Source organism: Schistocerca nitens, unplaced genomic scaffold (genome assembly GCF_023898315.1).
Source record: "Schistocerca nitens isolate TAMUIC-IGC-003100 unplaced genomic scaffold, iqSchNite1.1 HiC_scaffold_373, whole genome shotgun sequence".
NCBI lineage: Eukaryota > Metazoa > Arthropoda > Insecta > Orthoptera > Acrididae > Schistocerca > Schistocerca nitens.
Window position 1 is genome coordinate 1,761,463 of NW_026045907.1, and position 288,358 is coordinate 2,049,820.

Here is a 288,358-nt window from a genome sequence, read left to right on the forward strand (position 1 = left end):
TCATCCTGTGAGTCTAGATTTTCGAATCCGACGCAAAGCTGACAGTTAATTGTAACATTCAGAGCCTCTTAATGACGATGGAACACACAAATTGCGTCGCGATTCAATACATCATCCTCCAGCCGACTTGTCTCCAAGGGTCTATTGCTGCCTCGGGCACCTTATGGTCGTTCTCCTGTGAGTCTAGATTTTCGAATCCGACGCAAAACTGACAGTGAATTGTAACGTTCAGAGCCTGTTAATGACGATGGGACACACAAATTGCGTCGCGACTCAATACATCGTCCTCCAGCCGACTTGTCTCCAAGGGTCTAGTGCTGCCTCGGGCACCTTATGGTCGTTCTCCTGTGAGTCTAGATTTTCGAATCCGACGCAAAACTGACAGTTAATTGTAACGTTCAGAGCCTCTTAATGACGATGGAACACACAAATTGCGTCGCGATTCAATACATCGTCCTACAGCCGACTTGTCTCCAAGGGTCTACTGCTGCCTCGGGCACCTTATGGTCGTTCTCCTGTGAGTCTAGATTTTCGAATCCGACGCAAAACTGAGAGTGAATTGTAACGTTCAGAGCCTCTTAATGACGATGGAACACACAAATTGCGTCGCGATTCAATACCTCGTCCTCCAGCCGACTTGTCTCCAAGGGTCTATTGCTGCCTAGGGCACCTTATGGTCGTTCTCCTGTGAGCCTAGTTTTTCGAATGCGATGCAAAACTGACAGTTAATTGTAACGTTCAGAGCCTCTTAATGACGATGGAACACACAAATTGCGTCGCGATTCAATACATCGTCCTCCAGCCGACTTGTCTCCAAGGGTCTATTGCTGCCTCGGGCACCTTTTGGTCGTTCTCCTATGAGTCTAGTTTCTCGAATCCGATGCAAAACTGACAGTGAATTGTAACGTTCAGAGCCTCTTAATGACGATGGAACACACAAATTGCATCGCGATTCAATACATCGTCCTACAGCCGACTTGTCTCCAAGGGTCTAGTGCTGCCTCGGGCACCATATGCTCGTTCTCCTGTGAGTCTAGATTTTCGAATCCGACGCAAAACTGAGAGTGAATTGTAACGTTCAGAGCCTCTTGATGACGATGGAACACACAAATTGCGTCGCGATTCAATACATCGTCCTCCAGCCGACTTGTCTCCAAGGGTCTATTGCTGCCTCGGGCACCTTATGGTCGTTCTCCTGTGAGTCTAGATTTTCGAATCCGACGCAAAACTGACAGTTAATTGTAACGTTCAGAGCCTCTTAATGACGATGGAACACACAAATTGCGTCGCGATTCAATACATCGTCCTCCAGCCGACTTGTCTCCAATGGTCTATTGCTGCCTCGGGCACCTTATGGTCGTTCTCCTGTGAGTCTAGATTTTCGAATCCGACGTAACCTGACAGTGAATTGTAACGTTCAGAGCCTGTTAATGACGATGGGACACACAAATTGCGTCGCGACTCAATACATCGTCCTCCAGCCGACTTGTCTCCAAGGGTCTAGTGCTGCCTCGGGCACCTTATGGTCGTTCTCCTGTGAGTCTAGATTTTCGAATCCGACGCAAAACTGACAGTTAATTGTGACGTTCAGAGCCTCTTAATGACGATGGAACACACAAATTGCGTCGCGATTCAATACATCGTCCTCCAGCCGACTTGTCTGCAAGGGTCTAGTGCTGCCTCGGGCACCATATGCTCGTTCTCCTGTGAGTCTAGATTTTCGAATCCGACGCAAAACTGACAATTAATTGTAACGTTCAGAGCCTGTTAATGACGATGGAACACACTAATTGCGTTGCGATTCAATACATCGTCCTCCAGCCGACATGTCTCGAAGGGTCTATTGCTGCCTCGGGCACCTTATGGTCGTTCATCGGTGAGTCTAGATTTTCGAATCCGACGCAAAACTGACAGTTAATTGTAAGGTTCAGAGCCTCTTGATGACGATGGAACACACAAATTGCGTCGCGATTCAATACATCGTCCTACAGCCGACTTGTCTCCAAGGGTCTATTGCTGCCTCGGGCACCTTATGGTCGTTCATCTGTGAGTCTAGATTTTCGAATCCGGCGCAAAACTGACAGTTAATTGTAACGTTCAGAGCCTCTTAATGACGATGGAACACACAAATTGCGTCGCGATTCAATACATCGTCCTCCAGCCGACTGTCTCCAAGGGTCTATTGCTGCCTCGGGCACCTTATGGTCGTTCTCCTGTGAGTCTTGTTTTTCGAATGCGATGCAAAACTGACAGTTAATTGTAACGTTCAGAGCCTCTTAATGACGATGGAACACACAAATTGCGTCGCGATTCAATACATCGTCCTCCAGCCGACTTGTCTCCAAGCGTCTATTGCTGCCTCGGGCACCTTATGGTCGTTCTCCTGTGAGTCTAGATTTTCGAATCCGACGCAAAACTGAGAGTGAATTGTAACATTCAGAGCCTCTTAATGACGATGGTACACACAAATTGCGTCGCGATTCAATACATCGTCCTCCAGCCAACTTGTCTCGAAGGGTCTATTGCTGCCTCGGGCACCTTATGGTCGTTCATCGGTGAGTCTAGTTTTTCGAATGCGATGCAAAACTGACAGTTAATTGTAACGTTCAGAGCCTCTTAATGACAATGGAACACACAAATTGCGTCGCGATTCAATACATCGTCCTCCAGCCGACTTGTCTCCAAGGGTCTATTGCTGCCTCGGGCACCTTTTGGTCGTTCTCCTATGAGTCTAGTTTCTCGAATCCGACGCAAAACTGACAGTTAATTGTAACGTTCAGAGCCTCTTAATGACGATGGAACACACAAATTGCGTCGCGATTCAATACATCGTCCTACAGCCGACTTGTCTCCAAGGGTCTAGTGCTGCCTCGGGCACCATATGCTCGTTCTCCTGTGAGTCTAGATTTTCGAATCCGACGCAAAACTGACAGTTAATTGTAACGTTCAGAGCCTCTTAATGACGATGGAACACACAAATTGCGTCGCGATTCAATACATCGTCCTCCAGCCGACTTGTCTCCAATGGTCTATTGCTGCCTCGGGCACCTTATGGTCGTTCTCCTGTGAGTCTAGATTTTCGAATCCGACGTAACCTGACAGTGAATTGTAACGTTCAGGGCCTGTTAATGACGATGGGACACACAAATTGCGTCGCGACTCAATACATCGTCCTCCAGCCGACTTGTCTCCAAGGGTCTAGTGCTGCCTCGGGCACCTTATGGTCGTTCTCCTGTGAGTCTAGATTTTCGAATCCGACGCAAAACTGACAGTTAATTGTAACGTTCAGAGCCTCTTAATGACGATGGAACACACAAATTGCGTCGCGATTCAATACATCGTCCTACAGCCGACTTGTCTGCAAGGGTCTAGCGCTGCCTCGGGCACCATATGCTCGTCCTCCTGTGAGTCTAGATTTTCGAATCCGACGCAAAACTGACAGTGAATTGTAACGTTCAGAGCCCCTTGATGACGATGGAACACACAAATTGCGTCGCGATCAATACATCGTCCCACAGCCGACCTGTCTCCAAGGGTCTCTTGCTGCCACGGGCACCTTATGGTCGTTCTCCTGTGAGTCTAGTTTTCAGAATACGACGCAAAACTGACAGTTAATTGTAACGTTCAGAGCCTGTTAATGACAATGGGACACACAAATTGCGTCGCGACTCAATAAATCGTCCTCCAGCCGACTTGTCTCGAAGGGTCTATTGGTGCCTCGGGCACCTTATGGTCGTTCTCCTGTGAGTCTAGATTTTCGAATCCGACGCAAAACTGACAGTTAATTGTAACGTTCAGAGCCTGATACTGACGATGGAACACACAAATTGCGTCGCGATTCAATACAGCGTCCTCCAGCCGACATGTCTCCAAGGTAGTATTGCTGCTCCTGGCACCTCTTGGTCGTTCTCCTATGAGTCTAGATTTTCGAATCCGACGCAAAACTGACAATTAATTGTAACATTCAGAGCATCTTAATGACGATGGAACACACAAATTGCGTCGCGATTCAATACATCGTCCTCCAGCCGACTTGTCTCCAAGGGTCTATTGCTGCCTCGGGCACCTAATGGTCGTTCTCCTGTGAGTCTAGTTTTTCGAATACGACGCAAAACTGACAATTAATTGTAACGTTCAGAGCCTGTTAATGACGATGGAACACACAAATTGCGTCGCGATTCAATACATCGTCCTCCAGCCGACTTGTCTCGAAGGGTCTATTGCTGCCTCGGGCACCTTATGGTCGTTCTCCTGTGAGTCTAGTTTTTCGAATGCGATGCAAAACTGACAGTTAATTGTAACGTTCAGAGCCTGTTAATGACGATGGGACACACAAATTGCGTCGCGACTCAATACATCGTCCTACAGCCGACTTGTCTCCAAGGGTCTAGTGCTGCCTCGGGCACCATATGCTCGTTCTCCTGTGAGTCTAGATTTTCGAATCCGACGCAAAACTGAGAGTGAATTGTAACGTTCAGAGCCTCTTGATGACGATGGAACACACAAATTGCGTCGCGATTCAATACATCGTCCTCCAGCCGACTTGTCTCGAAGGGTCTATTGGTGCCTCTGGCACCTTATGGTCGTCATCCTGTGAGTCTAGATTTTCGAATCCGACGCAAAGCTGACAGTTAATTGTAACATTCAGAGCCTCTTAATGACGATGGAACACACAAATTGCGTCGCGATTCAATACATCATCCTCCAGCCGACTTGTCTCCAAGGGTCTATTGCTGCCTCGGGCACCTTATGGTCGTTCTCCTGTGAGTCTAGATTTTCGAATCCGACGCAAAACTGACAGTGAATTGTAACGTTCAGAGCCTGTTAATGACGATGGGACACACAAATTGCGTCGCGACTCAATACATCGTCCTCCAGCCGACTTGTCTCCAAGGGTCTAGTGCTGCCTCGGGCACCTTATGGTCGTTCTCCTGTGAGTCTAGATTTTCGAATCCGACGCAAAACTGACAGTTAATTGTAACGTTCAGAGCCTCTTAATGACGATGGAACACACAAATTGCGTCGCGATTCAATACATCGTCCTACAGCCGACTTGTCTCCAAGGGTCTACTGCTGCCTCGGGCACCTTATGGTCGTTCTCCTGTGAGTCTAGATTTTCGAATCCGACGCAAAACTGAGAGTGAATTGTAACGTTCAGAGCCTCTTAATGACGATGGAACACACAAATTGCGTCGCGATTCAATACATCGTCCTCCAGCCGACTTGTCTCCAAGGGTCTATTGCTGCCTAGGGCACCTTATGGTCGTTCTCCTGTGAGCCTAGTTTTTCGAATGCGATGCAAAACTGACAGTTAATTGTAACGTTCAGAGCCTCTTAATGACGATGGAACACACAAATTGCGTCGCGATTCAATACATCGTCCTCCAGCCGACTTGTCTCCAAGGGTCTATTGCTGCCTCGGGCACCTTTTGGTCGTTCTCCTATGAGTCTAGTTTCTCGAATCCGATGCAAAACTGACAGTTAATTGTAACGTTCAGAGCCTCTTAATGACGATGGAACACACAAATTGCATCGCGATTCAATACATCGTCCTACAGCCGACTTGTCTCCAAGGGTCTAGTGCTGCCTCGGGCACCATATGCTCGTTCTCCTGTGAGTCTAGATTTTCGAATCCGACGCAAAACTGAGAGTGAATTGTAACGTTCAGAGCCTCTTGATGACGATGGAACACACAAATTGCGTCGCGATTCAATACATCGTCCTCCAGCCGACTTGTCTCCAAGGGTCTATTGCTGCCTCGGGCACCTTATGGTCGTTCTCCTGTGAGTCTAGATTTTCGAATCCGACGCAAAACTGACAGTTAATTGTAACGTTCAGAGCCTCTTAATGACGATGGAACACACAAATTGCGTCGCGATTCAATACATCGTCCTCCAGCCGACTTGTCTCCAATGGTCTATTGCTGCCTCGGGCACCTTATGGTCGTTCTCCTGTGAGTCTAGATTTTCGAATCCGACGTAACCTGACAGTGAATTGTAACGTTCAGAGCCTGTTAATGACGATGGGACACACAAATTGCGTCGCGACTCAATACATCGTCCTCCAGCCGACTTGTCTCCAAGGGTCTAGTGCTGCCTCGGGCACCTTTTGGTCGTTCTCCTGTGAGTCTAGATTTTCGAATCCGACGCAAAACTGACAATTAATTGTAACGTTCAGAGCCTGTTAATGACGATGGAACACACTAATTGCGTTGCGATTCAATACATCGTCCTCCAGCCGACATGTCTCGAAGGGTCTATTGCTGCCTCGGGCACCTTATGGTAGTTCATCGGTGAGTCTAGATTTTCGAATCTGACGCAAAACTGACAGTTAATTGTAAGGTTCAGAGCCTCTTGATGACGATGGAACACACAAATTGCGTCGCGATTCAATACATCGTCCTACAGCCGACTTGTCTCCAAGGGTCTATTGCTGCCTCGGGCACCTTATGGTCGTTCATCTGTGAGTCTAGATTTTCGAATCCGGCGCAAAACTGACAGTTAATTGTAACGTTCAGAGCCTCTTAATGACGATGGAACACACAAATTGCGTCGCGATTGAATACATCGTCCTCCAGCCGACTGTCTCCAAGGGTCTATTGCTGCCTCGGGCACCTTATGGTCGTTCTCCTGTGAGTCTTGTTTTTCGAATGCGATGCAAAACTGACAGTTAATTGTAACGTTCAGAGCCTGTTAATGACGATGGGACACACAAATTGCGTCGCGACTCAATACATCGTCCTACAGCCGACTTGTCTCCAAGGGTCTAGTGCTGCCTCGGGCACCATATGCTCGTTCTCCTGTGAGTCTAGATTTTCGAATCCGACGCAAAACTGAGAGTGAATTGTAACGTTCAGAGCCTCTTGATGACGATGGAACACACAAATTGCGTCGCGATTCAATACATCGTCCTCCAGCCGACTTGTCTCGAAGGGTCTATTGGTGCCTCTGGCACCTTATGGTCGTCAACCTGTGAGTCTAGATTTTCGAATCCGACGCAAAACTGACAGTTAATTCTAACATTCAGAGCCTCTTAATGACGATGCAACACACAAATTGCGTCGCGATTCAATACATCGTCCTCCAGCCGACTTGTCTCCAAGGGTCTATTGCTGCCTCGGGCACCTTATGGTCGTTCTCCTGTGAGTCTAGATTTTCGAATCCGACGCAAAACTGACAGTGAATTGTAACGTTCAGAGCCTGTTAATGACGATGGGACACACAAATTGCGTCGCGACTCAATACATCGTCCTCCAGCCGACTTGTCTCCAAGGGTCTAGTGCTGCCTCGGGCACCTTATGGTCGTTCTCCTGTGAGTCTAGATTTTCGAATCCGACGCAAAACTGACAGTTAATTGTAACGTTCAGAGCCTGATACTGACGATGGAACACACAAATTGCGTCGCGATTCAATACATCGTCCTCCAACCGACATGTCTCCAAGGTAGTATTGCTGCTCCTGGCACCTCTTGGTCGTTCCCCTATGAGTCTAGATTTTAGAATCCGACGCAAAACTGACAATTAATTGTAACGTTCAGAGCCTCTTAATGACGATGGAACACACAAATTGCGTCGCGATTCAATACATCGTCCTCCAGCCGACTTGTCTCGAAGGGTCTATTGCTGCCTCGGGCACCTTATGGTCGTTCTCCTGTGAGTCTAGTTTTTCGAATACGACGCAAAACTGACAATTAATTGTAACGTTCAGAGCCTGTTAATGACGATGGAACACACAAATTGCGTTGCGATTCAATACATCGTCCTCCAGCCGACTTGTCTCGAAGGGTCTATTGCTGCCTCGGGCACCTTATGGTCGTTCATCGGTGAGTCTAGATTTTCGAATCCGACGCAAAACTGACAGTTAATTGTAAGGTTCAGAGCCTCTTGATGACGATGGAACACACAAATTGCGTCGCGATTCAATACATCGTCCTACAGCCGACTTGTCTCCAAGGGTCTATTGCTGCCTCGGGCACCTTATGGTCGTTCATCTGTGAGTCTAGATTTTCGAATCCGGCGCAAAACTGACAGTTAATTGTAACGTTCAGAGCCTCTTAATGACGATGGAACACACAAATTGCGTCGCGATTCAATACATCGTCCTCCAGCCGACTGTCTCCAAGGGTCTATTGCTGCCTCGGGCACCTTATGGTCGTTCTCCTGTGAGTCTAGTTTTTCGAATGCGATGCAAAACTGACAGTTAATTGTAACGTTCAGAGCCTGTTAATGACGATGGGACACACAAATTGCGTCGCGACTCAATACATCGTCCTACAGCCGACTTGTCTCCAAGGGTCTAGTGCTGCCTCGGGCACCATATGCTCGTTCTCCTGTGAGTCTAGATTTTCGAATCCGACGCAAAACTGAGAGTGAATTGTAACGTTCAGAGCCTCTTGATGACGATGGAACACACAAATTGCGTCGCGATTCAATACATCGTCCTCCAGCCGACTTGTCTCGAAGGGTCTATTGGTGCCTCTGGCACCTTATGGTCGTCATCCTGTGAGTCTAGATTTTCGAATCCGACGCAAAACTGACAGTTAATTCTAACATTCAGAGCCTCTTAAAGACGATGGAACACACAAATTGCGTCGCGATTCAATACATCGTCCTCCAGCCGACTTGTTTCCAAGGGTCTATTGCTGCCTCGGGCACCTTATGGTCGTTCTCCTGTGAGTCTAGATTTTCGAATCCGACGCAAAACTGACAGTGAATTGTAACGTTCAGAGCCTGTTAATGACGATGGGACACACAAATTGCGTCGCGACTCAATACATCGTCCTCCAGCCGACTTGTCTCCAAGGGTCTAGTGCTGCCTCGGGCACCTTATGGTCGTTCTCCTGTGAGTCTAGATTTTCGAATCCGACGCAAAACTGACAGTTAATTGTAACGTTCAGAGCCTGATACTGACGATGGAACACACAAATTGCGTCGCGATTCAATACATCGTCCTCCAACCGACATGTCTCCAAGGTAGTATTGCTGCTCCTGGCACCTCTTGGTCGTTCCCCTATGAGTCTAGATTTTAGAATCCGACGCAAAACTGACAATTAATTGTAACGTTCAGAGCCTCTTAATGACGATGGAACACACAAATTGCGTCGCGATTCAATACATCGTCCTCCAGCCGACTTGTCTCGAAGGGTCTATTGCTGCCTCGGGCACCTTATGGTCGTTCTCCTGTGAGTCTAGTTTTTCGAATACGACGCAAAACTGACAATTAATTGTAACGTTCAGAGCCTGTTAATGACGATGGAACACACAAATTGCGTTGCGATTCAATACATCGTCCTCCAGCCGACTTGTCTCGAAGGGTCTATTGCTGCCTCGGGCACCTTATGGTCGTTCATCGGTGAGTCTAGATTTTCGAATCCGACGCAAAACTGACAGTTAATTGTAAGGTTCAGAGCCTCTTGATGACGATGGAACACACAAATTGCGTCGCGATTCAATACATCGTCCTACAGCCGACTTGTCTCCAAGGGTCTATTGCTGCCTCGGGCACCTTATGGTCGTTCATCTGTGAGTCTAGATTTTCGAATCCGGCGCAAAACTGACAGTTAATTGTAACGTTCAGAGCCTCTTAATGACGATGGAACACACAAATTGCGTCGCGATTCAATACATCGTCCTCCAGCCGACTGTCTCCAAGGGTCTATTGCTGCCTCGGGCACCTTATGGTCGTTCTCCTGTGAGTCTAGTTTTTCGAATGCGATGCAAAACTGACAGTTAATTGTAACGTTCAGAGCCTGTTAATGACGATGGGACACACAAATTGCGTCGCGACTCAATACATCGTCCTACAGCCGACTTGTCTCCAAGGGTCTAGTGCTGCCTCGGGCACCATATGCTCGTTCTCCTGTGAGTCTAGATTTTCGAATCCGACGCAAAACTGAGAGTGAATTGTAACGTTCAGAGCCTCTTGATGACGATGGAACACACAAATTGCGTCGCGATTCAATACATCGTCCTCCAGCCGACTTGTCTCGAAGGGTCTATTGGTGCCTCTGGCACCTTATGGTCGTCATCCTGTGAGTCTAGATTTTCGAATCCGACGCAAAACTGACAGTTAATTCTAACATTCAGAGCCTCTTAATGACGATGGAACACACAAATTGCGTCGCGATTCAATACATCGTCCTCCAGCCGACTTGTTTCCAAGGGTCTATTGCTGCCTCGGGCACCTTATGGTCGTTCTCCTGTGAGTCTAGATTTTCGAATCCGACGCAAAACTGACAGTGAATTGTAACGTTCAGAGCCTGTTAATGACGATGGGACACACAAATTGCGTCGCGACTCAATACATCGTCCTCCAGCCGACTTGTCTCCAAGGGTCTAGTGCTGCCTCGGGCACCTTATGGTCGTTCTCCTGTGAGTCTAGATTTTCGAATCCGACGCAAAACTGACAGTTAATTGTAACGTTCAGAGCCTGATACTGACGATGGAACACACAAATTGCGTCGCGATTCAATACATCGTCCTCCAACCGACATGTCTCCAAGGTAGTATTGCTGCTCCTGGCACCTCTTGGTCGTTCCCCTATGAGTCTAGATTTTAGAATCCGACGCAAAACTGACAATTAATTGTAACGTTCAGAGCCTCTTAATGACGATGGAACACACAAATTGCGTCGCGATTCAATACATCGTCCTCCAGCCGACTTGTCTCGAAGGGTCTATTGCTGCCTCGGGCACCTTATGGTCGTTCTCCTGTGAGTCTAGTTTTTCGAATACGACGCAAAACTGACAATTAATTGTAACGTTCAGAGCCTGTTAATGACGATGGAACACACAAATTGCGTTGCGATTCAATACATCGTCCTCCAGCCGACTTGTCTCGAAGGGTCTATTGCTGCCTCGGGCACCTTATGGTCGTTCATCGGTGAGTCTAGATTTTCGAATCCGACGCAAAACTGACAGTTAATTGTAAGGTTCAGAGCCTCTTGATGACGATGGAACACACAAATTGCGTCGCGATTCAATACATCGTCCTACAGCCGACTTGTCTCCAAGGGTCTATTGCTGCCTCGGGCACCTTATGGTCGTTCATCTGTGAGTCTAGATTTTCGAATCCGGCGCAAAACTGACAGTTAATTGTAACGTTCAGAGCCTCTTAATGACGATGGAACACACAAATTGCGTCGCGATTCAATACATCGTCCTCCAGCCGACTGTCTCCAAGGGTCTATTGCTGCCTCGGGCACCTTATGGTCGTTCTCCTGTGAGTCTAGTTTTTCGAATGCGATGCAAAACTGACAGTTAATTGTAACGTTCAGAGCCTGTTAATGACGATGGGACACACAAATTGCGTCGCGACTCAATACATCGTCCTACAGCCGACTTGTCTCCAAGGGTCTAGTGCTGCCTCGGGCACCATATGCTCGTTCTCCTGTGAGTCTAGATTTTCGAATCCGACGCAAAACTGAGAGTGAATTGTAACGTTCAGAGCCTCTTGATGACGATGGAACACACAAATTGCGTCGCGATTCAATACATCGTCCTCCAGCCGACTTGTCTCGAAGGGTCTATTGGTGCCTCTGGCACCTTATGGTCGTCATCCTGTGAGTCTAGATTTTCGAATCCGACGCAAAACTGACAGTTAATTCTAACATTCAGAGCCTCTTAATGACGATGGAACACACAAATTGCGTCGCGATTCAATACATCGTCCTCCAGCCGACTTGTTTCCAAGGGTCTATTGCTGCCTCGGGCACCTTATGGTCGTTCTCCTGTGAGTCTAGATTTTCGAATCCGACGCAAAACTGACAGTGAATTGTAACGTTCAGAGCCTGTTAATGACGATGGGACACACAAATTGCGTCGCGACTCAATACATCGTCCTCCAGCCGACTTGTCTCCAAGGGTCTAGTGCTGCCTCGGGCACCTTATGGTCGTTCTCCTGTGAGTCTAGATTTTCGAATCCGACGCAAAACTGACAGTTAATTGTAACGTTCAGAGCCTGATACTGACGATGGAACACACAAATTGCGTCGCGATTCAATACATCGTCCTCCAACCGACATGTCTCCAAGGTAGTATTGCTGCTCCTGGCACCTCTTGGTCGTTCCCCTATGAGTCTAGATTTTAGAATCCGACGCAAAACTGACAATTAATTGTAACGTTCAGAGCCTCTTAATGACGATGGAACACACAAATTGCGTCGCGATTCAATACATCGTCCTCCAGCCGACTTGTCTCGAAGGGTCTATTGCTGCCTCGGGCACCTTATGGTCGTTCTCCTGTGAGTCTAGTTTTTCGAATACGACGCAAAACTGACAATTAATTGTAACGTTCAGAGCCTGTTAATGACGATGGAACACACAAATTGCGTTGCGATTCAATACATCGTCCTCCAGCCGACTTGTCTCGAAGGGTCTATTGCTGCCTCGGGCACCTTATGGTCGTTCATCGGTGAGTCTAGATTTTCGAATCCGACGCAAAACTGACAGTTAATTGTAAGGTTCAGAGCCTCTTGATGACGATGGAACACACAAATTGCGTCGCGATTCAATACATCGTCCTACGGCCGACTTGTCTCCAAGGGTCTATTGCTGCCTCGGGCACCTTATGGTCGTTCATCTGTGAGTCTAGATTTTCGAATCCGGCGCAAAACTGACAGTTAATTGTAACGTTCAGAGCCTCTTAATGACGATGGAACACACAAATTGCGTCGCGATTCAATACATCGTCCTACAGCCGACTGTCTCCAGGGGTCTATTGCTGCCTCGGGCACCTTATGGTCGTTCTCCTGTGAGTCTAGTTTTTCGAATGCGATGCAAAACTGACAGTTAATTGTAACGTTCAGAGCCTGTTAATGACGATGGGACACACAAATTGCGTCGCGACTCAATACATCGTCCTACAGCCGACTTGTCTCCAAGGGTCTAGTGCTGCCTCGGGCACCATATGCTCGTTCTCCTGTGAGTCTAGATTTTCGAATCCGAAGCAAAACTGAGAGTGAATTGTAACGTTCAGAGCCTCTTGATGACGATGGAACACACAAATTGCGTCGCGATTCAATACATCGTCCTCCAGCCGACTTGTCTCGAAGGGTCTATTGGTGCCTCTGGCACCTTATGGTCGTCATCCTGTGAGTCTAGATTTTCGAATCCGACGCAAAACTCACAGTTAATTCTAACATTCAGAGCCTCTTAATGACGATGGAACACACAAATTGCGTCGCGATTCAATACATCGTCCTCCAGCCGACTTGTCTCCAAGGGTCTATTGCTGCCTCGGGCACCTTATGGTCGTTCTCCTGTGAGTCTAGATTTTCGAATCCGACGCAAAACTGACAGTGAATTGTAACGTTCAGAGCCTGTTAATGACGATGGGACACACAAATTGCGTCGCGACTCAATACATCGTCCTCCAGCCGACTTGTCTCCAAGGGTCTAGTGCTGCCTCGGGCACCTTATGGTCGTTCTCCTGTGAGTCTAGATTTTCGAATCCGACGCAAAACTGACAGTTAATTGTAACGTTCAGAGCCTGATACTGACGATGGAACACACAAATTGCGTCGCGATTCAATACATCGTCCTCCAACCGACATGTCTCCAAGGTAGTATTGCTGCTCCTGGAACCTCTTGGTCGTTCCCCTATGAGTCTAGATTTTAGAATCCGAAGCAAAACTGACAATTAATTGTAACGTTCAGAGCCTCTTAATGACGATGGAACACACAAATTGCGTCGCGATTCAATACATCGTCCTACAGCCGACTTGTCTGCAAGGGTCTAGCGCTGCCTCGGGCACCATATGCTCGTTCTCCTGTGAGTCTAGATTTTCGAATCCGACGCAAAACTGACAGTGAATTGTAACGTTCAGAGCCCCTTGATGACGATGGAACACACAAATTGCGTCGCGATTCAATACATCGTCCCACAGCCGACCTGTCTCCAAGGGTCTCTTGCTGCCACGGGCACCTTATGGTCGTTCTCCTGTGAGTCTAGTTTTCAGAATACGACGCAAAACTGACAGTTAATTGTAACGTTCAGAGCCTGTTAATGACAATGGGACACACAAATTGCGTCGCGACTCAATAAATCGTCCTCCAGCCGACTTGTCTCGAAGGGTCTATTGGTGCCTCGGGCACCTTATGGTCGTTCTCCTGTGAGTCTAGATTTTCGAATCCGACGCAAAACTGACAGTTAATTGTAACGTTCAGAGCCTGATACTGACGATGGAACACACAAATTGCGTCGCGATTCAATACATCGTCCTCCAGCCGACATGTCTCCAAGGTAGTATTGCTGCTCCTGGCACCTCTTGGTCGTTCTCCTATGAGTCTAGATTTTCGAATCCGACGCAAAACTGACAATTAATTGTAACGTTCAGAGCCTCTTAATGACGATGGAACACACAAATTGCGTCGCGATTCAATACATCGTCCTCCAGCCGACTTGTCTCCAAGGGTCTATTGCTGCCTCGGGCACCTTATGGTCGTTCTCCTGTGAGTCTAGTTTTTCGAATACGACGCAAAACTGACAATTAATTGTAACGTTCAGAGCCTGTTAATGACGATGGAACACACAAATTGCGTCGCGATTCAATACATCGTCCTCCAGCCGACTTGTCTCCAAGGGTCTATTGCTGCCTCGGGCACCTTATGGTCGTTCTCCTGTGAGTCTAGATTTTCGAATCCGACGCAAAACTGACAGTGAATTGTAACGTTCAGAGCCTCTTAATGACGATGGAACACACAAATTGCGTCGCGATTCAATACATCGTCCTCCAGCCGACTTGTCTCCAAGGGTCTATTGCTGCCTAGGGCACCTTATGGTCGTTCTCCTGTGAGCCTAGTTTTTCGAATGCGATGAAAAAGTGACAGTTAATTGTAACGTTCAGAGCCTCTTAATGACGATGGAACACACAAATTGCGTCGCGATTCAATACATCGTCCTCCAGCCGACTTGTCTCCAAGGGTCTATTGCTGCCTCGGGCACCTTTTGGTCGTTCTCCTATGAGTCTAGTTTCTCGAATCCGACGCAAAACTGACAGTTAATTGTAACATTCAGAGCCTCTTAATGACGATGGAACACACAAATTGCGTCGCGATTCAATACATCGTCCTACAGCCGCCTTGTCTCCAAGGGTCTAGTGCTGCCTCGGGCACCATATGCTCGTTCTCCTGTGAGTCTAGATTTTCGAATCCGACGCAAAACTGAGAGTGAATTGTAACGTTCAGAGCCTCTTGATGACGATGGAGCACACAAATTGCGTCGCGATTCAATACATCGTCCTCCAGCCGACTTGTCTCCAAGGGTCTATTGCTGCCTCGGGCACCTTATGGTCGTTCTCCTGTGAGTCTAGATTTTCGAATCCGACGCAAAACTGACAGTTAATTGTAACGTTCAGAGCCTCTTAATGACGATGGAACACACAAATTGCGTCGCGATTCAATACATCGTCCTCCAGCCGACTTGTCTCCAATGGTCTATTGCTGCCTCGGGCACCTTATGGTCGTTCTCCTGTGAGTCTAGATTTTCGAATCCGACGTAACCTGACAGTGAATTGTAACGTTCAGAGCCTGTTAATGACGATGGGACACACAAATTGCGTCGCGACTCAATACATCGTCCTCCAGCCGACTTGTCTCCAAGGGTCTAGTGCTGCCTCGGGCACCTTATGGTCGTTCTCCTGTGAGTCTAGATTTTCGAATCCGACGCAAAACTGACAGTTAATTGTAACGTTCAGAGCCTCTTAATGACGATGGAACACACAAATTGCGTCGCGATTCAATACATCGTCCTACAGCCGACTTGTCTGCAAGGGTCTAGTGCTCCCTCGGGCACCATATGCTCGTTCTCCTGTGAGTCTAGATTTTCGAATCCGACGCTAAACTGACAATTAATTGTAACGTTCAGAGCCTGTTAATGACGATGGAACACACAAATTGCGTTGCGATTCAATACATCGTCCTCCAGCCGACTTGTCTCGAAGGGTCTATTGCTGCCTCGGGCACCTTATGGTCGTTCATCGGTGAGTCTAGATTTTCGAATCCGACGCAAAACTGACAGTTAATTGTAAGGTTCAGAGCCTCTTGATGACGATGGAACACACAAATTGCGTCGCGATTCAATACATCGTCCTACAGCCGACTTGTCTCCAAGGGTCTATTGCTGCCTCGGGCACCTTATGGTCGTTCATCTGTGAGTCTAGATTTTCGAATCCGGCGCAAAACTGACAGTTAATTGTAACGTTCAGAGCCTCTTAATGACGATGGAACACACAAATTGCGTCGCGATTCAATACATCGTCCTCCAGCCGACTGTCTCCAAGGGTCTATTGCTGCCTCGGGCACCTTATGGTCGTTCTCCTGTGAGTCTAGTTTTTCGAATGCGATGCAAAACTGACAGTTAATTGTAACGTTCAGAGCCTGTTAATGACGATGGGACACACAAATTGCGTCGCGACTCAATACATCGTCCTACAGCCGACTTGTCTCCAAGGGTCTAGTGCTGCCTCGGGCACCATATGCTCGTTCTCCTGTGAGTCTAGATTTTCGAATCCGACGCAAAACTGAGAGTGAATTGTAACGTTCAGAGCCTCTTGATGACGATGGAACACACAAATTGCGTCGCGATTCAATACATCGTCCTCCAGCCGACTTGTCTCGAAGGGTCTATTGGTGCCTCTGGCACCTTATGGTCGTCATCCTGTGAGTCTAGATTTTCGAATCCGACGCAAAACTGACAGTTAATTGAAACATTCAGAGCCTCTTAATGACGATGGAACACACAAATTGCGTCGCGATTCAATACATCGTCCTCCAGCCGACTTGTCTCCAAGGGTCTATTGCTGCCTCGGGCACCTTATGGTCGTTCTCCTGTGAGTCTAGATTTTCGAATCCGACGCAAAACTGACAGTGAATTGTAACGTTCAGAGCCTGTTAATGACGATGGGACACACAAATTGCGTCGCGACTCAATACATCGTCCTCCAGCCGACTTGTCTCCAAGGGTCTAGTGCTGCCTCGGGCACCTTATGGTCGTTCTCCTGTGAGTCTAGATTTTCGAATCCGACGCAAAACTGACAGTTAATTGTAACGTTCAGAGCCTGATACTGACGATGGAACACACAAATTGCGTCGCGATTCAATACATCGTCCTCCAACCGACATGTCTCCAAGGTAGTATTGCTGCTCCTGGCACCTCTTGGTCGTTCCCCTATGAGTCTAGATTTTAGAATCCGACGCAAAACTGACAATTAATTGTAACGTTCAAAGCCTCTTAATGACGATGGAACACACAAATTGCGTCGCGATTCAATACATCGTCCTCCAGCCGACTTGTCTCGAAGGGTCTATTGCTGCCTCGGGCACCTTATGGTCGTTCTCCTGTGAGTCTAGTTTTTCGAATACGACGCAAAACTGACAATTAATTGTAACGTTCAGAGCCTGTTAATGACGATGGAACACACAAATTGCGTTGCGATTCAATACATCGTCCTCCAGCCGACTTGTCTCGAAGGGTCTATTGCTGCCTCGGGCACCTTATGGTCGTTCATCGGTGAGTCTAGATTTTCGAATCCGACGCAAAACTGACAGTTAATTGTAAGGTTCAGAGCCTCTTGATGACGATGGAACACACAAATTGCGTCGCGATTCAATACATCGTCCTACAGCCGACTTGTCTCCAAGGGTCTATTGCTGCCTCGGGCACCTTATGGTCGTTCATCTGTGAGTCTAGATTTTCGAATCCGGCGCAAAACTGACAGTTAATTGTAACGTTCAGAGCCTCTTAATGACGATGGAACACACAAATTGCGTCGCGATTGAATACATCGTCCTCCAGCCGACTGTCTCCAAGGGTCTATTGCTGCCTCGGGCACCTTATGGTCGTTCTCCTGTGAGTCTAGTTTTTCGAATGCGATGCAAAACTGACAGTTAATTGTAACGTTCAGAGCTTGTTAATGACGATGGGACACACAAATTGCGTCGCGACTCAATACATCGTCCTACAGCCGACTTGTCTCCAAGGGTCTAGTGCTGCCTCGGGCACCATATGCTCGTTCTCCTGTGAGTCTAGATTTTCGAATCCGACGCAAAAATGAGAGTGAATTGTAACGTTCAGAGCCTCTTGATGACGATGGAACACACAAATTGCGTCGCGATTCAATACATCGTCCTCCAGCCGACTTGTCTCGAAGGGTCTATTGGTGCCTCTGGCACCTTATGGTCGTCATCCTGTGAGTCTAGATTTTCGAATCCGACGCAAAACTGACAGTTAATTGAAACATTCAGAGCCTCTTAATGACGATGGAACACACAAATTGCGTCGCGATTCAATACATCGTCCTCCAGCCGACTTGTCTCCAAGGGTCTATTGCTGCCTCGGGCACCTTATGGTCGTTCTCCTGTGAGTCTAGATTTTCGAATCCGACGTAACCTGACAGTGAATTGTAACGTTCAGAGCCTGTTAATGACGATGGGACACACAAATTGCGTCGCGACTCAATACATCGTCCTCCAGCCGACTTGTCTCCAAGGGTCTAGTGCTGCCTCGGGCACCTTATGGTCGTTCTCCTGTGAGTCTAGATTTTCGAATCCGACGCAAAACTGACAGTTAATTGTAACGTTCAGAGCCTCTTAATGACGATGGAACACACAAATTGCGTCGCGATTCAATACATCGTCCTACAGCCGACTTGTCTGCAAGGGTCTAATGCTGCCTCGGGCACCATATGCTCGTTCTCCTGTGAGTCTAGATTTTCGAATCCGACGCAAAACTGACAATTAATTGTAACGTTCAGAGCCTGTTAATGACGATGGAACACACAAATTGCGTTGCGATTCAATACATCGTCCTCCAGCCGACTTGTCTCGAAGGGTCTATTGCTGCCTCGGGCACCTTATGGTCGTTCATCGGTGAGTCTAGATTTTCGAATCCGACGCAAAACTGACAGTTAATTGTAAGGTTCAGAGCCTCTTGATGACGATGGAACACACAAATTGCGTCGCGATTCAATACATCGTCCTACAGCCGACTTGTCTCCAAGGGTCTATTGCTGCCTCGGGCACCTTATGGTCGTTCATCTGTGAGTCTAGATTTTCGAATCCGGCGCAAAACTGACAGTTAATTGTAACGTTCAGAGCCTCTTAATGACGATGGAACATACAAATTGCGTCGCGATTCAATACATCGTCCTCCAGCCGACTGTCTCCAAGGGTCTATTGCTGCCTCGGGCACCTTATGGTCGTTCTCCTGTGAGTCTAGTTTTTCGAATGCGATGCAAAACTGATAGTTAATTGTAACGTTCAGAGCCTGTTAATGACGATGGGACACACAAATTGCGTCGCGACTCAATACATCGTCCTACAGCCGACTTGTCTCCAAGGGTCTAGTGCTGCCTCGGGCACCATATGCTCGTTCTCCTGTGGGTCTAGATTTTCGAATCCGACGCAAAACTGAGAGTGAATTGTAACGTTCAGAGCCTCTTGATGACGATGGAACACACAAATTGCGTCGCGATTCAATACATCGTCCTCCAGCCGACTTGTCTCGAAGGGTCTATTGGTGCCTCTGGCACCTTATGGTCGTCATCCTGTGAGTCTAGATTTTCGAATCCGACGCAAAACTGACAGTTAATTCTAACATTCAGAGCCTCTTAATGACGATGGAACACACAAATTGCGTCGCGATTCAATACATCGTCCTCCAGCCGACTTGTCTCCAATGGTCTATTGCTGCCTCGGGCACCTTATGGTCGTTCTCCTGTGAGTCTAGATTTTAGAATCCGACGCAAAACTGAGAATTAATTGTAACGTTCAGAGCCTGTTAATGACGATGGAACACACAAATTGCGTCGCGATTCAATACATCGTCCTACAGCCGACTTGTCTGCAAGGGTCTAGCGCTGCCTCGGGCACCATATGCTCGTTCTCCTGTGAGTCTAGATTTTCGAATCCGACGCAAAACTGATAGTGAATTGTAACGTTCAGAGCCCCTTGATGACGATGGAACACACAAATTGCGTCGCGATTCAATACATCGTCCCACAGCCGACCTGTCTCCAAGGGTCTCTTGCTGCCACGGGCACCTTATGGTCGTTCTCCTGTGAGTCTAGTTTTCAGAATACGACGCAAAACTGACAGTTAATTGTAACGTTCAGAGCCTGTTAATGACAATGGGACACACAAATTGCGTCGCGACTCAATAAATCGTCCTCCAGCCGACTTGTCTCGAAGGGTCTATTGGTGCCTCGGGCACCTTATGGTCGTTCTCCTGTGAGTCTAGATTTTCGAATCCGACGCAAAACTGACAGTTAATTGTAACGTTCAGAGCCTGATACTGACGATGGAACACACAAATTGCGTCGCGATTCAATACATCGTCCTCCAGCCGACATGTCTCCAAGGTAGTATTGCTGCTCCTGGCACCTCTTGGTCGTTCTCCTATGAGTCTAGATTTTCGAATCCGACGCAAAACTGACAATTAATTGTAACGTTCAGAGCCTCTTAATGACGATGGAACACACAAATTGCGTCGCGATTCAATACATCGTCCTCCAGCCGACTTGTCTCCAAGGGTCTATTGCTGCCTCGGGCACCTTATGGTCGTTCTCCTGTGAGTCTAGTTTTTCGAATACGACGCAAAACTGACAATTAATCGTAACGTTCAGAGCCTGTTAATGACGATGGAACACACAAATTGCGTCGCGATTCAATACATCGTCCTCCAGCCGACTTGTCTCGAAGGGTCTATTGCTGCCTCGGGCACCTTATGGTCGTTCTCCTGTGAGTCTAGTTTTTCGAATGCGATGCAAAACTGACAGTTAATTGTAACGTTCAGAGCCTGTTAATGACGATGGGACACACAAATTGCGTCGCGACTCAATACATCGTCCTACAGCCGACTTGGCTCCAAGGGTCTAGTGCTGCCTCGGGCACCATATGCTCGTTCTCCTGTGAGTCTAGATTTTCGAATCCGACGCAAAACTGAGAGTGAATTGTAACGTTCAGAGCCTCTTGATGACGATGGAACACACAAATTGCGTCGCGATTCAATACATCGTCCTCCAGCCGACTTGTCTCGAAGGGTCTATTGGTGCCTCTGGCACCTTATGGTCGTCATCCTGTGAGTCTAGATTTTCGAATCCGACGCAAAACTGACAGTTAATTGTAACATTCAGAGCCTCTTAATGACGATGGAACACACAAATTGCGTCGCGATTCAATACATCATCCTCCAGCCGACTTGTCTCCAAGGGTCTATTGCTGCCTCGGGCACCTTATGGTCGTTCTCCTGTGAGTCTAGATTTTCGAATCCGACGCAAAACTGACAGTGAATTGTAACGTTCAGAGCCTGTTAACGACGATGGGACACACAAATTGCGTCGCGACTCAATACATCGTCCTCCAGCCGACTTGTCTCCAAGGGTCTAGTGCTGCCTCGGGCACCTTATGGTCGTTCTCCTGTGAGTCTAGATTTTCGAATCCGACGCAAAACTGAGAGTGAATTGTAACGTTCAGAGCCTCTTAATGACGATGGAACACACAAATTGCGTCGCGATTCAATACATCGTCCTCCAGCCGACTTGTCTCTAAGGGTCCATTGCTGCCTAGGGCACCTTATGGTCGTTCTCCTGTGAGCCTAGTTTTTCGAATGCGATGCAAAACTGACAGTTAATTGTAACGTTCAGAGCCTCTTAATGACGATGGAACACACAAATTGCGTCGCGATTCAATACATCGTCCTCCAGCCGACTTGTCTCCAAGGGTCTATTGCTGCCTCGGGCACCTTTTGGTCGTTCTCCTATGAGTCTAGTTTCTCGAATCCGACGCAAAACTGACAGTTAATTGTAACGTTCAGAGCCTCTTAATGACGATGGAACACACAAATTGCGTCGCGATTCAATACATCGTCCTACAGCCGACTTGTCTCCAAGGGTCTAGTGCTGCCTCGGGCACCATATGCTCGTTCTCCTGTGAGTCTAGATTTTCGAATCCGACGCAAAACTGAGAGTGAATTGTAACGTTCAGAGCCTCTTGATGACGATGGAGCACACAAATTGCGTCGCGATTCAATACATCGTCCTCCAGCCGACTTGTCTCCAAGGGTCTAGTGCTGCCTCGGGCACCTTATGGTCGTTCTCCTGTGAGTCTAGATTTTCGAATCCGACGCAAAACTGAGAGTGAATTGTAACGTTCAGAGCCTCTTAATGACGATGGAACACACAAATTGCGTCGCGATTCAATACATCGTCCTCCAGCCGACTTGTCTCCAAGGGTCTATTGCTGCCTAGGGCACCTTATGGTCGTTCTCCTGTGAGCCTAGTTTTTCGAATGCGATGCAAAACTGACAGTTAATTGTAACGTTCAGAGCCTCTTAATGACGATGGAACACACAAATTGCGTCGCGATTCAATACATCGTCCTCCAGCCGACTTGTCTCCAAGGGTCTATTGCTGCCTCGGGCACCTTTTGGTCGTTCTCCTATGAGTCTAGTTTCTCGAATCCGACGCAAAACTGACAGTTAATTGTAACGTTCAGAGCCTCTTAATGACGATGGAACACACAAATTGCGTCGCGATTCAATACATCGTCCTACAGCCGACTTGTCTCCAAGGGTCTAGTGCTGCCTCGGGCACCATATGCTCGTTCTCCTGTGAGTCTAGATTTTCGAATCCGACGCAAAACTGAGAGTGAATTGTAACGTTCAGAGCCTCTTGATGACGATGGAGCACACAAATTGCGTCGCGATTCAATACATCGTCCTCCAGCCGACTTGTCTCCAAGGGTCTATTGCTGCCTCGGGCACCTTATGGTCGTTCTCCTGTGAGTCTAGATTTTCGAATCCGACGCAAAACTGACAGTTAATTGTAACGTTCAGAGCCTCTTAATGACGATGGAACACACAAATTGCGTCGCGATTCAATACATCGTCCTCCAGCCGACTTGTCTCCAATGGTCTATTGCTGCCTCGGGCACCTTATGGTCGTTCTCCTGTGAGTCTAGATTTTCGAATCCGACGTAACCTGACAGTGAATTGTAACGTTCAGAGCCTGTTAATGACGATGGGACACACAAATTGCGTCGCGACTCAATACATCGTCCTCCAGCCGACTTGTCTCCAAGGGTCTAGTGCTGCCTCGGGCACCTTATGGTCGTTCTCCTGTGAGTCTAGATTTTCGAATCCGACGCAAAACTGACAGTGAATTGTAAGGTTCAGAGCCTCTTGATGACGATGGAACACACAAATTGCGTCGCGACTCAATACATCGTCCTACAGCCAACTTGTCTCCAAGGGTCTATTGCTGCCTCGGGCACCTTATGGTCGTTCATCTGTGAGTCTAGATTTTCGAATCCGGCGCAAAAATGACAGTTAATTGTAACGTTCAGAGCCTCTTAATGACGATGGAACACACAAATTGCGTCGCGATTCAATACATCGTCCTCCAGCCGACTTGTCTCCAATGGTCTATTGCTGCCTCGGGCACCTTATGGTCGTTCTCCTGTGAGTCTAGATTTTCGAATCCGACGTAACCTGACAGTGAATTGTAACGTTCAGAGCCTGTTAATGACGATGGGACACACAAATTGCGTCGCGACTCAATACATCGTCCTCCAGCCGACTTGTCTCCAAGGGTCTAGTGCTGCCTCGGGCACCTTATGGTCGTTCTCCTGTGAGTCTAGATTTTCGAATCCGACGCAAAACTGACAGTTAATTGTAAGGTTCAGAGCCTCTTGATGACGATGGAACACACAAATTGCGTCGCGACTCAATACATCGTCCTACAGCCAACTTGTCTCCAAGGGTCAATTGCTGCCTCGGGCACCTTATGGTCGTTCATCTGTGAGTCTAGATTTTCGAATCCGGCGCAAAACTGACAGTTAATTGTAACGTTCAGAGCCTCTTAATGACGATGGAACACACAAATTGCGTCGCGATTCAATACATCGTCCTCCAGCCGACTGTCTCCAAGGGTCTATTGCTGCCTCGGGCACCTTATGGTCGTTCTCCTGTGAGTCTAGTTTTTCGAATGCGATGCAAAACTGACAGTTAATTGTAACGTTCAGAGCCTGTTAATGACGATGGGACACACAAATTGCGTCGCGACTCAATACATCGTCCTACAGCCGACTTGTCTCCAAGGGTCTAGTGCTGCCTCGGGCACCATATGCTCGTTCTCCTGTGAGTCTAGATTTTCGAATCCGACGCAAAACTGACAGTTAATTCTAACATTCAGAGCCTCTTAATGACGATGGAACACACAAATTGCGTCGCGATTCAATACATCGTCCTCCAGCCGACTTGTCTCCAAGGGTCTATTGCTGCCTCGGGCACCTTTTGGTCGTTCTCCTATGAGTCTAGTTTCTCGAATCCGACGCAAAACTGACAGTTAATTGTAACGTTCAGAGCCTCTTAATGACGATGGAACACACAAATTGCGTCGCGATTCAATACATCGTCCTACAGCCGACTTGTCTCCAAGGGTCTAGTGCTGCCTCGGGCACCATATGCTCGTTCTCCTGTGAGTCTAGATTTTCGAATCCGACGCAAAACTGAGAGTGAATTGTAACGTTCAGAGCCTCTTGATGACGATGGAGCACACAAATTGCGTCGCGATTCAATACATCGTCCTCCAGCCGACTTGTCTCCAAGGGTCTATTGCTGCCTCGGGCACCTTATGGTCGTTCTCCTGTGAGTCTAGATTTTCGAATCCGACGCAAAACTGACAATTAATTGTAAGGTTCAGAGCCTGTTAATGACGATGGAACACACAAATTGCGTCGCGATTCAATACATCGTCCTCCAGCCGACTTGTCTCCAAGGGTCTATTGCTGCCTCGGGCACCTTATGGTCGTTCTCCTGTGAGTCTAGTTTTTCGAATACGACGCAAAACTGACAATTAATTGTAACGTTCAGAGCCTGTTAATGACGATGGAACACACAAATTGCGTCGCGATTCAATACATCGTCCTCCAGCCGACTTGTCTCGAAGGGTCTATTGCTGCCTCGGGCACCTTATGGTCGTTCTCCTGTGAGTCTAGTTTTTCGAATGCGATGCAAAACTGACAGTTAATTGTAACGTTCAGAGCCTGTTAATGACGATGGGACACACAAATTGCGTCGCGACTCAATACATCGTCCTACAGCCGACTTGTCTCCAAGGGTCTAGTGCTGCCTCGGGCACCATATGCTCGTTCTCCTGTGTGTCTAGATTTTCGAATCCGACGCAAAACTGAGAGTGAATTGTAACGTTCAGAGCCTCTTGATGACGATGGAACACACAAATTGCGTCGCGATTCAATACATCGTCCTCCAGCCGACTTGTCTCGAAGGGTCTATTGGTGCCTCTGGCACCTTATGGTCGTCATCCTGTGATTCTAGATTTTCGAATCCGACGCAAAACTGAGAGTGAATTGTAACGTTCAGAGCCTCTTAATGACGATGGAACACACAAATTGCGTCGCGATTCAATACATCGTCCTCCAGCCGACTTGTCTCCAAGGGTCTATTGCTGCCTAGGGCACCTTATGGTCGTTCTCCTGTGAGCCTAGTTTTTCGAATGCGATGCAAAACTGACAGTTAATTGTAACGTTCAGAGCCTCTTAATGACGATGGAACACACAAATTGCGTCGCGATTCAATACATCGTCCTCCAGCCGACTTGTCTCCAAGGGTCTATTGCTGCCTCGGGCACCTTATGGTCGTTCTCCTGTGAGTCTAGATTTTCGAATCCGACGCAAAACTGACAGTGAATTGTAACGTTCAGAGCCTGTTAACGACGATGGGACACACAAATTGCGTCGCGACTCAATACATCGTCCTCCAGCCGACTTATCTCCAAGGGTCTAGTGCTGCCTCGGGCACCTTATGGTCGTTCTCCTGTGAGTCTAGATTTTCGAATCCGACGCAAAACTGAGAGTGAATTGTAACGTTCAGAGCCTCTTAATGACGATGGAACACACAAATTGCGTCGCGATTCAATACATCGTCCTCCAGCCGACTTGTCTCCAAGGGTCTATTGCTGCCTAGGGCACCTTATGGTCGTTCTCCTGTGAGCCTAGTTTTTCGAATGCGATGCAAAACTGACAGTTAATTGTAACGTTCAGAGCCTCTTAATGACGATGGAACACACAAATTGCGTCGCGATTCAATACATCGTCCTCCAGCCGACTTGTCTCCAAGGGTCTATTGCTGCCTCGGGCACCTTTTGGTCGTTCTCCTATGAGTCTAGTTTCTCGAATCCGACGCAAAACTGACAGTTAATTGTAACGTTCAGAGCCTCTTAATGACGATGGAACACACAAATTGCGTCGCGATTCAATACATCGTCCTACAGCCGACTTGTCTCCAAGGGTCTAGTGCTGCCTCGGGCACCATATGCTCGTTCTCCTGTGAGTCTAGATTTTCGAATCCGACGCAAAACTGAGAGTGAATTGTAACGTTCAGAGCCTCTTGATGACGATGGAGCACACAAATTGCGTCGCGATTCAATACATCGTCCTCCAGCCGACTTGTCTCCAAGGGTCTATTGCTGCCTCGGGCACCTTATGGTCGTTCTCCTGTGAGTCTAGATTTTCGAATCCGACGCAAAACTGACAGTTAATTGTAACGTTCAGAGCCTCTTAATGACGATGGAACACACAAATTGCGTCGCGATTCAATACATCGTCCTCCAGCCGACTTGTCTCCAATGGTCTATTGCTGCCTCGGGCACCTTATGGTCGTTCTCCTGTGAGTCTAGATTTTCGAATCCGACGTAACCTGACAGTGAATTGTAACGTTCAGAGCCTGTTAATGACGATGGGACACACAAATTGCGTCGCGACTCAATACATCGTCCTCCAGCCGACTTGTCTCCAAGGGTCTAGTGCTGCCTCGGGCACCTTATGGTCGTTCTCCTGTGAGTCTAGATTTTCGAATCCGACGCAAAACTGACAGTTAATTGTAAGGTTCAGAGCCTCTTGATGACGATGGAACACACAAATTGCGTCGCGACTCAATACATCGTCCTACAGCCAACTTGTCTCCAAGGGTCTATTGCTGCCTCGGGCACCTTATGGTCGTTCATCTGTGAGTCTAGATTTTCGAATCCGGCGCAAAACTGACAGTTAATTGTAACGTTCAGAGCCTCTTAATGACGATGGAACACACAAATTGCGTCGCGATTCAATACATCGTCCTCCAGCCGACTGTCTCCAAGGGTCTATTGCTGCCTCGGGCACCTTATGGTCGTTCTCCTGTGAGTCTAGATTTTCGAATCCGACGCAAAACTGAGAGTGAATTGTAACGTTCAGAGCCTCTTAATGACGATGGAACACACAAATTGCGTCGCGATTCAATACATCGTCCTCCAGCCGACATGTCTCCAAGGGTCTATTGCTGCCTAGGGCACCTTATGGTCGTTCTCCTGTGAGCCTAGTTTTTCGAATGCGATGCAAAACTGACAGTTAATTGTAACGTTCAGAGCCTCTTAATGACGATGGAACACACAAATTGCGTCGCGATTCAATACATCGTCCTCCAGCCGACTTGTCTCCAAGGGTCTATTGCTGCCTCGGGCACCTTTTGGTCGTTCTCCTATGAGTCTAGTTTCTCGAATCCGACGCAAAACTGACAGTTAATTGTAACGTTCAGAGCCTCTTAATGACGATGGAACACACAAATTGCGTCGCGATTCAATACATCGTCCTACAGCCGACTTGTCTCCAAGGGTCTAGTGCTGCCTCGGGCACCATATGCTCGTTCTCCTGTGAGTCTAGATTTTCGAATCCGACGCAAAACTGAGAGTGAATTGTAACGTTCAGAGCCTCTTGATGACGATGGAGCACACAAATTGCGTCGCGATTCAATACATCGTCCTCCAGCCGACTTGTCTCCAAGGGTCTATTGCTGCCTCGGGCACCTTATGGTCGTTCTCCTGTGAGTCTAGATTTTCGAATCCGACGCAAAACTGACAGTTAATTGTAACGTTCAGAGCCTCTTAATGACGATGGAACACACAAATTGCGTCGCGATTCAATACATCGTCCTCCAGCCGACTTGTCTCCAATGGTCTATTGCTGCCTCGGGCACCTTATGGTCGTTCTCCTGTGAGTCTAGATTTTCGAATCCGACGTAACCTGACAGTGAATTGTAACGTTCAGAGCCTGTTAATGACGATGGGACACACAAATTGCGTCGCGACTCAATACATCGTCCTCCAGCCGACTTGTCTCCAAGGGTCTATTGCTGCCTCGGGCACCTTATGGTCGTTCTCCTGTGAGTCTAGATTTTCGAATCCGACGCAAAACTGAGAGTGAATTGTAACGTTCAGAGCCTCTTGATGACGATGGAACACACAAATTGCGTCGCGATTCAATACATCGTCCTCCAGCCGACTTGTCTCCAAGGGTCTATTGCTGCCTAGGGCACCTTATGGTCGTTCTCCTGTGAGTCTAGATTTTCGAATGCGATGCAAAACTGACAGTTAATTGTAACGTTCAGAGCCTCTTAATGACGATGCAACACACAAATTGCGTCGCGATTCAATACATCGTCCTCCAGCCGACTTGTCTCCAAGGGTCTATTGCTGCCTCGGGCACCTTTTGGTCGTTCTCCTATGAGTCTAGTTTCTCGAATCCGACGCAAAACTGACAGTTAATTGTAACGTTCAGAGCCTCTTAATGACGATGGAACACACAAATTGCGTCGCGATTCAATACATCGTCCTACAGCCGACTTGTCTCCAAGGGTCTAGTGCTGCCTCGGGCACCATATGCTCGTTCTCCTGTGAGTCTAGATTTTCGAATCCGACGCAAAACTGACAGTGAATTGTAACGTTCAGAGCCTCTTGATGACGATGGAGCACACAAATTGCGTCGCGATTCAATACATCGTCCTCCAGCCGACTTGTCTCCAAGGGTCTATTGCTGCCTCGGGCACCTTATGGACGTTCTCCTGTGAGTCTAGATTTTCGAATCCGACGCAAAACTGACAGTTAATTGTAACGTTCAGAGCCTCTTAATGACGATGGAACACACAAATTGCGTCGCGATTCAATACATCGTCCTCCAGCCGACTTGTCTCCAATGGTCTATTGCTGCCTCGGGCACCTTATGGTCGTTCTCCTGTGAGTCTAGATTTTCGAATCCGACGTAACCTGACAGTGAATTGTAACGTTCAGAGCCTGTTAATGACGATGGGACACACAAATTGCGTCGCGACTCAATACATCGTCCTCCAGCCGACTTGTCTCCAAGGGTCTAGTGCTGCCTCGGGCACCTTATGGTCGTTCTCCTGTGAGTCTAGATTTTCGAATCCGACGCAAAACTGACAGTTAATTGTAAGGTTCAGAGCCTCTTGATGACGATGGAACACACAAATTGCGTCGCGACTCAATACATCGTCCTACAGCCAACTTGTCTCCAAGGGTCTATTGCTGCCTCGGGCACCTTATGGTCGTTCATCTGTGAGTCTAGATTTTCGAATCCGGCGCAAAACTGACAGTTAATTGTAACGTTCAGAGCCTCTTAATGACGATGGAACACACAAATTGCGTCGCGATTCAATACATCGTCCTCCAGGCGACTGTCTCCAAGGGTCTATTGCTGCCTCGGGCACCTTATGGTCGTTCTCCTGTGAGTCTAGTTTTTCGAATGCGATGCAAAACTGACAGTTAATTGTAACGTTCAGAGCCTGTTAATGACGATGGGACACACAAATTGCGTCGCGACTCAATACATCGTCCTACAGCCGACTTGTCTCCAAGGGTCTAGTGCTGCCTCGGGCACCATATGCTCGTTCTCCTGTGAGTCTAGATTTTCGAATCCGACGCAAAACTGAGAGTGAATTGTAACGTTCAGAGCCTCTTGATGACGATGGAACACACAAATTGCGTCGCGATTCAATATATCGTCCTCCAGCCGACTTGTCTCGAAGGGTCTATTGGTGCCTCTGGCACCTTATGGTCGTCATCCTGTGAGTCTAGATTTTCGAATCCGACGCAAAACTGACAGTTAATTCTAACATTCAGAGCCTCTTAATGACGATGGAACACACAAATTGCGTCGCGATTCAATACATCGTCCCACAGCCGACCTGTCTCCAAGGGTCTCTTGCTGCCACGGGCACCTTATGGTCGTTCTCCTGTGAGTCTAGTTCTCAGAATACGACGCAAAACTGACAGTTAATTGTAACGTTCTGAGCCTGTTAATGACAATGGGACACACAAATTGCGTCGCGACTCAATAAAACGTCCTCCAGCCGACTTGTCTCGAAGGGTCTATTGGTGCCTCGAGCACCTTATGGTCGTTCTCCTGTGAGTCTAGATTTTCGAATCCGACGCAAAACTGACAGTTAATTGTAACGTTCAGAGCCTGATACTGACGATGGAACACACAAATTGCGTCGCGATTCAATACATCGTCCTCCAGCCGACATGTCTCCAAGGTAGTATTGCTGCTCCTGGCACCTCTTGGTCGTTCTCCTATGAGTCTAGATTTTCGAATCCGACGCAAAACTGACAATTAATTGTAACGTTCAGAGCCTCTTAATGACGATGGAACACACAAATTGCGTCGCGATTCAATACATCGTCCTCCAGCCGACTTGTCTCCAAGGGTCTAGTGCTGCCTCGGGCACCTTATGGTCGTTCTCCTGTGAGTCTAGATTTTCGAATCCGACGTAACCTGACAGTGAATTGTAACGTTCAGAGCCTGTTAATGACGATGGGACACACAAATTGCGTCGCGACTCAATACATCGTCCTCCAGCCGACTTGTCTCCAAGGGTCTAGTGCTGCCTCGGGCACCTTATGGTCGTTCTCCTGTGAGTCTAGATTTTCGAATCCGACGCAAAACTGACAGTTAATTGTAAGGTTCAGAGCCTCTTGATGACGATGGAACACACAAATTGCGTCGCGACTCAATACATCGTCCTACAGCCAACTTGTCTCCAAGGGTCAATTGCTGCCTCGGGCACCTTATGGTCGTTCATCTGTGAGTCTAGATTTTCGAATCCGGCGCAAAACTGACAGTTAATTGTAACGTTCAGAGCCTCTTAATGACGATGGAACACACAAATTGCGTCGCGATTCAATACATCGTCCTCCAGCCGACTGTCTCCAAGGGTCTATTGCTGCCTCGGGCACCTTATGGTCGTTCTCCTGTGAGTCTAGTTTTTCGAATGCGATGCAAAACTGACAGTTAATTGTAACGTTCAGAGCCTGTTAATGACGATGGGACACACAAATTGCGTCGCGACTCAATACATCGTCCTACAGCCGACTTGTCTCCAAGGGTCTAGTGCTGCCTCGGGCACCATATGCTCGTTCTCCTGTGAGTCTAGATTTTCGAATCCGACGCAAAACTGACAGTTAATTCTAACATTCAGAGCCTCTTAATGACGATGGAACACACAAATTGCGTCGGGATTCAATACATCGTCCCACAGCCGACCTGTCTCCAAGGGTCTCTTGCTGCCACGGGCACCTTATGGTCGTTCTCCTGTGAGTCTAGTTTTCAGAATACGACGCAAAACTGACAGTTAATTGTAACGTTCAGAGCCTGTTAATGACAATGGGACACACAAATTGCGTCGCGACTCAATAAATCGTCCTCCAGCCGACTTGTCTCGAAGGGTCCATTGGTGCCTCGGGCACCTTATGGTCGTTCTCCTGTGAGTCTAGATTTTCGAATCCGACGCAAAACTGACAGTTAATTGTAACGTTCAGAGCCTGATACTGACGATGGAACACACAAATTGCGTCGCGATTCAATACATCGTCCTCCAGCCGACATGTCTCCAAGGTAGTATTGCTGCTCCTGGCACCTCTTGGTCGTTCTCCTATGAGTCTAGATTTTCGAATCCGACGCAAAACTGACAATTAATTGTAAGGTTCAGAGCCTGTTAATGACGATGGAACACACAAATTGCGTCGCGATTCAATACATCGTCCTCCAGCCGACTTGTCTCCAAGGGTCTATTGCTGCCTCGGGCACCTTATGGTCGTTCTCCTGTGAGTCTAGTTTTTCGAATACGACGCAAAACTGACAATTAATTGTAACGTTCAGAGCCTGTTAATGACGATGGAACACACAAATTGCGTCGCGATTCAATACATCGTCCTCCAGCCGACTTGTCTCGAAGGGTCTATTGCTGCCTCGGGCACCTTATGGTCGTTCTCCTGTGAGTCTAGTTTTTCGAATGCGATGCAAAACTGACAGTTAATTGTAACGTTCAGAGCCTGTTAATGACGATGGGACACACAAATTGCGTCGCGACTCAATACATCGTCCTACAGCCGACTTGTCTCCAAGGGTCTAGTGCTGCCTCGGGCACCATATGCTCGTTCTCCTGTGTGTCTAGATTTTCGAATCCGACGCAAAACTGAGAGTGAATTGTAACGTTCAGAGCCTCTTGATGACGATGGAACACACAAATTGCGTCGCGATTCAATACATCGTCCTCCAGCCGACTTGTCTCGAAGGGTCTATTGGTGCCTCTGGCACCTTATGGTCGTCATCCTGTGAGTCTAGATTTTCGAATCCGACGCAAAACTGACAGTTAATTGTAACATTCAGAGCCTCTTAATGACGATGGAACACACAAATTGCGTCGCGATTCAATACATCATCCTCCAGCCGACTTGTCTCCAAGGGTCTATTGCTGCCTCGGGCACCTTATGGTCGTTCTCCTGTGAGTCTAGATTTTCGAATCCGACGCAAAACTGACAGTGAATTGTAACGTTCAGAGCCTGTTAACGACGATGGGACACACAAATTGCGTCGCGACTCAATACATCGTCCTCCAGCCGACTTGTCTCCAAGGGTCTAGTGCTGCCTCGGGCACCTTATGGTCGTTCTCCTGTGAGTCTAGATTTTCGAATCCGACGCAAAACTGAGAGTGAATTGTAACGTTCAGAGCCTCTTAATGACGATGGAACACACAAATTGCGTCGCGATTCAATACATCGTCCTCCAGCCGACTTGTCTCCAAGGGTCTATTGCTGCCTAGGGCACCTTATGGTCGTTCTCCTGTGAGCCTAGTTTTTCGAATGCGATGCAAAACTGACAGTTAATTGTAACGTTCAGAGCCTCTTAATGACGATGGAACACACAAATTGCGTCGCGATTCAATACATCGTCCTCCAGCCGACTTGTCTCCAAGGGTCTATTGCTGCCTCGGGCACCTTATGGTCGTTCTCCTGTGAGTCTAGATTTTCGAATCCGACGCAAAACTGACAGTGAATTGTAACGTTCAGAGCCTGTTAACGACGATGGGACACACAAATTGCGTCGCGACTCAATACATCGTCCTCCAGCCGACTTATCTCCAAGGGTCTAGTGCTGCCTCGGGCACCTTATGGTCGTTCTCCTGTGAGTCTAGATTTTCGAATCCGACGCAAAACTGACAGTTAATTGTAAGGTTCAGAGCCTCTTGATGACGATGGAACACACAAATTGCGTCGCGACTCAATACATCGTCCTACAGCCAACTTGTCTCCAAGGGTCAATTGCTGCCTCGGGCACCTTATGGTCGTTCATCTGTGAGTCTAGATTTTCGAATCCGGCGCAAAACTGACAGTTAATTGTAACGTTCAGAGCCTCTTAATGACGATGGAACACACAAATTGCGTCGCGATTCAATACATCGTCCTCCAGCCGACTGTCTCCAAGGGTCTATTGCTGCCTCGGGCACCTTATGGTCGTTCTCCTGTGAGTCTAGTTTTTCGAATGCGATGCAAAACTGACAGTTAATTGTAACGTTCAGAGCCTGTTAATGACGATGGGACACACAAATTGCGTCGCGACTCAATACATCGTCCTACAGCCGACTTGTCTCCAAGGGTCTAGTGCTGCCTCGGGCACCATATGCTCGTTCTCCTGTGAGTCTAGATTTTCGAATCCGACGCAAAACTGACAGTTAATTCTAACATTCAGAGCCTCTTAATGACGATGGAACACACAAATTGCGTCGGGATTCAATACATCGTCCCACAGCCGACCTGTCTCCAAGGGTCTCTTGCTGCCACGGGCACCTTATGGTCGTTCTCCTGTGAGTCTAGTTTTCAGAATACGACGCAAAACTGACAGTTAATTGTAACGTTCAGAGCCTGTTAATGACAATGGGACACACAAATTGCGTCGCGACTCAATAAATCGTCCTCCAGCCGACTTGTCTCGAAGGGTCTATTGGTGCCTCGGGCACCTTATGGTCGTTCTCCTGTGAGTCTAGATTTTCGAATCCGACGCAAAACTGACAGTTAATTGTAACGTTCAGAGCCTGATACTGACGATGGAACACACAAATTGCGTCGCGATTCAATACATCGTCCTCCAGCCGACATGTCTCCAAGGTAGTATTGCTGCTCCTGGCACCTCTTGGTCGTTCTCCTATGAGTCTAGATTTTCGAATCCGACGCAAAACTGACAGTTAATTGTAAGGTTCAGAGCCTCTTGATGACGATGGAACACACAAATTGCGTCGCGACTCAATACATCGTCCTACAGCCAACTTGTCTCCAAGGGTCTATTGCTGCCTCGGGCACCTTATGGTCGTTCATCTGTGAGTCTAGATTTTCGAATCCGGCGCAAAACTGACAGTTAATTGTAACGTTCAGAGCCTCTTAATGACGATGGAACACACAAATTGCGTCGCGATTCAATACATCGTCCTCCAGCCGACTGTCTCCAAGGGTCTATTGCTGCCTCGGGCACCTTATGGTCGTTCTCCTGTGAGTCTAGATTTTCGAATCCGACGCAAAACTGAGAGTGAATTGTAACGTTCAGAGCCTCTTAATGACGATGGAACACACAAATTGCGTCGCGATTCAATACATCGTCCTCCAGCCGACTTGTCTCCAAGGGTCTATTGCTGCCTAGGGCACCTTATGGTCGTTCTCCTGTGAGCCTAGTTTTTCGAATGCGATGCAAAACTGACAGTTAATTGTAACGTTCAGAGCCTCTTAATGACGATGGAACACACAAATTGCGTCGCGATTCAATACATCGTCCTCCAGCCGACTTGTCTCCAAGGGTCTATTGCTGCCTCGGGCACCTTTTGGTCGTTCTCCTATGAGTCTAGTTTCTCGAATCCGACGCAAAACTGACAGTTAATTGTAACGTTCAGAGCCTCTTAATGACGATGGAACACACAAATTGCGTCGCGATTCAATACATCGTCCTACAGCCGACTTGTCTCCAAGGGTCTAGTGCTGCCTCGGGCACCATATGCTCGTTCTCCTGTGAGTCTAGATTTTCGAATCCGACGCAAAACTGAGAGTGAATTGTAACGTTCAGAGCCTCTTGATGACGATGGAGCACACAAATTGCGTCGCGATTCAATACATCGTCCTCCAGCCGACTTGTCTCCAAGGGTCTATTGCTGCCTCGGGCACCTTATGGTCGTTCTCCTGTGAGTCTAGATTTTCGAATCCGACGCAAAACTGACAGTTAATTGTAACGTTCAGAGCCTCTTAATGACGATGGAACACACAAATTGCGTCGCGATTCAATACATCGTCCTCCAGCCGACTTGTCTCCAATGGTCTATTGCTGCCTCGGGCACCTTATGGTCGTTCTCCTGTGAGTCTAGATTTTCGAATCCGACGTAACCTGACAGTGAATTGTAACGTTCAGAGCCTGTTAATGACGATGGGACACACAAATTGCGTCGCGACTCAATACATCGTCCTCCAGCCGACTTGTCTCCAAGGGTCTATTGCTGCCTCGGGCACCTTATGGTCGTTCTCCTGTGAGTCTAGATTTTCGAATCCGACGCAAAACTGAGAGTGAATTGTAACGTTCAGAGCCTCTTAATGACGATGGAACACACAAATTGCGTCGCGATTCAATACATCGTCCTCCAGCCGACTTGTCTCCAAGGGTCTATTGCTGCCTAGGGCACCTTATGGTCGTTCTCCTGTGAGCCTAGTTTTTCGAATGCGATGCAAAACTGACAGTTAATTGTAACGTTCAGAGCCTCTTAATGACGATGGAACACACAAATTGCGTCGCGATTCAATACATCGTCCTCCAGCCGACTTGTCTCCAAGGGTCTATTGCTGCCTCGGGCACCTTTTGGTCGTTCTCCTATGAGTCTAGTTTCTCGAATCCGACGCAAAACTGACAGTTAATTGTAACGTTCAGAGCCTCTTAATGACGATGGAACACACAAATTGCGTCGCGATTCAATACATCGTCCTCCAGCCGACTTGTCTCCAAGGGTCTATTGCTGCCTCGGGCACCTTATGGACGTTCTCCTGTGAGTCTAGATTTTCGAATCCGACGCAAAACTGACAGTTAATTGTAACGTTCAGAGCCTCTTAATGACGATGGAACACACAAATTGCGTCGCGATTCAATACATCGTCCTCCAGCCGACTTGTCTCCAATGGTCTATTGCTGCCTCGGGCACCTTATGGTCGTTCTCCTGTGAGTCTAGATTTTCGAATCCGACGTAACCTGACAGTGAATTGTAACGTTCAGAGCCTGTTAATGACGATGGGACACACAAATTGCGTCGCGACTCAATACATCGTCCTCCAGCCGACTTGTCTCCAAGGGTCTAGTGCTGCCTCGGGCACCTTATGGTCGTTCTCCTGTGAGTCTAGATTTTCGAATCCGACGCAAAACTGACAGTTAATTGTAAGGTTCAGAGCCTCTTGATGACGATGGAACACACAAATTGCGTCGCGACTCAATACATCGTCCTACAGCCAACTTGTCTCCAAGGGTCTATTGCTGCCTCGGGCACCTTATGGTCGTTCATCTGTGAGTCTAGATTTTCGAATCCGGCGCAAAACTGACAGTTAATTGTAACGTTCAGAGCCTCTTAATGACGATGGAACACACAAATTGCGTCGCGATTCAATACATCGTCCTCCAGGCGACTGTCTCCAAGGGTCTATTGCTGCCTCGGGCACCTTATGGTCGTTCTCCTGTGAGTCTAGTTTTTCGAATGCGATGCAAAACTGACAGTTAATTGTAACGTTCAGAGCCTGTTAATGACGATGGGACACACAAATTGCGTCGCGACTCAATACATCGTCCTACAGCCGACTTGTCTCCAAGGGTCTAGTGCTGCCTCGGGCACCATATGCTCGTTCTCCTGTGAGTCTAGATTTTCGAATCCGACGCAAAACTGAGAGTGAATTGTAACGTTCAGAGCCTCTTGATGACGATGGAACACACAAATTGCGTCGCGATTCAATATATCGTCCTCCAGCCGACTTGTCTCGAAGGGTCTATTGGTGCCTCTGGCACCTTATGGTCGTCATCCTGTGAGTCTAGATTTTCGAATCCGACGCAAAACTGACAGTTAATTCTAACATTCAGAGCCTCTTAATGACGATGGAACACACAAATTGCGTCGCGATTCAATACATCGTCCCACAGCCGACCTGTCTCCAAGGGTCTCTTGCTGCCACGGGCACCTTATGGTCGTTCTCCTGTGAGTCTAGTTCTCAGAATACGACGCAAAACTGACAGTTAATTGTAACGTTCTGAGCCTGTTAATGACAATGGGACACACAAATTGCGTCGCGACTCAATAAAACGTCCTCCAGCCGACTTGTCTCGAAGGGTCTATTGGTGCCTCGAGCACCTTATGGTCGTTCTCCTGTGAGTCTAGATTTTCGAATCCGACGCAAAACTGACAGTTAATTGTAACGTTAAGAGCCTGATACTGACGATGGAACACACAAATTGCGTCGCGATTCAATACATCGTCCTCCAGCCGACATGTCTCCAAGGTAGTATTGCTGCTCCTGGCACCTCTTGGTCGTTCTCCTATGAGTCTAGATTTTCGAATCCGACGCAAAACTGACAATTAATTGTAACGTTCAGAGCCTCTTAATGACGATGGAACACACAAATTGCGTCGCGATTCAATACATCGTCCTCCAGCCGACTTGTCTCCAAGGGTCTATTGCTGCCTCGGGCACCTTATGGTCGTTCTCCTGTGAGTCTAGTTTTTCGAATACGACGCAAAACTGACAATTAATTGTAACGTTCAGAGCCTCTTAATGACGATGGAACACACAAATTGCGTCGCGATTCAATACATCGTCCTCCAGCCGACTTGTCTCCAATGGTCTATTGCTGCCTCGGGCACCTTATGGTCGTTCTCCTGTGAGTCTAGATTTTCGAATCCGACGTAACCTGACAGTGAATTGTAACGTTCAGAGCCTGTTAATGACGATGGGACACACAAATTGCGTCGCGACTCAATACATCGTCCTCCAGCCGACTTGTCTCCAAGGGTCTAGTGCTGCCTCGGGCACCTTATGGTCGTTCTCCTGTGAGTCTAGATTTTCGAATCCGACGCAAAACTGACAGTTAATTGTAAGGTTCAGAGCCTCTTGATGACGATGGAACACACAAATTGCGTCGCGACTCAATACATCGTCCTACAGCCAACTTGTCTCCAAGGGTCTATTGCTGCCTCGGGCACCTTATGGTCGTTCATCTGTGAGTCTAGATTTTCGAATCCGGCGCAAAACTGACAGTTAATTGTAACGTTCAGAGCCTCTTAATGACGATGGAACACACAAATTGCGTCGCGATTCAATACATCGTCCTCCAGCCGACTGTCTCCAAGGGTCTATTGCTGCCTCGGGCACCTTATGGTCGTTCTCCTGTGAGTCTAGATTTTCGAATCCGACGCAAAACTGAGAGTGAATTGTAACGTTCAGAGCCTCTTAATGACGATGGAACACACAAATTGCGTCGCGATTCAATACATCGTCCTCCAGCCGACTGTCTCCAAGGGTCTATTGCTGCCTCGGGCACCTTATGGTCGTTCTCCTGTGAGTCTAGTTTTTCGAATGCGATGCAAAACTGACAGTTAATTGTAACGTTCAGAGCCTGTTAATGACGATGGGACACACAAATTGCGTCGCGACTCAATACATCGTCCTACAGCCGACTTGTCTCCAAGGGTCTAGTGCTGCCTCGGGCACCATATCCTCGTTCTCCTGTGAGTCTAGATTTTCGAATCCGACGCAAAACTGAGAGTGAATTGTAACGTTCAGAGCCTCTTGATGACGATGGAACACACAAATTGCGTCGCGATTCAATATATCGTCCTCCAGCCGACTTGTCTCGAAGGGTCTATTGGTGCCTCTGGCACCTTATGGTCGTCATCCTGTGAGTCTAGATTTTCGAATCCGACGCAAAACTGACAGTTAATTCTAACATTCAGAGCCTCTTAATGACGATGGAACACACAAATTGCGTCGCGATTCAATACATCGTCCCACAGCCGACCTGTCTCCAAGGGTCTCTTGCTGCCACGGGCACCTTATGGTCGTTCTCCTGTGAGTCTAGTTTTCAGAATACGACGCAAAACTGACAGTTAATTGTAACGTTCAGAGCCTGTTAATGACAATGGGACACACAAATTGCGTCGCGACTCAATAAATCGTCCTCCAGCCGACTTGTCTCGAAGGGTCTATTGGTGCCTCGGGCACCTTATGGTCGTTCTCCTGTGAGTCTAGATTTTCGAATCCGACGCAAAACTGACAGTTAATTCTAACATTCAGAGCCTCTTAATGACGATGGAACACACAAATTGCGTCGCGATTCAATACATCGTCCTCCAGCCGACTTGTCTCCAAGGGTCTATTGCTGCCTCGGGCACCTTTTGGTCGTTCTCCTATGAGTCTAGATTTTCGAATCCGACGCAAAACTGACAATTAATTGTAACGTTCAGAGCCTCTTAATGACGATGGAACACACAAATTGCGTCGCGATTCAATACATCGTCCTCCAGCCGACTTGTCTCCAAGGGTCTATTGCTGCCTCGGGCACCTTATGGTCGTTCTCCTGTGAGTCTAGTTTTTCGAATACGACGCAAAACTGACAATTAATTGTAACGTTCAGAGCCTGTTAATGACGATGGAACACACAAATTGCGTCGCGATTCAATACATCGTCCTCCAGCCGACTTGTCTCGAAGGGTCTATTGCTGCCTCGGGCACCTTATGGTCGTTCTCCTGTGAGTCTAGTTTTTCGAATGCGATGCAAAACTGACAGTTAATTGTAACGTTCAGAGCCTGTTAATGACGATGGGACACACAAATTGCGTCGCGACTCAATACATCGTCCTACAGCCGACTTGTCTCCAAGGGTCTAGTGCTGCCTCGGGCACCATATGCTCGTTCTCCTGTGAGTCTAGATTTTCGAATCCGACGCAAAACTGAGAGTGAATTGTAACGTTCAGAGCCTCTTGATGACGATGGAACACACAAATTGCGTCGCGATTCAATACATCGTCCTCCAGCCGACTTGTCACGAAGGGTCTATTGGTGCCTCTGGCACCTTATGGTCGTCATCCTGTGAGTCTAGATTTTCGAATCCGACGCAAAACTGACAGTTAATTGTAACATTCAGAGCCTCTTAATGACGATGGAACACACAAATTGCGTCGCGATTCAATACATCATCCTCCAGCCGACTTGTCTCCAAGGGTCTATTGCTGCCTCGGGCACCTTATGGTCGTTCTCCTGTGAGTCTAGATTTTCGAATCCGACGCAAAACTGACAGTGAATTGTAACGTTCAGAGCCTGTTAACGACGATGGGACACACAAATTGCGTCGCGACTCAATACATCGTCCTCCAGCCGACTTGTCTCCAAGGGTCTAGTGCTGCCTCGGGCACCTTATGGTCGATCTCCTGTGAGTCTAGATTTTCGAATCCGACGCAAAACTGAGAGTGAATTGTAACGTTCAGAGCCTCTTAATGACGATGGAACACACAAATTGCGTCGCGATTCAATACATCGTCCTCCAGCCGACTTGTCTCCAAGGGTCTATTGCTGCCTAGGGCACCTTATGGTCGTTCTCCTGTGAGCCTAGTTTTTCGAATGCGATGCAAAACTGACAGTTAATTGTAACGTTCAGAGCCTCTTAATGACGATGGAACACACAAATTGCGTCGCGATTCAATACATCGTCCTCCAGCCGACTTGTCTCCAAGGGTCTATTGCTGCCTCGGGCACCTTATGGTCGTTCTCCTGTGAGTCTAGATTTTCGAATCCGACGCAAAACTGACAGTGAATTGTAACGTTCAGAGCCTGTTAACGACGATGGGACACACAAATTGCGTCGCGACTCAATACATCGTCCTCCAGCCGACTTGTCTCCAAGGGTCTAGTGCTGCCTTGGGCACCTTATGGTCGTTCTCCTGTGAGTCTAGATTTTCGAATCCGACGCAAAACTGAGAGTGAATTGTAACGTTCAGAGCCTCTTAATGACGATGGAACACACAAATTGCGTCGCGATTCAATACATCGTCCTACAGCCGACTTGTCTCCAAGGGTCTAGTGCTGCCTCGGGCATCATATGCTCGTTCTCCTGTGAGTCTAGATTTTCGAATCCGACGCAAAACTGAGAGTGAATTGTAACGTTCAGAGCCTCTTGATGACGATGGAGCACACAAATTGCGTCGCGATTCAATACATCGTCCTCCAGCCGACTTGTCTCCAAGGGTCTATTGCTGCCTCGGGCACCTTATGGTCGTTCTCCTGTGAGTCTAGATTTTCGAATCCGACGCAAAACTGACAGTTAATTGTAACGTTCAGAGCCTCTTAATGACGATGGAACACACAAATTGCGTCGCGATTCAATACATCGTCCTCCAGCCGACTTGTCTCCAATGGTCTATTGCTGCCTCGGGCACCTTATGGTCGTTCTCCTGTGAGTCTAGATTTTCGAATCCGACGTAACCTGACAGTGAATTGTAACGTTCAGAGCCTGTTAATGACGATGGGACACACAAATTGCGTCGCGACTCAATACATCGTCCTCCAGCCGACTTGTCTCCAAGGGTCTAGTGCTGCCTCGGGCACCTTATGGTCGTTCTCCTGTGAGTCTAGATTTTCGAATCCGACGCAAAACTGACAGTTAATTGTAAGGTTCAGAGCCTCTTGATGACGATGGAACACACAAATTGCGTCGCGATTCAATACATCGTCCTCCAGCCGACTTGTCTCCAAGGGTCTATTGCTGCCTCGGGCACCTTATGGTCGTTCATCTGTGAGTCTAGGTTTTCGAATCCGGCGCAAAACTGACAGTTAATTGTAACGTTCAGAGCCTCTTAATGACGATGGAACACACAAATTGCGTCGCGATTCAATACATCGTCCTCCAGCCGACTGTCTCCAAGGGTCTATTGCTGCCTCGGGCACCTTATGGTCGTTCTCCTGTGAGTCTAGTTTTCAGAATACGACGCAAAACTGACAGTTAATTGTAACGTTCAGAGCCTGTTAATGACAATGGGACACACAAATTGCGTCGCGACTCAATAAATCGTCCTCCAGCCGACTTGTCTCGAAGGGTCTATTGGTGCCTCGGGCACCTTATGGTCGTTCTCCTGTGAGTCTAGATTTTCGAATCCGACGCAAAACTGACAGTTAATTCTAACATTCAGAGCCTCTTAATGACGATGGAACACACAAATTGCGTCGCGATTCAATACATCGTCCTCCAGCCGACTTGTCTCCAAGGGTCTATTGCTGCCTCGGGCACCTTTTGGTCGTTCTCCTATGAGTCTAGATTTTCGAATCCGACGCAAAACTGACAATTAATTGTAACGTTCAGAGCCTCTTAATGACGATGGAACACACAAATTGCGTCGCGATTCAATACATCGTCCTCCAGCCGACTTGTCTCCAAGGGTCTATTGCTGCCTCGGGCACCTTATGGTCGTTCTCCTGTGAGTCTAGTTTTTCGAATACGACGCAAAACTGACAATTAATTGTAACGTTCAGAGCCTGTTAATGACGATGGAACACACAAATTGCGTCGCGATTCAATACATCGTCCTCCAGCCGACTTGTCTCGAAGGGTCTATTGCTGCCTCGGGCACCTTATGGTCGTTCTCCTGTGAGTCTAGTTTTTCGAATGCGATGCAAAACTGACAGTTAATTGTAACGTTCAGAGCCTGTTAATGACGATGGGACACACAAATTGCGTCGCGACTCAATACATCGTCCTACAGCCGACTTGTCTCCAAGGGTCTAGTGCTGCCTCGGGCACCATATGCTCGTTCTCCTGTGAGTCTAGATTTTCGAATCCGACGCAAAACTGAGAGTGAATTGTAACGTTCAGAGCCTCTTGATGACGATGGAACACACAAATTGCGTCGCGATTCAATACATCGTCCTCCAGCCGACTTGTCACGAAGGGTCTATTGGTGCCTCTGGCACCTTATGGTCGTCATCCTGTGAGTCTAGATTTTCGAATCCGACGCAAAACTGACAGTTAATTGTAACATTCAGAGCCTCTTAATGACGATGGAACACACAAATTGCGTCGCGATTCAATACATCATCCTCCAGCCGACTTGTCTCCAAGGGTCTATTGCTGCCTCGGGCACCTTATGGTCGTTCTCCTGTGAGTCTAGATTTTCGAATCCGACGCAAAACTGACAGTGAATTGTAACGTTCAGAGCCTGTTAACGACGATGGGACACACAAATTGCGTCGCGACTCAATACATCGTCCTCCAGCCGACTTGTCTCCAAGGGTCTAGTGCTGCCTCGGGCACCTTATGGTCGATCTCCTGTGAGTCTAGATTTTCGAATCCGACGCAAAACTGAGAGTGAATTGTAACGTTCAGAGCCTCTTAATGACGATGGAACACACAAATTGCGTCGCGATTCAATACATCGTCCTCCAGCCGACTTGTCTCCAAGGGTCTATTGCTGCCTAGGGCACCTTATGGTCGTTCTCCTGTGAGCCTAGTTTTTCGAATGCGATGCAAAACTGACAGTTAATTGTAACGTTCAGAGCCTCTTAATGACGATGGAACACACAAATTGCGTCGCGATTCAATACATCGTCCTCCAGCCGACTTGTCTCCAAGGGTCTATTGCTGCCTCGGGCACCTTATGGTCGTTCTCCTGTGAGTCTAGATTTTCGAATCCGACGCAAAACTGACAGTGAATTGTAACGTTCAGAGCCTGTTAACGACGATGGGACACACAAATTGCGTCGCGACTCAATACATCGTCCTCCAGCCGACTTGTCTCCAAGGGTCTAGTGCTGCCTTGGGCACCTTATGGTCGTTCTCCTGTGAGTCTAGATTTTCGAATCCGACGCAAAACTGAGAGTGAATTGTAACGTTCAGAGCCTCTTAATGACGATGGAACACACAAATTGCGTCGCGATTCAATACATCGTCCTACAGCCGACTTGTCTCCAAGGGTCTAGTGCTGCCTCGGGCATCATATGCTCGTTCTCCTGTGAGTCTAGATTTTCGAATCCGACGCAAAACTGAGAGTGAATTGTAACGTTCAGAGCCTCTTGATGACGATGGAGCACACAAATTGCGTCGCGATTCAATACATCGTCCTCCAGCCGACTTGTCTCCAAGGGTCTATTGCTGCCTCGGGCACCTTATGGTCGTTCTCCTGTGAGTCTAGATTTTCGAATCCGACGCAAAACTGACAGTTAATTGTAACGTTCAGAGCCTCTTAATGACGATGGAACACACAAATTGCGTCGCGATTCAATACATCGTCCTCCAGCCGACTTGTCTCCAATGGTCTATTGCTGCCTCGGGCACCTTATGGTCGTTCTCCTGTGAGTCTAGATTTTCGAATCCGACGTAACCTGACAGTGAATTGTAACGTTCAGAGCCTGTTAATGACGATGGGACACACAAATTGCGTCGCGACTCAATACATCGTCCTACAGCCGACTTGTCTCCAAGGGTCTAGTGCTGCCTCGGGCACCTTATGGTCGTTCTCCTGTGAGTCTAGATTTTCGAATCCGACGCAAAACTGACAGTTAATTGTAAGGTTCAGAGCCTCTTGATGACGATGGAACACACAAATTGCGTCGCGATTCAATACATCGTCCTACAGCCGACTTGTCTCCAAGGGTCTATTGCTGCCTCGGGCACCTTATGGTCGTTCATCTGTGAGTCTAGGTTTTCGAATCCGGCGCAAAACTGACAGTTAATTGTAACGTTCAGAGCCTCTTAATGACGATGGAACACACAAATTGCGTCGCGATTCAATACATCGTCCTCCAGCCGACTGTCTCCAAGGGTCTATTGCTGCCTCGGGCACCTTATGGTCGTTCTCCTGTGAGTCTAGTTTTTCGAATGCGATGCAAAACTGACAGTTAATTGTAACGTTCAGAGCCTGTTAATGACGATGGGACACACAAATTGCGTCGCGACTCAATACATCGTCCTACAGCCGACTTGTCTCCAAGGGTCTAGTGCTGCCTCGGGCACCATATGCTCGTTCTCCTGTGAGTCTAGATTTTCGAATCCGACGCAAAACTGAGAGTGAATTGTAACGTTCAGAGCCTCTTGATGACGATGGAACACACAAATTGCGTCGCGATTCAATATATCGTCCTCCAGCCGACTTGTCTCGAAGGGTCTATTGGTGCCTCTGGCACCTTATGGTCGTCATCCTGTGAGTCTAGATTTTCGAATCCGACGCAAAACTGACAGTTAATTCTAACATTCAAAGCCTCTTAATGACGATGGAACACACAAATTGCGTCGCGATTCAATACATCGTCCTCCAGCCGACTTGTCTCCAAGGGTCTATTGCTGCCTCGGGCACCTTATGGTCGTTCCCCTATGAGTCTAGATTTTAGAATCCGACGCAAAACTGACAATTAATTGTAACGTTCAGAGCCTCTTAATGACGATGGAACACACAAGTTGCGTCGCGATTAAATACATCGTCCTACAGCCGACTTGTCTGCAAGGGTCTAGCGCTGCCTCGGGCACCATATGCTCGTTCTCCTGAGTCTAGATTTTCGAATCCGACGCAAAACTGACAGTGAATTGTAACGTTCAGAGCCCCTTGATGACGATGGAACACACAAATTGCGTCGCGATTCATCGTCCCACAGCCGACCTGTCTCCAAGGGTCTCTTGCTGCCACGGGCACCTTATGGTCGTTCTCCTGTGAGTCTAGTTTTCAGAATACGACGCAAAACTGACAGTTATTTGTAACGTTCAGAGCCTGTTAATGACAATGGGACACACAAATTGCGTCGCGACTCAATAAATCGTCCTCCAGCCGACTTGTCTCGAAGGGTCTATTGGTGCCTCGGGCACCTTATGGTCGTTCTCCTGTGAGTCTAGATTTTCGAATCCGACGCAAAACTGACAGTTAATTGTAACGTTCAGAGCCTGATACTGACGATGGAACACACAAATTGCGTCGCGATTCAATACATCGTCCTCCAGCCGACATGTCTCCAAGGTAGTATTGCTGCTCCTGGCACCTCTTGGTCGTTCTCCTATGAGTCTAGATTTTCGAATCCGACGCAAAACTGACAATTAATTGTAACGTTCAGAGCCTCTTAATGACGATGGAACACACAAATTGCGTCGCGATTCAATACATCGTCCTCCAGCCGACTTGTCTCCAAGGGTCTATTGCTGCCTCGGGCACCTTATGGTCGTTCTCCTGTGAGTCTAGTTTTTCGAATACGACGCAAAACTGACAATTAATTGTAACGTTCAGAGCCTGTTAATGACGATGGAACACACAAATTGCGTCGCGATTCAATACATCGTCCTCCAGCCGACTTGTCTCGAAGGGTCTATTGCTGCCTCGGGCACCTTATGGTCGTTCTCCTGTGAGTCTAGTTTTTCGAATGCGATGCAAAACTGACAGTTAATTGTAACGTTCAGAGCCTGTTAATGACGATGGGACACACAAATTGCGTCGCGACTCAATACATCGTCCTACAGCCGACTTGTCTCCAAGGGTCTAGTGCTGCCTCGGGCACCATATGCTCGTTCTCCTGTGAGTCTAGATTTTCGAATCCGACGCAAAACTGAGAGTGAATTGTAACGTTCAGAGCCTCTTGATGACGATGGAACACACAAATTGCGTCGCGATTCAATACATCGTCCTCCAGCCGACTTGTCTCGAAGGGTCTATTGGTGCCTCTGGCACCTTATGGTCGTCATCCTGTGAGTCTAGATTTTCGAATCCGACGCAAAACTGACAGTTAATTGTAACATTCAGAGCCTCTTAATGACGATGGAACACACAAATTGCGTCGCGATTCAATACATCATCCTCCAGCCGACTTGTCTCCAAGGGTCTATTGCTGCCTCGGGCACCTTATGGTCGTTCTCCTGTGAGTCTAGATTTTCGAATCCGACGCAAAACTGACAGTGAATTGTAACGTTCAGAGCCTGTTAACGACGATGGGACACACAAATTGCGTCGCGACTCAATAAATCGTCCTCCAGCCGACTTGTCTCGAAGGGTCTATTGGTGCCTCGGGCACCTTATGGTCGTTCTCCTGTGAGTCTAGATTTTCGAATCCGACGCAAAACTGACAGTTAATTCTAACATTCAGAGCCTCTTAATGACGATGGAACACACAAATTGCGTCGCGATTCAATACATCGTCCTCCAGCCGACTTGTCTCCAAGGGTCTATTGCTGCCTCGGGCACCTTTTGGTCGTTCTCCTATGAGTCTAGATTTTCGAATCCGACGCAAAACTGACAATTAATTGTAACGTTCAGAGCCTCTTAATGACGATGGAACACACAAATTGCGTCGCGATTCAATACATCGTCCTCCAGCCGACTTGTCTCCAAGGGTCTATTGCTGCCTCGGGCACCTTATGGTCGTTCTCCTGTGAGTCTAGTTTTTCGAATACGACGCAAAACTGACAATTAATTGTAACGTTCAGAGCCTGTTAATGACGATGGAACACACAAATTGCGTCGCGATTCAATACATCGTCCTCCAGCCGACTTGTCTCGAAGGGTCTATTGCTGCCTCGGGCACCTTATGGTCGTTCTCCTGTGAGTCTAGTTTTTCGAATGCGATGCAAAACTGACAGTTAATTGTAACGTTCAGAGCCTGTTAATGACGATGGGACACACAAATTGCGTCGCGACTCAATACATCGTCCTACAGCCGACTTGTCTCCAAGGGTCTAGTGCTGCCTCGGGCACCATATGCTCGTTCTCCTGTGAGTCTAGATTTTCGAATCCGACGCAAAACTGAGAGTGAATTGTAACGTTCAGAGCCTCTTGATGACGATGGAACACACAAATTGCGTCGCGATTCAATACATCGTCCTCCAGCCGACTTGTCACGAAGGGTCTATTGGTGCCTCTGGCACCTTATGGTCGTCATCCTGTGAGTCTAGATTTTCGAATCCGACGCAAAACTGACAGTTAATTGTAACATTCAGAGCCTCTTAATGACGATGGAACACACAAATTGCGTCGCGATTCAATACATCATCCTCCAGCCGACTTGTCTCCAAGGGTCTAGTGCTGCCTCGGGCACCTTATGGTCGATCTCCTGTGAGTCTAGATTTTCGAATCCGACGCAAAACTGAGAGTGAATTGTAACGTTCAGAGCCTCTTAATGACGATGGAACACACAAATTGCGTCGCGATTCAATACATCGTCCTCCAGCCGACTTGTCTCCAAGGGTCTATTGCTGCCTAGGGCACCTTATGGTCGTTCTCCTGTGAGCCTAGTTTTTCGAATGCGATGCAAAACTGACAGTTAATTGTAACGTTCAGAGCCTCTTAATGACGATGGAACACACAAATTGCGTCGCGATTCAATACATCGTCCTCCAGCCGACTTGTCTCCAAGGGTCTATTGCTGCCTCGGGCACCTTATGGTCGTTCTCCTGTGAGTCTAGATTTTCGAATCCGACGCAAAACTGACAGTGAATTGTAACGTTCAGAGCCTGTTAACGACGATGGGACACACAAATTGCGTCGCGACTCAATACATCGTCCTCCAGCCGACTTGTCTCCAAGGGTCTAGTGCTGCCTTGGGCACCTTATGGTCGTTCTCCTGTGAGTCTAGATTTTCGAATCCGACGCAAAACTGAGAGTGAATTGTAACGTTCAGAGCCTCTTAATGACGATGGAACACACAAATTGCGTCGCGATTCAATACATCGTCCTACAGCCGACTTGTCTCCAAGGGTCTAGTGCTGCCTCGGGCATCATATGCTCGTTCTCCTGTGAGTCTAGATTTTCGAATCCGACGCAAAACTGAGAGTGAATTGTAACGTTCAGAGCCTCTTGATGACGATGGAGCACACAAATTGCGTCGCGATTCAATACATCGTCCTCCAGCCGACTTGTCTCCAAGGGTCTATTGCTGCCTCGGGCACCTTATGGTCGTTCTCCTGTGAGTCTAGATTTTCGAATCCGACGCAAAACTGACAGTTAATTGTAACGTTCAGAGCCTCTTAATGACGATGGAACACACAAATTGCGTCGCGATTCAATACATCGTCCTCCAGCCGACTTGTCTCCAATGGTCTATTGCTGCCTCGGGCACCTTATGGTCGTTCTCCTGTGAGTCTAGATTTTCGAATCCGACGTAACCTGACAGTGAATTGTAACGTTCAGAGCCTGTTAATGACGATGGGACACACAAATTGCGTCGCGACTCAATACATCGTCCTCCAGCCGACTTGTCTCCAAGGGTCTAGTGCTGCCTCGGGCACCTTATGGTCGTTCTCCTGTGAGTCTAGATTTTCGAATCCGACGCAAAACTGACAGTTAATTGTAAGGTTCAGAGCCTCTTGATGACGATGGAACACACAAATTGCGTCGCGATTCAATACATCGTCCTCCAGCCGACTTGTCTCCAAGGGTCTATTGCTGCCTCGGGCACCTTATGGTCGTTCATCTGTGAGTCTAGGTTTTCGAATCCGGCGCAAAACTGACAGTTAATTGTAACGTTCAGAGCCTCTTAATGACGATGGAACACACAAATTGCGTCGCGATTCAATACATCGTCCTCCAGCCGACTGTCTCCAAGGGTCTATTGCTGCCTCGGGCACCTTATGGTCGTTCTCCTGTGAGTCTAGTTTTCAGAATACGACGCAAAACTGACAGTTAATTGTAACGTTCAGAGCCTGTTAATGACAATGGGACACACAAATTGCGTCGCGACTCAATAAATCGTCCTCCAGCCGACTTGTCTCGAAGGGTCTATTGGTGCCTCGGGCACCTTATGGTCGTTCTCCTGTGAGTCTAGATTTTCGAATCCGACGCAAAACTGACAGTTAATTCTAACATTCAGAGCCTCTTAATGACGATGGAACACACAAATTGCGTCGCGATTCAATACATCGTCCTCCAGCCGACTTGTCTCCAAGGGTCTATTGCTGCCTCGGGCACCTTTTGGTCGTTCTCCTATGAGTCTAGATTTTCGAATCCGACGCAAAACTGACAATTAATTGTAACGTTCAGAGCCTCTTAATGACGATGGAACACACAAATTGCGTCGCGATTCAATACATCGTCCTCCAGCCGACTTGTCTCCAAGGGTCTATTGCTGCCTCGGGCACCTTATGGTCGTTCTCCTGTGAGTCTAGTTTTTCGAATACGACGCAAAACTGACAATTAATTGTAACGTTCAGAGCCTGTTAATGACGATGGAACACACAAATTGCGTCGCGATTCAATACATCGTCCTCCAGCCGACTTGTCTCGAAGGGTCTATTGCTGCCTCGGGCACCTTATGGTCGTTCTCCTGTGAGTCTAGTTTTTCGAATGCGATGCAAAACTGACAGTTAATTGTAACGTTCAGAGCCTGTTAATGACGATGGGACACACAAATTGCGTCGCGACTCAATACATCGTCCTACAGCCGACTTGTCTCCAAGGGTCTAGTGCTGCCTCGGGCACCATATGCTCGTTCTCCTGTGAGTCTAGATTTTCGAATCCGACGCAAAACTGAGAGTGAATTGTAACGTTCAGAGCCTCTTGATGACGATGGAACACACAAATTGCGTCGCGATTCAATACATCGTCCTCCAGCCGACTTGTCACGAAGGGTCTATTGGTGCCTCTGGCACCTTATGGTCGTCATCCTGTGAGTCTAGATTTTCGAATCCGACGCAAAACTGACAGTTAATTGTAACATTCAGAGCCTCTTAATGACGATGGAACACACAAATTGCGTCGCGATTCAATACATCATCCTCCAGCCGACTTGTCTCCAAGGGTCTATTGCTGCCTCGGGCACCTTATGGTCGTTCTCCTGTGAGTCTAGATTTTCGAATCCGACGCAAAACTGACAGTGAATTGTAACGTTCAGAGCCTGTTAACGACGATGGGACACACAAATTGCGTCGCGACTCAATACATCGTCCTCCAGCCGACTTGTCTCCAAGGGTCTAGTGCTGCCTCGGGCACCTTATGGTCGATCTCCTGTGAGTCTAGATTTTCGAATCCGACGCAAAACTGAGAGTGAATTGTAACGTTCAGAGCCTCTTAATGACGATGGAACACACAAATTGCGTCGCGATTCAATACATCGTCCTCCAGCCGACTTGTCTCCAAGGGTCTATTGCTGCCTAGGGCACCTTATGGTCGTTCTCCTGTGAGCCTAGTTTTTCGAATGCGATGCAAAACTGACAGTTAATTGTAACGTTCAGAGCCTCTTAATGACGATGGAACACACAAATTGCGTCGCGATTCAATACATCGTCCTCCAGCCGACTTGTCTCCAAGGGTCTATTGCTGCCTCGGGCACCTTATGGTCGTTCTCCTGTGAGTCTAGATTTTCGAATCCGACGCAAAACTGACAGTGAATTGTAACGTTCAGAGCCTGTTAACGACGATGGGACACACAAATTGCGTCGCGACTCAATACATCGTCCTCCAGCCGACTTGTCTCCAAGGGTCTAGTGCTGCCTTGGGCACCTTATGGTCGTTCTCCTGTGAGTCTAGATTTTCGAATCCGACGCAAAACTGAGAGTGAATTGTAACGTTCAGAGCCTCTTAATGACGATGGAACACACAAATTGCGTCGCGATTCAATACATCGTCCTACAGCCGACTTGTCTCCAAGGGTCTAGTGCTGCCTCGGGCATCATATGCTCGTTCTCCTGTGAGTCTAGATTTTCGAATCCGACGCAAAACTGAGAGTGAATTGTAACGTTCAGAGCCTCTTGATGACGATGGAGCACACAAATTGCGTCGCGATTCAATACATCGTCCTCCAGCCGACTTGTCTCCAAGGGTCTATTGCTGCCTCGGGCACCTTATGGTCGTTCTCCTGTGAGTCTAGATTTTCGAATCCGACGCAAAACTGACAGTTAATTGTAACGTTCAGAGCCTCTTAATGACGATGGAACACACAAATTGCGTCGCGATTCAATACATCGTCCTCCAGCCGACTTGTCTCCAATGGTCTATTGCTGCCTCGGGCACCTTATGGTCGTTCTCCTGTGAGTCTAGATTTTCGAATCCGACGTAACCTGACAGTGAATTGTAACGTTCAGAGCCTGTTAATGACGATGGGACACACAAATTGCGTCGCGACTCAATACATCGTCCTCCAGCCGACTTGTCTCCAAGGGTCTAGTGCTGCCTCGGGCACCTTATGGTCGTTCTCCTGTGAGTCTAGATTTTCGAATCCGACGCAAAACTGACAGTTAATTGTAAGGTTCAGAGCCTCTTGATGACGATGGAACACACAAATTGCGTCGCGATTCAATACATCGTCCTACAGCCGACTTGTCTCCAAGGGTCTATTGCTGCCTCGGGCACCTTATGGTCGTTCATCTGTGAGTCTAGGTTTTCGAATCCGGCGCAAAACTGACAGTTAATTGTAACGTTCAGAGCCTCTTAATGACGATGGAACACACAAATTGCGTCGCGATTCAATACATCGTCCTCCAGCCGACTGTCTCCAAGGGTCTATTGCTGCCTCGGGCACCTTATGGTCGTTCTCCTGTGAGTCTAGTTTTTCGAATGCGATGCAAAACTGACAGTTAATTGTAACGTTCAGAGCCTGTTAATGACGATGGGACACACAAATTGCGTCGCGACTCAATACATCGTCCTACAGCCGACTTGTCTCCAAGGGTCTAGTGCTGCCTCGGGCACCATATGCTCGTTCTCCTGTGAGTCTAGATTTTCGAATCCGACGCAAAACTGAGAGTGAATTGTAACGTTCAGAGCCTCTTGATGACGATGGAACACACAAATTGCGTCGCGATTCAATATATCGTCCTCCAGCCGACTTGTCTCGAAGGGTCTATTGGTGCCTCTGGCACCTTATGGTCGTCATCCTGTGAGTCTAGATTTTCGAATCCGACGCAAAACTGACAGTTAATTCTAACATTCAAAGCCTCTTAATGACGATGGAACACACAAATTGCGTCGCGATTCAATACATCGTCCTCCAGCCGACTTGTCTCCAAGGGTCTATTGCTGCCTCGGGCACCTTATGGTCGTTCCCCTATGAGTCTAGATTTTAGAATCCGACGCAAAACTGACAATTAATTGTAACGTTCAGAGCCTCTTAATGACGATGGAACACACAAGTTGCGTCGCGATTAAATACATCGTCCTACAGCCGACTTGTCTGCAAGGGTCTAGCGCTGCCTCGGGCACCATATGCTCGTTCTCCTGAGTCTAGATTTTCGAATCCGACGCAAAACTGACAGTGAATTGTAACGTTCAGAGCCCCTTGATGACGATGGAACACACAAATTGCGTCGCGATTCATCGTCCCACAGCCGACCTGTCTCCAAGGGTCTCTTGCTGCCACGGGCACCTTATGGTCGTTCTCCTGTGAGTCTAGTTTTCAGAATACGACGCAAAACTGACAGTTATTTGTAACGTTCAGAGCCTGTTAATGACAATGGGACACACAAATTGCGTCGCGACTCAATAAATCGTCCTCCAGCCGACTTGTCTCGAAGGGTCTATTGGTGCCTCGGGCACCTTATGGTCGTTCTCCTGTGAGTCTAGATTTTCGAATCCGACGCAAAACTGACAGTTAATTGTAACGTTCAGAGCCTGATACTGACGATGGAACACACAAATTGCGTCGCGATTCAATACATCGTCCTCCAGCCGACATGTCTCCAAGGTAGTATTGCTGCTCCTGGCACCTCTTGGTCGTTCTCCTATGAGTCTAGATTTTCGAATCCGACGCAAAACTGACAATTAATTGTAACGTTCAGAGCCTCTTAATGACGATGGAACACACAAATTGCGTCGCGATTCAATACATCGTCCTCCAGCCGACTTGTCTCCAAGGGTCTATTGCTGCCTCGGGCACCTTATGGTCGTTCTCCTGTGAGTCTAGTTTTTCGAATACGACGCAAAACTGACAATTAATTGTAACGTTCAGAGCCTGTTAATGACGATGGAACACACAAATTGCGTCGCGATTCAATACATCGTCCTCCAGCCGACTTGTCTCGAAGGGTCTATTGCTGCCTCGGGCACCTTATGGTCGTTCTCCTGTGAGTCTAGTTTTTCGAATGCGATGCAAAACTGACAGTTAATTGTAACGTTCAGAGCCTGTTAATGACGATGGGACACACAAATTGCGTCGCGACTCAATACATCGTCCTACAGCCGACTTGTCTCCAAGGGTCTAGTGCTGCCTCGGGCACCATATGCTCGTTCTCCTGTGAGTCTAGATTTTCGAATCCGACGCAAAACTGAGAGTGAATTGTAACGTTCAGAGCCTCTTGATGACGATGGAACACACAAATTGCGTCGCGATTCAATACATCGTCCTCCAGCCGACTTGTCTCGAAGGGTCTATTGGTGCCTCTGGCACCTTATGGTCGTCATCCTGTGAGTCTAGATTTTCGAATCCGACGCAAAACTGACAGTTAATTGTAACATTCAGAGCCTCTTAATGACGATGGAACACACAAATTGCGTCGCGATTCAATACATCATCCTCCAGCCGACTTGTCTCCAAGGGTCTATTGCTGCCTCGGGCACCTTATGGTCGTTCTCCTGTGAGTCTAGATTTTCGAATCCGACGCAAAACTGACAGTGAATTGTAACGTTCAGAGCCTGTTAACGACGATGGGACACACAAATTGCGTCGCGACTCAATACATCGTCCTCCAGCCGACTTGTCTCCAAGGGTCTAGTGCTGCCTCGGGCACCTTATGGTCGTTCTCCTGTGAGTCTAGATTTTCGAATCCGACGCAAAACTGAGAGTGAATTGTAACGTTCAGAGCCTCTTAATGACGATGGAACACACAAATTGCGTCGCGATTCAATACATCGTCCTCCAGCCGACTTGTCTCCAAGGGTCTATTGCTGCCTAGGGCACCTTATGGTCGTTCTCCTGTGAGCCTAGTTTTTCGAATGCGATGCAAAACTGACAGTTAATTGTAACGTTCAGAGCCTCTTAATGACGATGGAACACACAAATTGCGTCGCGATTCAATACATCGTCCTCCAGCCGACTTGTCTCCAAGGGTCTATTGCTGCCTCGGGCACCTTTTGGTCGTTCTCGTATGAGTCTAGTTTCTCGAATCCGACGCAAAACTGACAGTTAATTGTAACGTTCAGAGCCTCTTAATGACGATGGAACACACAAATTGCGTCGCGATTCAATACATCGTCCTACAGCCGACTTGTCTCCAAGGGTCTAGTGCTGCCTCGGGCACCATATGCTCGTTCTCCTGTGAGTCTAGATTTTCGAATCCGACGCAAAACTGAGAGTGAATTGTAACGTTCAGAGCCTCTTGATGACGATGGAGCACACAAATTGCGTCGCGATTCAATACATCGTCCTCCAGCCGACTTGTCTCCAAGGGTCTATTGCTGCCTCGGGCACCTTATGGTCGTTCTCCTGTGAGTCTAGATTTTCGAATCCGACGCAAAACTGACAGTTAATTGTAACGTTCAGAGCCTCTTAATGACGATGGAACACACAAATTGCGTCGCGATTCAATACATCGTCCTCCAGCCGACTTGTCTCCAATGGTCTATTGCTGCCTCGGGCACCTTATGGTCGTTCTCCTGTGAGTCTAGATTTTCGAATCCGACGTAACCTGACAGTGAATTGTAACGTTCAGAGCCTGTTAATGACGATGGGACACACAAATTGCGTCGCGACTCAATACATCGTCCTCCAGCCGACTTGTCTCCAAGGGTCTAGTGCTGCCTCGGGCACCTTATGGTCGTTCTCCTGTGAGTCTAGATTTTCGAATCCGACGCAAAACTGACAGTTAATTGTAAGGTTCAGAGCCTCTTGATGACGATGGAACACACAAATTGCGTCGCGACTCAATACATCGTCCTACAGCCAACTTGTCTCCAAGGGTCTATTGCTGCCTCGGGCACCTTATGGTCGTTCATCTGTGAGTCTAGATTTTCGAATCCGGCGCAAAACTGACAGTTAATTGTAACGTTCAGAGCCTCTTAATGACGATGGAACACACAAATTGCGTCGCGATTCAATACATCGTCCTCCAGGCGACTGTCTCCAAGGGTCTATTGCTGCCTCGGGCACCTTATGGTCGTTCTCCTGTGAGTCTAGTTTTTCGAATGCGATGCAAAACTGACAGTTAATTGTAACGTTCAGAGCCTGTTAATGACGATGGGACACACAAATTGCGTCGCGACTCAATACATCGTCCTACAGCCGACTTGTCTCCAAGGGTCTAGTGCTGCCTCGGGCACCATATGCTCGTTCTCCTGTGAGTCTAGATTTTCGAATCCGACGCAAAACTGAGAGTGAATTGTAACGTTCAGAGCCTCTTGATGACGATGGAACACACAAATTGCGTCGCGATTCAATATATCGTCCTCCAGCCGACTTGTCTCGAAGGGTCTATTGGTGCCTCTGGCACCTTATGGTCGTCATCCTGTGAGTCTAGATTTTCGAATCCGACGCAAAACTGACAGTTAATTCTAACATTCAGAGCCTCTTAATGACGATGGAACACACAAATTGCGTCGCGATTCAATACATCGTCCCACAGCCGACCTGTCTCCAAGGGTCTCTTGCTGCCACGGGCACCTTATGGTCGTTCTCCTGTGAGTCTAGTTCTCAGAATACGACGCAAAACTGACAGTTAATTGTAACGTTCTGAGCCTGTTAATGACAATGGGACACACAAATTGCGTCGCGACTCAATAAAACGTCCTCCAGCCGACTTGTCTCGAAGGGTCTATTGGTGCCTCGAGCACCTTATGGTCGTTCTCCTGTGAGTCTAGATTTTCGAATCCGACGCAAAACTGACAGTTAATTGTAACGTTAAGAGCCTGATACTGACGATGGAACACACAAATTGCGTCGCGATTCAATACATCGTCCTCCAGCCGACATGTCTCCAAGGTAGTATTGCTGCTCCTGGCACCTCTTGGTCGTTCTCCTATGAGTCTAGATTTTCGAATCCGACGCAAAACTGACAATTAATTGTAACGTTCAGAGCCTCTTAATGACGATGGAACACACAAATTGCGTCGCGATTCAATACATCGTCCTCCAGCCGACTTGTCTCCAAGGGTCTATTGCTGCCTCGGGCACCTTATGGTCGTTCTCCTGTGAGTCTAGTTTTTCGAATACGACGCAAAACTGACAATTAATTGTAACGTTCAGAGCCTCTTAATGACGATGGAACACACAAATTGCGTCGCGATTCAATACATCGTCCTCCAGCCGACTTGTCTCCAATGGTCTATTGCTGCCTCGGGCACCTTATGGTCGTTCTCCTGTGAGTCTAGATTTTCGAATCCGACGTAACCTGACAGTGAATTGTAACGTTCAGAGCCTGTTAATGACGATGGGACACACAAATTGCGTCGCGACTCAATACATCGTCCTCCAGCCGACTTGTCTCCAAGGGTCTAGTGCTGCCTCGGGCACCTTATGGTCGTTCTCCTGTGAGTCTAGATTTTCGAATCCGACGCAAAACTGACAGTTAATTGTAAGGTTCAGAGCCTCTTGATGACGATGGAACACACAAATTGCGTCGCGACTCAATACATCGTCCTACAGCCAACTTGTCTCCAAGGGTCTATTGCTGCCTCGGGCACCTTATGGTCGTTCATCTGTGAGTCTAGATTTTCGAATCCGGCGCAAAACTGACAGTTAATTGTAACGTTCAGAGCCTCTTAATGACGATGGAACACACAAATTGCGTCGCGATTCAATACATCGTCCTCCAGCCGACTGTCTCCAAGGGTCTATTGCTGCCTCGGGCACCTTATGGTCGTTCTCCTGTGAGTCTAGATTTTCGAATCCGACGCAAAACTGAGAGTGAATTGTAACGTTCAGAGCCTCTTAATGACGATGGAACACACAAATTGCGTCGCGATTCAATACATCGTCCTCCAGCCGACTGTCTCCAAGGGTCTATTGCTGCCTCGGGCACCTTATGGTCGTTCTCCTGTGAGTCTAGTTTTTCGAATGCGATGCAAAACTGACAGTTAATTGTAACGTTCAGAGCCTGTTAATGACGATGGGACACACAAATTGCGTCGCGACTCAATACATCGTCCTACAGCCGACTTGTCTCCAAGGGTCTAGTGCTGCCTCGGGCACCATATCCTCGTTCTCCTGTGAGTCTAGATTTTCGAATCCGACGCAAAACTGAGAGTGAATTGTAACGTTCAGAGCCTCTTGATGACGATGGAACACACAAATTGCGTCGCGATTCAATATATCGTCCTCCAGCCGACTTGTCTCGAAGGGTCTATTGGTGCCTCTGGCACCTTATGGTCGTCATCCTGTGAGTCTAGATTTTCGAATCCGACGCAAAACTGACAGTTAATTCTAACATTCAGAGCCTCTTAATGACGATGGAACACACAAATTGCGTCGCGATTCAATACATCGTCCCACAGCCGACCTGTCTCCAAGGGTCTCTTGCTGCCACGGGCACCTTATGGTCGTTCTCCTGTGAGTCTAGTTTTCAGAATACGACGCAAAACTGACAGTTAATTGTAACGTTCAGAGCCTGTTAATGACAATGGGACACACAAATTGCGTCGCGACTCAATAAATCGTCCTCCAGCCGACTTGTCTCGAAGGGTCTATTGGTGCCTCGGGCACCTTATGGTCGTTCTCCTGTGAGTCTAGATTTTCGAATCCGACGCAAAACTGACAGTTAATTCTAACATTCAGAGCCTCTTAATGACGATGGAACACACAAATTGCGTCGCGATTCAATACATCGTCCTCCAGCCGACTTGTCTCCAAGGGTCTATTGCTGCCTCGGGCACCTTTTGGTCGTTCTCCTATGAGTCTAGATTTTCGAATCCGACGCAAAACTGACAATTAATTGTAACGTTCAGAGCCTCTTAATGACGATGGAACACACAAATTGCGTCGCGATTCAATACATCGTCCTCCAGCCGACTTGTCTCCAAGGGTCTATTGCTGCCTCGGGCACCTTATGGTCGTTCTCCTGTGAGTCTAGTTTTTCGAATACGACGCAAAACTGACAATTAATTGTAACGTTCAGAGCCTGTTAATGACGATGGAACACACAAATTGCGTCGCGATTCAATACATCGTCCTCCAGCCGACTTGTCTCGAAGGGTCTATTGCTGCCTCGGGCACCTTATGGTCGTTCTCCTGTGAGTCTAGTTTTTCGAATGCGATGCAAAACTGACAGTTAATTGTAACGTTCAGAGCCTGTTAATGACGATGGGACACACAAATTGCGTCGCGACTCAATACATCGTCCTACAGCCGACTTGTCTCCAAGGGTCTAGTGCTGCCTCGGGCACCATATGCTCGTTCTCCTGTGAGTCTAGATTTTCGAATCCGACGCAAAACTGAGAGTGAATTGTAACGTTCAGAGCCTCTTGATGACGATGGAACACACAAATTGCGTCGCGATTCAATACATCGTCCTCCAGCCGACTTGTCACGAAGGGTCTATTGGTGCCTCTGGCACCTTATGGTCGTCATCCTGTGAGTCTAGATTTTCGAATCCGACGCAAAACTGACAGTTAATTGTAACATTCAGAGCCTCTTAATGACGATGGAACACACAAATTGCGTCGCGATTCAATACATCATCCTCCAGCCGACTTGTCTCCAAGGGTCTATTGCTGCCTCGGGCACCTTATGGTCGTTCTCCTGTGAGTCTAGATTTTCGAATCCGACGCAAAACTGACAGTGAATTGTAACGTTCAGAGCCTGTTAACGACGATGGGACACACAAATTGCGTCGCGACTCAATACATCGTCCTCCAGCCGACTTGTCTCCAAGGGTCTAGTGCTGCCTCGGGCACCTTATGGTCGATCTCCTGTGAGTCTAGATTTTCGAATCCGACGCAAAACTGAGAGTGAATTGTAACGTTCAGAGCCTCTTAATGACGATGGAACACACAAATTGCGTCGCGATTCAATACATCGTCCTCCAGCCGACTTTTCTCCAAGGGTCTATTGCTGCCTAGGGCACCTTATGGTCGTTCTCCTGTGAGCCTAGTTTTTCGAATGCGATGCAAAACTGACAGTTAATTGTAACGTTCAGAGCCTCTTAATGACGATGGAACACACAAATTGCGTCGCGATTCAATACATCGTCCTCCAGCCGACTTGTCTCCAAGGGTCTATTGCTGCCTCGGGCACCTTATGGTCGTTCTCCTGTGAGTCTAGATTTTCGAATCCGACGCAAAACTGACAGTGAATTGTAACGTTCAGAGCCTGTTAACGACGATGGGACACACAAATTGCGTCGCGACTCAATACATCGTCCTCCAGCCGACTTGTCTCCAAGGGTCTAGTGCTGCCTTGGGCACCTTATGGTCGTTCTCCTGTGAGTCTAGATTTTCGAATCCGACGCAAAACTGAGAGTGAATTGTAACGTTCAGAGCCTCTTAATGACGATGGAACACACAAATTGCGTCGCGATTCAATACATCGTCCTACAGCCGACTTGTCTCCAAGGGTCTAGTGCTGCCTCGGGCATCATATGCTCGTTCTCCTGTGAGTCTAGATTTTCGAATCCGACGCAAAACTGAGAGTGAATTGTAACGTTCAGAGCCTCTTGATGACGATGGAGCACACAAATTGCGTCGCGATTCAATACATCGTCCTCCAGCCGACTTGTCTCCAAGGGTCTATTGCTGCCTCGGGCACCTTATGGTCGTTCTCCTGTGAGTCTAGATTTTCGAATCCGACGCAAAACTGACAGTTAATTGTAACGTTCAGAGCCTCTTAATGACGATGGAACACACAAATTGCGTCGCGATTCAATACATCGTCCTCCAGCCGACTTGTCTCCAATGGTCTATTGCTGCCTCGGGCACCTTATGGTCGTTCTCCTGTGAGTCTAGATTTTCGAATCCGACGTAACCTGACAGTGAATTGTAACGTTCAGAGCCTGTTAATGACGATGGGACACACAAATTGCGTCGCGACTCAATACATCGTCCTCCAGCCGACTTGTCTCCAAGGGTCTAGTGCTGCCTCGGGCACCTTATGGTCGTTCTCCTGTGAGTCTAGATTTTCGAATCCGACGCAAAACTGACAGTTAATTGTAAGGTTCAGAGCCTCTTGATGACGATGGAACACACAAATTGCGTCGCGATTCAATACATCGTCCTCCAGCCGACTTGTCTCCAAGGGTCTATTGCTGCCTCGGGCACCTTATGGTCGTTCATCTGTGAGTCTAGGTTTTCGAATCCGGCGCAAAACTGACAGTTAATTGTAACGTTCAGAGCCTCTTAATGACGATGGAACACACAAATTGCGTCGCGATTCAATACATCGTCCTCCAGCCGACTGTCTCCAAGGGTCTATTGCTGCCTCGGGCACCTTATGGTCGTTCTCCTGTGAGTCTAGTTTTCAGAATACGACGCAAAACTGACAGTTAACTGTAACGTTCAGAGCCTGTTAATGACAATGGGACACACAAATTGCGTCGCGACTCAATAAATCGTCCTCCAGCCGACTTGTCTCGAAGGGTCTATTGGTGCCTCGGGCACCTTATGGTCGTTCTCCTGTGAGTCTAGATTTTCGAATCCGACGCAAAACTGACAGTTAATTCTAACATTCAGAGCCTCTTAATGACGATGGAACACACAAATTGCGTCGCGATTCAATACATCGTCCTCCAGCCGACTTGTCTCCAAGGGTCTATTGCTGCCTCGGGCACCTTTTGGTCGTTCTCCTATGAGTCTAGATTTTCGAATCCGACGCAAAACTGACAATTAATTGTAACGTTCAGAGCCTCTTAATGACGATGGAACACACAAATTGCGTCGCGATTCAATACATCGTCCTCCAGCCGACTTGTCTCCAAGGGTCTATTGCTGCCTCGGGCACCTTATGGTCGTTCTCCTGTGAGTCTAGTTTTTCGAATACGACGCAAAACTGACAATTAATTGTAACGTTCAGAGCCTGTTAATGACGATGGAACACACAAATTGCGTCGCGATTCAATACATCGTCCTCCAGCCGACTTGTCTCGAAGGGTCTATTGCTGCCTCGGGCACCTTATGGTCGTTCTCCTGTGAGTCTAGTTTTTCGAATGCGATGCAAAACTGACAGTTAATTGTAACGTTCAGAGCCTGTTAATGACGATGGGACACACAAATTGCGTCGCGACTCAATACATCGTCCTACAGCCGACTTGTCTCCAAGGGTCTAGTGCTGCCTCGGGCACCATATGCTCGTTCTCCTGTGAGTCTAGATTTTCGAATCCGACGCAAAACTGAGAGTGAATTGTAACGTTCAGAGCCTCTTGATGACGATGGAACACACAAATTGCGTCGCGATTCAATACATCGTCCTCCAGCCGACTTGTCACGAAGGGTCTATTGGTGCCTCTGGCACCTTATGGTCGTCATCCTGTGAGTCTAGATTTTCGAATCCGACGCAAAACTGACAGTTAATTGTAACATTCAGAGCCTCTTAATGACGATGGAACACACAAATTGCGTCGCGATTCAATACATCATCCTCCAGCCGACTTGTCTCCAAGGGTCTATTGCTGCCTCGGGCACCTTATGGTCGTTCTCCTGTGAGTCTAGATTTTCGAATCCGACGCAAAACTGACAGTGAATTGTAACGTTCAGAGCCTGTTAACGACGATGGGACACACAAATTGCGTCGCGACTCAATACATCGTCCTCCAGCCGACTTGTCTCCAAGGGTCTAGTGCTGCCTCGGGCACCTTATGGTCGATCTCCTGTGAGTCTAGATTTTCGAATCCGACGCAAAACTGAGAGTGAATTGTAACGTTCAGAGCCTCTTAATGACGATGGAACACACAAATTGCGTCGCGATTCAATACATCGTCCTCCAGCCGACTTGTCTCCAAGGGTCTATTGCTGCCTAGGGCACCTTATGGTCGTTCTCCTGTGAGCCTAGTTTTTCGAATGCGATGCAAAACTGACAGTTAATTGTAACGTTCAGAGCCTCTTAATGACGATGGAACACACAAATTGCGTCGCGATTCAATACATCGTCCTCCAGCCGACTTGTCTCCAAGGGTCTATTGCTGCCTCGGGCACCTTATGGTCGTTCTCCTGTGAGTCTAGATTTTCGAATCCGACGCAAAACTGACAGTGAATTGTAACGTTCAGAGCCTGTTAACGACGATGGGACACACAAACTGCGTCGCGACTCAATACATCGTCCTCCAGCCGACTTGTCTCCAAGGGTCTAGTGCTGCCTTGGGCACCTTATGGTCGTTCTCCTGTGAGTCTAGATTTTCGAATCCGACGCAAAACTGAGAGTGAATTGTAACGTTCAGAGCCTCTTAATGACGATGGAACACACAAATTGCGTCGCGATTCAATACATCGTCCTACAGCCGACTTGTCTCCAAGGGTCTAGTGCTGCCTCGGGCATCATATGCTCGTTCTCCTGTGAGTCTAGATTTTCGAATCCGACGCAAAACTGAGAGTGAATTGTAACGTTCAGAGCCTCTTGATGACGATGGAGCACACAAATTGCGTCGCGATTCAATACATCGTCCTCCAGCCGACTTGTCTCCAAGGGTCTATTGCTGCCTCGGGCACCTTATGGTCGTTCTCCTGTGAGTCTAGATTTTCGAATCCGACGCAAAACTGACAGTTAATTGTAACGTTCAGAGCCTCTTAATGACGATGGAACACACAAATTGCGTCGCGATTCAATACATCGTCCTCCAGCCGACTTGTCTCCAATGGTCTATTGCTGCCTCGGGCACCTTATGGTCGTTCTCCTGTGAGTCTAGATTTTCGAATCCGACGTAACCTGACAGTGAATTGTAACGTTCAGAGCCTGTTAATGACGATGGGACACACAAATTGCGTCGCGACTCAATACATCGTCCTCCAGCCGACTTGTCTCCAAGGGTCTAGTGCTGCCTCGGGCACCTTATGGTCGTTCTCCTGTGAGTCTAGATTTTCGAATCCGACGCAAAACTGACAGTTAATTGTAAGGTTCAGAGCCTCTTGATGACGATGGAACACACAAATTGCGTCGCGATTCAATACATCGTCCTACAGCCGACTTGTCTCCAAGGGTCTATTGCTGCCTCGGGCACCTTATGGTCGTTCATCTGTGAGTCTAGGTTTTCGAATCCGGCGCAAAACTGACAGTTAATTGTAACGTTCAGAGCCTCTTAATGACGATGGAACACACAAATTGCGTCGCGATTCAATACATCGTCCTCCAGCCGACTGTCTCCAAGGGTCTATTGCTGCCTCGGGCACCTTATGGTCGTTCTCCTGTGAGTCTAGTTTTTCGAATGCGATGCAAAACTGACAGTTAATTGTAACGTTCAGAGCCTGTTAATGACGATGGGACACACAAATTGCGTCGCGACTCAATACATCGTCCTACAGCCGACTTGTCTCCAAGGGTCTAGTGCTGCCTCGGGCACCATATGCTCGTTCTCCTGTGAGTCTAGATTTTCGAATCCGACGCAAAACTGAGAGTGAATTGTAACGTTCAGAGCCTCTTGATGACGATGGAACACACAAATTGCGTCGCGATTCAATATATCGTCCTCCAGCCGACTTGTCTCGAAGGGTCTATTGGTGCCTCTGGCACCTTATGGTCGTCATCCTGTGAGTCTAGATTTTCGAATCCGACGCAAAACTGACAGTTAATTCTAACATTCAAAGCCTCTTAATGACGATGGAACACACAAATTGCGTCGCGATTCAATACATCGTCCTCCAGCCGACTTGTCTCCAAGGGTCTATTGCTGCCTCGGGCACCTTATGGTCGTTCCCCTATGAGTCTAGATTTTAGAATCCGACGCAAAACTGACAATTAATTGTAACGTTCAGAGCCTCTTAATGACGATGGAACACACAAGTTGCGTCGCGATTAAATACATCGTCCTACAGCCGACTTGTCTGCAAGGGTCTAGCGCTGCCTCGGGCACCATATGCTCGTTCTCCTGAGTCTAGATTTTCGAATCCGACGCAAAACTGACAGTGAATTGTAACGTTCAGAGCCCCTTGATGACGATGGAACACCAAATTGCGTCGCGATTCATCGTCCCACAGCCGACCTGTCTCCAAGGGTCTCTTGCTGCCACGGGCACCTTATGGTCGTTCTCCTGTGAGTCTAGTTTTCAGAATACGACGCAAAACTGACAGTTATTTGTAACGTTCAGAGCCTGTTAATGACAATGGGACACACAAATTGCGTCGCGACTCAATAAATCGTCCTCCAGCCGACTTGTCTCGAAGGGTCTATTGGTGCCTCGGGCACCTTATGGTCGTTCTCCTGTGAGTCTAGATTTTCGAATCCGACGCAAAACTGACAGTTAATTGTAACGTTCAGAGCCTGATACTGACGATGGAACACACAAATTGCGTCGCGATTCAATACATCGTCCTCCAGCCGACATGTCTCCAAGGTAGTATTGCTGCTCCTGGCACCTCTTGGTCGTTCTCCTATGAGTCTAGATTTTCGAATCCGACGCAAAACTGACAATTAATTGTAACGTTCAGAGCCTCTTAATGACGATGGAACACACAAATTGCGTCGCGATTCAATACATCGTCCTCCAGCCGACTTGTCTCCAAGGGTCTATTGCTGCCTCGGGCACCTTATGGTCGTTCTCCTGTGAGTCTAGTTTTTCGAATACGACGCAAAACTGACAATTAATTGTAACGTTCAGAGCCTGTTAATGACGATGGAACACACAAATTGCGTCGCGATTCAATACATCGTCCTCCAGCCGACTTGTCTCGAAGGGTCTATTGCTGCCTCGGGCACCTTATGGTCGTTCTCCTGTGAGTCTAGTTTTTCGAATGCGATGCAAAACTGACAGTTAATTGTAACGTTCAGAGCCTGTTAATGACGATGGGACACACAAATTGCGTCGCGACTCAATACATCGTCCTACAGCCGACTTGTCTCCAAGGGTCTAGTGCTGCCTCGGGCACCATATGCTCGTTCTCCTGTGAGTCTAGATTTTCGAATCCGACGCAAAACTGAGAGTGAATTGTAACGTTCAGAGCCTCTTGATGACGATGGAACACACAAATTGCGTCGCGATTCAATACATCGTCCTCCAGCCGACTTGTCTCGAAGGGTCTATTGGTGCCTCTGGCACCTTATGGTCGTCATCCTGTGAGTCTAGATTTTCGAATCCGACGCAAAACTGACAGTTAATTGTAACATTCAGAGCCTCTTAATGACGATGGAACACACAAATTGCGTCGCGATTCAATACATCATCCTCCAGCCGACTTGTCTCCAAGGGTCTATTGCTGCCTCGGGCACCTTATGGTCGTTCTCCTGTGAGTCTAGATTTTCGAATCCGACGCAAAACTGACAGTGAATTGTAACGTTCAGAGCCTGTTAACGACGATGGGACACACAAATTGCGTCGCGACTCAATACATCGTCCTCCAGCCGACTTGTCTCCAAGGGTCTAGTGCTGCCTCGGGCACCTTATGGTCGTTCTCCTGTGAGTCTAGATTTTCGAATCCGACGCAAAACTGAGAGTGAATTGTAACGTTCAGAGCCTCTTAATGACGATGGAACACACAAATTGCGTCGCGATTCAATACATCGTCCTCCAGCCGACTTGTCTCCAAGGGTCTATTGCTGCCTAGGGCACCTTATGGTCGTTCTCCTGTGAGCCTAGTTTTTCGAATGCGATGCAAAACTGACAGTTAATTGTAACGTTCAGAGCCTCTTAATGACGATGGAACACACAAATTGCGTCGCGATTCAATACATCGTCCTCCAGCCGACTTGTCTCCAAGGGTCTATTGCTGCCTCGGGCACCTTTTGGTCGTTCTCGTATGAGTCTAGTTTCTCGAATCCGACGCAAAACTGACAGTTAATTGTAACGTTCAGAGCCTCTTAATGACGATGGAACACACAAATTGCGTCGCGATTCAATACATCGTCCTACAGCCGACTTGTCTCCAAGGGTCTAGTGCTGCCTCGGGCACCATATGCTCGTTCTCCTGTGAGTCTAGATTTTCGAATCCGACGCAAAACTGAGAGTGAATTGTAACGTTCAGAGCCTCTTGATGACGATGGAGCACACAAATTGCGTCGCGATTCAATACATCGTCCTCCAGCCGACTTGTCTCCAAGGGTCTATTGCTGCCTCGGGCACCTTATGGTCGTTCTCCTGTGAGTCTAGATTTTCGAATCCGACGCAAAACTGACAGTTAATTGTAACGTTCAGAGCCTCTTAATGACGATGGAACACACAAATTGCGTCGCGATTCAATACATCGTCCTCCAGCCGACTTGTCTCCAATGGTCTATTGCTGCCTCGGGCACCTTATGGTCGTTCTCCTGTGAGTCTAGATTTTCGAATCCGACGTAACCTGACAGTGAATTGTAACGTTCAGAGCCTGTTAATGACGATGGGACACACAAATTGCGTCGCGACTCAATACATCGTCCTCCAGCCGACTTGTCTCCAAGGGTCTAGTGCTGCCTCGGGCACCTTATGGTCGTTCTCCTGTGAGTCTAGATTTTCGAATCCGACGCAAAACTGACAGTTAATTGTAACGTTCAGAGCCTCTTAATGACGATGGAACACACAAATTGCGTCGCGATTCAATACATCGTCCTACAGCCGACTTGTCTGCAAGGGTCTAGTGCTGCCTCGGGCACGATATGCTCGTTCTCCTGTGAGTCTAGATTTTCGAATCCGACGCAAAACTGACAATTAATTGTAACGTTCAGAGCCTGTTAATGACGATGGAACACACAAATTGCGTTGCGATTCAATACATCGTCCTCCAGCCGACTTGTCTCGAAGGGTCTATTGCTGCCTCGGGCACCTTATGGTCGTTCATCGGTGAGTCTAGATTTTCGAATCCGACGCAAAACTGACAGTTAATTGTAAGGTTCAGAGCCTCTTGATGACGATGGAACACACAAATTGCGTCGCGATTCAATACATCGTCCTACAGCCGACTTGTCTCCAAGGGTCTATTGCTGCCTCGGGCACCTTATGGTCGTTCATCTGTGAGTCTAGATTTTCGAATCCGGCGCAAAACTGACAGTTAATTGTAACGTTCAGAGCCTCTTAATGACGATGGAACACACAAATTGCGTCGCGATTCAATACATCGTCCTCCAGCCGACTGTCTCCAAGGGTCTATTGCTGCCTCGGGCACCTTATGGTCGTTCTCTTGTGAGTCTAGTTTTTCGAATGCGATGCAAAACTGACAGTTAATTGTAACGTTCAGAGCCTGTTAATGACGATGGGACACACAAATTGCGTCGCGACTCAATACATCGTCCTACAGCCGACTTGTCTCCAAGGGTCTAGTGCTGCCTCGGGCACCATATGCTCGTTCTCCTGTGAGTCTAGATTTTCGAATCCGACGCAAAACTGAGAGTGAATTGTAACGTTCAGAGCCTCTTGATGACGATGGAACACACAAATTGCGTCGCGATTCAATACATCGTCCTCCAGCCGACTTGTCTCGAAGGGTCTATTGGTGCCTCTGGCACCTTATGGTCGTCATCCTGTGAGTCTAGATTTTCGAATCCGACGCAAAACTGACAGTTAATTCTAACATTCAGAGCCTCTTAATGACGATGGAACACACAAATTGCGTCGCGATTCAATACATCGTCCTCCAGCCGACTTGTCTCGAAGGGTCTATTGCTGCCTCGGGCACCTTATGGTCGTTCTCCTGTGAGTCTAGTTTTTCGAATGCGATGCAAAACTGACAGTTAATTGTAACGTTCAGAGCCTGTTAATGACGATGGGACACACAAATTGCGTCGCGACTCAATACATCGTCCTACAGCCGACTTGTCTCCAAGGGTCTAGTGCTGCCTCGGGCACCATATGCTCGTTCTCCTGTGAGTCTAGATTTTCGAATCCGACGCAAAACTGAGAGTGAATTGTAACGTTCAGAGCCTCTTGATGACGATGGAACACACAAATTGCGTCGCGATTCAATACATCGTCCTCCAGCCGACTTGTCTCGAAGGGTCTATTGGTGCCTCTGGCACCTTATGGTCGTCATCCTGTGAGTCTAGATTTTCGAATCCGACGCAAAACTGACAGTTAATTGTAACATTCAGAGCCTCTTAATGACGATGGAACACACAAATTGCGTCGCGATTCAATACATCATCCTCCAGCCGAGTTTTCTCCAAGGGTCTATTGCTGCCTCGGGCACCTTATGGTCGTTCTCCTGTGAGTCTAGATTTTCGAATCCGACGCAAAACTGACAGTGAATTGTAACGTTCAGAGCCTGTTAACGACGATGGGACACACAAATTGCGTCGCGACTCAATACATCGTCCTCCAGCCGACTTGTCTCCAAGGGTCTAGTGCTGCCTCGGGCACCTTATGGTCGTTCTCCTGTGAGTCTAGATTTTCGAATCCGACGCAAAACTGAGAGTGAATTGTAACGTTCAGAGCCTCTTAATGACGATGGAACACACAAATTGCGTCGCGATTCAATACATCGTCCTCCAGCCGACTTGTCTCCAAGGGTCTATTGCTGCCTAGGGCACCTTATGGTCGTTCTCCTGTGAGCCTAGTTTTTCGAATGCGATGCAAAACTGACAGTTAATTGTAACGTTCAGAGCCTCTTAATGACGAAGGAACACACAAATTGCGTCGCGATTCAATACATCGTCCTCCAGCCGACTTGTCTCCAAGGGTCTATTGCTGCCTCGGGCACCTTTTGGTCGTTCTCCTATGAGTCTAGTTTCTCTAATCCGACGCAAAACTGACAGTTAATTGTAACGTTCAGAGCCTCTTAATGACGATGGAACACACAAATTGCGTCGCGATTCAATACATCGTCCTACAGCCGACTTGTCTCCAAGGGTCTAGTGCTGCCTCGGGCACCATATGCTCGTTCTCCTGTGAGTCTAGATTTTCGAATCCGACGCAAAACTGAGAGTGAATTGTAACGTTCAGAGCCTCTTGATGACGATGGAGCACACAAATTGCGTCGCGATTCAATACATCGTCCTCCAGCCGACTTGTCTCCAAGGGTCTAGTGCTGCCTCGGGCACCTTATGGTCGTTCTCCTGTGAGTCTAGATTTTCGAATCCGACGCAAAACTGAGAGTGAATTGTAACGTTCAGAGCCTCTTAATGACGATGGAACACACAAATTGCGTCGCGATTCAATACATCGTCCTCCAGCCGACTTGTCTCCAAGGGTCTATTGCTGCCTAGGGCACCTTATGGTCGTTCTCCTGTGAGCCTAGTTTTTCGAATGCGATGCAAAACTGACAGTTAATTGTAACGTTCAGAGCCTCTTAATGACGATGGAACACACAAATTGCGTCGCGATCCAATACATCGTCCTCCAGCCGACTTGTCTCCAAGGGTCTATTGCTGCCTCGGGCACCTTTTGGTCGTTCTCCTATGAGTCTAGTTTCTCGAATCCGACGCAAAACTGACAGTTAATTGTAACGTTCAGAGCCTCTTAATGACGATATAACACACAAATTGCGTCGCGATTCAATACATCGTCCTACAGCCGACTTGTCTCCAAGGGTCTAGTGCTGCCTCGGGCACCATATGCTCGTTCTCCTGTGAGTCTAGATTTTCGAATCCGACGCAAAACTGAGAGTGAATTGTAACGTTCAGAGCCTCTTGATGACGATGGAGCACACAAATTGCGTCGCGATTCAATACATCGTCCTCCAGCCGACTTGTCTCCAAGGGTCTATTGCTGCCTCGGGCACCTTATGGTCGTTCTCCTGTGAGTCTAGATTTTCGAATCCGACGCAAAACTGACAGTTAATTGTAACGTTCAGAGCCTCTTAATGACGATGGAACACACAAATTGCGTCGCGATTCAATACATCGTCCTCCAGCCGACTTGTCTCCAATGGTCTATTGCTGCCTCGGGCACCTTATGGTCGTTCTCCTGTGAGTCTAGATTTTCGAATCCAACGTAACCTGACAGTGAATTGTAACGTTCAGAGCCTGTTAATGACGATGGGACACACAAATTGCGTCGCGACTCAATACATCGTCCTCCAGCCGACTTGTCTCCAAGGGTCTAGTGCTGCCTCGGGCACCTTATGGTCGTTCTCCTGTGAGTCTAGATTTTCGAATCCGACGCAAAACTGACAGTTAATTGTAACGTTCAGAGCCTCTTAATGACGATGGAACACACAAATTGCGTCGCGATTCAATACATCGTCCTACAGCCGACTTGTCTGCAAGGGTCTAGTGCTGCCTCGGGCACCATATGCTCGTTCTCCTGTGAGTCTAGATTTTCGAATCCGACGCAAAACTGACAATTAATTGTAACGTTCAGAGCCTGTTAATGACGATGGAACACACAAATTGCGTTGCGATTCAATACATCGTCCTCCAGCCGACTTGTCTCGAAGGGTCTATTGCTGCCTCGGGCACCTTATGGTCGTTCATCGGTGAGTCTAGATTTTCGAATCCGACGCAAAACTGACAGTTAATTGTAAGGTTCAGAGCCTCTTGATGACGATGGAACACACAAATTGCGTCGCGATTCAATACATCGTCCTACAGCCGACTTGTCTCCAAGGGTCTATTGCTGCCTCGGGCACCTTATGGTCGTTCATCTGTGAGTCTAGATTTTCGAATCCGGCGCAAAACTGACAGTTAATTGTAACGTTCAGAGCCTCTTAATGACGATGGAACACACAAATTGCGTCGCGATTCAATACATCGTCCTCCAGCCGACTGTCTCCAAGGGTCTATTGCTGCCTCGGGCACCTTATGGTCGTTCTCCTGTGAGTCTAGTTTTTCGAATGCGATGCAAAACTGACAGTTAATTGTAACGTTCAGAGCCTGTTAATGACGATGGGACACACAAATTGCGTCGCGACTCAATACATCGTCCTACAGCCGACTTGTCTCCAAGGGTCTAGTGCTGCCTCGGGCACCATATGCTCGTTCTCCTGTGAGTCTAGATTTTCGAATCCGACGCAAAACTGAGAGTGAATTGTAACGTTCAGAGCCTCTTGATGACGATGGAACACACAAATTGCGTCGCGATTCAATACATCGTCCTCCAGCCGACTTGTCTCGAAGGGTCTATTGGTGCCTCTGGCACCTTATGGTCGTCATCCTGTGAGTCTAGATTTTCGAATCCGACGCAAAACTGACAGTTAATTCTAACATTCAGAGCCTCTTAATGACGATGGAACACACAAATTGCGTCGCGATTCAATACATCGTCCTCCAGCCGACTTGTCTCCAAGGGTCTATTGCTGCCTCGAGCACCTTATGGTCGTTCTCCTGTGAGTCTAGATTTTCGAATCCGACGCAAAACTGACAGTGAATTGTAACGTTCAGAGCCTGTTAATGACGATGGGACACACAAATTGCGTCGCGACTCAATACATCGTCCTCCAGCCGACTTGTCTCCAAGGGTCTAGTGCTGCCTCGGGCACCTTATGGTCGTTCTCCTGTGAGTCTAGATTTTCGAATCCGACGCAAAACTGACAGTTAATTGTAACGTTCAGAGCCTGATACTGACGATGGAACACACAAATTGCGTCGCGATTCAATACATCGTCCTCCAACCGACATGTCTCCAAGGTAGTATTCCTGCTCCTGGCACCTCTTGGTCGTTCCCCTATGAGTCTAGATTTTAGAATCCGACGCAAAACTGACAATTAATTGTAACGTTCAGAGCCTCTTAATGACGATGGAACACACAAATTGCGTCGCGATTCAATACATCGTCCTCCAGCCGACTTGTCTCGAAGGGTCTATTGCTGCCTCGGGCACCTTATGGTCGTTCTCCTGTGAGTCTAGTTTTTCGAATACGACGCAAAACTGACAATTAATTGTAACGTTCAGAGCCTGTTAATGACGATGGAACACACAAATTGCGTTGCGATTCAATACATCGTCCTCCAGCCGACTTGTCTCGAAGGGTCTATTGCTGCCTCGGGCACCTTATGGTCGTTCATCGGTGAGTCTAGATTTTCGAATCCGACGCAAAACTGACAGTTAATTGTAAGGTTCAGATCCTCTTGATGACGATGGAACACACAAATTGCGTCGCGATTCAATACATCGTCCTACAGCCGACTTGTCTCCAAGGGTCTATTGCTGCCTCGGGCACCTTATGGTCGTTCATCTGTGAGTCTAGATTTTCGAATCCGGCGCAAAACTGACAGTTAATTGTAACGTTCAGAGCCTCTTGATGACGATGGAACACACAAATTGCGTCGCGATTCAATACATCGTCCTCCAGCCGACTGTCTCCAAGGGTCTATTGCTGCCTCGGGCACCTTATGGTCGTTCTCCTGTGAGTCTAGTTTTTCGAATGCGATGCAAAACTGACAGTTAATTGTAACGTTCAGAGCCTGTTAATGACGATGGGACACACAAATTGCGTCGCGACTCAATACATCGTCCTACAGCCGACTTGTCTCCAAGGGTCTAGTGCTGCCTCGGGCACCATATGCTCGTTCTCCTGTGAGTCTAGATTTTCGAATCCGACGCAAAACTGAGAGTGAATTGTAACGTTCAGAGCCTCTTGATGACGATGGAACACACAAATTGCGTCGCGATTCAATACATCGTCCTCCAGCCGACTTGTCTCGAAGGGTCTATTGGTGCCTCTGGCACCTTATGGTCGTCATCCTGTGAGTCTAGATTTTCGAATCCGACGCAAAACTGACAGTTAATTCTAACATTCAGAGCCTCTTAATGACGATGGAACACACAAATTGCGTCGCGATTCAATACATCGTCCTCCAGCCGACTTGTCTCCAAGGGTCTATTGCTGCCTCGGGCACCTTTGGTCGTTCTCCTGTGAGTCTAGATTTTCGAATCCGACGCAAAACTGACAGTGAATTGTAACGTTCAAACCCTGTTAATGACGATGGGACACACAAATTGCGTCGCGACTCAATACATCGTCCTCCAGCCGACTTGTCTCCAAGGGTCTAGTGCTGCCTCGGGCACCTTATGGTCGTTCTCCTGTGAGTCTAGATTTTCGAATCCGACGCAAAACTGACAGTTAATTGTAACGTTCAGAGCCTGATACTGACGATGGAACACACAAATTGCGTCGCGATTCAATACATCGTCCTCCAACCGACATGTCTCCAAGGTAGTATTGCTGCTCCTGGCACCTCTTGGTCGTTCCCCTATGAGTCTAGATTTTAGAATCCGACGCAAAACTGACAATTAATTGTAACGTTCAGAGCCTCTTAATGACGATGGAACACACAAATTGCGTCGCGATTCAATACATCGTCCTCCAGCCGACTTGTCTCCAAGGGTCTATTGCTGCCTCGGGCACCTTATGGTCGTTCTCCTGTGAGTCTAGTTTTTCGAATGCGATGCAAAACTGACAGTTAATTGTAACGTTCAGAGCCTGTTAATGACGATGGGACACACAAATTGCGTCGCGACTCAATACATCGTCCTACAGCCGACTTGTCTCCAAGGGTCTAGTGCTGCCTCGGGCACCATATGCTCGTTCTCCTGTGAGTCTAGATTTTCGAATCCGACGCAAAACTGAGAGTGAATTGTAACGTTCAGAGCCTCTTGATGACGATGGAACACACAAATTGCGTCGCGATTCAATACATCGTCCTCCAGCCGACTTGTCTCGAAGGGTCTATTGGTGCCTCTGGCACCTTATGGTCGTCATCCTGTGAGTCTAGATTTTCGAATCCGACGCAAAACTGACAGTTAATTGTAACATTCAGAGCCTCTTAATGACGATGGAACACACAAATTGCGTCGCGATTCAATACATCATCCTCCAGCCGACTTGTCTCCAAGGGTCTATTGCTGCCTCGGGCACCTTATGGTCGTTCTCCTGTGAGTCTAGATTTTCGAATCCGACGCAAAACTGACAGTGAATTGTAACGTTCAGAGCCTGTTAACGACGATGGGACACACAAATTGCGTCGCGACTCAATACATCGTCCTCCAGCCGACTTGTCTCCAAGGGTCTAGTGCTGCCTCGGGCACCTTATGGTCGTTCTCCTGTGAGTCTAGATTTTCGAATCCGACGCAAAACTGAGAGTGAATTGTAACGTTCAGAGCCTCTTAATGACGATGGAACACACAAATTGCGTCGCGATTCAATACATCGTCCTCCAGCCGACTTGTCTCCAAGGGTCTATTGCTGCCTAGGGCACCTTATGGTCGTTCTCCTGTGAGCCTAGTTTTTCGAATGCGATGCAAAACTGACAGTTAATTGTAACGTTCAGAGCCTCTTAATGACGATGGAACACACAAATTGCGTCGCGATTCAATACATCGTCCTCCAGCCGACTTGTCTCCAAGGGTCTATTGCTGCCTCGGGCACCTTTTGGTCGTTCTCGTATGAGTCTAGTTTCTCGAATCCGACGCAAAACTGACAGTTAATTGTAACGTTCAGAGCCTCTTAATGACGATGGAACACACAAATTGCGTCGCGATTCAATACATCGTCCTACAGCCGACTTGTCTCCAAGGGTCTAGTGCTGCCTCGGGCACCATATGCTCGTTCTCCTGTGAGTCTAGATTTTCGAATCCGACGCAAAACTGAGAGTGAATTGTAACGTTCAGAGCCTCTTGATGACGATGGAGCACACAAATTGCGTCGCGATTCAATACATCGTCCTCCAGCCGACTTGTCTCCAAGGGTCTATTGCTGCCTCGGGCACCTTATGGTCGTTCTCCTGTGAGTCTAGATTTTCGAATCCGACGCAAAACTGACAGTTAATTGTAACGTTCAGAGCCTCTTAATGACGATGGAACACACAAATTGCGTCGCGATTCAATACATCGTCCTCCAGCCGACTTGTCTCCAATGGTCTATTGCTGCCTCGGGCACCTTATGGTCGTTCTCCTGTGAGTCTAGATTTTCGAATCCGACGTAACCTGACAGTGAATTGTAACGTTCAGAGCCTGTTAATGACGATGGGACACACAAATTGCGTCGCGACTCAATACATCGTCCTCCAGCCGACTTGTCTCCAAGGGTCTAGTGCTGCCTCGGGCACCTTATGGTCGTTCTCCTGTGAGTCTAGATTTTCGAATCCGACGCAAAACTGACAGTTAATTGTAACGTTCAGAGCCTCTTAATGACGATGGAACACACAAATTGCGTCGCGATTCAATACATCGTCCTACAGCCGACTTGTCTGCAAGGGTCTAGTGCTGCCTCGGGCACGATATGCTCGTTCTCCTGTGAGTCTAGATTTTCGAATCCGACGCAAAACTGACAATTAATTGTAACGTTCAGAGCCTGTTAATGACGATGGAACACACAAATTGCGTTGCGATTCAATACATCGTCCTCCAGCCGACTTGTCTCGAAGGGTCTATTGCTGCCTCGGGCACCTTATGGTCGTTCATCGGTGAGTCTAGATTTTCGAATCCGACGCAAAACTGACAGTTAATTGTAAGGTTCAGAGCCTCTTGATGACGATGGAACACACAAATTGCGTCGCGATTCAATACATCGTCCTACAGCCGACTTGTCTCCAAGGGTCTATTGCTGCCTCGGGCACCTTATGGTCGTTCATCTGTGAGTCTAGATTTTCGAATCCGGCGCAAAACTGACAGTTAATTGTAACGTTCAGAGCCTCTTAATGACGATGGAACACACAAATTGCGTCGCGATTCAATACATCGTCCTCCAGCCGACTGTCTCCAAGGGTCTATTGCTGCCTCGGGCACCTTATGGTCGTTCTCCTGTGAGTCTAGTTTTTCGAATGCGATGCAAAACTGACAGTTAATTGTAACGTTCAGAGCCTGTTAATGACGATGGGACACACAAATTGCGTCGCGACTCAATACATCGTCCTACAGCCGACTTGTCTCCAAGGGTCTAGTGCTGCCTCGGGCACCATATGCTCGTTCTCCTGTGAGTCTAGATTTTCGAATCCGACGCAAAACTGAGAGTGAATTGTAACGTTCAGAGCCTCTTGATGACGATGGAACACACAAATTGCGTCGCGATTCAATACATCGTCCTCCAGCCGACTTGTCTCGAAGGGTCTATTGGTGCCTCTGGCACCTTATGGTCGTCATCCTGTGAGTCTAGATTTTCGAATCCGACGCAAAACTGACAGTTAATTCTAACATTCAGAGCCTCTTAATGACGATGGAACACACAAATTGCGTCGCGATTCAATACATCGTCCTCCAGCCGACTTGTCTCGAAGGGTCTATTGCTGCCTCGGGCACCTTATGGTCGTTCTCCTGTGAGTCTAGTTTTTCGAATGCGATGCAAAACTGACAGTTAATTGTAACGTTCAGAGCCTGTTAATGACGATGGGACACACAAATTGCGTCGCGACTCAATACATCGTCCTACAGCCGACTTGTCTCCAAGGGTCTAGTGCTGCCTCGGGCACCATATGCTCGTTCTCCTGTGAGTCTAGATTTTCGAATCCGACGCAAAACTGAGAGTGAATTGTAACGTTCAGAGCCTCTTGATGACGATGGAACACACAAATTGCGTCGCGATTCAATACATCGTCCTCCAGCCGACTTGTCTCGAAGGGTCTACTGGTGCCTCTGGCACCTTATGGTCGTCATCCTGTGAGTCTAGATTTTCGAATCCGACGCAAAACTGACAGTTAATTGTAACATTCAGAGCCTCTTAATGACGATGGAACACACAAATTGCGTCGCGATTCAATACATCATCCTCCAGCCGAGTTTTCTCCAAGGGTCTATTGCTGCCTCGGGCACCTTATGGTCGTTCTCCTGTGAGTCTAGATTTTCGAATCCGACGCAAAACTGACAGTGAATTGTAACGTTCAGAGCCTGTTAACGACGATGGGACACACAAATTGCGTCGCGACTCAATACATCGTCCTCCAGCCGACTTGTCTCCAAGGGTCTAGTGCTGCCTCGGGCACCTTATGGTCGTTCTCCTGTGAGTCTAGATTTTCGAATCCGACGCAAAACTGAGAGTGAATTGTAACGTTCAGAGCCTCTTAATGACGATGGAACACACAAATTGCGTCGCGATTCAATACATCGTCCTCCAGCCGACTTGTCTCCAAGGGTCTATTGCTGCCTAGGGCACCTTATGGTCGTTCTCCTGTGAGCCTAGTTTTTCGAATGCGATGCAAAACTGACAGTTAATTGTAACGTTCAGAGCCTCTTAATGACGAAGGAACACACAAATTGCGTCGCGATTCAATACATCGTCCTCCAGCCGACTTGTCTCCAAGGGTCTATTGCTGCCTCGGGCACCTTTTGGTCGTTCTCCTATGAGTCTAGTTTCTCGAATCCGACGCAAAACTGACAGTTAATTGTAACGTTCAGAGCCTCTTAATGACGATGGAACACACAAATTGCGTCGCGATTCAATACATCGTCCTACAGCCGACTTGTCTCCAAGGGTCTAGTGCTGCCTCGGGCACCATATGCTCGTTCTCCTGTGAGTCTAGATTTTCGAATCCGACGCAAAACTGAGAGTGAATTGTAACGTTCAGAGCCTCTTGATGACGATGGAGCACACAAATTGCGTCGCGATTCAATACATCGTCCTCCAGCCGACTTGTCTCCAAGGGTCTAGTGCTGCCTCGGGCACCTTATGGTCGTTCTCCTGTGAGTCTAGATTTTCGAATCCGACGCAAAACTGAGAGTGAATTGTAACGTTCAGAGCCTCTTAATGACGATGGAACACACAAATTGCGTCGCGATTCAATACATCGTCCTCCAGCCGACTTGTCTCCAAGGGTCTATTGCTGCCTAGGGCACCTTATGGTCGTTCTCCTGTGAGCCTAGTTTTTCGAATGCGATGCAAAACTGACAGTTAATTGTAACGTTCAGAGCCTCTTAATGACGATGGAACACACAAATTGCGTCGCGATCCAATACATCGTCCTCCAGCCGACTTGTCTCCAAGGGTCTATTGCTGCCTCGGGCACCTTTTGGTCGTTCTCCTATGAGTCTAGTTTCTCGAATCCGACGCAAAACTGACAGTTAATTGTAACGTTCAGAGCCTCTTAATGACGATATAACACACAAATTGCGTCGCGATTCAATACATCGTCCTACAGCCGACTTGTCTCCAAGGGTCTAGTGCTGCCTCGGGCACCATATGCTCGTTCTCCTGTGAGTCTAGATTTTCGAATCCGACGCAAAACTGAGAGTGAATTGTAACGTTCAGAGCCTCTTGATGACGATGGAGCACACAAATTGCGTCGCGATTCAATACATCGTCCTCCAGCCGACTTGTCTCCAAGGGTCTATTGCTGCCTCGGGCACCTTATGGTCGTTCTCCTGTGAGTCTAGATTTTCGAATCCGACGCAAAACTGACAGTTAATTGTAACGTTCAGAGCCTGATACTGACGATGGAACACACAAATTGCGTCGCGATTCAATACATCGTCCTCCAACCGACATGTCTCCAAGGTAGTATTCCTGCTCCTGGCACCTCTTGGTCGTTCCCCTATGAGTCTAGATTTTAGAATCCGACGCAAAACTGACAATTAATTGTAACGTTCAGAGCCTCTTAATGACGATGGAACACACAAATTGCGTCGCGACTCAATACATCGTCCTACAGCCGACTTGTCTCGAAGGGTCTATTGGTGCCTCGGGCACCTTATGGTCGTTCTCCTGTGAGTCTAGATTTTCGAATCCGACGCAAAACTGACAGTTAATTGTAACGTTCAGAGCCTGATACTGACGATGGAACACACAAATTGCGTCGCGATTCAATACATCGTCCTCCAGCCGACATGTCTCCAAGGTAGTATTGCTGCTCCTGGCACCTCTTGGTCGTTCTCCTATGAGTCTAGATTTTCGAATCCGACGCAAAACTGACAATTAATTGTAACGTTCAGAGCCTCTTAATGACGATGGAACACACAAATTGCGTCGCGATTCAATACATCGTCCTCCAGCCGACTTGTCTCCAAGGGTCTATTGCTGCCTCGGGCACCTTATGGTCGTTCTCCTGTGAGTCTAGTTTTTCGAATACGACGCAAAACTGACAATTAATTGTAACGTTCAGAGCCTGTTAATGACGATGGAACACACAAATTGCGTCGCGATTCAATACATCGTCCTCCAGCCGACTTGTCTCGAAGGGTCTATTGCTGCCTCGGGCACCTTATGGTCGTTCTCCTGTGAGTCTAGTTTTTCGAATGCGATGCAAAACTGACAGTTAATTGTAACGTTCAGAGCCTGTTAATGACGATGGGACACACAAATTGCGTCGCGACTCAATACATCGTCCTACAGCCGACTTGTCTCCAAGGGTCTAGTGCTGCCTCGGGCACCATATGCTCGTTCTCCTGTGAGTCTAGATTTTCGAATCCGACGCAAAACTGAGAGTGAATTGTAACGTTCAGAGCCTCTTGATGACGATGGAACACACAAATTGCGTCGCGATTCAATACATCGTCCTCCAGCCGACTTGTCTCGAAGGGTCTATTGGTGCCTCTGGCACCTTATGGTCGTCATCCTGTGAGTCTAGATTTTCGAATCCGACGCAAAACTGACAGTTAATTGTAACATTCAGAGCCTCTTAATGACGATGGAACACACAAATTGCGTCGCGATTCAATACATCATCCTCCAGCCGACTTGTCTCCAAGGGTCTATTGCTGCCTCGGGCACCTTATGGTCGTTCTCCTGTGAGTCTAGATTTTCGAATCCGACGCAAAACTGACAGTGAATTGTAACGTTCAGAGCCTGTTAACGACGATGGGACACACAAATTGCGTCGCGACTCAATACATCGTCCTCCAGCCGACTTGTCTCCAAGGGTCTAGTGCTGCCTCGGGCACCTTATGGTCGTTCTCCTGTGAGTCTAGATTTTCGAATCCGACGCAAAACTGAGAGTGAATTGTAACGTTCAGAGCCTCTTAATGACGATGGAACACACAAATTGCGTCGCGATTCAATACATCGTCCTCCAGCCGACTTGTCTCCAAGGGTCTATTGCTGCCTAGGGCACCTTATGGTCGTTCTCCTGTGAGCCTAGTTTTTCGAATGCGATGCAAAACTGACAGTTAATTGTAACGTTCAGAGCCTCTTAATGACGATGGAACACACAAATTGCGTCGCGATTCAATACATCGTCCTCCAGCCGACTTGTCTCCAAGGGTCTATTGCTGCCTCGGGCACCTTTTGGTCGTTCTCGTATGAGTCTAGTTTCTCGAATCCGACGCAAAACTGACAGTTAATTGTAACGTTCAGAGCCTCTTAATGACGATGGAACACACAAATTGCGTCGCGATTCAATACATCGTCCTACAGCCGACTTGTCTCCAAGGGTCTAGTGCTGCCTCGGGCACCATATGCTCGTTCTCCTGTGAGTCTAGATTTTCGAATCCGACGCAAAACTGAGAGTGAATTGTAACGTTCAGAGCCTCTTGATGACGATGGAGCACACAAATTGCGTCGCGATTCAATACATCGTCCTCCAGCCGACTTGTCTCCAAGGGTCTATTGCTGCCTCGGGCACCTTATGGTCGTTCTCCTGTGAGTCTAGATTTTCGAATCCGACGCAAAACTGACAGTTAATTGTAACGTTCAGAGCCTCTTAATGACGATGGAACACACAAATTGCGTCGCGATTCAATACATCGTCCTCCAGCCGACTTGTCTCCAATGGTCTATTGCTGCCTCGGGCACCTTATGGTCGTTCTCCTGTGAGTCTAGATTTTCGAATCCGACGTAACCTGACAGTGAATTGTAACGTTCAGAGCCTGTTAATGACGATGGGACACACAAATTGCGTCGCGACTCAATACATCGTCCTCCAGCCGACTTGTCTCCAAGGGTCTAGTGCTGCCTCGGGCACCTTATGGTCGTTCTCCTGTGAGTCTAGATTTTCGAATCCGACGCAAAACTGACAGTTAATTGTAACGTTCAGAGCCTCTTAATGACGATGGAACACACAAATTGCGTCGCGATTCAATACATCGTCCTACAGCCGACTTGTCTGCAAGGGTCTAGTGCTGCCTCGGGCACGATATGCTCGTTCTCCTGTGAGTCTAGATTTTCGAATCCGACGCAAAACTGACAATTAATTGTAACGTTCAGAGCCTGTTAATGACGATGGAACACACAAATTGCGTTGCGATTCAATACATCGTCCTCCAGCCGACTTGTCTCGAAGGGTCTATTGCTGCCTCGGGCACCTTATGGTCGTTCATCGGTGAGTCTAGATTTTCGAATCCGACGCAAAACTGACAGTTAATTGTAAGGTTCAGAGCCTCTTGATGACGATGGAACACACAAATTGCGTCGCGATTCAATACATCGTCCTACAGCCGACTTGTCTCCAAGGGTCTATTGCTGCCTCGGGCACCTTATGGTCGTTCATCTGTGAGTCTAGATTTTCGAATCCGGCGCAAAACTGACAGTTAATTGTAACGTTCAGAGCCTCTTAATGACGATGGAACACACAAATTGCGTCGCGATTCAATACATCGTCCTCCAGCCGACTGTCTCCAAGGGTCTATTGCTGCCTCGGGCACCTTATGGTCGTTCTCTTGTGAGTCTAGTTTTTCGAATGCGATGCAAAACTGACAGTTAATTGTAACGTTCAGAGCCTGTTAATGACGATGGGACACACAAATTGCGTCGCGACTCAATACATCGTCCTACAGCCGACTTGTCTCCAAGGGTCTAGTGCTGCCTCGGGCACCATATGCTCGTTCTCCTGTGAGTCTAGATTTTCGAATCCGACGCAAAACTGAGAGTGAATTGTAACGTTCAGAGCCTCTTGATGACGATGGAACACACAAATTGCGTCGCGATTCAATACATCGTCCTCCAGCCGACTTGTCTCGAAGGGTCTATTGGTGCCTCTGGCACCTTATGGTCGTCATCCTGTGAGTCTAGATTTTCGAATCCGACGCAAAACTGACAGTTAATTCTAACATTCAGAGCCTCTTAATGACGATGGAACACACAAATTGCGTCGCGATTCAATACATCGTCCTCCAGCCGACTTGTCTCGAAGGGTCTATTGCTGCCTCGGGCACCTTATGGTCGTTCTCCTGTGAGTCTAGTTTTTCGAATGCGATGCAAAACTGACAGTTAATTGTAACGTTCAGAGCCTGTTAATGACGATGGGACACACAAATTGCGTCGCGACTCAATACATCGTCCTACAGCCGACTTGTCTCCAAGGGTCTAGTGCTGCCTCGGGCACCATATGCTCGTTCTCCTGTGAGTCTAGATTTTCGAATCCGACGCAAAACTGAGAGTGAATTGTAACGTTCAGAGCCTCTTGATGACGATGGAACACACAAATTGCGTCGCGATTCAATACATCGTCCTCCAGCCGACTTGTCTCGAAGGGTCTATTGGTGCCTCTGGCACCTTATGGTCGTCATCCTGTGAGTCTAGATTTTCGAATCCGACGCAAAACTGACAGTTAATTGTAACATTCAGAGCCTCTTAATGACGATGGAACACACAAATTGCGTCGCGATTCAATACATCATCCTCCAGCCGAGTTTTCTCCAAGGGTCTATTGCTGCCTCGGGCACCTTATGGTCGTTCTCCTGTGAGTCTAGATTTTCGAATCCGACGCAAAACTGACAGTGAATTGTAACGTTCAGAGCCTGTTAACGACGATGGGACACACAAATTGCGTCGCGACTCAATACATCGTCCTCCAGCCGACTTGTCTCCAAGGGTCTAGTGCTGCCTCGGGCACCTTATGGTCGTTCTCCTGTGAGTCTAGATTTTCGAATCCGACGCAAAACTGAGAGTGAATTGTAACGTTCAGAGCCTCTTAATGACGATGGAACACACAAATTGCGTCGCGATTCAATACATCGTCCTCCAGCCGACTTGTCTCCAAGGGTCTATTGCTGCCTAGGGCACCTTATGGTCGTTCTCCTGTGAGCCTAGTTTTTCGAATGCGATGCAAAACTGACAGTTAATTGTAACGTTCAGAGCCTCTTAATGACGAAGGAACACACAAATTGCGTCGCGATTCAATACATCGTCCTCCAGCCGACTTGTCTCCAAGGGTCTATTGCTGCCTCGGGCACCTTTTGGTCGTTCTCCTATGAGTCTAGTTTCTCTAATCCGACGCAAAACTGACAGTTAATTGTAACGTTCAGAGCCTCTTAATGACGATGGAACACACAAATTGCGTCGCGATTCAATACATCGTCCTACAGCCGACTTGTCTCCAAGGGTCTAGTGCTGCCTCGGGCACCATATGCTCGTTCTCCTGTGAGTCTAGATTTTCGAATCCGACGCAAAACTGAGAGTGAATTGTAACGTTCAGAGCCTCTTGATGACGATGGAGCACACAAATTGCGTCGCGATTCAATACATCGTCCTCCAGCCGACTTGTCTCCAAGGGTCTAGTGCTGCCTCGGGCACCTTATGGTCGTTCTCCTGTGAGTCTAGATTTTCGAATCCGACGCAAAACTGAGAGTGAATTGTAACGTTCAGAGCCTCTTAATGACGATGGAACACACAAATTGCGTCGCGATTCAATACATCGTCCTCCAGCCGACTTGTCTCCAAGGGTCTATTGCTGCCTAGGGCACCTTATGGTCGTTCTCCTGTGAGCCTAGTTTTTCGAATGCGATGCAAAACTGACAGTTAATTGTAACGTTCAGAGCCTCTTAATGACGATGGAACACACAAATTGCGTCGCGATCCAATACATCGTCCTCCAGCCGACTTGTCTCCAAGGGTCTATTGCTGCCTCGGGCACCTTTTGGTCGTTCTCCTATGAGTCTAGTTTCTCGAATCCGACGCAAAACTGACAGTTAATTGTAACGTTCAGAGCCTCTTAATGACGATATAACACACAAATTGCGTCGCGATTCAATACATCGTCCTACAGCCGACTTGTCTCCAAGGGTCTAGTGCTGCCTCGGGCACCATATGCTCGTTCTCCTGTGAGTCTAGATTTTCGAATCCGACGCAAAACTGAGAGTGAATTGTAACGTTCAGAGCCTCTTGATGACGATGGAGCACACAAATTGCGTCGCGATTCAATACATCGTCCTCCAGCCGACTTGTCTCCAAGGGTCTATTGCTGCCTCGGGCACCTTATGGTCGTTCTCCTGTGAGTCTAGATTTTCGAATCCGACGCAAAACTGACAGTTAATTGTAACGTTCAGAGCCTCTTAATGACGATGGAACACACAAATTGCGTCGCGATTCAATACATCGTCCTCCAGCCGACTTGTCTCCAATGGTCTATTGCTGCCTCGGGCACCTTATGGTCGTTCTCCTGTGAGTCTAGATTTTCGAATCCAACGTAACCTGACAGTGAATTGTAACGTTCAGAGCCTGTTAATGACGATGGGACACACAAATTGCGTCGCGACTCAATACATCGTCCTCCAGCCGACTTGTCTCCAAGGGTCTAGTGCTGCCTCGGGCACCTTATGGTCGTTCTCCTGTGAGTCTAGATTTTCGAATCCGACGCAAAACTGACAGTTAATTGTAACGTTCAGAGCCTCTTAATGACGATGGAACACACAAATTGCGTCGCGATTCAATACATCGTCCTACAGCCGACTTGTCTGCAAGGGTCTAGTGCTGCCTCGGGCACCATATGCTCGTTCTCCTGTGAGTCTAGATTTTCGAATCCGACGCAAAACTGACAATTAATTGTAACGTTCAGAGCCTGTTAATGACGATGGAACACACAAATTGCGTTGCGATTCAATACATCGTCCTCCAGCCGACTTGTCTCGAAGGGTCTATTGCTGCCTCGGGCACCTTATGGTCGTTCATCGGTGAGTCTAGATTTTCGAATCCGACGCAAAACTGACAGTTAATTGTAAGGTTCAGAGCCTCTTGATGACGATGGAACACACAAATTGCGTCGCGATTCAATACATCGTCCTACAGCCGACTTGTCTCCAAGGGTCTATTGCTGCCTCGGGCACCTTATGGTCGTTCATCTGTGAGTCTAGATTTTCGAATCCGGCGCAAAACTGACAGTTAATTGTAACGTTCAGAGCCTCTTAATGACGATGGAACACACAAATTGCGTCGCGATTCAATACATCGTCCTCCAGCCGACTGTCTCCAAGGGTCTATTGCTGCCTCGGGCACCTTATGGTCGTTCTCCTGTGAGTCTAGTTTTTCGAATGCGATGCAAAACTGACAGTTAATTGTAACGTTCAGAGCCTGTTAATGACGATGGGACACACAAATTGCGTCGCGACTCAATACATCGTCCTACAGCCGACTTGTCTCCAAGGGTCTAGTGCTGCCTCGGGCACCATATGCTCGTTCTCCTGTGAGTCTAGATTTTCGAATCCGACGCAAAACTGAGAGTGAATTGTAACGTTCAGAGCCTCTTGATGACGATGGAACACACAAATTGCGTCGCGATTCAATACATCGTCCTCCAGCCGACTTGTCTCGAAGGGTCTATTGGTGCCTCTGGCACCTTATGGTCGTCATCCTGTGAGTCTAGATTTTCGAATCCGACGCAAAACTGACAGTTAATTCTAACATTCAGAGCCTCTTAATGACGATGGAACACACAAATTGCGTCGCGATTCAATACATCGTCCTCCAGCCGACTTGTCTCCAAGGGTCTATTGCTGCCTCGAGCACCTTATGGTCGTTCTCCTGTGAGTCTAGATTTTCGAATCCGACGCAAAACTGACAGTGAATTGTAACGTTCAGAGCCTGTTAATGACGATGGGACACACAAATTGCGTCGCGACTCAATACATCGTCCTCCAGCCGACTTGTCTCCAAGGGTCTAGTGCTGCCTCGGGCACCTTATGGTCGTTCTCCTGTGAGTCTAGATTTTCGAATCCGACGCAAAACTGACAGTTAATTGTAACGTTCAGAGCCTGATACTGACGATGGAACACACAAATTGCGTCGCGATTCAATACATCGTCCTCCAACCGACATGTCTCCAAGGTAGTATTCCTGCTCCTGGCACCTCTTGGTCGTTCCCCTATGAGTCTAGATTTTAGAATCCGACGCAAAACTGACAATTAATTGTAACGTTCAGAGCCTCTTAATGACGATGGAACACACAAATTGCGTCGCGATTCAATACATCGTCCTCCAGCCGACTTGTCTCGAAGGGTCTATTGCTGCCTCGGGCACCTTATGGTCGTTCTCCTGTGAGTCTAGTTTTTCGAATACGACGCAAAACTGACAATTAATTGTAACGTTCAGAGCCTGTTAATGACGATGGAACACACAAATTGCGTTGCGATTCAATACATCGTCCTCCAGCCGACTTGTCTCGAAGGGTCTATTGCTGCCTCGGGCACCTTATGGTCGTTCATCGGTGAGTCTAGATTTTCGAATCCGACGCAAAACTGACAGTTAATTGTAAGGTTCAGATCCTCTTGATGACGATGGAACACACAAATTGCGTCGCGATTCAATACATCGTCCTACAGCCGACTTGTCTCCAAGGGTCTATTGCTGCCTCGGGCACCTTATGGTCGTTCATCTGTGAGTCTAGATTTTCGAATCCGGCGCAAAACTGACAGTTAATTGTAACGTTCAGAGCCTCTTGATGACGATGGAACACACAAATTGCGTCGCGATTCAATACATCGTCCTCCAGCCGACTGTCTCCAAGGGTCTATTGCTGCCTCGGGCACCTTATGGTCGTTCTCCTGTGAGTCTAGTTTTTCGAATGCGATGCAAAACTGACAGTTAATTGTAACGTTCAGAGCCTGTTAATGACGATGGGACACACAAATTGCGTCGCGACTCAATACATCGTCCTACAGCCGACTTGTCTCCAAGGGTCTAGTGCTGCCTCGGGCACCATATGCTCGTTCTCCTGTGAGTCTAGATTTTCGAATCCGACGCAAAACTGAGAGTGAATTGTAACGTTCAGAGCCTCTTGATGACGATGGAACACACAAATTGCGTCGCGATTCAATACATCGTCCTCCAGCCGACTTGTCTCGAAGGGTCTATTGGTGCCTCTGGCACCTTATGGTCGTCATCCTGTGAGTCTAGATTTTCGAATCCGACGCAAAACTGACAGTTAATTCTAACATTCAGAGCCTCTTAATGACGATGGAACACACAAATTGCGTCGCGATTCAATACATCGTCCTCCAGCCGACTTGTCTCCAAGGGTCTATTGCTGCCTCGGGCACCTTTGGTCGTTCTCCTGTGAGTCTAGATTTTCGAATCCGACGCAAAACTGACAGTGAATTGTAACGTTCAAACCCTGTTAATGACGATGGGACACACAAATTGCGTCGCGACTCAATACATCGTCCTCCAGCCGACTTGTCTCCAAGGGTCTAGTGCTGCCTCGGGCACCTTATGGTCGTTCTCCTGTGAGTCTAGATTTTCGAATCCGACGCAAAACTGACAGTTAATTGTAACGTTCAGAGCCTGATACTGACGATGGAACACACAAATTGCGTCGCGATTCAATACATCGTCCTCCAACCGACATGTCTCCAAGGTAGTATTGCTGCTCCTGGCACCTCTTGGTCGTTCCCCTATGAGTCTAGATTTTAGAATCCGACGCAAAACTGACAATTAATTGTAACGTTCAGAGCCTCTTAATGACGATGGAACACACAAATTGCGTCGCGATTCAATACATCGTCCTCCAGCCGACTTGTCTCCAAGGGTCTATTGCTGCCTCGGGCACCTTATGGTCGTTCTCCTGTGAGTCTAGTTTTTCGAATGCGATGCAAAACTGACAGTTAATTGTAACGTTCAGAGCCTGTTAATGACGATGGGACACACAAATTGCGTCGCGACTCAATACATCGTCCTACAGCCGACTTGTCTCCAAGGGTCTAGTGCTGCCTCGGGCACCATATGCTCGTTCTCCTGTGAGTCTAGATTTTCGAATCCGACGCAAAACTGAGAGTGAATTGTAACGTTCAGAGCCTCTTGATGACGATGGAACACACAAATTGCGTCGCGATTCAATACATCGTCCTCCAGCCGACTTGTCTCGAAGGGTCTATTGGTGCCTCTGGCACCTTATGGTCGTCATCCTGTGAGTCTAGATTTTCGAATCCGACGCAAAACTGACAGTTAATTGTAACATTCAGAGCCTCTTAATGACGATGGAACACACAAATTGCGTCGCGATTCAATACATCATCCTCCAGCCGACTTGTCTCCAAGGGTCTATTGCTGCCTCGGGCACCTTATGGTCGTTCTCCTGTGAGTCTAGATTTTCGAATCCGACGCAAAACTGACAGTGAATTGTAACGTTCAGAGCCTGTTAACGACGATGGGACACACAAATTGCGTCGCGACTCAATACATCGTCCTCCAGCCGACTTGTCTCCAAGGGTCTAGTGCTGCCTCGGGCACCTTATGGTCGTTCTCCTGTGAGTCTAGATTTTCGAATCCGACGCAAAACTGAGAGTGAATTGTAACGTTCAGAGCCTCTTAATGACGATGGAACACACAAATTGCGTCGCGATTCAATACATCGTCCTCCAGCCGACTTGTCTCCAAGGGTCTATTGCTGCCTAGGGCACCTTATGGTCGTTCTCCTGTGAGCCTAGTTTTTCGAATGCGATGCAAAACTGACAGTTAATTGTAACGTTCAGAGCCTCTTAATGACGATGGAACACACAAATTGCGTCGCGATTCAATACATCGTCCTCCAGCCGACTTGTCTCCAAGGGTCTATTGCTGCCTCGGGCACCTTTTGGTCGTTCTCGTATGAGTCTAGTTTCTCGAATCCGACGCAAAACTGACAGTTAATTGTAACGTTCAGAGCCTCTTAATGACGATGGAACACACAAATTGCGTCGCGATTCAATACATCGTCCTACAGCCGACTTGTCTCCAAGGGTCTAGTGCTGCCTCGGGCACCATATGCTCGTTCTCCTGTGAGTCTAGATTTTCGAATCCGACGCAAAACTGAGAGTGAATTGTAACGTTCAGAGCCTCTTGATGACGATGGAGCACACAAATTGCGTCGCGATTCAATACATCGTCCTCCAGCCGACTTGTCTCCAAGGGTCTATTGCTGCCTCGGGCACCTTATGGTCGTTCTCCTGTGAGTCTAGATTTTCGAATCCGACGCAAAACTGACAGTTAATTGTAACGTTCAGAGCCTCTTAATGACGATGGAACACACAAATTGCGTCGCGATTCAATACATCGTCCTCCAGCCGACTTGTCTCCAATGGTCTATTGCTGCCTCGGGCACCTTATGGTCGTTCTCCTGTGAGTCTAGATTTTCGAATCCGACGTAACCTGACAGTGAATTGTAACGTTCAGAGCCTGTTAATGACGATGGGACACACAAATTGCGTCGCGACTCAATACATCGTCCTCCAGCCGACTTGTCTCCAAGGGTCTAGTGCTGCCTCGGGCACCTTATGGTCGTTCTCCTGTGAGTCTAGATTTTCGAATCCGACGCAAAACTGACAGTTAATTGTAACGTTCAGAGCCTCTTAATGACGATGGAACACACAAATTGCGTCGCGATTCAATACATCGTCCTACAGCCGACTTGTCTGCAAGGGTCTAGTGCTGCCTCGGGCACGATATGCTCGTTCTCCTGTGAGTCTAGATTTTCGAATCCGACGCAAAACTGACAATTAATTGTAACGTTCAGAGCCTGTTAATGACGATGGAACACACAAATTGCGTTGCGATTCAATACATCGTCCTCCAGCCGACTTGTCTCGAAGGGTCTATTGCTGCCTCGGGCACCTTATGGTCGTTCATCGGTGAGTCTAGATTTTCGAATCCGACGCAAAACTGACAGTTAATTGTAAGGTTCAGAGCCTCTTGATGACGATGGAACACACAAATTGCGTCGCGATTCAATACATCGTCCTACAGCCGACTTGTCTCCAAGGGTCTATTGCTGCCTCGGGCACCTTATGGTCGTTCATCTGTGAGTCTAGATTTTCGAATCCGGCGCAAAACTGACAGTTAATTGTAACGTTCAGAGCCTCTTAATGACGATGGAACACACAAATTGCGTCGCGATTCAATACATCGTCCTCCAGCCGACTGTCTCCAAGGGTCTATTGCTGCCTCGGGCACCTTATGGTCGTTCTCCTGTGAGTCTAGTTTTTCGAATGCGATGCAAAACTGACAGTTAATTGTAACGTTCAGAGCCTGTTAATGACGATGGGACACACAAATTGCGTCGCGACTCAATACATCGTCCTACAGCCGACTTGTCTCCAAGGGTCTAGTGCTGCCTCGGGCACCATATGCTCGTTCTCCTGTGAGTCTAGATTTTCGAATCCGACGCAAAACTGAGAGTGAATTGTAACGTTCAGAGCCTCTTGATGACGATGGAACACACAAATTGCGTCGCGATTCAATACATCGTCCTCCAGCCGACTTGTCTCGAAGGGTCTATTGGTGCCTCTGGCACCTTATGGTCGTCATCCTGTGAGTCTAGATTTTCGAATCCGACGCAAAACTGACAGTTAATTCTAACATTCAGAGCCTCTTAATGACGATGGAACACACAAATTGCGTCGCGATTCAATACATCGTCCTCCAGCCGACTTGTCTCGAAGGGTCTATTGCTGCCTCGGGCACCTTATGGTCGTTCTCCTGTGAGTCTAGTTTTTCGAATGCGATGCAAAACTGACAGTTAATTGTAACGTTCAGAGCCTGTTAATGACGATGGGACACACAAATTGCGTCGCGACTCAATACATCGTCCTACAGCCGACTTGTCTCCAAGGGTCTAGTGCTGCCTCGGGCACCATATGCTCGTTCTCCTGTGAGTCTAGATTTTCGAATCCGACGCAAAACTGAGAGTGAATTGTAACGTTCAGAGCCTCTTGATGACGATGGAACACACAAATTGCGTCGCGATTCAATACATCGTCCTCCAGCCGACTTGTCTCGAAGGGTCTACTGGTGCCTCTGGCACCTTATGGTCGTCATCCTGTGAGTCTAGATTTTCGAATCCGACGCAAAACTGACAGTTAATTGTAACATTCAGAGCCTCTTAATGACGATGGAACACACAAATTGCGTCGCGATTCAATACATCATCCTCCAGCCGAGTTTTCTCCAAGGGTCTATTGCTGCCTCGGGCACCTTATGGTCGTTCTCCTGTGAGTCTAGATTTTCGAATCCGACGCAAAACTGACAGTGAATTGTAACGTTCAGAGCCTGTTAACGACGATGGGACACACAAATTGCGTCGCGACTCAATACATCGTCCTCCAGCCGACTTGTCTCCAAGGGTCTAGTGCTGCCTCGGGCACCTTATGGTCGTTCTCCTGTGAGTCTAGATTTTCGAATCCGACGCAAAACTGAGAGTGAATTGTAACGTTCAGAGCCTCTTAATGACGATGGAACACACAAATTGCGTCGCGATTCAATACATCGTCCTCCAGCCGACTTGTCTCCAAGGGTCTATTGCTGCCTAGGGCACCTTATGGTCGTTCTCCTGTGAGCCTAGTTTTTCGAATGCGATGCAAAACTGACAGTTAATTGTAACGTTCAGAGCCTCTTAATGACGAAGGAACACACAAATTGCGTCGCGATTCAATACATCGTCCTCCAGCCGACTTGTCTCCAAGGGTCTATTGCTGCCTCGGGCACCTTTTGGTCGTTCTCCTATGAGTCTAGTTTCTCGAATCCGACGCAAAACTGACAGTTAATTGTAACGTTCAGAGCCTCTTAATGACGATGGAACACACAAATTGCGTCGCGATTCAATACATCGTCCTACAGCCGACTTGTCTCCAAGGGTCTAGTGCTGCCTCGGGCACCATATGCTCGTTCTCCTGTGAGTCTAGATTTTCGAATCCGACGCAAAACTGAGAGTGAATTGTAACGTTCAGAGCCTCTTGATGACGATGGAGCACACAAATTGCGTCGCGATTCAATACATCGTCCTCCAGCCGACTTGTCTCCAAGGGTCTAGTGCTGCCTCGGGCACCTTATGGTCGTTCTCCTGTGAGTCTAGATTTTCGAATCCGACGCAAAACTGAGAGTGAATTGTAACGTTCAGAGCCTCTTAATGACGATGGAACACACAAATTGCGTCGCGATTCAATACATCGTCCTCCAGCCGACTTGTCTCCAAGGGTCTATTGCTGCCTAGGGCACCTTATGGTCGTTCTCCTGTGAGCCTAGTTTTTCGAATGCGATGCAAAACTGACAGTTAATTGTAACGTTCAGAGCCTCTTAATGACGATGGAACACACAAATTGCGTCGCGATCCAATACATCGTCCTCCAGCCGACTTGTCTCCAAGGGTCTATTGCTGCCTCGGGCACCTTTTGGTCGTTCTCCTATGAGTCTAGTTTCTCGAATCCGACGCAAAACTGACAGTTAATTGTAACGTTCAGAGCCTCTTAATGACGATATAACACACAAATTGCGTCGCGATTCAATACATCGTCCTACAGCCGACTTGTCTCCAAGGGTCTAGTGCTGCCTCGGGCACCATATGCTCGTTCTCCTGTGAGTCTAGATTTTCGAATCCGACGCAAAACTGAGAGTGAATTGTAACGTTCAGAGCCTCTTGATGACGATGGAGCACACAAATTGCGTCGCGATTCAATACATCGTCCTCCAGCCGACTTGTCTCCAAGGGTCTATTGCTGCCTCGGGCACCTTATGGTCGTTCTCCTGTGAGTCTAGATTTTCGAATCCGACGCAAAACTGACAGTTAATTGTAACGTTCAGAGCCTGATACTGACGATGGAACACACAAATTGCGTCGCGATTCAATACATCGTCCTCCAACCGACATGTCTCCAAGGTAGTATTCCTGCTCCTGGCACCTCTTGGTCGTTCCCCTATGAGTCTAGATTTTAGAATCCGACGCAAAACTGACAATTAATTGTAACGTTCAGAGCCTCTTAATGACGATGGAACACACAAATTGCGTCGCGACTCAATACATCGTCCTACAGCCGACTTGTCTCGAAGGGTCTATTGGTGCCTCGGGCACCTTATGGTCGTTCTCCTGTGAGTCTAGATTTTCGAATCCGACGCAAAACTGACAGTTAATTGTAACGTTCAGAGCCTGATACTGACGATGGAACACACAAATTGCGTCGCGATTCAATACATCGTCCTCCAGCCGACATGTCTCCAAGGTAGTATTGCTGCTCCTGGCACCTCTTGGTCGTTCTCCTATGAGTCTAGATTTTCGAATCCGACGCAAAACTGACAATTAATTGTAACGTTCAGAGCCTCTTAATGACGATGGAACACACAAATTGCGTCGCGATTCAATACATCGTCCTCCAGCCGACTTGTCTCCAAGGGTCTATTGCTGCCTCGGGCACCTTATGGTCGTTCTCCTGTGAGTCTAGTTTTTCGAATACGACGCAAAACTGACAATTAATTGTAACGTTCAGAGCCTGTTAATGACGATGGAACACACAAATTGCGTCGCGATTCAATACATCGTCCTCCAGCCGACTTGTCTCGAAGGGTCTATTGCTGCCTCGGGCACCTTATGGTCGTTCTCCTGTGAGTCTAGTTTTTCGAATGCGATGCAAAACTGACAGTTAATTGTAACGTTCAGAGCCTGTTAATGACGATGGGACACACAAATTGCGTCGCGACTCAATACATCGTCCTACAGCCGACTTGTCTCCAAGGGTCTAGTGCTGCCTCGGGCACCATATGCTCGTTCTCCTGTGAGTCTAGATTTTCGAATCCGACGCAAAACTGAGAGTGAATTGTAACGTTCAGAGCCTCTTGATGACGATGGAACACACAAATTGCGTCGCGATTCAATACATCGTCCTCCAGCCGACTTGTCTCGAAGGGTCTATTGGTGCCTCTGGCACCTTATGGTCGTCATCCTGTGAGTCTAGATTTTCGAATCCGACGCAAAACTGACAGTTAATTGTAACATTCAGAGCCTCTTAATGACGATGGAACACACAAATTGCGTCGCGATTCAATACATCATCCTCCAGCCGACTTGTCTCCAAGGGTCTATTGCTGCCTCGGGCACCTTATGGTCGTTCTCCTGTGAGTCTAGATTTTCGAATCCGACGCAAAACTGACAGTGAATTGTAACGTTCAGAGCCTGTTAACGACGATGGGACACACAAATTGCGTCGCGACTCAATACATCGTCCTCCAGCCGACTTGTCTCCAAGGGTCTAGTGCTGCCTCGGGCACCTTATGGTCGTTCTCCTGTGAGTCTAGATTTTCGAATCCGACGCAAAACTGAGAGTGAATTGTAACGTTCAGAGCCTCTTAATGACGATGGAACACACAAATTGCGTCGCGATTCAATACATCGTCCTCCAGCCGACTTGTCTCCAAGGGTCTATTGCTGCCTAGGGCACCTTATGGTCGTTCTCCTGTGAGCCTAGTTTTTCGAATGCGATGCAAAACTGACAGTTAATTGTAACGTTCAGAGCCTCTTAATGACGATGGAACACACAAATTGCGTCGCGATTCAATACATCGTCCTCCAGCCGACTTGTCTCCAAGGGTCTATTGCTGCCTCGGGCACCTTTTGGTCGTTCTCGTATGAGTCTAGTTTCTCGAATCCGACGCAAAACTGACAGTTAATTGTAACGTTCAGAGCCTCTTAATGACGATGGAACACACAAATTGCGTCGCGATTCAATACATCGTCCTACAGCCGACTTGTCTCCAAGGGTCTAGTGCTGCCTCGGGCACCATATGCTCGTTCTCCTGTGAGTCTAGATTTTCGAATCCGACGCAAAACTGAGAGTGAATTGTAACGTTCAGAGCCTCTTGATGACGATGGAGCACACAAATTGCGTCGCGATTCAATACATCGTCCTCCAGCCGACTTGTCTCCAAGGGTCTATTGCTGCCTCGGGCACCTTATGGTCGTTCTCCTGTGAGTCTAGATTTTCGAATCCGACGCAAAACTGACAGTTAATTGTAACGTTCAGAGCCTCTTAATGACGATGGAACACACAAATTGCGTCGCGATTCAATACATCGTCCTCCAGCCGACTTGTCTCCAATGGTCTATTGCTGCCTCGGGCACCTTATGGTCGTTCTCCTGTGAGTCTAGATTTTCGAATCCGACGTAACCTGACAGTGAATTGTAACGTTCAGAGCCTGTTAATGACGATGGGACACACAAATTGCGTCGCGACTCAATACATCGTCCTCCAGCCGACTTGTCTCCAAGGGTCTAGTGCTGCCTCGGGCACCTTATGGTCGTTCTCCTGTGAGTCTAGATTTTCGAATCCGACGCAAAACTGACAGTTAATTGTAACGTTCAGAGCCTCTTAATGACGATGGAACACACAAATTGCGTCGCGATTCAATACATCGTCCTACAGCCGACTTGTCTGCAAGGGTCTAGTGCTGCCTCGGGCACGATATGCTCGTTCTCCTGTGAGTCTAGATTTTCGAATCCGACGCAAAACTGACAATTAATTGTAACGTTCAGAGCCTGTTAATGACGATGGAACACACAAATTGCGTTGCGATTCAATACATCGTCCTCCAGCCGACTTGTCTCGAAGGGTCTATTGCTGCCTCGGGCACCTTATGGTCGTTCATCGGTGAGTCTAGATTTTCGAATCCGACGCAAAACTGACAGTTAATTGTAAGGTTCAGAGCCTCTTGATGACGATGGAACACACAAATTGCGTCGCGATTCAATACATCGTCCTACAGCCGACTTGTCTCCAAGGGTCTATTGCTGCCTCGGGCACCTTATGGTCGTTCATCTGTGAGTCTAGATTTTCGAATCCGGCGCAAAACTGACAGTTAATTGTAACGTTCAGAGCCTCTTAATGACGATGGAACACACAAATTGCGTCGCGATTCAATACATCGTCCTCCAGCCGACTGTCTCCAAGGGTCTATTGCTGCCTCGGGCACCTTATGGTCGTTCTCTTGTGAGTCTAGTTTTTCGAATGCGATGCAAAACTGACAGTTAATTGTAACGTTCAGAGCCTGTTAATGACGATGGGACACACAAATTGCGTCGCGACTCAATACATCGTCCTACAGCCGACTTGTCTCCAAGGGTCTAGTGCTGCCTCGGGCACCATATGCTCGTTCTCCTGTGAGTCTAGATTTTCGAATCCGACGCAAAACTGAGAGTGAATTGTAACGTTCAGAGCCTCTTGATGACGATGGAACACACAAATTGCGTCGCGATTCAATACATCGTCCTCCAGCCGACTTGTCTCGAAGGGTCTATTGGTGCCTCTGGCACCTTATGGTCGTCATCCTGTGAGTCTAGATTTTCGAATCCGACGCAAAACTGACAGTTAATTCTAACATTCAGAGCCTCTTAATGACGATGGAACACACAAATTGCGTCGCGATTCAATACATCGTCCTCCAGCCGACTTGTCTCGAAGGGTCTATTGCTGCCTCGGGCACCTTATGGTCGTTCTCCTGTGAGTCTAGTTTTTCGAATGCGATGCAAAACTGACAGTTAATTGTAACGTTCAGAGCCTGTTAATGACGATGGGACACACAAATTGCGTCGCGACTCAATACATCGTCCTACAGCCGACTTGTCTCCAAGGGTCTAGTGCTGCCTCGGGCACCATATGCTCGTTCTCCTGTGAGTCTAGATTTTCGAATCCGACGCAAAACTGAGAGTGAATTGTAACGTTCAGAGCCTCTTGATGACGATGGAACACACAAATTGCGTCGCGATTCAATACATCGTCCTCCAGCCGACTTGTCTCGAAGGGTCTATTGGTGCCTCTGGCACCTTATGGTCGTCATCCTGTGAGTCTAGATTTTCGAATCCGACGCAAAACTGACAGTTAATTGTAACATTCAGAGCCTCTTAATGACGATGGAACACACAAATTGCGTCGCGATTCAATACATCATCCTCCAGCCGAGTTTTCTCCAAGGGTCTATTGCTGCCTCGGGCACCTTATGGTCGTTCTCCTGTGAGTCTAGATTTTCGAATCCGACGCAAAACTGACAGTGAATTGTAACGTTCAGAGCCTGTTAACGACGATGGGACACACAAATTGCGTCGCGACTCAATACATCGTCCTCCAGCCGACTTGTCTCCAAGGGTCTAGTGCTGCCTCGGGCACCTTATGGTCGTTCTCCTGTGAGTCTAGATTTTCGAATCCGACGCAAAACTGAGAGTGAATTGTAACGTTCAGAGCCTCTTAATGACGATGGAACACACAAATTGCGTCGCGATTCAATACATCGTCCTCCAGCCGACTTGTCTCCAAGGGTCTATTGCTGCCTAGGGCACCTTATGGTCGTTCTCCTGTGAGCCTAGTTTTTCGAATGCGATGCAAAACTGACAGTTAATTGTAACGTTCAGAGCCTCTTAATGACGAAGGAACACACAAATTGCGTCGCGATTCAATACATCGTCCTCCAGCCGACTTGTCTCCAAGGGTCTATTGCTGCCTCGGGCACCTTTTGGTCGTTCTCCTATGAGTCTAGTTTCTCTAATCCGACGCAAAACTGACAGTTAATTGTAACGTTCAGAGCCTCTTAATGACGATGGAACACACAAATTGCGTCGCGATTCAATACATCGTCCTACAGCCGACTTGTCTCCAAGGGTCTAGTGCTGCCTCGGGCACCATATGCTCGTTCTCCTGTGAGTCTAGATTTTCGAATCCGACGCAAAACTGAGAGTGAATTGTAACGTTCAGAGCCTCTTGATGACGATGGAGCACACAAATTGCGTCGCGATTCAATACATCGTCCTCCAGCCGACTTGTCTCCAAGGGTCTAGTGCTGCCTCGGGCACCTTATGGTCGTTCTCCTGTGAGTCTAGATTTTCGAATCCGACGCAAAACTGAGAGTGAATTGTAACGTTCAGAGCCTCTTAATGACGATGGAACACACAAATTGCGTCGCGATTCAATACATCGTCCTCCAGCCGACTTGTCTCCAAGGGTCTATTGCTGCCTAGGGCACCTTATGGTCGTTCTCCTGTGAGCCTAGTTTTTCGAATGCGATGCAAAACTGACAGTTAATTGTAACGTTCAGAGCCTCTTAATGACGATGGAACACACAAATTGCGTCGCGATCCAATACATCGTCCTCCAGCCGACTTGTCTCCAAGGGTCTATTGCTGCCTCGGGCACCTTTTGGTCGTTCTCCTATGAGTCTAGTTTCTCGAATCCGACGCAAAACTGACAGTTAATTGTAACGTTCAGAGCCTCTTAATGACGATATAACACACAAATTGCGTCGCGATTCAATACATCGTCCTACAGCCGACTTGTCTCCAAGGGTCTAGTGCTGCCTCGGGCACCATATGCTCGTTCTCCTGTGAGTCTAGATTTTCGAATCCGACGCAAAACTGAGAGTGAATTGTAACGTTCAGAGCCTCTTGATGACGATGGAGCACACAAATTGCGTCGCGATTCAATACATCGTCCTCCAGCCGACTTGTCTCCAAGGGTCTATTGCTGCCTCGGGCACCTTATGGTCGTTCTCCTGTGAGTCTAGATTTTCGAATCCGACGCAAAACTGACAGTTAATTGTAACGTTCAGAGCCTCTTAATGACGATGGAACACACAAATTGCGTCGCGATTCAATACATCGTCCTCCAGCCGACTTGTCTCCAATGGTCTATTGCTGCCTCGGGCACCTTATGGTCGTTCTCCTGTGAGTCTAGATTTTCGAATCCAACGTAACCTGACAGTGAATTGTAACGTTCAGAGCCTGTTAATGACGATGGGACACACAAATTGCGTCGCGACTCAATACATCGTCCTCCAGCCGACTTGTCTCCAAGGGTCTAGTGCTGCCTCGGGCACCTTATGGTCGTTCTCCTGTGAGTCTAGATTTTCGAATCCGACGCAAAACTGACAGTTAATTGTAACGTTCAGAGCCTCTTAATGACGATGGAACACACAAATTGCGTCGCGATTCAATACATCGTCCTACAGCCGACTTGTCTGCAAGGGTCTAGTGCTGCCTCGGGCACCATATGCTCGTTCTCCTGTGAGTCTAGATTTTCGAATCCGACGCAAAACTGACAATTAATTGTAACGTTCAGAGCCTGTTAATGACGATGGAACACACAAATTGCGTTGCGATTCAATACATCGTCCTCCAGCCGACTTGTCTCGAAGGGTCTATTGCTGCCTCGGGCACCTTATGGTCGTTCATCGGTGAGTCTAGATTTTCGAATCCGACGCAAAACTGACAGTTAATTGTAAGGTTCAGAGCCTCTTGATGACGATGGAACACACAAATTGCGTCGCGATTCAATACATCGTCCTACAGCCGACTTGTCTCCAAGGGTCTATTGCTGCCTCGGGCACCTTATGGTCGTTCATCTGTGAGTCTAGATTTTCGAATCCGGCGCAAAACTGACAGTTAATTGTAACGTTCAGAGCCTCTTAATGACGATGGAACACACAAATTGCGTCGCGATTCAATACATCGTCCTCCAGCCGACTGTCTCCAAGGGTCTATTGCTGCCTCGGGCACCTTATGGTCGTTCTCCTGTGAGTCTAGTTTTTCGAATGCGATGCAAAACTGACAGTTAATTGTAACGTTCAGAGCCTGTTAATGACGATGGGACACACAAATTGCGTCGCGACTCAATACATCGTCCTACAGCCGACTTGTCTCCAAGGGTCTAGTGCTGCCTCGGGCACCATATGCTCGTTCTCCTGTGAGTCTAGATTTTCGAATCCGACGCAAAACTGAGAGTGAATTGTAACGTTCAGAGCCTCTTGATGACGATGGAACACACAAATTGCGTCGCGATTCAATACATCGTCCTCCAGCCGACTTGTCTCGAAGGGTCTATTGGTGCCTCTGGCACCTTATGGTCGTCATCCTGTGAGTCTAGATTTTCGAATCCGACGCAAAACTGACAGTTAATTCTAACATTCAGAGCCTCTTAATGACGATGGAACACACAAATTGCGTCGCGATTCAATACATCGTCCTCCAGCCGACTTGTCTCCAAGGGTCTATTGCTGCCTCGAGCACCTTATGGTCGTTCTCCTGTGAGTCTAGATTTTCGAATCCGACGCAAAACTGACAGTGAATTGTAACGTTCAGAGCCTGTTAATGACGATGGGACACACAAATTGCGTCGCGACTCAATACATCGTCCTCCAGCCGACTTGTCTCCAAGGGTCTAGTGCTGCCTCGGGCACCTTATGGTCGTTCTCCTGTGAGTCTAGATTTTCGAATCCGACGCAAAACTGACAGTTAATTGTAACGTTCAGAGCCTGATACTGACGATGGAACACACAAATTGCGTCGCGATTCAATACATCGTCCTCCAACCGACATGTCTCCAAGGTAGTATTCCTGCTCCTGGCACCTCTTGGTCGTTCCCCTATGAGTCTAGATTTTAGAATCCGACGCAAAACTGACAATTAATTGTAACGTTCAGAGCCTCTTAATGACGATGGAACACACAAATTGCGTCGCGATTCAATACATCGTCCTCCAGCCGACTTGTCTCGAAGGGTCTATTGCTGCCTCGGGCACCTTATGGTCGTTCTCCTGTGAGTCTAGTTTTTCGAATACGACGCAAAACTGACAATTAATTGTAACGTTCAGAGCCTGTTAATGACGATGGAACACACAAATTGCGTTGCGATTCAATACATCGTCCTCCAGCCGACTTGTCTCGAAGGGTCTATTGCTGCCTCGGGCACCTTATGGTCGTTCATCGGTGAGTCTAGATTTTCGAATCCGACGCAAAACTGACAGTTAATTGTAAGGTTCAGATCCTCTTGATGACGATGGAACACACAAATTGCGTCGCGATTCAATACATCGTCCTACAGCCGACTTGTCTCCAAGGGTCTATTGCTGCCTCGGGCACCTTATGGTCGTTCATCTGTGAGTCTAGATTTTCGAATCCGGCGCAAAACTGACAGTTAATTGTAACGTTCAGAGCCTCTTGATGACGATGGAACACACAAATTGCGTCGCGATTCAATACATCGTCCTCCAGCCGACTGTCTCCAAGGGTCTATTGCTGCCTCGGGCACCTTATGGTCGTTCTCCTGTGAGTCTAGTTTTTCGAATGCGATGCAAAACTGACAGTTAATTGTAACGTTCAGAGCCTGTTAATGACGATGGGACACACAAATTGCGTCGCGACTCAATACATCGTCCTACAGCCGACTTGTCTCCAAGGGTCTAGTGCTGCCTCGGGCACCATATGCTCGTTCTCCTGTGAGTCTAGATTTTCGAATCCGACGCAAAACTGAGAGTGAATTGTAACGTTCAGAGCCTCTTGATGACGATGGAACACACAAATTGCGTCGCGATTCAATACATCGTCCTCCAGCCGACTTGTCTCGAAGGGTCTATTGGTGCCTCTGGCACCTTATGGTCGTCATCCTGTGAGTCTAGATTTTCGAATCCGACGCAAAACTGACAGTTAATTCTAACATTCAGAGCCTCTTAATGACGATGGAACACACAAATTGCGTCGCGATTCAATACATCGTCCTCCAGCCGACTTGTCTCCAAGGGTCTATTGCTGCCTCGGGCACCTTTGGTCGTTCTCCTGTGAGTCTAGATTTTCGAATCCGACGCAAAACTGACAGTGAATTGTAACGTTCAAACCCTGTTAATGACGATGGGACACACAAATTGCGTCGCGACTCAATACATCGTCCTCCAGCCGACTTGTCTCCAAGGGTCTAGTGCTGCCTCGGGCACCTTATGGTCGTTCTCCTGTGAGTCTAGATTTTCGAATCCGACGCAAAACTGACAGTTAATTGTAACGTTCAGAGCCTGATACTGACGATGGAACACACAAATTGCGTCGCGATTCAATACATCGTCCTCCAACCGACATGTCTCCAAGGTAGTATTGCTGCTCCTGGCACCTCTTGGTCGTTCCCCTATGAGTCTAGATTTTAGAATCCGACGCAAAACTGACAATTAATTGTAACGTTCAGAGCCTCTTAATGACGATGGAACACACAAATTGCGTCGCGATTCAATACATCGTCCTCCAGCCGACTTGTCTCCAAGGGTCTATTGCTGCCTCGGGCACCTTATGGTCGTTCTCCTGTGAGTCTAGTTTTTCGAATGCGATGCAAAACTGACAGTTAATTGTAACGTTCAGAGCCTGTTAATGACGATGGGACACACAAATTGCGTCGCGACTCAATACATCGTCCTACAGCCGACTTGTCTCCAAGGGTCTAGTGCTGCCTCGGGCACCATATGCTCGTTCTCCTGTGAGTCTAGATTTTCGAATCCGACGCAAAACTGAGAGTGAATTGTAACGTTCAGAGCCTCTTGATGACGATGGAACACACAAATTGCGTCGCGATTCAATACATCGTCCTCCAGCCGACTTGTCTCGAAGGGTCTATTGGTGCCTCTGGCACCTTATGGTCGTCATCCTGTGAGTCTAGATTTTCGAATCCGACGCAAAACTGACAGTTAATTGTAACATTCAGAGCCTCTTAATGACGATGGAACACACAAATTGCGTCGCGATTCAATACATCATCCTCCAGCCGACTTGTCTCCAAGGGTCTATTGCTGCCTCGGGCACCTTATGGTCGTTCTCCTGTGAGTCTAGATTTTCGAATCCGACGCAAAACTGACAGTGAATTGTAACGTTCAGAGCCTGTTAACGACGATGGGACACACAAATTGCGTCGCGACTCAATACATCGTCCTCCAGCCGACTTGTCTCCAAGGGTCTAGTGCTGCCTCGGGCACCTTATGGTCGTTCTCCTGTGAGTCTAGATTTTCGAATCCGACGCAAAACTGAGAGTGAATTGTAACGTTCAGAGCCTCTTAATGACGATGGAACACACAAATTGCGTCGCGATTCAATACATCGTCCTCCAGCCGACTTGTCTCCAAGGGTCTATTGCTGCCTAGGGCACCTTATGGTCGTTCTCCTGTGAGCCTAGTTTTTCGAATGCGATGCAAAACTGACAGTTAATTGTAACGTTCAGAGCCTCTTAATGACGATGGAACACACAAATTGCGTCGCGATTCAATACATCGTCCTCCAGCCGACTTGTCTCCAAGGGTCTATTGCTGCCTCGGGCACCTTTTGGTCGTTCTCGTATGAGTCTAGTTTCTCGAATCCGACGCAAAACTGACAGTTAATTGTAACGTTCAGAGCCTCTTAATGACGATGGAACACACAAATTGCGTCGCGATTCAATACATCGTCCTACAGCCGACTTGTCTCCAAGGGTCTAGTGCTGCCTCGGGCACCATATGCTCGTTCTCCTGTGAGTCTAGATTTTCGAATCCGACGCAAAACTGAGAGTGAATTGTAACGTTCAGAGCCTCTTGATGACGATGGAGCACACAAATTGCGTCGCGATTCAATACATCGTCCTCCAGCCGACTTGTCTCCAAGGGTCTATTGCTGCCTCGGGCACCTTATGGTCGTTCTCCTGTGAGTCTAGATTTTCGAATCCGACGCAAAACTGACAGTTAATTGTAACGTTCAGAGCCTCTTAATGACGATGGAACACACAAATTGCGTCGCGATTCAATACATCGTCCTCCAGCCGACTTGTCTCCAATGGTCTATTGCTGCCTCGGGCACCTTATGGTCGTTCTCCTGTGAGTCTAGATTTTCGAATCCGACGTAACCTGACAGTGAATTGTAACGTTCAGAGCCTGTTAATGACGATGGGACACACAAATTGCGTCGCGACTCAATACATCGTCCTCCAGCCGACTTGTCTCCAAGGGTCTAGTGCTGCCTCGGGCACCTTATGGTCGTTCTCCTGTGAGTCTAGATTTTCGAATCCGACGCAAAACTGACAGTTAATTGTAACGTTCAGAGCCTCTTAATGACGATGGAACACACAAATTGCGTCGCGATTCAATACATCGTCCTACAGCCGACTTGTCTGCAAGGGTCTAGTGCTGCCTCGGGCACGATATGCTCGTTCTCCTGTGAGTCTAGATTTTCGAATCCGACGCAAAACTGACAATTAATTGTAACGTTCAGAGCCTGTTAATGACGATGGAACACACAAATTGCGTTGCGATTCAATACATCGTCCTCCAGCCGACTTGTCTCGAAGGGTCTATTGCTGCCTCGGGCACCTTATGGTCGTTCATCGGTGAGTCTAGATTTTCGAATCCGACGCAAAACTGACAGTTAATTGTAAGGTTCAGAGCCTCTTGATGACGATGGAACACACAAATTGCGTCGCGATTCAATACATCGTCCTACAGCCGACTTGTCTCCAAGGGTCTATTGCTGCCTCGGGCACCTTATGGTCGTTCATCTGTGAGTCTAGATTTTCGAATCCGGCGCAAAACTGACAGTTAATTGTAACGTTCAGAGCCTCTTAATGACGATGGAACACACAAATTGCGTCGCGATTCAATACATCGTCCTCCAGCCGACTGTCTCCAAGGGTCTATTGCTGCCTCGGGCACCTTATGGTCGTTCTCCTGTGAGTCTAGTTTTTCGAATGCGATGCAAAACTGACAGTTAATTGTAACGTTCAGAGCCTGTTAATGACGATGGGACACACAAATTGCGTCGCGACTCAATACATCGTCCTACAGCCGACTTGTCTCCAAGGGTCTAGTGCTGCCTCGGGCACCATATGCTCGTTCTCCTGTGAGTCTAGATTTTCGAATCCGACGCAAAACTGAGAGTGAATTGTAACGTTCAGAGCCTCTTGATGACGATGGAACACACAAATTGCGTCGCGATTCAATACATCGTCCTCCAGCCGACTTGTCTCGAAGGGTCTATTGGTGCCTCTGGCACCTTATGGTCGTCATCCTGTGAGTCTAGATTTTCGAATCCGACGCAAAACTGACAGTTAATTCTAACATTCAGAGCCTCTTAATGACGATGGAACACACAAATTGCGTCGCGATTCAATACATCGTCCTCCAGCCGACTTGTCTCGAAGGGTCTATTGCTGCCTCGGGCACCTTATGGTCGTTCTCCTGTGAGTCTAGTTTTTCGAATGCGATGCAAAACTGACAGTTAATTGTAACGTTCAGAGCCTGTTAATGACGATGGGACACACAAATTGCGTCGCGACTCAATACATCGTCCTACAGCCGACTTGTCTCCAAGGGTCTAGTGCTGCCTCGGGCACCATATGCTCGTTCTCCTGTGAGTCTAGATTTTCGAATCCGACGCAAAACTGAGAGTGAATTGTAACGTTCAGAGCCTCTTGATGACGATGGAACACACAAATTGCGTCGCGATTCAATACATCGTCCTCCAGCCGACTTGTCTCGAAGGGTCTACTGGTGCCTCTGGCACCTTATGGTCGTCATCCTGTGAGTCTAGATTTTCGAATCCGACGCAAAACTGACAGTTAATTGTAACATTCAGAGCCTCTTAATGACGATGGAACACACAAATTGCGTCGCGATTCAATACATCATCCTCCAGCCGAGTTTTCTCCAAGGGTCTATTGCTGCCTCGGGCACCTTATGGTCGTTCTCCTGTGAGTCTAGATTTTCGAATCCGACGCAAAACTGACAGTGAATTGTAACGTTCAGAGCCTGTTAACGACGATGGGACACACAAATTGCGTCGCGACTCAATACATCGTCCTCCAGCCGACTTGTCTCCAAGGGTCTAGTGCTGCCTCGGGCACCTTATGATCGTTCTCCTGTGAGTCTAGATTTTCGAATCCGACGCAAAACTGAGAGTGAATTGTAACGTTCAGAGCCTCTTAATGACGATGGAACACACAAATTGCGTCGCGATTCAATACATCGTCCTCCAGCCGACTTGTCTCCAAGGGTCTATTGCTGCCTAGGGCACCTTATGGTCGTTCTCCTGTGAGCCTAGTTTTTCGAATGCGATGCAAAACTGACAGTTAATTGTAACGTTCAGAGCCTCTTAATGACGAAGGAACACACAAATTGCGTCGCGATTCAATACATCGTCCTCCAGCCGACTTGTCTCCAAGGGTCTATTGCTGCCTCGGGCACCTTTTGGTCGTTCTCCTATGAGTCTAGTTTCTCGAATCCGACGCAAAACTGACAGTTAATTGTAACGTTCAGAGCCTCTTAATGACGATGGAACACACAAATTGCGTCGCGATTCAATACATCGTCCTACAGCCGACTTGTCTCCAAGGGTCTAGTGCTGCCTCGGGCACCATATGCTCGTTCTCCTGTGAGTCTAGATTTTCGAATCCGACGCAAAACTGAGAGTGAATTGTAACGTTCAGAGCCTCTTGATGACGATGGAGCACACAAATTGCGTCGCGATTCAATACATCGTCCTCCAGCCGACTTGTCTCCAAGGGTCTAGTGCTGCCTCGGGCACCTTATGGTCGTTCTCCTGTGAGTCTAGATTTTCGAATCCGACGCAAAACTGAGAGTGAATTGTAACGTTCAGAGCCTCTTAATGACGATGGAACACACAAATTGCGTCGCGATTCAATACATCGTCCTCCAGCCGACTTGTCTCCAAGGGTCTATTGCTGCCTAGGGCACCTTATGGTCGTTCTCCTGTGAGCCTAGTTTTTCGAATGCGATGCAAAACTGACAGTTAATTGTAACGTTCAGAGCCTCTTAATGACGATGGAACACACAAATTGCGTCGCGATCCAATACATCGTCCTCCAGCCGACTTGTCTCCAAGGGTCTATTGCTGCCTCGGGCACCTTTTGGTCGTTCTCCTATGAGTCTAGTTTCTCGAATCCGACGCAAAACTGACAGTTAATTGTAACGTTCAGAGCCTCTTAATGACGATATAACACACAAATTGCGTCGCGATTCAATACATCGTCCTACAGCCGACTTGTCTCCAAGGGTCTAGTGCTGCCTCGGGCACCATATGCTCGTTCTCCTGTGAGTCTAGATTTTCGAATCCGACGCAAAACTGAGAGTGAATTGTAACGTTCAGAGCCTCTTGATGACGATGGAGCACACAAATTGCGTCGCGATTCAATACATCGTCCTCCAGCCGACTTGTCTCCAAGGGTCTATTGCTGCCTCGGGCACCTTATGGTCGTTCTCCTGTGAGTCTAGATTTTCGAATCCGACGCAAAACTGACAGTTAATTGTAACGTTCAGAGCCTGATACTGACGATGGAACACACAAATTGCGTCGCGATTCAATACATCGTCCTCCAACCGACATGTCTCCAAGGTAGTATTCCTGCTCCTGGCACCTCTTGGTCGTTCCCCTATGAGTCTAGATTTTAGAATCCGACGCAAAACTGACAATTAATTGTAACGTTCAGAGCCTCTTAATGACGATGGAACACACAAATTGCGTCGCGATTCAATACATCGTCCTCCAGCCGACTTGTCTCGAAGGGTCTATTGCTGCCTCGGGCACCTTATGGTCGTTCTCCTGTGAGTCTAGTTTTTCGAATACGACGCAAAACTGACAATTAATTGTAACGTTCAGAGCCTGTTAATGACGATGGAACACACAAATTGCGTTGCGATTCAATACATCGTCCTCCAGCCGACTTGTCTCGAAGGGTCTATTGCTGCCTCGGGCACCTTATGGTCGTTCATCGGTGAGTCTAGATTTTCGAATCCGACGCAAAACTGACAGTTAATTGTAAGGTTCAGATCCTCTTGATGACGATGGAACACACAAATTGCGTCGCGATTCAATACATCGTCCTACAGCCGACTTGTCTCCAAGGGTCTATTGCTGCCTCGGGCACCTTATGGTCGTTCATCTGTGAGTCTAGATTTTCGAATCCGGCGCAAAACTGACAGTTAATTGTAACGTTCAGAGCCTCTTAATGACGATGGAACACACAAATTGCGTCGCGATTCAATACATCGTCCTCCAGCCGACTGTCTCCAAGGGTCTATTGCTGCCTCGGGCACCTTATGGTCGTTCTCCTGTGAGTCTAGTTTTTCGAATGCGATGCAAAACTGACAGTTAATTGTAACGTTCAGAGCCTGTTAATGACGATGGGACACACAAATTGCGTCGCGACTCAATACATCGTCCTACAGCCGACTTGTCTCCAAGGGTCTAGTGCTGCCTCGGGCACCATATGCTCGTTCTCCTGTGAGTCTAGATTTTCGAATCCGACGCAAAACTGAGAGTGAATTGTAACGTTCAGAGCCTCTTGATGACGATGGAACACACAAATTGCGTCGCGATTCAATACATCGTCCTCCAGCCGACTTGTCTCGAAGGGTCTATTGGTGCCTCTGGCACCTTATGGTCGTCATCCTGTGAGTCTAGATTTTCGAATCCGACGCAAAACTGACAGTTAATTCTAACATTCAGAGCCTCTTAATGACGATGGAACACACAAATTGCGTCGCGATTCAATACATCGTCCTCCAGCCGACTTGTCTCCAAGGGTCTATTGCTGCCTCGGGCACCTTTGGTCGTTCTCCTGTGAGTCTAGATTTTCGAATCCGACGCAAAACTGACAGTGAATTGTAACGTTCAAACCCTGTTAATGACGATGGGACACACAAATTGCGTCGCGACTCAATACATCGTCCTCCAGCCGACTTGTCTCCAAGGGTCTAGTGCTGCCTCGGGCACCTTATGGTCGTTCTCCTGTGAGTCTAGATTTTCGAATCCGACGCAAAACTGACAGTTAATTGTAACGTTCAGAGCCTGATACTGACGATGGAACACACAAATTGCGTCGCGATTCAATACATCGTCCTCCAACCGACATGTCTCCAAGGTAGTATTGCTGCTCCTTGCACCTCTTGGTCGTTCCCCTATGAGTCTAGATTTTAGAATCCGACGCAAAACTGACAATTAATTGTAACGTTCAGAGCCTCTTAATGACGATGGAACACACAAATTGCGTCGCGATTCAATACATCGTCCTCCAGCCGACTTGTCTCCAAGGGTCTATTGCTGCCTCGGGCACCTTATGGTCGTTCTCCTGTGAGTCTAGTTTTTCGAATACGACGCAAAACTGACAATTAATTGTAACGTTCAGAGCCTGTTAATGACGATGGAACACACAAATTGCGTTGCGATTCAATACATCGTCCTCCAGCCGACTTGTCTCGAAGGGTCTATTGCTGCCTCGGGCACCTTATGGTCGTTCATCGGTGAGTCTAGATTTTCGAATCCGACGCAAGACTGACAGTTAATTGTAAGGTTCAGAGCCTCTTGATGACGATGGAACACACAAATTGCGTCGCGATTCAATACATCGTCCTACAGCCGACTTGTCTCCAAGGGTCTATTGCTGCCTCGGGCACCTTATGGTCGTTCATCTGTGAGTCTAGATTTTCGAATCCGGCGCAAAACTGACAGTTAATTGTAACGTTCAGAGCCTCTTAATGACGATGGAACACACAAATTGCGTCGCGATTCAATACATCGTCCTCCAGCCGACTGTCTCCAAGGGTCTATTGCTGCCTCGGGCACCTTATGGTCGTTCTCCTGTGTGTCTAGTTTTTCGAATGCGATGCAAAACTGACAGTTAATTGTAACGTTCAGAGCTTGTTAATGACGATGGGACACACAAATTGCGTCGCGACTCAATACATCGTCCTACAGCCGACTTGTCTCCAAGGGTCTAGTGCTGCCTCGGGCATCATATGCTCGTTCTCCTGTGAGTCTAGATTTTCGAATCCGACGCAAAACTGAGAGTGAATTGTAACGTTCAGAGCCTCTTGATGACGATGGAACACACAAATTGCGTCGCGATTCAATATATCGTCCTCCAGCCGACTTGTCTCGAAGGGTCTATTGGTGCCTCTGGCACCTTATGGTCGTCATCCTGTGAGTCTAGATTTTCGAATCCGACGCAAAACTGACAGTTAATTGAAACATTCAGAGCCTCTTAATGACGATGGAACACACAAATTGCGTCGCGATTCAATACATCGTCCTCCAGCCGACTTGTCTCCAAGGGTCTATTGCTGCCTCGGGCACCTTATGGTCGTTCTCCTGTGAGTCTAGATTTTCGAATCCGACGCAAAACTGACAGTGAATTGTAACGTTCAGAGCCTGTTAATGACGATGGGACACACAAATTGCGTCGCGACTCAATACATCGTCCTCCAGCCGACTTGTCTCCAAGGGTCTAGTGCTGCCTCGGGCACCTTATGGTCGTTCTCCTGTGAGTCTAGATTTTCGAATCCGACGCAAAACTGACAGTTAGTTGTAACGTTCAGAGCCTCTTAATGACGATGGAACACACAAATTGCGTCGCGATCTAATACATCGTCCTACAGCCGACTTGTCTGCAAGGGTCTAGTGCTGCCTCGGGCACCATATGCTCGTTCTCCTGTGAGTCTAGATTTTCGAATCCGACGCAAAACTGACATTTAATTGTAACGTTCAGAGCCTGTTAATGACGATGGAACACACAAATTGCGTCGCGATTCAATACATCGTCCTCCAGCCGACTGTCTCCAAGGGTCTATTGCTGCCTCGGGCACCTTATGGTCGTTCTCCTGTGAGTCTAGTTTTTCGAATGCGATGCAAAACTGACAGTTAATTGTAACGTTCAGAGCCTGTTAATGACGATGGGACACACAAATTGCGTCGCGACTCAATACATCGTCCTACAGCCGACTTGTCTCCAAGGGTCTAGTGCTGCCTCGGGCACCATATGCTCGTTCTCCTGTGAGTCTAGATTTTCGAATCCGACGCAAAACTGAGAGTGAATTGTAACGTTCAGAGCCTCTTGATGACGATGGAACACACAAATTGCGTCGCGATTCAATACATCGTCCTCCAGCCGACTTGTCTCGAAGGGTATATTGGTGCCTCTGGCACCTTATGGTCGTCATCCTGTGAGTCTAGATTTTCGAATCCGACGCAAAACTGACAGTTAATTGTAACGTTCAGAGCCTGATACTGACGATGGAACACACAAATTGCGTCGCGATTCAATACATCGTCCTCCAACCGACATGTCTCCAAGGTAGTATTGCTGCTCCTGGCACCTCTTGGTCGTTCCCCTATGAGTCTAGATTTTAGAATCTGACGCAAAACTGACAATTAATTGTAACGTTCAGAGCCTCTTAATGACGATGGAACACACAAATTGCGTCGCGATTCAATACATCGTCCTCCAGCCGACTTGTCTCGAAGGGTCTATTGCTGCCTCGGGCACCTTATGGTCGTTCTCCTGTGAGTCTAGTTTTTCGAATACGACGCAAAACTGACAATTAATTGTAACGTTCAGAGCCTGTTAATGACGATGGAACACACAAATTGCGTTGCGATTCAATACATCGTCCTCCAGCCGACTTGTCTCGAAGGGTCTATTGCTGCCTCGGGCACCTTATGGTCGTTCATCGGTGAGTCTAGATTTTCGAATCCGACGCAAAACTGACAGTTAATTGTAAGGTTCAGAGCCTCTTGATGACGATGGAACACACAAATTGCGTCGCGATTCAATACATCGTCCTACAGCCGACTTGTCTCCAAGGGTCTATTGCTGCCTCGGGCACCTTATGGTCGTTCATCTGTGAGTCTAGATTTTCGAATCCGGCGCAAAACTGACAGTTAATTGTAACGTTCAGAGCCTCTTAATGACGATGGAACACACAAATTGCGTCGCGATTCAATACATCGTCCTCCAGCCGACTGTCTCCAAGGGTCTATTGCTGCCTCGGGCACCTTATGGTCGTTCTCATGTGAGTCTAGTTTTTCGAATGCGATGCAAAACTGACAGTTAATTGTAACGTTCAGAGCCTGTTAATGACGATGGGACACACAAATTGCGTCGCGACTCAATACATCGTCCTACAGCCGACTTGTCTCCAAGGGTCTAGTGCTGCCTCGGGCACCATATGCTCGTTCTCCTGTGAGTCTAGATTTTCGAATCCGACGCAAAACTGAGAGTGAATTGTAACGTTCAGAGCCTCTTGATGACGATGGAACACACAAATTGCGTCGCGATTCAATACATCGTCCTACAGCCGACTTGTCTCGAAGGGTCTATTGGTGCCTCTGGCACCTTATGGTCGTCATCCTGTGAGTCTAGATTTTCGAATCCGACGCAAAACTGACAGTTAATTCTAACTTTCAGAGCCTCTTAATGACGATGGAACACACAAATTGCGTCGCGATTCAATACATCGTCCTCCAGCCGACTTGTCTCCAAGGGTCTATTGCTGCCTCGGGCACCTTTGGTCGTTCTCCTGTGAGTCTAGATTTTCGAATCCGACGCAAAACTGACAGTGAATTGTAACGTTCAGAGCCTGTTAATGACGATGGGACACACAAATTGCGTCGCGACTCAATACATCGTCCTCCAGCCGACTTGTCTCCAAGGGTCTAGTGCTGCCTCGGGCACCTTATGGTCGTTCTCCTGTGAGTCTAGATTTTCGAATCCGACGCAAAACTGACAGTTAATTGTAACGTTCAGAGCCTGATACTGACGATGGAACACACAAATTGCGTCGCGACTCAATACATCGTCCTACAGCCGACTTGTCTCCAAGGGTCTAGTGCTGCCTCGGGCACCATATGCTCGTTCTCCTGTGAGTCTAGATTTTCGAATCCGACGCAAAACTGAGAGTGAATTGTAACGTTCAGAGCCTCTTGATGACGATGGAACACACAAATTGCGTCGCGATTCAATACATCGTCCTCCAGCCGACTTGTCTCGAAGGGTCTATTGGTGCCTCTGGCACCTTATGGTCGTCATCCTGTGAGTCTACATTTTCGAATCCGACGCAAAACTGACAGTTAATTGTAACGTTCAGAGCCTGTTAATGACGATGGGACACACAAATTGCGTCGCGACTCAATAGATCGTCCTCCAGCCGACTTGTCTCCAAGGGTCTAGTGCTGCCTCGGGCACCTTATGGTCGTTCTCCTGTGAGTCTAGATTTTCGAATCCGACGCAAAACTGAGAGTGAATTGTAACGTTCAGAGCCTCTTGATGACGATGGAACACACAAATTGCGTCGCGATTCAATACATCGTCCTCCAGCCGACTTGTCTCGAAGGGTCTATTGCTGCCTCGGGCACCTTATGGTCGTTCTCCTGTGAGTCTAGTTTTTCGAATACGACGCAAAACTGACAATTAATTGTAACGTTCAGAGCCTGTTAATGACGATGGAACACACAAATTGCGTTGCGATTCAATACATCGTCCTCCAGCCGACTTGTCTCGAAGGGTCTATTGCTGCCTCGGGCACCTTATGGTCGTTCATCGGTGAGTCTAGATTTTCGAATCCGACGCAAAACTGACAGTTAATTGTAAGGTTCAGAGCCTCTTGATGACGATGGAACACACAAATTGCGTCGCGATTCAATACATCGTCCTACAGCCGACTTGTCTCCAAGGGTCTATTGCTGCCTCGGGCACCTTATGGTCGTTCATCTGTGAGTCTAGATTTTCGAATCCGGCGCAAAACTGACAGTTAATTGTAACGTTCAGAGCCTCTTAATGACGATGGAACACACAAATTGCGTCGCGATTCAATACATCGTCCTCCAGCCGACTGTCTCCAAGGGTCTATTGCTGCCTCGGGCACCTTATGGTCGTTCTCCTGTGAGTCTAGTTTTTCGAATGCGATGCAAAACTGACAGTTAATTGTAACGTTCAGAGCCTGTTAATGACGATGGGACACACAAATTGCGTCGCGACTCAATACATCGTCCTACAGCCGACTTGTCTCCAAGGGTCTAGTGCTGCCTCGGGCACCATATGCTCGTTCTCCTGTGAGTCTAGATTTTCGAATCCGACGCAAAACTGAGAGTGAATTGTAACGTTCAGAGCCTCTTGATGACGATGGAACACACAAATTGCGTCGCGATTCAATACATCGTCCTCCAGCCGACTTGTCTCGAAGGGTCTATTGGTGCCTCTGGCACCTTATGGTCGTCATCCTGTGAGTCTAGATTTTCGAATCCGACGCAAAACTGACAGTTAATTCTAACATTCAGAGCCTCTTAATGACGATGGAACACACAAATTGCGTCGCGATTCAATACATCGTCCTCCAGCCGACTTGTCTCCAAGGGTCTATTGCTGCCTCGGGCACCTTTGGTCGTTCTCCTGTGAGTCTAGATTTTCGAATCCGACGCAAAACTGACAGTGAATTGTAACGTTCAGAGCCTGTTAATGACGATGGGACACACAAATTGCGTCGCGACTCAATACATCGTCCTCCAGCCGACTTGTCTCCAAGGGTCTAGTGCTGCCTCGGGCACCTTATGGTCGTTCTCCTGTGAGTCTAGATTTTCGAATCCGACGCAAAACTGACAGTTAATTGTAACGTTCAGAGCCTGATACTGACGATGGAACACACAAATTGCGTCGCGACTCAATACATCGTCCTACAGCCGACTTGTCTCCAGGGGTCTAGTGCTGCCTCGGGCACCATATGCTCGTTCTCCTGTGAGTCTAGATTTTCGAATCCGACGCAAAACTGAGAGTGAATTGTAACGTTCAGAGCCTCTTGATGACGATGGAACACACAAATTGCGTCGCGATTCAATACATCGTCCTCCAGCCGACTTGTCTCGAAGGGTCTATTGGTGCCTCTGGCACCTTATGGTCGTCATCCTGTGAGTCTAGATTTTCGAATCCGACGCAAAACTGACAGTTAATTGTAACATTCAGAGCCTCTTAATGACGATGGAACACACAAATTGCGTCGCGATTCAATACATCGTCCTCCAGCCGACTTGTCTCCAAGGGTCTATTGCTGCCTCGGGCACCTTATGGTCGTTCTCCTGTGAGTCTAGATTTTCGAATCCGACGCAAAACTGACAGTGAATTGTAACGTTCAGAGCCTGTTAATGACGATGGGACACACAAATTGCGTCGCGACTCAATAGATCGTCCTCCAGCCGACTTGTCTCCAAGGGTCTAGTGCTGCCTCGGGCACCTTATGGTCGTTCTCCTGTGAGTCTAGATTTTCGAATCCGACGCAAAACTGACAGTTAATTGTAACGTTCAGAGCCTCTTAATGACGATGGAACACACAAATTGCGTCGCGATTCAATAAATTGTCCTACAGCCGACTTGTCTCGAAGGGTCTACTGCTGCCTCGGGCACCTTATGGTCGTTCTCCTGTGAGTCTAGATTTTCGAATCCGACGCAAAACTGAGAGTGAATTGTAACGTTCAGAGCCTCTTAATGACGATGGAACACACAAATTGCATCGCGATTCAATACATCGTCCTCCAGCCGACTTGTCTCCAAGGGTCTATTGCTGCCTCGGGCACCTTATGGTCGTTCTCCTGTGAGTCTAGTTTTTCGAATGCGTTGCAAAACTGACAGTTAATTGTAACGTTCAGAGCCTCTTAATGACGATGGAACACACAAATTGCGTCGCGATTCAATACATCGTCCTCCAGCCGACTTGTCTCCAAGGGTCTATTGCTGCCTCGGGCACCTTTTGGTCGTTCTCCTATGAGTCTAGTTTCTCGAATCCGACGCAAAACTGACAGTTAATTGTAACGTTCAGAGCCTCTTAATGACGATGGAACACACAAATTGCGTCGCGATTCAATACATCGTCCTCCAGCCGAATGGTCTCCAAGGGTCTAGTGCTGCCTCGGGCACCATATGCTCGTTCTCCTGTGAGTCTAGATTTTCGAATCCGACGCAAAACTGACAGTTAATTGTAACGTTCAGAGCCTCTTAATGACGATGGAACACACAAATTGCGTCGCGATTCAATACATCGTCCTCCAGCCGACTTGTCTCGAAGGGTCTATTGCTGCCTCGGGCACCTTATGGTCTTTCTCCTGTGAGTCTAGTTTTTCGAATGCGATGCAAAACTGACAGTTAATTGTAACGTTCAGAGCCTCTTAATGACGATGGGACACACAAATTGCGTCGCGACTCAATACATCGTCCTACAGCCGACTTGTCTCCAAGGGTCTAGTGCTGCCTCGGGCACCATATGCTCGTTCTCCTGTGAGTCTAGATTTTCGAATCCGACGCAAAACTAAGAGTGAATTGTAACGTTCAGAGCCTCTTGATGACGATGGAACACACAAATTGCGTCGCGATTCAATACATCGTCCTCCAGCCGACTTGTCTCGAAGGGTCTATTGGTGCCTCGGGCACCTTATGGTCGTTCTCCTGTGAGTCTAGATTTTCGAATCCGACGAAAAACTGACAGTTAATTGTAACGTTCAGAGCCTCTTAATGACGATGGGACACACAAATTGCGTCGCGATTCAATACATCGTCCTCCAGCCGACTTGTCTCCAATGGTCTATTGCTGCCTCGGGCACCTTATGGTCGTTCTCCTGTGAGTCTAGATTTTCGAATCCGACGTAACCTGACAGTGAATTGTAACGTTCAGAGCCTGTTAATGACGATGGGACACACAAATTGCGTCGCGACTCAATACATCGTCCTCCAGCCGACTTGTCTCCAAGGGTCTAGTGCTGCCTCGGGCACCTTATGGTCGTTCTCCTGTGAGTCTAGATTTTCGAATCCGACGCAAAACTGACAGTTAATTGTAACGTTCAGAGCCTCTTAATGACGATGGAACACACAAATTGCGTCGCGATTCAGTACATCGTCCTACAGCCGACTTGTCTGCAAGGGTATAGTGCTGCCTCGGGCACCATATGCTCGTTCTCCTGTGAGTCTAGATTTTCGAATCCGACGCAAAACTGACAGTGAATTGTAACGTTCAGAGCCTCTTGATGACGATGGAACACACAAATTGCGTCGCGATTCAATACATCGTCCCACAGCCGACCTGTCTCCAAGGGTCTCTTGCTGCCCCGGGCACCTTATGGTCGTTCTCCTGTGAGTCTAGTTTTCAGAATACGACGCAAAACTGACAGTTAATTGTAACGTTCAGAGCCTGTTAATGACGATGGGACACACAAATTGCGTCGCGACTCAATAAATCGTCCTCCAGCCGACTTGTCTCCAAGGGTCTAGTGCTGCCTCGGGCACCTTATGGTCGTTCTCCTGTGAGTCTAGATTTTCGAATCCGACGCAAAACTGACAGTTAATTGTAACGTTCAGAGCCTGATACTGACGATGGAACACACAAATTGCGTCGCGATTCAATACATCGTCCTCCAGCCGACATGTCTCCAAGGTAGTATTGCTGCTCCTGGCACCTCTTGGTCGTTCTCCTATGAGTCTAGATTTTCGAATCCGACGCAAAACTGACAGTTAATTGTAACATTCAGAGCCTCTTAATGACGATGGAACACACAAATTGCGTCGCGATTCAATACATCGTCCTCCAGCCGACTTGTCTCCAAGGGTCTATTGCTGGCTCGGGCACCTTATGGTCGTTCTCCTGTGAGTCTAGATTTTCGAATCCGACGCAAAACTGACAGTTAATTGTAACGTTCAGAGCCTGATACTGACGATGGAACACACAAATTGCGTCGCGACTCAATACATCGTCCTACAGCCGACTTGTCTCCAGGGGTCTAGTGCTGCCTCGGGCACCATATGCTCGTTCTCCTGTGAGTCTAGATTTTCGAATCCGACGCAAAACTGAGAGTGAATTGTAACGTTCAGAGCCTCTTGATGACGATGGAACACACAAATTGCGTCGCGATTCAATACATCGTCCTCCAGCCGACTTGTCTCGAAGGGTCTATTGGTGCCTCTGGCACCTTATGGTCGTCATCCTGTGAGTCTAGATTTTCGAATCCGACGCAAAACTGACAGTTAATTGTAACATTCAGAGCCTCTTAATGACGATGGAACACACAAATTGCGTCGCGATTCAATACATCGTCCTCCAGCCGACTTGTCTCCAAGGGTCTATTGCTGCCTCGGGCACCTTATGGTCGTTCTCCTGTGAGTCTAGATTTTCGAATCCGACGCAAAACTGACAGTGAATTGTAACGTTCAGAGCCTGTTAATGACGATGGGACACACAAATTGCGTCGCGACTCAATAGATCGTCCTCCAGCCGACTTGTCTCCAAGGGTCTAGTGCTGCCTCGGGCACCTTATGGTCGTTCTCCTGTGAGTCTAGATTTTCGAATCCGACGCAAAACTGACAGTTAATTGTAACGTTCAGAGCCTCTTAATGACGATGGAACACACAAATTGCGTCGCGATTCAATAAATTGTCCTACAGCCGACTTGTCTCGAAGGGTCTACTGCTGCCTCGGGCACCTTATGGTCGTTCTCCTGTGAGTCTAGATTTTCGAATCCGACGCAAAACTGAGAGTGAATTGTAACGTTCAGAGCCTCTTAATGACGATGGAACACACAAATTGCATCGCGATTCAATACATCGTCCTCCAGCCGACTTGTCTCCAAGGGTCTATTGCTGCCTCGGGCACCTTATGGTCGTTCTCCTGTGAGTCTAGTTTTTCGAATGCGTTGCAAAACTGACAGTTAATTGTAACGTTCAGAGCCTCTTAATGACGATGGAACACACAAATTGCGTCGCGATTCAATACATCGTCCTCCAGCCGACTTGTCTCCAAGGGTCTATTGCTGCCTCGGGCACCTTTTGGTCGTTCTCCTATGAGTCTAGTTTCTCGAATCCGACGCAAAACTGACAGTTAATTGTAACGTTCAGAGCCTCTTAATGACGATGGAACACACAAATTGCGTCGCGATTCAATACATCGTCCTCCAGCCGAATGGTCTCCAAGGGTCTAGTGCTGCCTCGGGCACCATATGCTCGTTCTCCTGTGAGTCTAGATTTTCGAATCCGACGCAAAACTGACAGTTAATTGTAACGTTCAGAGCCTCTTAATGACGATGGAACACACAAATTGCGTCGCGATTCAATACATCGTCCTCCAGCCGACTTGTCTCGAAGGGTCTATTGCTGCCTCGGGCACCTTATGGTCTTTCTCCTGTGAGTCTAGTTTTTCGAATGCGATGCAAAACTGACAGTTAATTGTAACGTTCAGAGCCTCTTAATGACGATGGGACACACAAATTGCGTCGCGACTCAATACATCGTCCTACAGCCGACTTGTCTCCAAGGGTCTAGTGCTGCCTCGGGCACCATATGCTCGTTCTCCTGTGAGTCTAGATTTTCGAATCCGACGCAAAACTAAGAGTGAATTGTAACGTTCAGAGCCTCTTGATGACGATGGAACACACAAATTGCGTCGCGATTCAATACATCGTCCTCCAGCCGACTTGTCTCGAAGGGTCTATTGGTGCCTCGGGCACCTTATGGTCGTTCTCCTGTGAGTCTAGATTTTCGAATCCGACGAAAAACTGACAGTTAATTGTAACGTTCAGAGCCTCTTAATGACGATGGGACACACAAATTGCGTCGCGATTCAATACATCGTCCTCCAGCCGACTTGTCTCCAATGGTCTATTGCTGCCTCGGGCACCTTATGGTCGTTCTACTGTGAGTCTAGATTTTCGAATCCGACGTAACCTGACAGTGAATTGTAACGTTCAGAGCCTGTTAATGACGATGGGACACACAAATTGCGTCGCGACTCAATACATCGTCCTCCAGCCGACTTGTCTCCAAGGGTCTAGTGCTGCCTCGGGCACCTTATGGTCGTTCTCCTGTGAGTCTAGATTTTCGAATCCGACGCAAAACTGACAGTTAATTGTAACGTTCAGAGCCTCTTAATGACGATGGAACACACAAATTGCGTCGCGATTCAGTACATCGTCCTACAGCCGACTTGTCTGCAAGGGTATAGTGCTGCCTCGGGCACCATATGCTCGTTCTCCTGTGAGTCTAGATTTTCGAATCCGACGCAAAACTGACAGTGAATTGTAACGTTCAGAGCCTCTTGATGACGATGGAACACACAAATTGCGTCGCGATTCAATACATCGTCCCACAGCCGACCTGTCTCCAAGGGTCTCTTGCTGCCCCGGGCACCTTATGGTCGTTCTCCTGTGAGTCTAGTTTTCAGAATACGACGCAAAACTGACAGTTAATTGTAACGTTCAGAGCCTGTTAATGACGATGGGACACACAAATTGCGTCGCGACTCAATAAATCGTCCTCCAGCCGACTTGTCTCCAAGGGTCTAGTGCTGCCTCGGGCACCTTATGGTCGTTCTCCTGTGAGTCTAGATTTTCGAATCCGACGCAAAACTGACAGTTAATTGTAACGTTCAGAGCCTGATACTGACGATGGAACACACAAATTGCGTCGCGATTCAATACATCGTCCTCCAGCCGACATGTCTCCAAGGTAGTATTGCTGCTCCTGGCACCTCTTGGTCGTTCTCCTATGAGTCTAGATTTTCGAATCCGACGCAAAACTGACAGTTAATTGTAACATTCAGAGCCTCTTAATGACGATGGAACACACAAATTGCGTCGCGATTCAATACATCGTCCTCCAGCCGACTTGTCTCCAAGGGTCTATTGCTGGCTCGGGCACCTTATGGTCGTTCATCGGTGAGTCTAGATTTTCGAATCCGACGCAAAACTGACAGTTAATTGTAAGGTTCAGAGCCTCTTGATGACGATGGAACACACAAATTGAGCCGCGATTCAATACATCGTCCTACAGCCGACTTGTCTCCAAGGGTCTATTGCTGCCTCGGGCGCCTTATGGTCGTTCATCTGTGAGTCTAGATTTTCGAATCCGGCGCAAAACTGACAGTTAATTGTAACGTTCAGAGCCTCTTAATGACGATGGAACACACAAATTGCGTCGCGATTCAATACATCGTCCTCCAGCCGACTGTCTCCAAGGGTCTATTGCTGTCTCGGGCACCTTATGGTCGTTCTCCTGTGAGTCTAGTTTTTCGAATGCGATGCAAAACTGACAGTTAATTGTAACGTTCAGAGCCTGTTAATGACGATGGGACACACAAATTGCGTCGCGACTCAATACATCGTCCTACAGCCGACTTGTCTCCAAGGGTCTAATGCTGCCTCGGGCACCATATGCTCGTTCTCCTGTGAGTCTAGATTTTCGAATCCGACGCAAAACTGAGAGTGAATTGTAACGTTCAGAGCCTCTTGATGACGATAGAACACACAAATTGCGTCGCGATTCAATACATCGTCCTCCAGCCGACTTGTCTCGAAGGGTCTATTGGTGCCTCGGGCACCTTATGGTCGTTCTCCTGTGAGTCTAGATTTTCGAATCCGACGAAAAACTGACAGTTAATTGTAACATTCAGAGCCTCTTAATGACGATGGAACACACAAATTGCGTCGCGATTCAATACATCGTCCTCCAGCCGACTTGTCTCCAAGGGTCTATTGCTGCCTCGGGCACCTTATGGTCGTTCATCGGTGAGTCTAGTTTTTCGAATGCGATGCAAAACTGACAGTTAATTGTAACGTTCAGAGCCTCTTAATGACGATGGAACACACAAATTGCGTCGCGATTCAATACATCGTCCTCCAGCCGACTTGTCTCCAAGGGTCTATTGCTGCTTCGGGCACCTTTTGGTCGTTCTCCTATGAGTCTAGTTTTTCGAATCCGACGCAAAACTGACAGTTAATTGTAACGTTCAGAGCCTCTTAATGACGATGGAACACACAAATTGCGTCGCGATTTAATACAACCTTGTCTCCAAGGGTCTATTGCTGCCTCGGGCACCTTATGGTCGTTCTCCTGTGAGTCTAGTTTTTCGAATGCGATGCAAAACTGACAGTTAATTGTAACGTTCAGAGCCTGTTAATGACGATGGGACACACAAATTGCGTCGCGACTCAATACATCGTCCTCCAGCCGACTTGTCTCCAAGGGTCTAGTGCTGCCTCGGGCACCTTATGGTCGTTCTCCTGTGAGTCTAGATTTTCGAATGCGATGCAAAACTGACAGTTAATTGTAACGTTCAGAGCCTGTTAATGATGATGGGACACACAAATTGCGTCGCGACTCAATACATCGTCCTACAGCCGACTTGTCTCCAAGGGTCTAGTGCTGCCTCGGGCACCATATGCTCGTTCTCCTGTGAGTCTAGATTTTCGAATCCGACGCAAAACTGAGAGTGAATTGTAACGTTCAGAGCCTCTTGATGACGATGGAACACACAAATTGCGTCGCGATTCAATACATCGTCCTCCAGCCGACTTGTCTCGAAGGGTCTATTGGTGCCTCGGGCACCTTATGGTCGTTCTCCTGTGAGTCTAGATTTTCGAATCCGACGCAAAACTGACAGTTAATTGTAACGTTCAGAGCCTGATACTGACGATGGAACACACAAATTGCGTCGCGATTCAATACATCGTCCTCCAGCCGACATGTCTCCAAGGTAGTATTGCTGCTCCTGGCACCTCTTGGTCGTTCTCCTATGAGTCTAGATTTTCGAATCCGACGCAAAACTGACAGTTAATTGTAACGTTCAGAGCCTCTTAATGACGATGGAACACACAAATTGCGTCGCGATTCAATACATCGTCCTCCAGCCGACTTGTCTCGAAGGGTCTATTGCTGCCTCGGGCACCTTATGGTCGTTCTCCTGTGAGTCTAGTTTTTCGAATACGACGCAAAACTGACAATTAATTGTAACGTTCAGAGCCTGTTAATGACGATGGAACACACAAATTGCGTCGCGATTCAATACATCGTCCTCCAGCCGACTTGTCTCGAAGGGTCTATTGCTGCCTCGGGCACCTTATGGTCGTTCATCGGTGAGTCTAGATTTTCGAATCCGACGCAAAACTGACAGTTAATTGTAAGGTTCAGAGCCTCTTGATGACGATGGAACACACAAATTGAGCCGCGATTCAATACATCGTCCTACAGCCGACTTGTCTCCAAGGGTCTAGTGCTGCCTCGGGCACCATATGCTCGTTCTCCTGAGAATCTAGATTTTAAATTCCGACGCAAAACTGACAGTGAATTGTAACGTTCAGAGCCTCTTGATGACGATGGAACACACAAATTGCGTCGCGATTCAATACATCGTCCCACAGCCGACCTGTCTCCAAGGGTCTCTTGCTGCCTCGGGCACCTTATGGTCGTTCTCCTGTGAGTCTAGTTTTCAAAATACGACGCAAAACTGACAGTTAATTGTAACGTTGAGAGCCTGTTAATGACGATGGGACACACAAATTGCGTCGCGACTCAATACATCGTCCTCCAGCCGACTTGTCTCCAAGGGTCTAGTGCTGCCTCGGGCACCTTATGGTCGTTCTTCTGTGAGTCTAGTTTTTCGAATGCGATGCAAAACTGACAGTTAATTGTAACGTTCAGAGCCTCTTAATGACGATGGAACACACAAATTGCGTCGCGATTCAATACTTCGTCCTCCAGCCGACTTGTCTCCAAGGGTCAATTGCTGCCTCGGGCACCTTATGGTCGTTCTCCTGTGAGTCTAGTTTTTCGAATGCGATGCAAAACTGACAGTTAATTGTAACGTTCAGAGCCTGTTAATGACGATGGGACACACAAATTGCGTCGCGATTCAATACATCGTCCTCCAGCCGACTTGTCTCCAAGGGTCAATTGCTGCCTCGGGCACCTTATGGTCGTTCTCCTGTGAGTCTAGTTTTTCGAATGCGATGCAAAACTGACAGTTAATTGTAACGTTCAGAGCCTGTTAATGACGATGGGACACACAAATTGCGTCGCGACTCAATACATCGTCCTACAGCCGTCTTGTCTCCAAGGGTCTAGTGCTGCCTCGGGCACCATATGCTCGTTCTCCTGTGAGTCTAGATTTTCGAATCCGACGCAAAACTGAGAGTGAATTGTAACGTTCAGAGCCTCTTGATGACGATGGAACACACAAATTGCGTCGCGATTCAATACATCGTCCTCCAGCCGACTTGTCTCGAAGGGTCTATTGGTGCCTCGGGCACCTTATGGTCGTTCTCCTGTGAGTCTAGATTTTCGAATCCGACGCAAAACTGACAGTTAATTGTAACGTTCAGAGCCTCTTAATGACGATGGAACACACAAATTGCGTCGCGATTCAATACATCGTCCTCCAGCCGACTTGTCTCCAAGGGTGTATTGCTGCCTCGGGCACCTTATGGTCATTCTCCTGTGAGTCTAGATTTTCGAATCCGACGTAACCTGACAGTGAATTGTAACGTTCAGAGCCTGTTAATGACGATGGGACACACAAATTGCGTCGCGACTCAATACATCGTCCTCCAGCCGACTTGTCTCCAAGGGTCTAGTGCTGCCTCGGGCACCTTATGGTCGTTCTCCTGTGAGTCTAGATTTTCGAATCCGACGCAAAACTGACAGTTAATTGTAACGTTCAGAGCCTCTTAATGACGATGGAACACACAAATTGCGTCGCGATTCAATACATCGTCCTACAGCCGACTTGTCTGCAAGGGTCTATTGCTGCCTCGGGCACCATATGCTCGTTCTCCTGTGAGTCTAGATTTTCGAATCCGACGCAAAACTGACAGTGAATTGTAACGTTCAGAGCCTCTTGATGACGATGGAACACACAAATCTCGTCGCGATTCAATACATCGTCCTACAGCCGACTTGTCTCCAAGGGTCTATTGCTGCCTCGGGCACCTTATGGTCGTTCATCTGTGAGTCTAGATTTTCGAATCCGGCGCAAAACTGACAGTTAATTGTAACGTTCAGAGCCTCTTAATGACGATGGAACACACAAATTGCGTCGCGATTCAATACATCGTCCTCCAGCCGACATGTCTCCGAGGTAGTATTGCTGCTCCTGGCACCTCATGGTCGTTCTCCTATGAGTCTAGTTTTTCGATTCCGGCGCAAAACTGACAATTAATTGTAACGTTCAGAGCCTCTTAATGACGATGGGACACACAAATTGCGTCGAGTCTCAATACATCGTCCTCCAGCCGACTTGTCTCCAAGGGTCTATTGCTGCCTCGGGCACCTTATGGTCGTTCTCCTGTGAGTCTAGATTTTCGAATCCGACGCAAAACTGACAGTTAATTGTAACGTTAAGAGCCTCTTAATGACGATGGAACACACAAATTGCGTCGCGATTCAATACATCGTCCTACAGCCGACTTGTCTCCAAGGGTCTAGTGCTGCCTCGGGCACCTTATGATCGTTCATCTGTGAGTCTAGATTTTCGAATCCGACGCAAAACTGACAGTTAATTGTAACGTTCAGAGCCTGTTAATGACGATGGGACACACAAATTGCGTCGCGTCTCAATACATCGTCCTCCAGCCGACTTGTCTCTAAGGGTCTATTGCTGCCTCGGGCACCTTATGGTCGTTCATCGGTGAGTCTAGATTTTCGAATCCGACGCAAAACTGAGAGTGAATTGTAACGTTCAGAGCCTCTTGATGACGATGGAACACACAAATTGCGTCGCGATTCAATACATCGTCCTCCAGCCGACTTGTCTCGAAGGGTCTATTGGTGCCTCGGGCACCTTATGGTCGTTCTCCTGTGAGTCTAGATTTTCGAATCCGACGCAAAACTGACAGTTAATTGTAACGTTCAGAGCCTCTTAATGACGATGGAACACACAAATTGCGTCGCGATTCAATACATCGTCCTCCAGCCGACTTGTCTCCAAGGGTCTATTGCTGCCTCGGACACATTATTGTCGTTCTCCTGTGAGTCCATGATTTTCGAATCCGACGCAAAACTGACAGTGAATTGTAACGTTCAGAGCCTGTTAATGACGATGGGACACACAAATTGCGTCGCGACTCAATACATCGTCCTCCAGCCGACTTGTCTCCAAGGGTCTAGTGCTGCCTCGGGCACCTTATGGTCGTTCTCCTGTGAGTCTAGATTTTCGAATCCGACGCAAAACTGACAGTGAATTGTAACGTTCAGAGCCTCTTAATGACGATGGAACACACAAATTGCGTCGCGATTCAATACATCGTCCTACAGCCGACTTGTCTCCAAGGGTCTAGTGCTGCCTCGGGCACCATATGTTCGTTCTCCTGAGAATCTAGATTTTCGAATCCGACGCAAAACTGAGGGTGAATTGTAACGTTCAGAGCCTCTTGATGACGATAGAACACACAAATTGCGTCGCGATTCAATACATCGTCCTCCAGCCGACTTGTCTCGAAGGGTCTATTGGTGCCTCGGGCACCTTATGGTCGTTCTCCTGTGAGTCTAGATTTTCGAATCCGACGAAAAACTGACAGTTAATTGTAACATTCAGAGCCTCTTAATGACGATGGAACACACAAATTGCGTCGCGATTCAATACATCGTCCTCCAGCCGACTTGTCTCCAAGGGTCTATTGCTGCCTCGGGCACCTTATGGTCGTTCATCGGTGAGTCTAGTTTTTCGAATGCGATGCAAAACTGACAGTTAATTGTAACGTTCAGAGCCTCTTAATGACGATGGAACACACAAATTGCGTCGCGATTCAATACATCGTCCTCCAGCCGACTTGTCTCCAAGGGTCTATTGCTGCTTCGGGCACCTTTTGGTCGTTCTCCTATGAGTCTAGTTTTTCGAATCCGACGCAAAACTGACAGTTAATTGTAACGTTCAGAGCCTCTTAATGACGATGGAACACACAAATTGCGTCGCGATTTAATACAACCTTGTCTCCAAGGGTCTATTGCTGCCTCGGGCACCTTATGGTCGTTCTCCTGTGAGTCTAGTTTTTCGAATGCGATGCAAAACTGACAGTTAATTGTAACGTTCAGAGCCTGTTAATGACGATGGGACACACAAATTGCGTCGCGACTCAATACATCGTCCTCCAGCCGACTTGTCTCCAAGGGTCTAGTGCTGCCTCGGGCACCTTATGGTCGTTCTCCTGTGAGTCTAGATTTTCGAATGCGATGCAAAACTGACAGTTAATTGTAACGTTCAGAGCCTGTTAATGATGATGGGACACACAAATTGCGTCGCGACTCAATACATCGTCCTACAGCCGACTTGTCTCCAAGGGTCTAGTGCTGCCTCGGGCACCATATGCTCGTTCTCCTGTGAGTCTAGATTTTCGAATCCGACGCAAAACTGAGAGTGAATTGTAACGTTCAGAGCCTCTTGATGACGATGGAACACACAAATTGCGTCGCGATTCAATACATCGTCCTCCAGCCGACTTGTCTCGAAGGGTCTATTGGTGCCTCGGGCACCTTATGGTCGTTCTCCTGTGAGTCTAGATTTTCGAATCCGACGCAAAACTGACAGTTAATTGTAACGTTCAGAGCCTGATACTGACGATGGAACACACAAATTGCGTCGCGATTCAATACATCGTCCTCCAGCCGACATGTCTCCAAGGTAGTATTGCTGCTCCTGGCACCTCTTGGTCGTTCTCCTATGAGTCTAGATTTTCGAATCCGACGCAAAACTGACAGTTAATTGTAACGTTCAGAGCCTCTTAATGACGATGGAACACACAAATTGCGTCGCGATTCAATACATCGTCCTCCAGCCGACTTGTCTCGAAGGGTCTATTGCTGCCTCGGGCACCTTATGGTCGTTCTCCTGTGAGTCTAGTTTTTCGAATACGACGCAAAACTGACAATTAATTGTAACGTTCAGAGCCTGTTAATGACGATGGAACACACAAATTGCGTCGCGATTCAATACATCGTCCTCCAGCCGACTTGTCTCGAAGGGTCTATTGCTGCCTCGGGCACCTTATGGTCGTTCATCGGTGAGTCTAGATTTTCGAATCCGACGCAAAACTGACAGTTAATTGTAAGGTTCAGAGCCTCTTGATGACGATGGAACACACAAATTGAGCCGCGATTCAATACATCGTCCTACAGCCGACTTGTCTCCAAGGGTCTAGTGCTGCCTCGGGCACCATATGCTCGTTCTCCTGAGAATCTAGATTTTAAATTCCGACGCAAAACTGACAGTGAATTGTAACGTTCAGAGCCTCTTGATGACGATGGAACACACAAATTGCGTCGCGATTCAATACATCGTCCCACAGCCGACCTGTCTCCAAGGGTCTCTTGCTGCCTCGGGCACCTTATGGTCGTTCTCCTGTGAGTCTAGTTTTCAAAATACGACGCAAAACTGACAGTTAATTGTAACGTTGAGAGCCTGTTAATGACGATGGGACACACAAATTGCGTCGCGACTCAATACATCGTCCTCCAGCCGACTTGTCTCCAAGGGTCTAGTGCTGCCTCGGGCACCTTATGGTCGTTCTTCTGTGAGTCTAGTTTTTCGAATGCGATGCAAAACTGACAGTTAATTGTAACGTTCAGAGCCTCTTAATGACGATGGAACACACAAATTGCGTCGCGATTCAATACTTCGTCCTCCAGCCGACTTGTCTCCAAGGGTCAATTGCTGCCTCGGGCACCTTATGGTCGTTCTCCTGTGAGTCTAGTTTTTCGAATGCGATGCAAAACTGACAGTTAATTGTAACGTTCAGAGCCTGTTAATGACGATGGGACACACAAATTGCGTCGCGATTCAATACATCGTCCTCCAGCCGACTTGTCTCCAAGGGTCAATTGCTGCCTCGGGCACCTTATGGTCGTTCTCCTGTGAGTCTAGTTTTTCGAATGCGATGCAAAACTGACAGTTAATTGTAACGTTCAGAGCCTGTTAATGACGATGGGACACACAAATTGCGTCGCGACTCAATACATCGTCCTACAGCCGTCTTGTCTCCAAGGGTCTAGTGCTGCCTCGGGCACCATATGCTCGTTCTCCTGTGAGTCTAGATTTTCGAATCCGACGCAAAACTGAGAGTGAATTGTAACGTTCAGAGCCTCTTGATGACGATGGAACACACAAATTGCGTCGCGATTCAATACATCGTCCTCCAGCCGACTTGTCTCGAAGGGTCTATTGGTGCCTCGGGCACCTTATGGTCGTTCTCCTGTGAGTCTAGATTTTCGAATCCGACGCAAAACTGACAGTTAATTGTAACGTTCAGAGCCTCTTAATGACGATGGAACACACAAATTGCGTCGCGATTCAATACATCGTCCTCCAGCCGACTTGTCTCCAAGGGTGTATTGCTGCCTCGGGCACCTTATGGTCATTCTCCTGTGAGTCTAGATTTTCGAATCCGACGTAACCTGACAGTGAATTGTAACGTTCAGAGCCTGTTAATGACGATGGGACACACAAATTGCGTCGCGACTCAATACATCGTCCTCCAGCCGACTTGTCTCCAAGGGTCTAGTGCTGCCTCGGGCACCTTATGGTCGTTCTCCTGTGAGTCTAGATTTTCGAATCCGACGCAAAACTGACAGTTAATTGTAACGTTCAGAGCCTCTTAATGACGATGGAACACACAAATTGCGTCGCGATTCAATACATCGTCCTACAGCCGACTTGTCTGCAAGGGTCTATTGCTGCCTCGGGCACCATATGCTCGTTCTCCTGTGAGTCTAGATTTTCGAATCCGACGCAAAACTGACAGTTAATTGTAACGTTCAGAGCCTCTTGATGACGATGGAACACACAAATCTCGTCGCGATTCAATACATCGTCCTACAGCCGACTTGTCTCCAAGGGTCTATTGCTGCCTCGGGCACCTTATGGTCGTTCATCTGTGAGTCTAGATTTTCGAATCCGGCGCAAAACTGACAGTTAATTGTAACGTTCAGAGCCTCTTAATGACGATGGAACACACAAATTGCGTCGCGATTCAATACATCGTCCTCCAGCCGACATGTCTCCGAGGTAGTATTGCTGCTCCTGGCACCTCATGGTCGTTCTCCTATGAGTCTAGTTTTTCGATTCCGGCGCAAAACTGACAATTAATTGTAACGTTCAGAGCCTCTTAATGACGATGGGACACACAAATTGCGTCGAGTCTCAATACATCGTCCTCCAGCCGACTTGTCTCCAAGGGTCTATTGCTGCCTCGGGCACCTTATGGTCGTTCTCCTGTGAGTCTAGATTTTCGAATCCGACGCAAAACTGACAGTTAATTGTAACGTTAAGAGCCTCTTAATGACGATGGAACACACAAATTGCGTCGCGATTCAATACATCGTCCTACAGCCGACTTGTCTCCAAGGGTCTAGTGCTGCCTCGGGCACCTTATGATCGTTCATCTGTGAGTCTAGATTTTCGAATCCGACGCAAAACTGACAGTTAATTGTAACGTTCAGAGCCTGTTAATGACGATGGGACACACAAATTGCGTCGCGTCTCAATACATCGTCCTCCAGCCGACTTGTCTCTAAGGGTCTATTGCTGCCTCGGGCACCTTATGGTCGTTCATCGGTGAGTCTAGATTTTCGAATCCGACGCAAAACTGAGAGTGAATTGTAACGTTCAGAGCCTCTTGATGACGATGGAACACACAAATTGCGTCGCGATTCAATACATCGTCCTCCAGCCGACTTGTCTCGAAGGGTCTATTGGTGCCTCGGGCACCTTATGGTCGTTCTCCTGTGAGTCTAGATTTTCGAATCCGACGCAAAACTGACAGTTAATTGTAACGTTCAGAGCCTCTTAATGACGATGGAACACACAAATTGCGTCGCGATTCAATACATCGTCCTCCAGCCGACTTGTCTCCAAGGGTCTATTGGTGCCTCGGACACATTATGGTCGTTCTCCTGTGAGTCCATGATTTTCGAATCCGACGCAAAACTGACAGTGAATTGTAACGTTCAGAGCCTGTTAATGACGATGGGACACACAAATTGCGTCGCGACTCAATACATCGTCCTCCAGCCGACTTGTCTCCAAGGGTCTAGTGCTGCCTCGGGCACCTTATGGTCGTTCTCCTGTGAGTCTAGATTTTCGAATCCGACGCAAAACTGACAGTTAATTGTAACGTTCAGAGCCTGTTAATGACGATGGGACACACAAATTGCGTCGCGACTCAATACTTCGTCCTCCAGCCGACTTGTCTCCAAGGGTCTTGTGCTGCCTCGGGCACCTTATGGTCGTTCTCCTGTGAGTCTACATTTTCGAATCCGACGCAAAACTGACAGTGAATTGTAACGTTCAGAGCCTCTTAATGACGATGGAACACACAAATTGCGTCGCGATTCAATACATCGTCCTACAGCCGACTTGTCTCCAAGGGTCTAGTGCTGCCTCGGGCACCATATGTTCGTTCTCCTGAGAATCTAGATTTTCGAATCCGACGCAAAACTGACAGTGAATTGTAACGTTCAGAGCCTCTTGATGACGATGGAACACACAAATTGCGTCGCGATTCAATACATCGTCCCACAGCCGACCTGTCTCCAAGGGTCTCTTGCTGCCTCGGGCACCTTATGGTCGTTCTCCTGTGAGTCTAGTTTTCAGAATACGACGCAAAACTGACAGTTAATTGTAACGTTGAGAGCCTGTTAATGACGATGGGACACACAAATTGCGTCGCGACTCAATACATCGTCCTCCAGCCGACTTGTCTCCAAGGGTCTAGTGCTGCCTCGGGCTTCTTATGGTCGTTCTCCTGTGAGTCTAGTTTTTCGAATGCGATGCAAAACTGACAGTTAATTGTAACGTTCAGAGCCTCTTAATGACGATGGAACACACAAATTGCGTCGCGATTCAATACATCGTCCTCCAGCCGACTTGTCTCCAAGGGTCAATTGCTGCCTCGGGCACCTTATGGTCGTTCTCCTGTGAGTCTAGATTTTCGAATCCGACGCAAAACTGAGAGTGAATTGTAACGTTCAGAGCCTCTTGATGACGATGGAACACACAAATTGCGTCGCGATTCAATACATCGTCCTCCAGCCGACTTGTCTCGAAGGGTCTATTGGTGCCTCGGGCACCTTATGGTCGTTCTCCTGTGAGTCTAGATTTTCGAATCCGACGCAAAACTGACAGTTAATTGTAACGTTCAGAGCCTCTTAATGACGATGGAACACACAAATTGCGTCGCGATTCAATACATCGTCCTCCAGCCGACTTGTCTCCAAGGGTGTATTGCTGCCTCGGGCACATTATGCTCGTTCTCCTGTGAGTCTAGATTTTCGAATCCGACGTAACCTGACAGTGAATTGTAACGTTAAGAGCCTGTTAATGACGATGGGACACACAAATTGCGTCGCGACTCAATACATCGTCCTCCAGCCGACTTGTCTCGAAGGGTCTATTGGTGCCTCGGGCACCTTATGGTCGTTCTCCTGTGAGTCTAGATTTTCGAATCCGACGCAAAACTGACAGTTAATTGTAACGTTAAGAGCCTCTTAATGACGATGGAACACACAAATTGCGTCGCGATTCAATACATCGTCCTACAGCCGACTTGTCTCCAAGGGTCTAGTGCTGCCTCGGGCACCTTATGATCGTTCATCTGTGAGTCTAGATTTTCGAATCCGACGCAAAACTGACAGTTAATTGTAACGTTCAGAGCCTGTTAATGACGATGGGACACACAAATTGCGTCGCGTCTCAATACATCGTCCTCCAGCCGACTTGTCTCGAAGGGTCTATTGCTGCCTCGGGCACCTTATGGTCGTTCATCGGTGAGTCTAGATTTTCGAATCCGACGCAAAACTGAGAGTGAATTGTAACGTTCAGAGCCTCTTGATGACGATGGAACACACAAATTGCGTCGCGATTCAATACATCGTCCTCCAGCCGACTTGTCTCGAAGGGTCTATTGGTGCCTCGGGCACCTTATGGTCGTTCTCCTGTGAGTCTAGATTTTCGAATCCGACGCAAAACTGACAGTTAATTGTAACGTTCAGAGCCTCTTAATGACGATGGAACACACAAATTGCGTCGCGATTCAATACATCGTCCTCCAGCCGACTTGTCTCCAAGGGTCTATTGCTGCCTCGGACACATTATGGTCGTTCTCCTGTGAGTCCATGATTTTCGAATCCGACGCAAAACTGACAGTGAATTGTAACGTTCAGAGCCTGTTAATGACGATGGGACACACAAATTGCGTCGCGACTCAATACATCGTCCTCAAGCCGACTTGTCTCCAAGGGTCTAGTGCTGCCTCGGGCACCTTATGGTCGTTCTCCTGTGAGTCTAGATTTTCGAATCCGACGCAAAACTGACAGTTAATTGTAACGTTCAGAGCCTGTTAATGACGATGGGACACACAAATTGCGTCGCGACTCAATACTTCGTCCTCCAGCCGACTTGTCTCCAAGGGTCTTGTGCTGCCTCGGGCACCTTATGGTCGTTCTCCTATGAGTCTAGATTTTCGAATCCGACGCAAAACTGACAGTGAATTGTAACGTTCAGAGCCTCTTAATGACGATGGAACACACAAATTGCGTCGCGATTCAATACATCGTCCTACAGCCGACTTGTCTCCAAGGGTCTAGTGCTGCCTCGGGCACCATATGCTCGTTCTCCTGAGAATCTAGATTTTCGAATCCGACGCAAAACTGACAGTGAATTGTAACGTTCAGAGCCTCTTGATGACGATGGAACACACAAATTGCGTCGCGATTCAATACATCGTCCCACAGCCGACCTGTCTCCAAGGGTCTCTTGCTGCCTCGGGCACCTTATGGTCGTTCTCCTGTGAGTCTAGTTTTCAGAATACGACGCAAAACTGACAGTTAATTGTAACGTTGAGAGCCTGTTAATGACGATGGGACACACAAATTGCGTCGCGACTCAATACATCGTCCTCCAGCCGACTTGTCTCCAAGGGTCTAGTGCTGCCTCGGGCTTCTTATGGTCGTTCTCCTGTGAGTCTAGTTTTTCGAATGCGATGCAAAACTGACAGTTAATTGTAACGTTCAGAGCCTCTTAATGACGATGGAACACACAAATTGCGTCGCGATTCAATACATCGTCCTCCAGCCGACTTGTCTCCAAGGGTCAATTGCTGCCTCGGGCACCTTATGGTCGTTCTCCTGTGAGTCTAGATTTTCGAATCCGACGCAAAACTGAGAGTGAATTGTAACGTTCAGAGCCTCTTGATGACGATGGAACACACAAATTGCGTCGCGATTCAATACATCGTCCTCCAGCCGACTTGTCTCGAAGGGTCTATTGGTGCCTCGGGCACCTTATGGTCGTTCTCCTGTGAGTCTAGATTTTCGAATCCGACGCAAAACTGACAGTTAATTGTAACGTTCAGAGCCTCTTAATGACGATGGAACACACAAATTGCGTCGCGATTCAATACATCGTCCTCCAGCCGACTTGTCTCCAAGGTGTATTGCTGCCTCGGGCACATTATGGTCGTTCTCCTGTGAGTCTAGATTTTCGAATCCGACGTAACCTGACAGTGAATTGTAACGTTAAGAGCCTGTTAATGACGATGGGACACACAAATTGCGTCGCGACTCAATACATCGTCCTCCAGCCGACTTGTCTCCAAGGGTCTAGTGCTGCCTCGGGCACCTTATGGTCGTTCTCCTGTGAGTCTAGATTTTCGAATCCGACGCAAAACTGACAGTTAATTGTAACGTTCAGAGCCTCTTAATGACGATGGAACACACAAATTGCGTCGCGATTCAATACATCGTCCTACAGCCGACTTGTCTGCAAGGGTCTATTGCTGCCTCGGGCACCATATGCTCGTTCTCCTGTGAGTCTAGATTTTCGAATCCGACGCAAAACTGACAGTGAATTGTAACGTTCAGAGCCTCTTGATGACGATGGAACACACAAATTGCGTCGCGATTCAATACATCGTCCTACAGCCGACTTGTCTCCAAGGGTCTATTGCTGCCTCGGGCACCTTATGGTCGTTCATCTGTGAGTCTAGATTTTCGAATCCGACGCAAAACTGACAGTTAATTGTAACGTTCAGAGCCTCTTAATGACGATGGAACACACAAATTGCGTCGCGATTCAATACATCGTCCTCCAGACGACATGTCTCCGAGGTAGTATTGCTGCTCCTGGCACCTCATGGTCGTTCTCCTATGAGTCTAGTTTTTCGAATCCGGCGCAAAACTGACAATTAATTGTAACGTTCAGAGCCTCTTAATGACGATGGGACACACAAATTGCGTCGAGTCTCAATACATCGTCCTCCAGCCGACTTGTCTCCAAGGGTCTATTGCTGCCTCGGGCACCTTATGGTCGTTCTCCTGTGAGTCTAGATTTTCGAATCCGACGCAAAACTGACAGTTAATTGTAACGTTAAGAGCCTCTTAATGACGATGGAACACACAAATTGCGTCGCGATTGAATACATCGTCCTACAGCCGACTTGTCTCCAAGGGTCTAGTGCTGCCTCGGGCACCTTATGATCGTTCATCTGTGAGTCTAGATTTTCGAATCCGACGCAAAACTGACAGTTAATTGTAACGTTCAGAGCCTGTTAATGACGATGGGACACACAAATTGCGTCGCGTCTCAATACATCGTCCTCCAGCCGACTTGTCTCGAAGGGTCTATTGCTGCCTCGGGCACCTTATGGTCGTTCATCGGTGAGACTAGATTTTCGAATCCGACGCAAAACTGACAGTTAATTGTAAGGTTCAGAGCCTCTTGATGACGATAGAACACACAAATTGCGTTGCGATTCAATACATCGTCCTACAGCCGACTTGTCTCCAAGGGTCTATTGCTGCCTCGGGCACCTTATAATCGTTCATCTGTGAGTCTAGATTTTCGAATCCGGCGCAAAACTGACATTTAATTGTAACGTTCAGAGCCTCTTAATGACGATGGAACACACAAATTGCGTCGCGATTCAATACATCGTCCTCCAGCCGACATATCTCCGAGGTAGTATTGCAGCTCCTGGCACCTCTTGGTCGTTCTCCTATGAGTCTAGTTTTTCGAATCCGGCGCAAAACTGACAATTAATTGTAACGTTCAGAGCCTCTTAATGACGATGGGACACACAAATTGCGTCGCGTCTCAATACATCGCTCTCCAGCCGACTTGTCTCCAAGGGTCCATTGCTGCCTCGGGCACCTTATGGTCGTTCTCCTGTGAGTCTAGATTTTCGAATCCGACGCAAAACTAGCAGTTAATTGTAACGTTCAGAGCCTCTTAATGACGATGGAACACACAAATTGCGTCGCGATTCAATACATCGTCCTACAGCCGACTTGTCTCCAAGGGTCTATTGCTGCCTCGGGCACCTTATGGTCGTTCATCTGTGAGTCAAGATTTTGGAATCCGACGCACAACTGAGAGTGAATTGTAACGTTCAGAGCCTCTTGATGACGATGGAACACACAAATTGCGTCGCGATTCAATACATCGTCCTACAGCCGACTTGTCTCCAAGGGTCTAGTGCTGCCTCGGGCACCATATGCTCGTTCTCCTGTGAGTCTAGATTATCGAATCCGACGCAAAACTGACAGTTAATTGTAACGTTCAGAGCCTGTTAATGACGATGGGACACACAAATTGCGTCGCGACTCAATACATCGTCCTCCAGCCGACTTGTCTCCAAGGGTCTAGTGCTTCCTCGGGCACCTTATGGTCGTTCTCCTGTGAGTCTAGATTTTCGAATCCGACGCAAAACTGACAGTTAATTGTAACGTTCAGAGCCTCTTAATGACGATGGAACACACAAATTGCGTCGCGATTCAATACATCGTCCTCCAGCCGACTTGTCTCAAAGGGTCTATTGCTGCCTCGGGCACCTTATGGTCGTTCTCCTGTGAGTCTAGTTTTTCGAATGCGATGCAAAACTGACAGTTAATTGTAACGTTCAGAGCCTGTTAATGACGATGGGACACACAAATTGCGTCGCGACTCAATACATCGTCCTCCAGCCGACTTGTCTCCAAGGGTCTAGTGCTTCCTCGGGCACCTTATGGTCGTTCTCCTGTGAGTCTAGATTTTCGAATCCGACGCAAAACTGACAGTTAATTGTAACGTTCAGAGCCTCTTAATGACGATGGAACACACAAATTGCGTCGCGATTCAATACATCGTCCTACAGCCGACTTGTCTCCAAGGGTCTAGTGCTGCCTCGGGCACCATATGCTCGTTCTCCTGAGAGTCTAGATTTTCGAATCCGACGCAAAACTGACAGTGAATTGTAACGTTCAGAGCCTCTTGATGACGATGGAACACACAAATTGCGTCGCGATTCAATACATCGTCCCACAGCCGACCTGTCTCAAAGGGTCTCTTTCTGCCTCGGGCACCTTATGGTCGTTCTCCTGTGAGTCTAGTTTTCTGAATACGACGCAAAACTGACAGTGAATTGTAACGTTCAGAGCCTGTTAAGACGATGGGACACACAAATTGCGTCGCGACTCAATACATCGTCCTCCAGCCGACTTGTCTCCAAGGGTCTAGTGCTGCCTCGGGCACCTTATGGTCGTTCTCCTGTGAGTCTAGTTTTTCGAATGCGATGCAAAACTGACAGTTAATTGTAACGTTCAGAGCCTGTTAATGACGATGGGACACACAAATTGCGTCGCGACTCAATACATCGTCCTCCAGCCGACTTGTCTCCAAGGGTCTAGTGCTTCCTCGGGCCTCTTATGGTCGTTCTCCGATGAGTCTAGTTTTTCGAATCCGGCGCAAAACTGACAATTAATTGTAACGTTCAGAGCCTCTTAATGACGATGGAACACACAAATTGCGTCGCGTCTCAATACATCGTCCTACAGCCGACTTGTCTCCAAGGGTCTAGTGCTGCCTCGGGCACCATATGCTCGTTCTCCTGTGAGTCTAGATTTTCGAATCCGACGCAAAACTGACAGTGAATTGTAACGTTCATAGCCTGTTAATGACGATGGGACACACAAATTGCGTCGCGACTCAATACATCGTCCTCCAGCCGACTTGTCTCGAAGGGTCTATTGCTGCCTCGGGCACCTTATGCTCGTTCTCCTGTGAGTCTAGTTTTTCGAATGCTATGCAAAACTGACAGTGAATTGTAACGTTCATAGCCTGTTAATGACGATGGGACACACAAATTGCGTCGCGACTCAATACATCGTCCTCCAGCCGACTTGTCTCCAAGGGTCTAGTGCTTCCTCGGGCACCTTATGGTCGTTCTCCTGTGAGTCTAGATTTTCGAATCCGGCGCAAAACTGACAATTAATTGTAACGTTCAGAGCCTCTTAATGACGATGGAACACACAAATTGCGTCGCGATTCAATACATCGTCCTACAGCCGACTTGTCTCCAAGGGTCTAGTGCTGCCTCGGGCACCATATGCTCGTTCTCCTGAGAATCTAGATTTTAAATTCCGACGCAAAACTGACAGTGAATTGTAACGTTCAGAGCCTCTTGATGACGATGGAACACACAAATTGCGTCGCGATTCAATACATCGTCCCACAGCCGACCTGTCTCCAAGGGTCTCTTGCTGCCTCGGGCACCTTATGGTCGTTCTCCTGTGAGTCTAGTTTTCAGAATACGACGCAAAACTGACAGTTAATTGTAACGTTGAGAGCCTGTTAATGACGATGGGACACACAAATTGCGTCGCGACTCAATACATCGTCCTCCAGCCGACTTGTCTCCAAGGGTCTAGTGCTGCCTCGGGCACCTTATGGTCGTTCTCCTGTGAGTCTAGTTTTTCGAATGCGATGCAAAACTGACAGTTAATTGTAACGTTCAGAGCCTCTTAATGACGATGGAACACACAAATTGCGTCGCGATTCAATACATCGTCCTCCAGCCGACTTGTCTCCAAGGGTCAATTGCTGCCTCGGGCACCTTATGGTCGTTCTCCTGTGAGTCTAGTTTTTCGAATGCGATGCAAAACTGACAGTTAATTGTAACGTTCAGAGCCTGTTAATGACGATGGGACACACAAATTGCGTCGCGATTCAATACATCGTCCTCCAGCCGACTTGTCTCCAAGGGTCAATTGCTGCCTCGGGCACCTTATGGTCGTTCTCCTGTGAGTCTAGTTTTTCGAATGCGATGCAAAACTGACAGTTAATTGTAACGTTCAGAGCCTGTTAATGACGATGGGACACACAAATTGCGTCGCGACTCAATACATCGTCCTACAGCCGACTTGTCTCCAAGGGTCTAGTGCTGCCTCGGGCACCATATGCTCGTTCTCCTGAGAGTCTAGATTTTCGAATCCGACGCAAAACTGACAGTGAATTGTAACGTTCAGAGCCTCTTGATGACGATGGAACACACAAATTGCGTCGCGATTCAATACATCGTCCTCCAGCCGACTTGTCTCGAAGGGTCTATTGGTGCCTCGGGCACCATATGCTCGTTCTCCTGTGAGTCTAGATTTTCGAATCCGACGCAAAACTGACAGTGAATTGTAACGTTCAGAGCCTCTTGATGACGATGGAACACACAAATCGCGTCGCGATTCAATACATCGTCCTACAGCCGACTTGTCTCCAAGGGTCTATTGCTGCCTCGGGCACCTTATGGTCGTTCATCTGTGAGTCTAGATTTTCGAATCCGGCGCAAAACTGACAGTTAATTGTAACGTTCAGAGCCTCTTAATGACGATGGAACACACAAATTGCGTCGCGACTCAATACATCGTCCTCCAGCCGACTTGTCTCCAAGGGTCTAGTGCTTCCTCGGGCACCTTATGGTCGTTCCCTGTGAGTCTAGATTTTCGAATCCGACGCAAAACTGACAGTTAATTGTAACGTTCAGAGCCTCTTAATGACGATGGAACACACAAATTGCGTCGCGATTCAATACATCGTCCTCCAGCCGACTTGTCTCCAAGGGTCTATTGCTGCCTCGGGCACCTTATGGTCGTTCTCCTGTGAGTCTAGTTTTTCGAATGCGATGCAAAACTGACAGTTAATTGTAACGTTCAGAGCCTGTTAATGACGATGGGACACACAAATTGCGTCGCGACTCAATACATCGTCCTCCAGCCGACTTGTCTCCAAGGGTCTAGTGCTTCCTCGGGCACCTTATGGTCGTTCTCCTGTGAGTCTAGATTTTCGAATCCGACGCAAAACTGACAGTTAATTGTAACGTTCAGAGCCTCTTAATGACGATGGAACACACAAATTGCGTCGCGATTCAATACATCGTCCTACAGCCGACTTGTCTCCAAGGGTCTAGTGCTGCCTCGGGCACCATATGCTCGTTCTCCTGAGAGTCTAGATTTTCGAATCCGACGCAATTCTGACAGTGAATTGTAACGTTCAGAGCCTCTTGATGACGATGGAACACACAAATTGCGTCGCGATTCAATACATCGTCCCACAGCCGACCTGTCTCCAAGGGTCTCTTTCTGCCTCGGGCACCTTATGGTCGTTCTCCTGTGAGTCTAGTTTTCAGAATACGACGCAAAACTGACAGTGAATTGTAACGTTCAGAGCCTGTTAAGACGATGGGACACACAAATTGCGTCGCGACTCAATACATCGTCCTCCAGCCGACTTGTCTCCAAGGGTCTAGTGCTGCCTCGGGCACCTTATGGTCGTTCTCCTGTGAGTCTAGTTTTTCGAATGCGATGCAAAACTGACAGTTAATTGTAACGTTCAGAGCCTCTTAATGACGATGGGACACACAAATTGCGTCGCGACTCAATACATCGTCCTCCAGCCGACTTGTCTCCAAGGGTCTAGTGCTTCCTCGGGCCTCTTATGGTCGTTCTCCGATGAGTCTAGTTTTTCGAATCCGGCGCAAAACTGACAATTAATTGTAACGTTCAGAGCCTCTTAATGACGATGGAACACACAAATTGCGTCGCGTCTCAATACATCGTCCTACAGCCGACTTGTCTCCAAGGGTCTAGTGCTGCCTCGGGCACCATATGCTCGTTCTCCTGTGAGTCTAGATTTTCGAATCCGACGCAAAACTGACAGTGAATTGTAACGTTCATAGCCTGTTAATGACGATGGGACACACAAATTGCGTCGCGACTCAATACATCGTCCTCCAGCCGACTTGTCTCGAAGGGTCTATTGCTGCCTCGGGCACCTTATGCTCGTTCTCCTGTGAGTCTAGTTTTTCGAATGCTATGCAAAACTGACAGTGAATTGTAACGTTCATAGCCTGTTAATGACGATGGGACACACAAATTGCGTCGCGACTCAATACATCGTCCTCCAGCCGACTTGTCTCCAAGGGTCTAGTGCTTCCTCGGGCACCTTATGGTCGTTCTCCTGTGAGTCTAGATTTTCGAATCCGGCGCAAAACTGACAATTAATTGTAACGTTCAGAGCCTCTTAATGACGATGGAACACACAAATTGCGTCGCGATTCAATACATCGTCCTACAGCCGACTTGTCTCCAAGGGTCTAGTGCTGCCTCGGGCACCATATGCTCGTTCTCCTGAGAATCTAGATTTTAAATTCCGACGCAAAACTGACAGTGAATTGTAACGTTCAGAGCCTCTTGATGACGATGGAACACACAAATTGCGACGCGATTCAATACATCGTCCCACAGCCGACCTGTCTCCAAGGGTCTCTTGCTGCCTCGGGCACCTTATGGTCGTTCTCCTGTGAGTCTAGTTTTCAGAATACGACGCAAAACTGACAGTTAATTGTAACGTTGAGAGCCTGTTAATGACGATGGGACACACAAATTGCGTCGCGACTCAATACATCGTCCTCCAGCCGACTTGTCTCCAAGGGTCTAGTGCTGCCTCGGGCACCTTATGGTCGTTCTCCTGTGAGTCTAGTTTTTCGAATGCGATGCAAAACTGACAGTTAATTGTAACGTTCAGAGCCTCTTAATGACGATGGAACACACAAATTGCGTCGCGATTCAATACATCGTCCTCCAGCCGACTTGTCTCCAAGGGTCAATTGCTGCCTCGGGCACCTTATGGTCGTTCTCCTGTGAGTCTAGTTTTTCGAATGCGATGCAAAACTGACAGTTAATTGTAACGTTCAGAGCCTGTTAATGACGATGGGACACACAAATTGCGTCGCGATTCAATACATCGTCCTCCAGCCGACTTGTCTCCAAGGGTCAATTGCTGCCTCGGGCACCTTATGGTCGTTCTCCTGTGAGTCTAGTTTTTCGAATGCGATGCAAAACTGACAGTTAATTGTAACGTTCAGAGCCTGTTAATGACGATGGGACACACAAATTGCGTCGCGACTCAATACATCGTCCTACAGCCGACTTGTCTCCAAGGGTCTAGTGCTGCCTCGGGCACCATATGCTCGTTCTCCTGTGAGTCTAGATTTTCGAATCCGACGCAAAACTGAGAGTGAATTGTAACGTTCAGAGCCTCTTGATGACGATGGAACACACAAATTGCGTCGCGATTCAATACATCGTCCTCCAGCCGACTTGTCTCGAAGGGTCTATTGGTGCCTCGGGCACCTTATGGTCGTTCTCCTGTGGGTCTAGATTTTCGAATCCGACGCAAAACTGACAGTTAATTGTAACGTTCAGAGCCTCTTAATGACGATGGAAAACACAAATTGCGTCGCGATTCAATACATCGTCCTACAGCCGACTTGTCTCCAAGGGTCTAGTGCTGCCTCGGGCACCTTATGGTCGTTCTCCTGTGAGTCTAGATTTTCGAATCCGACGTAACCTGACAGTGAATTGTAACGTTCAGAGCCTGTTAATGACGATGGGACACACAAATTGCGTCGCGACTCAATACATCGTCCTCCAGCCGACTTGTCTCCAAGGGTCTAGTGCTGCCTCGGGCACCTTATGGTCGTTCTCCTGTGAGTCTAGATTTTCGAATCCGACGCAAAACTGACAGTTAATTGTAACGTTCAGAGCCTCTTAATGACGATGGAACACACAAATTGTGTCGCGATTCAATACATCGTCCTACAGCCGACTTGTCTGCAAGGGTCTATTGCTGCCTCGGGCACCATATGCTCGTTCTACTGTGAGTCTAGATTTTCGAATCCGACGCAAAACTGACAGTGAATTGTAACGTTCAGAGCCTCTTGATGACGATGGAACACACAAATCGCGTCGCGATTCAATACATCGTCCTACAGCCGACTTGTCTCCAAGGGTCTATTGCTGCCTCGGGCACCTTATGGTCGTTCATCTGTGAGTCTAGATTTTCGAATCCGGCGCAAAACTGACAGTTAATTGTAACGTTCAGAGCCTCTTAATGACGATGGAACACACAAATTGCGTCGCGATTCAATACATCGTCCTCCAGCCGACATGTCTCCGAGGTAGTATTGCTGCTCCTGGCACCTCATGGTCGTTCTCCTATGAGTCTAGTTTTTCGATTCCGGCGCAAAACTGACAATTAATTGTAACGTTCAGTGCCTCTTAATGACGATGGGACACACAAATTGCGTCGAGTCTCAATACATCGTCCTCCAGCCGACTTGTCTCCAAGGGTCTATTGCTGCCTCGGGCACCTTATGGTCGTTCTCCTGTGAGTCTAGATTTTCGAATCCGACGCAAAACTGACAGTTAATTGTAACGTTAAGAGCCTCTTAATGACGATGGAACACACAAATTGCGTCGCGATTCAATACATCGTCCTACAGCCGACTTGTCTCCAAGGGTCTAGTGCTGCCTCGGGCACCTTATGATCGTTCATCTGTGAGTCTAGATTTTCGAATCCGACGCAAAACTGACAGTTAATTGTAACGTTCAGAGCCTGTTAATGACGATGGGACACACAAATTGCGTCGCGTCTCAATACATCGTCCTCCAGCCGACTTGTCTCGAAGGGTCTATTGCTGCCTCGGGCACCTTATGGTCGTTCATCGATGAGTCTAGATTTTCGAATCCGACGCAAAACTGAGAGTGAATTGTAACGTTCAGAGCCTCTTGATGACGATGGAACACACAAATTACGTCGCGATTCAATACATCGTCCTCCAGCCGACTTGTCTCGAAGGGTCTATTGGTGCCTCGGGCACCTTATGGTCGTTCTCCTGTGAGTCTAGATTTTCGAATCCGACGCAAAACTGACAGTTAATTGTAATGACGATGGAACACACAAATTGCGTCGCGATTCAATACATCGTCCTCCAGCCGACTTGTCTCCAAGGGTCTATTGCTGCCTCGGACACATTATGGTCGTTCTCCTGTGAGTCCTTGATTTTCGAATCCGACGCAAAACTGACAGTGAATTGTAACGTTCAGAGCCTGTTAATGACGATGGGACACACAAATTGCGTCGCGACTCAATACATCGTCCTCCAGCCGACTTGTCTCCAAGGGTCTAGTGCTGCCTCGGGCACCTTATGGTCGTTCTCCTGTGAGTCTAGATTTTCGAATCCGACGCAAAACTGACAGTTAATTGTAACGTTGAGAGCCTGTTAATGACGATGGGACACACAAATTGCGTCGCGACTCAATACTTCGTCTTCCAGCCGACTTGTCTCCAAGGGTCTTGTGCTGCCTCGGGCACCTTATGGTCGTTCTCCTGTGAGTCTAGATTTTCGAATCCGACGCAAAACTGACAGTGAATTGTAACGTTCAGAGCCTCTTAATGACGATGGAACACACAAATTGCGTCGCGATTCAATACATCGTCCTACAGCCGACTTGTCTCCAAGGGTCTAGTGCTGCCTCGGGCACCATATGCTCGTTCTCCTGAGAATCTAGATTTTCGAATCCGACGCAAAACTGACAGTGAATTGTAACGTTCAGAACCTCTTGATGACGATGGAACACACAAATTGCGTCGCGATTCAATACATCGTCCCACAGCCGACCTGTCTCCAAGGGTCTCTTGCTGCCTCGGGCACCTTATGGTCGTTCTCCTGTGAGTCTAGTTTTCAGAATACGACGCAAAACTGACAGTTAATTGTAACGTTGAGAGCCTGTTAATGACGATGGGACACACAAATTGCGTCGCGACTCAATACATCGTCCTCCAGCCGACTTGTCTCCAAGGGTCTAGTGCTGCCTCGGGCTTCTTATGGTCGTTCTCCTGTGAGTCTAGTTTTTCGAATGCGATGCAAAACTGACAGTTAATTGTAACGTTCAGAGCCTCTTAATGACGATGGAACACACAAATTGCGTCGCGATTCAATACATCGTCCTCCAGCCGACTTGTCTCCAAGGGTCAATTGCTGCCTCGGGCACCTTATGGTCGTTCTCCTGTGAGTCTAGATTTTCGAATCCGACGCAAAACTGAGAGTGAATTGTAACGTTCAGAGCCTCTTGATGACGATGGAACACACAAATTGCGTCGCGATTCAATACATCGTCCTCCAGCCGACTTGTCTCGAAGGGTCTATTGGTGCCTCGGGCACCTTATGGTCGTTCTCCTGTGAGTCTAGATTTTCGAATCCGACGCAAAACTGACAGTTAATTGTAACGTTCAGAGCCTCTTAATGACGATGGAACACACAAATTGCGTCGCGATTCAATACATCGTCCTCCAGCCGACTTGTCTCCAAGGGTGTATTGCTGCCTCGGGCACATTATGGTCGTTCTCCTGTGAGTCTAGATTTTCGAATCCGACGTAACCTGACAGTGAATTGTAACGTTCAGAGCCTGTTAATGACGATGGGACACACAAATTGCGTCGCGACTCAATACATCGTCCTCCAGCCGACTTGTCTCCAAGGGTCTAGTGCTGCCTCGGGCACCTTATGGTCGTTCTCCTGTGAGTCTAGATTTTCGAATCCGACGCAAAACTGACAGTTAATTGTAACGTTCAGAGCCTCTTAATGACGATGGAACACACAAATTGCGTCGCGATTCAATACATCGTCCTACAGCCGACTTGTCTGCAAGGGTCTATTGCTGCCTCGGGCACCATATGCTCGTTCTCCTGTGAGTCTACATTTTCGAATCCGACGCAAAACTGACAGTGAATTGTAACGTTCAGAGCCTCTTGATGACGATGGAACACACAAATTGCGTCGCGATTCAATACATCGTCCTACAGCCGACTTGTCTCCAAGGGTCTATTGCTGCCTCGGGCACCTTATGGTCGTTCATCTGTGAGTCTAGATTTTCGAATCCGACGCAAAACTGACAGTTAATTGTAACGTTCAGAGCCTCTTAATGACGATGGAACACACAAATTGCGTCGCGATTCAATACATCGTCCTCCAGACGACATGTCTCCAAGGTAGTATTGCTGCTCCTGGCACCTCATGGTCGTTCTCCTATGAGTCTACTTTTTCGAATCCGGCGCAAAACTGACAATTAATTGTAACGTTCAGAGCCTCTTAATGACGATGGGACACACAAATTGCGTCGAGTCTCAATACATCGTCCTCCAGCCGACTTGTCTCCAAGGGTCTATTTCTGCCTCGGGCACCTTATGGTCGTTCTCCTGTGAGTCTAGATTTTCGAATCCGACGCAAAACTGACAGTTAATTGTAATGTTAAGAGCCTCTTAATGACGATGGAACACACAAATTGCGTCGCGATTGAATACATCGTCCTACAGCCGACTTGTCTCCAAGGGTCTAGTGCTGCCTCGGGCACCTTATGATCGTTCATCTGTGAGTCTAGATTTTCGAATCCGACGCAAAACTGACAGTTAATTGTAACGTTCAGAGCCTGTTAATGACGATGGGACACACAAATTGCGTCGCGTCTCAATACATCGTCCTCCAGCCGACTTGTCTCGAAGGGTCTATTGCTGCCTCGGGCACCTTATGGTCGTTCATCGGTGAGACTAGATTTTCGAATCCGACGCAAAACTGACACTTAATTGTAAGGTTCAGAGCCTCTTGATGACGATAGAACACACAAATTGCGTTGCGATTCAATACATCGTCCTACAGCCGACTTGTCTCCAAGGGTCTATTGCTGCCTCGGGCACCTTATAATCGTTCATCTGTGAGTCTAGATTTTCGAATCCGACGCAAAACTAGCAGTTAATTGTAACGTTCAGAGCCTCTTAATGACGATGGAACACACAAATTGCGTCGCGATTCAATACATCGTCCTAGAGCCGACTTGTCTCCAAGGGTCTATTGCTGCCTCGGGCACCTTATGGTCGTTCATCTGTGAGTCTAGATTTTCGAATCCGACGCAAAACTGAGAGTGAATTGTAACGTTCAGAGCCTCTTGATGACGATGGAACACACAAATTGCGTCGCGATTCAATACATCGTCCTACAGCCGACTTGTCTCCAAGGGTCTAGTGCTGCCTCGGGCACCATATGCTCGTTCTCCTGTGAGTCTAGATTATCGAATCCGACGCAAAACTGACAGTTAATTGTAACGTTCAGAGCCTGTTAATGACGATGGGACACACAAATTGCGTCGCGATTCAATACATCGTCCTCCAGCCGACTTGTCTCCAAGGGTCTAGTGCTTCCTCGGGCACCTTATGGTCGTTCTCCTGTGAGTCTAGTTTTTCGAATGCGATGCAAAACTGACAGTTAATTGTAACGTTCAGAGCCTGTTAATGACGATGGGACACACAAATTGCGTCGCGACTCAATACATCGTCCTCCAGCCGACTTGTCTCCAAGGGTCTAGTGCTTCCTCGGGCACCTTATGGTCGTTCTCCTGTGAGTCTAGATTTTCGAATCCGACGCAAAACTGACAGTTAATTGTAACGTTCAGAGCCTCTTAATGACGATGGAACACACAAATTGCGTCGCGATTCAATACATCGTCCTACAGCCGACTTGTCTCCAAGGGTCTAGTGCTGCCTCGGGCACCATATGCTCGTTCTCCTGAGAGTCTAGATTTTCGAATCCGACGCAAAACTGACAGTGAATTGTAACGTTCAGAGCCTCTTGATGACGATGGAACGCACAACTTGCGTCGCGATTCAATACATCGTCCCACAGCCGACCTGTCTCCAAGGGTCTCTTTCTGCCTCGGGCACCTTATGGTCGTTCTCCTGTGAGTCTAGTTTTCAGAATACGACGCAAAACTGACAGTGAATTGTAACGTTCAGAGCCTGTTAAGACGATGGGACACACAAATTGCGTCGCGACTCAATACATCGTCCTCCAGCCGACTTGTCTCCAAGGGTCTAGTGCTGCCTCGGGCACCTTATGGTCGTTCTCCTGTGAGTCTAGTTTTTCGAATGCGATGCAAAACTGACAGTTAATTGTAACGTTCAGAGCCTGTTAATGACGATGGGACACACAAATTGCGTCGCGACTCAATACATCGTCCTCCAGCCGACTTGTCTCGAAGGGTCTATTGCTGCCTCGGGCACCTTATGCTCGTTCTCCTGTGAGTCTAGTTTTTCGAATGCTATGCAAAACTGACAGTTAATTGTAACGTTCAGAGCCTCTTAATGACGATGGAACACACAAATTGCGTCGCGATTCAATACATCGTCCTCCAGCCGACTTGTCTCCAAGGGTCTATTGCTGCCTCGGGCACCTTATGGTCGTTCTCCTGTGAGTCTAGTTTTTCGAATGCGATGAAAAACTGACAGTTAATTGTAACGTTCAGTGCCTGTTAATGACTATGGGACACACAAATTGCGTCGCGATTCAATACATCGTCCTCCAGCCGACTTGTCTCGAAGGGTCTATTGGTGCCTCGGGCCTCTTATGGTCGTTCTCCTATGAGTCTAGTTTTTCGAATCCGGCGCAAAACTGACAATAAATTGTAACGTTCAGAGCCTCTTAATGACGATGGAACACACAAATTGCGTCGCGATTCAATACATCGTCCTACAGCCGACTTGTCTCCAAGGGTCTAGTGCTGCCTCGGGCACCATATGCTCGTTCTCCTGTGAGTCTAGATTTTCGAATCCGACGCAAAACTGACAGTGAATTGTAACGTTCAGAGCCTGTTAATGACGATGGAACACACAAATTGCGTCGCGATTCAATACATCGTCCTACAGCCGACTTGTCTCCAAGGGTCTAGTGCTGCCTCGGGCACCATATGCTCGTTCTCCTGTGAGTCTAGATTTTCGAATCCGACGCAAAACTGACAGTGAAATGTAACGTTCAGAGCCTCTTGATGACGATGGAACACACAAATTGCGTCGCGATTCAATACATCGTCCTACAGCCGACTTGTCTCCAAGAGTCTAGTGCTGCCTCGGGCACCATATGCTCGTTCTCCTGTGAGTTTAGATTTTCGAATCCGACGCAAAACTGACAGTTAATTGTAACGTTCAGAGCCTGTTAATGACGATGGGACACACAAATTTCGTCGCGACTCAATACATCGTCCTACAGCCGACTTGACTCCAAGGGTCAATTGCTGCCTCGGGCACCTTATGGTCGTTCTCCTGTGAGTCTAGTTTTTCGAATGCGATGCAAAACTGACAGTTAATTGTAACGTTCAGAGCCTGTTAATGACGATGGGACACACAAATTGCGTCGCGATTCAATACATCGTCCTCCAGCCGACTTGTCTCCAAGGGTCAATTGCTGCCTCGGGCACCTTATGGTCGTTCTCCTGTGAGTCTAGTTTTTCGAATGCGATGCAAAACTGACAGTTAATTGTAACGTTCAGAGCCTGTTAATGACGATGGGACACACAAATTGCGTCGCGACTCAATACATCGTCCTACAGCCGACTTGTCTCCAAGGGTCTAGTGCTGCCTCGGGCACCATATGCTCGTTCTCCTGTGAGTCTAGATTTTCGAATCCGACGCAAAACTGAGAGTGAATTGTAACGTTCAGAGCCTCTTGATGACGATGGAACACACAAATTGCGTCGCGATTCAATACATCGTCCTCCAGCCGACTTGTCTCGAAGGGTCTATTGGTGCCTCGGGCACCTTATGGTCGTTCTCCTGTGAGTCTAGATTTTCGAATCCGACGCAAAACTGACAGTTAATTGTAACGTTCAGAGCCTCTTAATGACGATGGAACACACAAATTGCGTCGCGATTCAATACATCGTCCTCCAGCCGACTTGTCTCCAAGGGTGTATTGCTGCCTCGGGCACCTTATGGTCGTTCTCCTGTGAGTCTAGATTTTCGAATCCGACGTAACCTGACAGTGAATTGTAACGTTCAGAGGCTGTTAATGACGATGGGACACACAAATTGCGTCGCGACTCAATACATCGTCCTCCAGCCGACTTGTCTCCAAGGGTCTAGTGCTGCCTCGGGCACCTTATGGTCGTTCTCCTGTGAGTCTAGATTTTCGAATCCGACGCAAAACTGACAGTTAATTGTAACGTTCAGAGCCTCTTAATGACGATGGAACACACAAATTGCGTCGCGATTCAATACATCGTCCTACAGCCGACTTGTCTGCAAGGGTCTATTGCTGCCTCGGGCACCATATGCTCGTTCTCCTGTGAGTCTAGATTTTCGAATCCGACGCAAAACTGACAGTGAATTGTAACGTTCAGAGCCTCTTGATGACGATGGAACACACAAATCGCGTCGCGATTCAATACATCGTCCTACAGCCGACTTGTCTCCAAGGGTCTATTGCTGCCTCGGGCACCTTATGGTCGTTCATCTGTGAGTCTAGATTTTCGAATCCGGCGCAAAACTGACAGTTAATTGTTAACGTTCAGAGCCTCTTAATGACGATGGAACACACAAATTGCGTCGCGATTCAATACATCGTCCTCCAGCCGACATGTCTCCGAGGTAGTATTGCTGCTCCTGGCACCTCATGGTCGTTCTCCTATGAGTCTAGTTTTTCGATTCCGGCGCAAAACTGACAATTAATTGTAACGTTCAGAGCCTCTTAATGACGATGGGACACACAAATTGCGTCGAGTCTCAATACATCGTCCTCCAGCCGACTTGTCTCCAAGGGTCTATTGCTGCCTCGGGCACCTTATGGTCGTTCTCCTGTGAGTCTAGATTTTCGAATCCGACGCAAAACTGACAGTTAATTGTAACGTTAAGAGCCTCTTAATGACGATGGAACACACAAATTGCGTCGCGATTCAATACATCGTCCTACAGCCGACTTGTCTCCAAGGGTCTACTGCTGCCTCGGGCACCTTATGATCGTTCATCTGTGAGTCTAGATTTTCGAATCCGACGCAAAACTGACAGTTAATTGTAACGTTCAGAGCCTGTTAATGACGATGGGACACACAAATTGCGTCGCGTCTCAATACATCGTCCTCCAGCCGACTTGTCTCGAAGGGTCTATTGCTGCCTCGGGCACCTTATGGTCGTTCATCGGTGAGTCTAGATTTTCGAATCCGACGCAAAACAGAGAGTGAATTGTAAGGTTCAGAGCCTCTTGATGACGATAGAACACACAAATTGCGTTGCGATTCAATACATCGTCCTACAGCCGACTTGTCTCCAAGGGTCTATTGCTGCCTCGGGCACCTTATAATCGTTCATCTGTGAGTCTAGATTTTCGAATCCGGCGCAAAACTGACATTTAATTGTAACGTTCAGAGCCTCTTAATGACGATGGAACACACAAATTGCGTCGCGATTCAATACATCGTCCTCCAGCCGACATGTCTCCGAGGTAGTATTGCAGCTCCTGGCACCTCTTGGTCGTTCTCCTATGAGTCTAGTTTTTCGAATCCGGCGCAAAACTGACAATTAATTGTAACGTTCAGAGCCTCTTAATGACGATGGGACACACAAATTGCGTCGCGTCTCAATACATCGCTCTCCAGCCGACTTGTCTCCAAGGGTCTATTGCTGCCTCGGGCACCTTATGGTCGTTCTCCTGTGAGTCTAGATTTTCGAATCCGACGCAAAACTAGCAGTTAATTGTAACGTTCAGAGCCTCTTAATGACGATGGAACACACAAATTGCGTCGCGATTCAATACATCGTCCTACAGCCGACTTGTCTCCAAGGGTCTATTGCTGCCTCGGGCACCTTATGGTCGTTCATCTGTGAGTCTAGATTTTCGAATCCGACGCAAAACTGAGAGTGAATTGTAACGTTCATAGCCTGTTAATGACGATGGGACACACAAATTGCGTCGCGACTCAATACATCGTCCTCCAGCCGACTTGTCTCCAAGGGTCTATTGCTGCCTCGGACACATTATGGTCGTTCTCCTGTGAGTCCTTGATTTTCGAATCCGACGCAAAACTGACAGTGAATTGTAACGTTCAGAGCCTGTTAATGACGATGGGACACACAAATTGCGTCGCGACTCAATACATCGTCCTCCAGCCGACTTGTCTCCAAGGGTCTAGTGCTGCCTCGGGCACCTTATGGTCGTTCTCCTGTGAGTCTAGATTTTCGAATCCGACGCAAAACTGACAGTTAATTGTAACGTTCAGAGCCTGTTAATGACGATGGGACACACAAATTGCGTCGCGACTCAATACTTCGTCCTCCAGCCGACTTGTCTCCAAGGGTCTTGTGCTTCCTCGGGCACCTTATGGTCGTTCTCCTGTGAGTCTAGATTTTCGAATCCGACGCAAAACTGACAGTGAATTGTAACGTTCAGAGCCTCTTAATGACGATGGAACACACAAATTGCGTCGCGATTCAATACATCGTCCTACAGCCGACTTGTCTCCAAGGGTCTAGTGCTGCCTCGGGCACCATATGCTCGTTCTCCTGAGAATCTAGATTTTCGAATCCGACGCAAAACTGACAGTTAATTGTAACGTTCAGAGCCTCTTGATGACGATGGAACACACAAATTGCGTCGCGATTCAATACATCGTCCCACAGCCGACCTGTCTCCAAGGGTCTCTTGCTGCCTCGGGCACCTTATGGTCGTTCTCCTGTGAGTCTAGTTTTCAGAATACGACGCAAAACTGACAGTTAATTGTAACGTTGAGAGCCTGTTAATGACGATGGGACACACAAATTGCGTCGCGACTCAATACATCGTCCTCCAGCCGACTTGTCTCCAAGGGTCTAGTGCTGCCTCGGGCTTCTTATGGTCGTTCTCCTGTGAGTCTAGTTTTTCGAATGCGATGCAAAACTGACAGTTAATTGTAACGTTCAGAGCCTCTTAATGACGATGGAACACACAAATTGCGTCGCGATTCAATACATCGTCCTCCAGCCGACTTGTCTCCAAGGGTCAATTGCTGCCTCGGGCACCTTATGGTCGTTCTCCTGTGAGTCTAGATTTTCGAATCCGACGCAAAACTGAGAGTGAATTGTAACGTTCAGAGCCTCTTGATGACGATGGAACACACAAATTGGGTCGCGATTCAATACATCGTCCTCCAGCCGACTTGTCTCGAAGGGTCTATTGGTGCCTCGGGCACCTTATGGTCGTTCTCCCGTGAGTCTAGATTTTCGAATCCGACGCAAAACTGACAGTTAATTGTAACGTTCAGAGCCTCTTAATGACGATGGAACACACAAATTGCGTCGCGATTCAATACATCGTCCTCCAGCCGACTTGTCTCCAAGGGTGTATTGCTGCCTCGGGCACATTATGGTCGTTCTCCTGTGAGTCTAGATTTTCGAATCCGACGTAACCTGACAGTGAATTGTAACGTTCAGAGCCTGTTAATGACGATGGGACACACAAATTGCGTCGCGACTCAATACATCGTCCTCCAGCCGACTTGTCTCCAAGGGTCTAGTGCTGCCTCGGGCACCTTATGGTCGTTCTCCTGTGAGTCTAGTTTTCAGAATACGTCGCAAAACTGACAGTTAATTGTAACGTTCAGAGCCTTTTAATGACGATGGGACACACAAATTGCGTCGCGATTCAATACATCGTCCTACAGCCGACTTGTCTCCAAGGGTCTAGTGCTGCCACGGGCACTTTTTTGGTCGTTCTCCTGTGAGTCTAGATTTTCGAATCCGACGCAAAACTGACAATTAATAGTAACGTTCAGAGCCTCTTAATGACGATGGAACACCCAAATTGCGTCGCGATTCAATACATCGTCCTACAGCCGACTTGTCTCCAAGGGTCTATTGCTGCCTCGGGCACCTTATGGTCGTTCTCCTGTGAGTCTAGATTCTCGAATCCGACGCAAAACTGACAGTTAATTGTAACGTTCAGAGCCTGTTAATGACGATGGGACACACAAATTGCGTCGCGACTCAATACATAGTCCTACAGCCGACTTGTCTCCAAGGGTCTATTGGTGCCTCGGGCCTCTTATGGTCGTTCTCCTATGAGTCTAGTTTTTGAATCCGGCGCAAAACTGACAATTGTAACGTTCAGAGCCTCTTAATGACGATGGAACACACAAATTGCGTCGCGATGCAATACATCGTCCTACAGCCGACTTGTCTCCAAGGGTCTAGTGCTGCCTCGGGCACCATATGCTCGTCCTCCTGTGAGTCTAGATTTTCGAATCCGACGCAAAAATGACAGTTAATTGTAACGTTAAAAGCCTCTTAATGACGATGGAACACACAAATTGCGTCGCGATGCAATACATCGTCCTACATCCGACTTGTCTCCAAGGGTCTAGTGATGCCTCGGGCACCTTATGGTCGTTCATCTGTGAGTCTAGATTTTCGAATCCGACGCAAAACTGACAGTTAATTGTAACGTTCAGAGCCTGATAATGACGATGGGACACACAAATTGCGTCGCGTCTCAATACATCGTCCCACAGCCGACCTGTCTCCAAGGGTCTTTTGCTGCCTCGGGCACCTTATGGTCGTTCTCCTGTGAGTCTAGTTTTCAGAATACGACGCAAAACTGACAGTTAATTGTAACGTTCAGAGCCTTTTAATGACGATGGGACACACAAATTGCGCCGCGATTCAATACATCGTCCTACAGCCGACTTGTCTCCAAGGGTCTAGTGCTGCCTCGGGCACCTTATGGTCGTTCTCCTGTGAGTCTAGATTTTCGAATCCGACGCAAAACTGACAGTGAATTGTAACGTTCAGAGCCTCTTGATGACGATGGAACACACAAATTGCGTCGCGATTCAATACATCGTCCTACAGCCGACTTGTCTCCAAGGGTCTAGTGCTGCCTCGGGCACCATATGCTCGTTCTCCTGTGAGTCTAGATTTTCGAATCCGACGCAAAACTGACAGTTAATTGTAACGTTCAGAGCCTGTTAATGACGATGGGGCACACAAATTGCGTCGCGACTCAATACATCGTCCTCCAGCCGACTTGTCTCCAAGGGTCTAGTGCTGCCTCGGGCACCTTATGGTCGTTTTCCTGTGAGTCTAGATTTTCGAATCCGACGCAAAACTGACAGTTAATTGTAACGTTCAGAGCCTGTTAATGACGATGGAACACACAAATTGCGTCGCGATTCAATACATCGTCCTCCAGCCGACTTGTCTCCAAGGGTCTAGTCCTGCCTCGGGCACCTTATGGTCGTTCTCCTGTGAGTCTAGATTTTCGAATCCGACGCAAAACTGACAGTTAATTGTAACGTTCAGAGCCTCTTAATGACGATGGAACACACAAATTGCGTCGCGATTCAATACATCGTCCTCCAGCCGACTTGTCTCGAAGGGTCTATTGCTGCCTCGGGCACCTTATGCTCGTTCTCCTGTGAGTCTAGTTTTTCGAATGCGATGCAAAACTGATAGTTAATTGTAACGTTCAGAGCCTCTTAATGACGATGGAACACCCAAATTGCGTCGCGATTCAATACATCGTCCTCCAGCCGACTTGTCTCCAAGGGTCTATTGCTGCCTCGGGCACCTTATGGTCGTTCTCCTGTGAGTCTAGATTTTCGAATCCGACGCAAAACTGACAGTGAATTGTAACGTTCAGAGCCTCTTGATGACGATGGAACACTCAAATTGCGTCGCGATTCAATACATCGTCCTACAGCCGACTTGTCTCCAAGGGTCTAGTGCTGCCTCGGGCACCATATGCTCGTTCTCCTGTGAGTCTAGATTTTCGAATCCGACGCAAAACTGACAGTGAATTGTAACGTTCAGAGCCTGTTAATAACGATGGGACACACAAATTGCGTCGCGACTCAATACATAGTCCTACAGCCGACTTGTCTCGAAGGGTCTATTGGTGCCTCGGGCCTCTTATGGTCGTTCTCCTATTAGTCTAGTTTTTCGAATCCGGCGCAAAACTGACAATTAATTGTAACGTTCAGAGCCTCTTAATGACGATGGAACACACAAATTGCGTCGCGATGCAATACATCGTCCTACAGCCGACTTGTCTCCAAGGGTCTAGTGCTGCCTCGGGCACCATATGCTCGTTCTCCTGTGAGTCTAGATTTTCGAATCCGACGCAAAACTGACAGTTAATTGTAACGTTAAGAGCCTCTTAATGACGATGGAACACACAAATTGCGTCGCGATTGAATACATCGTCCTACAGCCGACTTGTCTCCAAGGGTCTAGTGCTGCCTAGGGCACCTTATGATCGTTCATCTGTTAGTCTAGATTTTCGAATCCGACGCAAAACTGACAGTTAATTGTAACGTTCAGAGCCTGTTAATGACGATGGAACACACAAATTGCGTCGCGATTCAATACATCGTCCTCCAGCCGACTTGTCTCGAAGGGTCTATTGCTGCCTCGGGCACCTTATGGTCGTTCATCGGTGAGTCTAGATTTTCGAATCCGACGCAAAACTGACAGTTAATTGTAAGGTTCAGACCCGCTTGATGACGATGGAACACACAAATTGCGTCGCGATTCAATACATCGTCCTCCAGCCGACTTGTCTCCAAGGGTCTAGTGCTGCCTCGGGCACCTTATGGTCGTTCATCTGTGAGTCTAGATTTTCGAATCCGACGCAAAACTGACAGTTAATTGTAACGTTCAGAGCCTGTTAATGACGATGGGACACACAAATTGCGTCGCGTCTCAATACATCGTCCCACAGCCGACCTGTCTCCAAGGGTCTCTTGCTGCCTCGGGCACCTTATGGTCGTTCTCCTGTGAGTCTAGTTTTCAGAATACGTCGCAAAACTGACAGTTAATTGTAACGTTCAAAGCCTTTTAATGACGATGGGACACACAAATTGCGTCGCGATTCAATACATCGTCCTACAGCCGACTTGTCTCCAAGGGTCTAGTGCTGCCTCGGGCACCTTATGGTCGTTCTCCTGTGAGTCTAGATTTTCGAATCCGACGCATAACTGACAATTAATTGTAACGTTCAGAGCCTCTTAATGACGATGGAACACACAAATTGCGTCGCGATTCAATACATCGTCCTACAGCCGACTTGTCTCCAAGGGTCTATTGCTGCCTCGGGCACCTTATGGTCGTTCTCCTGTGAGTCTAGTTTTTCGAATGCGATGCAAAACTGACAATAAATTGTAACGGTCAGAGCCTGTTAATGACGATGGGACACACAAATTGCGTCGCGATTCAATACATCGTCCTCCAGCCGACTTGTCTCGAAGGGTCTATTGCTGCCTCGGGCACCATATGCTCGTTCTCCTGTGAGTCTAGATTTTCGAATCCGACGCAAAACTGACAGTGAATTGTAACGTTCAGAGCCTCTTGATGACGATGGAACACACAAATTGCGTCGCGATTCAATACATCGTCCTACAGCCGACTTGTCTCCAAGGGTCTAGTGCTGCCTCGGGCACCATATGCTCGTTCTCCTGTGAGTCTAGATTCTCGAATCCGACGCAAAACTGACAGTTAATTGTAACGTTCAGAGCCTGTTAATGACGATGGGACACACAAATTGCGTCGCGACTCAATACATAGTCCTACAGCCGACTTGTCTCCAAGGGTCTAGTGCTGCCTCGGGCCTCTTATGGTCGTTCTCCAATGAGTCTAGTTTTTCGAATCCGGCGCAAAACTGACAATTGTAACGTTCAGAGCCTCTTAATGACGATGGAACACACAAATTGCGTCGCGATGCAATACATCGTCCTACAGCCGACTTGTCTCCAAGGGGCTAGTGCTGCCTCGGGCACCATATGCTCGTCCTCCTGTGAGTCTAGATTTTCGAATCCGACGCAAAACTGACAGTTAATTGTAACGTTAAGAGCCTCTTAATGACGATGGAACACACAAATTGCGTCGCGATGCAATACATCGTCCTACAGCCGACTTGTCTCCAAGGGTCTAGTGCTGCCTCGGGCACCTTATGATCGTTCATCTGTGAGTCTAGATTTTCGAATCCGACGCAAAACTGAAAGTTAATTGTAACGTTCAGAGCCTCTTAATGACGATGGAACACACAAATTGCGTCGCGATTCAATACATCGTCCTCCAGCCGACTTGTCTCCAAGGGTCTAGTGCTGCCTCGGGCACCTTATGGTCGTTCTCCTGTGAGTCTAGATTTTCGAATCCGACGCAAAACTGACAGTTAATTGTAACGTTCAGAGCCTCTTAATGACGATGGAACACACAAATTGCGTCGCGATTCAATACATCGTCCTCCAGCCGACTTGTCTCGAAGGGTCTATTGCTGCCTCGGGCACCTTATGCTCGTTCTCCTGTGAGTCTAGATTTTCGAATCCGACGCAAAACTGACAGTTAATTGTAACGTTCAGAGCCTGTTAATGACGATGGGACACACAAATTGCGTCGCGACTCAATACATAGTCCTACAGCCGACTTGTCTCGAAGGGTCTATTGGTGCCTCGGGCCTCTTATGGTCGTTCTCCTATGAGTCTAGTTTTTCGAATCCGGCGCAAAACTGACAATTAATTGTAACGTTCAGAGCCTCTTAATGACGATGGAACACACAAATTGCGTCGCGATGCAATACATCGTCCTACAGCCGACTTGTCTCCAAGGGTCTCGTGCTGCCTCGGGCACCATATGCTCGTTCTCCTGTGAGTCTAGATTTTCGAATCCGACGCAAAACTGACAGTTAATTGTAACGTTAAGAGCCTCTTAATGACGATGGAACACACAAATTACGTCGCGATTGAATACATCGTCCTACAGCCGACTTGTCTCCAAGGGTCTATTGCTGCCTCGGGCACCTTATGATCGTTCATCTGTGAGTCTAGATTTTCGAATCCGACGCAAAACTGACAGTTAATTGTAACGTTCAGAGCCTGTTAATGACGATGGAACACACAAATTGCGTCGCGATTCAATACATCGTCCTCCAGCCGACTTGTCTCGAAGGGTCTATTGCTGCCTCGGGCACCTTATGGTCGTTCATCGGTGAGTCTAGATTTTCGAATCCGACGCAAAACTGACAGTTAATTGTAAGGATCAGAGCCTCTTGATGACGATGGAACACACAAATTGCGTCGCGATTCAATACATCGTCCTACAGCCGACTTGTCTCCAAGGGTCTATTGCTGCCTCGGGCACCTTATGGTCGTTCATCTGTGAGTCTAGATTTTCGAATCCGGCGCAAAACTGACATTTAATTGTAACGTTCAGAGCCTGTTAATGACGATGGAACACACAAATTGCGTCGCGATTCAATACATCGTCCTCCAGCCGACATGTCTCCGAGGTAGTATTGCTGCTCCTGGCACCTCTTGGTCGTTCTCCTATGAGTCTAGTTTTTCGAATCCGGCGCAAAACTGACAATTAATTGTAACGTTCAGAGCCTGTTAATGACGATGGGACACACAAATTGCGTCGCGTCTCAATACATCGCTCTCCAGCCGACTTGTCTCCAAGGTTCTATTGCTGCCTCGGGCACCTTATGGTCGTTCTCCTGTGAGTCTAGATTTTCGAATCCGACGCAAAACTGACAGTTAATTGTAACGTTCAGAGCCTCTTAATGACGATGGAACACACAAATTGCGTCGCGATTCAATACATCGTCCTACAGCCGACTTGTCTCCAAGGGTCTATTGCTGCCTCGGGCACCTTATGGTCGTTCACCTGTGAGTCTAGATTTTCGAATCCGACGCAAAACTGACAGTTAATTGTAACGTTCAGAGCCTGTTAATGACGATGGAACACACAAATTGCGTCGCGTCTCAATACATCGTCCCACAGCCGACCTGTCTCCAAGGGTCTCTTGCTGCCTCGGGCACCTTATGGTCGTTCTCCTGTGACTCTAGTTTTCAGAATAGGACGCAAAACTGACAGTTAATTGTAACGTTCAGAGCCTGTTAATGACGATGGGACACACAAATTGCGCCGCGATTCAATACATCGTCCTACAGCCGACTTGTCTCCAAGGGTCTAGTGCTGCCTCGGGCACCTTATGGTCGTTCTCCTGTGAGTCTAGATTTTCGAATCCGACGCAAAACTGAGAGTGAATTGTAACGTTCAGAGCCTCTTGATGACGATGGAACACACAAATTGCGTCGCGATTCAATACATCGTCCTACAGCCGACTTGTCTCCAAGGGTCTAGTGCTGCCTCGGGCACCATATGCTCGTTCTCCTGTGAGTCTAGATTTTCGAATCCGACGCAAAACTGACAGTGAATTGTAACGTTCAGAGCCTGTTAATGACGATGGGACACACAAATTGCGTCGCGACTCAATACATCGTCCTCCACCCGACTTGTCTCCAAGGTTCTAGTGCTGCCTCGGGCACCTTATAGTCGTTCTCCTGTGAGTCTAGATTTTCGAATCCGACGCAAAACTGACAGTTAATTGTAACGTTCAGAGCCTGATACTGACGATGGAACACACAAATTGCGTCGCGATTCAATACATCGTCCTCCAGCCGACATGTCTCCGAGGTAGTATTGCTGCTCCTGGCACCTCTTGGTCGTTCTCCTATGAGTCTAGTTTTTCGAATCCGGCGCAAAACTGACAATTAATTGTAACGTTCAGAGCCTCTTAATGACGATGGAACACACAAATTGCGTCGCGATTCAATACATCGTCCTCCAGCCGACTTGTCTCCAAGGGTCTATTGCTGCCTCGGGCACCTTATGGTCGTTCTCCTGTGAGTCTAGTTTTTCGAATGCGATGCAAAACTGACAGTTAATTGTAACGTTCAGATCCTCTTAATGACGATGGAACACACAAATTGCGTCGCGATTCAATACATCGTCCTACAGCCGACTTGCGTCCAAGGGTCTAGTGCTGCCTCGGGCACCATATTCTCGTTCTCCTGTGAGTCTAGATTTTCGAATCCGACGCAAAACTGAGAGTGAATTGTAACGTTCAGAGCCTCTTGATGACGATGGAACACACAAATTGCGTCGCGATTCAATACATCGTCCTCCAGCCGACTTGTCTCGAAGGGTCTATTGCTGCCTCGGGCACCTTATGGTCGTTCATCTGTGAGTCTAGATTTTCGAATCCGACGCAAAACTGACAGTTAATTGTAACGTTCAGAGCCTCTTAATGACGATGGAGCACACAAATTGCGTCGCGATTCAATACATCGTCCTCCAGCCGACTTGTCTCCAAGGGTCTATTGCTGCCTCGGGCACATTATGGTCGTTCTCCTGTGAGTCTAGTTTTTCGAATGCGATGCAAAACTGACAGTTAATTGTAACGTTCAGAGCCTGTTAATGACGATGGGACACAGAAATTGCGTCGCGATTCAATACATCGTCCTACAGCCGACTTGTCTCCAAGGGTCCAGTGCTGCCTCGGGCACCTTATGGTCGTTCTTCTGTGAGTCTAGATTTTCGAATCCGACGCAAAACTGAGAGTGAATTGTAACGTTCAGAGCCTCTTGATGACGATGGAACACACAAATTGCGTCGCGATTCAATACATCGTCCTACAGCCGACTTGTCTCCAAGGGTCTAGTGCTGCCTCGGGCACCATATGCTCGTTCTCCTGTGAGTCTAGATTTTCGAATCCGACGCAAAACTGACAGTTAATTGTAACGTTCAGAGCCTGTTAATGACGATGGGACACACAAATTGCGTCGCGACTCAATACATCGTCCTCCAGCCGACTTGTCTCCAAGGTTCTAGGGCTGCCTCGGGCACCTTATAGTCGTTCTCCTGTGAGTCTAGATTTTCGAATCCGACGCAAAACTGACAGTTAATTGTAACGTTCAGAGCCTCTTAATGACGATGGAACACACAAATTGCGTCGCGATTCAATACATCGTCCTCCAGCCGACTTGTCTCGAAGGGTCTATTGCTGCCTCGGGCACCTTATGCTCGTTCTCCTGTGAGTCTAGTTTTTCGAATGCGATGCAAAACTGACAGTTAATTGTAACGTTCAGAGCCTCTTAATGACGATTGGACACCCAAATTGCGTCGCGATTCAATACATCGTCCTCCAGCCGACTTGTCTCCAAGGGTCTATTGCTGCCTCGGGCACCTTATGGTCGTTCTCCTGTGAGTCTAGTTTTTCGAATGCGATGCAAAACTGACAGTTAATTGTAACGTTCACATCCTCTTAATGACGATGGAACACACAAATTGCGTCGCGATTCAATACATCGTCCTACAGCCGACTTGTCTCCAAGAGTCTAGTGCTGCCTCGGGCACCATATGCTCGTTCTCCTGTGAGTCTAGATTTTCGAATCCGACGCAAAACTGAGAGTGAATTATAACGTTCAGAGCCTCTTGATGACGATGGAACACACAAATTGCGTCGCGATTCAATACATCGTCCTCCAGCCGACTTGTCTCGAAGGGTCTATTGCTGCCTCGGGCACCTTATGGTCGTTCATCTGTGAGTCTAGATTTTCGAATCCGACGCAAAACTGACAGTTAATTGTAACGTTCAGAGCCTCTTAATGACGATGGAGCACACAAATTGCGTCGCGATTCAATACATCGTCCTCCAGCCGACTTGTCTCCAAGGGTCTATTGCTGCCTCGGGCACATTATGGTCGTTCTCCTGTGAGTCTAGTTTTTCGAATGCGATGCAAAACTGACAGTTAATTGTAACGTTCAGAGCCTGTTAATGACGATGGGACACATAAATTGCGTCGCGACTCAATACATCGTCCTCCAGCCGACTTGGCTCCAAGGGTCTAGTGCTGCCTCGGGCACCTTATGGTCGTTCTCCTGTGAGTCTAGATTTTCGAATCCGACGCAAAACTGACAGTTAATTGTAACGTTCAGAGCCTCCTAATGACGATGGAACACACAATTTGCGTCGCGATTCAATACATCGTCCTACAGCCGACTTGTCTCCAAGGGTCTAGTGCTGCCTCGGGCACCTTATGGTCGTTCTCCTGAGAGTCTAGATTTTCGAATCTAACGCAAAACTGACAGTGAATTGTAACGTTCAGAGCCTCTTGATGACGATGGAACACACAAATTGCGTCGCGATTCAATACATCGTCCCACAGCCGACCTGTCTCCAAGGGTCTCTTGCTGCCTCGGGCACCTTATGGTCGTTCTCCTGTGAGTCTAGTTTTCAGAATACGACGCAAAACTGACAGTTAATTGTAACGTTCAGAGCCTGTTAATGACGATGGGACACACAAATTGCGTCGCGACTCAATACCTCGTCCTCCAGCCGACTTGTCTCGAAGGGTCTATTGCTGCCTCGGGCACCTTATGGTCGTTCTCCTGTGAGTCTAGATTTTCGAATCCGACGCAAAACTGACAGTTAATTGTAACGTTCAGAGCCTCTTAATGACGATGGAACACACAAATTGCGTCGCGATTCAATACATCGTCCTCCAGCCGACTTGCCTCGAAGGGTCTATTGCTGCCTCGGGCACCTTATGCTCGTTCTCCTGTGAGTCTAGTTTTTCGAATGCGATGCAAAACTGACAGTTAATTGTAACGTTCAGAGCCTCTTAATGACGATTGGACACCCAAATTGCGTCGCGATTCAATACATCGTCCTCCAGCCGACTTGTCTCCAAGGGTCTATTGCTGCCTCGGGCACCTTATGGTCGTTCTCCTGTGAGTCTAGTTTTTCGAATGCGATGCAAAACTGACAATTAGTTGTAACGTTCAGAGCCTGTTAATGACGATGGGACACACAAATTGCGTCGCGATTCAATACATCGTCCTACAGCCAACTTGTCTCCAAGGGTCTAGTGCTGCCTCGGGCACCATATGCTCGTTCTCCTGTGAGTCTAGATTTTCGAATCCGACGCAAAACTGACAGTTAATTGTAACGTTCAGAGCCTGTTAATGACGATGGGACACACAAATTGCGTCGCGACTCAATACATCGTCCTACAGCCGACTTGTCTCGAAGGGTCTATTGGTGCCTCGGGCACCTTATGGTCGTTCTCCTGTGAGTCCAGATTTTCGAATCCGACGCAAAACTGACAGTTAATTGTAACGTTCAGAGCCTCTTAATGACGATGGAACACACAAATTGCGTCACGATTCAATACATCGTCCTCCAGCCGACTTGTCTCCAAGGGTCTATTGCTGCCTAGGGCACCTTATGGTCGTTCTCCTGTGAGTCTAGATTTTCGAATCCGACGCAAACCTGACAGTGAATTGTAACGTTCAGAGCCTGTTAATGACGATGGATCACACAAATTGCGTCGCGATGCAATACATCGTCCTACAGCCGACTTGTCTCCAAGGGTCTAGTGCTGCCTCGGGCACCTTATGGTCGTTCTCCTGTGAGTCTAGATTTTCGAATCCGACGCAAAACTGAGAGTGAATTGTAACGTTCAGAGCCTCTTGATGACGATGGAACACACAAATTGCGTCGCGATTCAATACATCGTCCTCCAGTCGACTTGTCTCGATGGGTCTATTGGTGCCTCGGGCCTCTTATGGTCGTTCTCCTATGAGTCTAGTTTTTCGAATCCGGCGCAAAACTGACAATTAATTGTAACGTTCAGAGCCTGTTAATGACGATGGAACACACAAATTGCGTCGCGATTCAATACATCGTCCTACAGCCGACTTGTCTCCAAGGGTCTGGTGCTGCCTCGGGCACCATATGCTCGTTCTCCTGTGAGTCTAGATTTTCGAATCCGACGCAAAACTGACAGTTAATTGTAACGTTCAGAGCCTGTTAATGACGATGGGACACACAAATTGCGTCGCGACTCAATACATCGTCCTACAGCCGACTTGACTCCAAGGGTCTAGTGCTGCCTCGGGCACCATATGCTCGTTCTCCTGTGAGTCTAGATTTTCGAATCCGACGCAAAACTGAGAGTGAATTGTAACGTTCAGAGCCTCTTGATGACGATGGAACACACAAATTGTGTCGCGATTCAATACATCGTCCTCCAGCCGACTTGTCTCGAAGGGTCTATTGCTGCCTCGGGCACCTTATGCTCGTTCTCCTGTGAGTCTAGATTTTCGAATCCGACGCAAAACTGACAGTTAATTGTAACGTTCAGAGCCTCTTAATGACGATGGAACACACAAATTGCGTCGCGATTCAATACATCGTCCTACAGCCGACTTGTCTCCAAGGGTCTATTGCTGCCTAGGGCACCTTATGGTCGTTCTCCTGTGAGTCTAGATTTTCGAATCCGACGCAAACCTGACAGTGAATTGTAACGTTCAGAGCGTGTTAATGACGATGGATCACACAAATTGCGTCGCGATGCAATACATCGTCCTACAGCCGACTTGTCTCCAAGGGTCTAGTGCTGCCTCGGGCACCTTATGGTCGTTCTCCTGTGAGTCTAGATTTTCGAATCCGACGCAAAACTGAGAGTGAATTGTAACGTTCAGAGCCTCTTGATGACGATGGAACGCACAAATTGCGTCGCGATTCAATACATCGTCCTCCAGCCGACTTGTCTCCAAGGGTCTATTGGTGCCTCGGGCACCATATGCTCGTTCTCCTGTGAGTCTAGTTTTTCGAATACGACGCAAAACTGACAATTAATTGTAACGTTCAGAGCCTGTTAATGACGATGGAACACACAAATTGCGTCGGGTCTCAATACATCGTCCTCCAGCCGACTTGTCTCCAAGGGTCTATTGCTGCCTCGGGCACCTTATGGTCGTTCTCCTGTGAGTCTAGATTTTCGAATCCGACGCAAAACTGACAGTTAATTGTAACGTTCAGAGCCTCTTAATGACGATGGAACACACAAATATCGTCGCGATTCAATACATCGTCCTACAGCCGACTTGTCTCCAAGGGTCTAGTGCTGCCTCGGGCACCTTATGGTCGTTCTCCTGTGAGTCTAGATTTTCGAATCCGACGCAAAACTGACAGTCAATTGTAACGTTCAGAGCCTGTTAATGACGATGGGACACACAAATTAGGTCGCGTCTCAATACATCGTCCCACAGCCCACCTGTCTCCAAGGGTCTCTTGCTGCCTCGGGCACCTTATAGTCGTTCTCCTGTGAGTCTAGTTTTCAGAATACGACGCAAAACTGACAGTTAATTGTAACGTTCAGAGCCTGTTAATGACGATGGAACACACAAATTGCGTCGCGATTCAATACATCGTCCTCCAGCCGACTTGTCTCGAAGGGTCTATTGCTGCCTCGGGCACCTTATGGTCGTTCATCGGTGAGTCTAGATTTTCGAATCCGACGCAAAACTGACAGTTAATTGTAAGGTTCAGAGCCTCTTGATGACGATGGAACACACAAATTGCGTCGCGAATCAATACATCGTCCTACAGCCGACTTGTCTCCAAGGGTCTATTGCTGCCTCGGGCACCTTATGGTCGTTCATCTGTGAGTCTAGATTTTCGAATCCGGCGCAAAACTGACAGTTAATTGTAACGTTCAGAGCCTCTTAATGACGTTGGAACACACAAATTGCGTCGCGATTCAATACATCGTCCTCCAGCCGACATGTCTCCGAGGTAGTATTGCTGCTCCTGGCACCTCTTGGTCGTTCTCCTATGAGTCTAGTTTTTCGAATCCGGCGCAAAACTGACAATTAATTGTAACGTTCAGAGCCTCTTAATGACGATGGGACACACAAATTGCGTCGCGATGCAATACATCGTCCTCCAGCCGACTTGTCTCCAAGGGTCTATTGCTGCCTCGGGCACCTTATGGTCGTTCTCCTGTGAGTCTAGATTTTCGAATCCGACGCAAAACTGACAGTTAATTGTAACGTTCAGAGCCTCTTAATGACGATGGAACACACAAATTGCGTCGCGATTCAATACATCGTCCTACAGCCGACTTGTCTCCAAGGGTCTAGTGCTGCCTCGGGCACCTTATGGTCGTTCATCTGTGAGTCTAGATTTTCGAATCCGACGCAAAACTGACAATTAATTGTAACGTTCAGAGCCTGTTAATGACGATGGAACACACAAATTGCGTCGGGTCTCAATACATCGTCCTCCAGCCGACTTGTCTCCAAGGGTCTATTGCTGCCTCGGGCACCTTATGGTCGTTCTCCTGTGAGTCTAGATTTTCGAATCCGACGCAAAACTGACAGTTAATTGTAACGTTCAGAGCCTCTTAATGACGATGGAACACACAAATATCGTCGCGATTCAATACATCGTCCTACAGCCGACTTGTCTCCAAGGGTCTAGTGCTGCCTCGGGCACCTTATGGTCGTTCTCCTGTGAGTCTAGATTTTCGAATCCGACGCAAAACTGACAGTCAATTGTAACGTTCAGAGCCTGTTAATGACGATGGGACACACAAATTAGGTCGCGTCTCAATACATCGTCCCACAGCCCACCTGTCTCCAAGGGTCTCTTGCTGCCTCGGGCACCTTATAGTCGTTCTCCTGTGAGTCTAGTTTTCAGAATACGACGCAAAACTGACAGTTAATTGTAACGTTCAGAGCCTGTTAATGACGATGGAACACACAAATTGCGTCGCGATTCAATACATCGTCCTCCAGCCGACTTGTCTCGAAGGGTCTATTGCTGCCTCGGGCACCTTATGGTCGTTCATCGGTGAGTCTAGATTTTCGAATCCGACGCAAAACTGACAGTTAATTGTAAGGTTCAGAGCCTCTTGATGACGATGGAACACACAAATTGCGTCGCGAATCAATACATCGTCCTACAGCCGACTTGTCTCCAAGGGTCTATTGCTGCCTCGGGCACCTTATGGTCGTTCATCTGTGAGTCTAGATTTTCGAATCCGGCGCAAAACTGACAGTTAATTGTAACGTTCAGAGCCTCTTAATGACGTTGGAACACACAAATTGCGTCGCGATTCAATACATCGTCCTCCAGCCGACATGTCTCCGAGGTAGTATTGCTGCTCCTGGCACCTCTTGGTCGTTCTCCTATGAGTCTAGTTTTTCGAATCCGGCGCAAAACTGACAATTAATTGTAACGTTCAGAGCCTCTTAATGACGATGGGACACACAAATTGCGTCGCGTCTCAATACATCGTCCTCCAGCCGACTTGTCTCCAAGGGTCTATTGCTGCCTCGGGCACCTTATGGTCGTTCTCCTGTGAGTCTAGATTTTCGAATCCGACGCAAAACTGACAGTTAATTGTAACGTTCAGAGCCTCTTAATGACGATGGAACACACAAATTGCGTCGCGATTCAATACATCGTCCTACAGCCGACTTGTCTCCAAGGGTCTAGTGCTGCCTCGGGCACCTTATGGTCGTTCATCTGTGAGTCTAGATTTTCGAATCCGACGCAAAACTGAAAGTGAATTGTAACGTTCAGAGCCTCTTGATGACGATGGAACACACAAATTGCGTCGCGATTCAATACATCGTCCTACAGCCGACTTGTCTCCAAGGGTCTAGTGCTGCCTCGGGCACCAAATGCTTGTTCTCCTGTGAGTCTAGATTTTCGAATCCGACGCAAAACTGACAGTTAATTGTAACGTTCAGAGCCTGTTAATGACGATGGGACACACAAAATGCGTTGCGACTCAATACATCGTCCTCCAGCCGACATGTCTCCAAGGGTCTAGTGCTGCCTCGGGCACCTTATGGTCGTTTTCCTGTGAGTCTAGATTTTCGAATCCGACGCAAAACTGACAGTTAATTGTAACGTTCAGAGCCTGTTAATGACGATGGAACACACAAATTGCGTCGCGATTCAATACATCGTCCTCCAGCCGACTTGTCTCCAAGGGTCTAGTGCTGCCTCGGGCACCTTATGGTAGTTCTCCTGTGAGTCTAGATTTTCGAATCCGACGCAAAACTGACAGTTAATTGTAACGTTCAGAGCCTCTTAATGACGATGGAACATACAAATTGCGTCGCGATTCCATACATCGTCCTACAGCCGACTTGTCTCCAAGGGTCTATTGCTGCCTCGGGCACATTATGGTCGTTCTCCTGTGAGTCTAGTTTTTCGAATGCGATGCAAAACTGACAATTAATTGTAACGTTCAGAGCCTCATAATGACGATGGGACACACAAATTGCTTCGCGATTCAATACATCGTCCTCCAGCCGACTTGTCTCGAAGGGTCTATTGCTGCCTCGGGCACCTTATGCTCGTTCTCCTGTGAGTCTAGTTTTTCGAATGCGATGCAAAACTGACAGTTAATTGTAACGTTCAGAGCCTCATAATGACGATGGGACACACAAATTGCGTCGCGATTCAATACATCGTCCTCCAGCCGACTTGTCTCCAAGGGTCTAGTGCTGCCTCGGGCACCATATGCTCGTTCTCCTGTGAGTCTAGATTTTCGAATCCGACGCAAAACTGACAGTGAATTGTAACGTTCAGTGCCTCTTGATGACGATGGAACACACAAATTGCGTCGCGATTCAATACATCGTCCTACAGCCGACTTGTCTCCAAGGGTCTAGTGCTGCCTCGGGCACCATATGCTCGTTCTCCTGTGAGTCTAGATTTTCGAATCCGACGCAAAACTGACAGTTAATTGTAACGTTCAGAGCCTGTTAATGACGATGGGACACACAAATTGCGTCGCGACTCAATACATAGTCCTACAGCCGACTTGTCTCGAAGGGTCTATTGGTGCCTCGGGCCTCTTATGGTCGTTCTCCTATGAGTCTAGTTTTTCGAATCCGGCGCAAAACTGACAATTAATTGTAACGTTCAGAGCCTCTTAATGACGATGGAACACACAAATTGCGTCGCGATGCAATACATCGTCCTACAGCCGACTTGTCTCCAAGGGTCTAGTGCTGCCTCGGGCACCATATGCTCGTTCTCCTGTGAGTCTAGATTTTCGAATCCGACGCAAAACTGACAGTGAATTGTAACGTTCAGAGCCTGTTAATGACGATGGGACACACAAATTGCGTCGCGACTCAATACATCGTCCTCCAGCCGACTTGTCTCGAAGGGTCTATTGCTGCCTCGGGCACCTTATGCTCGTTCTCCTGTGAGTCTAGTTTTTCGAATGCGATGCAAAACTGACAGTTAATTGTAACGTTCAGAGCCTCTTAATGACGATGGAACACACAAATTGCGTCGCGATTCAATACATCGTCCTACAGCCGACTTGTCTCCTCGGGCACCATATGCTCGTTCTCCTGTGAGTCTAGTTTTTCGAATGCGATGCAAAATCGACAGTTAATTGTAACGTTCAGAGCCTGTTAATGACTATGGGACACACAAATTGCGTCGCGATTCAATACATCGTCCTCCAGCCGACTTGTCTCGAAGGGTCTATTGGTGCCTCGGGCCTCTTATGGTCGTTCTCCTATGAGTCTAGTTTTTCGAATCCGGCGCAAAACTGACAGTGAATTGTAACGTTCAGAGCCTCTTGATGACGATGGAACACACAAATTGCGTCGCGATTCAATACATCGTCCTACAGCCGACTTGTCTCCAAGGGTCTAGTGCTGCCTCGGGCACCATATGCTCGTTCTCCTGTGAGTCTAGATTTTCGAATCCGACGCAAAACTGACAGTTAATTGTAACGTTCAGAGCCTGTTAATGACGATGGGACACACAAATTGCGTCGCGACTCAATACATCGTCCTACAGCCGACTTGACTCCAAGGGTCTAGTGCTGCCTCGGGCACCATATGCTCGTTCTCCTGTGAGTCTAGATTTTCGAATCCGACGCAAAACTGAGAGTGAATTGTAACGTTCAGAGCCTCTTGATGACGATGGAACACACAAATTGCGTCGCGATTCAATACATCGTCCTCCAGCCGACTTGTCTCGAAGGGTCTATTGGTGCCTCGGGCACCTTATGGTCGTTCTCCTGTGAGTCTAGATTTTCGAATCCGACGCAAAACTGACAGTTAATTGTAACGTTCAGAGCCTGTTAATGACGATGGAACACACAAACTGCGTCGCGATTCAATACATCGTCCTCCAGCCGACTTGTCTCCAAGGGTCTATTGCTGCCTCGGGCACCTTATGGTCGTTCTCCTGTGAGTCTAGATTTTCGAATCCGACGCAAAACTGACAGTTAATTGTAACGTTCAGAGCCTCTTAATGACGATGGAACACACAAATATCGTCGCGATTCAATACATCGTCCTACAGCCGACTTGTCTCCAAGGGTCTAGTGCTGCCTCGGGCACCTTATGGTCGTTCTCCTGTGAGTCTAGATTTTCGAATCCGACGCAAAACTGACATTTAATTGTAACGTTCAGAGCCTGTTAATGACGATGGGACACACAAATTAGGTCGCGTCTCAATACATCGTCCCACAGCCCACCTGTCTCCAAGGGTCTCTTGCTGCCTCGGGCACCTTATGGTCGTTCTCCTGTGAGTCTAGTTTTCAGAATACGACGCAAAACTGACAGTTAATTGTAACGTTCAGAGCCTGTTAATGACGATGGAACACACAAATTGCGTCGCGATTCAATACATCGTCCTCCAGCCGACTTGTCTCGAAGGGTCTATTGCTGCCTCGGGCACCTTATGGTCGTTCATCGGTGAGTCTAGATTTTCGAATCCGACGCAAAACTGACAGTTAATTGTAAGGTTCAGAGCCTCTTGATGACGATGGAACACACAAATTGCGTCGCGAATCAATACATCGTCCTACAGCCGACTTGTCTCCAAGGGTCTATTGCTGCCTCGGGCACCTTATGGTCGTTCATCTGTGAGTCTAGATTTTCGAATCCGGCGCAAAACTGACAGTTAATTGTAACGTTCAGAGCCTCTTAATGACGTTGGAACACACAAATTGCGTCGCGATTCAATACATCGTCCTCCAGCCGACATGTCTCCGAGGTAGTATTGCTGCTCCTGGCACCTCTTGGTCGTTCTCCTATGAGTCTAGTTTTTCGAATCCGGCGCAAAACTGACAATTAATTGTAACGTTCAGAGCCTCTTAATGACGATGGGACACACAAATTGCGTCGCGTCTCAATACATCGTCCTCCAGCCGACTTGTCTCCAAGGGTCTATTGCTGCCTCGGGCACCTTATGCTCGTTCTCCTGTGAGTCTAGATTTTCGAATCCGACGCAAAACTGACAGTTAATTGTAACGTTCAGAGCCTCTTAATGACGATGGAACACACAAATTGCGTCGCGATTCAATACATCGTCCTACAGCCGACTTGTCTCCAAGGGTCTAGTGCTGCCTCGGGCACCTTATGGTCGTTCATCTGTGAGTCTAGATTTTCGAATCCGACGCAAAACTGAAAGTGAATTGTAACGTTCAGAGCCTCTTGATGACGATGGAACACACAAATTGCGTCGCGATTCAATACATCGTCCTACAGCCGACTTGTCTCCAAGGGTCTAGTGCTGCCTCGGGCACCATATGCTCGTTCTCCTGTGAGTCTAGATTTTCGAATCCGACGCAAAACTGACAGTTAATTGTAACGTTCAGAGCCTGTTAATGACGATGGGACACACAAAATGCGTCGCGACTCAATACATCGTCCTCCAGCCGACTTGTCTCCAAGGGTCTAGTGCTGCCTCGGGCACCTTATGGTCGTTTTCCTGTGAGTCTAGATTTTCGAATCCGACGCAAAACTGACAGTTAATTGTAACGTTCAGAGCCTGTTAATGACGATGGAACACACAAATTGCGTCGCGATTCAATACATCGTCCTCCAGCCGACTTGTCTCCAAGGGTCTAGTGCTGCCTCGGGCACCTTATGGTAGTTCTCCTGTGAGTCTAGATTTTCGAATCCGACGCAAAACTGACAGTTAATTGTAACGTTCAGAGCCTCTTAATGACGATGGAACACACAAATTGCGTCGCGATTCCATACATCGTCCTCCAGCCGACTTGTCTCCAAGGGTCTATTGCTGCCTCGGGCACATTATGGTCGTTCTCCTGTGAGTCTAGTTTTTCGAATGCGATGCAAAACTGACAATTAATTGTAACGTTCAGAGCCTGTTAATGACGATGGGACACACAAATTGCGTCGCGATTCAATACATCGTCCTACAGCCGACTTGTCTCCAAGGGTCTAGTGCTGCCTCGGGCACCATATGCTCGTTCTCCTGTGAGTCTAGATTTTCGAATCCGACGCAAAACTGACAGTGAATTGTAACGTTCAGTGCCTCTTGATGACGATGGAACACACAAATTGCGTCGCGATTCAATACATCGTCCTACAGCCGACTTGTCTCCAAGGGTCTAGTGCTGCCTCGGGCACCATATGCTCGTTCTCCTGTGAGTCTAGATTTTCGAATCCGACGCAAAACTGACAGTTAATTGTAACGTTCAGAGCCTGTTAATGACGATGGGACACACAAATTGCGTCGCGACTCAATACATAGTCCTACAGCCGACTTGTCTCGAAGGGTCTATTGGTGCCTCGGGCCTCTTATGGTCGTTCTCCTATGAGCCTAGTTTTTCGAATCCGGCGCAAAGCTGACAATTAATTGTAACGTTCAGAGCCTCTTAATGACGATGGAACACACAAATTGCGTCGCGATGCAATACATCGTCCTACAGCCGACTTGTCTCCAAGGGTCTAGTGCTGCCTCGGGCACCATATGCTCGTTCTCCTGTGAGTCTAGATTTTCGAATCCGACGCAAAACTGACAGTGAATTGTAACGTTCAGAGCCTGTTAATGACGATGGGACACACAAATTGCGTCGCGACTCAATACATCGTCCTCCAGCCGACTTGTCTCGAAGGGTCTATTGCTGCCTCGGGCACCTTATGCTCGTTCTCCTGTGAGTCTAGTTTTTCGAATGCGATGCAAAACTGACAGTTAATTGTAACGTTCAGAGCCTCTTAATGACGATGGAACACACAAATTGCGTCGCGATTCAATACATCGTCCTACAGCCGACTTGTCTCCAAGGGTCTAGTGCTGCCTCGGGCACCATATGCTCGTTCTCCTGTGAGTCTAGTTTTTCGAATGCGATGCAAAACTGACAGTTAATTGTAACGTTCAGAGCCTGTTAATGACTATGGGACACACAAATTGCGTCGCGATTCAATACATCGTCCTCCAGCCGACTTGTCTCGAAGGGTCTATTGGTGCCTCGGGCCTCTTATGGTCGTTCTCCTATGAGTCTAGTTTTTCGAATCCGGCGCAAAACTGACAGTGAATTGTAACGTTCAGAGCCTCTTGATGACGATGGAACACACAAATTGCGTCGCGATTCAATACATCGTCCTACAGCCGACTTGTCTCCAAGGGTCTAGTGCTGCCTCGGGCACCATATGCTCGTTCTCCTGTGAGTCTAGATTTTCGAATCCGACGCAAAACTGACAGTTAATTGTAACGTTCAGAGCCTGTTAATGACGATGGGACACACAAATTGCGTCGCGACTCAATACATTGTCCTACAGCCGACTTGACTCCAAGGGTCTAGTGCTGCCTCGGGCACCATATGCTCGTTCTCCTGTGAGTCTAGATTTTCGAATCCGACGCAAAACTGAGAGTGAATTGTAACGTTCAGAGCCTCTTGATGACGATGGAACACACAAATTGCGTCGCGATTCAATACATCGTCCTCCAGCCGACTTGTCTCGAAGGGTCTATTGGTGCCTCGGGCACCTTATGGTCGTTCTCCTGTGAGTCTAGATTTTCGAATCCGACGCAAAACTGACAGTTAATTGTAACGTTCAGAGCCTCTTAATGACGATGGAACACACAAACTGCGTCGCGATTCAATACATCGTCCTCCAGCCGACTTGTCTCCAAGGGTCTATTGCTGCCTCGGGCACCTTATGGTCGTTCTCCTGTGAGTCTAGATTTTCGAATCCGACGCAAAACTGAGAGTGAATTGTAACGTTCAGAGCCTCTTGATGACGATGGAACACACAAATTGCGTCGCGATTCAATACATCGTCCTCCAGCCGACTTGTCTCGAAGGGTCTATTGGTGCCTCGGGCACCTTAAGGTCGTTCTCCTGTGAGTCTAGTTTTTCGAATACGACGCAAAACTGACAATTAATTGTAACGTTCAGAGCCTGTTAATGACGATGGAACACACAAATTTCGTCGGGTCTCAATACATCGTCCTCCAGCCGACTTGTCTCCAAGGGTCTATTGCTGCCTCGGGCACCTTATGGTCGTTCTCCTGTGAGTCTAGATTTTCGAATCCGACGCAAAACTGACAGTTAATTGTAACGTTCAGAGCCTCTTAATGACGATGGAACACACAAATTGCGTCGCGATTCAATACATCGTCCTACAGCCAACTCGTCTCCAAGGGTCTAGTGCTGCCTAGGGCACCTTATGGTCGTTCAACTGTGAGTCTAGATTTTCGAATCCGACGCAAAACTGACAGTTAATTGTAACGTTCAGAGCCTGTTAATGACGATGGGACACACAAATTGCGTCGCGTCTCAATACATCGTCCCACAGCCGACCTGTCTCCAAGGGTCTCTTGCTGCCTCGGGCACCTTATGGTCGTTCTCCTGTGAGTCTAGTTTTCAGAATACGACGCAAAACTGACAGTTAATTGTAACGTTCAGAGCCTCTTAATGACGATGGAACACACAAATTGCGTCGCGAATCCATACATCGTCCTACAGCCGACTTGTCTCCAAGGGTCTAGTGCTGCCTCGGGCACCATATGCTCGTTCTCCTGTGAGTCTAGATTTTCGAATCCGACGCAAAACTGACAGTGAATTGTAACGTTCAGAGCCTGTTAATGACGATGGGACACACAAATTGCGTCGCGACTCAATACATCGTCCTCCAGCCGACTTGTCTCGAAGGGTCTTTTGCTGCCTCGGGCACCTTATGCTCGTTCTCCTGTGAGTCTAGTTTTTCGAATGCGATGCAAAACTGACAGTTAATTGTAACGTTCAGTGCCTCTTAATGACGATGGAACACACAAATTGCGTCGCGATTCAATACATCGTCCTCCAGCCGACTTGTCTCCAAGGGTCTATTGCTGCCTCGGGCACCTTATGGTCGTTCTCCTGTGAGTCTAGTTTTTCGAATGCGATGCAAAACTGACAGTTAATTGTAACGTTCAGAGCCTGTTAATGACTATGGGACACACAAATTGCGTCGCGATTCAATACATCGTCCTCCAGCCGACTTGTCTCGAAGGGTCTATTGGTGCCTCGGGCCTCTTATGGTCGTTCTCCTATGAGGCTAGTTTTTCGAATCCGGCGCAAAACTGACAATTAATTGTAACGTTCAGAGCCTCTTAATGACGATGGAACACACAAATTGCGTCGCGATTCAATACATCGTCCTACAGCCGACTTGTCTCCAAGGGTCTAGTGCTGCCTCGGGCACCATATGCTCGTTCTCCTGTGAGTCTAGATTTTCGAATCCGACGCAAAACTGACAATTAATTGTAACGTTCAGAGCCTCTTAATGACGATGGGACACACAAATTGCGTCGCGTCTCAATACATCGTCCTCCAGCCGACTTGTCTCCAAGGGTCTATTGCTGCCTCGGGCACCTTATGGTCGTTCTCCTGTGAGTCTAGATTTTCGAATCCGACGCAAACTGAGAGTGAATTGTAACGTTCAGAGCCTCTTAATGACGATGGAACACACAAATTGCGTCGCGATTCAATACATCGTCCTACAGCCGACTTGTCTCCAAGGGTCTAGTGCTGCCTCGGGCACCTTATGGTCGTTCATCTGTGAGCCTAGATTTTCGAATCCGACGCAAAACTGACAGTGAATTGTAACGTTCAGAGCCTGTTAATGACGATGGGACACACAAATTGCGTCGCGATTCAATACATCGTCCTACAGCCGACTTGTCTCCAAGGGTCTAGTGCTGCCTCGGGCACCATAGGCTTGTTCTCCTGTGAGTCTAGATTTTCGAATCCGACGCAAAACTGACAGTGAATTGTAACGTTCAGAGCCTCTTGATGACGATGGAACACACAAATTGCGTCGCGATTCAATACATCGTCCTACAGCCGACTTGTCTCCAAGGGTCTAGTGCTGCCTCGGGCACCATATGCTCGTTCTCCTGTGAGTCTAGATTTTCGAATCCGACGCAAAACTGACAGTGAATTGTAACGTTCAGAGCCTGTTAATGACGATGGGACACACAAATTGCGTCGCGACTCAATACATCGTCCTCCAGCCGACTTGTCTCGAAGGGTCTTTTGCTGCCTCGGGCACCTTATGCTCGTTCTCCTGTGAGTCTAGTTTTTCGAATGCGATGCAAAACTGACAGTTAATTGTAACGTTCAGAGCCTCTTAATGACGATGGAACACACAATATGAGTCTAGTTTTTCGAATCCGGCGCAAAACTGACAATTAATTGTAACGTTCAGAGCCTCTTAATGACGATGGAACACACAAATTGCGTCGCGATTCAATACATCGTCCTACAGCCGACTTGTCTCCAAGGGTCTAGTGCTGCCTCGGGCACCATATGCTCGTTCTCCTGTGAGTCTAGATTTTCGAATCCGACGCAAAACTGACAGTGAATTGTAACGTTCAGAGCCTGTTAATGACGATGGAACACACAAATTGCGTCGCGATTCAATACATCGTCCTACAGCCGACTTGTCTCCAAGGGTCTAGTGCTGCCTCGGGCACCATATGCTCGTTCTCCTGTGAGTCTAGATTTTCGAATCCGACGCAAAACTGACAGTGAATTGTAACGTTCAGAGCCTCTTGATGACGATGGAACACACAAATTGCGTCGCGATTCAATACATCGTCCTACAGCCGACTTGTCTCCAAGGGTCTAGTGCTGCCTCGGGCACCATATGCTCGTTCTCCTGTGAGTCTAGATTTTCGAATCCGACGCAAAACTGACAGTTAATTGTAATGTTCAGAGCCTGTTAATGACGATGGGACACACAAATTGCGTCGCGACTCAATACATCGTCCTACAGCCGACTTGACTCCAAGGGTCTAGTGCTGCCTCGGGCACCATATGCTCGTTCTCCTGTGAGTCTAGATTTTCGAATCCGACGCAAAACTGAGAGTGAATTGTAACGTTCAGAGCCTCTTGATGACGATGGAACACACAAATTGCGTCGCGATTCAATACATCGTCCTCCAGCCGACTTGTCTCGAAGGGTCTATTGGTGCCTCGGGCACCTTATGGTCGTTCTCCTGTGAGTCTAGATTTTCGAATCCGACGCAAAACTGACAGTTAATTTTAACGTTCAGAGCCTCTTAATGACGATGGAACACACAAATTGCGTCGCGATTCAATACACCGTCCTCCAGCCGACTTGTCTCCAAGGGTCTATTGCTGCCTCGGGCACCTTATGGTCGTTCTCCTGTGAGTCTAGATTTTCGAATCCGACGCAAACTGAGAGTGAATTGTAACGTTCAGAGCCTCTTAATGACGATGGAACACACAAATTGCGTCGCGATTCAATACATCGTCCTACAGCCGACTTGTCTCCAAGGGTCTAGTGCTGCCTCGGGCACCTTATGGTCGTTCATCTGTGAGTCTAGATTTTCGAATCCGACGCAAAACTGACAGTGAATTGTAACGTTCAGAGCCTGTTAATGACGATGGGACACACAAATTGCGTCGCGATTCAATACATCGTCCTACAGCCGACTTGTCTCCAAGGGTCTAGTGCTGCCTCGGGCACCATAGGCTTGTTCTCCTGTGAGTCTAGATTTTCGAATCCGACGCAAAACTGACAGTGAATTGTAACGTTCAGAGCCTCTTGATGACGATGGAACACACAAATTGCGTCGCGATTCAATACATCGTCCTACAGCCGACTTGTCTCCAAGGGTCTAGTGCTGCCTCGGGCACCATATGCTCGTTCTCCTGTGAGTCTAGATTTTCGAATCCGACGCAAAACTGACAGTGAATTGTAACGTTCAGAGCCTGTTAATGACGATGGGACACACAAATTGCGTCGCGACTCAATACATCGTCCTCCAGCCGACTTGTCTCGAAGGGTCTTTTGCTGCCTCGGGCACCTTATGCTCGTTCTCCTGTGAGTCTAGTTTTTCGAATGCGATGCAAAACTGACAGTTAATTGTAACGTTCAGAGCCTCTTAATGACGATGGAACACACAATATGAGTCTAGTTTTTCGAATCCGGCGCAAAACTGACAATTAATTGTAACGTTCAGAGCCTCTTAATGACGATGGAACACACAAATTGCGTCGCGATTCAATACATCGTCCTACAGCCGACTTGTCTCCAAGGGTCTAGTGCTGCCTCGGGCACCATATGCTCGTTCTCCTGTGAGTCTAGATTTTCGAATCCGACGCAAAACTGACAGTGAATTGTAACGTTCAGAGCCTGTTAATGACGATGGAACACACAAATTGCGTCGCGATTCAATACATCGTCCTACAGCCGACTTGTCTCCAAGGGTCTAGTGCTGCCTCGGGCACCATATGCTCGTTCTCCTGTGAGTCTAGATTTTCGAATCCGACGCAAAACTGACAGTGAATTGTAACGTTCAGAGCCTCTTGATGACGATGGAACACACAAATTGCGTCGCGATTCAATACATCGTCCTACAGCCGACTTGTCTCCAAGGGTCTAGTGCTGCCTCGGGCACCATATGCTCGTTCTCCTGTGAGTCTAGATTTTCGAATCCGACGCAAAACTGACAGTTAATTGTAATGTTCAGAGCCTGTTAATGACGATGGGACACACAAATTGCGTCGCGACTCAATACATCGTCCTACAGCCGACTTGACTCCAAGGGTCTAGTGCTGCCTCGGGCACCATATGCTCGTTCTCCTGTGAGTCTAGATTTTCGAATCCGACGCAAAACTGAGAGTGAATTGTAACGTTCAGAGCCTCTTGATGACGATGGAACACACAAATTGCGTCGCGATTCAATACATCGTCCTCCAGCCGACTTGTCTCGAAGGGTCTATTGGTGCCTCGGGCACCTTATGGTCGTTCTCCTGTGAGTCTAGATTTTCGAATCCGACGCAAAACTGACAGTTAATTTTAACGTTCAGAGCCTCTTAATGACGATGGAACACACAAATTGCGTCGCGATTCAATACACCGTCCTCCAGCCGACTTGTCTCCAAGGGTCTATTGCTGCCTCGGGCACCTTATGGTCGTTCTCCTGTGAGTCTAGATTTTCGAATCCGACGCAAACCTGACAGTGAATTGTAACGTTCAGAGCCTGTTAATGACGATGGAACACACAAATTGCGTCGCGATTCAATACATCGTCCTACAGCCGACTTGTCTCCGAGGGTCTAGTGCTGCCTCGGGCACCTTATGGTCGTTCTCCTGTGAGTCTAGATTTTCGAATCCGTCGCAAAACTGAGAGTGAATTGTAACGTTCAGAGCCTCATGATGACGATGGAACACACAAATTGCGTCGCGATTCAATACATCGTCCTCCAGCCGACTTGTCTTGAAGGGTCTATTGCTGCCTCGGGCACCTTATGGTCGTTCATCGGTGAGTCTAGATTTTCGAATCCGACGCAAAACTGACAGTAAATTGTAACGTTCAGAGCCTCTTGATGACGATGGAACACACAAATTGCGTCGCGATTCAATACATCGACCTACAGCCGACTTGTCTCCAAGGGTCTATTGCTGCCTCGGGCACCTTATGGTCGTTCATCTGTGAGTCTAGATTTTCGAATCCGGCGCAAAACTGACAGTTAATTGTAACGTTCAGAGCCTCTTAATGACGATGGAACACACAAATTGCGTCGCGATTCAATACATCGTCCTCCAGCCGACATGTCTCCGAGGTAGTATTGCTGCTCCTGGCACCTCTTGGTCGTTCTCCTACGAGTCTAGTTTTTCGAATCCGGCGCAAAACTGACAATTAATTGTAACGTTCAGAGCCTCTTGATGACGATGGAACACACAAATTGCGTCGCGATTCAATACATCGTCCTCCAGCCGACTTGTCTCGAAGGGTCTAGTGCTGCCTCGGGCACCTTATGGTCGTTCTCCTGTGAGTGTAGATTTTCGAATCCGACGCAAAACTGACAGTTAATTGTAACGTTCAGAGCCTCTTAATGACGATGGAACACACAAATTGCGTCGCGATTCAATACATCGTCCTCCAGCCGACTTGTCTCCAAGGGTCTATTGCTGCCTCGGGCACCTTATGGTCGTTCTCCTGTGAGTCTAGATTTTCGAATCCGACGCAAACCTGACAGTGAATTGTAACGTTCAGAGCCTGTTAATGACGATGGAACACACAAATTGCGTCGCGATTCAATACATCGTCCTACAGCCGACTTGTCTCCAAGGGTCTAGTGCTGCCTCGGGCACCTTATGGTCGTTCTCCTGTGAGTCTAGATTTTCGAATCCGACGCAAAACTGAGAGTGAATTGTAACGTTCAGAGCCTCTTGATGACGATGGAACACACAAATTGCGTCGCGATTCAATACATCGTCCTCCAGCCGACTTGTCTCGAAGGGTCTATTGGTGCCTCGGGCACCTTAAGGTCGTTTTCCTGTGATTCTAGTTTTTCGAATACGACGCAAAACTGACAATTAATTGTAACGTTCAGAGCCTGTTAATGACGATGGAACACACAAATTGAGTCGCGATTCAATACATCGTCCTCCAGCCGACTTGTCTCGAAGGGTCTATTGCTGCCTCGGGCACCTTATGGTCGTTCATCGGTGAGTCTAGATTTTCCAATCCGGCGCAAAACTGACAGTTAATTGTAACGTTCAGAGCCTCTTAATGACGATGGAACACACAAATTGCGTCGCGATTCAATACATCGTCCTCCAGCCGACATGTCTCCGAGGTAGTATTGCTGCTCCTGGCACCTCTTGGTCGTTCTCCTATGAGTCTAGTTTTATCGAATCCGGCGCAAAACTGACAATTAATTGTAACGTTCAGAGCCTCTTAATGACGATGGGACACACAAATTGCGTCGGGTCTCAATACATCGTCCTCCAGCCGACTTGTCTCCAAGGGTCTATTGCTGCCTCGGGCACCTTATGGTCGTTCTCCTGTGAGTCTAGATTTTCGAATCCGACGCAAAACTGACAGTTAATTGTAACGTTCAGAGCCTCTTAATGACGATGGAACACACAAATTGCGTCACGATTCAATACATCGTCCTACAGCCGACTTGTCTCCAAGGGTCTAGTGCTGCCTCGGGCACCTTATGGTCGTTCATCTGTGAGTCTAGATTTTCGAATCCGACGCAAAACTGACAGTTAATTGTAACGTTCAGAGCCTGTTAATGACGATGGGACACACAAATTGCGTCGCGTCTCAATACATCGTCCCACAGCCGACCTGTCTCCAAGGGTCTCTTGCTGCCTCGGGCACCTTATGGTCGTTCGCCTGTGAGTCTAGTTTTCAGAATACGACGCAAAACTGACAGTTAATTGTAACGTTCAGAGCCTGTTAATGACGATGGAACACACAAATTGCGTCGCGATTCAATACATCGTCCTACAGCCGACTTGTCTCCAAGGGTCTAGTGCTGCCTCGGGCACCATATGCTCGTTCTCCTGTGAGTCTAGATTTTCGAATCCGACGCAAAACTGACAGTGAATTGTAACGTTCAGAGCCTCTTGATGACGATGGAACACACAAATTGCGTCGCGATTCAATACATCGTCCTACAGCCGACTTGTCTCCAAGGGTCTAGTGCTGCCTCGGGCACCATATGCTCGTTCTCCTGTGAGTCTAGATTTTCGAATCCGACGCAAAACTGACAGTGAATTGTAACGTTCAGAGCCTGTTAATGACGATGGGACACACAAATTGCGTCGCGACTCAATACATCGTCCTACATCCGACTTGACTCCAAGGGTCTAGTGCTGCCTCGGGCACCATATGCTCGTTCTCCTGTGAGTCTAGATTTTCGAATCCGACGCAAAACTGAGAGTGAATTGTAACGTTCAGAGCCTCTTGATGACGATGGAACACACAAATTGCGTCGCGATTCAATACATCGTCCTCCAGCCGACTTGTCTCGAAGGGTCTATTGGTGCCTCGGTCACCTTATGGTCGTTCTCCTGTGAGTCTAGATTTTCGAATCCGACGCAAAACTGACAGTTAATTGTAACGTTCAGAGCCTCTTGATGACGATGGAACACACAAATTGCGTCGCGATTCAATACATCGTCCTCCAGCCGACTTGTCTCCAAGGGTCTATTGCTGCCTCGGGCATCTTATGGTCGTTCTCCTGTGAGTCTAGATTTTCGAATCCGACGCAAACCTGACAGTGAATTGTAACGTTCAGAGCCTGTTAATGACGATGGAACACACAAATTGCGTCGCGATTCAATACATCGTCCTACAGCCGACTTGTCTCCAAGGGTCAAGTGCTGCCTCGGGCACCTTATGGTCGTTCTCCTGTGAGTCTAGATTTTCGAATCCGACGCAAAACTGAGAGTGAATTGTTACGTTCAGAGCCTCTTGATGACGATGGAACACACAAATTGCGTCGCGATTCAATACATAGTCCTCCAGCCGACTTGTCTCGAAGGGTCTATTGGTGCCTCGGGCACCTTAAGGTCGTTCTCCTGTGAGTCTAGTTTTTCGAATGCGATGCAAAACTGACAGTTAATTGTAACGTTCAGAGCCTCTTAATGACGATGGAACACACAAATTGCGTCGCGATTCAATACATCGTCCTCCAGCCGACTTGTCTCCAAGGGTCTATTGCTGCCTCGGGCACCTTATGGTCGTTCTCCTGTGAGTCTAGTTTTTCGAATGCGATGCAAAACTGACAGTTAATTGTAACGTTCAGAGCCTGTTAATGACTATGGGACACACAATTTGCGTCGCGATTCAATACATCGTCCTCCAGCCGACTTGTCTCGAAGGGTCTATTGGTGCCTCGGGCCTCTTATGGTCGTTCTCCTATGAGTCTAGTTTTTCGAATCCGGCGCAAAACTGACAATTAATTGTAACGTTCAGAGCCTCTTAATGACGATGGAACACACAAATTGCGTCGCGATTCAATACATCGTCCTACAGCCGACTTGTCTCCAAGGGTCTAGTGCTGCCTCGGGCACCATATGCTCGTTCTCCTGTGAGTCTAGATTTTCGAATCCGACGCAAAACTGACAATTAATTGTAACGTTCAGAGCCTCTTAATGACGATGGGACACACAAATTGCGTCGCGTCTCAATACATCGTCCTCCAGCCGACTTGTCTCCAAGGGTCTATTGCTGCCTCGGGCACCTTATGGTCGTTCTCCTGTGAGTCTAGATTTTCGAATCCGACGCAAAACTGAGAGTGAATTGTAACGTTCAGAGCCTCTTAATGACGATGGAACACACAAATAGCGTCGCGATTCAATACATCGTCCTACAGCCGACTTGTCTCCAAGGGTCTAGTGCTGCCTCGGGCACCATATGCTCGTTCTCCTGTGAGTCTAGATTTTCGAATCCGACGCAAAACTGACAATTAATTGTAACGTTCAGAGCCTCTTAATGACGATGGGACACACAAATTGCGTCGCGTCTCAATACATCGTCCTCCAGCCGACTTGTCTCCAAGGGTCTATTGCTGCCTCGGGCACCTTATGGTCGTTCTCCTGTGAGTCTAGATTTTCGAATCCGACGCAAAACTGAGAGTGAATTGTAACGTTCAGAGCCTCTTAATGACGATGGAACACACAAATTGCGTCGCGATTCAATACATCGTCCTACAGCCGACTTGTCTCCAAGGGTCTAGTGCTGCCTCGGGCACCATATGCTCGTTCTCCTGTGAGTCTAGATTTTCGAATCCGACGCAAAACTGACAGTGAATTGTAACGTTCAGAGCCTCTTGATGACGATGGAACACACAAATTGCGTCGCGATTCAATACATCGTCCTACAGCCGACTTGTCTCCAAGGGTCTAGTGCTGCCTCGGGCACCATATGCTCGTTCTCCTGTGAGTCTAGATTTTCGAATCCGACGCAAAACTGACAGTTAATTGTAATGTTCAGAGCCTGTTAATGACGATGGGACACACAAATTGCGTCGCGACTCAATACATCGTCCTACAGCCGACTTGACTCCAAGGGTCTAGTGCTGCCTCGGGCACCATATGCTCGTTCTCCTGTGAGTCTAGATTTTCGAATCCGACTCAAAACTGAGAGTGAATTGTAACGTTCAGAGCCTCTTGATGACGATGGAACACACAAATTGCGTCGCGATTCAATACATCGTCCTCCAGCCGACTTGTCTCGAAGGGTCTATTGCTGCCTCGGGCACCTTATGGTCGTTCATCGGTGAGTCTAGATTTTCGAATCCGACGCAAAACTGACAGTAAATTGTAACGTTCAGAGCCTCTTGATGACGATGGAACACACAAATTGCGTCGCGATTCAATACATCGACCTACAGCCGACTTGTCTCCAAGGGTCTATTGCTGCCTCGGGCACCTTATGGTCGTTCATCTGTGAGTCTAGATTTTCGAATCCGGCGCAAAACTGACAGTTAATTGTAACGTTCAGAGCCTCTTAATGACGATGGAACACACAAATTGCGTCGCGATTCAATACATCGTCCTCCAGCCGACATGTCTCCGAGGTAGTATTGCTGCTCCTGGCACCTCTTGGTCGTTCTCCTATGAGTCTAGTTTTTCGAATCCGGCGCAAAACTGACAATTAATTGTAACGTTCAGAGCCTCTTGATGACGATGGAACACACAAATTGCGTCGCGATTCAATACATCGTCCTCCAGCCGACTTGTCTCGAAGGGTCTATTGGTGCCTCGGGCACCTTATGGTCGTTCTCCTGTGAGTGTAGATTTTCGAATCCGACGCAAAACTGACAGTTAATTGTAACGTTCAGAGCCTCTTAATGACGATGGAACACACAAATTGCGTCGCGATTCAATACATCGTCCTCCAGCCGACTTGTCTCCAAGGGTCTATTGCTGCCTCGGGCACCTTATGGTCGTTCTCCTGTGAGTCTAGATTTTCGAATCCGACGCAAACCTGACAGTGAATTGTAACGTTCAGAGCCTGTTAATGACGATGGAACACACAAATTGCGTCGCGATTCAATACATCGTCCTCCAGCCGACTTGTCTCCAAGGGTCTAGTGCTGCCTCGGGCACCTTATGGTCGTTCTCCTGTGAGTCTAGATTTTCGAATCCGACGCAAAACTGAGAGTGAATTGTAACGTTCAGAGCCTCTTGATGACGATGGAACACACAAATTGCGTCGCGATTCAATACATCGTCCTCCAGCCGACTTGTCTCGAAGGGTCTATTGGTGCCTCGGGCACCTTAAGGTCGTTTTCCTGTGATTCTAGTTTTTCGAATACGACGCAAAACTGACAATTAATTGTAACGTTCAGAGCCTGTTAATGACGATGGAACACACAAATTGAGTCGCGATTCAATACATCGTCCTCCAGCCGACTTGTCTCGAAGGGTCTATTGCTGCCTCGGGCACCTTATGGTCGTTCATCGGTGAGTCTAGATTTTCCAATCCGGCGCAAAACTGACAGTTAATTGTAACGTTCAGAGCCTCTTAATGACGATGGAACACACAAATTGCGTCGCGATTCAATACATCGTCCTCCAGCCGACATGTCTCCGAGGTAGTATTGCTGCTCCTGGCACCTCTTGGTCGTTCTCCTATGAGTCTAGTTTTATCGAATCCGGCGCAAAACTGACAATTAATTGTAACGTTCAGAGCCTCTTAATGACGATGGGACACACAAATTGCGTCGGGTCTCAATACATCGTCCTCCAGCCGACTTGTCTCCAAGGGTCTATTGCTGCCTCGGGCACCTTATGGTCGTTCTCCTGTGAGTCTAGATTTTCGAATCCGACGCAAAACTGACAGTTAATTGTAACGTTCAGAGCCTCTTAATGACGATGGAACACACAAATTGCGTCGCGATTCAATACATCGTCCTACAGCCGACTTGTCTCCAAGGGTCTAGTGCTGCCTCGGGCACCTTATGGTCGTTCATCTGTGAGTCTAGATTTTCGAATCCGACGCAAAACTGACAGTTAATTGTAACGTTCAGAGCCTGTTAATGACGATGGGACACACAAATTGCGTCGCGTCTCAATACATCGTCCCACAGCCGACCTGTCTCCAAGGGTCTCTTGCTGCCTCGGGCACCTTATGGTCGTTCGCCTGTGAGTCTAGTTTTCAGAATACGACGCAAAACTGACAGTTAATTGTAACGTTCAGAGCCTGTTAATGACGATGGAACACACAAATTGCGTCGCGATTCAATACATCGTCCTACAGCCGACTTGTCTCCAAGGGTCTAGTGCTGCCTCGGGCACCATATGCTCGTTCTCCTGTGAGTCTAGATTTTCGAATCCGACGCAAAACTGACAGTGAATTGTAACGTTCAGAGCCTCTTGTTGACGATGGAACACACAAATTGCGTCGCGATTCAATACATCGTCCTACAGCCGACTTGTCTCCAAGGGTCTAGTGCTGCCTCGGGCACCATATGCTCGTTCTCCTGTGAGTCTAGATTTTCGAATCCGACGCAAAACTGACAGTTAATTGTAACGTTCAGAGCCTGTTAATGACGATGGGACACACAAATTGCGTCGCGACTCAATACATCGTCCTACATCCGACTTGACTCCAAGGGTCTAGTGCTGCCTCGGGCACCATATGCTCGTTCTCCTGTGAGTCTAGATTTTCGAATCCGACGCAAAACTGAGAGTGAATTGTAACGTTCAGAGCCTCTTGATGACGATGGAACACACAAATTGCGTCGCGATTCAATACATCGTCCTCCAGCCGACTTGTCTCGAAGGGTCTATTGGTGCCTCGGTCACCTTATGGTCGTTCTCCTGTGAGTCTAGATTTTCGAATCCGACGCAAAACTGACAGTTAATTGTAACGTTCAGAGCCTCTTAATGACGATGGAACACACAAATTGCGTCGCGATTCAATACATCGTCCTCCAGCCGACTTGTCTCCAAGGGTCTATTGCTGCCTCGGGCACCTTATGGTCGTTCTCCTGTGAGTCTAGATTTTCGAATCCGACGCAAACCTGACAGTGAATTGTAACGTTCAGAGCCTGTTAATGACGATGGAACACACAAATTGCGTCGCGATTCAATACATCGTCCTACAGCCGACTTGTCTCCAAGGGTCAAGTGCTGCCTCGGGCACCTTATGGTCGTTCTCCTGTGAGTCTAGATTTTCGAATCCGACGCAAAACTGAGAGTGAATTGTTACGTTCAGAGCCTCTTGATGACGATGGAACACACAAATTGCGTCGCGATTAAATACATAGTCCTCCAGCCGACTTGTCTCGAAGGGTCTATTGGTGCCTCGGGCACCTTAAGGTCGTTCTCCTGTGAGTCTAGTTTTTCGAATACGACGCAAAACTGACAATTAATTGTAACGTTCAGAGCCTGTTAATGACGATGGAACACACAAATTGCGTCGCGATTCAATACATCGTCCTCCAGCCGACTTGTCTCGAAGGGTCTATTGCTGCCTCGGGCACCTTATGGTCGTTCATCGGTGAGTCTAGATTTTCGAATCCGACGCAAAACTGACAGTTAATTGTAAGGTTCAGAGCCTCTTGATGACGATGGAACACACAAATTGCGTCGCGATTCAATACATCGTCCTACAGCCGACTTGTCTCCAAGGGTCTATTGCTGCCTCGGGCACCTTATGGTCGTTCATCTGTGAGTCTAGATTTTCGAATCCGGCGCAAAACTGACAGTTAATTGTAACGTTCAGAGCCTCTTAATGACGATGGAACACACAAATTGCGTCGCGATTCAATACATCGTCCTCCAGCCGACTTGTCTCCGAGGTAGTATTGCTGCTCCTGGCACCTCTTGGTCGTTCTCCTATGAGTCTAGTCTTTCGAATCCGGCGCAAAACTGACAATTAATTGTAACGTTCAGAGCCTCTTAATGACGATGGAACACACAAATTGCGTCGCGATTCAATACATCGTCCTCCAGCCGACTTGTCTCCAAGGGTCTATTGCTGCCTCGGGCACCTTATGGTCGTTCTCCTGTGAGTCTAGTTTTTCGAATGCGATGCAAAACTGACAGTTAATTGTAACGTTCAGAGCCTCTTAATGACGATGGAACACACAAATTGCGTCGCGATTCAATACATCGTCCTACAGCCGACTTGTCTTCAAGGGTCTAGTGCTGCCTCGGGCACCATATGCTCGTTCTCCTGTGAGTCTAGATTTTCGAATCCGACGCAAAACAGAGAGTGAATTGTAACGTTCAGAGCCTCGTGATGACGATCGAACACACAAATTGCGTCGCGATTCAATACATCTTCCTCCAGCCGACTTGTCTCGAAGGGTCTATTGCTGCCTCGGGCACCTTATGGTCGTTCATCTGTGAGTCTAGATTTTCGAATCCGACGCAAAACTGACAGTTAATTGTAAGGTTCAGAGCCTCTTAATGACGATGGAACACACAAATTGCGTCGCGATTCAATACATCGTCCTCCAGCCGACTTGTCCCCAAGGGTCTATTGCTGCCTCGGGCACCTTATGGTCGTTCTCCTGTGAGTCTAGTTTTTCGAATGCGATGCAAAACTGACAGTTAATTGTAACGTTCAGAGCCTGTTAATGACGATGGGACACACAAATTGCGTCGCGACTCAATACATCGTCTTCCTGCCGACTTGTCTCCAAGGGTCTATTACTGCCTCGGGCACCTTATGGTCGTTCTCCTGTGAGTCTAGTTTTTCGAATGCGATGCAAAACTGACACTTAATTGTAACGTTCAGAACCTCTTAATGACGATGGAACATCCAAATTGCGTCGCGATTCAATACATCGTCCTCCAGCCGACTTGTCTCCAAGGGCCTATTGCTGCCTCGGGCACCTTATGGTCGTTCTCCTGTGAGTCTAGTTTTTCGAATGCGATGCAAAACTGACAGTTAATTGTAACGTTCAGAGCCTGTTAATGACGATGGAACACACAAATTGCGTCGCGATTCAATACATCGTCCTCCAGCCGACTTGTCTCCAAGGGTCTAGTGCTGCCTCGGGCACCTTATGGTCGTTCTCCTGTGAGTCTAGATTTTCGAATCCGACGCAAAACTGAGAGTGAATTGTAACGTTCAGAGCCTCTTGATGACGATGGAACACACAAATTGCGTCGCGATTCAATACATCGTCCTCCAGCCGACTTGTCTCGAAGGGTCTATTGGTGCCTCGGGCACCTTAAGGTCGTTTTCCTGTGATTCTAGTTTTTCGAATACGACGCAAAACTGACAATTAATTGTAACGTTCAGAGCCTGTTAATGACGATGGAACACACAAATTGAGTCGCGATTCAATACATCGTCCTCCAGCCGACTTGTCTCGAAGGGTCTATTGCTGCCTCGGGCACCTTATGGTCGTTCATCGGTGAGTCTAGATTTTCCAATCCGGCGCAAAACTGACAGTTAATTGTAACGTTCAGAGCCTCTTAATGACGATGGAACACACAAATTGCGTCGCGATTCAATACATCGTCCTCCAGCCGACATGTCTCCGAGGTAGTATTGCTGCTCCTGGCACCTCTTGGTCGTTCTCCTATGAGTCTAGTTTTATCGAATCCGGCGCAAAACTGACAATTAATTGTAACGTTCAGAGCCTCTTAATGACGATGGGACACACAAATTGCGTCGGGTCTCAATACATCGTCCTCTAGCCGACTTGTCTCCAAGGGTCTATTGCTGCCTCGGGCACCTTATGGTCGTTCTCCAGTGAGTCTAGATTTTCGAATCCGACGCAAAACTGACAGTTAATTGTAACGTTCAGAGCCTCTTAATGACGATGGAACACACAAATTGCGTCGCGATTCAATACATCGTCCTACAGCCGACTTGTCTCCAAGGGTCTAGTGCTGCCTCGGGCACCTTATGGTCGTTCATCTGTGAGTCTAGATTTTCGAATCCGACGCAAAACTGACAGTTAATTGTAACGTTCAGAGCCTGTTAATGACGATGGGACACACAAATTGCGTCGCGTCTCAATACATCGTCCCACAGCCGACCTGTCTCCAAGGGTCTCTTGCTGCCTCGGGCACCTTATGGTCGTTCGCCTGTGAGTCTAGTTTTCAGAATACGACGCAAAACTGACAGTTAATTGTAACGTTCAGAGCCTGTTAATGACGATGGAACACACAAATTGCGTCGCGATTCAATACATCGTCCTACAGCCGACTTGTCTCCAAGGGTCTAGTGCTGCCTCGGGCACCATATGCTCGTTCTCCTGTGAGTCTAGATTTTCGAATCCGACGCAAAACTGACAGTGAATTGTAACGTTCAGAGCCTCTTGTTGACGATGGAACACACAAATTGCGTCGCGATTCAATACATCGTCCTACAGCCGACTTGTCTCCAAGGGTCTAGTGCTGCCTCGGGCACCATATGCTCGTTCTCCTGTGAGTCTAGATTTTCGAATCCGACGCAAAACTGACAGTTAATTGTAACGTTCAGAGCCTGTTAATGACGATGGGACACACAAATTGCGTCGCGACTCAATACATCGTCCTACATCCGACTTGACTCCAAGGGTCTAGTGCTGCCTCGGGCACCATATGCTCGTTCTCCTGTGAGTCTAGATTTTCGAATCCGACGCAAAACTGAGAGTGAATTGTAACGTTCAGAGCCTCTTGATGACGATGGAACACACAAATTGCGTCGCGATTCAATACATCGTCCTCCAGCCGACTTGTCTCGAAGGGTCTATTGGTGCCTCGGTCACCTTATGGTCGTTCTCCTGTGAGTCTAGATTTTCGAATCCGACGCAAAACTGACAGTTAATTGTAACGTTCAGAGCCTCTTAATGACGATGGAACACACAAATTGCGTCGCGATTCAATACATCGTCCTCCAGCCGACTTGTCTCCAAGGGTCTATTGCTGCCTCGGGCACCTTATGGTCGTTCTCCTGTGACTCTAGATTTTCGAATCCGACGCAAACCTGACAGTGAATTGTAACGTTCAGAGCCTGTTAATGACGATGGAACACACAAATTGCGTCGCGATTCAATACATCGTCCTACAGCCGACTTGTCTCCAAGGGTCAAGTGCTGCCTCGGGCACCTTATGGTCGTTCTCCTGTGAGTCTAGATTTTCGAATCCGACGCAAAACTGAGAGTGAATTGTTACGTTCAGAGCCTCTTGATGACGATGGAACACACAAATTGCGTCGCGATTAAATACATAGTCCTCCAGCCGACTTGTCTCGAAGGGTCTATTGGTGCCTCGGGCACCTTAAGGTCGTTCTCCTGTGAGTCTAGTTTTTCGAATACGACGCAAAACTGACAATTAATTGTAACGTTCAGAGCCTGTTAATGACGATGGAACACACAAATTGCGTCGCGATTCAATACATCGTCCTCCAGCCGACTTGTCTCGAAGGGTCTATTGCTGCCTCGGGCACCTTATGGTCGTTCATCGGTGAGTCTAGATTTTCGAATCCGACGCAAAACTGACAGTTAATTGTAAGGTTCAGAGCCTCTTGATGACGATGGAACACACAAATTGCGTCGCGATTCAATACATCGTCCTACAGCCGACTTGTCTCCAAGGGTCTATTGCTGCCTCGGGCACCTTATGGTCGTTCATCTGTGAGTCTAGATTTTCGAATCCGGCGCAAAACTGACAGTTAATTGTAACGTTCAGAGCCTCTTAATGACGATGGAACACACAAATTGCGTCGCGATTCAATACATCGTCCTCCAGCCGACTTGTCTCCGAGGTAGTATTGCTGCTCCTGGCACCTCTTGGTCGTTCTCCTATGAGTCTAGTCTTTCGAATCCGGCGCAAAACTGACAATTAATTGTAACGTTCAGAGCCTCTTAATGACGATGGAACACACAAATTGCGTCGCGATTCAATACATCGTCCTCCAGCCGACTTGTCTCCAAGGGTCTATTGCTGCCTCGGGCACCTTATGGTCGTTCTCCTGTGAGTCTAGTTTTTCGAATGCGATGCAAAACTGACAGTTAATTGTAACGTTCAGAGCCTCTTAATGACGATGGAACACACAAATTGCGTCGCGATTCAATACATCGTCCTACAGCCGACTTGTCTTCAAGGGTCTAGTGCTGCCTCGGGCACCATATGCTCGTTCTCCTGTGAGTCTAGATTTTCGAATCCGACGCAAAACAGAGAGTGAATTGTAACGTTCAGAGCCTCGTGATGACGATCGAACACACAAATTGCGTCGCGATTCAATACATCTTCCTCCAGCCGACTTGTCTCGAAGGGTCTATTGCTGCCTCGGGCACCTTATGGTCGTTCATCTGTGAGTCTAGATTTTCGAATCCGACGCAAAACTGACAGTTAATTGTAAGGTTCAGAGCCTCTTAATGACGATGGAACACACAAATTGCGTCGCGATTCAATACATCGTCCTCCAGCCGACTTGTCCCCAAGGGTCTATTGCTGCCTCGGGCACCTTATGGTCGTTCTCCTGTGAGTCTAGTTTTTCGAATGCGATGCAAAACTGACAGTTAATTGTAACGTTCAGAGCCTGTTAATGACGATGGGACACACAAATTGCGTCGCGACTCAATACATCGTCTTCCTGCCGACTTGTCTCCAAGGGTCTATTACTGCCTCGGGCACCTTATGGTCGTTCTCCTGTGAGTCTAGTTTTTCGAATGCGATGCAAAACTGACACTTAATTGTAACGTTCAGAACCTCTTAATGACGATGGAACATCCAAATTGCGTCGCGATTCAATACATCGTCCTCCAGCCGACTTGTCTCCAAGGGCCTATTGCTGCCTCGGGCACCTTATGGTCGTTCTCCTGTGAGTCTAGTTTTTCGAATGCGATGCAAAACTGACAGTTAATTGTAACGTTCAGAGCCTGCTAATGACGATGGGACACACAAATTGCGTCGCGACTCAATACATCGTCCTCCAGCCGACTTGTCTCCAAGGGTCTAGTTCTGCCTCGGGCACCTTATGGTCGTTCTCCTGTGAGTCTAGATTTTCGAATCCGACGCAAAACTGACAGTTAATTGTAACGTTCAGAGCCTCTTAATGACGATGGAACACACAAATTGCGTCGCGATTCAATACATCGTCCTACAGCCGACTTGTCTCCAAGGGTCTAGTGCTGCCTCGCGCACCATATGCTCGTTCTCCTGTGAGTCTTGATTTTCGAATCCGACGCAAAACTGACAGTGAATTGTAACGTTCAGAGCCTCTTGATGACGATGGAACACACAAATTGCGTCGCGATTCAATACATCGTCCCACAGCCGACCTGTCTCCAAGGGTCTCTTGCTGCCTCGGGCACCTTATGGTCGTTCTCCTGTGAGTCTAGTTTTCAGAATACGACGCAAAACTGACAGTTAATTGTAACGTTCAGAGCCTGTTAGTGACGATGGGACACACAAATTGCGTCGCGATTCAATACATCGTCCTACAGCCGACTTGTCTCGAAGGGTCTATTGCTGCCTCGGGCCTCTTATGGTCGTTCTCCTATGAGTCTAGTTTTTCGAATCCGGCGCAAAACTGACAATTAATTGTAACGTTCAGAGCCTCTTAATGACGATGGAACACACAAATTGCGTCGCGACTCAATACATCGTCCTCCAGCCGACTTGTCTCCAAGGGTCTAGTGCTGCCTCGGGCACATTATGGTCGTTCTCCTGTGAGTCTAGATTTTCGAATCCGACGCAAAACTGACAGTTAATTGTAACGTTCAGAGCCTCTTAATGACGATGGAACACACAAATTGCGTCGCGATTCAATACATCGTCCTCCAGCCGACTTGTCTCCAAGGGTCTATTGCTGCCTAGGGCACCTTATGGTCGTTCTCCTGTGAGTCTAGATTTTCGAATCCGACGCAAAACTGACAGTGAATTGTAACGTTCAGAGCCTGTTAATGACGATGGGACACACAAATTGCGTCGCGACTCAATACATCGTCCTCCAGCCGACTTGTCTCCAAGGGTCTAGTGCTGCCTCGGGCACCTTATGGTCGTTCTCCTGTGAGTCTAGATTTTCGAATCCGACGCAAAACTGACAGTTAATTGTAACGTTCAGAGCCCCTTAATGACGATGGAACACAAATTGCGTCGCGACTCAATACATCGTCCTCCAGCCGACTTGTCTCCAAGGGTCTATTGCTGCCTCGGGCACCTTATGGTCGTTCATCTGTGAGTCTAGATTTTCGAATCCGACGCAAAACTGACAGTTAATTGTAACGTTCAGAGCCTCTTAATGACGATGGAACACACAAATTGCGTCGCGATTCAATACATCGTCCTCCAGCCGACTTGTCTCCAAGGGTCTAGTGCTGCCTCGGGCACCATATGCTCGTTCTCCTGTGAGTCTAGATTTTCGAATCCGACGCAAAACTGACAGTGAATTGTAACGTTCAGAGCCTGTTAATGACGATGGGACACACAAATTGCGTCGCGACTCAATACATCGTCCTACAGCTGACTGGTCTCCAAGGGTCTAGTGCTGCCTCGGGCACCATATGCTCGTACTCCTGTGAGTCTAGATTATCGAATCCGACGCAAAACTGAGAGTGAATTGTAACGTTCAGAGCCTCTTGATGACGATGGAACACACAAATTGCGTCGCGATTCAATACATCGTCCTCCAGCCGACTTGTCTCGAAGGGTCTATTGGTGCCTCGGGCACCTTATGGTCGTTCTGTGAGTCTAGATTTTCGAATCCGACCCAAAACTGACAGTTAATTGTAACGTTCAGAGCCTCTTAATGACGATGGAACACACAAATTGCGTCGCGATTCAATACATCGTCCTACAGCCGACTTGTCTCCAAGGGTCTAGTGCTGCCTCGGGCACCATATGTTCGTTCTCTTGTGAGTCTAGATTTCCGAATCCGACGCAAAACTGACAGTGAATTGTAACGTTCAGAGCCTCTTGATGACGATGGAACACACAAATTGCGTCGCGATTCAATACATCGTCCCACAGCCGACCTGTCTCCAAGGGTCTCTTGCTGCCTCGGGCACCTTATGGTCGTTCTCCTGTGAGTCTAGTTTTCAGAATACGACGCAAAACTGACAGTTAATTGTAACGTTCAGAGCCTGTTAATGACGATGGGACACACAAATTGCGTCGCGATTCAATACATCGTCCTCCAGCCGACTTGTCTCGAAGGGTCTATTGCTGCCTCGGGCACCTTATGGTCGTTCATCTGTGAGTCAAGATTTTCGAATCCGACGCAAAACTGACAGTGAATTGTAACGTTCAGAGCCTCTTAAAGACGATGGAACTCACAAATTGCGTCGCGATTCAATACATCGTCCTCCAGCCGACTTGTCTCCAAGGGTCTATTGCTGCCTCGGGCACCTTTTGGTCGTTCTCCTATGAGTCTAGTTTTTCGAATCCGACGCAAAACTGACAGTTAATTGTAACGTTCAGAGCCTCTTAATGACGATGGAACACACAAATTGCGTCGCGATTCAATACATCGTCCTCCAGCCGACTTGTCTCCAAAGGTCTATTGCTGCCTCGGGCACCTTATGGTCGTTCTCCTGTGAGTCTAGATTTTCGAATCCGACGCAAAACTGACAGTGAATTGTAACGTTCAGAGCCTGTTAATGACGATGGGACACACAAATTGCGTCGCGACTCAATACATCGTCCTCCAGCCGACTTGTCTCCAAGGGTCTAGTGCTGCCTCGGGCACCTTATGGTCGTTCTCCTGTGAGTCTAGATTTTCGAATCCGACGCAAAACTGACAGTTAATTGTAACGTTCAGAGCCTGTTAATGACGATGGAACACACAAATTGCGTCGCGATTCAATACATCGTCCTACAGCCGACTTGTCTCCAAGGGTCTAGTGCTGCCTCGGGGACCATATGCTCGTTCTCCTGTGAGTCTAGATTTTTCGAATCCGACGCAAAACTGACAGTGAATTGTAACGTTCAGAGCCTGTTAATGACGATGGAACACACAAATTGCGTCGCGATTCAATACATCGTCCTCCAGCCGACTTGTCTCGAAGGGTCTATTGCTGCCTCGGGCACCTTATGGTCGTTCATCTGTGAGTCTAGATTTTCGAATCCGACGCAAAACTGACAGTGAATTGCAACGTTCAGAGCCTCTTAATGACGATGGAACTAACAAATTGCGTCGCGATTCAATACATTGTCCTCCAGCCGACTTGTCTCCAAGGGTCTAGTGCTGCCTCGGGCACCTTATGTTCGTTCTCCTGTGAGTATAGATTTTCGAATCCGACGCAAAACTGACAGTTAATTGTAACGTTCAGAGCCTGTTAATGACGATGGAACACACAAATTGCGTCGCGATTCAATACATCGTCCTCCAGCCGACTTGTCTCCAAGTGTCTATTGCTGCCTCGGGCACCTTTTGGTCGTTCTCCTATGAGTCTAGTTTTTCGAATCCGACGCAAAACTGACAGTTAATTGTAACGTTCAGAGCCTCTTAATGACGATGGAACACACAAATTGCGTCGCGATTCAATACATCGTCCTCCAGCCGACTTGTCTCCAAAGGTCTATTGCTGCCTCGGGCACCATATGCTCGTTCTCTTGTGAGTCTAGATTTCCGAATCCGACGCAAAACTGACAGTGAATTGTAACGTTCAGAGCCTCTTGATGACGATGGAACACACAAATTGCGTCGCGATTCAATACATCGTCCCACAGCCGACCTGTCTCCAAGGGTCTCTTGCTGCCTCGGGCACCTAATGGTCGTTCTCCTGTGAGTCTAGTTTTCAGAATACGACGCAAAACTGACAGTTAATTGTAACGTTCAGAGCCTGTTAATGACGATGGGACACACAAATTGCGTCGCGATTCAATACATCGTCCTCCAGCCGACTTGTCTCGAAGGGTCTATTGCTGCCTCGGGCACCTTATGGTCGTTCATCTGTGAGTCAAGATTTTCGAATCCGACGCAAAACTGACAGTGAATTGTAACGTTCAGAGCCTCTTAATGACGATGGAACTCACAAATTGCGTCGCGATTCAATACATTGTCCTCCAGCCGACTTGTCTCCAAGGGTCTAGTGCTGCCTCGGGCACTTTATGGTCGTTCTCCTGTGAGTCTAGATTTTCGAATCCGACGCAAAACTGACAGTTAATTGTAACGTTCAGAGCCTCTTAATGACGATGGAACACACAAATTGCGTCGCTATTCAATACATCGTCCTCCAGCCGACTTGTCTCCAAGTGTCTATTGCTGCCTCGGGCACCTTATGGTCGTTCTCCTGTGAGTCTAGTTTTTCGAATGCGATGCAAAACTGACAGTTAATTGATACGTTCAGAGCCTGTTAATGACGATGGGACACACAAACTGCGTCGCGACTCAATACATCGTCCTCCAGCCGACTTGTCTCCAAGGGTCTAGTGCTGCCTCGGGCACCTTATGGTCGTTCTCCTGTGAGTCTAGATTTTCGAATCCGACGCAGAACTGACAATTAATTGTAACGTTCAGAGCCTCTTAATGACGATGGAACACACAAATTGCGTCGCGATTCAATACATCGTCCTCCAGCCGACTTGTCTCCAAGGGTCTATTGCTGCCTCGGGCACCTTTTGGTCGTTCTCCTATGAGTCTAGTTTTTCGAATCCGACGCAAAACTAACAGTTAATTGTAACGTTCAGAGCCTCTTAATGACGATGGAACACACAAATTGCGTCGCGATTCAATACATCGTCCTCCAGCCGACTTGTCTCCAAAGGTCTATTGCTGCCTCGGGCACCTTATGATCGTTCTCCTGTGAGTCTAGATTTTCGAATCCGACGCAAAACTGACAGTTAATTGTAACGTTCAGAGCCTGTTAATGACGATGGGACACACAAATTGCGTCGCGACTCAATACATCGTCCTCCAGCCGACTTGTCTCCAAGGGTCTAGTGCTGCCTCGGGCACCTTATGGTCGTTCTCCTGTGAGTCTAGATTTTCGAATCCGACGCAAAACTGACAGTTAATTGTAACGTTCAGAGCCTGTTAATGACGATGGAACACACAAATTGCGTCGCGATTCAATACATCGTCCTACAGCCGACTTGTCTCCAAGGGTCTAGTGCTGCCTCGGGCACCATATGCTCGTTCTCCTGTGAGTCTAGATTTTTCGAATCCGACGCAAAACTGACAGTGAATTGTAACGTTCAGAGCCTGTTAATGACGATGGAACACACAAATTGCGTCGCGATTCAATACATCGTCCTCCAGCCGACTTGTCTCGAAGGGTCTATTGCTGCCTCGGGCACCTTATGGTCGTTCATCTGTGAGTCTAGATTTTCGAATCCGACGCAAAACTGACAGTGAATTGCAACGTTCAGAGCCTCTTAATGACGAAGGAACTCACAAATTGCGTCGCGATTCAATACATTGTCCTCCAGCCGACTTGTCTCCAAGGGTCTAGTGCTGCCTCGGGCACCTTATGGTCGTTCTCCTGTGAGTATAGATTTTCGAATCCGACGCAAAACTGACAGTTAATTGTAACGTTCAGAGCCTGTTAATGACGATGGAACACACAAATTGCGTCGCGATTCAATACATCGTCCTCCAGCCGACTTGTCTCCAAGTGTCTATTGCTGCCTCGGGCACCTTTTGGTCGTTCTCCTATGAGTCTAGTTTTTCGAATCCGACGCAAAACTGACAGTTAATTGTAACGTTCAGAGCCTCTTAATGACGATGGAACACACAAATTGCGTCGCGATTCAATACATCGTCCTCCAGCCGACTTGTCTCCAAAGGTCTATTGCTGCCTCGGGCACCTTATGGTCGTTCTCCTGTGAGTCTAGATTTTCGAATCCGACGCAAAACTGACAGTGAATTGTAACGTTCAGAGCCTGTTAATGACGATGGGACACACAAATTGCGTCGCGACTCAATACATCGTCCTCCAGCCGACTTGTCTCCAAGGGTCTAGTGCTGCCTCGGGCACCTTATGGTCGTTCTCCTGTGAGTCTAGATTTTCGAATCCGACGCAAAACTGACAGTTAATTGTAACGTTCAGAGCCTGTTAATGACGATGGAACACACAAATTGCGTCGCGATTCAATACATCGTCCTACAGCCGACTTGTCTCCAAGGGTCTAGTGCTGCCTCGGGCACCATATGCTCGTTCTCCTGTGAGTCTAGATTTTCGAATCCGACGCAAAACTGACAGTGAATTGTAACGTTCAGAGCCTGTTAATGACGATGGAACACACAAATTGCGTCGCGATTCAATACATCGTCCTACAGCCGACATGTCTCCAGGGATCTAGTGCTGCCTCGGGCACCATATGCTCGTTCTCCTGTGAGTCTAGATTTTCGAATCCGACGCAAAACTGACAGTGAATTGTAACGTTCAGAGCCTGTTAATGACGATGGAACACACAAATTGCGTCGCGATTCAATACATCGTCCTACAGCCGACTTGTCTCCAAGGGTCTAGTGCTGCCTCGGGCACCATATGCTCGTTCTCCTGTGAGTCTAGATTTTCGAATCCGACGCAAAACTGACAGTGAATTGTAACGTTCAGAGCTTGTTAATGACGATGGGACACACAAATTGCGTCGCGACTCAATACATCGCCCTACAGCCGACTTGTCTCCAAGGGTCTAGTGCTGCCTCGGGCACCATATGCTCGTTCTCCTGTGAGTCTAGATTTTCGAATCCGACGCAAAACTGAGAGTGAATTGTAACGTTCAGAGCCTCTTGATGACGATGGAACACACAAATTGCGTCGCGATTCAATACATCGTCCTCCAGCCGACTTGTCTCCTAGGGTCTAGTGCTGCCTCGGGCACCTTATGCTCGTTCTCCTGTGAGTCTAGATTTTCGAATCCGACGCAAAACTGAAAGTTAATTGTAACGTTCAGAGCCTCTTAATGACGATGGAACACACAAATTGCGTCGCGATTCAATACATCGTCCTACAGCCGACTTGTCTCCAAGGGTCTAGTGCTGCCTCGGGCACCTTATGGTCGTTCATCTGTGAGTCTAGATTTTCGAATCCGACGCAAAACTGACAGTGAATTGTAACGTTCAGAGCCTCTTAATGACGATGGAACACACAAATTGCGTCGCGATTCAATACATCGTCCTCCAGCCGACTTGTCTACAAGGGTCTAGTGCTGCCTCGGGCACCTTATGGTCGTTCTCCTGTGAGTCTAGATTTTCGAATCCGACGCAAAACTGACAGTTAATTGTAACGTTCAGAGCCTCTTAATGACGATGGAACACACAAATTGCGTCGCGATTCAATACATCGTCCTCCAGCCGACTTGTCTCCAAGGGTCTACTGCTGCCTCGGGCACCATATGCTCGTTCTCCTGTGAGTCTAGATTTTCGAATCCGACGCAAAACTGACAGTAAATTGTAACGTTCAGAGCCTCTTGATGACGATGGAACACACAAATTGCGTCGCGATTCAATACATCGTCCTACAGCCGACTTGTCTCCAAGGGTCTAGTGCTGCCTCGGGCACCATCTGCTCGTTCTCCTGTGAGTCTAGATTTTCGAATCCGACGCAAAACTGACAGTTAATTGTAACGTTCAGAGCCTGATACTGACGATGGAACACACAAATTGCGTCGCGATTCAATACATCGTCCTCCAGCCGACATGTCTCCGAGGTAGTATTGCTGCTCCTGGCACCTCTTGGTCGTTCTCCTATGAGTCTAGTTTTTCGAATCCGGCGCAAAACTGACAATTAATTGTAACGTTCAGAGCCTCTTAATGACGATGGAACACACAAATTGCGTCGCGATTCAATACATCGTCCTCCAGCCGACTTTTCTCCAAGGGTCTATTGCTGCCTCGGGCACCTTATGGTCGTTCTACTGTGAGTCTAGTTTTTCGAATACGACGCAAAACTGACAATTAATTGTAACGTTCAGAGCCTGTTAATGACGATGGAACACACAAATTGCGTCGCGATTCAATACATCGTCCTCCAGCCGACTTGTCTCGAAGGGTCTATTGCTGCCTCGGGCACCTTATGCTCGTTCTCCTGTGAGTCTAGATTTTCGAATCCGACGCAAAACTGACAGTTAATTGTAACGTTCAGAGCCTCTAAATGACGATGGAACACACAAATTGTGTCGCTATTCAATACATCGTCCTCCAGCCGACTTGTCTCCAAGGGTCTATTGCTGCCTCGGGCACCTTATGGTCGTTCATCTGTGAGTCTAGATTTTCGAATCCGACGCAAAACTGACAGTGAATTGTAACGTTCAGAGCCTGTTAATGACGATGGGACACACAAATTGCGTCGCGATTCAATACATCGTCCTACAGCCGACTTGTCTCCAAGGGTCTAGTGCTGCCTCGGGCACCTTATGGTCGTTCATCTGTGAGTCTAGATTTTCGAATCCGACGCAAAACTGACAGTGAATTGTAACGTTCAGAGCCTCTTAATGACGATGGAACACACAAATTGCGTCGCGATTCAATACATCGTCCTCCAGCCGACTTGTCTACAAGGGTCTAGTGCTGCCTCGGGCACCTTATGGTCGTTCTCCTGTGAGTCTAGATTTTCGAATCCGACGCAAAACTGACAGTTAATTGTAACGTTCAGAGCCTCTTAATGACGATGGAACACACAAATTGCGTCGCGATTCAATACATCGTCCTCCAGCCGACTTGTCTCCAAGGGTCTACTGCTGCCTCGGGCACCATATGCTCGTTCTCCTGTGAGTCTAGATTTTCGAATCCGACGCAAAACTGACAGTTAATTGTAACGTACAGAGCCTGATACTGACGATGGAACACACAAATTGCGTCGCGATTCAATACATCGTCCTCCAGCCGACATGTCTCCGAGGTAGTATTGCTGCTCCTGGCACCTCTTGGTCGTTCTCCTATGAGTCTAGTTTTTCGAATCCGGCGCAAAACTGACAATTAATTGTAACGTTCAGAGCCTCTTAATGACGATGGAACACACAAATTGCGTCGCGATTCAATACATCGTCCTCCAGCCGACTTTACTCCAAGGGTCTATTGCTGCCTCGGGCACCTTATGGTCGTTCTCCTGTGAGTCTAGTTTTTCGAATACGACACAAAACTGACAATTAATTGTAACGTTCAGAGCCTGTTAATGACGATGGAACACACAAATTGCGTCGCGATTCAATACATCGTCCTCCAGCCGACTTGTCTCGAAGGGTCTATTGCTGCCTCGGGCACCTTATGCTCGTTCTCCTGTGAGTCTAGATTTTCGAATCCGACGCAAAACTGACAGTTAATTGTAACGTTCAGAGCCTCTAAATGACGATGGAACACACAAATTGCGTCGCTATTCAATACATCGTCCTCCAGCCGACTTGTCTCCAAGGGTCTATTGCTGCCTCGGGCACCTTATGGTCGTTCATCTGTGAGTCTAGATTTTCGAATCCGACGCAAAACTGACAGTGAATTGTAACGTTCAGAGCCTGTTAATGACGATGGAACACACAAATTGCGTCGCGATTCAATACATCGTCCTACAGCCGACTTGTCTCCAAGGGTCTAGTGCTGCCTCGGGCACCATATGCTCGTTCTCCTGTGAGTCTAGATTTTCGAATCCGACGCAAAACTGACAGTGAATTGTAACGTTCAGAGCTTGTTAATGACGATGGGACACACAAATTGCGTCGCGACTCAATCCATCGTCCTACAGCCGACTTGTCTCCAAGGGTCTAGTGCTGCCTCGGGCACCATATGCTCGTTCTCCTGTGAGTCTAGATTTTCGAATCCGACGCAAAACTGAGAGTGAATTGTAACGTTCAGAGCCTCTTGATGACGATGGAACACACAAATTGCGTCGCGATTCAATACATCGTCCTCCAGCCGACTTGTCTCCTAGGGTCTAGTGCTGCCTCGGGCACCTTATGCTCGTTCTCCTGTGAGTCTAGATTTTCGAATCCGACGCAAAACTGAAAGTTAATTGTAACGTTCAGAGCCTCTTAATGACGATGGAACACACAAATTGCGTCGCGATTCAATACATCGTCCTACAGCCGACTTGTCTCCAAGGGTCTAGTGCTGCCTCGGGCACCTTATGGTCGTTCATCTGTGAGTCTAGATTTTCGAATCCGACGCAAAACTGACAGTGAATTGTAACGTTCAGAGCCTCTTAATGACGATGGAACACACAAATTGCGTCGCGATTCAATACATCGTCCTCCAGCCGACTTGTCTACAAGGGTCTAGTGCTGCCTCGGGCACCTTATGGTCGTTCTCCTGTAAGTCTAGATTTTCGAATCCGACGCAAAACTGACAGTTAATTGTAACGTTCAGAGCCTCTTAATGACGATGGAACACACAAATTGCGTCGCGATTCAATACATCGTCCTCCAGCCGACTTGTCTCCAAGGGTCTACTGCTGCCTCGGGCACCATATGCTCGTTCTCCTGTGAATCTAGATTTTCGAATCCGACGCAAAACTGACAGTAAATTGTAACGTTCAGAGCCTCTTGATGACGATGGAACACACAAATTGCGTCGCGATTCAATACATCGTCCTACAGCCGACTTGTCTCCAAGGGTCTAGTGCTGCCTCGGGCACCATCTGCTCGTTCTCCTGTGAGTCTAGATTTTCGAATCCGACGCAAAACTGACAGTTAATTGTAACGTTCAGAGCCTGATACTGACGATGGAACACACAAATTGCGTCGCGATTCAATACATCGTCCTCCAGCCGACACGTCTCCGAGGTAGTATTGCTGCTCCTGGCACCTCTTGGTCGTTCTCCTATGAGTCTAGTTTTTCGAATCCGGCGCAAAACTGACAATTAATTGTAACGTTCAGAGCCTCTTAATGACGATGGAACACACAAATTGCGTCGCGATTCAATACATCGTCCTCCAGCCGACTTTTCTCCAAGGGTCTATTGCTGCCTCGGGCACCTTATGGTCGTTCTCCTGTGAGTCTAGTTTTTCGAGTACGACGCAAAACTGACAATTAATTGTAACGTTCAGAGCCTGTTAATGACGATGGAACACACAAATTGCGTCGCGATTCAATACATCGTCCTCCAGCCGACTTGTCTCGAAGGGTCTATTGCTGCCTCGGGCACCTTATGCTCGTTCTCCTGTGAGTCTAGATTTTCGAATCCGACGCAAAACTGACAGTTAATTGTAACGTTCAGAGCCTCTAAATGACGATGGAACACACAAATTGCGTCGCTATTCAATACATCGTCCTCCAGCCGACTTGTCTCCAAGGGTCTATTGCTGCCTCGGGCACCTTATGGTCGTTCATCTGTGAGTCTAGATTTTCGAATCCGACGCAAAACTGACAGTGAATTGTAACGTTCAGAGCCTCTTAATGACGATGGAACACACAAATTGCGTCGCGATTCAATACATCGTCCTCCAGCCGACTTGTCTCCAAGGGTCTAGTGCTGCCTCGGGCACCTTATGGTCGTTCTCCTGTGAGTCTAGATTTTCGAATCCGACGCAAAACTGACAGTGAATTGTAACGTTCAGAGCCTGTTAATGACGATGGGACACACAAATTGCGTCGCGACTCAATACATCGTCCTCCAGCCGACTTGTCTCCAAGGGTCTAGTGCTGCCTCGGGCACCTTATGGTCGTTCTCCTGTGAGTCTAGATTTTCGAATCCGACGCAAAACTGACAGTTAATTGTAACGTTCAGAGACTGTTAATGACGATGGAACACACAAATTGCGTCGCGATTCAATACATCGTCCTACAGCCGACTTGTCTCCAAGGGTCTAGTGCTGCCTCGGGCACCATATGCTCGTTCTCCTGTGAGTCTAGATTTTTCGAATCCGACGCAAAACTGACAGTGAATTGTAACGTTCAGAGCCTGTTAATGACGATGGAACACACAAATTGCGTCGCGATTCAATACATCGTCCTCCAGCCGACTTGTCTCCAAGGGTCTATTGCTGCCTCGGGCACCTTATGGTCGTTCATCTGTGAGTCTAGATTTTCGAATCCGACGCAAAACTGACAGTGAATTGCAACGTTCAGAGCCTCTTAATGACGAAGGAACTCACAAATTGCGTCGCGATTCAATACATTGTCCTCCAGCCGACTTGTCTCCAAGGGTCTAGTGCTGCCTCGGGCACCTTATGGTCGTTCTCCTGTGAGTATAGATTTTCGAATCCGACGCAAAACTGACAGTTAATTGTAACGTTCAGAGCCTGTTAATGACGATGGAACACACAAATTGCGTCGCGATTCAATACATCGTCCTCCAGCCGACTTGTCTCCAAGTGTCTATTGCTGCCTCGGGCACCTTTTGGTCGTTCTCCTATGAGTCTAGTTTTTCGAATCCGACGCAAAACTGACAGTTAATTGTAACGTTCAGAGCCTCTTAATGACGATGGAACACACAAATTGCGTCGCGATTCAATACATCGTCCTCCAGCCGACTTGTCTCCAAAGGTCTATTGCTGCCTCGGGCACCTTATGGTCGTTCTCCTGTGAGTCTAGATTTTCGAATCCGACGCAAAACTGACAGTGAATTGTAACGTTCAGAGCCTGTTAATGACGATGGGACACACAAATTGCGTCGCGACTCAATACATCGTCCTCCAGCCGACTTGTCTCCAAGGGTCTAGTGCTGCCTCGGGCACCTTATGGTCGTTCTCCTGTGAGTCTAGATTTTCGAATCCGACGCAAAACTGACAGTTAATTGTAACGTTCAGAGCCTGTTAATGACGATGGAACACACAAATTGCGTCGCGATTCAATACATCGTCCTACAGCCGACTTGTCTCCAAGGGTCTAGTGCTGCCTCGGGCACCATATGCTCGTTCTCCTGTGAGTCTAGATTTTCGAATCCGACGCAAAACTGACAGTGAATTGTAACGTTCAGAGCCTGTTAATGACGATGGAACACACAAATTGCGTCGCGATTCAATACATCGTCCTACAGCCGACATGTCTCCAAGGGTCTAGTGCTGCCTCGGGCACCATATGCTCGTTCTCCTGTGAGTCTAGATTTTCGAATCCGACGCAAACCTGACAGTTAATTGTAACGTTCAGAGCCTCTAAATGACGATGGAACACACAAATTGCGTCGCTATTCAATACATCGTCCTCCAGCCGACTTGTCTCCAAGGGTCTATTGCTGCCTCGGGCACCTTATGGTCGTTCATCTGTGAGTCTAGATTTTCGAATCCGACGCAAAACTGACAGTGAATTGTAACGTTCAGAGCCTGTTAATGACGATGGAACACACAAATTGCGTCGCGATTCAATACATCGTCCTACAGCCGACTTGTCTCCAAGGGTCTAGTGCTGCCTCGGGCACCATATGCTCGTTCTCCTGTGAGTCTAGATTTTCGAATCCGACGCAAAACTGACAGTGAATTGTAACGTTCAGAGCTTGTTAATGACGATGGGACACACAAATTGCGTCGCGACTCAATCCATCGTCCTACAGCCGACTTGTCTCCAAGGGTCTAGTGCTGCCTCGGGCACCATATGCTCGTTCTCCTGTGAGTCTAGATTTTCGAATCCGACGCAAAACTGAGAGTGAATTGTAACGTTCAGAGCCTCTTGATGACGATGGAACACACAAATTGCGTCGCGATTCAATACATCGTCCTCCAGCCGACTTGTCTCCTAGGGTCTAGTGCTGCCTCGGGCACCTTATGCTCGTTCTCCTGTGAGTCGAGATTTTCGAATCCGACGCAAAACTGAAAGTTAATTGTAACGTTCAGAGCCTCTTAATGACGATGGAACACACAAATTGCGTCGCGATTCAATACATCGTCCTACAGCCGACTTGTCTCCAAGGGTCTAGTGCTGCCTCGGGCACCTTATGGTGCTGTGAGTCTAGATTTTCGAATCCGACGCAAAACTGACAGTGAATTGTAACGTTCAGAGCCTCTTAATGACGATGGAACACACAAATTGCGTCGCGATTCAATACATCGTCCTCCAGCCGACTTGTCTACAAGGGTCTAGTGCTGCCTCGGGCACCTTATGGTCGTTCTCCTGTAAGTCTAGATTTTCGAATCCGACACAAAACTGACAGTTAATTGTAACGTTCAGAGCCTCTTAATGACGATGGAACACACAAATTGCGTCGCGATTCAATACATCGTCCTCCAGCCGACTTGTCTCCAAGGGTCTACTGCTGCCTCGGGCACCATATGCTCGTTCTCCTGTGAATCTAGATTTTCGAATCCGACGCAAAACTGACAGTAAATTGTAACGTTCAGAGCCTCTTGATGACGATGGAACACACAAATTGCGTCGCGATTCAATACATCGTCCTACAGCCGACTTGTCTCCAAGGGTCTAGTGCTGCCTCGGGCACCATCTGCTCGTTCTCCTGTGAGTCTAGATTTTCGAATCCGACGCAAAACTGACAGTTAATTGTAACGTTCAGAGCCTGATACTGACGATGGAACACACAAATTGCGTCGCGATTCAATACATCGTCCTCCAGCCGACACGTCTCCGAGGTAGTATTGCTGCTCCTGGCACCTCTTGGTCGTTCTCCTATGAGTCTAGTTTTTCGAATCCGGCGCAAAACTGACAATTAATTGTAACGTTCAGAGCCTCTTAATGACGATGGAACACACAAATTGCGTCGCGATTCAATACATCGTCCTCCAGCCGACTTTTCTCCAAGGGTCTATTGCTGCCTCGGGCACCTTATGGTCGTTCTCCTGTGAGTCTAGTTTTTCGAGTACGACGCAAAACTGACAATTAATTGTAACGTTCAGAGCCTGTTAATGACGATGGAACACACAAATTGCGTCGCGATTCAATACATCGTCCTCCAGCCGACTTATCTCGAAGGGTCTATTGCTGCCTCGGGCACCTTATGCTCGTTCTCCTGTGAGTCTAGATTTTCGAATCCGACGCAAAACTGACAGTTAATTGTAACGTTCAGAGCCTCTAAATGACGATGGAACACACAAATTGCGTCGCTATTCAATACATCGTCCTCCAGCCGACTTGTCTCCAAGGGTCTATTGCTGCCTCGGGCACCTTATGGTCGTTCATCTGTGAGTCTAGATTTTCGAATCCGACGCAAAACTGACAGTGAATTGTAACGTTCAGAGCCTCTTAATGACGATGGAACACACAAATTGCGTCGCGATTCAATACATCGTCCTCCAGCCGACTTGTCTCCAAGGGTCTAGTGCTGCCTCGGGCACCTTATGGTCGTTCTCCTGTGAGTCTAGATTTTCGAATCCGACGCAAAACTGACAGTGAATTGTAACGTTCAGAGCCTGTTAATGACGATGGGACACACAAATTGCGTCGCGACTCAATACATCGTCCTCCAGCCGACTTGTCTCCAAGGGTCTAGTGCTGCCTCGGGCACCTTATGGTCGTTCTCCTGTGAGTCTAGATTTTCGAATCCGACGCAAAACTGACAGTTAATTGTAACGTTCAGAGACTGTTAATAACGATGGAACACACAAATTGCGTCGCGATTCAATACATCGTCCTACAGCCGACTTGTCTCCAAGGGTCTAGTGCTGCCTCGGGCACCATATGCTCGTTCTCCTGTGAGTCTAGATTTTTCGAATCCGACGCAAAACTGACAGTGAATTGTAACGTTCAGAGCCTGTTAATGACGATGGAACACACAAATTGCGTCGCGATTCAATACATCGTCCTCCAGCCGACTTGTCTCCAAGGGTCTATTGCTGCCTCGGGCACCTTATGGTCGTTCATCTGTGAGTCTAGATTTTCGAATCCGAAGCAAAACTGACAGTGAATTGCAACGTTCAGAGCCTCTTAATGACGAAGGAACTCACAAATTGCGTCGCGATTCAATACATTGTCCTCCAGCCGACTTGTCTCCAAGGGTCTAGTGCTGCCTCGGGCACCTTATGGTCGTTCTCCTGTGAGTATAGATTTTCGAATCCGACGCAAAACTGACAGTTAATTGTAAGGTTCAGAGCCTGTTAATGACGATGGAACACACAAATTGCGTCGCGATTCAATACATCGTCCTCCAGCCGACTTGTCTCCAAGTGTCTATTGCTGCCTCGGGCACCTTTTGGTCGTTCTCCTATGAGTCTAGTTTTTCGAATCCGACGCAAAACTGACAGTTAATTGTAACGTTCAGAGCCTCTTAATGACGATGGAACACACAAATTGCGTCGCGATTCAATACATCGTCCTCCAGCCGACTTGTCTCCAAAGGTCTATTGCTGCCTCGGGCACCTTATGGTCGTTCTCCTGTGAGTCTAGATTTTCGAATCCGACGCAAAACTTACAGTGAATTGTAACGTTCAGAGCCTGTTAATGACGATGGGACACACAAATTGCGTCGCGACTCAATACATCGTCCTCCAGCCGACTTGTCTCCAAGGGTCTAGTGCTGCCTCGGGCACCTTATGGTCGTTCTCCTGTGAGTCTAGATTTTCGAATCCGACGCAAAACTGACAGTTAATTGTAACGTTCAGAGCCTGTTAATGACGATGGAACACACAAATTGCGTCGCGATTCAATACATCGTCCTACAGCCGACTTGTCTCCAAGGGTCTAGTGCTGCCTCGGGCACCATATGCTCGTTCTCCTGTGAGTCTAGATTTTCGAATCCGACGCAAAACTGACAGTGAATTGTAACGTTCAGAGCCTGTTAATGACGATGGAACACACAAATTGCGTCGCGATTCAATACATCGTCCTACAGCCGACATGTCTCCAAGGGTCTAGTGCTGCCTCGGGCACCATATGCTCGTTCTCCTGTGAGTCTAGATTTTCGAATCCGACGCAAAACTGACAGTGAATTGTAACGTTCAGAGCCTGTTAATGACGATGGAACACACAAATTGCGTCGCGATTCAATACATCGTCCTGCAGCCGACTTGTCTCCAAGGGTCTAGTGCTGCCTCGGGCACCATATGCTCGTTCTCCTGTGAGTCTAGATTTTCGAATCCGACGCAAAACTGACAGTGAATTGTAACGTTCAGAGCTTGTTAATGACGATGGGACACACAAATTGCGTCGCGCTTCAATACATCGTCCTACAGCCGACTTGTCTCCAAGGGTCTAGTGCTGCCTCGGGCACCATATGCTCGTTCTCCTGTGAGTCTAGATTTTCGAATCCGACGCAAAACTGAGAGTGAATTGTAACGTTCAGAGCCTCTTGATGACGATGGAACACACAAATTGCGTCGCGATTCAATACATCGTCCTCCAGCCGACTTGTCTCCTAGGGTCTAGTGCTGCCTCGGGCACCTTATGCTCGTTCTCCTGTGAGTCTAGATTTTCGAATCCGACGCAAAACTGAAAGTTAATTGTAACGTTCAGAGCCTCTTAATGACGATGGAACACACAAATTGCGTCGCGATTCAATACATCGTCCTACAGCCGACTTGTCTCCAAGGGTCTAGTGCTGCCTCGGGCACCTTATGGTCGTTCATCTGTGAGTCTAGATTTTCGAATCCGACGCAAAACTGACAGTGAATTGTAACGTTCAGAGCCTCTTAATGACGATGGAACACACAAATTGCGTCGCGATTCAATACATCGTCCTCTAGCCGACTTGTCTCCAAGGGTCTAGTGCTGCCTCGGGCACCTTATGGTCGTTCTCCTGTGAGTCTAGATTTTCGAATCCGACGCAAAACTGACAGTTAATTGTAACGTTCAGAGCCTCTTAATGACGATGGAACACACAAATTGCGTCGCGATTCAATACATCGTCCTCCAGCCGACTTGTCTCCAAGGGTCTAGTGCTGCCTCGGGCACCTTATGGTCGTTCTCCTGTGAGTCTAGATTTTCGAATCCGACGCAAAACTGACAGTAAATTGTAACGTTCAGAGCCTCTTGATGACGATGGAACACACAAATTGCGTCGCGATTCAATACATCGTCCTACAGCCGACTTGTCTCCAAGGGTCTAGTGCTGCCTCGGGCACCATCTGCTCGTTCTCCTGTGAGTCTAGATTTTCGAATCCGACGCAAAACTGACAGTTAATTGTAACGTTCAGAGCCTGATACTGACGATGGAACACACAAATTGCGTCGCGATTCAATACATCGTCCTCCAGCCGACATGTCTCCGAGGTAGTATTGCTGCTCCTGGCACCTCTTGGTCGTTCTCCTATGAGTCTAGTTTTTCGAATCCGGCGCAAAACTGACAATTAATTGTAACGTTCAGAGCCTCTTAATGACGATGGAACACACAAATTGCGTCGCGATTCAATACATCGTCCTCCAGCCGACTTTTCTCCAAGAGTCTATTGCTGCCTCGGGCACCTTATGGTCGTTCTCCTGTGAGTCTAGTTTTTCGAATACGACGCAAAACTGACAATTAATTGTAACGTTCAGAGCCTGTTAATGACGATGGAACACACAAATTGCGTCGCGATTCAATACATCGTCCTCCAGCCGACTTGTCTCGAAGGGTCTATTGCTGCCTCGGGCACCTTATGCTCGTTCTCCTGTGAGTCTAGATTTTCGAATCCGACGCAAAACTGACAGTTAATTGTAACGTTCAGAGCCTCTAAATGACGATGGAACACACAAATTGCGTCGCGATTCAATACATCGTCCTCCAGCCGACTTGTCTCCAAGGGTCTATTGCTGCCTCGGGCACCTTTTGGTCGTTCTCCTGTGAGTCTAGATTTTCGAATCCGACGCAAAACTGACAGTTAATTGTAAGGTTCAGAGCCTCTTAATGACGATGGAACACACAAATTGCGTCGCGATTCAATACATCGTCCAACAGCCGACTTGTCTCCAAGGGTCTAGTGCTGCCTCGGGCACCATATGCTCGTTCTCCTGTGAGTCTAGATTTTCGAATCCGACGCAAAACTGACAGTGAATTGTAACGTTCAGAGCCTGTTAATGACGATGGAACACACAAATTGCGTCGCGATTCAATACATCGTCCTACAGCCGACTTGTCTCCAAGGGTCTAGTGCTGCCTCGGGCACCATATGCTCGTTCTCCTGTGAGTCTAGATTTTCGAATCCGACGCAAAACTGACAGTGAATTGTAACGTTCAGAGCCTCTTGATGACGATGGAACACACAAATTGCGTCGCGATTCAATACATCGTCCTACAGCCGACTTGTCTCCAAGGGTCTAGTGCTGCCTCGGGCACCATATGCTCGTTCTTCTGTGAGTATAGATTTTCGAATCCGACGCAAAACTGACAGTTAATTGTAACGTTCAGAGCTTGTTAATGACGATGGGACACACAAATTGCGTCGCGACTCAATACATCGTCCTACAGCCGACTTGTCTCCAAGGGTCTAGTGCTGCCTCGGGCACCATATGCTCGTACTCCTGTGAGTCTAGATTTTCGAATCCGATGCAAAACTGAGAGTGAATTGTAACGTTCAGAGCCTCTTGATGACGATGGAACACACAAATTGCGTCGCGATTCAATACATCGTCCTCCAGCCGACTTGTCTCGAAGGGTCTATTGGTGCCTCGGGCACCTTATGGTCGTTCTCCTGTGAGTCTAGATTTTCGAATCCGACGCAAAACTGACAGTTAATTGTAACGTTCAGAGCCTCTTAATGACGATGGAACACACAAATTGCGTCGCGATTCAATACATCGTCCTACAGCCGACTTGTCTCCAAGGGTCTAGTGCTGCCTCGGGCACCATATGCTCGTTCTCTTGTGAGTCTAGATTTTCGAATCCGACGCAAAACTGACAGTGAATTGTAACGTTCAGAGCCTCTTGATGACGATGGAACACACAAATTGCGTCGCGATTCAATACATCGTCCCACAGCCGACCTGTCTCCAAGGGTCTCTTGCTGCCTCGGGCACCTTATGGTCGTTCTCCTGTGAGTCTAGTTTTCAGAATACGACGCAAAACTGACAGTTAATTGTAACGTTCAGAGCCTGTTAATGACGTTGGGACACACAAATTGCGTCGCGATTCAATACATCGTCCTCCAGCCGACTTGTCTCGAAGGGTCTATTGCTGCCTCGGGCACCTTATGTTCGTTCATCTGTGAGTCAAGATTTTCGAATCCGACGCAAAACTGACAGTGAATTGTAACGTTCAGAGCCTCTTAATGACGATGGAACTAACAAATTGCGTCGCGATTCAATACATTGTCCTCCAGCCGACTTGTCTCCAAGGGTCTAGTGCTGCCTCGGGCACCTTATGGTCGTTCTCCTGTGAGTCTATATTTTCGAATCCGACGCAAAACTGACAGTTAATTGTAACGTTCAGAGCCTCTTAATGACGATGGAACACACAAATTGCGTCGCGATTCAATACATCGTCCTCCAGCCGACTTGTCTCCAAGTGTCTATTGCTGCCTCGGGCACCTTATGGTCGTTCTCCTGTGAGTCTAGTTTTTCGAATGCGATGCAAAACTGACAGTTAATTGAAACGTTCAGAGCCTGTTAATGACGATGGGACACGCAAATTGCGTCGCGACTCAATACATCGTCCTCCAGCCGACTTGTCTCCAAGGGTCTAGTGCTGCCTCGGGCACCTTATGGTCGTTCTCCTGTGAGTCTAGATTTTCGAATCCGACGCAAAACTGATAATTAATTGTAACTTTCAGAGCCTCTTAATGACGATGGAACACACAAATTGCGTCGCGATTCAATACATCGTCCTCCAGCCGACTTGTCTCCAAGGGTCTATTGCTGCCTCGGGCACCTTTTGGTCGTTCTCCTATGAGTCTAGTTTTTCGAATCCGACGCAAAACTGACAGTTAATTGTAACGTTCAGAGCCTCTTAATGACGATGGAACACACAAATTGCGTCGCGATTCAATACATCGTCCTCCAGCCGACATGTCTCCAAAGGTCTATTGCTGCCTCGGGCACCTTATGGTCGTTCTCCTGTGAGTCTAGATTTTCGAATCCGACGCCAAACTGACAGTGAATTGTAACGTTCAGAGCCTGTTAATGACGATGGGACACACAAATTGCGTCGCGACTCAATACATCGTCCTCCAGCCGACTTGTCTCCAAGGGTCTAGTGCTGCCTCGGGCACCTTATGGTCGTTCTCCTGTGAGTCTAGATTTTCGAATCCGACGCAAAACTGACAGTTAATTGTAACGTTCAGAGCCTCTTAATGACGATGGAACACACAAATTGCGTCGCGATTCAATACATCGTCCTACAGCCGACTTGTCTCCAAGGGTCTAGTGCTGCCTCGGGCACCATATGCTCGTTCTCCTGTGAGTCTAGATTTTCGAATCCGACGCAAAACTGACAGTGAATTGTAACGTTCAGAGCCTGTTAATGACGATGGAACACACAAATTGCGTCGCGATTCAATACATCGTCCTACAGCCGACTTGTCTCCAAGGGTCTAGTGCTGCCTCGGGCACCATATGCTCGTTCTCCTGTGAGTCTAGATTTTCGAATCCGACGCAAAACTGACAGTGAATTGTAACGTTCAGAGCCTGTTAATGACGATGGAACACACAAATTGCGTCGCGATTCAATACATCGTCCTACAGCCGACTTGTCTCCAAGGGTCTAGTGCTGCCTCGGGCACCATATGCTCGTTCTCCTGTGAGTCTAGATTTTCGAATCCGACGCAAAACTGACAGTTAATTGTAACGTTCAGAGCTTGTTAATGACGATGGGACACACAAATTGCGTCGCGACTCAATACATCGTCCTACAGCCGACTTGTCTCCAAGGGTCTAGTGCTGCCTCGGGCACCATATGCTCGTTCTCCTGTGAGTCTAGATTTTCGAATCCGACGCAAAACTGAGAGTGAATTGTAACGTTCAGAGCCTCTTGATGACGATGGAACACACAAATTGCGTCGCGATTCAATACATCGTCCTCCAGCCGACTTGTCTCCAAGGGTCTAGTGCTGCCTCGGGCACCTTATGCTCGTTCTCCTGTGAGTCTAGATTTTCGAATGCGATGCAAAACTGACAGTTAATTGTAACGTTCAGAGCCTGTTAATGACGATGGGACACACAAATTGCGTCGCGACTCAATACATCGTCCTCCAGCCGACTTGTCTCCAAATGTCTAGTGCTGCCTCGGGCACCTTATGGTCGTTCTCCTATGAGTCTAGATTTTCGAATCCGACGCAAAACTGACAGTTAATATTACGTTCAGAGCCTGATACTGACGATGGGACACACAAATTGCGTCGCGATTCAATACATCGTCCTACAGCCGACTTGTCTCCAAGGGTCTAGTGCTGCCTCGGGCACCTTATGGTCGTTCATCTGTGAGTCTAGATTTTCGAATCCGACGCAAAACTGACAGTGAATTGTAACGTTCAGAGCCTCTTAATGACGATGGAACACACAAATTGCGTCGCGATTCAATACATCGTCCTCCAGCCGACTTATCTCCAAGGGTCTAGTGCTGCCTCGGGCACCTTATGGTCGTTCTCCTGTGAGTCTAGATTTTCGAATCCGACGCAAAACTGACAGTTAATTGTAACGTTCAGAGCCTCTTAATGACGATGGAACACACAAATTGCGTCGCGATTCAATACATCGTCCTCCAGCCGACTTGTCTCCAAGGGTCTACTGCTGCCTCGGGCACCATATGCTCGTTCTCCTGTGAGTCTAGATTTTCGAATCCGACGCAAAACTGACAGTAAATTGTAACGTTCAGAGCCTCTTGATGACGATGGAACACACAAATTGCGTCGCGATTCAATACATCGTCCTCCAGCCGACTTGTCTCCAAGGGTCTAGTGCTGCCTCGGGCACCATATGCTCGTTCTCCTGTGAGTCTAGATTTTTGAATCCGACGCAAAACTTACAATTAATTGTAACGTTCAGAGCCTGATACTGACGATGGAACACACAAATTGCGTCGCGATTCAATACATCGTCCTCCAGCCGACATGTCTCCGAGGTAGTATTGCTGCTCCTGGCACCTCTTGGTCGTTCTCCTATGAGTCTAGTTTTTCGAATCCGGCGCAAAACTGACAATTAATTGTAACGTTCAGAGCCTCTTAATGACGATGGAACACACAAATTGCGTCGCGATTCAATACATCGTCCTCCAGCCGACTTGTCTCCAAGGGTCTATTGCTGCCTCGGGCACCTTATGGTCGTTCTCCTATGAGTCTAGTTTTTCGAATCCGACGCAAAACTGACAGTTAATTGTAACGTTCAGAGCGTCTTAATGACGATGGAACACACAAATTGCGTCGCGATTCAATACATCGTCCTCCAGCCGACTTGTCTCCAAGGGTCTATTGCTGCCTCGGGCACCTTATGGTCGTTCTCCTGTGAGTCTAGATTTTCGCATCCGCCGCAAAACTGACAGTGAATTGTAACGTTCAGAGCCTGTTAATGACGATGGGACACACAAATTGCGTCGCGACTCAATACATCGTCTTCCAGCCGACTTGTCTCCAAGGGTCTAGTGCTGCCTCGGGCACCTTATGGTCGTTCTCCTGTGAGTCTAGATTTTCGAATCCGACGCAAAACTGACAGTTAATTGTAACGTTCAGAGCCTGTTAATGACGATGGAACACACAAATTGCGTCGCGATTCAATACATCGTCCTACAGCCGACTTGTCTCCAAGGGTCTAGTGCTGCCTCGGGCACCATATGCTCGTTCTCCTGTGAGTCTAGATTTTCGAATCCGACGCAAAACTGACAGTGAATTGTAACGTTCAGAGCCTGTTAATGACGATGGGACACACAAATTGCGTCGCGACTCAATACATCGTCCTCCAGCCGAATTGTCTCCAAGGGTCTAGTGCTGCCTCGGGCACCTTATGGTCGTTCTCCTGTGAGTCTAGATTTCGAATCCGACGCAAAACTGACACTGAATTGTAACGTTCAGAGCCTGATACTGACGATGGAACACACAAATTGCGTCGCGATTCAATACATCGTCCTCCAGCCGACATGTCTCCGAGGTAGTATTGCTGCTCCTGGCACCTCTTGGTCGTTCTCCTATGAGTCTAGTTTTTCGAATCCGGCGCAAAACTGACAATTAATTGTAACGTTCAGAGCCTCTTAATGACGATGGAACACACAAATTGCGTCGCGATTCAATACATCGTCCTCCAGCCGACTTGTCTCCAAGGGTCTATTGCTGCCTCGGGCACCTTATGGTCGTTCTCCTGTGAGTCTAGTTTTTCGAATACGACGCAAAACTGACAATTAATTGTAACGTTCAGAGCCTGTTAATGACGATGGAACACACAAATTGCGTCGCGATTCAATACATCGTCCTCCAGCCGACTTGTCTCCAATGGTCTAGTGCTGCCTCGGGCACCATATGCTCGTTCGCCTGTGAGTCTAGATTTTCGTATCCGACGCAAAACTGAGAGTGAATTGTAACGTTCAGAGCCTCTTGATGACGATGGAACACACAAATTGCGTCGCGATTCAATACATCGTCCTCCAGCCGACTTGTCTCGAAGGGTCTATTGCTGCCTCGGGCACCTTATAGTCGTTCATCTGTGAGTCTAGATTTTCGAATCCGACGCAAAACTGACAGTTAATTGTAAGGTTCAGAGCCTCTTAATGACGATGGAACACACAAATTGCGTCGCGTCTCAGTACATCGTCCTCCAGCTGACTTGTCTCCAAGGGTCTATTGCTGCCTCGGGCACCTTATGGTCGTTCTCCTGTGAGTCTAGTTTTTCGAATGCGATGCAAAACTGACAGTTAATTGTAACGTTCAGAGCCTGTTAATGACGATGGGACACACAAATTGCGTCGCGATTCAATACATCGTCCTCCAGCCGACTTGTCTCGAAGGGTCTATTGGTGCGTCGGGCCTCTTATGGTCGTTCTCCTATGAGTCTAGTTTTTCGAATCCGGCGCAAAACTGACAATTAATTGTAACGTTCAGAGCCTCTTAATGACGATGGAACACACAAATTGCGTCGCGATTCAATACATCGTCCTACAGCCAACTTGTCTCCAAGGGTCTAGTGCTGCCTCGGGCACCATATGCTCGTTCTCCTGTGAGTCTAAGATTTTCGAATCCGACGCAAAACTGACAGTGAATTGTAACGTTCAGAGCCTTTTAATGACGATGGGACACACAAATTGCGTCGCGATTCAATACATCGTCCTCTAGCCGACTTGTCTCCAAGGGTCTATTGCTGCCTCGGGCACCTTTTGGTCGTTCTCCTATGAGTCTAGTTTTTCGAATCCGACGCAAAACTGACAGTTAATTGTAACGTTCAGAGCTTCTTAATGACGATGGAACACACAAATTGCGTCGCGATTCAATACATCGTCCTCCAGCCGACTTGTCTCCAAAGGTCTATTGCAGCCTCGGGCACCTTATGGTCGTTCTCCTGTGAGTCTAGATTTTCGAATCCGACGCAAAACTGACAGTTAATTGTAACGTTCAGAGCCTGTTAATGACGATGGGACACACAAATTGCGTCGCGACTCAATACATCGTCCTCCAGCCGACTTGTCTCCATGGGTCTAGTGCTGCCTCGGGCACCTTATGGTCGTTCTCCTGTGAGTCTAGATTTTCGAATCCGACGCAAAACTGACAGTGAATTGTAACGTTCAGAGCCTCTTAATGACGATGGAACACACAAATTGCGTCGCGATTCAATACATCGTCCTCCAGCCGACTTGTCTCCAAGGGTCTATAGCTGCCTCGGGCACCTTATCGTCGTTCTCCTGTGAGTTTAGTTTTTCGAATCCGACGCAAAACTGACAGTTAATTGTAACGTTCAGAGCCTGTTAATGACGATGGAACACACGAATTGCGTCGCGATTCAATACATCGTCCTCCAGCCGAATTGTCTCCGAGGTACTATTGCTACCCCGGGCACCTTTTGGTCGTTCTCCTAGGAGTATAGTTTTTCGAATCCGGCGCAAAACTGACAGTTAATTGTAACGTTCAGGGCCTCTTAATGACGATGGAACACACAAATTGCGTCGCGATTCAATACATCGTCCTCCAGCCGACTTGTCTCCAAGGGTCAGTGCTGCCTCGGGCACCTTATGGTCGTTCTCCTGTGAGTCTAGATTTTGGAATCGAACGCAAAACTGACAGTTAATTGTAACGTTCAGAGCCTCTTAATGACGATGGAACACACAAATTGCGTCGCGATTCAATACATCGTCCTCCAGCCGACTTGTCTCCAAGGGTCTAGTGCTGCTTCGGGCACCTTATGGTCGTTCTGCTGTGAGTCGAGATTTTCGAATCCGACGCAAAACTGACAGTTAATTGTAACGTTCAGAGCCTGTTAATGACGATGGAACACACAATTTGCGTCGCGATTCAATACATCGTCCTCCAGCCGACTTGTCTCCGAGGTAGTATTGCTGTCCCGGGCACCTTTTGGTCGTTCTCCTATGAGTCTAGTTTATCGAATCCGGCGCAAAACTGATAGTTAATTGTAACGTTCAGAGCCTCTTAATGACGATGGAACACACAAATTGCGTCGCGATTCAATACTTCGTCCTCCAGCCGACTTGTCTCCAAGGGTCTAGTGCTGCCTCGGGCACCTTATGGTCGTTCTCCTGTGAGTCTAGATTTTCGAATCCGACGCAAAACTGACAGTGAATTGTAACGTTCAGAGCCTGTTAATGACGATGGAACACACAAATTGCGTCGCGATTCAATACATCGTCCTCCAGCCGAATTGTCTCCGAGGTACTATTGCTGCCCCGGGCACCTTTTGGTCGTTCTCCTAGGAGTATAGTTTTTCGAATCCGGCGCAAAACTGACAGTTAATTGTAACGTTCAGAGCCTCTTAATGACGATGGGACACACAAATTGCGTCGCGATTCAATACATCGTCCTCCAGCCGACTTGTCTCCAAGGGTCTAGTGCTGCCTCGGGCAACTCATGGTCGTTCCCCTGTGAGTCTAGATTTTCGAATCCGGCGCAAAACTGTCAGCTAATTGTAAAGTTCAAAGCCTCTTAATGACGATGGAACACACAAATTGCGTCGCGATTCAATACATCGTCCTCCAGCCGTCTTGTCTCCAAGGGTCTAGTGCTGCCTCGGGCACCTTATGGTCGTTCTCCTGTGAGTCTAGATCTTCGAATCCGACGCAAAACTGACAGTTAATTGTAGCGTTCAGAGCCTCTTAATGACGATGGAACACACAAATTGCGTCGCGATTCAATACATAGTCCACCAGCCGACTTGTCTCCAAGGGTCTATAGCTGCCTCGGGCACCTTATGGTCGTTCTCCTGTGAGTTTAGTTTTTCGAATCCGACGCAAAACTGACACTTAATTGTAACGTTCAGAGCCTGTTAATGACGATGGAACACACAAATTGCGTCGCGATTCAATACATCGTCCTCCAGCCGAATTGTCTCCGAGGTACTATTGCTGCCCCGGGCACCTTTTGGTCGTTCTCCTAGGAGTATAATTTTTCGAATCCGGCTCAAAACTGACAGTTAATTGTAACGTTCAGAGCCTCTTCATGACGATGGAACACACAAATTGCGTCGCGATTCAATACATCGTCCTTCAGCCGACTTGTCTCCAAGGGTCTAGTGCTGCCTCGGGCACCTTTTGGTCGTTCTCCTGTGAGTCTAGATTTTCGAATCCGACGCAAAACTGACAGTTAATTGTAACGTTAAGAGCCTCTTAATGACGATGGAACACACTAATTGCGTTGCGATGCAATACATCGTCCTCCAGCCGACTTGTCTCCAAGGATCTATAGCTGCCTCGGGCACCTTATCGTCGTTCTCCTGTGAGTTTAGTTTTTCGAATCCGACGCAAAACTGACAGTTAATTGTAACGTTCAGAGCCTGTTAATGACGATGGAACACACAAATTGCGTCGCGATTCAATACATCGTCCTCCAGCCGAATTGTCTCCGAGGTACTATTGCTGCCCTGGGCACCTTTTGGTCGTTCTCCTAGGAGTATAGTTTTTCGAATCCGGCGCAAAACTGACAGTTAATTGTAACGTTCAGGGCCTCTTAATGACGATGGAACACACAAATTGCGTCGCGATTCAATACATCGTCCTCCAGCCGACTTGTCTCCAAGGGTCAGTGCTGCCTCGGGCACCTTATGGTCGTTCTCCTGTGAGTCTAGATTTTCGAATCCGACGCAAAACTGACAGTTAATTGTAGCGTTCAGAGCCTCTTAATGACGATGGAACACACAAATTGCGTCGCGATTCAATACATCGTCCTCCAGCCGACTTGTCTCCAAAGGTCTATTGCTGCCTCGGGCACCTTATGGTCGTTCTCCTGTGAGTCTAGATTTTCGAATCCGACGCAACACTGACAGTGAATTGTAACGTTCAGAGCCTGTTAATGACGATGGGACACACAAATTGCGTCGCGACTCAATACATCGTCCTCCAGCCGACTTGTCTCCAAGGGTCTAGTGCTGCCTCGGGCACCTTATGGTCGTTCTCCTGTGAGTCTAGATTTTCGAATCCGACGCAAAACTGACAGTTAATTGTAACGTTCAGAGCCTGTTAATGACGATGGAACACACAAATTGCGTCGCGATTCAATACATCGTCCTACAGCCGACTTGTCTCCAGGGGTCTACTGCTGCCTCGGGCACCATATGCTCGTTCTCCTGTGACTCTAGATTTTCGAATCCGACGCAAAACTGACAGTGAATTGTAACGTTCAGAGCCTGTTAATGACGATGGAACACACAAATTGCGTCGCGATTCAATACATCGTCCTACAGCCGACATGTCTCCAAGGGTCTAGTGCTGCCTCGGGCACCATATGCTCGTTCTCCTGTGAGTCTAGATTTTCGAATCCGACGCAAAACTGACAGTGAATTGTAACGTTCAGAGCCTGTTAATGACGATGGAACACACAAATTGCGTCGCGATTCAATACATCGTCCTACAGCCGACTTGTCTCCAAGGGTCTAGTGCTGCCTCGGGCACCATATGCTCGTTCTCCTGTGAGTCTAGATTTTCGAATCCGACGCAAAACTGACAGTGAATTGTAACGTTCAGAGCTTGTTAATGACGATGGGACACACAAATTGCGTCGCGCTTCAATACATCGTCCTACAGCCGACTTGTCTCCAAGGGTCTAGTGCTGCCTCGGGCACCATATGCTCGTTCTCCTGTGAGTCTAGATTTTCGAATCCGACGCAAAACTGAGAGTGAATTGTAACGTTCAGAGCCTCTTGATGACGATGGAACACACAAATTGCGTCGCGATTCAATACATCGTCCTCCAGCCGACTTGTCTCCTAGGGTCTAGTGCTGCCTCGGGCACCTTATGCTCGTTCTCCTGTGAGTCTAGATTTTCGAATCCGACGCAAAACTGAAAGTTAATTGTAACGTTCAGAGCCTCTTAATGACGATGGAACACACAAATTGCGTCGCGATTCAATACATCGTCCTACAGCCGACTTGTCTCCAAGGGTCTAGTGCTGCCTCGGGCACCTTATGGTCGTTCATCTGTGAGTCTAGATTTTCGAATCCGACGCAAAACTGACAGTGAATTGTAACGTTCAGAGCCTCTTAATGACGATGGAACACACAAATTGCGTCGCGATTCAATACATCGTCCTCCAGCCGACTTGTCTCCAAGGGTCTAGTGCTGCCTCGGGCACCTTATGGTCGTTCTCCTGTGAGTCTAGATTTTCGAATCCGACGCAAAACTGACAGTTAATTGTAACGTTCAGAGCCTCTTAATGACGATGGAACACACAAATTGCGTCGCGATTCAATACATCGTCCTCCAGCCGACTTGTCTCCAAGGGTCTAGTGCTGCCTCGGGCACCTTATGGTCGTTCTCCTGTGAGTCTAGATTTTCGAATCCGACGCAAAACTGACAGTAAATTGTAACGTTCAGAGCCTCTTGATGACGATGGAACACACAAATTGCGTCGCGATTCAATACATCGTTCTACAGCCGACTTGTCTCCAAGGGTCTAGTGCTGCCTCGGGCACCATCTGCTCGTTCTCCTGTGAGTCTAGATTTTCGAATCCGACGCAAAACTGACAGTTAATTGTAACGTTCAGAGCCTGATACTGACGATGGAACACACAAATTGCGTCGCGATTCAATACATCGTCCTCCAGCCGACATGTCTCCGAGGTAGTATTGCTGCTCCTGGCACCTCTTGGTCGTTCTCCTATGAGTCTAGTTTTTCGAATCCGGCGCAAAACTGACAATTAATTGTAACGTTCAGAGCCTCTTAATGACGATGGAACACACAAATTGCGTCGCGATTCAATACATCGTCCTCCAGCCGACTTTTCTCCAAGAGTCTATTGCTGCCTCGGGCACCTTATGGTCGTTCTCCTGTGAGTCTAGTTTTTCGAATACGACGCAAAACTGACAATTAACGTTCAGAGCCTGTTAATGACGATGGAACACACAAATTGCGTCGCGATTCAATACATCGTCCTCCAGCCGACTTGTCTCGAAGGGTCTATTGCTGCCTCGGGCACCTTATGCTCGTTCTCCTGTGAGTCTAGATTTTCGAGTCCGACGCAAAACTGACAGTTAATTGTAACGTTCAGAGCCTCTAAATGACGATGGAACACACAAATTGCGTCGCTATTCAATACATCGTCCTCCAGCCGACTTGTCTCCAAGGGTCTATTGCTGCCTCGGGCACCTTATGGTCGTTCATCTGTGAGTCTAGATTTTCGAATCCGACGCAAAACTGACAGTGAATTGTAACGTTCAGAGCCTCTTAATGACGATGGAACACACAAATTGCGTCGCGATTCAATACATCGTCCTCCAGCCGACTTGTCTCCAAGGGTCTATTGGTGCCTCGGGCCTCTTATGGTCGTTCTACTATGAGTCTAGTTTTTCGAATCCGGCGCAAAACTGACAATTAATTGTAACGTTCAGAGCCTCTTAATGACGATGGAACACACAAATTGCGTCGCGACTCAATACATCGTCCTCCAGCCGACTTGTCTCCAAGGGTCTATTGCTGCCTCGGGCACCTTATGGTCGTTCTCCTGTGAGTCTAGATTTTCGAATCCGACGCAAAACTGACAGTTAATTGTAACGTTCAGAGCCTCTTAATGACGATGGAACACACAAATTGCGTCGCGATTCAATACATCGTCCTCCAGCCGACTTGTCTCCAAGGGTCTAGTGCTGCCTCGGGCACCTTTTGGTCGTTCTCCTATGAGTCTAGTTTTTCGAATCCGACGCAAAACTGACAGTTAATTGTAACGTTCAGAGCCTGTTAATGACGATGGAACACACAAATTGCGTCGCGATTCAATACATCGTCCTACAGCCGACTTGTCTCCAAGGGTCTAGTGCTGCCTCGGGCACCATATGCTCGTTCTCCTGTGAGTCTAGATTTTCGAATCCGACGCAAAACTGACAGTGAATTGTAACGTTCAGAGCCTCTTGATGACGATGGAACACACAAATTGCGTCGCGATTCAATACATCGTCCTACAGCCGACTTGTCTCCAAGGGTCTAGTGCTGCCTCGGGCACCATATGCTCGTTCTCCTGTGAGTCTAGATTTTCGAATCCGACGCAAAACTGACAGTTAATTGTAACGTTCAGAGCTTGTTAATGACGATGGGACACACAAATTGCGTCGCGACTCAATACATCGTCCTACAGCCGACTTGTCTCCAAGGGTCTAGTGCTGCCTCGGGCACCATATGCTCGTACTCCTGTGAGTCTAGATTTTCGAATCCGATGCAAAACTGAGAGTGAATTGTAACGTTCAGAGCCTCTTGATGACGATGGAACACACAAATTGCGTCGCGATTCAATACATCGTCCTCCAGCCGACTTGTCTCGAAGGGTCTATTGGTGCCTCGGGCACCTTATGGTCGTTCTCCTGTGAGTCTAGATTTTCGAATCCGACGCAAAACTGACAGTTAATTGTAACGTTCAGAGCCTCTTAATGACGATGGAACACACAAATTGCGTCGCGATTCAATACATCGTCCTACAGCCGACTTGTCTCCAAGGGTCTAGTGCTGCCTCGGGCACCATATGCTCGTTCTCTTGTGAGTCTAGATTTTCGAATCCGACGCAAAACTGACAGTGAATTGTAACGTTCAGAGCCTCTTGATGACGATGGAACACACAAATTGCGTCGCGATTCAATACATCGTCCTCCAGCCGACTTGTCTCCAAGTGTCTATTGCTGCCTCGGGCACCTTATGGTCGTTCTCCTGTGAGTCTAGTTTTTCGAATGCGATGCAAAACTGACAGTTAATTGAAACGTTCAGAGCCTGTTAATGACGATGGGACACGCAAATTGCGTCGCGACTCAATACATCGTCCTCCAGCCGACTTGTCTCCAAGGGTCTAGTGCTGCCTCGGGCACCTTATGGTCGTTCTCCTGTGAGTCTAGATTTTCGAATCCGACGCAAAACTGATAATTAATTGTAACTTTCAGAGCCTCTTAATGACGATGGAACACACAAATTGCGTCGCGATTCAATACATCGTCCTCCAGCCGACTTGTCTCCAAGGGTCTATTGCTGCCTCGGGCACCTTTTGGTCGTTCTCCTATGAGTCTAGTTTTTCGAATCCGACGCAAAACTGACAGTTAATTGTAACGTTCAGAGCCTCTTAATGACGATGGAACACACAAATTGCGTCGCGATTCAATACATCGTCCTCCAGCCGACTTGTCTCCAAAGGTCTATTGCTGCCTCGGGCACCTTATGGTCGTTCTCCTGTGAGTCTAGATTTTCGAATCCGACGCAAAACTGACAGTGAATTGTAACGTTCAGAGCCTGTTAATGACGATGGGACACACAAATTGCGTCGCGACTCAATACATCGTCCTCCAGCCGACTTGTCTCCAAGGGTCTTGTGCTGCCTCGGGCACCTTATGGTCGTTCTCCTGTGAGTCTAGATTTTCGAATCCGACGCAAAACTGACAGTTAATTGTAACGTTCAGAGCCTCTTAATGACGATGGAACACACAAATTGCGTCGCGATTCAATACATCGTCCTACAGCCGACTTGTCTCCAAGGGTCTAGTGCTGCCTCGGGCACCATATGCTCGTTCTCCTGTGAGTCTAGATTTTCGAATCCGACGCAAAACTGACAGTGAATTGTAACGTTCAGAGCCTGTTAATGACGATGGAACACACAAATTGCGTCGCGACTCAATACATCGTCCTACAGCCGACTTGTCTCCAAGGGTCTAGTGCTGCCTCGGGCACCATATGCTCGTTCTCCTGTGAGTCTAGATTTTCGAATCCGACGCAAAACTGACAGTGAATTGTAACGTTCAGAGCCTCTTAATGACGATGGAACACACAAATTGCGTCGCGATTCAATACATCGTCCTCCAGCCGACTTGTCTCCAAGGGTCTATTGGTGCCTCGGGCCTCTTATGGTCGTTCTACTATGAGTCTAGTTTTTCGAATCCGGCGCAAAACTGACAATTAATTGTAACGTTCAGAGCCTCTTAATGACGATGGAACACACAAATTGCGTCGCGACTCAATACATCGTCCTCCAGCCGACTTGTCTCCAAGGGTCTATTGCTGCCTCGGGCACCTTATGGTCGTTCTCCTGTGAGTCTAGATTTTCGAATCCGACGCAAAACTGACAGTTAATTGTAACGTTCAGAGCCTCTTAATGACGATGGAACACACAAATTGCGTCGCGATTCAATACATCGTCCTCCAGCCGACTTGTCTCCAAGGGTCTATTGCTGCCTCGGGCACCTTTTGGTCGTTCTCCTATGAGTCTAGTTTTTCGAATCCGACGCAAAACTGACAGTTAATTGTAACGTTCAGAGCCTGTTAATGACGATGGAACACACAAATTGCGTCGCGATTCAATACATCGTCCTACAGCCGACTTGTCTCCAAGGGTCTAGTGCTGCCTCGGGCACCATATGCTCGTTCTCCTGTGAGTCTAGATTTTCGAATCCGACGCAAAACTGACAGTGAATTGTAACGTTCAGAGCCTCTTGATGACGATGGAACACACAAATTGCGTCGCGATTCAATACATCGTCCTACAGCCGACTTGTGTCCAAGGGTCTAGTGCTGCCTCGGGCACCATATGCTCGTTCTCCTGTGAGTCTAGATTTTCGAATCCGATGCAAAACTGAGAGTGAATTGTAACGTTCAGAGCCTCTTGATGACGATGGAACACACAAATTGCGTCGCGATTCAATACATCGTCCTCCAGCCGACTTGTCTCGAAGGGTCTATTGGTGCCTCGGGCACCTTATGGTCGTTCTCCTGTGAGTCTAGATTTTCGAATCCGACGCAAAACTGACAGTTAATTGTAACGTTCAGAGCCTCTTAATGACGATGGAACACACAAATTGCGTCGCGATTCAATACATCGTCCTACAGCCGACTTGTCTCCAAGGGTCTAGTGCTGCCTCGGGCACCATATGCTCGTTCTCTTGTGAGTCTAGATTTTCGAATCCGACGCAAAACTGACAGTGAATTGTAACGTTCAGAGCCTCTTGATGACGATGGAACACACAAATTGCGTCGCGATTCAATACATCGTCCTCCAGCCGACTTGTCTCCAAGTGTCTATTGCTGCCTCGGGCACCTTATGGTCGTTCTCCTGTGAGTCTAGTTTTTCGAATGCGATGCAAAACTGACAGTTAATTGAAACGTTCAGAGCCTGTTAATGACGATGGGACACGCAAATTGCGTCGCGACTCAATACATCGTCCTCCAGCCGACTTGTCTCCAAGGGTCTAGTGCTGCCTCGGGCACCTTATGGTCGTTCTCCTGTGAGTCTAGATTTTCGTATCCGACGCAAAACTGATAATTAATTGTAACTTTCAGAGCCTCTTAATGACGATGGAACACACAAATTGCGTCGCGATTCAATACATCGTCCTCCAGCCGACTTGTCTCCAAGGGTCTATTGCTGCCTCGGGCACCTTTTGGTCGTTCTCCTATGAGTCTAGTTTTTCGAATCCGACGCAAAACTGACAGTTAATTGTAACGTTCAGAGCCTCTTAATGACGATGGAACACACAAATTGCGTCGCGATTCAATACATCGGCCTCCAGCCGACTTGTCTCCAAAGGTCTATTGCTGCCTCGGGCACCTTATGGTCGTTCTCCTGTGAGTCTAGATTTTCGAATCCGACGCAAAACTGACAGTGAATTGTAACGTTCAGAGCCTGTTAATGACGATGGGACACACAAATTGCGTCGCGACTCAATACATCGTCCTCCAGCCGACTTGTCTCCAAGGGTCTAGTGCTGCCTCGGGCACCTTATGGTCGTTCTCCTGTGAGTCTAGATTTTCGAATCCGACGCAAAACTGACAGTTAATTGTAACGTTCAGAGCCTCTTAATGACGATGGAACACACAAATTGCGTCGCGATTCAATACATCGTCCTACAGCCGACTTGTCTCCAAGGGTCTAGTGCTGCCTCGGGCACCATATGCTCGTTCTCCTGTGAGTCTAGATTTTCGAATCCGACGCAAAACTGACAGTGAATTGTAACGTTCAGAGCCTGTTAATGACGATGGAACACACAAATTGCGTCGCGATTCAATACATCGTCCTACAGCCGACTTGTCTCCAAGGGTCTAGTGCTGCCTCGGGCACCATATGCTCGTTCTCCTGTGAGTCTAGATTTTCGAATCCGACGCAAAACTGACAGTGAATTGTAACGTTCAGAGCCTGTTAATGACGATGGAACACACAAATTGCGTCGCGATTCAATACATCGTCCTACAGCCGACTTGTCTCCAAGGGTCTAGTGCTGCCTCGGGCACCATATGCTCGTTCTCCTGTGAGTCTAGATTTTCGAATCCGACGCAAAACTGACAGTTAATTGTAACGTTCAGAGCTAGTTAATGACGATGGGACACACAAATTGCGTCGCGACTCAATACATCGTCCTACAGCCGACTTGTCTCCAAGGGTCTAGTGCTGCCTCGGGCACCATATGCTCGTTCTCCTGTGAGTCTAGATTTTCGAATCCGACGCAAAACTGAGAGTGAATTGTAACGTTCAGAGCCTCTTGATGACGATGGAACACACAAATTGCGTCGCGATTCAATAAATCGTCCTCCAGCCGACTTGTCTCCAAGGGTCTAGTGCTGCCTCGGGCACCTTATGCTCCTTCTCCTGTGAGTCTAGATTTTCGAATCCGACGCAAAACTGACAGTTAATTGTAACGTTCAGAGCCTCTTAATGACGATGGAACACACAAATTGCGTCGCGATTCAATACATCGTCCTCCAGCCGACTTGTCTCCAAGGGTCTACTGCTGCCTCGGGCACCATATGCTCGTTCTCCTGTGAGTCTAGATTTTCGAATCCGACGCAAAACTGACAGTAAATTGTAACGTTCAGAGCCTCTTGATGACGATGGAACACACAAATTGCGTCGCGATTGAATACATCGTCCTACAGCCGACTTGTCTCCAAGGGTCTAGTGCTGCCTCGGGCACCATATGCTCGTTCACCTGTGAGTCTAGATTTTCGAATCCGACGCAAAACTTACAATTAATTGTAACGTTCAGAGCCTGATACTGACGATGGAACACACAAATTGCGTCGCGATTCAATACATCGTCCTCCAGCCGACATGTCTCCGAGGTAGTATTGCTGCTCCTGGCACCTCTTGGTCGTTCTCCTATGAGTCTAGTTTTTCGAATCCGGCGCAAAACTGACAATTAATTGTAACGTTCAGAGCCTCTTAATGACGATGGAACACACAAATTGCGTCGCGATTCAATACATCGTCCTCCAGCCGACTTGTCTCCAAGGGTCTATTGCTGCCTCGGGCACCTTATGGTCGTTCTCCTATGAGTCTAGTTTTTCGAATCCGACGCAAAACTGACAGTTAATTGTAACGTTCAGAGCGTCTTAATGACGATGGAACACACAAATTGCGTCGCGATTCAATACATCGTCCTCCAGCCGACTTGTCTCCAAGGGTCTATTGCTGCCTCGGGCACCTTATGGTCGTTCTCCTGTGAGTCTAGATTTTCGCATCCGCCGCAAAACTGACAGTGAGTTGTTACGTTCAGAGCCTGTTAATGACGATGGGACACACAAATTGCGTCGCGACTCAATACATCGTCTTCCAGCCGACTTGTCTCCAAGGGTCTAGTGCTGCCTCGGGCACCTTATGGTCGTTCTCCTATGAGTCTAGTTTTTCGAATCCGGCGCAAAACTGACAATTAATTGTAACGTTCAGAGCCTCTTAATGACGATGGAACACACAAATTGCGTCGCGATTCAATACATCGTCCTACAGCCAACTTGTCTCCAAGGGTCTAGTGCTGCCTCGGGCACCATATGCTCGTTCTCCTGTGAGTCTAAGATTTTCGAATCCGACGCAAAACTGACAGTGAATTGTAACGTTCAGAGCCTTTTAATGACGATGGGACACACAAATTGCGTCGCGATTCAATACATCGTCCTCCAGCCGACTTGTCTCCAAGGGTCTATTGCTGCCTCGGGCACCTTTTGGTCGTTCTCCTATGAGTCTAGTTTTTCGAATCCGACGCAAAACTGACAGTTAATTGTAACGTTCAGAGCCTCTTAATGACGATGGAACACACAAATTGCGTCGCGATTCAATACATCGTCCTCCAGCCGACTTGTCTCCAAAGGTCTATTGCAGCCTCGGGCACCTTATGGTCGTTCTCCTGTGAGTCTAGATATTCGAATCCGACGCAAAACTGACAGTGAATTGTAACGTTCAGAGCCTGTTAATGACGATGGGACACACAAATTGCGTCGCGACTCAATACATAGTCCTCCAGCCGACTTGTCTCCAAGGGTCTAGTGCTGCCTCGGGCACCTTATGGTCGTTCTCCTGTGAGTCTAGATTTTCGAATCCGACGCAAAACTGACAGTTAATTGTAACGTTCAGAGCCTCTTAATGACGATGGAACACACAAATTGCGTCGCGATTCAATACATCGTCCTCCAGCCGACTTGTCTCCAAGGGTCTATAGCTGCCTCGGGCACCTTATCGTCGTTCTCCTGTGAGTTTAGTTTTCGCATCCGACGCAAAACTGACAGTTAATTGTAACGTTCAGAGCCTGTTAATGACGATGGAACACACAAATTGCGTCGCGATTCAATACATCGTCCTCCAGCCGAATTGTCTCCGAGGTACTATTGCTACCCCGGGCACCTTTTGGTCGTTCTCCTAGGAGTATAGTTTTTCGAATCCGGCGCAAAACTGACAGTTAATTGTAACGTTCAGGGCCTCTTAATGACGATGGAACACACAAATTGCGTCGCGATTCAATACATCGTCCTCCAGCCGACTTGTCTCCAAGGGTCAGTGCTGCCTCGGGCACCTTATGGTCGTTCTCCTGTGAGTCTAGATTTTGGAATCGAACGCAAAACTGACAGTTAATTGTAACGTTCAGAGCCTCTTAATGACGATGGAACACACAAATTGCGTCGCGATTCAATACATCGTCCTCCAGCCGACTTGTCTCCAAGGGTCTAGTGCTGCCTCGGGCACCTTATGGTCGTTCTGCTGTGAGTCGAGATTTTCGAATCCGACGCAAAACGGACAGTTAATTGTAACGTTCAGAGCCTCTTAATGACGATGGAACACACAATTTGCGTCGCGATTCAATACATCGTCCTCCAGCCGACTTGTCTCCGAGGTAGTATTGCTGTCCCGGGCACCTTTTGGTCGTTCTCCTATGAGTCTAGTTTATCGAATCCGGCGCAAAACTGATAGTTAATTGTAACGTTCAGAGCCTGTTAATGACGATGGAACACACAAATTGCGTCGCGATTCAATACTTCGTCCTCCAGCCGACTTGTCTCCAAGGGTCTAGTGCTGCCTCGGGCACCTTATGGTCGTTCTCCTGTGAGTCTAGATTTTCGAATCCGACGCAAAACTGACAGTTAATTGTAACGTTCAGAGCCTGTTAATGACGATGGAACACACAAAGTGCGTCGCGATTCAATACATCGTCCTCCAGCCGAATTGTCTCCGAGGTACTATTGCTGCCCCGGGCACCTTTTGGTCGTTCTCCTAGGAGTATTGTTTTTCGAATCCGGCGCAAAACTGGCAGTTAATTGTAACGTTCAGAGCCTCTTAATGACGATGGGACACACAAATTGCGTCGCGATTCAATACATCGTCCTCCAGCCGACTTGTCTCCAAGGGTCTAGTGCTGCCTCGGGCACCTCATGGTCGTTCCCCTGTGAGTCTAGATTTTCGAATCCGGCGCAAAACTGTCAGCTAATTGTAAAGTTCAAAGTCTCTTAATGACGATGGAACACACAAATTGCGTCGCGATTCAATACATCGTCCTCCAGCCGTCTTGTCTCCAAGGGTCTAGTGCTGCCTCGGGCACCTTATGGTCGTTCTCCTGTGAGTCTAGATTTTCGAATCCGACGCAAAACTGACAGTTAATTGTAGCGTTCAGAGCCTCTTAATGACGATGGAACACACAAATTGCGTCGCGATTCAATACATAGTCCTCCAGCCGACTTGTCTCCAAGGGTCTATAGCTGCCTCGGGCACCTTATGGTCGTTCTCCTGTGAGTTTAGTTTTTCGAATCCGACGCAAAACTGACACTTAATTGTAACGTTCAGAGCCTGTTAATGACGATGGAACACACAAATTGCGTCGCGATTCAATACATCGTCCTCCAGCCGAATTGTCTCCGAGGTACTATTGCTGCCCCGGGCACCTTTTGGTCGTTCTCCTAGGAGTATAATTTTTCGAATCCGGCTCAAAACTGACAGTTAATTGTAACGTTCAGAGCCTCTTCATGACGATGGAACACACAAATTGCGTCGCGATTCAATACATCGTCCTTCAGCCGACTTGTCTCCAAGGGTCTAGTGCTGCCTCGGGCACCTTATGGTTGTTCTCCTGTGAGTCTAGATTTTCGAATCCGACGCAAAACTGACAGTTAATTGTAACGTTAAGAGCCTCTTCATGACGATGGAACACACAAATTGCGTCGCGATTCAATACATCGTCCTTCAGCCGACTTGTCTCCAAGGGTCTAGTGCTGCCTCGGGCACCTTTTGGTCGTTCTCCTGTGAGTCTAGATTTTCGAATCCGACGCAAAACTGACAGTTAATTGTAACGTTAAGAGCCTCTTAATGACGATGGAACACACTAATTGCGTCGCGATGCAATACATCGTCCTCCAGCCGACTTGTCTCCAAGGGTCTATAGCTGCCTCGGGCACCTTATCGTCGTTCTCCTGTGAGTTTAGTTTTTCGAATCCGACGCAAAACTGACAGTTAATTGTAACGTTCAGAGCCTGTTAATGACGATGGAACACACAAATTGCGTCGCGATTCAATACATGGTCCTCCAGCCGAATTGTCTCCGAGGTACTATTGCTGCCCTGGGCACCTTTTGGTCGTTCTCCTAGGAGTATAGTTTTTCGAATCCGGCGCAAAACTGAGAGTGAATTGTAACGTTCAGGGCCTCTTAATGACGATGGAACACACAAATTGCGTCGCGATTCAATACATCGTCCTCCAGCCGACTTGTCTCCAAGGGTCAGTGCTGCCTCGGGCACCTTATGGTCGTTCTCCTGTGAGTCTAGATTTTCGAATCCGTCGCAAAACTGACAGTTATTTGTAACGTCCAGAGCCTCTTAATGACGATGGAACACACAAATTGCGTCGCGATTCAATACATCGTCCTCCAGCCGACTTGTCACCAAGGGTCTATAGCTGCCTCGGTTACCTTATCGTCTTTCTCCTTTGAGTTTAGTTTTTCGAATCCGACGCAAAACTGACAGTTAATTGTAACGTTCAGAGCCTGTTAATGACGATGGAACACACAAATTGCGTCGCGATTCAATACATCGTCCTCCAGCCGAATTGTCTCCGAGGTACTATTGCTGCCCCGGGCACCTTTTGGTCGTTCTCCTAGGAGTATAGTTTTTCGAATCCGGCGCAAAACTGACAGTTAATTGTAACGTTCAGAGCCTCTTAATGACGATGGGACACACAAATTGCGTCGCGATTCAATACATCGTCCTCCAGCCGACTTGTTTCCAAGGGTCTAGTGCTGCCTCGGGCACCTCAAGGTCGTTCCCCTGTGAGTCTAGATTTTCGTATCCGGCGCAAAACTGTCAGCTAATTGTAAAGTTCAGAGCCTCTTAATGACGATGGAACACACAAATTGCGTCGCGATTCAATACATCGTCCTCCAGCCGACTTGTCTCCAAGGGTCTAGTGCTGCCTCGGGCACCTTATGGTCGTTCTCCTGTGAGTCTAGATTTTCGAATCCGACGCAAAAATGACAGTTAATTGTAACGTTCAGAGCCTCTTAATCACGATGGAACACACAAATTGTGGCGCGATTCAATACATCGTCCTACAGCCGCCCTGTCTCCAAGGTTCTCTTGCTGCCTCGGGCACGTTATGGTCGTTCTCCTGTGAGTCTAGTTTTCCGAAAACGACGCAAAACTGACAGTTAATTGTAAAGTTCAGAGCCTGATAATGACGATGGGACACACAAATTGCGTCGTGATTCAATACATCGTCCTCCAGCCGACTTGTCTCCAAGGCTCTAGTGCTGCCTCGGGCACCTCATGGTAGTTCTCCTGTGAGTCTAGATTTTCGAATCCGACGCAAAACTGACAGCTAATTGTAACGTTCAGAGCCTCATAATGACGATGGAACACACAAATTGCGTCGCGATTCAATACATCGTCCTACAGCCGACTTGTCTCCAAGGGTCTAGTGCGGCCTCGGGCACCTTATGGTCGTTCTCCTGTGAGTCTAGATTTTCGAATCCGACGCAAAACTGACAGTTAATTGTAGCGTTCAGAGCCTCTTAATGACGATGGAACACACAAATTGCGTCGCGATTCAATACATAGTCCTCCAGCCGACTTGTCTCCAAGGGTCTATAGCTGCCTCGGGCACCTTATCGTCGTTCTCCTGTGAGTTTAGTTTTTCGAATCCGACGCAAAACTGACAGTTAATTGTAACGTTCAGAGCCTGTTAATGACGATGGAACACACAAATTGCGTCGCGATTCAATACATCGTCCTCCAGCCGAATTGTCTCCCAGATACTATTGCTGCCCCGGGCACCTTTTGGTCGTTCTCCTAGGAGTATAGTTTTTCGAATCCGGCTCAAAACTGATAGTTAATTGTAACTTCAGAGCCTCTTAATGACGATGGAACATACAAATTGCGTCGCGATTCAATACATCGTCCTCCAGCCGACTTGTCTCCAAGGGTCTAGTGCTGCCTCGGGCACCTTATGGTCGTTCTCCTGTGAGTCTAGATTTTCGAATCCGACGCAAAACTGACAGTTAATTGTAACGTTAAGAGCCTCTTAATGACGATGGAACACACAAATTGCGTCGCGATTCAATACATCGTCCTCCAGCCGACTTGTCTCCAAGGGTCTAGTGCTGCCTCGGGCACCTTATGGTCGTTCTCCTGTGAGTCTAGATTTTCGAATCCGACTCAAAACTGACAGTTAATTGTAACGTTCAGAGCCTCTTAATGACGATGGAACACACAAATTGTGGCGCGATTCAATACATCGTCCTACAGCCGCCCTGTCTCCAAGGTTCTCTTGCTGCCTCGGGCACGTTATGGTCGTTCTCCTGTGAGTCTAGTTTTCCGAAAACGACGCAAAACTGACAGTTAATTGTAACGTTCAGAGCCTGATAATGACGATGGAACACACAATTTGCGTCGCGATTCAATACATCGTCCTCCAGCCGACTTGTCTCCGAGGTAGTATTGCTGTCCCGGGCACCTTTTGGTCGTTCTCCTATGAGTCTAGTTTATCGAATCCGGCGCAAAACTGACAGTTAATTGTAACGTTCAGAGCCTCTTAATGACGATGGAACACACAAATTGCGTCGCGATTCAATACTTCGTCCTCCAGCCGACTTGTCTCCAAGGGTCTAGTGCTGCCTCGGGCACCTTATGGTCGTTCTCCTGTGAGTCTAGATTTTCGAATCCGACGCAAAACTGACAGTTAATTGTAACGTTCAGAGCCTGTTAATGACGATGGAACACACAAATTGCGTCGCGATTCAATACATCGTCCTCCAGCCGAATTGTCTCCGAGGTACTATTGCTGCCCCGGGCACCTTTTGGTCGTTCTCCTAGGAGTATAGTTTTTCGAATCCGGCGCAAAACTGACAGTTAATTGTAACGTTCAGAGCCTCTTAATGACGATGGGACACACAAATTGCGTCGCGATTCAATACATCGTCCTCCAGCCGACTTGTCTCCAAGGGTCTAGTGCTGCCTCGGGCACCTCATGGTCGTTCCCCTGTGAGTCTAGATTTTCGAATCCGGCGCAAAACTGTCAGCTAATTGTAAAGTTCAAAGCCTCTTAATGACGATGGAACACACAAATTGCGTCGCGATTCAATACATCGTCCTCCAGCCGTCTTGTCTCCAAGGGTCTAGTGCTGCCTCGGGCACCTTATGGTCGTTCTCCTGTGAGTCTAGATTTTCGAATCCGACGCAAAACTGACAGTTAATTATAGCGTTCAGAGCCTCTTAATGACGATGGAACACACAAATTGCGTCGCGATTCAATACATAGTCCTCGAGCCGACTTGTCTCCAAGGGTCTATAGCTGCCTCGGGCACCTTATGGTCGTTCTCCTGTGAGTTTAGTTTTTCGAATCCGACGCAAAACTGACAGTTAATTGTAACGTTCAGAGCCTGTTAATGACGATGGAACACACAAATTGCGTCGCGATTCAATACATCGTCCTCCAGCCGAATTGTCTGAGAGGTACTATTGCTGCCCCAGGCACCTTTTGATCGTTCTCCTAGGAGTATAATTTTTCGAATCCGGCTCAAAACTGACAGTTAATTGTAACGTTCAGAGCCTCTTAATGACGATGGAACACACAAATTGTGGCGCGATTCAATACATCGTCCTACAGCCGCACTGTCTCCAAGGGTCTCTTGCTGCCTCGTGCACGTTATGGTCGTTCTCCTGTGAGTCTAGTTTTCCGAAAACGACGCAAAACTGACAGTTAATTGTAACGTTCAGAGCCTGATAATGACGATGGAACACACAATTTGCGTCGCGATTCAATACATCGTCCTCCAGCCGACTTGTCTCCGAGGTAGTATTGCTGTCCCGGGCACCTTTTGGTCGTTCTCCTATGAGTCTAGTTTATCGAATCAGGCGCAAAACTGACAGTTAATTGTAACGTTCAGAGCCTCTTAATGACGATGGAACACACAAATTGCGTCGCGATTCAATACTTCGTCCTCCAGCCGACTTGTCTCCAAGGGTCTAGTGCTGCCTCGGGGCCCTTATGGTCGTTCTTCTGTGAGTCTAGATTTTCGAATCCGACGCAAAACTGACAGTTAATTGTAACGTTCTGAGCCTGATAATGACGATGGAACACACAATTTTCGTCGCGATTCAATACATCGTCCTCCAGCCGAATTGTCTCCAAGGGTCTATAGCTGCCTCGGGCACCTTATCGTCGTTCTCCTGTGAGTTTAGTTTTGCGAATCCGACGCAAAACTGACAGTTAATTGTAACGTTCAGAGCCTGTTAATGACGATGGAACACACAAATTGCGTCGCGATTCAATACATCGTCCTCCAGCCGAATTGTCTCCGAGGTACTATTGCTGCTGCCCCGGGCACCTTTTGCTCGTTCTCCTAGGGATATTGTTTTTCGAATCCGGCGCAAAACTGACAGTTAATTGTAACGTTCAGAGCCTGTTAATGACGATGGAACACACAAATTGCGTCGCGATTCAATACATCGTCCTCCAGCCGACTTGTCTCCAAGGGTCTATAGCTGCCTCGGGCACCTTATCGTCGTTCTCCTGTGAGTTTAGTTTTTCGAATCCGACGCAAAACTGACAGTTAATTGTAACGTTCAGAGCCTCTTAATGACGATGGAACACACAAATTGCGTCGCGATTCAATACATCGTCCTCCAGCCGACTTGTCTCCAAGGGTCTAGTGCTGCGTCGGGCACCTTATGGTCGTTCTCCTGTGAGTCTAGATTTTCGAATCCGACGCAAAACTGACAGTTAATTGTAACGTTCAGAGCCTGTTAATGACGATGGAACACACAAATTGCGTCGCGATTCAATACATCGTCCTCCAGCCGAATTGTCTCCGAGGTACTATTGCTGCCCCGGGCACCTTTTGGTCGTTCTCCTAGGAGTATAGTTTTTCGAATCCGGCGCAAAACTGACAGTTAATTGTAACGTTCAGAGCCTCTTAATGACGATGGGACACACAAATTGCGTCGCGATTCAATACATCGTCCTCCAGCCGACTTGTCTCCAAGGGTCTAGTGCTGCCTCGGGCACCTCATGGTCGTTCCCCTGTGAGTCTAGATTTTCGAATCCGGCTCAAAACTGTCAGCTAATTGTAAAGTTCAAAGCCTCTTAATGACGATGGAACACACAAATTGCGTCGCGATTCAATACATCGTCCTCCAGCCGTCTTGTCTCCAAGGGTCTAGTGCTGCCTCGGGCACCTTATGGTCGTTCTCCTGTGAGTCTAGATTTTCGAATCCGACGCAAAACTGACAGTTAATTGTAGCGTTCAGAGCCTCTTAATGACGATGGAACACACAAATTGCGTCGCGATTCAATACATAGTCCTCCAGCCGACTTGTCTCCAAGGGTCTATAGCTGCCTCGGGCACCTTATGGTCGTTCTCCTGTGAGTTTAGTTTTTCGAATCCGACGCAAAACTGACACTTAATTGTAACGTTCAGAGCCTGTTAATGACGATGGAACACACAAATTGCGTCGCGATTCAATACATCGTCCTCCAGCCGAATTGTCTCCGAGGTACTATTGCTCCCCCGGGCACCTTTTGGTCGTTCTCCTAGGAGTATAATTTTTCGAATCCGGCTCAAAACTGACAGTTAATTGTAACGTTCAGAGCCTCTTCATGACGATGGAACACACAAATTGCGTCGCGATTCAATACATCGTCCTTCAGCCGACTTGTCTCCAAGGGTCTAGTGCTGCCTCGGGCACCTTATGGTCGTTCTCCTGTGAGTCTAGATTTTCGAATCCGACGCAAAACTGACAGTTAATTGTAACGTTAAGAGCCTCTTCATGACGATGGAACACACAAATTGCGTCGCGATTCAATACATCGTCCTTCAGCCGACTTGTCTCCAAGGGTCTAGTGCTGCATCGGGCACCTTATGGTCGTTCTCCTGTGAGTCTAGATTTTCGAATCCGACGCAAAACTGACAGTTAATTGTAACGTTCAGAGCCTGTTAATGACGATGGAACACACAAATTGCGTCGCGATTCAATACATCGTCCTCCAGCCGACTTGTCTCCGAGGTAGTATTGCTGCCCCGGGCACCTTTTGGTCGTTCTCCTAGGAGTATAGTTTTTCGAATCCGGCGCAAAACTGACAGTTAATTGTAACGTTCAGGGCCTCTTAATGACGATGGAACACACAAATTGCGTCGCGATTCAATACATCGTCCTCCAGCCGACTTGTCTCCAAGGGTCAGTGCTGCCTCGGGCACCTTATGGTCGTTCTCCTGTGAGTCTAGATTTTCGAATCCGACGCAAAACTGACAGTTAATTGTAGCGTTCAGAGCCTCTTAATGACGATGGAACACACAAATTGGGTCGCGATTCAATACATAGTCCTCCAGCCGACTTGTCTCCAAGGGTCTATAGCTGCCTCGGGCACCTTATGGTCGTTCTCCTGTGAGTTTAGTTTTTCGAATCCGACGCAAAACTGACAGTTAATTGTAACGTTCAGAGCCTGTTAATGACGATGGAACACACAAATTGCGTCGCGATTCAATACATCGTCCTCCAGCCGAATTGTCTGCGAGGTTCTATTGCTGCCCCGGGCACCTTTTGGTCGTTCTCCTAGGAGTATAATTTTTCGAATCCGGCTCAAAACTGACAGTTAATTGTAACGTTCAGAGCCTCTTAATGACGATGAAACACACAAATTGCGTCGCGATTCAATACATCGTCCTCCAGCCGACTTGTCTCCAAGGGTCTAGTGCTGCCTCGGGCACATTATGGTCGTTCTCCTGTGAGTCTAGATTTTCGAATCCGACGCAAAACTGACAGTTATTTGTAACGTCCAGAGCCTCTTAATGACGATGGAACACACAAATTGCGTCGCGATTCAATACATCGTCCTCCAGCCGACTTGTCACCAAGGGTCTATAGCTGCCTCGGTTACCTTATCGTCTTTCTCCTTTGAGTTTAGTTTTTCGAATCCGACGCAAAACTGACAGTTAATTGTAACGTTCAGAGCCTGTTAATGACGATGGAACACACAAATTGCGTCGCGATTCAATACATCGTCCTCAAGCCGAATTGTCTCCGAGGTACTATTGCTGCCCCGGGCACCTTTTGGTCGTTCTCCTAGGAGTATTGTTTTTCGAATCCGGCGCAAAACTGACAGTTAATTGTAACGTTCAGAGCCTCTTAATCACGATGGAATACACAAATTGCGTCGCGATTCAATACATCCTCCTCCAGCCGACTTGTCTCCAAGGGTCTAGTGCTGCCTCGGGCACCTCATGGTCGTTCTCCTGTGAGTCTAGATTTTCGAATCCGACGCAAAACTGACAGTTAATTGTAACGTTCAGAGCCTGTTAATGACGATGGAACACACAAATTGCGTCGCGATTCAATACATCGTCCTCCAGCCGACTTGTCTCCAAGGGTCTAGTGCTGCCTCGGGCACCTTATCGTCGTTCTCCTGTGAGTTTAGTTTCTCGAATCCGACGCAAAACTGACAGTTAATTGTAACGTTCAGAGCCTGTTAATGACGATGGAACACACAAATTGCGTCGCGATTCAATACATCGTCCTCCAGCCGAATTGTCTCCGAGGTACTATTGCTGCCCCGGGCACCTTTTGGTCGTTCTCCTAGGAGTATAGTTTTTCGAATCCGGCGCAAAACTGACAGTTAATTGTAACGTTCAGGGCCTCTTAATGACGATGGAACACACAAATTGCGTCGCGATCCAATACATCGTCCTCCAGCCGACTTGTCTCCAAGGGTCAGTGCTGCCTCGGGCACCTTATGGTCGTTCTCCTGTGAGTCTAGATTTTCGAATCCGACGCAAAACTGACAGTTAATTGTAACGTTCAGAGCCTCTTAATGACGATGGAACACACAAATTGCGTCGCGATTCAATACATCGTCCTCCAGCCGACTTGTCTCCAAGGGTCTAGTGCTGCTTCGGGCACCTTATGGTCGTTCTGCTGTGAGTCTAGATTTTCGAATCCGACTCAAAACTGACAGTTAATTGTAACGTTCAGAGCCTCTTAATGACGATGGAACACACAAATTGTAGCGCGATTCAATACATCGTCCTACAGCCGCCCTGTCTCCAAGGGTCTCTTGCTGCCTCGGGCACGTTATGGCCGTTCTCCTGTGACTCTAGTTTTCCGAAAACGACGCAAAACTGACAGTTAATTGTAACGTTCAGAGCCTGATAATGACGATGGAACACACAATTTGCGTCGCGATTCAATACATCGTCCTCCATCCGACTTGTCTCCGAGGTAGTATTGCTGTCCCGGGCACCTTTTGGTCGTTCTCCTATGAGTCTAGTTTATCGAATCAGGCGCAAAACTGACAGTTAATTGTAACGTTCTGAGCCTGATAATGACAATGGAACACACAATTTTCGTCGCGACTCAATACATCGTCCTCCACCGACATGTCTCCAAGGGTCTAGTGCTGCCTCGGGCACCTTATGGTCGTTCTCCTGTGAGTCTAGATTTTCGAATCCGACGCAAAACTGACAGTTAATTGTAACGTTCAGAGCCTCTTAATGACGAAGGAACACACAAATTGCGTCGCGATTGAATACATCGTCCTCCAGCCGACTTGTCTCCAAGGGTCTAGTGCTGCCTCGGGCACCTTATGGTCGTTCTGCTGTGAGTCTAGATTTTCGAATCCGACGCAAAACTGACAGTTAATTGTAACGTTCAGAGCCTCTTAATGACGATGGAACACACGAATTGTGGCGCGAAACAATACATCGTCCTACAGCCGCCCTGTCTCCAAGGGTCTCTTGCTGCCTCGGGCACGTTATGGTCGTTCTCCTGTGAGTCTAGATTTCCGAAAACGACGCAAAACTGACAGTTAATTGTAACGTTCAGAGCCTGATAATGACGATGGAACACACAATTTGCGTCGCGATTCAATACATCGTCCTCCAGCCGACTTGTCTCCGAGGTAGTATTGCTGTCCCGGGCACCTTTTGGTCGTTCTCCTATGAGTCTAGTTTATCGAATCCGGCGCAAAACTGACAGTTAATTGTAACGTTCAGAGCCTCTTAATCACGATGGAACACACAAATTGCGTCGCGATTCAATACATCGTCCTCCAGACGACTTGTCTCCAAGGGTCTAGTGCTGCCTCGGGCACCTTATGGTCGTTCCCCTGTGAGTCTAGATTTTCGAATCCGACGCTAAACTGACAGTTAATTGTAACGTTCAGAGCCTCTTAATGACGATGGAACACACAAATTGCGTCGCGATTCAATACATCGTCCTCCAGCCGACTTGTCTCCAAGGGTCTATAGCTGCCTCGGGCACCTTATCGTCGTTCTCCTGTGAGTTTAGTTTTTCGAATCCGACGTAAAACTGACAGTTAATTGTAACGTTCAGAGCCTGTTAATGACGATGGAACACACAAATTGCGTCGCGATTCAATACATCGTCCTCCAGCCGAATTGTCTCCGAGGTACTATTGCTCCCCCGGGCACCTTTTGGTCGTTCTCCTAGGAGTATAATTTTTCGAATCCGGCTCAAAACTGACAGTTAATTGTAACGTTCAGAGCCTCTTCATGACGATGGAACACACAAATTGCGTCGCGATTCAATACATCGTCCTTCAGCTGACTTGTCTCCAAGGGTCTAGTGCTGCCTCGGGCACCTTATGGTCGTTCTCCTGTGAGTCTAGATTTTCGAATCCGACGCAAAACTGACAGTTAATTGTAACGTTAAGAGCCTCTTCATGACGATGGAACACACAAATTGCGTCGCGATTCAATACATCGTCCTTCAGCCGACTTGTCTCCAAGGGTCTAGTGCTGCATCGGGCACCTTATGGTCGTTCTCCTGTGAGTCTAGATTTTCGAATCCGACGCAAAACTGACAGTTAATTGTAACGTTCAGAGCCTGTTAATGACGATGGAACACACAAATTGCGTCGCGATTCAATACATCGTCCTCCAGCCGACTTGTCTCCGAGGTAGTATTGCTGCCCCGGGCACCTTTTGGTCGTTCTCCTAGGAGTATAGTTTTTCGAATCCGGCGCAAAACTGACAGTTAATTGTAACGTTCAGGGCCTCTTAATGACGATGGAACACACAAATTGCGTCGCGATTCAATACATCGTCCTCCAGCCGACTTGTCTCCAAGGGTCAGTGCTGCCTCGGGCACCTTATGGTCGTTCTCCTGTGAGTCTAGATTTTCGAATCCGACGCAAAACTGACAGTTAATTGTAGCGTTCAGAGCCTCTTAATGACGATGGAACACACAAATTGCGTCGCGATTCAATACATAGTCCTCCAGCCGACTTGTCTCCAAGGGTCTATAGCTGCCTCGGGCACCTTATGGTCGTTCTCCTGTGAGTTTAGTTTTTCGAATCCGACGCAAAACTGACAGTTAATTGTAACGTTCAGAGCCTGTTAATGACGAATTTGTGTTCCATCGTCATTAACAGGCTCTGAACGTTACAATTAACTGTCAGTTTTGCGTCGGATTCGAGAAACTAAACTCACTAGGAGAACGAACACAAATTCAATACATCAATACATCAATACATCGTCCTCCAGCCGAATTGTCTGCGAGGTTCTATTGCTGCCCCGGGCACCTTTTGGTCGTTCTCCTAGGAGTATAATTTTTCGAATCCGGCTCAAAACTGACAGTTAATTGTAACGTTCAGAGCCTCTTAATGACGATGAAACACACAAATTGCGTCGCGATTCAATACATCGTCCTCCAGCCGACTTGTCTCCAAGGGTCTAGTGCTGCCTCGGGCACATTATGGTCGTTCTCCTGTGAGTCTAGATTTTCGAATCCGACGCAAAACTGACAGTTATTTGTAACGTCCAGAGCCTCTTAATGACGATGGAACACACAAATTGCGTCGCGATTCAATACATCGTCCTCCAGCCGACTTGTCACCAAGGGTCTATAGCTGCCTCGGTTACCTTATCGTCTTTCTCCTTTGAGTTTAGTTTTTCGAATCCGACGCAAAACTGACAGTTAATTGTAACGTTCAGAGCCTGTTAATGATGATGGAACACACAAATTGCGTCGCGATTCAATACATCGTCCTCCAGCCGAATTGTCTCCGAGGTACTATTGCTGCCCCGGGCACCTTTTGGTCGTTCTCCTAGGAGTATTGTTTTTCGAATCCGGCGCAAAACTGACAGTTAATTGTAACGTTCAGAGCCTCTTAATCACGATGGAATACACAAATTGCGTCGCGATTCAATACATCCTCCTCCAGCCGACTTGTCTCCAAGGGTCTAGTGCTGCCTCGGGCACCTCATGGTCGTTCTCCTGTGAGTCTAGATTTTCGAATCCGACGCAAAACTGACAGTTAATTGTAACGTTCAGAGCCTGTTAATGACGATGGAACACACAAATTGCGTCGCGATTCAATACATCGTCCTCCAGCCGACTTGTCTCCAAGGGTCTAGTGCTGCCTCGGGCACCTTATCGTCGTTCTCCTGTGAGTTTAGTTTCTCGAATCCGACGCAAAACTGACAGTTAATTGTAACGTTCAGAGCCTGTTAATGACGATGGAACACACAAATTGCGTCGCGATTCAATACATCGTCCTCCAGCCGAATTGTCTCCGAGGTACTATTGCTGCCCCGGGCACCCTTTGGTCGTTCTCCTAGGAGTATAGTTTTTCGAATCCGGCGCAAAACTGACAGTTAATTGTAACGTTCAGGGCCTCTTAATGACGATGGAACACACAAATTGCGTCGCGATCCAATACATCGTCCTCCAGCCGACTTGTCTCCAAGGGTCAGTGCTGCCTCGGGCACCTTATGGTCGTTCTCCTGTGAGTCTAGATTTTCGAATCCGACGCAAAACTGACAGTTAATTGTAACGTTCAGAGCCTCTTAATGACGATGGAACACACAAATTGCGTCGCGATTCAATACATCGTCCTCCAGCCGACTTGTCTCCAAGGGTCTAGTGCTGCTTCGGGCACCTTATGGTCGTTCTGCTGTGAGTCTAGATTTTCGAATCCGACTCAAAACTGACAGTTAATTGTAACGTTCAGAGCCTCTTAATGACGATGGAACACACAAATTGTAGCGCGATTCAATACATCGTCCTACAGCCGCCCTGTCTCCAAGGGTCTCTTGCTGCCTCGGGCACGTTATGGCCGTTCTCCTGTGACTCTAGTTTTCCGAAAACGACGTAAAACTGACAGTTAATTGTAACGTTCAGAGCCTGATAATGACGATGGAACACACAATTTGCGTCGCGATTCAATACATCGTCCTCCATCCGACTTGTCTCCGAGGTAGTATTGCTGTCCCGGGCACCTTTTGGTCGTTCTCCTATGAGTCTAGTTTATCGAATCAGGCGCAAAACTGACAGTTAATTGTAACGTTCTGAGCCTGATAATGACAATGGAACACACAATTTTCGTCGCGACTCAATACATCGTCCTCCACCGACATGTCTCCAAGGGTCTAGTGCTGCCTGTGAGTCTCGATTTTCGAATCCGACGCAAAACTGACAGTTAATTGTAACGTTCAGAGCCTCTTAATGACGAAGGAACACACAAATTGCGTCGCGATTCAATACATCGTCCTCCAGCCGACTTGTCTCCAAGGGTCTAGTGCTGCCTCGGGCACCTTATGGTCGTTCTGCTGTGAGTCTAGATTTTCGAATCCGACGCAAAACTGACAGTTAATTGTAACGTTCAGAGCCTCTTAATGACGATGGAACACACAAATTGTGGCGCGAAACAATACATCGTCCTACAGCCGCCCTGTCTCCAAGGGTCTCTTGCTGCCTCGGGCACGTTATGGTCGTTCTCCTGTGAGTCTAGATTTCCGAAAACGACGCAAAACTGACAGTTAATTGTAACGTTCAGAGCCTGATAATGACGATGGAACACACAATTTGCGTCGCGATTCAATACATCGTCCTCCAGCCGACTTGTCTCCGAGGTAGTATTGCTGTCCCGGGCACCTTTTGGTCGTTCTCCTATGAGTCTAGTTTATCGAATCCGGCGCAAAACTGACAGTTAATTGTAACGTTCAGAGCCTCTTAATCACGATGGAACACACAAATTGCGTCGCGATTCAATACATCGTCCTCCAGACGACTTGTCTCCAAGGGTCTAGTGCTGCCTCGGGCACCTTATGGTCGTTCCCCTGTGAGTCTAGATTTTCGAATCCGACGCTAAACTGACAGTTAATTGTAACGTTCAGAGCCTCTTAATGACGATGGAACACACAAATTGCGTCGCGATTCAATACATCGTCCTCCAGCCGACTTGTCTCCAAGGGTCTATAGCTGCCTCGGGCACCTTATCGTCGTTCTCCTGTGAGTTTAGTTTTTCGAATCCGACGTAAAACTGACAGTTAATTGTAACGTTCAGAGCCTGTTAATGACGATGGAACACACAAATTGCGTCGCGATTCAATACATCGTCCTCCAGCCGAATTGTCTCCGAGGTGCTATTGCTGCCCCGGGCACCATTTGGTCGTTCTCCTAGGAGTATAGTTTTTCGAATCCGGCGCAAAACTGACAGTTAATTGTAACGTTCAGGGCCTCTTAATGACGATGGAACACACAAATTGCGTCCTCCAGCCGACTTGTCTCCAAGGGTCTAGTGCTGCTTCGGGCACCTTATGGTCGTTCTGCTGTGTAGATTTTCGAATCCGACGCAAAACTGACAGTTAATTGTAACGTTCAGAGCCTCTTAATGACGTTGGAACACACAAATTGTGGCGCGATTCAATACATCGTCCTAGAGCCGCACTGTCTCCAAGGGTCTCTTGCTGCCTCGGGCACGTTATGGTCGTTCTCCTGTGACTCTAGTTTTCCGAAAACGACGCAAAACTGACAGTTAATTGTAACGTTCAGAGCCTGTTAATGACGATGGAACACACAAATTGCGTCGCGATTCAATACATCGTCCTCCAGCCGACTTGTCTCCAAGGGTCAGTGCTGCCTCGGGCACCTTATGGTCGTTCTCCTGTGAGTCTAGATTTTCGAATCCGACGCAAAACTGACAGTTAATTGTAACGTTCAGAGCCTCTTAATGACGATGGAACACACAAATTGCGTCGCGATACAATACATCGTCCTCCAGCCGAATTGTCTCCGAGGTACTATTGCTGCCCCGGGCACCTTTTGGTCGTTCTCCTAGGAGTATAGATTTTCGAATCCGGCGCAAAACTGACAGTTAATTATAACGCTCAGAGCCTCTTAATGACGATGGAACACACAAATTGCGTCGCGATTCAATACATCGTCCTCCAGCCGACTTGTTTCCAAGGGTCTATAGCTGCCTCGGGTACCTTATCGTCGTTCTCCTGTGAGTTTAGTTTTTCGAATCCGACGCAAAACTGACAGTTAATTGTAACGTTCAGAGCCTGTTAATGACGATGGAACACACAAATTGCGTCGCGATTCAATACATCGTCCTCCAACCGACATGTCTCCAAGGGTCTAGTGCTGCCTCGGGCACCTTATGGTCGTTCTCCTGTGAGTCTAGATTTTCGAATCCGACGCAAAACTGACAGTTAATTGTAACGTTCAGAGCCTCTTAATGACGATGGAACACACAAATTGCGTCGCGATTCAATACATCGTCCTTCAGCCGACTTGTCTCCAAGGGTATAGTGCTGCCTCGGGCACCTTATGGTCGTTCTCCTGTGAGTCTAGATTTTCGAATCCGACGCAAAACTGACAGTTAATTGTAACGTTCAGAGCCTCTTAATGACGATGGAACACACAAATTGTGGCGCGATTCAATACATCGTCCTACAGCCGCCCTGTCTCCAAGGGTCTCTTGCTGCCTCGGGCACGTTATGGTCGTTCTCCTGTGAGTCTAGATTTCCGAAAACGACGCAAAACTGACAGTTAATTGTAACGTTCAGAGCCTGATAATGACGATGGAACACACAATTTGCGTCGCGATTCAATACATCGTCCTCCAGCCGACTTGTCTCCGAGGTAGTATTGCTGTCCCGGGCACCTTTTGGTCGTTCTCCTATGAGTCTAGTTTATCGAATCCGGCGCAAAACTGACAGTTAATTGTAACGTTCAGAGCCTCTTAATGACGATGAAACACACAAATTGCGTCGCGATTCAATACATCGTCCTCCAGCCGACTTGTCTCCAAGGGTCTAGTGCTGCCTCGGGCACCTTATGGTCGTTCTCCTGTGAGTCTAGATTTTCGAATCCGACGCAAAACTGACAGTTATTTGTAACGTCCAGAGCCTCTTAATGACGATGGAACACACAAATTGCGTCGCGATTCAATACATCGTCCTCCAGCCGACTTGTCACCAAGGGTCTATAGCTGCCTCGGTTACCTTATCGTCTTTCTCCTTTGAGTTTAGTTTTTCGAATCCGACGCAAAACTGACAGTTAATTGTAACGTTCAGAGCCTGTTAATGACGATGGAACACACAAATTGCGTCGCGATTCAATACATCGTCCTCCAGCCGAATTGTCTCCGAGGTACTATTGCTGCCCCGGGCACCTTTTGGTCGTTCTCCTAGGAGTATTGTTTTTCGAATCCGGCGCAAAACTGACAGTTAATTGTAACGTTCAGAGCCTCTTAATCACGATGGAACACACAAATTGCGTCGCGATTCAATACATCCTCCTCCAGCCGACTTGTCTCCAAGGGTCTAGTGCTGCCTCGGGCACCTCATGGTCGTTCTCCTGTGAGTCTAGATTTTCGAATCCGACGCAAAACTGACAGTTAATTGTAACGTTCAGAGCCTGTTAATGACGATGGAACACACAAATTGCGTCGCGATTCAATACATCGTCCTCCAGCCGACTTGTCTCCGAGGTAGTATTGCTGCCCCGGGCACCTTTTGGTCGTTCTCCTAGGAGTATAGTTTTTCGAATCCGGCGCAAAACTGACAGTTAATTGTAACGTTCAGGGCCTCTTAATGACGATGGAACACACAAATTGCGTCGCGATTCAATACATCGTCCTCCAGCCGAATTGTCTCCGATGTACTATTGCTGCCCCGGGCACCTTTTGGTCGTTCTCCTAGGAGTATAGTTTTTCGAATCCGGCGCAAAACTGACAGTTAATTGTAACGTTCAGGGCCTCTTAATGACGATGGAACACACAAATTGCGTCGCGATCCAATACATCGTCCTCCAGCCGACTTGTCTCCAAGGGTCAGTGCTGCCTCGGGCACCTTATGGTCGTTTTCCTGTGAGTCTAGATTTTCGAATCCGACTCAAAACTGACAGTTAATTGTAACGTTCAGAGCCTCTTAATGACGATGGAACACACAAATTGTAGCGCGATTCAATACATCGTCCTACAGCCGCCCTGTCTCCAAGGGTCTCTTGCTGCCTCGGGCACGTTATGGCCGTTCTCCTGTGACTCTAGTTTTCCGAAAACGACGCAAAACTGACAGTTAATTGTAACGTTCAGAGCCTGATAATGACGATGGAACACACAATTTGCGTCGCGATTCAATACATCGTCCTCCATCCGACTTGTCTCCGAGGTAGTATTGCTGTCCCGGGCACCTTTTGGTCGTTCTCCTATGAGTCTAGTTTATCGAATCAGGCGCAAAACTGACAGTTAATTGTAACGTTCTGAGCCTGATAATGACAATGGAACACACAATTTTCGTCGCGATTCAATACATCGTCCTCCACCGACATGTCTCCAAGGGTCTAGTGCTGCCTCGGGCACCTTATGGTCGTTCTCCTGTGAGTCTAGATTTTCGAATCCGACGCAAAACTGACAGTTAATTGTAACGTTCAGAGCCGTTAATGACGAAGGAACACACAAATTGCGTCGCGATTCAATACATCGTCCTCCAGCCGACTTGTCTCCAAGGGTCAGTGCTGCCTCGGGCACCTTATGGTCGTTCTCCTGTGAGTCTAGATTTTGGAATCGAACGCAAAACTGACAGTTAATTGTAACGTTCAGAGCCTCTTAATGACGATGGAACACACAAATTGCGTCGCGATTCAATACATCGTCCTCCAGCCGACTTGTCTCCAAGGGTCTAGTGCTGCCTCGGGCACCTTATGGTCGTTCTGCTGTGAGTCGAGATTTTCGAATCCGACGCAAAACTGACAGTTAATTGTAACGTTCAGAGCCTCTTAATGACGATGGAACACACAATTTGCGTCGCGATTCAATACATCGTCCTCCAGCCGACTTGTCTCCGAGGTAGTATTGCTGTCCCGGGCACCTTTTGGTCGTTCTCCTATGAGTCTAGTTTATCGAATCCGGCGCAAAACTGACAGTTAATTGTAACGTTCAGAGCCTCTTAATGACGATGGAACACACAAATTGCGTCGCGATTCAATACATCGTCCTCCAGCCGACTTGTCTCCAAGGGTCTAGTGCTGCCTCGGGCACCTTATGGTCGTTCTCCTGTGAGTCTAGATTTTCGAATCCGACGCTAAACTGACAGTTAATTGTAACGTTCAGAGCCTCTTAATGACGATGGAACACACAAATTGCGTCGCGATTCAATACATCGTCCTCCAGCCGACTTGTCTCCAAGGGTCTACAGCTGCCTCGGGCACCTTATCGTCGTTCTCCTGTGAGTTTAGTTTTTCGAATCCGACGTAAAACTGACAGTTAATTGTAACGTTCAGAGCCTGTTAATGACGATGGAACACAAAAATTGCGTCGCGATTCAATACATCGTCCTCCAGCCGAATTGTCTCCGAGGTGCTATTGCTGCCCCGGGCACCATTTGGTCGTTCTCCTAGGAGTATAGTTTTTCGAATCCGGCGCAAAACTGACAGTTAATTGTAACGTTCAGGGCCTCTTAATGACGATGGAACACACAAATTGCGTCCTCCAGCCGACTTGTCTCCAAGGGTCTAGTGCTGCTTCGGGCACCTTATGGTCGTTCTGCTGTGAGTCTAGATTTTCGAATCCGACGCAAAACTGACAGTTAATTGTAACGTTCAGAGCCTCTTAATGACGATGGAACACACAAATTGTGGCGCGATTCAATACATCGTCCTAGAGCCGCCCTGTCTCCAAGGGTCTCTTGCTGCCTCGGGCAGGTTATGGTCGTTCTCCTGTGACTCTAGTTTTCCGAAAACGTCGCAAAACTGACAGTTAATTGTAACGTTCAGAGCCTGTTAATGACGATGGAACACACAAATTGCGTCGCGATTCAATACATCGTCCTCCAGCCGACTTGTCTCCAAGGGTCAGTGCTGCCTCGGGCACCTTATGGTCGTTCTCCTGTGAGTCTAGATTTTCGAATCCGACGCAAAACTGACAGTTAATTGTAGCGTTCAGAGCCTCTTAATGACGATGGAACACACAAATTGCGTCGCGATTCAATACATAGTCCTCCAGCCGACTTGTCTCCAAGGGTCTATAGCTGCCTCGGGCACCTTATGGTCGTTCTCCTGTGAGTTTAGTTTTTCGAATCCGACGCAAAACTGACAGTTAATTGTAACGTTCAGAGCCTGTTAATGACGATGGAACACACAAATTGCGTCGCGATTCAATACATCGTCCTCCAACCGACATGTCTCCAAGGGTCTAGTGCTGCCTCGGGCACGTTATGGTCGTTCTCCTGTGAGTCTAGATTTACGAAAACGACGCAAAACTGACAGTTAATTGTAACGTTCAGAGCCGTATAATGACGATGGAACACACAAATTGCGTCGCGATTCAATACATCGTCCTCCAGCCGACTTGTCTCCGAGGTAGTATTGCTGTCCCGGGCACCTTTTGGTCGTTCTCCTAGGAGTATAGTTTTTCGAATCCGGCGCAAAACTGACAGTTAATTGTAACGTTCAGGGCCTCTTAATGACGATGGAACACACAAATTGTGGCGCGATTCAATACATCGTCCTACAGCCGCCCTGTCTCCAAGGGTCTCTTGCTGCTTCGGGCACGTTATGGTCGTTCTCCTGTGAGTCTAGATTACCGAAAACGACGCAAAACTGACAGTTAATTGTAACGTTCAGAGCCTGATAATGACGATGGAACACACAATTTGCGTCGCGATTCAATACATCGTCCTACAGCCGACTTGTCTCCGAGGTAGTATTGCTGTCCCGGGCACCTTTTGGTCGTTCTCCTATGAGTCTAGTTTATCGAATCCGGCGCAAAACTGACAGTTAATTGTAACGTTCAGAGCCTCTAAATGACGATGGAACACACAAATTGCGTCGCGATTCAATACATCGTCCTCCAGCCGACTTGTCTCCAAGGGTCTAGTGCTGACTCGGGCACCTTATCGTCGTTCTCCTGTGAGTTTAGTTTTTCGAATCCGACGCAAAACTGACAGTTAATTGTAACGTTCAGGGCCTCTTAATGACGATGGAACACACAAATTGCGTCGCGATTCAATACATCGTCCTCCAGCCGAATTGTCTCCGAGGTACTATTGCTGCCCCGGGCACCTTTTGGTCGTTCTCCTAGGAGTATAGTTTTTCGAATCCGGCGCAAAACTGACAGTTAATTGTAACGTTCAGGGCCTCTTAATGACGATGGAACACACAAATTGCGTCGCGATTCAATACATCGTCCTCCAGCCGACTTGTCTCCAAGGGTCAGTGCTGCCTCGGGCACCTTATGGTCGTTCTCCTGTGAGTCTAGATTTTCGAATCCGACGCAAAAATGACAGTTAATTGTAACGTTCAGAGCCTCTTAATGACGATGGAACACACAAGTAGCGTCGCGATTCAATACATCGTCCTCCAGCCGACTTGTCTCCAAGGGTCTATAGCTGCCTCGGGCACCTTATCGTCGTTCTCCTGTGAGTTTAGTTTTTCGAATCCGACGCAAAACTGACAGTTAATTGTAACGTTCAGAGCCAGTTAATGACGATGGAACACACAAATTGCGTCGCGATTCAATACATCGTCCTCCAGCCGAATTGTCTCCGAGGTACTATTGCTACCCCGGGCACCTTTTGGTCGTTCTCCTAGGAGTATAGTTTTTCGAATCCGGCGCAAAACTGACAGTTAATTGTAACGTTCAGGGCCTCTTAATGACGATGGAACACACAAATTGCGTCGCGATTCAATACATCGTCCTCCAGCCGACTTGTCTCCAAGGGTCAGTGCTGCCTCGGGCACCTTATGGTCGTTCTCCTGTGAGTCTAGATTTTGGAATCGAACGCAAAACTGACAGTTAATTGTAACGTTCAGAGCCTCTTAATGACGATGGAACACACAAATTGCGTCGCGATTCAATACATCGTCCTCCAGCCGACTTGTCTCCAAGGGTCTAGTGCTGCTTCGGGCACCTTATGGTCGTTCTGCTGTGAGTCGAGATTTTCGAATCCGACGCAAAACTGACAGTTAATTGTAACGCTCAGAGCCTCTTAATGACGATGGAACACACAAATTGCGTCGCGATTCAATACATCGTCCTCCAGCCGACTTGTCTCCAAGGGTCTATAGCTGCCTCGGGTACCTTATCGTCGTTCTCCTGCGAGTTTAGTTTTTCGAATCCGACGCAAAACTGACAGTTAATTGTAACGTTCAGAGCCTGTTAATGACGATGGAACACACAAATTGCGTCGCGATTCAATACATCGTCCTCCAACCGACATGTCTCCAAGGGTCTAGTGCTGCCTCGGGCACGTTATGGTCGTTCTCCTGTGAGTCTAGATTTACGAAAACGACGCAAAACTGACAGTTAATTGTAACGTTCAGAGCCTGATAATGACGATGGAACACACAATTTGCGTCGCGTTTCAATACATCGTCCTCCAGCCGACTTGTCTCCGAGGTAGTATTGCTGTCACGGGCACCTTTTGGTCGTTCTCCTAGGAGTATAGTTTTTCGAATCCGGCGCAAAACTGACAGTTAATTGTAACGTTCAGGGCCTCTTAATGACGATGGAACACACAAATTGTGGCGCGATTCAATACATCGTTCTACAGCCGCCCTGTCTCCAAGGGTCTCTTGCTGCCTCGGGCACGTTATGGTCGTTCTCCTGTGAGTCTAGATTTCCGAAAACGACGCAAAACTGACAGTTAATTGTAACGTTCAGAGCCTGATAATGACGATGGAACACACAATTTGCGTCGCGATTCAATACATCGTCCTCCAGCCGACTTGTCTCCGAGGTAGTATTGCTGTCCCGGGCACCTTTTGGTCGTTCTCCTATGAGTCTAGTTTATCGAATCCGGCGCAAAACTGACAGTTAATTGCAACGTTCAGAGCCTCTAAATGACGATGGGACACACAAATTGCGTCGCGATTCAATACATCGTCCTCCAGCCGACTTGTCTCCAAGGGTCTAGTGCTGACTCGGGCACCTTATCGTCTTTCTCCTGTGAGTTTAGTTTTTCGAATCCGACGCAAAACTGACAGTTAATTGTAACGTTCAGAGCCTGTTAATGACGATGGAACACACAAATTGCGTCGCGATTCAATACATCGTCCTCCAGCCGAATTGTCTCCGAGGTACTATTGCTGCCCCGGGCACCTTTTGGTCGTTCTCCTAGGAGTATAGTTTAACGAATCCGGCGCAAAACTGACAGTTAAATGTAACGTACAGGGCCTCTTAATAACGATGGAACACACAAATTGCGTCGCGATACAGTACATCGTCCTCCAGCCGAATTGTCTCCGAGGTACTATTGCTGCCGCGAGCACCTTTTGGTCGTTCTCCTAGGAGTATAGTTTTTCGAATCCGGCGCAAAACTGACAGTTAATTATAACGCTCAGAGCCTCTTAATGACGATGGAACACACAAATTGCGTCGCGATTCAATACATCGTCCTCCAGCCGACTTGTCTCCAAGGGTCTATAGCTGCCTCGGGTACCTTATCGTCGTTCTCCTGTGAGTTTAGTTTTTCGAATCAGACGCAAAACTGACAGTTAATTGTAACGTTCAGAGCCTGTTAATGACGATGGAACACACAAATTGAGTCGCGATTCAATACATCGTCCTCCAACCGACATGTCTCCAAGGGTCTAGTGCTGCCTCGGGCACGTTATGGTCGTTCTCCTGTGAGTCTAGATTTCCGAAAACGACGCAAAACTGACAGTTAATTGTAACGTTCAGAGCCTGATAATGACGATGGAACACACAATTTGCGTCGCGATTCAATACATCGTCCTCCAGCCGACTTGTCTCCGAGGTAGTATTGCTGTCCCGGGCACCTTTTGGTCGTTCTCCTATGAGTCTAGTTTATGGAATCCGGCGCAAAACTGACAGTTAATTGTAACGTTCAGAGCCTCTAAATGACGATGGAACACACAAATTGCGTCGCGATTCATTACAGCGTCCTCCAGCCGACTTGTCTCCAAGGGTCTAGTGCTGACTCGGGCACCTTATCGTCGTTCTCCTGTGAGTTTAGTTTTCCGAATCCGACGCAAAACTGACAGTTAATTGTAATGTTCAGAGCCTGTTAATGACGATGGAACACAGAAATTGCGTCGCGATTCAATACATCGTCAATACATCGTCCTCCAGCCGAATTGTCTCCGAGGTACTATTGCTGCCCCGGGCACCTTTTGGTCGTTCTCCTAGGAGTATAGTTTTTCGAATCCGGCGCAAAACTGACAGTTAATTGTAACGTTCAGGGCCTCTTAATGACGATGGAACACACAAATTGCGTCGCGATTCAATACATCGTCCTCCTGCCGACTTGTCTCCAAGGGTCAGTGCTGCCTCGGGCACCTTATGGTCGTTCTCCTGTGAGTCTAGATTTTCGAATCCGACGCAAAACTGACAGTTAATTGTAACATTCAGAGCCTCTTAATGACGATGGAACACACAAATTGCGTCGCGATTCAATACATCGTCCTACAGCCGACTTGTCTCCAAGGGTCTATAGCTGCCTCGGTTACCTTATCGTCGTTCTCCTGTGAGTTTAGTTTTTCGAATCCGACGCAAAACTGACAGTTAATTGTAACGTTCAGAGCCTGATAATGACGATGGAACACACAATTTGCGTCGCGATTCAATACATCGTCCTCCAGCCGAATTGTCTCCGAGGTACTATTGCTGCCCCGGGCACCTTTTGGTCGTTCTCCTAGGAGTATTGTTTTTCGAATCCGGCGCAAAACTGACAGTTAATTGTAACGTTCAGAGCCTCTTAATCACGATGGAACACACAAATTGCGTCGCGATTCAATACATCGTCCTCCAGCCGACTTGTCTCCAAGGGTATAGTGCTGCCTCGGGCACCTTATGGTCGTTCTCCTGTGAGTCTAGATTTTCGAATCCGACGCAAAACTGACAGTTAATTGTAACGTTCAGAGCCTCTTAATGACGATGGAACACACAAATTGCGTCGCGATTCAATACATTGTCCTCCAGCCGACTTGTCTCCAAGGGTCTATAGCTGCCTCGGGCACCTTATCGTCGTTCTCCTGTGAGTTTAGTTTTTCGAATCCGGCGCAAAACTGACAGTTAATTGTAGCGTTCAGAGCCTGTTAATGACGATGGAACACACAAATTGCGTCGCGATTCAATACATCGTCCTCCAGCCGAATTGTCTCCGAGGTACTATTGCTGCCCCGGGCACCTTTTGGTTGTTCCCTAGGAGTATAGTTTTTCGAATCCGGCGCAAAACTGACATTTAATTGTAACGTTCAGGGCCTCTTAATGACGATGGAACACACAAATTGTGGCGCGATTCAATACATCGACCTACAGCCGCCCTGTCTCCAAGGGTCTCTTGCTGCCTCGGGCACGTTATGGTCGTTCTCCTGTGACTCTAGTTTTCCGAAAACGACGCAAAACTGACAGTTAATTGTAACGTTCAGAGCCTGTTAATGACGATGGAACACACAAATTGCGTCGCGATTCAATACATCGTCCTCCAGCCGAATTGTCTCCGAGGTACTATTGCTGCCCCGGGCACCTTTTGGTCGTTCTCCTAGGAGTATAGTTTTTCGAATCCGGCGCAAAACTGACAGTTAATTATAACGCTCAGAGCCTCTTAATGACGAGGGAACACACAAATTGCGTCGCGATTCAATACATCGTCCTCCAGCCGACTTGTCTCCAAGGGTCTATAGCTGCCTCGGGTACCTTATCGTCGTTCTCCTGTGAGTTTAGTTTTTCGAATCCGACGCAAAACTGACAGTTAATTGTAACGTTCAGAGCCTGTTAATGACGATGGAACACACAAATTGCGTCGCGATTCAATACATCGTCCTCCAACCGACATGTCTCCAAGGGTCTAGTGCTGCCTCGGGCACCTTATGGTCGTTCTCCTGTGAGTCTAGATTTTCGAATCCGACGCAAAACTGACAGTTAATTGTAACGTTCAGAGCCTCTTAATGACGATGGAACACACAAATTGCGTCGCGATTCAATACATCGTCCTCCAGCCGACTTGTCTCCAAGGGTCTAGTGCTGCCTCGGGCACCTTATGATCGTTCTGCTGTGAGTCTAGATTTTCGAATCCGACGCAAAACTGACAGTTAATTGTAACGTTCAGAGCCTCTTAATGACGATGGAACACACAAATTGTGGCGCGATTCAATACATCGTCCTACAGCCGCCCTGTCTCCAAGGGTCTCTTGCTGCCTCGGGCACGTTATGGTCGTTCTCCTGTGAGTCTAGATTTACGAAAACGACGCAAAACTGACAGTTAATTGTAACGTTCAGAGCCTGATAATGACGATGGAACACACAATTTGCGTCGCGATTCAATACATCGTCCTCCAGCCGATTTGTCTCCGAGGTAGTATTGCTGTCCCGGGCACCTTTTGGTCGTTCTCCTATGAGTCTAGTTTATCGAATCCGGCGCAAAACTGACAGTTAATTGTAACGTTCAGAGCCTCTTAATGACGATGGAACACACAAATTGCGTCGCGATTCAATACATCGTCCTCCAGCCGACTTGTCTCCAAGGGTCTAGTGCTGCGTCGGGCACCTTATGGTCGTTCTCCTGTGAGTCTAGATTTTCGAATCCGACGCAGAACTGACAGTCAATTGTAACGTTCAGAGCCTCTTAATGACGATGGAACACACAAATTGCGTCGCGATTCAATACATCGTCCTCCAACCGACTTGTCTCCAAGGGTCTATAGCTGCCTCGGGCACCTTATCGTCGTTCTCCTGTGAGTTTAGTTTTTCGAATCCGACGCAAAACTGACAGTTAATTGTAACGTTCAGAGCCTGTTAATGACGAAGGAACACACAAATTGCGTCGCGATTCAATACATCGTCCTCCAGCAGAATTGTCTCCGAGGTACCATTGCTGCCCGGGGCACCTTTTGGTCGTTCTCCTAGGAGTATAGTTTCTCAAATCCGGCGCAAAACTGACAGTTAATTGTAACGTTCAGAGCCTCTTAATGACGATGGAACACACAAATTGCGTCGCGATTCAATACATCGGCCTCCAGCCGACTTGTCTCCAAGAGTCTAGTGCTGCCTCGGGCACCTTATGGTCGTTCTCCTGTGAGTCTAGATTTTGGAATCCGACGCAAAACTGACAGTTAATTGTAACGTTCAGAGCCTCTTAATGACGATGGAACACACAAACTGCGTCGCGATTCAATACATCGTCCTCCAGCCGACTTGTCTCCAAGGGTCTAGTGCTGCTTCGGGCACCTTATGGTCGTTCTGCTGTGAGTCTAGATTTTCGAATCCGACGCAAAACTGACAGTTAATTGTAACGTTCAGAGCCTCTTAATGACGATGGAACACACAAATTATGGCGCGATTCAATACATCGACCTACAGCCGCCCTGTCTCCAAGGGTCTCTTGCTGCCTCGGGCACGTTATGGTCGTTCTCCTGTGACTCTAGTTTTCCGAAAACGACGCAAAACTGACAGTTAATTGTAACGTTCAGAGCCTGTTAATGACGATGGAACACACAAATTGCGTCGCGATTCAATACATCGTCCTCCAGCCGAATTGTCTCCGAGGTACTATTGCTGCCCCGGGCACCTTTTGGTCGTTCTCCTAGGAGTATAGTTTTTCGAATCCGGCGCAAAACTGACAGTTAATTATAACGCTCAGAGCCTCTTAATGACGAGGGAACACACAAATTGCGTCGCGATTCAATACATCGTCCTCCAGCCGACTTGTCTCCAAGGGTCTATAGCTGCCTCGGGTACCTTATCGTCGTTCTCCTGTGAGTTTAGTTTTTCGAATCCGACGCAAAACTGACAGTTAATTGTAACGTTCAGAGCCTGTTAATGACGATGGAACACACAAATTGCGTCGCGATTCAATACATCGTCCTCCAACCGACATGTCTCCAAGGGTCTAGTGCTGCCTCGGGCACCTTATGGTCGTTCTCCTGTGAGTCTAGATTTTCGAATCCGACGCAAAACTGACAGTTAATTGTAACGTTCAGAGCCTCTTAATGACGATGGAACACACAAATTGCGTCGCGATTCAATACATCGTCCTCCAGCCGACTTGTCTCCAAGGGTCTAGTGCTGCCTCGGGCACCTTATGATCGTTCTGCTGTGAGTCTAGATTTTCGAATCCGACGCAAAACTGACAGTTAATTGTAACGTTCAGAGCCTCTTAATGACGATGGAACACACAAATTGTGGCGCGATTCAATACATCGTCCTACAGCCGCCCTGTCTCCAAGGGTCTCTTGCTGCCTCGGGCACCTTATCGTCGTTCTCCTGTGAGTTTAGTTTTTCGAATCCGACGCAAAACTGACAGTTAATTGTAACGTTCAGAGCCTGATAATGACGATGGAACACACAATTTGCGTCGCGATTCAATACATCGTCCTCCAGCCGATTTGTCTCCGAGGTAGTATTGCTGTCCCGGGCACCTTTTGGTCGTTCTCCTATGAGTCTAGTTTATCGAATCCGGCGCAAAACTGACAGTTAATTGTAACGTTCAGAGCCTCTTAATGACGATGGAACACACAAATTGTGTCGCGATTCAATACATCGTCCTCCAGCCGACTTGTCTCCAAGGGTCTAGTGCTGCCTCGGGCACCTTATGGTCGTTCTCCTGTGAGTCTAGATTTTCGAATCCGACGCAGAACTGACAGTCAATTGTAACGTTCAGAGCCTCTTAATGACGATGGAACACACAAATTGCGTCGCGATTCAATACATCGTCCTCCAACCGACTTGTCTCCAAGGGTCTATAGCTGCCTCGGGCACCTTATCGTCGTTCTCCTGTGAGTTTAGTTTTTCGAATCCGACGCAAAACTGACAGTTAATTGTAACGTTCAGAGACTGTTAATGACGAAGGAACACACAAATTGCGTCGCGATTCAATACATCGTCCTCCAGCAGAATTGTCTCCGAGGTACTATTGCTGCCCGGGGCACCTTTTGGTCGTTCTCCTAGGAGTATAGTTTCTCAAATCCGGCGCAAAACTGACAGTTAATTGTAACGTTCAGAGCCTCTTAATGACGATGGAACACACAAATTGCGTCGCGATTCAATACATCGGCCTCCAGCCGACTTGTCTCCAAGAGTCTAGTGCTGCCTCGGGCACCTTATGGTCGTTCTCCTGTGAGTCTAGATTTTCGAATCCGACGCAAAACTGACAGTTAATTGTAACGTTCAGAGCCTCTTAATGACGATGGAACACACAAATTGCGTCGCGATTCAATACATCGTCCTACAGCCGACTTGTCTCCAAGGGTCAATAGCTGCCTCGGGCACCTTATCGTCGTTCTCCTGTGAGTTTAGTTTTTCGAATCCGACGCAAAACTGACAGTTAATAGTAACGTTCAGAGCCTGTTAATGACGAAGGAACACACAAATTGCGTCGCGATTCAATACATCGTCCTCCAGCCGAATTGTCTCCGAGGTACTATTGCTGCCCCGGGCACCTTTTGGTCGTTCTCCTAGGAGTATAGTTTTTCGAATCCGGCGCTAAACTGACAGTTAATTGTAACGTTCAGAGCCTCTTAATGACGATGGAACACACAAATTGCGTCGCGATTCAATACATCGTCCTCCAGCCGACTTGTCTCCAAGGGTCTAGTGCTGCCTCGGGCACCTTATCGTCGTTCTCCTGTGAGCTTAGTTTTTCGAATCCGACGCAAAACTGACAGTTAATTGTAACGTTCAGAGCCTGTTAATGACGATGGAACACACAAATTGCGTCGCGATTCAATACATCGTCCTCCAGCAGAATTGTCTTCGAGGTACTATTGCTGCCCGGGGCACCTTTTGGTCGTTCTCCTAGGAGTATAGTTTTTCAAATCCGGCGCAAAACTGACAGTTAATAGTAACGTTCAGAGCCTCTTAATGACGATGGAACACACAAATTGCGTCGCGATTCAATACATCGGCCTCCAGCCGACTTGTCTCCAAGAGTCTAGTGCTGCCTCGGGCACCTTATGGTCGTTCTCCTGTGAGTCTAGATTTTCGAATCCGACGCAAAACTGACAGTTAATTGTAACGTTCAGAGCCTCTTAATGACGATGGAACACACAAATTGCGTCGCGATTCAATACATCGTCCTACAGCCGACTTGTCTCCAAGGGTCAATAGCTGCCTCGGGCACCTTATCGTCGTTCTCCTGTGAGTTTAGTTTTTCGAATCCGACGCAAAACTGACAGTTAATAGTAACGTTCAGAGCCTGTTAATGACGAAGGAACACACAAATTGCGTCGCGATTCAATACATCGTCCTCCAGCCGAATTGTCTCCGAGGTACTATTGCTGCCCCGGGCACCTTTTGGTTGTTCTCCTAGGAGTATAGTTTTTCGAATCCGGCGCAAAACTGACAGTTAATTGTAACGTTCAGAGCCTCTTAATGACGATGGAACACACAAATTGCGTCGCGATTCAATACATCGTCCTCCAGCCGACTTGTCTCCAAGGGTCTAGTGCTGCTTCGGGTACCTTATCGTCGTTCTGCTGTGAGTCTAGATTTTCGAATCCGACGCAAAACTGACAGTTAATTGTATTGTTCAGAGCCTCTTAATGACGATGGAACACACAAATTGTGGCGCGATTCAATACATCGACCTACAGCCGCCCTGTCTCCAAGGGTCTCTTGCTGCCTCGGGCACGTTATGGTCGTTCTCCTGTGACTCTAGTTTTCCGAAAACGACGCAAAACTGACAGTTAATTGTAACTTTCAGAGCCTCTTAATGACGATGGAACACACAATTTTCGTCGCGATTCAATACATCGTCCTCCAGCCGAATTGACTCCAAGGGTCTATTGCTGCCTCGGGCACCTTATGGTCGTTCTCCTGTGAGTCTACATTTTCGAATCCGACGCAAAACTGACAGTTAATTGTAACGTTCAGAGCCTCTTAATGACGATGGAACACACAAATTGCGTCGCGATACAATACATCGTCCTCCAGCCGAATTGTCTCCGAGGTACTATTGCTGCCCCGGGCACCTTTTGGTCGTTCTCCTAGGAGTATAGTTTTTCGAATCCGGCGCAAAACTGACAGTTAATTATAACGCTCAGAGCCTCTTAATGACGAGGGAACACACAAATTGCGTCGCGATTCAATACATCGTCCTCCAGCCGACTTGTCTCCAAGGGTCTATAGCTGCCTCGGGTACCTTATCGTCGTTCTCCTGTGAGTTTAGTTTTTCGAATCCGACGCAAAACTGACAGTTAATTGTAACGTTCAGAGCCTGTTAATGACGATGGAACACACAAATTGCGTCGCGATTCAATACATCGTCCTCCAACCGACATGTCTCCAAGGGTCTAGTGCTGCCTCGGGCACCTTATGGTCGTTCTCCTGTGAGTCTAGATTTTCGAATCCGACGCAAAACTGACAGTTAATTGTAACGTTCAGAGCCTCTTAATGACGATGGAACACACAAATTGCGTCGCGATTCAATACATCGTCCTCCAGCCGACTTGTCTCCAAGGGTCTAGTGCTGCCTCGGGCACCTTATGATCGTTCTGCTGTGAGTCTAGATTTTCGAATCCGACGCAAAACTGACAGTTAATTGTAACGTTCAGAGCCTCTTAATGACGATGGAACACACAAATTGTGGCGCGATTCAATACATCGTCCTACAGCCGCCCTGTCTCCAAGGGTCTCTTGCTGCCTCGGGCACGTTATGGTCGTTCTCCTGTGAGTCTAGATTTACGAAAACGACGCAAAACTGACAGTTAATTGTAACGTTCAGAGCCTGATAATGACGATGGAACACACAATTTGCGTCGCGATTCAATACATCGTCCTCCAGCCGACTTGTCTCCGAGGTAGTATTGCTGTCCCGGGCACCTTTTGGTCGTTCTCCTATGAGTCTAGTTTATCGAATCCGGCGCAAAACTGACAGTTAATTGTAACGTTCAGAGCCTCTTAATGACGATGGAACACACAAATTGCGTCGCGATTCAATACATCGTCCTCCAGCCGACTTGTCTCCAAGGGTCTAGTGCTGCCTCGGGCACCTTATGGTCGTTCTCCTGTGAGTCTAGATTTTCGAATCCGACGCAGAACTGACAGTCAATTGTAACGTTCAGAGCCTGTTAATGACGATGGAACACACAAATTGCGTCGCGATACAATACATCGTCCTCCAGCAGAATTGTCTCCGAGGTACTATTGCTGCCCGGGGCACCTTTTGGTCGTTCTCCTAGGAGTATAGTTTTTCAAATCCGGCGCAAAACTGACAGTTAATTGTAACGTTCAGAGCCTCTTAATGACGATGGAACACACAAATTGCGTCGCGATTCAATACATCGGCCTCCAGCCGACTTGTCTCCAAGAGTCTAGTGCTGCCTCGGGCACCTTATGGTCGTTCTCCTGTGAGTCTAGATTTTCGAATCCGACGCAAAACTGACAGTTAATTGTAACGTTCAGAGCCTCTTAATGACGATGGAACACACAAATTGTGGCGCGATTCAATACATCGTCCTACAGCCGCCCTGTCTCCAAGGGTCTCTTGCTGCCTCGGGCACCTTATCGTCGTTCTCCTGTGAGTTTAGTTTTTCGAATCCGACGCAAAACTGACAGTTAATTGTAACGTTCAGAGCCTGATAATGACGATGGAACACACAATTTGCGTCGCGATTCAATACATCGTCCTCCAGCCGATTTGTCTCCGAGGTAGTATTGCTGTCCCGGGCACCTTTTGGTCGTTCTCCTATGAGTCTAGTTTATCGAATCCGGCGCAAAACTGACAGTTAATTGTAACGTTCAGAGCCTCTTAATGACGATGGAACACACAAATTGTGTCGCGATTCAATACATCGTCCTCCAGCCGACTTGTCTCCAAGGGTCTAGTGCTGCCTCGGGCACCTTATGGTCGTTCTCCTGTGAGTCTAGATTTTCGAATCCGACGCAGAACTGACAGTCAATTGTAACGTTCAGAGCCTCTTAATGACGATGGAACACACAAATTGCGTCGCGATTCAATACATCGTCCTCCAACCGACTTGTCTCCAAGGGTCTATAGCTGCCTCGGGCACCTTATCGTCGTTCTCCTGTGAGTTTAGTTTTTCGAATCCGACGCAAAACTGACAGTTAATTGTAACGTTCAGAGACTGTTAATGACGAAGGAACACACAAATTGCGTCGCGATTCAATACATCGTCCTCCAGCAGAATTGTCTCCGAGGTACTATTGCTGCCCGGGGCACCTTTTGGTCGTTCTCCTAGGAGTATAGTTTCTCAAATCCGGCGCAAAACTGACAGTTAATTGTAACGTTCAGAGCCTCTTAATGACGATGGAACACACAAATTGCGTCGCGATTCAATACATCGGCCTCCAGCCGACTTGTCTCCAAGAGTCTAGTGCTGCCTCGGGCACCTTATGGTCGTTCTCCTGTGAGTCTAGATTTTCGAATCCGACGCAAAACTGACAGTTAATTGTAACGTTCAGAGCCTCTTAATGACGATGGAACACACAAATTGCGTCGCGATTCAATACATCGTCCTACAGCCGACTTGTCTCCAAGGGTCAATAGCTGCCTCGGGCACCTTATCGTCGTTCTCCTGTGAGTTTAGTTTTTCGAATCCGACGCAAAACTGACAGTTAATAGTAACGTTCAGAGCCTGTTAATGACGAAGGAACACACAAATTGCGTCGCGATTCAATACATCGTCCTCCAGCAGAATTGTCTTCGAGGTACTATTGCTGCCCGGGGCACCTTTTGGTCGTTCTCCTAGGAGTATAGTTTTTCAAATCCGGCGCAAAACTGACAGTTAATAGTAACGTTCAGAGCCTCTTAATGACGATGGAACACACAAATTGCGTCGCGATTCAATACATCGGCCTCCAGCCGACTTGTCTCCAAGAGTCTAGTGCTGCCTCGGGCACCTTATGGTCGTTCTCCTGTGAGTCTAGATTTTCGAATCCGACGCAAAACTGACAGTTAATTGTAACGTTCAGAGCCTCTTAATGACGATGGAACACACAAATTGCGTCGCGATTCAATACATCGTCCTACAGCCGACTTGTCTCCAAGGGTCAATAGCTGCCTCGGGCACCTTATCGTCGTTCTCCTGTGAGTTTAGTTTTTCGAATCCGACGCAAAACTGACAGTTAATAGTAACGTTCAGAGCCTGTTAATGACGAAGGAACACACAAATTGCGTCGCGATTCAATACATCGTCCTCCAGCCGAATTGTCTCCGAGGTACTATTGCTGCCCCGGGCACCTTTTGGTTGTTCTCCTAGGAGTATAGTTTTTCGAATCCGGCGCAAAACTGACAGTTAATTGTAACGTTCAGAGCCTCTTAATGACGATGGAACACACAAATTGCGTCGCGATTCAATACATCGTCCTCCAGCCGACTTGTCTCCAAGGGTCTAGTGCTGCTTCGGGTACCTTATCGTCGTTCTGCTGTGAGTCTAGATTTTCGAATCCGACGCAAAACTGACAGTTAATTGTATTGTTCAGAGCCTCTTAATGACGATGGAACACACAAATTGTGGCGCGATTCAATACATCGACCTACAGCCGCCCTGTCTCCAAGGGTCTCTTGCTGCCTCGGGCACGTTATGGTCGTTCTCCTGTGACTCTAGTTTTCCGAAAACGACGCAAAACTGACAGTTAATTGTAACTTTCAGAGCCTCTTAATGACGATGGAACACACAATTTTCGTCGCGATTCAATACATCGTCCTCCAGCCGAATTGACTCCAAGGGTCTATTGCTGCCTCGGGCACCTTATGGTCGTTCTCCTGTGAGTCTACATTTTCGAATCCGACGCAAAACTGACAGTTAATTGTAACGTTCAGAGCCTCTTAATGACGATGGAACACACAAATTGCGTCGCGATACAATACATCGTCCTCCAGCCGAATTGTCTCCGAGGTACTATTGCTGCCCCGGGCACCTTTTGGTCGTTCTCCTAGGAGTATAGTTTTTCGAATCCGGCGCAAAACTGACAGTTAATTATAACGCTCAGAGCCTCTTAATGACGAGGGAACACACAAATTGCGTCGCGATTCAATACATCGTCCTCCAGCCGACTTGTCTCCAAGGGTCTATAGCTGCCTCGGGTACCTTATCGTCGTTCTCCTGTGAGTTTAGTTTTTCGAATCCGACGCAAAACTGACAGTTAATTGTAACGTTCAGAGCCTGTTAATGACGATGGAACACACAAATTGCGTCGCGATTCAATACATCGTCCTCCAACCGACATGTCTCCAAGGGTCTAGTGCTGCCTCGGGCACCTTATGGTCGTTCTCCTGTGAGTCTAGATTTTCGAATCCGACGCAAAACTGACAGTTAATTGTAACGTTCAGAGCCTCTTAATGACGATGGAACACACAAATTGCGTCGCGATTCAATACATCGTCCTCCAGCCGACTTGTCTCCAAGGGTCTAGTGCTGCCTCGGGCACCTTATGATCGTTCTGCTGTGAGTCTAGATTTTCGAATCCGACGCAAAACTGACAGTTAATTGTAACGTTCAGAGCCTCTTAATGACGATGGAACACACAAATTGTGGCGCGATTCAATACATCGTCCTACAGCCGCCCTGTCTCCAAGGGTCTCTTGCTGCCTCGGGCACGTTATGGTCGTTCTCCTGTGAGTCTAGATTTACGAAAACGACGCAAAACTGACAGTTAATTGTAACGTTCAGAGCCTCTTAATGACGATGGAACACACAAATTGCGTCGCGATTCAATACATCGGCCTCCAGCCGACTTGTCTCCAAGAGTCTAGTGCTGCCTCGGGCACCTTATGGTCGTTCTCCTGTGAGTCTAGATTTTCGAATCCGACGCAAAACTGACAGTTAATTGTAACGTTCAGAGCCTCTTAATGACGATGGAACACACAAATTGCGTCGCGATTCAATACATCGTCCTCCAGCCGACTTGTCTCCAAGGGTCTAGTGCTGCCTCGGGCACCTTATGGTCGTTCTCCTGTGAGTCTAGATTTTCGAATCCGACGCAGAACTGACAGTCAATTGTAACGTTCAGAGCCTGTTAATGACGATGGAACACACAAATTGCGTCGCGATACAATACATCGTCCTCCAGCAGAATTGTCTCCGAGGTACTATTGCTGCCCGGGGCACCTTTTGGTCGTTCTCCTAGGAGTATAGTTTTTCAAATCCGGCGCAAAACTGACAGTTAATTGTAACGTTCAGAGCCTCTTAATGACGATGGAACACACAAATTGCGTCGCGATTCAATACATCGGCCTCCAGCCGACTTGTCTCCAAGAGTCTAGTGCTGCCTCGGGCACCTTATGGTCGTTCTCCTGTGAGTCTAGATTTTCGAATCCGACGCAAAACTGACAGTTAATTGTAACGTTCAGAGCCTCTTAATGACGATGGAACACACAAATTGCGTCGCGATTCAATACATCGTCCTACAGCCGACTTGTCTCCAAGGGTCAATAGCTGCCTCGGGCACCTTATCGTCGTTCTCCTGTGAGTTTAGTTTTTCGAATCCGACGCAAAACTGACAGTTAATAGTAACGTTCAGAGCCTGTTAATGACGAAGGAACACACAAATTGCGTCGCGATTCAATACATCGTCCTCCAGCCGAATTGTCTCCGAGGTACTATTGCTGCCCCGGGCACCTTTTGGTCGTTCTCCTAGGAGTATAGTTTTTCGAATCCGGCGCAAAACTGACAGTTAATTATAACGTTCAGAGCCTCTTAATGACGATGGAACACACAAATTGCGTCGCGATTCAATACATCGTCCTCCAGCCGACTTGTCTCCAAGGGTCTAGTGCTGCCTCGGGCACCTTATCGTCGTTCTCCTGTGAGTCTATATTTTCGAATCCGACGCAAAACTGACAGTTAATTGTAACGTTCAGAGCCTCTTAATGACGATGGAACACACAAATTGCGTCGCGATTCAATACATCGTCCTCCAGCCGACTTGTCTCCAAGGGTCTAGTGCTGCCTCGGGCACCTTATCGTCGTTCTCCTGTGAGTCTATATTTTCGAATCCGACGCAAAACTGACAGTTAATTGTAACGTTCAGAGCCTCTTAATGACGATGGAACACACAAATTGCGTCGCGATTCAATACATCGTCCTCCAGCCGACTTGTCTCCAAGGGTCTAGTGCTGCCTCGGGCACCTTATGGTCGTTCTCCTGTGAGTCTAGATTTTCGAATCCGACGCAGAACTGACAGTCAATTGTAACGTTCAGAGCCTGTTAATGACGATGGAACACACAAATTGCGTCGCGATACAATACATCGTCCTCCAGCAGAATTGTCTCCGAGGTACTATTGCTGCCCGGGGCACCTTTTGGTCGTTCTCCTAGGAGTATAGTTTTTCAAATCCGGCGCAAAACTGACAGTTAATTGTAACGTTCAGAGCCTCTTAATGACGATGGAACACACAAATTGCGTCGCGATTCAATACATCGGCCTCCAGCCGACTTGTCTCCAAGAGTCTAGTGCTGCCTCGGGCACCTTATGGTCGTTCTCCTGTGAGTCTAGATTTTCGAATCCGACGCAAAACTGACAGTTAATTGTAACGTTCAGAGCCTCTTAATGACGATGGAACACACAAATTGCGTCGCGATTCAATACATCGTCCTACAGCCGACTTGTCTCCAAGGGTCAATAGCTGCCTCGGGCACCTTATCGTCGTTCTCCTGTGAGTTTAGTTTTTCGAATCCGACGCAAAACTGACAGTTAATAGTAACGTTCAGAGCCTGTTAATGACGAAGGAACACACAAATTGCGTCGCGATTCAATACATCGTCCTCCAGCCGAATTGTCTCCGAGGTACTATTGCTGCCCCGGGCACCTTTTGGTCGTTCTCCTAGGAGTATAGTTTTTCGAATCCGGCGCAAAACTGACAGTTAATTGTAACGTTCAGAGCCTCTTAATGACGATGGAACACACAAATTGCGTCGTGATTCAATACATCGTCCTCCAGCCGACTTGTCTCCAAGGGTCTAGTGCTGCCTCGGGCACCTTATCGTCGTTCTCCTGTGAGTCTATATTTTCGAATCCGACGCAAAACTGACAGTTAATTGTAACGTTCAGAGCCTCTTAATGACGATGGAACACACAAATTGCGTCGCGATTCAATACATCGTCCTCCAGCCGACTTGTCTCCAAGGGTCTAGTGCTGCCTCGGGAACCTTATGGTCGTTCTGCTGTGAGTCTAGATTTTCGAATCCGACGCAAAACTGACAGTTAATTGTAACGTTCAGAGCCTCTTAATGACGATGGAACACACAAATTAAGGCGCGATTCAATACATCGTCCTCCAGCCGACATGTCTCCGAGGTAGTATTGCTGTCCCGGGCACCTTTTGGTCGTTGTCCTATGAGTCTAGTTTATCGAATCAGGCGCAGTTTTGCGTCGGATTCGAAAATATAGACTCACAGGAGAACGACCATAAGGTGCCCGAGTCAGCAATAGATCCTTGGAGACAATTCGGCTGGAGGACGATGTATTGAATCGCAACGCAAATTGTGTGTTCCATCGTCATTATCAGGCTCTGAACGTTACAATTAACTGTCAGTTTTGCGTCGGATTGGAAAATCTCGACTCACAGAAGATCGACCAAATGGTGCCCGAGGCAGCACTAGACCCATGGAGACAAGTCGGCTGGAGGACGATGTATTGAATCGCGACGCAATTTGTGTGTTCCACCGACATTAAGAGGCTCTGAACGTTACAATTAACTGTCAGTTTTGCGCCGGATTCGAAAAACTATACTCCTAGGAGAACGACCAAAAGGTGCCCGGGACGGCAATACTACCTCGGAGACAAGTCGGCTGGAGGACGATGTATTGAATCGCGACGCAAATTGTGTGTTCCATCGTCATTATCAGGCTCTGAACGTTACAATTAACTGTCAGTTTTGCGTCGTTTTCGGAAAACAAGACTCACAGGAGAACGACCATAACGTGCCCGAGGCAGCAAGAGACCCTTGGAGACAGGGCGGCTGTAGGACGATGTATTGAATCGCGCCACAATTTGTGTGTTCCATCGTCATTAAGAGGCTCTGAACGTTACAATTAACTGTCAGTTTTGCGTCGGATTCGAAAACCTAGACTCACAGGAAAACGACCATAAGGTGCCCGAGGCAGCACTAGACCCTTGGAGACAAGTCGGCTGGAGGACGATGTATTGAATCGCGACGCCATTTGTGTGTTCCATCGTCATTAAGAGGCTCTGAACGTTACAATTAACTATCAGTTTTGCGCCGGATTCGAAAAACTATACTCCTAGGAGACCGACCAAAAGGTGCCCGGGGCAGCAATATTACCTCGGAGACAATTCGGCTGGAGGACGATGTATTGAATCGCGACGCAATTTGTGTGTTCCATCGTCATTAACAGGCTCTGAACGTTACAATTAACTGTAAGTTTTGCGTCGGATTCGAAAAACTAAACTCACAGGAGAACGACAATAAGGTGCCCGAGGCAGCACTAGACCCTTGGAGAGAAGTCGGCTGGAGGACGATGTATTGAATCGCGACGCAATTTGTGTGTTCCATCGTCATTAAGAGGCTCTGAACGTTACAATTAACTGTCAGTTTTGCGTCGGATTCGAAAATCTAGACTCACAGGAGAACGACCATGAGGTGCCCGAGGCAGCACTAGACCCTTGGAGACAAGTCGGCTGGAGGACGATGTATTGAATCGCGACGCAATTTGTGTGTTCCATGGTCATTAAGAGGCTCTGAACGTTACAATTAACTGTCTGTTTTGCGCCGGATTCGAAAAACTATACTCCTAGGAGAACGACCAAAAGGTGCCCGGGACAGCAATACTATCTCGGAGACAAGTCGGCTTTAGGACGATGTATTGAATCGCGACGCAAATTGTGTGTTCCATCGTCATTATCAGGCTCCGAACGTTACAATTAACTGTCAGTTTTGCGTCGTTTTCGGAAAACAAGACTCACAGGAGAACGACCATAACGTGCCCGAGGTAGCAAGAGACCCTTGGAGACAGGGCGGCTGTAGGACGATGTATTGAATCGCGCCAGAATTTGTGTGTTCCATCGTCATTAAGAGGCTCTGAACGTTACAATTAACTGTCAGTTTTGCGTCGGATTCGAAAATCTAGACTCACAGCAGAACGATCATAAGGTGCCCGAGGCAGCACTAGACCCTTGGAGACAAGTCGGCTGGAGGTCGATGTATTGTATCGCGACGCAATTTGTGTGTTCCATCGTCGTTAAGAGGCTCTGAACGTTACAATTAACTGTCAGTTTTGCGCCGGATTCGAAAAACTATACTCCTATGGGAACGACCAAAAGGTGCCCGGGGCAGCAATAGTATCTCGGAGACAATTCGGCTGGAGGACGATGTATTGAATCGCGACGCAATTTGTGTGTTCCATCGTCATTAGCAGGCTCTGAACGTTACTATTAACTGTCAGTTTTGCGTCGGATTCGAAAAACTAAACTCACAGGAGAACGACGATAAGGTGCCCGAGGCAGCTATAGACCCTTGGAGACAAGTCGGCTGGAGGACGATGTATTGAATCGCGACGCAATTTGTGTGTTCCATCGTCATTAACAGGCTCTGAACGTTACAATTAACTGTCAGTTTTGCGTCGGATTCGAAAATCTAGACTCACAGGAGAACGACCATAAGGTGCCCGAGGCAGCACTAGACTCTTGGAGACAAGTCGGCTGGAGGACGATGTATTGAATCGCGACGCAATTTGTGTGTTCCATCGTCATTAAGAGGCTCTGAACGTTATAATTAACTATCAGTTTTGCGCCGGATTCGAAAAACTATACTCCTAGGAGAACGACCAAAAGGTGCCCGGGACAGCAATACTACCTCGGAGACAAGTCGGCTGGAGGACGGTGTATTGAATCGCGACGCAAATTGTGTGTTCCATTGTCATTATCAGGCTCTGAACGTTACAATTAACTGTCGGTTTTGCGTCGTTTTCGGAAAACTAGACTCACAGGAGAACGACCATAACGTGCCCGAGGCAGCAAGAGACCCTTAGAGACAGGGCGGCTGTAGGACGATGTATTGAATCGCGCCTCAATTTGTGTGTTCCATCGTCATTAAGAGGCTGTGAACGTTACAATTAACTGTCAGTTTTGCGTCGGATTCGAAAATCTAGACTCACAGGAAAACGACCATAAGGTGCCCGAGGCAGCACTAGACCCTTGGAGACAAGTCGGCTGGAGGACGATGTATTGAATCGCGACGCAATTTGTGTGTCCCATCGTCATTAAGAGGCTCTGAACGTTACAATTAACTGTCAGTTTTGAGCCGGATTCGAAAAACTATACTCCTAGGAGAACGACCAAAAGGTGCCCGGGGCAGCACTAGTACCTCGGAGACAAGTCGTCTGGAGGACGATGTATTGAATCGCGACGCAATTTGTGTGTTCCATCGTCATTAAGAGGCTCTGAACGTTACAATTAACTGTCAGTTTTGCGCCCGATTCGAATAACTATACTCCTAGGAGAACGACCAAAAGGTGCCCGGGGCAGGAATAGTACCTCGGAGACAATTCGGCTGGAGGACGATGTATTGAATCGCGACGCAATTTGTGTGTTCCATCGTCATTAACAGGCTCTGAACGTTACAATTAACTGTCAGTTTTGCGTCGGATTCGAAAAACTAAACTCACAGGAGAACGACGATAAGGTGCCCGAGGCAGCTATAGACCCTTGGAGACAAGTCGGCTGGAGGACGATGTATTGAATCGCGACGCAATTTGTGTGTTCCATCGTCATTAAGAGGCTCTGAACGTTACAATTAACTGTCAGTTTTGCGTCGGATTCGAAAATCTAGACTCACAGGAGAACGACCATAAGGTGCCCGAGGCAGCACTAGACTCTTGGAAACAAGTCGGCTGGAGGACGATGTATTGAATCGCGACGCAATTTGTGTGTTCCATCGTCATTAACAGGCTCTGAACGTTACAATTAACTGTAAGTTTTGCGTCGGATTCGAAAAACTAAACTCACAGGAGAACGACGATAAGGTGCCCGAGGCAGCACTAGACCCTTGGAGAGAAGTCGGCTGGAGGACGATGTATTGAATCGCGACGCAATTTGTGTGTTCCATCGTCATTAAGAGGCTCTGAACGTTACAATTAACTGTCAGTTTTGCGTCGGAATCGAAAATCTAGACTCACAGGAGAACGACCATGAGGTGCCCGAGGCAGCACTAGACTCTTGGAGACAAGTCGGCTGGAGGACGATGTATTGAATCGCGACGCAATTTGTGTGTTCCATCGTCATTAAGAGGCTCTGAACGTTACAATTAACTGTCAGTTTTGCGTCGGATTCGAAAAACTAAACTCACAGGAGAACGACGATAAAGTGCCAGAGACAGCTATAGACCCTTGGAGACAAGTCGGCTGGAGGACGATGTATTGAATCGCGACGCAATTTGTGTGTTCCATCGTCATTAAGAGGCTCTGAACGTTACTATTAACTGTCAGTTTTGCGCCGGATTCGAAAATCTAGACTCACAGGAGAACGACCATAAGGTGCCCGAGGCAGCAATAGACCCTTGGAGACAATTCGGCTGGAGGACGATGTATTGAATCGCAACGCAAATTGTGTGTTCCATCGTCATTAAGAGGCTCTGAACGTTACAATTAACTGTCAGTTTTGCGTCGGATTGGAAAATCTCGACTCACAGAAGATCGACCATGAGGTGCCCGAGGCAGCACTAGACCCTTGGAGACAAGTCGGCTGGAGGACGATGTATTGAATCGCGACGCAATTTGTGTGTTCCATCGTCATTAAGAGGCTCTGAACGTTACAATTAACTGTCAGTTTTGCGCCGGATTCGAAAAACTATACTCCTAGGAGAACGACCAAAAGGTGCCCGGGACAGCAATACTATCTCGGAGACAAGTCGGCTGGAGGACGATGTATTGAATCGCGACGCAAATTGTGTGTTCCATCGTCATTATCAGGCTCTGAACGTTACAATTAACTGTCAGTTTTGCGTCGTTTTCGGAAAACAAGACTCACAGGAGAACGACCATAACGTGCCCGAGGCAGCAAGAGACCCTTGGAGACAGGGCGGCTGTAGGACGATGTATTGAATCGCGCCACAATTTGTGTGTTCCATCGTCATTAAGAGGCTCTGAACGTTACAATTAACTGTCAGTTTTGCGTCGGATTCGAAAATCTAGACTCACAGCAGAACGATCATAAGGTGCCCGAGGCAGCACTAGACCCTTGGAGACAAGTCGGCTGGAGGACGATGTATTGAATCGCGACGCAATTTGTGTGTTCCATCGTCATTAAGAGGCTCTGAACGTTACAATTAACTGTCAGTTTTGCGTCGGATTCGAAAATCTAGACTCACAGGAGAACGACCATAAGGTGCCCGAGGCAGCACTAGACCCTTGGAGACAAGTCGGCTGGAGGACGATGTATTGTATCGCGACGCAATTTGTGTGTTCCATCGTCATTAAGAGGCTCTGAACGTTACAATTAACTGTCAGTTTTGCGCCGGATTCGAAAAACTATACTCCTATGGGAACGACCAAAAGGTGCCCGGGGCAGCAATAGTATCTCGGAGACAATTCGGCTGGAGGACGATGTATTGAATCGCGACGCAATTTGTGTGTTCCATCGTCATTAGCAGGCTCTGAACGTTACTATTAACTGTCAGTTTTGCGTCGGATTCGAAAAACTAAACTCACAGGAGAACGACGATAAGGTGCCCGAGGCAGCTATAGACCCTTGGAGACAAGTCGGCTGGAGGACGATGTATTGAATCGCGACGCAATTTGTGTGTTCCATCGTCATTAACAGGCTCTGAACGTTACAATTAACTGTCAGTTTTGCGTCGGATTCGAAAATCTAGACTCACAGGAGAACGACCATAAGGTGCCCGAGGCAGCACTAGACTCTTGGAGACAAGTCGGCTGGAGGACGATGTATTGAATCGCGACGCAATTTGTGTGTTCCATCGTCATTAAGAGGCTCTGAACGTTATAATTAACTATCAGTTTTGCGCCGGATTCGAAAAACTATACTCCTAGGAGAACGACCAAAAGGTGCCCGGGACAGCAATACTACCTCGGAGACAAGTCGGCTGGAGGACGGTGTATTGAATCGCGACGCAAATTGTGTGTTCCATTGTCATTATCAGGCTCTGAACGTTACTATTAACTGTCAGTTTTGCGTCGTTTTCGGAAAACTAGACTCACAGGAGAACGACCATAACGTGCCCGAGGCAGCAAGAGACCCTTAGAGACAGGGCGGCTGTAGGACGGTGTATTGATTCGCGCCTCAATTTGTGTGTTCCATCGTCATTAAGAGGCTGTGAACGTTACAATTAACTGTCAGTTTTGCGTCGGATTCGAAAATCTAGACTCACAGGAGAACGACCATAAGGTGCCCGAGGCAGCACTAGACCCTTGGAGACAAGTTGGCTGGAGGACGATGTATTGAATCGCGACGCAATTTGTGTGTCCCATCGTCATTAAGAGGCTCTGAACGTTACAATTAACTGTCAGTTTTGAGCCGGATTCGAAAAACTATACTCCTAGGAGAACGACCAAAAGGTGCCCGGGGCAGCAATAGTACCTCGGAGACAAGTCGTCTGGAGGACGATGTATTGAATCGCGACGCAATTTGTGTGTTCCATCGTCATTAAGAGGCTCCCATGAACCATGGACCTTGCCGTTGGTGGGGAGGCTTGCGTGCCTCAGCGATACAGATAGCCGTACCGTAGGTACAACCACAACGGAGGGGTATCTGTTGAGAGGCCAGACAAACGTGTGGTTCCTGAAGAGGGGCAGCAGCCTTTTCAGTAGTTGCAAGGGCAACAGTCTGGATGATTGACTGATCTGGCCTTGTAACAATAACCAAAACGGCCTTGCTGTGCTGGTACTGCGAACGGCTGAAAGCAAGGGGAAACTACGGCCGTAATTTTTCCCGAGGGCATGCAGCTTTACTGTATGATTAAATGATGATGGCGTCCTCTTGGGTAAAATATTCCGGAGGTAAAATAGTCCCCCATTCGGATCTCCGGGCGGGGACTACTCAAGAGGATGTCGTTATCAGGAGAAAGAAAACTGGCGTTCTACGGATCGGAGCGTGGAATGTCAGGTCCCTTAATCGGGCAGGTAGGTTAGAAAATTTGAAAAGGGAAATGGATAGGTTAAAGTTAGATATAGTGGGAATTAGTGAAGTTCGGTGGAAGGAGGAACAAGACTTTTGGTCAGGTGACTACAGGGTTATAAACACAAAGTCAAATAGGGGTAATGCAGGAGTAGGTTTAATAATGAATAGGAAAATAGGAACGCGGGTAAGCTACTACAAACAGCTTAGTGAACGCATTATTGTGGCCAAGATAGATACGAAGCCCACACCTACTACAGTAGTACAAGTTTATATGCCAACTAGCTCTGCAGATGACGAAGAAATTGAAGAAATGTATGATGAAATAAAAGAAATTATTCAGATAGTGAAGGGAGACGAAAATTTAATAGTGATGGGTGACTGGAATTCGAGTGTAGGGAAAGGGAGAGAAGGAAACGTAGTAGGTGAATATGGATTGGGGCTAAGAAATGAAAGAGGAAGCCGCCTGGTAGAATTTTGCACAGAGCACAACTTAATCATAGCTAATACTTGGTTTAAGAATCATGATAGAAGGTTGTATACATGGAAGAACCCTGGAGATACTAAAAGGTATCAGATAGATTATATAATGGTAAGACAGAGATTTAGGAACCAGGTTTTAAATTGTAAGACATTTCCAGGGGCAGATGTGGACTCTGACCACAATCTATTGGTTATGACCTGTAGATTAAAACTGAAGAAACTGCAAAAAGGTGGGAATTTAAGGAGATGGGACCTGGATAAACTGAAAGAACCAGAGGTTGTAGAGAGTTTCAGGGAGAGCATAAGGGAACAATTGGCGGGAATGGGGGAAAGAAATACAGTAGAAGAAGAATGGGTAGCTCTGAGGGATGAAGTAGTGAAGGCAGCAGAGGATCAAGTAGGTAAAAAGACGAGGGCTAGTAGAAATCCTTGGGTAACAGAAGAAATATTGAATTTAATTGATGAAAGGAGAAAATATAAAAATGCAGTAAATGAAGCAGGCAAAAAGGAATACAAACGTCTCAAAAATGAGATCGACAGGAAGTGCAAAATGGCTAAGCAGGGATGGCTAGAGGACAAATGTAAGGATGTAGAGGCTTATCTCACTAGGGGTAAGATAGATACTGCCTACAGGAAAATTAAAGAGACCTTTGGAGATAAGAGAACCACTTGTATGAACATCAAGAGCTCAGATGGAAACCCAGTTCTAAGCAAAGAAGGGAAAGCAGAAAGGTGGAAGGAGTATATAGAGGGTCTATACAAGGGCGATGTACTTGAGGACAATATTATGGAAATGGAAGAGGATGTAGATGAAGATGAAATGGGAGATACGATACTGCGTGAAGAATTTGACAGAGCACTGAAAGACCTGAGTCGAAACAAGGCCCCCGGAGTAGACAACATTCCATTGGAACTACTGACGGCTTTGGGAGAGCCAGCCCTGACGAAACTCTACCATCTGGTAAGCAAGATGTATGAAACAGGCGAAATACCCTCAGACTTCAAGAAGAATATAATAATTCCAATTCCAAAGAAAGCAGGTGTTGACAGATGTGAGAATTACCGGACAATCAGTTTAATAAGCCACAGCTGCAAAATACTAACACGAATTCTTTACAGACGAATGGAAAAACTAGTAGAAGCCGACCTCGGGGAAGATCAGTTTGGATTCCGTAGAAATACTGGAACACGTGAGGCAATACTGACCTTACGACTTATCTTAGAAGAAAGATTAAGGAAAGGCAAACCTACGTTTCTAGCATTTGTAGACTTAGAGAAAGCTTTTGACAATGTTGACTGGAATACTCTCTTTCAAATTCTAAAGGTGGCAGGGGTAAAATACAGGGAGCGAAAGGCTATTTACAATTTGTACAGAAACCAGATGGCAGTTATAAGAGTCGAGGGGCATGAAAGGGAAGCAGTGGTTGGGAAGGGAGTAAGACAGGGTTGTAGCCTCTCCCCGATGTTATTCAATCTGTATATTGAGCAAGCAGTAAAGGAAACAAAAGAAAAATTCGGAGTAGGTATTAAAATCCATGGAGAAGAAATAAAAACTTTGAGGTTCGCCGATGACATTGTAATTCTGTCAGAGACAGCAAAGGACTTGGAAGAGCAGTTGAACGGAATGGACAGTGTCTTGAAAGGAGGGTATAAGATGAACATCAACAAAAGCAAAACGAGGATAATGGAATGTAGTCGAATTAAGTCGGGTGATGTTGAAGGTATTAGATTAGGAAATGAGACACTTAAAGTAGTAAAGGAGTTTTGCTATTTGGGGAGCAAAATAACTGATGATGGTCGAAGTAGAGAGGATATAAAATGTAGACTGGCAATGGCAAGGAAAGCGTTTCTGAAGAAGAGAAATTTGTTAACATCGAGTATAGATTTAAGTGTCAGGAAGTCTTTTCTGAAAGTATTTGTATGGAGTGTAGCCATGTATGGAAGTGAAACATGGACGATAAATAGTTTGGACAAGAAGAGAATAGAAGCTTTCGAAATGTGGTGCTACAGAAGAATGCTGAAGATTAGATGGGTAGATCACATAACTAATGAGGAGGTACTGAATAGGATTGGGGAGAAGAGGAGTTTGTGGCACAACTTGACCAGAAGAAGGGATCGGTTGGTAGGACATGTTCTGAGGCATCAAGGGATCACCAATTTAGTATTGGAGGGCAGCGTGGAGGGTAAAAATCGTAGGGGGAGACCAAGAGATGCATACACTAAGCAGATTCAGAAGGATGTAGGTTGCAGTAGGTACTGGGAGATGAAGAAGTTTGCACAGGATAGAGTAGCATGGAGAGCTGCATCAAACCAGTCTCAGGACTGAAGACCACAACAACAACAACAACGAACGTTACAATTAACTGTCAGTTTTGCGCCCGATTCGAAAAACTATACTCCTAGGAGAACGACCAAAAGGTGCCCGGGGCAGCAATAGTACCTCGGAGACAATTCGGCTGGAGGACGATGTATTGAATCGCGACGCAATTTGTGTGTTCCATCGTCATTAACAGGCTCTGAACGTTACAATTAACTGTCAGTTTTGCGTCGGATTCGAAAAACTAAACTCACAGGAGAACGACGATAAGGTGCCCGAGGCAGCTATAGACCCTTGGAGACAAGTCGGCTGGAGGACGATGTATTGAATCGCGACGCAATTTGTGTGTTCCATCGTCATTAAGAGGCTCTGAACGTTAAAATTAACTGTCAGTTTTGCGTCGGATTCGAAAATCTAGACTCACAGGAGAACGACCATAAGGTGCCCGAGGCAGCACTAGACTCTTGGAGACAAGTCGGCTGGAGGACGATGTATTGAATCGCGACGCAATTTGTGTGTTCCATCGTCATTAAGAGGCTCTGAACGTTACAATTAACTGTCAGTTTTGCGCCTAATTCGATAAACTAGACTCATAGGAGAACGACCAAAAGGTTCCCGGGACAGCAATACTACCTCGGAGACAAGTCGGCTGGAGGACGATGTATTGAATCGCGACGCAAATTGTGTGTTCCATCGTCATTAAGAGGCTCCGAACGTAACAATTAACTGTCAGTTTTGCGTCGGATTGGAAAATCTCGACTCGCAGAAGAACGACCATAAGGTGCCCGAGGCAGCACTAGACCCTTGGAGACAAGTCGGCTGGAGGACGAAGTATTGAATCGCGACGCAATTTGTGTGTTCCATCGTCATTAAGAGGCTCTGAACGTTACAATTAACTGTCAGTTTTGCGCCTGATTCGATAAACTAGACTCATAGGAGAACGACCAAAAGGTGCCCGGGACAGTAATACTACCTCGGAGACAAGTCGGCTGGAGGACGATGTATTGAATCGCGACGCAAATTGTGTGTTCCATTGTCATTAAGAGGCTCTGAACGTTACAATTAACTGTCAGTTTTGCGTCGGATTCGAAAATCTAGACTCACAGGAGAACGACGATAAGGTGCCCGAGGCAGCACTAGACTCTTGGAGACAAGTCGGCTGGAGGACGATGTATTGAATCGCGACGCAATTTGTGTGTTCCATCGTCATTAAGAGGCTCTGAACGTTACAATTAACTGTCAGTTTTGCGTCGGATTTGAAAATCTAGACTCACAGGAGAACGACCATGAGGTGCCCGAGGCAGCACTAGACCTTTGGAGACAAGTCGGCTGGAGGACGATGTATTGAATCGCGACGCAATTTGTGTGTTCCATCGTCATTAAGATGCTCTGAACGTTACAATTAACTGTCAGTTTTGCGTCGGATTCGACAATCTATACTCACAGGAGAACGACCATGAGGTGCCCGAGGCAGCACTAGACCCTTGGAGACAAGTCGGCTGGAGGACGATGTAGTGAATCGCGACGCAATTTGTGTGTTCCATCGTCATTAAGAGGCTCTGAACGTTACAATTAACTGTCAGTTTTGCGTCGTATTCGAAAAACTAAACTCACAGGAGAACGACGATAAAGTGCCCGAGGCAGCTATAGACCCTTGGAGACAAGTCGGCTGGAGGACGATGTATTGAATCGCGACGCAATTTGTGTGTTCCATCGTCATTAAGAGGCTCTGAACGTTACAATTAACTGTCAGTTTTGCGTCGTTTTCGGAAAACTAGACTCACAGGAGAACGACCATAAGGTGCCCGAGGCAGCGCTAGACCCTTGGAGACAAGTCGGCTGGAGGACGATGTATTGAATCGCGACGCAATTTGTGTGTTCCATCGTCATTAAGAGGCTCTGAACGTTACTATGAACTGTCAGTTTTGCGCCGGATTCGAAAATCTAGACTCACAGGAGAACGACCATAAGGTGACCGAGGCAGCAATAGACCCTTGGAGACAATTCCGCTTGAGGACGATGTATTGAATCGCGACGCAATTTGTGTGTTCCATCGCCATTAAGAGGCTCTGAACCTTACAATTAACTGTCAGTTTTGCGTCGGATTCGAAAATCTAGACTCACAGGAGAACGACCATAAGGTGCCCGAGGCAGCACTAGACTCTTGGAGACAAGTCGGCTGGAGGACGATGTATTGAATCGCGACGCAATTTGTGTGTTCCATCGTCATTAAGAGGCTCTGAACGTTACAATTAACTGTCAGTTTTGCGCCGGATTCGAAAAACCATACTCCTAGGAGAACGACCAAAAGGTGCCCGGGGCAGCAATAGTATCTCGAGACAATTCGGCTGGAGGACGATTTATTGAATCGCGACGCAATTTGTGTGTTCCATCGTCATTAAGAGGCTCTGAACGATACAATTAACTGTCAGTTTCGCGTCGGATTCGAAAAACTAAACTCACAGGAGAACGACGATAAAGTGCCCGTGGCAGCTATAGACCCTTGGAGACAAGTCGGCTGGAGGACGATGTATTGAATCGCGACGCAATTTGTGTGTTCCATCGTCATTAAGAGGCTCTGAACGTTACAATTAACTGTCAGTTTTGCGCCGTTTTCGGAAAACTAGACTCACAGGAGAACGACCATAAGGTGCCCGAGGCAGCGCTAGACCCTTGGAGACAAGTCGGCTGGAGGACGATGTATTGAATCGCGACGCAATTTGTGTGTTCCATCGTCATTAAGAGGCTCTAAACGTTACTATTAACTGTCAGTTTTGCGCCGGATTCGAAAATCTAGACTCACAGGAGAACGACCATAAGGTGCCCGAGGCAGCAATAGACCCTTGGAGACAATTCGGCTGGAGGACGATGTATTGAATCGCAACGCAAATTGTGTGTTCCATCGTCATTATCAGGCTCTGAACGTTACAATTAACTGTCAGTTTTGCGTCGGATTGGAAAATCTCGACTCACAGAAGATCGACCATAAGGTGCCCGAGGCAGCACTAGACCCTTGGAGACAAGTCGGCTGGAGGACGATGTATTGAATCGCGACGCTATTTGTGTGTTCCATCGTCATTAAGAGGCTCTGAACGTTACAATTAACTGTCAGTTTTGCGCCGGATTCGAAAAACTATACTCCTCGGTGAACGACCAAAAGGTGCCCGGGACAGCAATACTACCTCGGAGACAAGTCGGCTGGAGGACGATGTATTGAATCGCGACGCAAATTGTGTGTTCCATCGTCATTATCAGGCTCTGAACGTTACAATTAACTGTCAGTTTTGCGTCGTTTTCGGAAAACAAGACTCACAGGAGAACGACCAGAACGTGCCCGAGGCAGCAAGAGACCCTTGGAGACAGGGCGGCTGTAGGACGATGTACTGAATCGCGCCACAATTTGTGTGATCCATCGTCATTAAGAGGCTCTGAACGTTACAATTAACTGTCAGTTTTGCGTCGGATTCGAAAATCTAGACTCACAGCAGAACGACGATAAAGTGCCCGAGGCAGCTATAGACCCTTGGAGACAATTCGGCTGGAGGACGATGTATTGAATCGCGACGCAATTTGTGTGTTCCATCGTCATTAAGTGGCTCTGAACGTTACAATTAACTGTCAGTTTTGCGTCGTTTTCGGAAAACAAGACTCACAGGAGAACGACCATAAGGTGCCCGAGGCAGCGCTAGACCCTTGGAGACAAGTCGGCTGGAGGACGATGTATTGAATCGCGACGCAATTTGTGTGTTCCATCGTCATTAAGAGGCTCTGAACGTTACTATTAACTGTCAGTTTTGCGCCGGATTCGAAAATCTAGACTCACAGGAGAACGACCATAAGGTGCCCGAGGCAGCAATAGACCCTTGGAGATAATTCGGCTGGAGGACGATGTATTGAATCGCAACGCAAATTGTGTGTTCCATCGTCATTATCAGGCTCTGAACGTTACAATTAACTGTCAGTTTTGCGTCGGATTGGAAAATCTCGACTCACAGAAGATCGACCATAAGGTGCCCGAGGCAGCACTAGACCCTTGGAGACAAGGCGGCTGGAGGACGATGTATTGAATCGCGACGCTATTTGTGTGTTCCATCGTAATTAAGAGGCTCTGAACGTTACAATTAACTGTCAGTTTTGCGTCGGATTCGAAAATCTAGACTCACAGCAGAACGATCATAAGGTGCCCGAGGCAGCACTAGACCCTTGGAGACAAGTCGGCTGGAGGACGATGTATTGAATCGCGACGCAATTTGTGTGTTCCATCGTCATTAAGAGGCTCTGAACGTTACAATTAACTGTCAGTTTTGCGTCGGATTCGAAAATCTAGACTCACAGGAGAACGACCATAAGGTGCCCGAGGCAGCACTAGACCCTTGGAGACAAGTCGGCTGGAGGACGATGTATTGAATCGCGACGCAATTTGTGTGTTCTATCGTCATTAAGAGGCTCTGAACGTTACAATTAACTGTCAGTTTTGCGCCGGATTCGAAAAACTATACTCCTAGGGGAACGACCAAAAGGTGCCCGGGGCAGCAATAGTATCTCGGAGACAATTCGGCTGGAGGACGATGTATTGAATCGCGACGCAATTTGTGTGTTCCATCGTCATTAGCAGGCTCTGAACGTTACTATTAACTGTCAGTTTTGCGTCGGATTCGAAAAACTAAACTCACAGGAGAACGACGATAAGGTGCCCGAGGCAGCTATAGACGCTTGGAGACAAGTCGGCTGGAGGACGAAGTATTGAATCGCGACGCAATTTGTGTGTTCCATCGTCATTAAGAGGCTCTGAACGTTACAATTAACTGTCAGTTTTGCGCCTGATTCGATAAACTAGACTCATAGGAGAACGACCAAAAGGTGCCCGGGACAGTAATACTACCTCGGAGACAAGTCGGCTGGAGGACGATGTATTGAATCGCGACGCAATTTGTGTGTTCCATCGTCATTAAGAGGCTCTGAACGTTACAATTAACTGTCAGTTTTGCGTCGGATTCGAAAATCTAGACTCACAGGAGAACGACGATAAGGTGCCCGAGGCAGCACTAGACTCTTGGAGACAAGTCGGCTGGAGGACGATGTATTGAATCGCGACGCAATTTGTGTGTTCCATCGTCATTAAGAGGCTCTGAACGTTACAATTAACTGTCAGTTTTGCGTCGGATTCGAAAATCTAGACTCACAGGAGAACGACCATGAGGTGCCCGAGGCAGCACTAGACCTTTGGAGACAAGTCGGCTGGAGGACGATGCATTGAATCGCGACGCAATTTGTGTGTTCCATCGTCATTAAGATGCTCTGAACGTTACAATTAACTGTCAGTTTTGCGTCGGATTCGACAATCTATACTCACAGGAGAACGACCATGAGGTGCCCGAGGCAGCACTAGACCCTTGGAGACAAGTCGGCTGGAGGACGATGTATTGAATCGCGACGCAATTTGTGTGTTCCATCGTCATTAAGAGGCTCTGAACGTTACAATTAACTGTCAGTTTTGCGTCGTATTCGAAAAACTAAACTCACAGGAGAACGACGATAAAGTGCCCGAGGCAGCTATAGACCCTTGGAGACAAGTCGCCTGGAGGACGATGTATTGAATCGCGACGCAATTTGTGTGTTCCATCGTCATTAAGAGGCTCTGAACGTTACAATTAACTGTCAGTTTTGCGTCGTTTTCGGAAAACTAGACTCACAGGAGAACGACCATAAGGTGCCCGAGGCAGCGCTAGACCCTTGGAGACAAGTCGGCTGGAGGACGATGTATTGAATCGCGACGCAATTTGTGTGTTCCATCGTCATTAAGAGGCTCTGAACGTTACTATTAACTGTCAGTTTTGCGCCGGATTCGAAAATCTAGACTCACAGGAGAACGACCATAAGGTGCCCGAGGCAGCAATAGACTCTTGGAGACAAGTCGGCTGGAGGACGATGTATTGAATCGCGACGCAATTTGTGTGTTCCATCGTCATTAAGAGGCTCTGAACGTTACAATTAACTGTCAGTTTTGCGCCGGATTCGAAAAACCATACTCCTAGGAGAACGACCAAAAGGTGCCCGGGGCAGCAATAGTATCTCGAGACAATTCGGCTGGAGGACGATGTATTGAATCGCGACGCAATTTGTGTGTTCCATCGTCATTAGGAGGCTCTGAACGATACAATTAACTGTCAGTTTTGCGTCGGATTCGAAAAACTAAACTCACAGGAGAACGACGATAAAGTGCTCGAGGCAGCTATAGACCCTTGGAGACAAGTCGGCTGGAGGACGATGTATTGAATCGCGACGCAATTTGTGTGTTCCATCGTCATTAAGAGGCTCTGAACGTTACAATTAACTGTCAGTTTTGCGTCGGATTGGAAAATCTCGACTCACAGAAGATCGACCATAAGGTGCCCGAGGCAGCACTAGACCCTTGGAGACAAGTCGGCTGGAGGACGATGTATTGAATCGCGACGCTATTTGTGTGTTCCATCGTCATTAAGAGGCTCTGAACGTTACAATTAACTGTCAGTTTTGCGCCGGATTCGAAAAACTATACTCCTCGGTGAACGACCAAAAGGTGCCCGGGACAGCAATGCTACCTCGGAGACAAGTCGGCTGGAGGACGATGTATTGAATCGCGACGCAAATTGTGTGTTCCATCGTCATTATCAGGCTCTGAACGTTACAATTAACTGTCAGTTTTGCGTCGTTTTCGGAAAACAAGACTCACAGGAGAACGACCAGAACGTGCCCGAGGCAGCAAGAGACCCTTGGAGACAGGGCGGCTGTAGGACGATGTATTGAATCGCGCCACAATTTGTGTGTTCCATCGTCATTAAGAGGCTCTGAACGTTACAATTAACTGTCAGTTTTGCGTCGGATTCGAAAATCTAGACTCACAGCAGAACGATCATAAGGTGCCCGAGGCAGCACTAGACCCTTGGAGACAAGTCGGCTGGAGGACGATGTATTGAATCGCGACGCAATTTGTGTGTTCCATCGTCATTAAGAGGCTCTGAACGTTACAATTAACTGTCAGTTTTTCGTCGGATTCGAAAATCTAGACTCACAGGAGAACGACCATAAGGTGCCCGAGGCAGTAGACCCTTGGAGACAAGTCGGCTGGAGGACGATGTATTGAATCGCGACGCAATTTGTGTGTTCTATCGTCATTAAGAGGCTCTGAACGTTACAATTAACTGTCAGTTTTGCGCCGGATTCGAAAAACTATACTCCTAGGGGAACGACCAAAAGGTGCCCGGGGCAGCAATAGTATCTCGGAGACAATTCGGCTGGAGGACGAAGTTTTGAATCGCGACGCAATTTGTGTGTTCCATCGTCATTAGCAGGCTCTGAACGTTACTATTAACTGTCAGTTTTGCGTCGGATTCGAAAAACTAAACTCACAGGAGAACGACGATAAGGTGCCCGAGGCAGCTATAGACCCTTGGAGACAAGTCGGCTGGAGGACGATGTATTGAATCGCGACGCAATTTGTGTGTTCCATCGTCATTAAGAGGCTCTGAACGTTACAATTAACTGTCAGTTTTGCGTCGGATTCGAAAATCTAGACTCACAGGAGAACGACCAAAAGGTGCCCGGGACAGCAATACTACCTCGGAGACAAGTCGGCAGGAGGACGATGTATTGAATCGCGACGCAAATTGTGTGTTCCATCGTCATTATCAGGCTCTGAACGTTACAATTAACTGTCAGTTTTGCGTCGTTTTCGGAATACTAGACTCACAGGAGAACGACCATAACGTGCCCGAGGCAGCAAGAGACCCTTGGAGACAGGGCGGCTGTAGGACGATGTATTGAATCGCGCCTCAATTTGTGTGTTCCATCGTCATTAAGAGGCTGTGAACGTTACAATTAACTGTCAGTTTTGCGTCGGATTCGAAAATCTAGACTCACACTAGAACGACCATAAGGTGCCCGAGGCAGCACTAGACCCTTGGAGACAAGTCGGCTGGAGGACGAAGTATTGAATCGCGACGCAAATATGTGTGTCCCATCGTCATTAAGAGGCTCTGAACGTTGCAATTAAATGTCAGTTTTGAGCCGGATTCGAAAAACTATACTCCTAGGAGAACGACCAAAAGGTGCCCGGGGCAGCAATAGTACCTCGGAGACAATTCGGCTGGAGGACGATGTATTGAATCGCGACGCAATTTGTGTGTTCCATCGTCATTAACAGGCTCTGAACGTTACAATTAACTGTCAGTTTTGCGTCGGATTCAAAAATCTAGACTCACAGGAGAACGACCATAACGTTCCCGAGGCAGCAAGAGACCCTTGGAGATAGGGCGGCTGTAGGACGATGTATTGAATCGCGACGCAATTTGTGTGTTCCATCGTCATTAAGAGGCTCTGAACGTTACTATTAACTGTCAGTTTTGCGCCTGATTCGATAAACTAGACTCATAGGAGAACGACCAAAAGGTGCCCGGGATAGCAATACTACCTCGGAGACAAGTCGGCTGGAGGACGATGTATTGAATCGCGACGCAAATTG